General features: G+C 32.6%; 3 protein-coding genes and 2 long non-coding RNA genes across 23 annotated transcripts; 1 reads left to right on the forward strand and 4 right to left on the reverse strand.

The window, feature by feature from the left end:
* Positions 1 to 14,535: 14,535 nt before the first annotated feature.
* Positions 14,536 to 20,861, reverse strand: LOC127718167 (uncharacterized). The gene is made up of 3 exons (XR_007989603.1): positions 20,723 to 20,861; positions 17,698 to 17,808; positions 14,536 to 16,368 (listed from the first exon to the last, which is right to left on the reverse strand). It is a non-coding gene; the product is annotated as an uncharacterized LOC127718167 (long non-coding RNA).
* A 66,076-nt stretch (positions 20,862 to 86,937) lies between these two features.
* On the reverse strand, positions 86,938 to 102,969 carry LOC127718152 (uncharacterized). Its single transcript, XM_052224131.1, has 4 exons — positions 102,847 to 102,969; positions 91,588 to 91,721; positions 89,089 to 89,196; positions 86,938 to 88,721 (listed from the first exon to the last, which is right to left on the reverse strand). Exons 2-4 carry the CDS (start codon positions 91,690 to 91,692, stop codon positions 88,233 to 88,235), a joined length of 702 nt encoding a protein of 233 aa, XP_052080091.1. The 5' UTR covers positions 91,693 to 91,721; positions 102,847 to 102,969; the 3' UTR covers positions 86,938 to 88,232.
* Positions 102,970 to 119,279: 16,310 nt separating this feature from the next.
* On the forward strand, positions 119,280 to 219,511 carry LOC127718147 (uncharacterized). 19 transcript variants are annotated; one of them, XM_052224103.1, is made up of 27 exons: positions 119,290 to 119,565; positions 120,315 to 120,523; positions 121,285 to 121,362; positions 124,112 to 124,256; positions 127,483 to 127,591; positions 128,479 to 128,572; positions 130,686 to 130,763; positions 151,307 to 151,461; positions 152,179 to 152,216; positions 153,748 to 153,853; positions 154,345 to 154,512; positions 155,692 to 155,836; positions 156,132 to 156,248; positions 156,945 to 156,996; positions 157,928 to 158,507; positions 159,347 to 159,403; positions 159,664 to 162,000; positions 165,526 to 165,839; positions 169,681 to 169,795; positions 170,664 to 170,828; positions 172,217 to 172,360; positions 197,278 to 197,421; positions 207,504 to 207,647; positions 208,520 to 208,663; positions 210,927 to 211,027; positions 214,973 to 215,176; positions 218,976 to 219,511. In XM_052224103.1, the coding sequence occupies exons 18-27, from the start codon at positions 165,540 to 165,542 to the stop codon at positions 219,219 to 219,221; spliced, it is 1,707 nt and encodes a 568-aa protein (XP_052080063.1). In that variant the 5' UTR covers positions 119,290 to 119,565; positions 120,315 to 120,523; positions 121,285 to 121,362; positions 124,112 to 124,256; positions 127,483 to 127,591; positions 128,479 to 128,572; positions 130,686 to 130,763; positions 151,307 to 151,461; positions 152,179 to 152,216; positions 153,748 to 153,853; positions 154,345 to 154,512; positions 155,692 to 155,836; positions 156,132 to 156,248; positions 156,945 to 156,996; positions 157,928 to 158,507; positions 159,347 to 159,403; positions 159,664 to 162,000; positions 165,526 to 165,539; the 3' UTR covers positions 219,222 to 219,511. The 19 variants fall into 19 exon arrangements, with proteins under 19 accessions (XP_052080077.1, XP_052080080.1, XP_052080078.1 ...); XM_052224104.1 differs by having other exon boundaries at positions 157,928 to 158,134; XM_052224107.1 differs by having other exon boundaries at positions 157,928 to 159,403; positions 170,664 to 170,807.
* On the reverse strand, positions 133,741 to 137,590 carry LOC127718740 (uncharacterized). The gene is made up of 3 exons (XM_052224794.1): positions 137,460 to 137,590; positions 135,205 to 135,370; positions 133,741 to 134,423 (listed from the first exon to the last, which is right to left on the reverse strand). Exons 1-3 carry the CDS (start codon positions 137,466 to 137,468, stop codon positions 133,741 to 133,743), a joined length of 858 nt encoding a protein of 285 aa, XP_052080754.1. The 5' UTR covers positions 137,469 to 137,590.
* On the reverse strand, positions 141,808 to 144,913 carry LOC127718161 (uncharacterized). The gene is made up of 3 exons (XR_007989596.1): positions 144,873 to 144,913; positions 144,235 to 144,309; positions 141,808 to 142,104 (listed from the first exon to the last, which is right to left on the reverse strand). It is a non-coding gene; the product is annotated as an uncharacterized LOC127718161 (long non-coding RNA).
* Positions 219,512 to 244,378: the final 24,867 nt, after the last annotated feature.

Raw genomic sequence — 244,378 nt, forward strand, 5'->3', positions numbered from 1 at the left:
TAAACTAGATGTAGCATCTATCCTCAGGAAAAATTGAAAATCTAAGTCCCCTCATTTCTATAGTCTTTAATTTTGCAGGGCGTTTTTCTGTATTCTTATTTTTTTTTTTAATTGCCTATTTTTCTCTTTTCTTTATATTTTATAAACCCTGAAATATTATTTTTTTGCTCACTATTCTCTCTTCTATAAACCCCATCCATACCCTGCTAATGATCGTCTTTTTATTTTTTAACCGTTTGGTCTCGATCTTACAGTCGGGTTCTTAAAGAACACGTGTGCACGAGAACCGGGTTTTTATGCTTTTTCAATAATAAATAAATAAATACATACCTAAAACCGTTAAAATGATCGACTGAAAGTACATTATTGTTTGCTTTTTATTGTTGTTTAATAACTTTATAAAGTAATTAAAAAAATAATAACAAACTTAAAATATATATACATACCTGAAAACTTTCACTGATAAAAAAAAGTAAAAGGGGCTTATTTGCAAAATAATGAGAAATTACTAAGAAAAAACTGACTATGAACTCGTTCCTGTTAAATAAATAATTAATATAGTAATCGACGGAAGATCATTTTGACGTCATTCTCAACAAATGAAATCTTAAAACAATAAAGGAAGAAATTTGTAATCGGACATCCTTTCGGAAATAAATTTTACTTCATCATTGAAGTCAACGTCCTAATCACAAAGTGTTTAATAGTTATGTTAATCTTACATAGTTAACATATCTACAAATACTTGAATGGGATTGGTACGTTAGAATTTTTTCCCTTGGTTTACAGTCCGATAAACCATGTTGCCGAAATTTCTTTTTTTACCTATGTGATTAGTCCACGCTCTTTGCCCGTTAAGAACCCTTGCACGAACTCTTTGAGGGCTCCGTAGGTGACCTGTTGCAAGGTTAAATTTCTGTCCCTGTCCAATATACTCTCATTTGTCCGTTGCAGACCAAATTTCCCTGACTTTCATCCCGGACGGCATCTATTACAGGACCTACATATTGTATTTATTGTTAATTTGTTCTCGTCCTGAATATGCATGAAATATTTGCCACTGGACGTTAAGCAACCAACAATCAATCAACCTATAATACATGTATAAGACTTCGTAGGTCCATATCGTTTGCTTTCAACGTTTTTTATCGGATATTTTTTTCTTCTAAATATCCGAAATAAAACGTTGAAAGCAAACGAAATGGACCTACGAAGTCTTATATTATAGAACTACCTAGTGTGTGATCTATTCATGCACGATACACGTTATGCATGGGACCCTGGGGTTCAAAGATGAATGAAAATTAAAAAAAAACTACAGAGTTGTGTATTGTAGAGAATGAAAATCAAATAATCTTTATGAGGGTCTGGATTGGGTTTACAGAATAGAGAATAATTGGCATAATCTACAGAAAAATGGACCAAAAAAATATAAAGAATAAAGAAAAATGACATACAAAAATAAAGAACACAGAAATGAAGGACCTTCATCCAGTTCGTACTTTATAGTTAACAAAGTTAATTCAGTCTTATTCAAACTAGCTCAGAGAAGAAAACGTTATACAGGTTATATTGATTCCTGCCACTGTCGCTCTTCGAGATGACTGGTTTTTAAATTTTCTCCCGGTCTGTAATATAGAACCAATTTCAACCAAACTTGGCCTGAATGATCCTTAGGGTATCTTATATCATGTGTGTGTGTTTTTGCCAACATACCAACATATATATTAGCCGCTATGCCGCGCTTGAAGATAATAATGGTTAAAAGCAAAGAATTGTCTAAACTAGGATAGATAGAGAAAATCTGACAATAGCAAAATGCTATAAATATTGACATCAAACTTATTGAAGAAACTTGAACTTTAGAACAGACTAAAAAGTTAAAACCCACTTAAAAAATGTTCTATGAACTATTATCAAACTCTTACTAATCATAAAATAAACAACCTGAATGAAAATGATAAAATATATCTATATAAATTTCTTAAATCTAATATAAATAACCAGATGGAATACTACCTATCTCATCCAAACAAAGAAACAAGAAAAAATGTCAACCAAATTTAGAATAAGCAATCATTGTCTTTTAATAGAAACTGGAAGATATACTAAAATATCAAGAAATGAAAGAACATGTAAAATTTATAACATCTTAGATGATGAATTCCATTTTTTCTTTGACTGTTAAATTAATAAAAAAATAATAATAGAGAAACCTTTTTAAAATATTATATCGAAAAATATTATACAGACTTTAAGTTAACTTAACCGATAAACTTGCGATTATACTAAATCCGTCAACACCTAATGATATAAAAGCAGTCGTTTCTTTTATTAAAGAGTCATTAGAACCGAGGAAACTTTAAGGAGACCAATAACTGTTTTTGTAAACTTTATAATTCATGAGATATTGTAGATCATACATTCGTATTAAATCTGACTATTTGTTATATTATTAATGTTTATAATATCTCTGTACCATGGATCTTGGTTTATAAGAATAAAGATATATTATTAGTTACATGGTGTGTTAGTGACTTAATACGATCTATATGGGGTCATTAAATTCCATATGGGGTGAGAGCAAAGCTCGAATCCCTTTATGGAATTTACTGACCCCATATATATCGTATTAGGTCACTAACACACCATGTAACTAATAATATATCTTTATTCTTATAAACCAAGATCCATGGTGATTAAGTCTTCAATACTTAGTATTAAGAACCTGCTTCCATTTGTCTATAAAAAACAAATGCCAACAATAACAACTTGTTAGCTTTAAATTTGTTTTATGAATTTATTTCAATCGTTCATTATCAATTTTTTCGTCTGTTGAAACCTTTCAGATTTCTTTTTTATTTTGACAGGGAAGTAACTTCTTACTAACCCCATATGGTAACTAACCCCATATTTTTAGGACACCCTATATCAAATATATGTAGTCACCACGTGTAGTCTTACCAATCATATCCCCAGAAATCTGTAGGAGGTAAGATAAATAGTCTTATTTGGACACATCTCCTTATTTTTATATACAAATAATTTGGTGTAAATAAATTCAGAATTCTGGCTCAATTGATACCTTTAAAAAATCAAATTTTGCGGAAATGATATATCTCAAAAATAACAAGTGTAATTGATTTTTATATTGTTGATAGACCAGAAAAGATCTTTAAAATCGCTATAGCTGCACATTATTTCGATTTTATGTTTATGATTTTCTAATTCAAGGATATGTTTATAAATATTATCAAAAATATTATAAAAATTCCCTTTTCTGTCGTTTGAATTCTAAATTCAATTTGAGAACAAAATCCGCAAAATTTTTGTAAAATTTGAAATATTTCTTATATCTATGTATTTCTCTTTTATAATAATTGTTTGTTTTTTTTTATCCTTGATACTTCTAAATTTTTCAATTATATATTTGTTCAATTTACAATTCATGTTTAATATATAAATAACACATAGCTGAGAGGGTGATAGAGCAGATTGTTACTCCTTGAAAAGACATTGTCAACCTTGGCTTCGCCTCAGTTGACAATGTTTTCTCGGGGTAACAATCTGCTCTATCACCCTCTCAGCTATGTGTTATTTAATTTATTATACTGAATGTTCTGTTATAACTATCTATTAAATTTCTAATTCAAAGTAATAAACTGTGACGTTGTACATAACAGTCATAACTATTTAAAAAAGCGCACAAATGAGCAAGCGTCTCCGTGAAGGGTAATAGAGTATTTGCCATGGGATAGAGTAAATTGTCTCCCTCGTATTAACCAATCAGAATCCCGCATTTTGACATGAAGTATAATATTTATAGAATAACTAATCGAAGAATTCAAATAGAGAAAAATATTCAACGAGTGACCGAACAACACATTAATTCACGAATGCGCGTAGCGCATGAGTTAATTATCAGTGTTGTTCGGTCACGAGTTGAATATTTTTCGATATTTGAATTCTTTTATTAGTTATTCTTTTTATTACATTGGCAAAGAGCTTTTTTAAATAAAATTAATGTAGAAAATGTAAGGAACTATATCTTTTTTCTACGCATTCACAATTTGTTTTGATCCGACGTTATCGACGTCTTGACAACGCCTATTGTTGTATGACGTCAGAGAGTGAAATAACCACGTTTATTTCACATGTGAAATTATCGGTTTTTATTTGACTGGGAAATCAATGTAATTCATTGCTACCAATGTAATAATATTGTTTCTCGTTTTTTATATAGATTAGACCGTTGGTTTTCCTGTTTGAATTGTTTTACACTAGTCATGTTGAGGCCCTTTATAGCTTGCTGTTCGGTGTGAGCCAAGGCTCCGTGTTGAAGACCGTACTTTGACCTATAATTGTTAATTTTTTTATACATTGTGACTTGGAAGGAGAGTTGTCTCATTGACACTCATACCACATCTTCTTATTTATATTGGAGTGTATCTTCCATGAAGTTAAACCGCCTCGGTGGTTTCGTGGTGGCGTGTTCGCCTTTAGTGCGGGAGGTCGTGGGTTCAAACCACGGCCGAGTCGAACCAAAGACTTTGAAATTAGTATTTTCTGCTTCTCACCTAAGCACGCGTCATTAAGGAGCAAGAGCAAAGACTGGTCGGCTCGGAGTACGAACAATGTTTCCAGGTAAGGTTACATGTCTTCCTGTCGACTGTTAACCTTGTGAACTAACCGATTTCACGAAACACGGTGAATAATGAACCTTTTTCACGGCTGCACGTGAAATAAAAATGGCAAAACACGTTGCACGAAAATAACCCTTTACCACCATCATTACTTGTAAGTATCAGTCTGATACACACTTACACAGATAAATTACTACCGCAACAAATCCCAATTGTCCAACATTAAAACTTCCCAATTGTCCCACAAACATCTTCACGGTTTTTTTAATGGATTTATCATACGACTTTTTACCGATTTTAATTTTTTTTTACTGTTATCTTGAATAATGAAATAATATATATCTGAAATGATATATAGAGAATTAACAAAAAAAAGAAATAAAGTCTTGATGTTCCATTGGGTCTAATGTTAGCGAATGGGTTCCTTGGATTTTTGGGTCAAGAATAAGTTTGACCCTTTTGTTGTTATTGAATGTGGGTATGTATTCCTAGTTTGTGTTATCTGAAACTCCAACACCTTTCTTTCCACATTATTCCAACTTTGCACAATTATCGCCTCAGATATGGAGTTATGCACCACCCATTTTGGAAATATTTTCCTTTTCTTTTCTCAGTATAAAATAAGAAGATGTGGAAGATTGCGAGTTTGAGACAATTTTCCTAAAAAAAACAAAGGAAAAAGGTGTTAACAACTACAGTTCCCTATAATTATGCGGGCTTCAACAATGAGCAAAACCCATAGCGTATAGTAAGCTATAAAATGGCCAGGGATAATACATTGTAAATCAGTCCAAAAGAGAAAAAAAAAGCGGCCCGACTAAGCTAAAAAAAGTAAACCATACAAATAATGGCAGACAGCAACCAATGTTAACCACTGATTACATGATAATGGCTTGGACAAGCATATAAAGAATGCAGTTTCTGAAAGTAGTTAAAATCCAATTTTCAACTGATATATTTTCCATGTTTTCCCAGACTAAATTATCGACCAGTACACCTCCGACACATTTAGTGTAAATATATTGTAGGCAAACTGAGATAAGCATAACCATATGCAATGCCACAATATTAAAATGAAAACAACACGTTATAAATTAATTTTGGATGTAACACGTCTTCTGATTGGCTGAAAGTATTTGTCTATCAGCTCATAGACATAATTTTGTCATGTGACCGTGACGTCATCAACGTTTTTTCATGATTTACTCCTTAAAAAACGTAATTTAGAATTAAATTATAAGGAATGACTGTAATATTTTTTCTGTCTATTCGCAATAACCTCACAAATGTGGTGCACACTTTTAAATAACCCGCTACGCGGGTTATTCAGTGTGCACCACATTTGATGTTATTTCTTCATAGACAGAAAAAATATTACAGTCATTCTTTAAATAAATTAAATGCGTCCGAAGCGCTTTTCTGAAATTCCCTTCATCAGGAACGCTCAAAGCCGAATATTTGAAAGCCAAGGATGTATAAATCCGAAACAGTTGAAGAGCTATGTAATCAAAAATTACCTGAAATAATAGCCAAATCCTTCTAAGGCCAACTTTGCCTGAGGGAGTTGAAACCTTAGTTTCTTTATAATTTCAAAATTTATAAACGGGCAAATTTAGAAAGGTTTGTTATTAATCATGTAAGACCTGAAGTACTGACTACTGAGCTGATGATACCCTCGGGGACTGATAGTCCACCAGAAGAGGTATCGACCCAGTACTGTACAAAATGAAAACAACATGTTATAAATTAAATGCGTCCGAAGCGCTGTTCTATAAGTATCGGCAAGATGTAGAACCATTTTTTATAATCATTAGATAGCAATAGATGTTTGGTTATAGATCTATTAGAAAATTGACAATAAATTCATGATAAGTTACTTCCGATAAAGACGATATTCAAAGTTACTTCCGATAAAGACGATATTCAAAGTTACTTCCAATAAAGACAATATTCAAAATTACTTCCGATAAAGACAACATTCAAAGTTACTGCCGATAAAGACAATATTCAAAATTACTTCCGATAAAGACAATATTCAAAGTTACTTACAATTAAAGACAAAATCCAATTTAATTCCGATAAAGACAATATGCAACGTTACTCCCGATTAAGCAATATTCAAAGCTACTTCCGATAAAGACAAAATTCCAAGTTACTTTCGATAAAGACAATATTCAAAGATATTACAACAATGTTACATTGAAAACCTTTAAGGAGTTAGAGCATTGTTGAAGGCCGTACGGCTTCCTATAGTTGTTAATTTCTGTGTCATTTGGTCTCTTGTGGAGAGTTGTCTCATTGGCAATCATATCTTCTTATTTTTATATTTATGAATATTTTTTTTCAAAGGACAGAAAAGCTTACATGAATCATTTCTTATTTTCCAACCTCTGTAAATAACATCACCGTAAAATTTAGTATGTAAAATCCCGTTTTAATAAGATTTCTACAGGGTATCCCGGGGGATTCGTATGCTCAGTTGTCAGTGCTTCGGTACTGACATTATTTTTAAAAATAATTTGAAAAATGTAACGTTGATAGGGACCTATGATACATATATGAAGGACTGTGAACCGCGATGGTACTCCGAACCGCGATGGTCACACTGAAGTGCGATGGTTGGACGCTGAAGTGCGTTTTGGATCACGCCGAATTGCGATGGTGGCATTGTGACGCTATCTTCTTGGTAGCTATACTGAAGTGCGTTGGTGGTTACGCTAAAGTGCGATGGATACATATATATAACTAAAATATAAATAAGAAGATGTGGTATGAGTGCTAATGAGACAACTCTCCATCCAAGTCACAATGTATAAAAAGTTAACAATTATAGGTCAAAGTACGGCCTTCAACACGGAGCCTTGGCTCACATCGAACAGCAAGCTATAAAGGGTCCCAAAATGACCAGTGTAAAACAATTTAAACAGGAAAAACCAACGCTCTAATCTATATAAAAAACAAGAAACGGGAAACACCTATGAACCCCAACAACAAACGACAACCACTGAACAATAGGCTCCTGACTTAGGACAGTCGCATAAACATACAGCGGGTTTAAACGTTTTAACAGGCGCCAACCTTCACCCTAACCTGAGACAGTAGTGTAACATTACAACATAAAAAGATGCAATATAAAATATCAATTGAAATGGCTTAACTTGATCAAAAAGACATTTAAACAAAAACAAGTAAACATACACCGAACGAAGAGGATTTAAGCTGGGTAGTGGCAGTGATATGCTTGTTTATAATTTGGCTCTCTGTGGCGCGTACGGACCTGAATGTAGAAGAATTGATAATTTCGTTTTGGAGAACTTCCGTGTAGTATATGCGTCACACCACCACAACATTATTGGCTGCTTTGTCTGCCGGTACGAACACAAACCGCTTTTCGAGTACTTGGAGTTTATTTTTTATTCTAGAAACGGGTATATCATGAACCCTATTATCAATTTCAGAATTGTTTTCAAAATGAGATATACGAATATCAACAGTATTCATAATTTTATTCAAATAACTGTCTAGAGATTTTTTATCAGATTTTTCACGTTTACACCAATTTTTACAATAGGCAGACAGAGCGTCTTTAATGACCTGACGACACTGTTTCCAATCTATAATAGATGAAGGACGATATTTAGGTCCTTTCTTAAGAAAAGTTTTGATCTCACGGTCTTCAACGATGTCGAGGTCTCCTGTAATGACATGACCATAGGGAACATATCTAAAATTAGATGTTCCATAGTCTCAAGTGGAAGGAGCATTATTTTCTATATTGACGTCTGATGTTAATTAAAAATCAAACTTCTGCTGTTTTTTTTTTTTGTACGAATACAAATAATAGGTGGTTCTGTTTATCAAAATATGAAGGTATTTGGCTATGGATGGTAGAGTCATTGAATATAATAGATAAGTCTATTTATATTGTATAGTACTTCCATGACTTATGGTAGACCAACTAACACTAAGCGTTATTGTGAACTACATAATTATTTGTATGGCATTAGCCAAATTATTTGGATTAAGGAAATAGATTACTGATTTGATATCATCATCTTTCATCAAATTTTGGAAAATATTAAACTTCTCTCGAAGGTTTTATATAGGGGACAATATAAAAGGAAAAACCCACCGACCTAACTATCCTATTTTGAAGTTACCCTGATCCTGAGTAACAAATGGTAGGTATTTCGTTTAATTCTGCGTGTCTGGTAATTCGAGAAATCTCTAGATAACTTTTAGTTAGAATGATAGTAAATTACGGAGTTAGCTCCCCTTAATTGTTAATTTCTTGTGCATTTCAACAAAATTATATCTTGAAATACCAGTACAGGAAAAGTAAACGAATGTTATATTCGTGCACCATTCTACATTTTGGACATAAATGGATTATTGGGTTTTTGTTTGTCATGTTTTCACCAGTGCCTGATTCCTGGGACTATCATGTATAACTAAAGTCAATATATTATGTCCCAGCTGATTCTTAGGCAGATTGGCACTTACGAAAAAAAAACATAAAAAAAATATTCAACTCTTACTGAACAACACTGGTAATTAACTGGAATACATATTTGTGTTTTTACAACATAGGAGAAAGTATAATAGTAAGGCAACTATACTTTGAAAAACTGCTTAAACTTCCTCAATTTGAGGTCTTCTCATAAATATTGAAAAATTACCAACAGCCTTTCCAAAATGGATGATGATGACTGGCTGTTTAACTTCCAGCGGCAAATTAATATGCATATTCAGGACGAGAACATGTTAATGTAATATTATGGAACACCAAAACTGTCTTGTTATGCCCATTTTCATTATATGATGTGCATTTACCTTTATAATATGCGCACTTGTCATTATATGATGTGCAATTATCCTTATTTGGTGTGCAAACAACCTTATATACCTATATGATGTGCAAACATTATTATTATGTATAAACATTCTTATATGATGTGCAAATATCCTTATATGATGTGCAAATATACTTATATGATGTGCAAATGTACTTATACAATTTGTATGACGTGAAAGATCCTTATATGATGTGCAAAAATACTTATATCATGTGCAAATATCCTTGTATGATGTGCATTTTCCCTTATATTATGTGCAAACATCTTCATATGATGTGGTTGTGTCATTATATTATGTGCTTGTAATCTTATATTATGTGGTTCGGTTTACTTCGTTATATGATGTCGAAACGCCATTATATGATGTGCTTTCATCGTCGTTATAGTCAATGAACATGATTACGATTAGAATGATTACTGTCTACGTCATAACTAGTTCCGATCTGCCTCTGCGGAGTAACTATAATGCCGGCTCAAATCTGTAGCTATCGCTAACGAAAGTGCGTTTTAAAGAAAAAGTGAGACAGTGCAATTTAACAAAAATCAACGTTTCAAACATCTCGGAGGAAGATTAAGATCAATTAATACAGGAGCTAGTTGAAGAATTTCCCGGCTGCGGCGAAAATATTTTGGGGCCCTTTATAGCTTGCTGTTCGGTTTGAGCAAAGACTCCGCGTGGAAGGCCGTACTTTGACCTATAATTGTTTACTTTTTACACATTGTGACTTGGATGTAGAGTTGTCTCATTGGCACTCATACCACATCTTCTCTTTTCTATTCATTGCAAAAGACACCAATGAACTCAAAGTCAGTTTTAAAAATATTTCATAACGATAGCTACAGAATCATCTACTCTTGCATAATTATACCGGTATGGATGATTGACTGATTGATTAATTTGTTGATTGATTGGTGTTTAACGCCACTTTCAACACTATCATGCTATTTCGTGACGGTGATTTTTATTGGTGGAGGAAGCCGAAGTTCCCGGAGAGAACCACCGACCTACGGTAGGAAAACTAACAATTCTAGTCAATTAAGATTGGAGTCGAGCTTACCTGCCACGTGCGGGATTCGAACTCACAACCTAAGTGTTGACAGGCTAGTGATACAGTAGTTCGACTACTTAGACCACTCGGCCACCTCCCCCCCCCCCCCCCCCCCCACCCCCCCCCCAAAAAAAAATAGGTTTAAGAAGATATGGGATGAACTTAAACTTGGTGCATTACATTTGCGTGCAGCTTTTTGTTATGTTTTCATGCATTTATTTCACAGCTTCAACTAGATGAGACGTTAAGCAACCAACAATCAATCAATCAACTAGATGATTATGGATGGATGCTTGACGTCAAATTGATATGCATATTCGTGCGAGAACATGTTAATGTGATATGAATATTAACCCTGCTTTATACTAGACCGACACCCTGAGCCGGATTTTTAACATGCTAGTTCACATGAATACATGTCACCTTACCCAGACACATTATTCTGATTCCGAGCCGACCAGTCTTTGCTTTTACTCCTTAATTTCGCGTGCTTAGCAGGGAAGCAGCAAATATCATTTTTAAAGTCTTTGGTTTTGAACCGGGGTTCGAACCCACGTCCTCCAGCATTCGAGGCGAACATGCTACCATGAAAGCACCTCCACTAGACAGTAACCCGTAATAATTTAATTTTGGCTGTAACGCGTCTTCTGATTGGCTGACGTTGTTTTGTTTATCAGCTCATAGACATAATTTTGTCATGTGACCGTGACGTCTTCAACGTTTTTTCATGGTTTACTCTGGTTTAAAATGGAATTTAGAATTAAATTATAAGAAATGACTGTAATATTTTTTCTGTCTATTCGAAATAACATAAAAAATGTGGTGCACACTTTAAAATAACCAGCTACGCGGGTTATTCAGTGTGCACCACATTTTTGATGTTATTTCTTCATAGACAGAAAAAATATTACAGTCATTCCTTAAATATAAAAGGTTTCGTGGAAAGCGACTCATATATACACCTCCAGACTCAAGTAAACAGGGCTAACGTTACGTACGACCATTGTTTTTTTTTGGTGAGTGGGGTGCATGTTTTTTTGTAAATGTTTGATTCCAAATTTCTTGAAAGAGATTTTATCTATTTCAGAAGGGAAGCAAAATAATTTGTTTCCATTGAAAATGAGGGAAAAAATAAAACAATGATGAAATTAAAAAAAAAAAAAAAAAATAACAATGTTATTGGAAAAAAAGGTTAATTTCTTATTAATGTCGAAAAATATGTTTGTCCTGAGCACAAGGAAATACACGTGCTCCTGCACACACTAGATGAAGAGTCGGTGCCTAAGCAATCTGATTAAGATACAATGTACAGATGATCTGGTTTTGGTTACGAGGATCTGACAACACTTCATTTTACTTTCTGTTTTGGTAAATATTACATCAGCCAATGAAATTTCAGCCTTCACATTTTTTATCAATCCGACAAAACCAGAGAATCCCAATGGTCTTTAAACAGAAAATAGAATGGAGCGTTTTCAGATCCTCATAAGCAAAGCTTGGACACACAATGTCTGTAATTTAATTAGATTGGTGTCTAAATGAACATAAAAAACTGCCTTTATTTATTCATGTTATTAATTACTGAGGCCTGTTGGTCTCTTACATACAGAGAGTTGTGTTTAAGTGAAGATTTACGGCGGTGGCTTTTAATATTTTGCTTTTATCTTGAAAACTACATTTGATTTAAAAAAAAAACAACAAATAGTGCAATATGTCTGACTATATTCTATAGTAAAGGTCCCATTTCGGCAATTCTGGCTCTTATTAGTTTGTTGTTTTATTGCCTATTATCTTGATAACTTACCTGTAGAGAAACCTGTTCTTTGCAAAATGGCATAGACAAGAACAGATTTAAAAATAAATAAATTATAATTACGGTCATTTTCTTTTATTTGGTGTGGGGACGTGGGAGGAAACATGGGAATTTCTCTTATTTTTTCAAGTCTACTCCTTGAAATATGAAAATCAATCAAGACCCCCTTTCCAAAGACATAAACATTTCACGCCCCTCCCCCCAAATAAAAAAAAAGCCACCAGCGCACAATCATACACAAATACACACACGAATTTCTCAATACTTTTGTTCGTAATAAAATAAAAACTCATTAAATTTTTATTGCATTATAAGTTTAAAATATTGCGTCAAAAGTGGATCTAGAACTTCAAGTGTGGAAGTTGTTTGCGACAGGGAACTTAATTTGGATATGCCGGTTATGGTCTCATTGATATTTACCACACCTTCATTCAATATTAGCTTCAGAGGAAAAATACTCTGCTAGAAGAAATTGTTGAAAATAAGGATTTAGGTTTTAACAGTTGAGGTGAGCGGACCGAGGCGTAAAAATTGATGTCTTTCGAGTCAAAACTGTTATTTTTTACTGTAGGGAGGAGTGTACGATGAGGGTCGAACCCTGAACAGTTAGGGCAAGTATGGACACACCATTCAAGCTTGATACAGCTCTGACTTTTGATATGATTAAATATCTGACACATCATAGGTTTGTGACACATAATGAATGTGGTCTAAGATTTTAAAAAGTTGAAATTGGACATTTATCTATAATATGGTCCAATATCCAAAATCTAAATATATTGTTAGATTCAGCATATCAAACAACCCTAAGAATTGCTTGTTTTGGTCCTGTTTTGGCCCCTAATTCCTAAACAGTTATTGGCAACAAAACGACGAACACATCGCCATAACATTATACATTGACAAATCAATAACTATGAATAATTGAATACCACCTTTCTATTCCAAATAATAAAAATAAAATTAAAGGCTCCTTTAATTTCTTCCTACCCCCCCCCCCCCCCCCCCCCTTTGTGGGGTTGCAAATGACCGGTACATTATAGGAAACATTACCCTATCAATGTCCGATTTTTGTCCATTTTTGTGTCTATCTTAAAAAAAGTAATATATAAAGAGAAACTTGAACAGCTAAAATGATCAGCAAGGCAAAATTTACAAACGGACAAATATGGCTGTATTTACACATCAAAAACTACTCTTAGTACAGACTTACCTGTCCAGTTGGAAAAGTTTTAAGGCCTGGCATTCACTAGATATATAAAAGTTAAATGCATTTTGTGTTTCGGAAAGATATAATCTTTTTTGGTTTTTGATGGACATTTTTTTTCCTTTCTGCAGAAGGTGTAAAAATAAACAAACACCTGAATTACTTTCCACTCAGTTAAACCCTTCAACTCACTTATAGTTGTGTAGATACCTGTTGTCCACGTCAATCAAGGACAATCAATACAATACAGTTTTTACCTGAGAGGGAGCATTTCAAAGTTGTATCAAAACTTAGTTAATGTTTACACCTTCTGCATGAAGGAAAAAAAACCATCAAAATCCAAAAGAGATTTTATCTTTCTGAAACACAAAATGCAAACTTTTATATATCTAGTGGATGCCAGACATTAAAACTTTTCCAACTGGACAGGTAAGTCTGACTGTACTAAGAGTAGTTTTTGGCATGTAGATACAGCCATATTTGTCCATTTGTTATGATGAACCTTAACTTCTTACAAAAAAAAAACCGCTAACGCTAGGTATAAAAATATTGACAAATATAATGCCTACCCTTGTTAAAATGAGCATAGAGCATGGCATAAAAGAATCATTTCTTTAATTTAATAACTTTAACCGTATTTTCATTATTGTAGACCACGTATGTTCATTATTGTAAACCCATCGATTAAAACTAAACTTTGCAATTCATATTTTGACAATTTTCCAACAATATCTGATGTGATTTTTTTCATCTTAAAACGTGGTACCAACATGACAAGGTTTATCTCTTTTTAAATCTTAACCATTTTCCAAATGATAGCTACAGATTTGAGCTGCGCTTATATTAATTCCGCAGAAGAAGATCGGAATCAGTTATGACGTAGACAGTAATCGTTCTAATCGTAATCATGTTCATTGACCATAACGACGATGAAAGCACATCATATAATGAAGTAAACCGAACCACATCACATAAGGTTACATGCACATAATATAATGACACAACCACATCATATAAAGATGTTTGTACATAATATAAGGGAAAATGCACATCATATTAGGATATTTGCACATACTATAAGTATATTTGCACATCATATAAGGATCTTTGCACATCATTTAAATACATTTGCACATTAATAAGTACATTTGCACATCATATAAGGGTATTTACAAATCATATAAGAATGTTTGCACATCATATAAGAACGTTTGCACATCACATAAGTACATTTGCACATCATATAAGTATATATGCACATCATATAAGTATATTTGCACATCATATAAGGATGTTTGGACATCATATACATGTAAGGTTACTTGCTCATAACATAACGATATTTGCACATCATATACAGGTGTTTGCACATCATATAATGACAAGTGCACATCATATAAAGGTAAATGCACATCATATAATGAAAATAGTCATAACAAGACAGTTTTGGCGTTCCATAATATAAATATAAACCCTGCTTTGTAGTAGACAGACACACTGAGCCGGATTATTAACGTGCTAGTTCACACGGTAACAGTCCACAGGAAGACATTTCATCTTACCGGACACATTATTTTAACTCCGAGCCGACCAGTCTTTGCTCTTACTCCTTAATGCCGCGTGCTAAGCGGAGAAGCAGTAAATAACAATTTTAAAGTCTTTGGTTTGACCTGGCCGGTGTTCGAACCCACGACCTCCCGCACTCGAGGCGAACACACTACCACGAGACCACCAAGGGTGATTTGCTAAACGATGCCTTATACACATACAGATGATGAATAAGGATGTTACTCGTATTCAATTGTATCAAAAATATATAGGGAAAATAGAAAAAAAAATCGTCCAATATGCCAGTGATGACGTGCATACGTTTATGAAGTCACAGTAACAAATGGCAGTTCAATAATTTTATGTGATCAGGTTATTTCCTCGTATGCATTTATTGTTCGAATGAAATTAACATAATTTACAAAGAATTGAAGAATGTTATTATTACTGAAATTTAAGAATCCAATAAATAGATCTTATCATATGTGCTCCTTTACAAGATTTTTTTTTTTAAATTAACAAATTAGAATAGTTTATGGACACACGAAATGAAAAAAAAACGTGATCTGATTAATATAGTTTACGCATAATATTCAGATTTAAATAATGTTATCAGATTAATAATGATAATTAGATCATCCCTTCCTATGAAGGTCTGGATTGGGGTTTACAGAATAGAAAATAATGGACTAATACTACAGAAAAATGATCCAGGAAAATAATGAATAGAGAAAAATAGGCAAAAAATATATCGAATAGAAAATAATGGGGTGTTAAAATATAAGTAATAGAGAATAATTGTTAAAAAATAAAGAATAGAGAAAAATGACATAAAATTTAAAGAATACAGAAATAATTAAGGTCTCCCATCCAGACCCTCATCTATGACAATTCGTTATAACAGTTGTCGAACCTCTTCATAAACAATTTGAATTCTCTGAATTAAAATCCAAATGTTATTAACAGTTATATAATTTCTATGGTGCATGTAATTTGTATTATTACAAAGATGACGCAAATAATATGGCATAATATCACGTGACTGATACGTCTGAATTACTTTGCCGAGCTGATTAACAGCTAATTGTATTTTACGAAGAACTTTGTATATTTGTTCTTCAACTTTAGTAAACTCTGTAATGAAAACCATTTCTTCCTGTTTACTTAAAACTGTCTCGTCATGAACTAATTGTTCCAGAAAAATCACTGCAGACGATAACTTAGTATAAGACTCCAAGTGCAACCACGTGACCTGAAAAATATGTAACAATAATACAAATAACATATCTAAAAACAAAACAAGTATAGAGTATTAAAAGCAGACAAATAATGCTACTTAAATAGTATATAAGTCTAAAGATTTTAATTTCACATAAACAACCGTGGAGTAAGTAAAGACCCCACGTGTCTAACGTCAACCATCTGACAAAATTACCTTCATATTTGACATGGAACGCTACCTTCACATTTAACATGGGAAAGATACCTTCACATTTGACATTATTGACATGGAATCCTCCCTTCACATTTAACATGGGAATGATACCTTCACATTCGACATGATAATACTATCACATTTGACATGGAACGCTACCTTCACATTTAACATGGGAATGATACCTTCACATTTGACATGATATTACTATCACATTTGACATGGAACGCTACCTTCACATTTAACATGGGAATGATACCTTCACATTTGACATGATAATACTATCACATTTGACATAGAACGCTGCCTTCACATTTAACATAGGAATGATACCTTCACATTTAACATGATAATACTATCACATTTGACATGTAACGCTACCTTCACATTTAAAATCGGAATGATACCTTCACATTTGACATGCAATGCTATCACATTTGCCACGGAACGCCACGTTTACATTTAACATGGGAATGATACCTTCTCATTTGACATGACATGCTAGTACCTTCCCATCTGACATAAAATGTTACATATACCGGTACATTTGAAATGACATGCTACTTTCACATTTGACATGAAATGCTACATACACATTTGATATGACATGCTACCTTCACATTTGACATGAAATGCTAAATACACATTTGAGATGGGAATGCTACCTTCACATTTGACAGGGGATCGACTGCTACCTTCAAATTTAGTATAGAATTCTAACTTCACATTTTACATGGGAATACCAACTTCACATTTGACATAGGAATGCTATCTTCACATTTGAAATACATGTCGGAATCCTGTTTTCACATTTGACATTGGAACGCTACCATTATATATATACATTTATATTGATAATTGAAAAAAAATGCACTGAAAAAAAAATTAACAAGGAGACAATAACAATACGACAGGATAATTCAATTGACCATATACGACTACCCCCTCTCCCCGGCTCATAACTCTTTAACACAAACTCACAAAATTTCACTCTCAAATACAAACTCACAAAAGTATGCTCTCAAAACCATTCGAACAGCAAACGCAGCATCATGTTTGACAAAAAAGAAGAAAAAATAAACAAAAAAGAAGAAAAAAAAAACCACACACACTCACACAAATACAAAAAAGTTACTATGAACTTACATTTTGGATGACGTGTGAAATATTCATATATGTAAAGTCTGCCTTTAAAGCAGGGAATGTTGTATTGTTGATGTACTGTAGCACTCGTGTGGATTGTATCATAACTCCTCCCTATTAAAAATAGAATGAAAAGTGATTTTGATATCGCATTTTGTTACTAGAGGGTCTGGATGGAGATTCCTATATTTCTTTATTTTGTAATTTTCATTCCATTTTTCTCTATTTTTAAAATATTTTGCCCATTATATTTTTTCTATCATCTTTATATTTAAACACCCCATTATTCTCTATTTATATTATTCTCTATCTATATGCTTTATTCTGCGTTTTTTTGCGCATAAATCTCTATGATGTAAAACCCACCAAGACCCTCTTATAACGTATTCGCAGAAAACCACAAATATTGAAAACAACAAAAGACAGCAGATGATTTGTATGCATGAAAAATATGTTAAACAATTAATAAAAATAGTACAATGTCATACATAAGAATAGATATACATGTATATACCTGGTAGTACAATGTCATACATTATTTCTGTATTCTGTATTCTTTAGGGCTATTTTTCTCTATCCTTTTTTTTTTGCCCATTTTCTTCTATTCCCTATATTTCAGCACCCCATTATTCTCTATTCTTTATTTTTTGGTATATTTTTCTCTATTCTTTATATTTTTTGCCCTTTATTCTGCACTTTGTGTGGCCATTATTCTCTATTCTGTAAACCCAACCAAGACCCTCATGTAGTAAAGAATATCCTAAGTATTTTGTAATAACTCTGGATTTTTCCAAGGCTATGCGCGCGCATTTAAATCAGATGTTTGTGCTTGGTCTGGTCTGTTGTATTGTTCTCGATGTTTTGGAATTCCTGAGTTTTTTCAAGGGACGTCTTGAGTCATCTATTCCGATGCAATTTTCGTTGTTAGTCAAGTATTATGTAAAAGGCTACAATTACTTTTAATTACAAAAAATACAATATAACAATCTTTGGGCAGTTTTTGTGCACAAAAATAAATTGAACCTCACTTCATTTCCAAATTATCTCGCGCGTTAAACTTTCTCAAAACTTGATCTTATTCCGTTTAATTTAGACAAGTCCAGAAAAAAAAATACGAAAAAAACCCAAAACAGTGCTTTACTTTCACAGATTTTTTTAATACAACATAACTGTTTAAAAAAGATGTTTTCAGTTCCGTAAAAAATTAATAGGACTGGTACTCCCTCCTTTTGTAGAATTGCTAGTAAACATTTTCGGAATTTTCGGTTTTGCAAGCTCTGTTGGAAATTCAGGAATCGCTTGCTTATGTTAAACACTAAGTATATTAGATAGAGTAAGATAATGAAATTTTAAGGTTTAAGAAGGGGCATGAAGAAAATCAACATTGCGCACAACTGCTCCAGGACTGCAAGTTCGTTCTGTCTTTACACAACACACACAATTTATTTAACGGCGCGTGTAAAACTAGTCTAAACAATTCCAAATTTTTTGAAGTTTTCATATTTAAGTTTGTTGATTTTTAAAGAAAGTTTTTACTTTTTTTTTAATTTTCTAATCAAAAATAAAAAAAATTCAAACTTTCAAAAAGCGAAATAATCAAAACTACACGTTAAGTTTAGTATTTTAAATTTCAAAGTTTGATTAAATATTTAAAGTATTAAATTTTGGAAGGAATTTTAGATTTTGAAAATTTTTATCATTTGATGAAATTTTCTAAATTACCAAAAAATCAAAAGTTTGGAATTTTGATATATTTAATTTTAAAACTTTGATAAAAATCAAAAAGACTGAAATTTGATTTTTTTTTTAATTTTGAATTGGTAAGTGTTACACGGACCTTTAACTATTTTCGTAATCTAAAATCTCACCAAAAAGTTATTCCATTACACCATAATGAGACCAAATAACATTTTACTAATACAGCTTAAATATCCAGACTTTTTATCAGAATGAAATAATATCATTTCAGCAAAATTTATGAAAGCGGGTACAAGTTTTGTGTAATTAACTCTCCTATAGTTTTCAACCCTGATACCTGAAATTTCACAAGCAGATTGCATACATGTTGAAGTTGTGCACCTGCTATTATGGAATTGTTTAAGAAATTTTTCTCATTTTTCCAAACTTTGGCACTTTTTCATTTTTCAGCAAATTTTATGAAAGAAAGCACAAGTTTTCAGCCTCTCCTACAGTTTTCCACCAAGATCCCTAAGACTTTACAGAAAGATTGAACATTTATCGAAGTTGTGCACCTGCTTTTATGAAATTGTTAGCGAAATTTTTCTCATGTTTCCAAACTTTGAAACTTTGTCATTTTTCATCAAAACTTATAAAAGTTTTCCACCAAGATCCCTAAGACTTTGGGACTTAGTCATTTTTCAGCTAAATTTATGGAAGAGGGTACAAATCATCAAATATATCAGGCTGATACTTTTGTACGCCAAACGGGCGTTTCGTCTACACGAGAATCATAAAAGGTGCCCAATTCAAATCGGAAATACGCCTGGCATTATTGCAACCTTTAAATCAAACTCCGAAACAGTGGTAACGTCCTCCTTGCTGCGCTACGTTGATTTTAAGTGATAGTTTAGCGAAGCAACGTCACCGCTGTTTCGGAGTTTGCCTTTAAATACACATATGATCCTGTTATACCGTTAACCTGAAATAAATTTAGAGGAAAATTAGCCCTACCTTTTAATTTGCTTCTGTTTGGAATGATGGATAAAATATTTAAATTCTTTACTTCGGAAAAGAAAAATGGATACAAAATATTGCAACAAATAAACAAATATTTCATAAACAATTGCTATTAGTTATGATATCTTTCTCAGTGGCGTTGGAGTGTACTGAAAAGTTTGAAGGTAGTGCAAACAGTAACAAGCTAAACAAAAAAATATTGAAAATCAAAATGAAACCAACATTTTTTTAGTCTATCAGTCTAAAAGTCCTCTTTCATCCCCCTCCCCCAAACCCCACCCTCGCCCGCCCCGCCCCCTTTTGGGTCTTCCGCCGTTGTTTCTGTACATACGTAATTTAATCTTGTTTGATTTGCGATCTTTGAAGCAATCTGTAGTGTTGATATTGTTTCTGATATCAGATGACTTTGGTTACCAAATGGACTTTTCCATCTTTCTTCCATCGAAAGTGAAAAAAGAGGGAGAAGTGTAGTTAATAATGCTGAAAAAAAAAATAAAAGATTTAAACACATTTGAAAAATCGTTTGTCATTCTTAAAAAGAAGACATTTTTTCAATAATTCTTGTTAAAGGTTAATTTTCTTTACAAAATAAAGGCAAACTGGAATAAATATTTATATTCATTTTCTTTGAATTCACATTTGTAAAATGAATTTATAACAAACAAAAAAACAATGTTAACTACAACATGTCCAGGTTCTTATACCATGTTAGGAACCTCGTGAGTGATTCTGTGGTGAGTTTTGGCATTTTTAAATAATTAGTTGAGGCGGCAATTACATGTAGGTGCTGACGGCATACAGTTAAAGTTACCCCTTCAAAAGTTTTACGTTCGCCATCTCGAGTTTGTTGACAGTGATGAAATATCTGTGTCACAGATGACCACGGATAATGTTTTAATCATCGTAACCACAATCCCGTCTCTTTTCCTCGATTGTGACATCATCGAATAAAGATGACCAGGATATTGACGAACGAACTTACGAAAGCGTAACTTGACAAATCGTACGAAAAGGGAGCTGCTGTTTTATACATACATGTAATTAATGTATAAATTTAACACAAAAACGCCGGTTAAAGTATAGTAGAGGGGACTGACAGGGTAAAGGGAGACAGGGAGAGAAGGGGTGGGAGAAAGGAGAGAGGGGGAGGGAGAAAGGAGAGAGGGGGAGGGAGAAAGGAGAGAGGGGGCGGGAGAAAGGAGAGAAGGGGCGGGAGAAAGGAGAAAAGGGGAAGATAAGGGAGACAAAAATGATTATAAAAAATAATAAAATTGAGTCGGAAATTGATTATTTTATTAAATTAGATAATACAAAGCTTGAAGCAAGTGCTAATAAATGTCATAGTAGGCATAATGAAAACGACCTCATAAATACGCCTTGGAGCGTCGTCACTTATTCAGTCATTACGATCTCTTATATACGGAGAAAGACTTAAAACTAACAGAATATCAATGATTGTATTCTGAATCCGTGCATTTATAGAAACAAACATGTAACCATCCCTGTTTTTTAGATAAATTGCGTCAAAGTTGACCGATATGCAAAGAATTTGACAGAAAAGGGATGACGCTTAAAGATGCATATCAAATAACGTTATTTTTACCGAGAGGTATGGGAATATGTAACGGGATCTGAATGGTGTTTGTTATTTTGTTTTCATTTCCCCTGTCCGGTTACTTACATTTCGTCGTAACCGGGTGCATAATTAGTTTATAAAGAAATTCAAATCTTCAACTTAACCCTACTAGCCAAATTAGACAAGGGTGATGCCACCGCAACTTCCGTGTGTCAAATATTTCATGCATGTTTAGGACGATTCAATACAATTAGAAATAGTTGTGTTTAAAAGACACATTTAATGCAACCATCAAAAAAGGTTAAACATTCTGTTAGTTGTAAAAATGATAGATACAAACAATATCTTGATGAAATACATATTCTTAATCAAGTATACTGTATGGTGTAAACGTGTGATTTTTTTTTTAATGAGTTTGCTCATTTTAACATTTTGATAATATATAAAGGTACCTTACAAATTGTATTCCAAATTTCACTTGAAAAGACATAGTTCAACATTCTGTCATTCGTGAAAAATTATACAATATAAAATCCTGAGAATATATATGCACCTTCTATATAAGTAAAACACTCGGCGCAATATAAAAGTCCAAGCTTGATATTGTACATGTAGTCGTAGAAGGAGTAAGCAGGGCTATGTATTCTGCGTGCATTTATATATTATCAAAATGCCAAATTAAGCAACCTGACATTTAAAACAAAAAACAAACAAAAATCCTGACAATATGCGCACTTTTGGTATATATACTAACACCTGGTACATAATTTAAAGTTGAATCTTAGAAACTTAGCAATAAGAAATAAACTGAATAAACCCTCAGTTATAATTATGTTTGTATTAAAATTAATATGACTAATGTTGTGAACGTGTGATGTTATCATTTGATAGATTTTATACTTACTATAGTAAATATGCTTATTAACTTTCAAATTCAAGGGACCAAATTATCTTTTCTAAATCTACAAATTAGCAGTATAAAAATTCTCGTCTATCCTGCATTTGTCCTGTGTTATCTAGATGTCTTTGGTTTTTGTGTGTCGTTAATTGGCCAGTTGCAGTCTTATTGAATCTCCCATATCTCCATTTACAACACTTTTATTTAACATACATTCTTGTATATGTACTTGTTATAAAATCTCTTTTAAAGATCGTAAATACCCTCTGACTTTTTCCGACGCTCACGGAGTCATGTCAGCAATGTGTCCCTCCCCCAAAAGACACCTTTGTTAATCATTTATGAATCGTTTTGACTCACCGTTTTATAAAATGGTGATTTTTCATCATCTGTACCTGTACAGCATGTCTAGCTCAAACAAAAAAAAATACAACCATTCCTGTACACCGAAGCGTAAATCAAATTGAACCTATATTAAAATCAATCAGGTCCAGGACCAATCCAGTATATCTTATTATAATCCTTCGTAATTAATTCCATTTTCTATGTGCATATATTTAGAGTAATTTGGAGCTGGTATACTCAGCATATGATACATATTTCTTGTTGTGGAATACATTTTTCAGAATTTATTTCATATTTTTTAAGACATTCACATTTCCATGCTTGTAGTATAATTATTGTGTGTGTGTATTCAGTTTAGAATAGAAATCCAGATCTGGTCCGTGTTTCTTATACTAAACGAGGTGTTTCGGTTATGGTCATGTATACGTAGGCCTATCCTCATGAGGTATACTTCCGAAATCATATCGAATTTCTTCTAAACAGTCCAATAACAGATATTTTTTTCTTCTTATTTAGCAGCATTTGGATTTCTACTTTAAAACAAAATCATCGGGAAACGGCGTGCATCAAACTCAGTTGCAAATTCAATGCAAACAGACAGCTTAACAGTAAGTGAAAATAATATTAAGGTTCTTGAAGCAGAAGAAACAACACTTCTATCTTAAGAAAGGACAAGACAGGGACTAGCTATAAAAATCAAAGTACTGAAGTACTGAACATCGGATGACCACAAGTTCTTGAGGATGGTCAAAAGCACTTGTCTCAGAAAAAAACAACATATCTCTTTACCTGAAACTGAGGTTAATGTACAGAGATATATTTTTTTCTAGACAAGTGCGTGCGAGTATGATGAATAAATGACAGGAAATTCAACTTCACCGTAATAACTATTATATTGTAGTGATACAAATCAGTATACACTGATTTGTTGTTATATATTATATTAAAATAACAGTTACATATATATATGATTTGCATCCGTTTGTATATCATTCTATTCTACTGTCAGTCTTATAATAGTGCAATGCAAGTGCATGGTGGACACTTTTCTGTAAAAATTCGATTTTTCTAAGATTGGATACGAGTAGGCATTCATATTTTCCCGCAAAAACAATTACAGAGTTACCGGTCCTGTCGCAAAACGTTCTTTGAGATATTCTTCCGCATGCTTTAACACAATTTTTCGGTACGTGTGCATTGATATTATCAATGATTTTTTACTTATATATATATATCTAACTGCAAAACATTTTCACATTATTAATTTATGTTGTAAACAAAAATATTTTTATCAGTATTCATTGAAGAGATGTATTTATATCAAATGACAAGGAATGTTATTTTGCACTCGTTTATGTGCGCATATTTATCATGTTTATAGATCGGTTACAAACCCAAAACTAATTTACATAATGGAAATCTAGGCGATAGCAATACATCGGAGTGACCTCAAGGTCATCGCGATGTAAAAAGCAACAAATTTGATCGAATTTTATTAAAACGAGATTTCTATACATTAGTTTTTCATGTTTGAGGTCGGGAGACAAGAGAAAGGGGGTGGGAGAAAGGAGAAAAGGGGCGGGAGAAAGGAGAAAGGGGGCGGGAGAAAGGAGAGAAGGGACGAGAGAAAGAAGAAGGGTACCCCCTGTCCGCCCCCTCATAGTAATTCGCATCGTCTGCATGTAGTTTAAAGAAGATATTACCTGTATCTGTATACAACTCCTCACATTATTAATTCAACAATAGCAAATGGTGCATTCAATATCCAAGACTTTGCTTTGAAAATTGAGGTTCCAAACGGGGTTTTAATGAGTTTTGGGCCAAGAAAAGGGTGATAGCATAGATATTGAAGTTTACTATTATATTGATATGAATGATCATCAATACGTATATAACTAAACGTAATCGTTTCCACATTTCAAAAGTTAAAAATAATCTAAGGTTTGTTATTCGGGACTGGTCATCTGTTTCATCTGGGAGTGTAAAGAAACATCTAAATTTCTCTTATTTTTTTCAATTCCCCACCTTGAAAAAGGAAAATCAATTCTAAAAGACATGCAAATTTCAACCCCACCTCCCCAAAACACGTGTCAATACTTTTATTATTATTATTCAATAAAACAGTACATCAGTATTCGAAATAAACAAAGGTTGACGTACCAGCATCTAAATAATATTCTGTTCAATCATATTATTTGATTTCTGAGTATTTTGTGAAATCTATATTTTAAATACTCAGAACGGTGAAACGTACTTCATCAATCAACGCAATTGCATGTGTATCAAACAAACTATGTCAGACGAAGTATGTTTGGGTCCATACATTTTCCCAAAGTAACGGGTCTTTGGACTTAATAAATCTTAATCCTATTCAGTATGCACGTAATCATTGATTCTCTTCTGATACGGTTTGATATCCACACTAAAATGTTGTTTTAAGTATGGATAGTAAAATAAGGGGTTATAACAGAGTTGGTCAATTCACTCGAAAGTAGGTGAGCCATACTCAGTAGTGATAGATCAGTGGTATAAACATAGAAAACTGAATATTTTAATCAATAATAATAAATGAAAATTTAACACAAAAAGGGGGGTCTACCGAACAAGCGCCTGCGCGTGTATTCGTTTTGACATATATTTTTTTCCTTCTTAAAAGTTGAAAGGCTTTAAAGTTATCTTTAATGTTTTCGTATGCGTTATTGCTGGACCAAGTATGCCTTCTGTCTAGATAACTCTCTTAAAAATACTTTATTTACTCTTATGATCATTTTTTTACACTAAAAAAGTTGTGCCATCGTTAGAGGTTGGCAGGTATGATAAAAAAATTCCTTGCAACAGATTTTTTTTTTTTTAGTTCGTACAGAAAACTAAAGTTTTTTTTGTCGAGCCTGCGACTTTTGTCGCAGAAAGCTTGACATAGGGATAGTGATCCGGCGGCGGCGGCGGGCGGCGGCGGCGACGTTAGCTAACTTCTTAAAAGCTTTATATTTTAGAAGCTAGAAGACCTGGATGCTTCATAATTTATATATATATGCCTTATGTAACGAAGTTTCCGTCTGTCATATGTCCATTGTCATTGACCTCATTTTCATGGTTCAGTGACTACTTGAAAAAAAAATTCAACATTTTTTGTAATGTTAATTTCTTTCTTATTGTGAGTAATAGGATAACTATATTTAGTATGTGCGTACCTTGCAAGGCCCTCATGCCCGTCAATTTTCATTTGACCTCCACCTCATTTCATGGATCAGTGAACAAGGTTAAGTTTTCGTGGTCAAGTCCATATATCAGATACTATAAGCAGTAGGTCTACTATATTTGGTATATGGAATGATTGTAAGGTCTACATGTCCAACTGGTAGGTGTCATCTGACCTTGACCTCATTTTCATGGTTCAGTGGTCAAAGTTAAGTTTTTGAGTTTTGTTCTTTTTTTTCTAATACTATATACAATAGGACAACTATATTTGGTGTATGGAAATATTTTATGATGTACATGTCAGTCTCGCAGGTTTTACTTGACCTTGACCTCATTTTCACGTTTCAATCTCAGTGTTAAGTTTTTGTGTTTTGGTCTGTTTTTCTTCCAACTATAATCAATAGATCAACTATATTTGTTGTATGGAAGGATTGTAAGGTGCATATGTCTGTCTGGCAGGTATCATCTGACCTTGACCTCCTTTTCATGATTCATTGGTCAATGTTAAGTTTTCATGGTTAGTAAAGAAGGCGAGAAATTTCAGCGTGTGCACTCTTGTTTATCTTAAACTGATTTGTTTGTCTAAAACTTGAATACCAAATCAAAAACACATAGCAAACAAACGATCCGACAACAATAATTTTATTATTTATTTCAAATCATCAAAGTTCTGCCTTCAAATTTGTTTGGACATTGAAAAAGTCGTCGGTGCACTCGAATAATCCTATGTGTGATGTACATTTCATCATGCTTTCAACAATAACAAACAACAACATTGTATCGTAAGATATGTAACACTTTCAGAAACTTTTAAACGTCTTCCATTTTTATTATGAAAACCTTATTAAAATCGGTAAGTTTTATGCGTTTCTATATATTAACGTGATTGCATCCAAACAAACTTTAAACATGATGATGATAACATCTTTTAAGTTTTAAGTACGTTTGTAAACATACAATTACCGCTCCTATTACGTTCGACGAACAAGATAAGTTCGTTCGTCAATATCCTGGTCATCTCTAATGAGACTTATTGTCGGATTTGTACTTGCTCGAACAACATGACGGGTGCCACATGTTGGGCAGGAACTGCTCCCCCTTTCGGCGCACCTGAGTTCACACCCGGTTTATGGTGAGCTTCGTGTTGTTCAGTCTTTAGTTTCCAATGTATAATGTTTTGTAGACTTATTTATCTTTTCGTCGTTTTTCGTTTTTTGTCATAGTTGTCAGTTTTTCGTCGACTTGGGAGATTTGAAAGTCCCCTTGGTATCTCCAGCCCCTTTTTATGTGCTTCTTTAAATTTATTTCCAATTTTCCGGATTTGAGGAGGATGATTTATACTTTGATGTATTGTTTGTTAATGAGGGTTTGGATGGGGTGTCCTTCAATTCTGCATTCTTTAATTTTTTGCCCATTATTCTCTATTCTTTATATTTTAGCACCCCATTCATTATTCTCTATTCCTTATTTTTTTTGTCCTATTTTTCTCTATTTTTTTTCGGTCAATTTTTCTGTAGATTTGATCCATTATTCTCTATCCAGACCATCGTTAATGAAGACCGTATATTTTGAGTTATAGATTTTAGCTTTTTGTTATTGTCTGGTTGTTGTCTTATTGAATTATACCCCGCGTCACTTTTTATTTATTTTTACGCCCAGTGTTAAGTTCGACTAGGAACTAATGTAGAAGATTATTAAAATCGTGTATGTCCACGTCAACATGTCAATCCAAATGCACAGCAAATGCTCTCAGAGCGATGATGATGATGATGATGATGATGATGATGATGATGGACGATTGCTTAACGTTCATCGGCAAATTAATATGCTTATTCAGGACGAGAACATATTAATGTAACATGAATATAAATAGATATAAGATGTGGTATGAGTGCCCATGAGACAACTCTCCATCCAAGTCACAATTTGTAAAAGTGAACCATTATAGGTCAAAGTACGGCCTTCAACACGGAGCCTTGGCTCACACCGAACAGCAAGCTATAAAGGGCCCAAAAATGACCAGTGTAAAACCATTCAAACAGGAAAACCAACGGTCTAATCTATATAAAAAACGAGAAACGAGAAACACTTATGAACCACATCAACAACCCTGCTTTGTACTATACCGAGACGCTGAGCCGGAGTTTTAACGTGCTAGTTCACAAGGTAACAAGCTTAACAGTCCGCAGGAAGAAATTTCATATTTCCCGGGTACATTATTCTGACTCCGAGCCGATCAGTCTTTGCTCTTACTCCTTAATGCCGCGTGCTTCGCGGAAAAGCAGCAAATACCAATTTTAAAGTCTTTGGTTTGACCCGGCCGGGGTTCGAACCCATGACATCCGGCACTAGAGCTAGGCGAACACGCTACCACGAGACCATTGAGGCGGTTTTAACTAATATGCAAACTCTTAGACTGTATCAAATTGATTGAGAAACAAATCCTCTCAGGAATCAATGATTTTTGAACAGGGGTGGGGTGTTATTCCCTAAAATTGAATATACACAAAAAAATGACGATTTTATGCTAAAACGAACGGAAGTAAAAAAAAATATAAAAAGGAAAAAGCGCGGCGATGTAATTGTTGTTTTAATGTTATAATTCAATTCCAATGAAGAAGGCCGTAATGGCCAACGTATGGAAACTTGTGTTATAGATTTTATTATTATATATAATTTATGTACGATTTAATAACATAATCTTCGTATATATTATTTACTATCTTATATTAGTACTTTTAGCAATTTTTAGACTTTTATAATTTTTCTTGACGATCCGGTATATATCAAATTTGCTGGTTGGTCCTTTTTCAAGACTTCTATATGATATATATGTATTTAGGTAGGTCTGACCATGGGTCTTAAAATAAAAAAAAAATTATCCATATCTTAAGGTTCGTTGGTTTAAGTTAAGTTTTAAATTTACGTCTTTTTAATAGACGTGTTAGGAAAGTCAATACGATTTTGACGCTGGTGTTAAATACCAATACCACTACAGGCTATAGTGAGGACCATCTCAAAAAGCACTGATAATCATTCACTGTAGTTACCTGTATGGGTTTGTTTAATGATGCGGAGATGATTTTTAAACAATAAGATAATACCATTTTATTCCGCAATACACCGACGAGGATGCATCAAAATATCACAATCATTATCAATATCATTATCATAAAATTGTATTGTTTCATAGAAAAGATCGATTAAGATTAAGATCGTTGTTCTCCCCCCCCCCCCCCCCCCCCCCCCCGCCCCCCCCCTTTTCTTACTATTTTGTTGAACGACTACAAGGAAAATCTGCAAAGTGATCAAAATAAAAAAAAAACCAGTGCAATCAAATCACATCCGAATCCGATTTTTTACTTTACATCAAACTGTTAAAAATGTTCGTTTTATTTATTTAAAATATACTTTTCATATCGGGGCCTTTCATAGCTTTAATGCGGGATGGGTTTTTCTCCTTGTTTGGGGCCTTACGGTGACCTATAGTTTACGTCATGTGGTCTCTGTAGATAGTTGTCTACCTGGCAATCATACCACATCTCCTTATTTTATATCATTTTCTAAAATAGAGAAATATGTTACAGTAGCTTATAATTCTACTTGACAATTTAAAAAAAAAAAAGAAATAAAAGCGTATTCAATTTGATTATCTTTATCTTTTCAATTTTCTAGAAAGGTCACTCTGGCAATTTAAAGTAATGCTAAAAAGGGACAATACATAAAAAAAACGTTAAAATGTGTGAATTAATTATTCTAATTCACATTTAACTGACATTTTCTTTCTGCCAACTTTTGTCAGTTAGTTTTTCGGACAAAAGAGGTTATCGAATTAAGTTTTAATAGATTACCACATTTGGGCATTATTCAAGCATGCTAAATCTACGATCTGGTGAAGGTTCGGAAGTATTTACTTGGTATCACGGCTTCATCCACCAACAGAAAAACAGAACTCCACGATTAAATTGAGATATTGTTGAAAGTGGTGTTAAACTTTCATATGGAGAAGTTAATTTTGTTATCTTTGGGTCGGGGGATATTTTGAAAATGTAATATTCATTTTCACCTCTTACAAAGCCTGCAAAGGGAAACATTAAATGAAAAAAAAAACAGAAGAATTCCAGAATGTCAAGTTTATGTGGAACGGCGTGTCAGACGTTTAAAAACAATTAGGGTTGCCGGAACTTTGTGCTGTTTCCCCTATATGTCCTGTACGGACATGTTTTTCTCCCACGAATCAATTCAAATTGTTGAATTGTGTGCTGAACTTCTGGAGAGGCAAACTGAGATTTTTAACTGTTTAACATATTCTACTCATATCATTTAATGTATATATTTGGACTTGTGGCCGTAAAATCTGTCATTCCCATTCTTGACCCTGGCATATATTTTATTAAAGTTTTGTTTTGAACTCCTAAATCAAACAAACACAAATGAATATAAGAAGATCTATGTAAGGCCAATGCACGTCTTTTTGGTGTTGATGTAAACCGTTCGCTATGTTTCAAACACACCCCAAAGCTAAACTATACTACTGCGGGATACTTTTCAATGCGATTGCATTTTGAGAAAGTCCACACTTAAATATTGTATCGGTATTGGTATATTACATCAACGTAGTATTTAAATCCCTTTCCTAACATGTCTAATAAAATTTAACTATTTGGTTATGATACTCAGTGTTCTGCAATTACATCAATAATTGAATAATTTAATTTTGGATGTAACACGTCTTCTGATTGGCTGAAAGTTTTTTGTCTATCAGCTCATAGACATAATGTTGTCATGTGACCGTGATGCATCTATGACAGCATGTACAAGTTCTGATTCGTCACTTTCTTTCATTTTAAAACGGTTTTCAATAGACTATTTTCATATTACCGACTTTTGACTCCGGAGTTTATATTTTTTTCGACAGGTTACATACTCTTTGGTAGGACATCCTGGTACTCGGACAAATAAGACCAACTTAAAGAAGTAAAATCAAGCTTACAATTGATACAGTTTGGAGGGAGGGATTTTCTATTTTCTATACATGACCAAATTATTGGAAAACAGTAAACTTTTCCCCCAAATTGCACCGATTACATGTTTGATTTTACTTCTTTTGGCTGCTCTTACCTGACCGAGTACTAGGATGTCCTACCACATAATACTAACCTGTCGAAAATTATATAATCCGGAGTCAAAAGTCGATTATATGAAAATAGCGACTATTCTATGTTGAATATCCAAAATACTCATACAAAAATAAATAAATATGAACAATTTTAAGTATATTTTATCTAAAGGAGTGCATTTCTTATGCATTCTCCTTTGCAAAACATGTTTTATGTTGTTAATCGGTTGATAAGACTTTTGCAACTATCGTGAATGCCTAAGATTATCTAAGTGTACGTACCTATAATAGCAAGATAATTGAAAACAAAATGTAACAATTTAATCATGTTCTCTTAGTTGCTACTTGGTTATATTTATCAAACGTTTGATCTATTCAACAATTCAAGCTTATATTTATTTATTAATACAAAAATTTCATAGTGATTCTGAATTCGGATGCAACTTCTTACTACATGTATTTCGCTTTCAATTATTTCGCTCGCCCAGGATTATTGGGTATTTCTTTCACCTTTATTTAACCTTTAATCCATCAATCAAATTTTGGTAAACTTAAACCAAATAATACTTATCAAAATAAGCCTATCAATACAGTAATATCACTTAATCAGGAAAGTTACATCGTAAAAGTAAATAGAGGAAGTTTCCAATCTGATCATTACCCACATCGGAAATCTGCTCTTAATTTGTTATTAATGAGGGTGTGGATGGGGGTTTACAGAATAAAGAATAGTGAGAAAAAAATATAAAGAATAGAGAAAAAAGGACAAAAAAAATAAATAATAGAGAATAATGAGGTGCTAAAATATAAAGAATAGAGAGTAATGGGCAAAAAGTATAAAGAAATTGAGGAAGAAATGGCCTTAAAATTTAAAGAATACAGAATTGAAGGACCCCCCCCCCCCACCAAGACCCTCATTAATATTTAATCACGTGATTCTCTTACCATGGAAGTACCAGGATGACGATTTATTTGTATGACATACATAACTTTTCCTTCCGAATTGATCATGAACGTAAAATATTGACTCGATTTAGGAGAGCAAACAATACATGCCTCTGCATTATCACTCGTTTGTTTGTTTGTGTTCTACACCACTTTCAGCGACATTTGCTATATCGTGGCGACCAGCTTTTATTGGTGGAGGAAGCCGAACTACCCGAAGAGAACCGCTCACCTACAGCAAGAAAACTGGCAATCCTTAATTGTGAATCAAGATCGTAGTCGAACACACCTGGCTACATGGGGGGGGGGGGGGGGGGGGGGGGGGGGGGGGGGGGGTCGAACTCGCAACCTCCGAGTTGATAGGCTATATTGTCTGTGATCATTGCAAATGAATTACTTTGACCAATCGGCCACCGATGCCCCATTATGGGGGTCTGGATGGGGTCCTTCATTTCTGTATTCTTTAATTTTTAGACCATTTTTCAGTATTCTTTATAAATTTTGCCTGTTATTCTCTATTCTTTATATTTACGCACCCCATTATTCTCTATTCTTTATTTTTTTGCCTATTTTTCTCTATTCTTTATATGTTTAGCCCTTTATTCTGCACATTTTTCACATTATAATAAATATGCTCTATTCTGTAAACCCCATCCACACCCTCTATTATCATTCGAAAGAGAAGTCTCGTTTTGGGTCAATGCTGAGAGTAAATATTCAATATATTTCCTTCGGAAGTCAAAATTCGTTCCCCTTTTATATCCAAATGATGTAGTTAGAGATAAAAAGCCGATTAAAGGAGAAAAAGGGCAAGGCCAGTAGATGAACGAGAAATAAGAGCAAAAGATAGAGACAACAGGAAATAACGCATCTTTGGTCATGTCATTATACCGTGTCTATATCCCCGTTTGCAATAAATATTTGAAAAATAAACTGATGCAAATACTTAATGTAGAGAAATATATAATAATATATATTTTGAATTTGTTATTGTATAAATAATATACTAGTCAACAAAAGAAACGATACAAGGCAATGTATTTTCCATATTTAATGAAATTGGATACACTGTACCAAGGTAAATAATTGCCCAATTGGTCTAATATTTACAGAGTGTTAACTTTTTATCAAAACCATTGATGTTAGGCATATACGCGAATTCTTTTTATTTGCAATTTTTGTTATTTCAAAAATCCGTATTTTTACCCAAAAATTCAAAAATCGATATTGGAACTTAAAACTTTAAACATAAACATGGTCTGCTTAAAATTTTGAATGCCTTTGCGGATATTTAAATACTAAATTCCCATCTTCGAAATTAGAGGGGGCGTACAGGGGGTACCCTTCTCCTTTCTCCCGCCCTTTCTCTCCTTTCTTTCGCCCCCTTTCTCCTTTCTCCCGCCCCTTTTCTCCTTTCTCCCACCCCCCTTTCTCTTGTCTCCCGACCTCAAACATGAAAAACTAATGTATAGAAATCTCGTTTTAATAAAATTCGATCAAATTTGTTGCTTTTTTTGATAGCTAGTCCCTGTCTTGTCCTTTCATAAGATAGAAGTGTTGTTTCTTCTGCTTCAAGAACCTCAATATTATTTTCACTGACTGTTAAGCTGTTTGTTTGCATTGAATTTGCAACTGAGTTTGATGCACGCCGTTTCCCGATTCTTTTGTTTTAAAGTAGAAATCCAAATGCTGCTAAATAAGAAGAAAAAAATATCTGTTATTGGACTGTTTAGAAGAAATTCGATATGATTTCGGAAGTATACCTCATGAGGATAGGCCTACGTATACATGACCATAACCGAAACACCTCGTTTAGTATAAGAAACACAGACCAGATCTGGATTTCTATTCTAAACTGAATACACACACACACAATAATTATACTACAAGCATGGAAATGTGAATGTCTTAAAAAATATGAAAGTAAATTCTGAAAAATGTATTCCACAACAAGAAATATGTATCATATGCTGATTATACCAGCTCCAAATTACTCTAAATATATGCACATAGAAAATGGAATTAATTACGAAGGATTATAATAAGATATACTGGATTGGTCCTGGACCTGATTGATTTTAATATACTAGGTTCAATTTGATTTACGCTTCGGTGTACAGGAATGGTTTTTTTTTGTTGTTGTTTTAGCTGGACATGCTGTACAGGTACAGATGATGAAAAATGCACCATTTCATAAAACGGTGAGTCAAAACGATTCATAAATGATTAACAAAGGTGTCTTTTGGGGGAGGGACACATTGCTGACATGACTCCGTGAGCGTCGGAAAAAATCAGAGGGTATTTACGATCTTTAAAAGAGATTTTATAACAAGTACATATACAAGAATGTATGTTAAATAAAAGTGTTGTAAATGGAGATATGGGAGATTCAATAAGACTACAACTGGCCAATTAACGACACACAAAAACCAAAGACATCTAGATAACACAGGACAAATGCAGGATAGACGAGAATTTTTATACTGCTAATTTGTAGATTTAGAAAAGATAATTTGGTCCCTTGAATTTGAAAGTTAATAAGCATATTTACTATAGTAAGTATAAAATCTATCAAATGATAACATCACACGTTTACAACATTAATCATATTAATTATAATACAAACATATAACTGAGGGTTTATTCAGTTTATTTCTTATTGCTAAGTTCTAAGATTCAACTTTAAATTATGTACCAGGTGTTAGTATATATACCAAAAGTGCGCATATTGTCAGGATTTTTGTTTGTTTTTTGTTTTAAATGTCAGGTTGCTTAATTTGGCATTTTGATAATATATAAATGCACGCAGAATACATAGTCCTGCTTACTCCTTCTACGACTACATGTACAATATCAAGCTTAGACTTTTATATTGCGCCGAGTGTTTTACTTATATAGAGGGTGCATATATATTCTCAGGATTTTATATTGTATAATTTTTCAGACAGAATGTTGAACTATGTCTTTTCAAGTGAAATTTTGAATACAATTTGTAAGGTGCCTTTATATATTATCAAAATGTTAAAATGAGCAAACTCATTAAAAAAAATCACACGTTTACACCATACAGTATACTTGATTAAGAATATGTATTTCATCAAGATATTGTTTGTATCTATCATTTTTACAACTAACAGAATGTTTAACCTTTTTTGATGGTTGCATTAAATGTGTCTTTTAAACACAACTATTTCTAATTGTATTGAATCGTCCTAAACATGCATGAAATATTGACACACGGAAGTTGCGGTGGCATCATCCTTGTCTAATTTGGCTACTAGGGTTAAGTTGAAGATTTGAATTTCTTTATAAGCTAATTATGCACCCGGTTAGGACGAAATGTAAGTAACCGGACAGGGGAAATGAAAACAAAATAACAAACACCATTCAGATCCCGTTACATATTCCCATACCTCTCGGTAAAAATAACGTTATTTGATATGCATCTAAGCGTCATCCCTTTTCTGTCAAATTCTTTGCATATCGGTCAACTTTGACGCAATTTATCTAAAAAATAGGGATGGTAACATGTTTGTTTCTATAAATGCACGGATTCAGAATACAATCATTGATATTCTGTTAGTTTTTAGTCTTTCTCCGTATATAAGAGATCGTAATGACTGAATAAGTGACGACGCTCCAAGGCGTATTTATGAGGTCGTTTTCATTATGCCTACTATGACATTTATTAGCACTTGCTTCAAGCTTTGTATTATCTAATTGAATAAAATAATCAATTTCCGACTCACTTTTATTATTTTTTTTATAAACATTTTTGTCTCCCTTATCTACCTCTTTTCTCCTTTATCCCACCCCTTCTCTCCTTTCTCCCGCCCCCTCTCTCCTTTCTCCCACCCCTCTCTCCTTTTCCCACCCCTTCTCTCCCTGTCTCCCTTTACCCTGTCAGCCCCCTCAAATTAAGTGCCGACTTTTGTCATCATTTACCGCAAAATAAATTTGACCCCTATGTTCAATAACACGGTATTTTCTCACTTTCCAATTTGGTCAGATTTTTTTAATCATATGCATTTGCTTTGCAAATGAATGTTTTTCATTGGATAATTTAACAGTTTTTTCTATTTATTATATTTTATGATAAATTGGAGTTCAAACTTGTGTATCGTTACTTTTGTTGACTAGTATAGTTTCAATGATGCCAATCGGTGCTGTGCAATTAGTTTTGAAATAACTGGCACTACACACACATTATCTTGATAAGGCCCACGTGATTAGGCCCCTACATATAAGCTTCAAACAATAAACCAACCCGCACTTGGTGATTGATGCTGCCTTTTAACGTTTCGTTATTATGACCAGTATATACATGTATTTTGTTGTTGTTTATAATTTGTTTTTGTCAAAAGTATCATGTTTTACTCATGACAATATTATTATTATTATTATTATTATTATTATTATTATTATTATTATTATTATTTGATTAATTTTCATTTTGTTTCGTTTTACTAGAATTTTTGCACTTTAAAGCCCCTAAAAGACCTCTAGAATAATGGGCAAAAATTATAAAGAATAGAGAAAAATGGCCTAAAAAAGTAAAGAATACGGAAATGAAGGACCCCCCCCCCCCCCCCCCCATCCAGACCCTCACTAATGAATTTGAATATTCCTTTGGTATCTTCTACCTCTTTCCATTATTAAGTAAAAATACTTTTATTTGTTCTCGAAATTGAGATTTCCTTAGCATGCAGTAAAACTGTTGTTGTATTTGACCAAACACATATGACCAAATTGTTAAAAGAAATTAAATGCCGTGAAGAAATAACTGAAAAAAGGAAACTTGTGAGAAAATAAATTTATTGCAGACTAATTATCTTATTTTTTTTTTTAATAATTTTTTTTATTCTCAATTTCTTTAAAAAATTGTTTCAGAGGGAAAGTGAACAAAATAGAAAGAGAAATCTTGTTCGTGCTTGTTAAAACACACGCACCCTCCCTCCCCCAAAAAGAAAGAAACAAATTGTCGGTGCCTAACATTTTGAAAAAAATTCTTAATGCAAGTTCTGTGAACCTTTGATTATCATTATGATTGTGCCCCATGAACAATCTTTGCATTCCTTACCTTGATAAAATCTTGGGAAATCCATTGTGAATACTTAAATGTACCAATGTATGATTCACCTTTGTGGAAATTTAATTTGTGGTCAGTCATGATAAGAATTAAGTTGACCAATAGAATTTACAACAATTTAAAGTGATAAGAAAATTTTACATGTTTATTTTGACATCCTTTGTTCGGAAAATAAAAAAAAAAACTTAACCATAACCAGACAACAGAATTCCAGAGGAAAAGTCAAATAAATAATTTCTAGAGATAAAACGATAAATCTAAACAGCCGAGTTAGCTAATACCGAAAAAATAAAGAAAAAAAGGAAGGACAAAAAGAAAAAAAAAATGAAATATTTATATTTGGGGCTTCTGGCTTTGTTAATGTAGTTTTTTTTCATGAGCGAGTTTTTGGTTGTAACGGCTTGATATTGCATCCAACGACTAATAATGCGTTTGGTTTTTTTTTTCATATACTTTTAAATCTTTTCGGTCATTTTCTCATTTAAACATCCATTCGTTGTGTGTATGCACTTTGTATCCACATCCGCTCCTGGTCTAGTAACCAGAACCTTCATAAAGTGTTTTTCCTTCAAGTAAAACTTAGATATTTTATTGATTTATACTAGGGACAAATTATAACATTCTACACAAGCATATATTAACTAAGTTGGTAACATTTTTAAAATGTTCATATCCTTTCTCGATACATATACGTTTACTTATTTAGAGCTATTCTTAATAAAAATGGCTGATTCAAAAGACAAGAATAAAATTCAAGAAAAGAACATTCGGTTTTATAGATTTAGTCACCTTGATAAAATACCGGGAAATCCAATGTGAAGATTGACCTTTGTTGAAATTTGATTTGTGGTCACCCAACAACTGATAGAACATCTAGTTTTTTTTCATATACATTTGTACTTTTAAATCTTTTGCCTGTATTTTGTATCCACAACCCCTTCTTATCTATTAGCAATTTTTTAATAAAACAAAAAGTGTTTTTCTTTCATATTAAACTAACAGAATATATTGATTTATTCGAGGGTCAAAATAAAACATTCTACACAGGCATATAGCTTCGCGGGTGATATTTTTAAAAGGTTCATACCCTTTCGCAATACATATACGTTTACTTGTTTCAAGCAATACTAAAGAAAAGTTAATAATTCAATAGATAATAATAAAAGAACATTCAGTCTTATAAACTTAGTAACAAGAAGCTGAGAGGGTGACAGAGCAGATTGTTACCTTAAATAACATCTTAACCTTCGGCATCACCTCGGTTAACAATGTTGTTCTTGGGATAACAATCGGCTTAGCACCCAAGTGCCTGTGGCACATTTCATATTTGGATTCGTTAAATTATAAAAATATGAAAATTGACTGGCCGATGGTTAGTGGTTTAAAAGGTGCACTCGATTTTACACATCACTTGCATTTAATGAAAATGTTTTTCCCTAAAAAAAAATAAATGCCTCTCCTCCTCCCCTACCTCCATGATTCAACTCATCCATATATAAAAAGAGGTAGGTATCAGACCTTAACAATCCAGTTTTCCCCATAACAGTGCATGTCTTTTAATTTATCTATATCATAGAGGTTTTCATCGTTTGAAGAATTTTCGTAGGTGACGGTCAAAGTTTCTAAACATTTTTGATAATTCTCAGAACCTGCCAAGGGGTATAGAACTTGTTGATTGTTGTAGACTTTGCGTTGATCAGTATAAGTGTATCTTTGAGTTGCTTTCTAATTTAGAAATACAGAATGTTTGAAAAGATGGCGATTTTCTTCTGTCTTAAAATGTTCCAATAAAACAACGCTTTCTATGTTTTGGCTACAGTCTTTACTACCAGTATTTCAAATGGTTTTTTTTGTTATTTATATATCCTCCTCCCACTATATTACATAAAAAGGAATTCCCCTGCAAGATAAATACCTTTAACAAGACTGCTTGCAAAAAAATAATTCAGGTGCACCACGTTTAAAAATACTATTGAAAAATCAAAAATCTAGTTTGTAATCTAAATCGCACACTCTTATCGTACTTGATTATCAACTAAAGGTTCGAAAAAAATAACCATAATCTTACATGAGGTTCTGTGTAGGGAGGAGGTCTTCATTTCTGTATTCTTAACTTAAATAAGCCATTTTTTCTTTTCTTTATTTTGTATGCCAGTTATTCTCCAGACTTACGTACAATTAGGCGCATGGAATAACAAACTGATATTTAACACAGCAGACAACCTAATAGAGATTTACGGAAAGTCTCGGTACCGACTGTTTACACCAACTTTGACAGGTGAAATAAAAGGGGTTGTCTCAAAATAAAAAAAAGTACGAAGCAATTAGTATTGCAAGATATAAGTTGCAAATAACTGTTAAACAATATTTTACACAATGACTTGTTTGATTCAATAAAGATTGGTGTCTGTTCACAAATCCTGCACAGGTCTCCACAATATGTCTGAGCTTTTGTCTTGCGTGCCTCCATAATGGTTTTCTTTTGATATAAACATGAGGAGATGTGGTATGATTGCCAATGAGACAACTATCCACCTGAGTTAAATCAAATGGTAGTAATCAATTATAGGCCACCGTACGGCCTTCAATAATGAGAAAACCCATACTGTATAGTCGGATGTAAAAATCCCCCATAGGAAAAATTAGAAATAGTTCAAACGAAAAAACTAACAGCCTAATTTATAACAAAACAATTTATGAAAAATAAATAGGACATACATAAACCAACGTCAACTACTGAACTACAGGCTCATGACTTTGGACAGGCACATACATAATATGGCGGGGTTAAACATGTTTGTGAGCGCCAAACCCTCCCCTAACCTGAGACAGAGGTGTAACAGCACACCATAAGAATAAACTGCAAAAAACAGTTGCAATTAGGTTAACTCAAAAGAAGTATGCATGGCGTGGTAGTGACGATGACTGGAAAAATACAGTTCTCGCGGCTCAATTTGTGGCCTATGATATTCTATTCCACCGACGGCATATAAGTCCAAATGTTGCGTTTACCTCTCCATTCATTCCGAGCCGACAACTGCATAAACGACTCCAAAGCTCCTTGAAATATTGGAATACATGTATTAATTTCTGCTTTATTTGTGGTAATACTAACGTCGAAATTTAACGAGAGAACATGGTATGATGAATACGACTGAAGCCTTATATACAAAATAACCTGATCTTTGGAAATAATTTGTAGGGACTCCTAGTATCTTGTGAAAATGAGTCCTTGACAATCTGTAGAACCTCTAGCATGTTTCAGGGGTTTCGCCGGTTGCAAGATAAAAAAAAAATGTCTGTGTTTATTAAATATTTTTTGTTACCGTCATTTTATCAATTTATATAAGAATATACTGGAATTCTAAATTTGTAAAGCTTTTTGATGTACAGATTGAGATTGAAGATTGCATGTAATATCAAAAATAAGATATAACGCAAATTTTCTGGCTTAAACAGTATTTGAACTCAATTTGGTATATAGAAATGTTCTTTGTCCACTATAAAAACTATGTCTGACAGCCCTATCAATTTTCAAAATGGCCATTGCAGCCTTTGAGCGGTCGACTTCTCGACAAAACCTATTAAATGTAGGTTCAAAATTAGATGGTAGAAATGATCCTGGGATTATCCTCCACCAAAACTGCGACTGATTATTCCGACAAATTTTAAAACTTCACCACCATGGCCTGTAATTGGTTAAAAGATTTTCGTTGAATACTAATTGGTCCATTCGAACCAAACTTGATAGAAATTTCCCTGGGCTGCCGTTTTTCCAAATTGTGTTCGATAGCCCATAAAATTCTGAATGGCCCCTACAGACTCTAATTGATATGCACAGATGTTAAAGAAACGGTTGGCAGCACGGATTATCTGTTCCCGCCGCTTCTCTCCCTCCTGTTAAACAACCCTTCCCTCAATTTTCATGTCTGATGAACAGGAAAATGTTTCAAAGAAAACTGGATTTTTTTATTTGTATACTATGGCATTGTAGGTGTAGAAAAAAAACCCATTCAAAAGTACTTATCTGGCTTCATATACATGTGTATTAGTTTGACGACATCCGATTTAAATGTTCTGTTACGGAATATCTGGACTCAAATTTTGCTGCTTATTGTCGGTGGATTGATAATATGCTTCGTCCAAGGGACTCTGATTTTATTTGCACAAAAATACCTTATGAATCAAGTGAGCCGTAAAAATCACATTGGAGACGACCCTTTCATTTTATCTGTCAAAGTCGGTGTCAACAGTCGTTACTGAGACTTTCCGTAAATCTCTAATACCATCTATTGGTTCTGTAGATGCAGAAAGATACACAGATGACATTTGCCGTACAATATTGCAAAATCCACTGTACTGCAACTGCAACATCAAACAAATATCTTCCGCGTACTATTTCACAATCCCTTGTATTGCAACCGGAACATTAAACAATACTCTGTCGTACACTATTGCAAAATACATTGTATTGCAACTGCAAACGGATCAAAAACAAAAATATGCAGTACACTATTGCACAATTCATTGTATTGCGAACAAACACAAAAAAAATCTGCCTTACACTGTTGCAGAAATTATTGCATTACAACTGCAATCGGAATAGCAAACAAAAATCTGCCGTATACTATTGCTTGTATTGCAACCGGAACAGCAAACAAAAATCTGCCGTACACTGCTACAGAATCCATTGTATTGCAACTGCAGTCGGAACAGCAAACACAAATTTGCCGAACACTATTGCACAACCCCTTGTATTGCAATCGGGACAGAACAGAAAAATCAACTGTACACGATAGGAACAAACCCATTTGTGAAATTGCAATCGAGGACAGAGATCCCATAAACTTTCCGATACTGGGTTGATATTACTTTTAATGTTTTTTCATGGAAGCAGTTTAGTGAAACAGAATACAAAACAGTAAAAAATCTAAATATTTATTACAAAAGTATAAAATTCATACAAAAATATAAACATTATATTTACATAAACATTCTTTTTCAAATGAACATTGTTTGATTAATATAATCTACCATTAAATTTATCCATAAACTTGGACGTTTTAAAAAAGTGAATTGTAAACCCTCTGATAAACCGGTATTAATGAATGAATTGAATAAAATATGTCTTTTACAATGATATAGTCACGTGAATGCAAATAGCTGTAATTGTCAATTGAGCGAATTTGATTGGACATAATATCACGTGATGGAACATTGTCAACAAGTCTGCCAAGTTGAGATAAAGCTGCATGAATTTTACAAAGTACACTATATAATGTTTTATCTATTTTAGTAAATTCTTCAGTAAAGGTATTCTCATGAGTTTGATGGTAAATTGTCTCGTTATGAATAACTTGTTCCAGATAAACAGCAGCAGAAGAAATTATATTATACGATTTTATGTGCCACCATGTCACCTGAAAAATAAAATGTTTATTGTATAATTTGTCTTCTTTTATCTGATATTAATAAAAGATACTCAAATATTTAAACAATTCTATCTTTAGATAATTTAATTAAATTAAAATTGAGCCAATAGATTCTAGAAACATATCTGATACAGTTGAACTTGTTAAACTGGAATTCATTGACTCACGTGTACTTTACAAAAGAAACTGGATGTATATTACAAAATGGCAATACAAGACAAGAATGGCGTGTGTCCAAGATGTTGTAAGTAGATATGAAAGTAGAAATAAAATAGGACCACAAATGGTGGCACAAATGTTTACAAGTAGGTCTTTGTTTTTTATTTAGAGGAGAAAAGCGAACTGAGCTAGTTGCATGCATACAAGACTATTGTAGAGTGAGTGTAAATTGTGTTTTTGGTTGATTGGAGGAGCATAAATATATTAACTTACATTTTGGATAGCTGACGATACAATGCTATCAGTGATAATTTCTGGTTTCAGGCCATCAAAATGAGACCCATTCAGTAAACCAATCATTTGTGGATTGCCTATTCTTTTCTCGGCCTAAAAATAGAACAAAATCATGTTTTTATTTTCTCATTGACATACATGTAGATCTGTTATTTTTTTTTATCAAAACAATTTAAATTATACAAATGAATTCTAGAACATGCAGGATTTATAAGAAAATATGACTAACAAGTAAAAGAAACATTTGTATCACTACAACGGCTTTGAAATACCATTGAAGTAACATTTTCACTCATAATAAAGTATGCAGTTGAATCGTCGACAATTACTACTAGAATGAGGCTGAAAAAAATTCTTTTGTTCGTATTTGTTTGAACGGTTTCCTTTTGAGGTCGAAATTACTTGGAACATATCATCGTTTTTCTGTGTCCAGGGGATGGTGTGTTCTGTTATTTTTATAACTTCACATTAAAATTCTTGAAAAAAAATTCAGATGGAACGTGAAGAAATTTAAAAACATCCAGTTTTAAACAAAAACTCTTGACTTATAATTGAGAAAAGAAACGGGATATTTTGAGAGAAAAAAAATCATGACACATAATTACTACGCGTTCATGAATGTTATTTGAGTGATAGAAAAAACTCATTACCCCATCAACCGAAAGATAATCGGTGCATTACATCTGCGCATAAAAATTATAACGTTTTCGAGCAGCTTTTGATTACATTTTGTACTCACATAATTCAGTCGTGTTTGATTTGTCAATTCAAGAGCATCCTGTAATTTCGATATCACTTCTAATACGAGTTGACTTTGATTACCACAAGGACTTCTCCATTTCTCAGCAACAGGAAAGGAACTGATGATATGTATCATGGCTATAAAAGCTGTAAAAAAGTAAAATAAACTTGTTTTATCAATATATAAAAATACAGACCCGTATGAAATAATTGAAAAGCTGAAACCCAAGATGAGAAATGAAAATTGCACAGTTGAAAGTTAATGACATTCTACAGAATGATCAAGGTAAACAATTGTTACCCTCTCTCAAAGGGAGATAAACAGTCGTTACCCGGCCTCAAAGGGAGGTAAACAGTTGTAATCCACTCTCAAAGAAAGGTGAACAGTTGTGGGTCCCACTCTAACATATAAGGTTTGCCACTTTCGCCCACATTAAAAACAATATCGCTTATTTCTGTACATGTAACCCAATTCTAAATGCATAAAGATGGCTTTATAATCGCAAAAATGAATAAGGACATTCCTAACCAACACCATAAATATATTTGAAATAATTCAAGATTTTGTTCTTGAGACACACTTTAATCATGTTTGATAAGAATTTCCGTCAATACAAAAACCTTAAAGAAATGTAATCAAAACTGTCATCAAAAACAATTATATATATAAAGTACTTTATAGCATTACAGACGTGACAAGGTAAATATCAGAAAATTGTTTAAGCGGAATGAATTTATATATTATACATTAACGATGTTACAGTTATAATGTAAAGTTGAAGATAAATAAAATCAAAATGAGTGAAAGAATTTATGGAAATGGGTTTTACCTCTTTATTCCCACCACCCGGTCTTGTCCATTGTCAAAAGCATGTTCCACCACCGAAACATTATGAAAAAACGATCTAAGAATGGTTTTTGACAAATAGAGGTCTAAAAACCAAATTTGCGACTCAAATAAGTCTATAAAGAAAAGAAGACTTTCGTTTTTTTTCTCTGATGTGTAACACTTTCGTTTTTTTTTTCTTTCTATGACGTGTAACGCCATTATTCCTAACAAAAGGTGAGTTTCAGTTTTTCACTATAATATTTTATTAGTGTTTATACTTTATTGCTATTCGTGTAATGTTATAAAAATAATTCTTTCAATATAATCCTGTTACGATTGTAGTACCTATGGAAAATATTTTAATTTAAAAAAGTGTTTAAAACAAATGAAAAGAAAAGTAACAGTTTTATTATTTTTGTTTTTTATTTAATACGGCAATCATACCACATCTTCTTATTTTTATATATATCCCGAATCATCTTATTAATTTTTTTAAATTTATTAATATATAATATACATTCTGATTCTTTAAACTATTAATTATTATTTTTCATAATTTCATAATGATATCCTGATAATTGTCCTAATAAAAGTGTCACAAAAATACATAGTGTTGTAAAGAGTTTATTCTAACTGACATACTATTGCATTATTACACATATTAACATATACATATGTATACCATGATACATGTTTTTCATTCTATGAGGGTCTGGATGGAGTTCTTCATTACTGTATTCTTTGATTTTCAAGACCTTTTTTTCTCTATTTCGTATTTTTTTTTCTTTTTTTTTTTTCTATTTTTTCTATTTTAGCACCCCATTATTTATCATTAATTATTTTTATTTGCCTATTTTTCTATTCCTACTGTTTTGCACGTTTTGCCCATTTATCTCTATTCTGTAAACCCCATACAGAGCCTCTTCCAAATCTTCGTGTGATGCCTACTTACTAAGTATATGTTGTTTGCATTATAACAAGGCGATGTACATACCTAAGGAAGCAATGGAAAGGGTTGCTACTTGTTTCATTTTGGCTTATACTTTGTTTTTGTTCTTTGTCCAATATCAGCTGTATCAAGAATGAATTGATGAACATTATGCATAATCTTTTATATATTCTATAAGGAATTCCAAAATCCAGGCCTTGTTTCAATATTGTTAATATATAAATCTAGATTATTTAATTATTTGGTATTCCCTGTGCATGTTTTCTCAATGAAAGTGGTCAGCGGCTAAGAAATTTGTAAAAATATAAAATCAACCTTATCCAATAATCATAACACTGGGTATTCTGTGAACTGACAGGAAGTTTCAGGTCGTCTAAATTGGAAAAAAGACGAACTATTTTTAGAAACTAAGATGTTCGGTATGCGGAAGTGAAGAATACTAAGGTCGTTACGGGAGAGTGAATATTTGATGAATAGATTTAAACTTGTCTTCAATGTATGTAGTATTAAAGAAAAAAGATAAATATGTTTCGGTTTATCTTATTTTGATTCATAAAATATTTTCTCTTTTAATAATGATGCATGTGAAAAATTATAAATCTTTTACAAATATTAATGAATGATCGAGTTCATGAAAGTTAATTTTTCGAAAGCGAACACTTTCTAGGTTATTAAATCCCGAATACGCCTACATGCGTAAAGTGTATATGAACGATTAAAGACATATGAAAAAGTCTTTTAACTTCACTATTTTATTACGAATTAGATTTGACATTATGTGTGACTAAACATAAAATAAGTAGAACATAGCCGTACAAACTGTAATATTGCAAATTTAGTAATCAAAACTTGTTTGATTTAACTTAAGTAGACACGTTGGCAGTACCCCGTCTTTTATTAAGAAGCAAAAAAGGTTTAATGGTAAGCAATATAAAAAAAAAATCCTTGTACTGATATACAGTTATATGAATGAATTAATTTTGTGACAAGAACGTCATAGACAGAGCCCCCTTAATTTACTACTTTAATTTCTCGAAGTCATACAAACATCCAATGCTAAAGAAGGATACCAATATGGCTGCAGTATGTGTATAAATATGCAGCCACGTCCAGTTAGAATGCGATGTTAAACTTGACTTTTAATGCATCGTATATGGTGACTTTACATTTACTATTTGAGGGCCCGTTTGTGGCCTGTGGACAAGCAGTATTGCTGTCCTTATCCAACATGTTTTTTTCAAGAAGCAGTTTAAATTTCCAACCTTTCATCCCGGTCGACTCGCTTTGCCGAACATACGTATTGTTTAATTATTGTCTTCCTGAAATGCCTGAAATATTTGCCACTGGGTTTTTAGAAAAACAACAATAAAACATCAATTTTGTTTGCATAAGTCCACCATTCCATCGGTAAGAATTTTTTAAGATGTACCCTAATCGGTCGTATTATCGTATTTACCAATCAACCGTTTTATCGATTTTAATACAACAACCAACAAATCAACTATCCACTAGAGACCAAAGAACATGGATGTGAGCAACTATAGGTCACATTACGGCCTTCAACAAGATACCGTATGGTAATGAAAGACAACGACATGAAAAAAATATGAAACAATTCGAAAGAGAAAAAAAAAACCAAAAAAAACAACTACCTGATTTATGCTAAAACAATAAACGTAAATAAATATTGGAGACAGCAACCAACAACAACCACTGAAATAAATGCTCCTGTCTTATGACAGGCACATAAAAAATTTGGAGGTGTTAAACATGTATGTGATCGCTTATCTCTGATCTAATCTATTTCATTGGTGTAGCAGCACAGCATAAGAACAAACTATTAAAATCAGTTTGAAAAAGGCCTCGTGCATCCAATCGCCACTAAGAACATATGAAATGCAATATACATGCAGATTTAATAGTATTCGTTGTTACAGAAAGCTATTTCAAAGTCAATTCTAACTATAAATTAATTATGTTTTCCCAGGCAAGTCGACCTTTTCTCCGGTTTATATAGAAGCAAAATTGGATCTGCAAAGTAATACAAAAAATACAAAAAGCAAAAACAAAAACAAATAAAAAAATAAATACATATTTCAGATAATTAAATAAAAACGAGTGCCTTCTTTCAAACACCCTTTTCTTTCTTAAAACAGACACCAAACATATAACATTAGTGTAGCAGGACAGCATAAGAACAAACTATTGAAATCAGATGGAAAAGGCCTCGTACATCCAATCGCCACTAAGAACATAAAGAATATAAGATACAGATTTAATAGTATATTCGCTGTTACAGAAAGCTAGTTCAAAGCCAATTCTAATCAATAATCCAATATTTATTTCCCAGACAAGTCGACCTTTTCGCCGGTTTATAGCGAAGCAAAATTGGATCTGCAAAGTAATAAAAAAAAAAATAAATAAAAATAAATACATATTTCAGATAATTAAAAAAAAGGGTCCCTTCTTTCAAACACCCTTTTCCTATATATAGCTACTCAATACAGATATCTAACCTATGACATTGGTGTAGCAGCACAGCAGAAGAACAAACTATTTGAACATAAAACAAATGCAAGATACAGATTTATGAATATTCGTTGTTACAGAAAGCTAGTTCAAAGCCAATTATAACTACTAAATCAATATTTTTTTCCAGTAAAGTCGGCATTTTCGCCGGTTTATAAAGAAACAACTTATTTTTGCAAGTTCCATACGAAAATACGTTTCCCCACCCTTCATTCTCAATGTAAACGTACTTCAACGAATGTACCTATTTGATTTGTTATTAACTTGTTTTCGTCCTGAAAATATATGTATATTAATAAAAATAAGAAGATGTGGAATGATTGCCAATGGGACAACTCTCCACAAGAGACCAAATGACACATAAATTAACAACTATAGTTCGCCGTACGACCTTCAACAATGAGCAAAGCCCAAACCGCATAGTGAGCTATAAAAGGTCCGAAATGACAAATGCAAAACAATTCAAACGAGAAAACTAACGGCCTTATTTATGTATAAAATAATGAACGAAAAACAAATATATTTCACGGCAAAATTCGACAACCACTGAATTACAGGCTCCTGACTTGGGACAGGCACATACAGAATGTGGCGGGGTTAAACTCGTTTGAAGGCGCCAACCCTCCCCTAACCTCGGGTGCACTATTTCATTGTATGCATTATCTCAAACTGGACGTTAGGGAAACAATAATCGTTTATAACTTGAGAATTGAAATATTGTTTATTTGTGTTTGTATTTAGTATAGCAATCCGATTGTTTGGATTTTATACTAATAAAATATCTGTCTTGTTTTTATTTCAATGTCATTTCGGGGTGCTTGGGTTTCTCATTGGTGAAGGCCGTGCGGTGACCTATAATTGTTTGTATCCACGTCATTTGAACTGAACTCTGGTGAACTTTTGTCGCATAGGCAATCCTTCCACATCTCCTTATTTTTATATTTGTGATGTGTTGTTAATATGTGTATCTTTTTTAGTTGCACATTGATAAGCAACGATTGTGAACATTTATTCGTGTTAATTGTTAGCTGAATTCAATGCAACCTTGACCCTTACCTATAATTAAAGCCTTCTAGCATATTTGTAGAGGGAGATTGCTCATTTTCAGTTCCTACAGGCAGGCATAATCATTTCCAAAATCCTTTACCCCTCCCCTTCCTCCCCCAGAAAATTAAAATGAATGTCCCCTTAAATAATCACAATGTCCTTTTCATAATTTACATTTATGTATTTTCAATTACCATAACTGTGCTTTAACACTTTGTTGTATTGAAACATAATATTTATATATTCGAATTACTTGGCACAATATTCATAAATATTCATGTAATTGCCCTACATAATCCCGTTGATCCCGAACTAAGTCGACATTTAAGAAGATAAACCATAAACAATAACCACCCACAACATACAATGAATGGATATAGAAATAAACAAATACATGCGTATGGTAGTCAAAGTTTAAAAGAATGATTTTATTCGACGAACAGGTGAAACATTTAAAATTTACACCGTTGCGGTTTCGTTGACATTTCTGTTATACCAATTTAATGAGATTTTAATTTTATTATATCGGTTAACTTTTAGGAAAGCGCAGTTTGGAAACCCTGTTTGCAACGTTGAATCACACAGCTTCAGGTATATTAATGATTGTCGACCCAACTTGCACTTAATTTACCTCGCTTTTCATTATAATTTTATGGAATATATGAAACGTCAGCAAAGCTTTTACGCCTTTGACTGCATTGTATACAGTGTTTACTTTCCCGCTGACATCCATCGATATAGCCCTCTGTTGCCCTTACACCAATCAATCAATCACTTTTCATCTTTAGTATGACCGAAAATCTTTGTTTATAAATGATTAACAACCAGTTTTGATATGATTTCTTTTATGGTCCCTGATAAAAATCTATAAAAAAAAGCTCGTAAGCAGAGCAATATAAGTCCATTTTTTGCTATCAAGGAAAACCACATAATCATGTGTATTGAAATAGAAATAGGTCGAAAATTATGCCTTAATCAGAACCAAAGATTTTCTTATGGTTTATATAAAATCCCATTCTCTTGTTTAGGAGGAGATCCGGGTACAAGCCTGCATCCCCTTTCTTTGTCAAAAACCAAAGTGTGCTATGGTGACGACTTACTCCACCTCCCCCTGGGTACGAACGACTTTTGAATGATTTTAACAGTGAAAGTTGAAATTTCATCAATATGAAAAAAAAAAAAAACATTTAACCAGCAAAAATCACTTTCAAGATTTTCACCAGAGATGACACTGAAACTTTAGGAACTTTCAAACCTCCGTAAAGATGTCTTAACCAATCACAACGTTTCTAATATGGTGTCTTGACCAATCATAACGGATACGAAGAACGAACAAACAAATGGAAGAAAAGACGAATTTTACGCCGTTTATATTCCATTTTTCTGCATAAACAAAAATTATGGTTTAAAAAATATACAATGTTGGGGTAGGGACAAGAAAAGGTACTATGATGCCTTTTTTACTGATAATTCGAACTCTCATCAAATTCGATAGAAAAACTAGTTGCACAAGGATGAGGGTGAGCATATACCACCGGGTAAGTACGACTTTTGAATGATTTCAACCGTGAAAGTCGAAATTTCATCTATATGAATTAAATACTAAAACAGTAAAAATAAGTCAAGATTTTCACCAGAGCTGACAGTGAAACTTTCGGAATTTTTTTACCTCCGTAAAGCTGCCTGGACCAATCATATCGTTAAAAATAATTACCTTCTCATGATGCAACATCATTTGCGAATATGCAGACAAAATGATAAGTATGTATGGTTATGTTTGACAGGAAAACACATTTAGGCTATCTTATTAATGATATTGTTCAAAAGTTAATTTGGTGAGAAGGTCAAGCGGGTCAACAAAATATAGCCACATATCATTTTAAAAGTACTTTAATACGTTAATTTAAATCAATTCAATGAATTTTGCAAAACAAAAGATATTGATCATTATGTTAAGTGCATGGACGTGCTTGAACGTAAATGAGGACATGTTTAGTAATATATAACTTGAAAACGTCAATTCTCAACTTCTTAATGGCGAAATGAAAATTCACACTTGTTGATAAGATAATAATAAGTTAAGATTGTCTAATCCATTCATATTTGTGAAAAATTTGGATACACCCCATAACGATTCATAAAACCTCACACGAATAGGAAAATTTGAGACAAACAAACTTCATACTATTGGATCGTAATATTTCATCAGAAATAAATTAAACTGTCGAAATCGATCGATTGAGAGAGTTTACTATTAATTTATAATTTGAAATAGAGCTATCTTTAAGTAAATGCGAGTATATTCTTGCGTCAGTAATTAGTGTCTTCTTTCATAGTTAGTTGATTGTCTGTGCTTAGTACCGATCTTAATCAATTTTTCTCATATACTGACGATTTCACGCCATTCCAGCTTTCGTCGAGAAACATTCATTGACCAGAATAGCATTCATAATTTTATATATATGAGAATATCCATTTTCTGATTGAGGATTTTTGTATTTGTAGATTTTCTACCATTTATTCGGAGCTTTGGGGACTATGCATATACGCTATTAATTATTAAACTGATCCCTGGGATTTCTCATCCCACATCGCTTTTTGTTTTATTTATGCATCATTAAGACAATTGAGACAATTCTTATGTTCATGTGGGCATAGCAAAAACGAGCATATATTGTAATATTGTACTGTTGCACCACCGTGCCAGGTTAGGGGGTGATTTGACACTTCAATGTGTAACCCAAAACATGTCACATCTGGTCTCGTGTCTGTCCAAAGCTAGGTGACTGTAGTCTAGTTGGTTTGGTTGATTGTTGTCTGCCATAATTGCTTTCTTCATAAGCTCACACCAGGCCATTGATTTTCTCTTTTGAATTGTTTCACATTTTTATCCGGGGACTTTGATGGCTTTCTACACAGGGTATGTTTTGCTAATTGTTGAAGGTCGTACGTCAAACCGTTTAAGTGATTAGATATTGTATTTGTCTTAAGTTGGCAACCGTCTCATTTGAACAACATCAGTTCTATATCTAGTGCTAAGACATAGAAAGATCAAACAAGTAATAATTGTTTTTTTCATTTTTAAGAAAAATCCACCACGTGCACGCTACAAAATACAAGTGAGGAAGTAAGGAATGACTTTATTTACAGTGTTACAAAGTAAGCGATAGACCGCAATCAATAATTAAAAATAAATAAAGAAGCAAATGAAGATCAAGAAATATCTGGTCTAATTCAGTCTAAGTCAGCATAAAACTAATCGCCACTGTGGCTCAATGACAAATTTTAAACTGAACTCAATACACTAAAGACATTAAAATATAGCAGTGAACAAATAAGACACAATATAATTATACTATTATATACAATGTGCTTAGCAATTATGCTTAATTTGTAACAATTACTTTTTAAAAAGTATGAAAATACTTAATAAATATTTCTTTTAAACTAGCTTGCGTTTTGTTTCATAAACAAAATGTTGTGGTATTTCTTCTTGAATAAATCCGATTGATATAGAAAGTTTTGCTTCATAAGGTTAGAATTTGGTCGAGGCACACACATATTTCCATTATATTATATTATCCAAGAGAAAAGTAATTTTGATGAGGTGCTTTTAAAAACAAATGTAGTTTCTTGACAAGTTGTGATTTTTTAAAATTTATATATTCTATTTATTTATTGACGATATGCCCATTTACATCCGGGCGATAGCATATATGAACAAGAAAAATAACAAGATGCAAAAAAATACACAAAATATAAAAAATATTATATTAAACCGGTAGTAATTAATAATACTTTTGAAGGTGTAGTGTTGACCCTCCTCCGTAAAAACGACTCTTTTTTGAATGAAACAGCAAGCTTAATGACCGACACAAATATACGAGGGGGTAACTTCAAACTTTTTTTTCAAAACCATTCAGAGATACAAGACTTTTTTAAATTTAAGTTTTTTTTTGTTTTTTTTTTTTACTAATTTTCAAATGAAACAAGGCAATGTTTCTAATTTCCTTCTAAAACTGTTTTCTTTTTAAAGTATTTAGACTATAAATTAGTTTCATCGTGCACATGACCTAAATACTTTGCGGTGTACGGTAATTGTATAGCTTGCTAATTTTCGTTTAAAATTTACTAACATGCATTAATAACTTTTTATTTCCTCTAAACTAATTTCAACAGGTATTGTATATATTTTATACTTTGTCATTAAATCCGGGAAAACGAACAAACCATAAATAAACAGTTGCAAAAAAGGTGAAAGTACGATCTATAAAGTTAATTATAGAAAATCTTTTTTCATTGAAGTGATACATACCTGAATGTTTACTTTTATCGAATTGAAGTATCTAAAAGTATTGTCACGTTCGATCTGATTTATAACTTTTTTCTTTTGTATTCACATCAAAATTGCTGTTTTACAAAGGTCCCTCTCCTCATGCAATAAAAGAATGAATTTGACATCTTAGTATTCTTTACCCTTTGAACAAATATTGTTCATTCTAAAATAAATGCAGAATGAAAAAAATGAGTCCAATTTAGTTGAATTATTTCAAATCAATGGCTTGAAAACTTAGACATAATAAGTGCTGATATAGATCGAGGGGTGATACCCGGGCCGACATTGAAGAAGACATGTATTAATATTTTTATGATAAACTACCAATTTATGAACGTACACAAGCCAATAACCCATTTCAACCCGACCACGCGACGTCACATAAGGCTAATATGGGTTATAAACCTTAATGTGAATGTATGGCTAGTTTATCTTCGCTCGTTGCACATATGCAAAAACTATATTATTAATGCTAAGTATATGATAAACATTAATAAACAAATGTTGTAAACATTTATATTTGTTGCTAGCTGTATACAATGCAGCCTTTTGACCCTTTGACCCTGACTTATGATTATATCCTTCTAGTATATTGTGTAAGGGATATTTTTCTTTTTCATTCTGCATTTGACAGGTTGTTCATTTTCAGTTACTACAGGTCGGCATAATCATTTCCAAAATCCTTTTATCCCTCCCCTTCCTCCCCCAGAAAAATTAAAATGGATGTCCTCTTAAATCTTCACATTATCCTTTTTCATAATTTACATTCATGTATCATCAATACCATAGCTGTGTTATAAACACTTTGTATAGAAACATACTATTTCTCGCAGAACGAAACGAAAAGTATGCGTGCAATATTCTATGATATTGCACACATGCAAATACAGCTTCAAACTATATATATATATCGATGTCATCAGTGACAAAATTATCTTTGGAACAATTTAAGCTTTGTAATTAAATTAGTGGTTATTGCTAGGTTATTGCTTGAATATTTGTGAATAGTATCTCTCGTAGAATATATATATTCCACTTCCAAACTGGTGCTATATTTAAATTTACTTAATATGTATTCATGCAATTACCCTACATTAGTACGTTGTTACTGAGCTAAGTCGACACGTTAAAAAAAATAAGTTATTCTCACCCACAACATACAATGAATGAATATAGGAATACACAAATACGTGCGTAGTGTAGTAAAAGTTTAAAAGATTAAAAAGTTGAATTGATTTTATTCGACGAACAAGTGATGAAACATTTAAAATTTATATCGTTGCGGTTTCGTTGACAATTTCTGTTATACCATTTAAATGACATTTAAATTTAAATTTTATTATATTGGATAACTTTCAGAAAAGCGCAGTTTGGAAACCCCGTTTGATCGTAGACCTCACTTTCACATAATTTACTTTGCTTTTCATTAAAATTGGACCTCACAATGCATTTCCGAGTTCAACCAAAATGCTAATTATATAATTATCTATTTACACAATTAGGCTGTCTTATAATATTGTTTAAGAGCTTATTCGGTAAATAGGTCGAGTGGGCAACAAAATATTAAGGCTTTGATTTTTTTGGGGGGGGGGGGAGTTGTGGATACGAAGAACGGACAAATAAATGGCAAAAAAGTAAATTTTACTCTGAGAACAAGTGAAGAAAATATATCAGCAAGGGTCCGAGGCGCTGTTTTACTATGTATTCCCTATTTCCGCACAAGGATGAGGGTGAGCACTTACCACCGGGTAAGTACGACTGTTGAGTGATTTCAACGGTGAAAGTCAAAATTTAATCTATATGAAAAAAAGACTAAAACAGTAAGAATCAGTCAAGATTTTCACCAGAGATGACAGTGAAACTTTCGGAACTTTTAGACCCCCGTAGAGATGCCTGGACCAATCATAACGTTTAAGATGATAACGTTCCCATGATGCAACATCATTTGCGAATACAGAAAAATGATGGTTATTTATGACAAGAAAACACAATTAAGCTATCTTATACTATTGTTAAAGAGTTTATTCGACGAGTAGGTCAAGTGGAGCAACAAATAAAACGACAAATTATTTAAAACGTCTTTTGATACGTTAATCTAAATTTCAATTCAATGAATTTTGCAAAACAAAAAGATATTGATTATTATATTAAGTACATGTAGGTGCTCGAACCTTACAGGAAATATTAAATAAAATTAAACACCTGTTATCAATTGAAAACTTCAATTCTGAACAACTTAATGGCAAAATGAAAATTCACACATGTTTATAAGACAATTGATAAGATTATCCAAACCAAGGATTAAATCCTTGTCCAAACCATTCATTGTGAAGAATGAATGGGACTATGGGATTATAATTTTTCATAGAAATACATTACACGGTAGAAATCGATCGATCGATCGAGAGAGAGAGAGAGAGAGAGAGAGAGAGAGAGAGAGAGAGAGAGAGAGAGAGAGAGAGAGAGGGGGGGGGGGGGAGGGGAGAGAGAGAATGAGAGAGAAAGAGAGTTTACTATCAATTTATAAGTTGAAATAGGGCTTTAAACAATTAGTATCTTTCAGTATAAATGCGAGTATAATGTTTCGTCGGTACTTAGTGTCTTCTTTCATTGTTAGTTGATTGTGTGTGCTTAGTACCGATCTGATTACTCCAATCTTTTCAACTGATACTAGAATTATGCTGTACATTCATTTCTTAATTTTGGCGTATTAATATTTCACACGCAGTCAGTAATTAAGTTTTGTCACATACTTTCAATTTCACGCCAATCCAGCTTTCGTCGAGAAAAAAAACATTCATCAGATTTGCATTCATAATGTGATATATCTTAGAATAACCATTTTTCTGATTGAAGATTTCTGTAATTGTAGATATTCTACTATTAATTTGGAGCTTTGGAGGCCATGCTTGTACAGATTTTTTTATTATTTATTATTAAACTGATCATTGGGATTTCTCATCTCACATTGCTCTTTGTTTTATTTATGCATTTAAGACAATTAAGACATTTCTATGGCCGCATGAATATAGCGAAGTAAAGCATGTATTGTAATGTTGTAATGTTATACCACCGTCCCAAGGTTAAGGGGTGATTGAGCACTTACAAACATGTCTAACCAACCACGTATCACATTTTGTCTTGTGTCTGTCCAAAGCCAGGTGCCTGAAGTCCAGTGGTTTTGGTTGATTGATATCTGCCATAATTGTTTTCTTTATAAGCTTATAGCAGGCTATTGGTTTTCTCTTTTGAATTGTTTCACATTTTTATCCCGGAGACTTTGATGGTATTTTACACAGGGTAGGTTTTGCTAATTGTCGAATGCCGTACGTCGGCCCGTTTAAGTGATTATTGTCTTCAGTTGACAGCCGTCTCATTTGAACAATCTCATTTCTACATCTAAATTTAAGACATAGAAAGATAAAACAAGATATAATTTTTTTTTATTTTTAGAAAAATCCACCACGCTTAAAAATACAATTATTAAGGAAGTAAGTAACGACTTTATTTTTAGAGTGTTACAAAGTTAGCAATAGACCGCAATCAATAATAAAAGATAAATAGAAAAAAATTAAAAAGCAAATGAAGATCAGGAAATATCTGAAATATAGGGACAGAACAATTTGGTCTAAGTCAGCATAAAACTAATCTTCACTGTGGCCCAATGACAAATTATAACCCGAACTCAATACAATAAATACATTTTAAAATATAACAATCCAAAAATTATATATTATTATATACAATTTAGTTAGCAATTATGCTTAATTTGTAACAAATACTTTTTAAAAAATATAAAAGTACTTAATGAATATTATTTTTTTCTTAAACTAGCCTGCGTTTTGTTTCATAAACAACATGTTGTGGTATTTCTTCTTAAATAGTGGATAATATAACGTAGCTTTGCTTCATAAAGTTAGAATTTGGTCGAGTCACAAACTTATTTCCATCATAGTAAATGATCTAAGAGAAAAGTAATTTTGATGAGGTGCTTTTAAAATTAATTGTAGCTTCTTGACAATTTCTGATTATTATATTTCATTGATATTTTCTATTTATCTATTGAAGAAATGCACATTTATATCCGGGCGATAGCATATATGAACAAGAAAGGTAACAAAATGCAAAAAAATACAAAAAATATTAAGACAATATATTAAACCGGTAGTAATTAATAATACTTATGTAGGTGTAGTGTCGACCCAGTAAAGTCGAGCACAGATTTTACTCGACTTGTCTCGACAGTACTTAACTGTACTCGACTTTGGTCTCGACTTTACTTAATAAGACTGATTCAGTAATTGATGATCTTGGTGTAGTCTGAAATGGTCTCGACCAAGGATCGACCTATCTCGACCAGTCTCGACCAGTCTTGACCAGTCTCGACCTGTCTCGACCAGTCTTGACTCAGTCTCGACCAGTCTTGACTCAGTCTAGACCAGTCTCTACTCAGTCTCGACCAATCTCGACCTGTCGCGACTAGTCTTGCCCTTTAAGTTTAGTCTCAACTGGTCTAAATCAGCCCATCTATCTAAATTAAATATTGATCTTACAAAGGTAAATTTAGTCCAAACTGAAAATTCTAGCTTTTTTTACCTTGATTAATTAAATCTTTAAATATGACAGCAATATACCAAACAACATAACAACCTGGAATTCAGTAAAATCAATACACAACTAAGATAGGTGTATAGTTTTATGAAAATCCAAGTTAATTTGAAAAAGTAATAAACAAATTTAAAGTTGACTATTTGAATTCAGTCGACTGAAAATTCTAGCTTTTTTTAACGTATCAATTAAATCCTTAAATTTGACAGCAATACACCAACTACATAACGACCTGGGATTCAGTAAGATCAATGTATAATTGAGATATATGTAGAGTTTTATGAAAATCCAAGTTGATTTGAAAAAGTTATAGAAATAATTAAAGTTGACTATCTGAATTTAACCAAAATGAAAAGCTCTTCTTTTTTTACCTATTAATTTAATCCTTAAATTTGACAGCAATACAACAAACTACATAATAACCTGGGATTCAGTAAGATCAATGTACAACTGAGATAGCTGTTTAGTTATATGAAAATCCAAGTTAATTTGAAAAAATAATAAACAAATTTAAAGTTGATTAGCTGAATTCAGTCCCACTGAAAATTCTAGTTTTTTTTTACCTATTAATTAAATAATCTTTTGTTATGTATATGATATACAGCACTTTTTGATATGATCTGATTTGATGGTCACTGATGATAATCTGTAAAAACCTAGCTCGTAATCAGAACTATATATAAGTCTTTTTTTTTTCTATCAAGGAAAATCACAAAAAGCATGTGTATCGAAGTTGAAATAGGTCTAAAACTATGCCATAATAAATACTAAATATACTCTTAGGGTCTTTGTCAAATCCCAGTCTCTTATTTAGCAGGAGATCCGGTATACAATAGATATAAGAAGATGTGGTATGAGTCCCAATGAGACAACTCTCCATTCAAGTCACAATTTGTAAAAGTAAACCATTATAGGTCAAAGTACGGCCTTCAACACGGAGCCTTGGCTCACACCGAACATCAAGCTATAAAGGGCCCCAAAAATGACTAGTGTAAAACCATTCAAACAGGAAAATCAACGGTCTAATCTATATAAAAAAACGAGAAACGAGAAACACTTATGAACCACATTAACAAACGACAACCACTGAACAACAGGTTCCTGACTTATGACAGGTACAAACAAATGCAGCGGGTTTAAACGTTTTAACAGGCGCCAACCTTCACCTTAACCTGAAATAATAGTGTAAGGTTTCATTCCCTTTTCTGTGTCAAAAACCATACTTTGCTAGGGGAAAGACCCAACATCAATAAATATAATATAAAATAAAATAGGTGCAGAAGGCTATAAGATACCTTCAATTTTGTGTAGATGTCATAAAATCGAGTCTTTTGTTTTAAAATATATATATTTTTTAATGGGGGGGGGGGGGGGGGGGGAGGGTTGCAGATACGAAGAACGAACAAACAAAAGAAAGAAAAGACGAATGTAACTCTGAGAACAGATGGAGAAAATTTAATTGTACAGGTCTGTGGTGCCATTTTACTACTTATTCCCTCTTATTGCGTACACAATAATTTTCTGATATAAAAAAATACTATGATGTAGGGACAAGAAAAGAAACTATGAAAAGGTTTATGACTTTCTGTGTTGACAATTCAAATCTCATCAAATTCAGGAGAAATTCTAGTTGCACAGTGATGAGGGTGGGGACCTACCCGGTTACATGTAAGTAATACTCGATTTATTTAAAGATAATGATTGTATAAACCCCTATTTCAACTTAATAGTAAATTGATAGTAAACTCTCTCTCTCTCTCTCTCTCGATTTGATCGTGTAATTTATTTCTGGTGAAAAATCAGGATCTCATATTACGAAGTTTTTCTTTTCTCAGATTCTCCTGTTCATGTAGATATTTTTTATTAAAATTTTTCACAAATATGAATGGTTTGGATAACCTTTATGATTGTCTTATAAACTAGCGTACATTTTCGTTTCGCCATTAAGTTGTACAGAATTGAAGTTTTCAAATGATAACGGGTGTTAAAATTTATTCAATACTTAATATCTCCCGTAAGGTTCAAGCACCTACATATACTTAATATAATAATCAATATCTTTTTGTTTTGCAAAATTCATTGTAACGTATTAAAAGACGTTTTAAATAATTTGTCGTTATATTTGTTGCCCCACTTGACATAATCATCGAATAAACTCTTAAACATTATTATAATATTAATTGTGTTTTCCTGTCATAAATAACCATCATTTTGTATTTATTCGCAAATGATGTTGCATCATGGGAACGTAATTATATTAAACATTATGATTGGTCTAGGCATCTTTACGTAGGTCGAAAAGTTCCGATAGTTTCACTGTCATCTTTGGTGAAAATCTTGACTGATTTTTACTGTTTTAGTCTTTTTTACATATCGACTTTCACCGTTGAAATCATTCTAAAGTCGTACCATAGCAGGCTATTATATCTATGGTCTAACTTACCCGTAGGTAAGTGCTCATCCTCATCCTTGTGCAACTACTATTTCTCCCGAATTTGATGAGAGTGCTAATTATCAGTACAAAAGTATTAGCCTCTTTATAGTAACTTTTCTTGTCCCTACATCATTGTATATTTTTGAAAAAAAAAAATTTTTATGCGGAAATAGGGAATGAATAGTAAAACGGCGCCTTAGATCCTTGCTGATATATTTTCTCCACTTGTTCCTAGAGTAAAATTCGTCTTATTTTCCATTTATTTGTCCGTTCTTCGTATCCGCAACACCCCCCCTCTCCCCCTAAAAAATTTAAAACAATAATATTTTAATTGTTGCCAAACTTGACCTACTCACCGAATAAGCTCTTAAACAATATAATTGTGCTTTCCTGTCATAAATAATTATATACTAAGCATTTTGTCTGAACTCGGAAATGATGCTGCATTGTGAGAACGTAACAATTTTAAACATTATGATTGGTTAAGACACCATATTTTAAACGTTGTGATTGGTCAAGACATTTTCACGGAGGTCACAGTGAACAATTCTGAATGATATACTGTCATCTCTGGAGAAAATCTTGACGGTGATTTTTGCTGTTTTAATTGCTTTCTATATATAGATGACAGTTCGACTTTCACGGTTGAAATGATTCAAAAGTCGTACTCTTGTGTCGGTACTTATAGTGTCTTCTTTCATTGTTAGTTTATTGTGAGTGCTAAGTACCGATCTGATTACTCTAATCTTTCCAACTGATACTTGCAGGATGTTGTACATTCTTTCTTAATTTTTGGCGTATTTATATATTTGCACACGCCTTGGGTGATTAAGTGCCAGTCTTTGTAAAAATCAGGCAATTAAAAAAAAAAAACACATGGCCGAAAAAACCCATCGACTTAACCATCCTAATTTGAAGTTACCCTCATCTTGAGTTAGAAATGGTTGGTCTTTCATTTCTGCGTGTCTGGTAATTCGAGAAATCTCTAGATAACTTTTGGTTAGAATGATTGCAAATTACAGAGTTTCCTCCTCTTAAATGTTAATTTCTAGTGCATTTCAACCAAATTATATCTTGAATTACCAGAACAGGAAGAGGAAACGAATGATATATTCGTGCACCATTATACATTTAGAACATAAATTTGTCAACTTTAATGGGTTTTTGTTTGTCATGTTTTCACCACTGCCTGGTTCTTAGGCAGATTGGCACTTAAGTTTTCTAACAAACTTTCGATTTCACGCAATTCTAGCTTTCGTCGAAAACAAATCATCTGTCTACCATTTTATGATTGCTTTTTGTTTTATTGATTAAGAAAGTTAAGACAATTTGTATGTTCGTATGAGCATAGCGAAGTAAAGCATATATTGTAATATTGTACTGTTACACCACCGTCTCCAGGTTAGGGAGCAACCAGTTAACTTCAAAAAGGGGGGGGGGGGAGTTCTGAGTCAGAAACAAGTTTTTCGACGCTATCAATCAAATTATTTTTTTCAAAATTTAACACTATAAGGTATTGGGAAGATCTGGATTTAGATATTTTTTTTTGTCCACAATATTTTTTTCATCAAATTGCGGATCAGAATATTTTTTTTTAGAACAAAAACCATAACCCCCACCCCCCCCCCCCCCTTTCTCCCTTTGAAATTAAATGGTCGTTCCCTTAGGAGTGATTATTGAACTCATTACTGGGATTTCTCATCCTACATGTACATGATCCTACATTGCTACGCATCATTAAGACATTTTTATTGTCATATATGGCATAGCAAAGTAGAGCATATATTGCAATAGTATACTGGTACACCGCCGTTCTCAGGTGAGGGGTGATTGTGCACTTACAAACAAGTCTAATTCACCACATGTCACATCTGCTCTCGTGTCTGTCCAAAGCTAGGTGACTGTAGTTCAGTGGTTTTGGTTGATTTTTGTCTGCCATAATTGTTCTCTTCATAAGCTTACAGCAGGCCATTGCTTTTCTGTTTTGAATTGTTTCACATTTATATACCGGATGCGAGTAGGTTTTGCTAATTGTCAAAGGCCGTTCGCCAAACCGTTTAAGTGATTATATATTGTCGTTTGTATTTTTGACAGCCGTCTCATTTCTACATCTAGTGTTAAGTCATAGAAAGATAAAACAAGATATGATTTTTTTTTATTTTTAGAAAAATCCACCACGCTTGAAAATAATATTAGTAAGGAGGTAAATAACGACTTTATTTTTAGAGGGTTAGCAATAGACAGCAATCAAAAATAAAAGATAAATAGAAAAAAATTGAAAAGCAAATGAAGATCAGGAAAAAAATATCTGAAATATAGGGACAGCATAATTTGGTCTAAGTCAGCATAAATCTGGTTAAATCTGTTTCTCTAATGTTTTTTAGACAATATGCAGACACTCTTAATCATTCTTTTCGAAAGACCTGCAAAAAGATGTGTTCTTTCTATGTGACGTCATCAGGCATGGTCGCCTTTTTCATGACGTCCCACTAGGAATTTCAGAGGAAAGCAAGAAAATTTGACGTCATAATCGAATTTTGACCACTAAAGAACTGAGATCAAACTAAGCACACGCGGATTAAATAAAAATAATCAATAGGTCAGTTAGAGGATAAATCGAGTAAGAATTAGAGAAACTTTAATAAGCAACGATAAATAAACATTTATACGTGTTGCTAATTAATACAATGCGACCAATTGACACTTTAACCCTCACCTATAAATAAATCCTAATAGTATAAACAAATATTTTGTAGGGGAGAATCATCTTTTTCATCTTGCATGTGAAAAGATTGTTCATTTTCAGTTCCTACAGGCCGGCATAATCATTTCCAAAATCCTGTTACCCCTCCCATTCCACAGAAAATTAAAATGGATGTCCCCTACCTCTTCACATTTTCCTTTTTTATAATTTACATTCATATATTTTCAATTACCATAGGTGTGTTATAACACTTTATTGTATAGAAACTTAATATTCCTCGCAGAACGTAATGAAAAGTTAGCGTGTAATATTCAATGATATTGCACAAATGCAAATACAGCTTCAAACTATATATATATATATCGACGTCATCAGTGACAAAAATATCTTTGGAACAATTTAAGCTTTGCAATTAAATTAATGGTTATTGCTAGGTTATTGCATGAATATTTGTGAATAGTATCTCTCGTAGAACATATATATTCCACTTCCAAACTATATTCAAATTTACTTTGGTATTCATGCAATTACCTTAATACGTTATAGCGGTGTTCCCGACATGTGGACATGTGAAAAAATAAATCATAAGTTATTATCATCCACAACATACAATGAATTGAAATAGAAATACACAAATACATGCGTAGTGTAGTAAAAGTTTAAAAGATTAAAAAGTCGAATTATTTTTATTCGACGAACAAGTAATGACACATTTAAAATTTTTTATCGTTGCGGTTTCGTTTGACAATTTTTGTTATACCATTGTAATGACATTTAAATTTTATTATTCGAATAACTTTTAGAAAAATGCAGTTTGGAAACCCCGTTTGATCGTAGACCTCACTTTCACATAATTTACTTTGCTTTTCATTAAAATTTTATGGAATAAAATTGGACCTCACAATGCAGCATCATTTCCGAGTTCAACCAAAATGCTTATTATATAATTATCTATTTACACAATTAGGCTATCTTATAATATTGTTTTAGAGCTTTTTCGATAAATAAGTCAAGTGGGGCAACACAATATTAATGCTTTGATTTTTTTTAGGGGGGGGGGGGGGGCTGAGGGTGGTGGTGGGGGAGTTGTGGATACGAAGTACGGACAAATAAATGGCAGAAAAGACAAATTTTACTCTGAGAACAAGTGGAGAAAAATCTCAACTTTCGGAACTTTTCTACCTCCGTAAAGATGCCTGGACCAATCATATCGTTCCTATGATGCAATATCATTTGCGAATACAGAACAAATTGTGGTTATTTATGACAGGAAAACACAATTAAGCTATCTTATACTATTGTTAAAGAGTATATTTGACGAGTAGGTCAAGTTGAGCAACAAATAAAACGACAACTTATTTAAAACGTCTTTTAATACGTTAATTTAAAACAATTCCATGAATTTTGCAAAACAAAAAGATATTGATTATTATATTAAGTACATGTAGGTGCTTGAACGTAACGGGAAATGTTGAATATTAAATAAACTTAAACACCTGTTATCATTTGAAAACTTCAATTCTGAACAACTTAATGGCAAAATGAAAATTCACACATGTTTATAAGACAATTATAAGATTATCCAAACCATCCATTGTGCAAAATTTGAATACGCACCATAAGGATTAGAAAAAAAAAAACCTTACACAAATAGGAGAATCCGAGAGAAAAAAAAATTCGTACTATAGGACTATGGGATTATAATTTTTCACCAGAAATAAATTACACGGTCGAAATCGATCGATCGATCAATGGAGAGAGAGAGAGAGAGAGAGAGAGAGAGAGAGTTTACTATCAATTTATAAGTTGAAATAGGGCTTGAAACAATTAGTATCTTTCAGTATAAATGCGAGTATAATCTTGCGTCGGTACTTATTGTTTTCTTTCATTGTTATTTGGCTGTGTGTGCTTAGTACCGATGTAATTACTCTAATCTTTCCAACTGTTACTTGCAGTATTATGTTGTACATTCATTTCTTAATTTTGGCGTATTAATCTTTTCACACGCCCTGCGTAATTTTTAAAGTTTTCTCACATACTTTCGATTTCACGCTATTCCAGCGAAGTAGAGCATATATTGTAATATTGTACTGTTACACCACAGTCCCCGGTTAGGGGTGATTATTGAACTCATCACTGGGATTTCTCATTCCAAAAAAAAAGGCAGGACAGGAATTTTTGTGTAAAAAAAGGCAGGATGACAATTTATGTAATCAATTCCAGGTTAAACTAATAAAAAAAGGCAGGACCGAATAGAGTTAAAAATAAAAAGGCAGGACAGAGATTACAACTAAAAAAAATGCAGGACAAAATTTATCATCCTAGCCCCCCTAAAAATCAAAAATCAAATGGTAGCTCCCTTATACTGTTATACTGTTACACCACTGTCCCAGGTAAGGGGGTCATTGAGCATCATCTTCGCTAGCCATGGGTTACGATCCAGTCCCCTCCACTCTAGCGAAGATGATTGAGCACTTGACTGTCTAATCCACTGATATATATTTCTATATAAATCAGAACTCAGTATTTTAAAAGGATCGTACAAAAATCTGACAGGAATAAACCTTTCGTGGTTTAACGTAACGGTTGATTTGTTAATGTTTCTATTTAAAGTTTTTGAAATTGACACCTACATGGAAGTTAAAGGTTAACTTTCATTTCACATAATCATATTTCACAGGTACACATTTTATACATAATTATTTCACTTCCGGAAGAATCAACATTTCCATCATTAAATGTAATTGGATATCCAGAATTTATCATGTGTAAGAGTAAAATAGTGTCAAATTCATGAAATTAAAACCCTCTTTTCCAAATTACTGAAAGTCACCATTTTGCACTAAACATAACATCATAGTATAAAGCTATGGCCAAATCAAGGTAACGCCTCCAGGGGTACATGTATGTCTTATACTTGCACTTTCATTTCATCTGTGCGGTCCATTCAAGTTATGCATCTTTTTTTGAGCCTTTAATTAATTAAATAAACATTTGTTTTCCAATCTAAAATTTCTAAATGCCTTCATTAACCACATTTACTGACATAATTATGTAAGTTTCCTTATAAAAATCCCTTTTTGATGTCGATCGGGCGATAAATTTAATAGACAGACAATCTAATTAAAAACCTATCTCTCATCGCTCCCGTTTCCCACGCGACTTATCAGAAAACGGGAGCGATGAGAGATCGGTTTTTAATTAGATTGATAGACAGAGAAATTATTAGCCATACATATGCATATTTGATTGAATTACAAGTATAAGATAACAAAAAGAAGATATAATTTAAAAAGATATTTTTATTCTATTTTTATAAGGCCTATGATGGGCACCGTAAATTATTACAATGATTTTTTTAGGTGCATAATTAATTTGATCTTAAGACCCGAAGTCACGAACTAGGTAAACGCAATAGGTTCCGTGGACCTTTTTTTAATAAAGGCCCCGAGCGTGTCACTCTTTTGTATGTGGGAGTGGCAATTTCGAACTATTTTTTCAAAATAATTCAGAAAAAAATTAATCAAAAGAAACTATGCAATTTTTCTTTCTAAATTTTTTTTTTATATAAAGATTGAAAATCAATAATTCCCAAGAGTTAAACGACATTGCCGCCTTATAAAGACTATGCATTAATTTCGCTGTGGACATGACCGGAACAGTTTGCGGTTTGCTGTTAAATGTATCACTTTCTACGTCTTTAAAATTTACAAACATGTCTTGACTTTTTATTTCCTTTAAATTAATTTTACAGGTAAAAAATTTATTATTTCAATTCAGAAAAAACAAACGAACCACAAATAAACAGTTGCAACTATTATTATATATAGAATTTTTTTATTGAAGTGATGCATACCTGAATTTTTCCTTTCGTTAATTTTAAGTTTTTTTTTATTAACACATCCGATTGAATTTGTTACGCTCTTTTTGTAATCAAATCAAAATTGCTTTTTAAAAAAAATATTCAAAATTAACAGAGGCGCCTCTCTTCGTGAAATAAGAGAAAAAATTTGACCTCTCCAAATTTTACACAAATATTCGTCGTTCTAAAATTAAATACAAATTGAAAGAAAAGTCCAACTTCATTTCATAAATTTTAAGTCAGTGTCCGGATATATTTGTTAATGGAAGAAAAAAACTATACTTCGTCAAAATAAAACAACACTTTCATTTTAACAATAAATTTTAACACCTTCACATCACTTTGCTAGCTCTTTTGACAACGATTTGATTCCATTTGGCTGAACCAGTCACCAGTCCTGTAGGAAGCAGCTGTGATACTCCATTCACTAACAACAGACATCTCAAAGTAGCGAATCAGAAAGATTTAGATATAAGCAATCATTGTCTTTTAACTTCACGGTCATCTATACATAGGGGACGGCCACTCATGAACTAACAAAGTTTGATAACTCTATTGGTCTCTTCCTTTCATTGAACTGGATATAAAGGATGCAAAATATACAGCTTAGGCTACTAAATATCTTAATTAACAACTAAACATTGACATTATGGGTCGGTAGAGAATCAAACTTTACGACAAATTTTCCCCATTGTGAACTTTTTTTATATAGCAGCATTCTGGCAGCACCCGTATGTGGAGTATACATACATTCCTCCACATTTAATAATACAATATTTTGTAGGCTTGTAATAACCATGTGTTGCTGTCTAGTATATTTGTTTAACGTTTAATGTCTTAGCATAAATCAGGCCGTTTTTTTCTTTTTTTAATCGTTTTATATGTTGTCATGCTTTTATAGCTAAATAAACGGCTTTGTTCATTGTTGAAGGTCATATCCTCGCTCTATTGTCCCTGGAGGATAGTTGTCTCATTTTTCTATATAATGTTTTCTGTCTGGACTTCCTCAATAGAAATCTGTTAACTGATGGTTATTAATTATAAAGTTTGAGTCATATTTCGATAGTTCTACAGTGACAAAAATGATTTTGTTGACCGTTTTCGAATAGATAAACAACAGATGACCACGGATATGTTCAATTCGTCGTAGCAAAAATACATGTACCAGCCTCCTTTTTTTTAATCATAACAGCACCGAATGTTTCCTTTTCATTAGCAATACAACGGGTTCCACTTGTGGAACAGGAACTTCCTATCCTTCCAGAGCACTTAAGTCACTCAAAAAGCTTTTACCGAGATTCGTGATATTTTTGCTTTCTCTTTCTTAAACGTGTTGGGTTTTTTTCTCTTTTGTTTTTACATGTATTTTTATATGTCGTTTGTTATTTTTCAGTGTTTGTGTTGATTTATTGGGTAGCTTCCCGTCTCTCCTTTGTCTACATATGTTAATTCCATTTTTTTTTAAATACCGATTACACAAACCTAAAGGACATCTACAACAATTGGTACGTACTCCAAAATATGTAAGGTCAAGATACATGCTTGATTGATTGTTGGTTGCTTGGCGTCCTGTGCCATACATTTCATGTATGGGCAGGACGAGAACAAATTAACAATAAACACAATTGTTAGGTTCTGTAATAGAGGTAAAGATATTGAAATAGTTGTGAATTTTAAGAAAGAGTATCAAAGATGTGACATATGACAAAAAAATTCCTCCAAAAAAAAAAAGAAAAGAAGAAAAAAGAGATGACAAAATACAACAACTGAACACATTTTCTTCCTTGGAACGCAGAGCGGATTCGGGATGTTGAAAAGGGGGTGGGGTGGGGGCAAAATAAATAGCTAGGAGGGGAATATGTAAAAAGTCTATGCATTAACCATATATTGAATCTAATTAAAATATAGATCTCTGATTTCATTATACTCATATGACGCAACTTACGATAGATCGATATTTTAATTAGATTGCCATATATTTGGCTCCAGGAAGGGGGCTTGCCTCCTCCTAAAACCGCCAATGGAACGATATGAGACAGTCTTTTCCCAGTTTGTGTAGTTTGGTTCGCGATCCCATTGTATTAATCCTACATCTCCTTTAATTCCATTCATATATGATTGTTAATATTTAGAGCAAATTATTACACATTGTTTCCTCGACAATATAACTTATGTTGATTTCGAATACCCTAATTAATAGTACTACACTGAATATGCCTGTATAGAAAAAAGGTTTCTCCTAAACTAAATGTGGATTGTATTAATGGAAAAGTACGGAAGCCGGTTAGTGTCAGGGTGTAGTTTTATTTTTAAGTCATTATAACGACTTAGCTAAGTCGTATAAAGACTTCGTTAACTTGTTATAACGACTTAGCTTATCTAACTCGTTATAACGACTTAGTAACTCGCTATAACAACTAAGCTAAGTCGTTATAACGATTAAAAATAAAACTACATCTGACACTAACCGCTTTCGTAGAAAAGAGAGGCGGAGGACACCAAAGGGACACTCAAACTCATGAGTCGAAAATAAACTGACAGCGCCACGGCCAAAAAAGATAAAAAAAAAACAGACAAACAACAGTACACAAAACAACATAGAAAACCAAAGACTGATCAACACGAATCCCACAAAAAACTAGGGGTGATCTCAGGTGCTCCGGAAGGGTAAGCAGAATATCCTGCTCTACATGTGGCACCCGCCATGTTGCTCATGTAAGTAGAAACCATGTGCTATATAAAAATAAGAAGATGTGGTATGATAGCCAATAAGACTACTCTCCACAAGGGACCAACTGACACAGAAGTTAACAACTAAAGGCCATCGTACGGCCTTCAACAATAAGTAAAACCCATACCACATAGTCAGCTATAAAAGGACCCGAAATGACAGTCAAATGTAAAACAATTCAAACGAGAAAAATAACGGCCTTATTTGTGTATAAAATAATGAACGAAAAACAAATATGATATACAGCAACAAACGACAATCACTGAGTTACAGGATCCTGACTTGGGACAGACGGGGTTAAACTAGTTTGAAGGCGCCAACCCTCCACAAACCAGGGACAGTGGTGTAACAGTACAACAATAGAACAAACTATAAAAATCGGTTGAAAAGGGCTTTACTCATCAGATTGATACAAAGCAAAAATACATCTAACAAAAATACAGAGTGGACGTGACAGGGTACTTATATATAAACCCCACAACAAAAAGACATTAAGTACAGATCTGAGAGTACTCGCAGTTACTGACAGCTAGTTCAAAGCCAATAACAACTAATTAAAAAATCATACATCTAAGACTAATAATTAAGATATGTCTAATTCAGTAAGTCACATCCGGGGGGAATGGCGAGGTGTTTAAACGAAATAATCCATGAAGAGAGGGATTATTAATGATGTACTAGAATTTCCTACTGACGAGTTACTGTTTTAATTTTTGAAATTCAAAATAATCTTAAGAAATTAAATTTTTCCGCTAATGTTATTATTCATTGATTCACCTGTTTACGTCAATTACTTCCATAACGGAAATGTTTTTGATTAAAAAAAACAGACTCACTTTCACCTTATTTACCTTAGAATAATTTTCATGTCTTAAAATTTATCCCTTACTACAAGTACTTTATTTCAATTTACAACATTTTGATTACTAAATTTCTGACGTCAGAATACATTTGCATTGTAATTTCTCAAATACAAAATGAAAACATACACCTGAGAAATTGGTCATTCAAACCACAGTGCATTGTGGGCTACTACGATTTTACTATAACGTTAGAACACGTGGGATTCTGGCTGAATATTGTCATTTTGTATTATTTCTCGGAATCTCATGTTTGATTTGTTGTTCATCTACTGTTTACATAATATTATACAAACAGTCAGTGTCCGGATATATTTGTTAATGGAAGAAAAAAACTATACTTCGTCAAAATAAAACAACACTTTCATTTTAACAATAAATTTTAACACCCTAACATCACTTTGCTAGCTCTTTTGACAACGATCTGATTCCATTTGGCTGAACCAGTCACCAGTCCTGTAGGAAGCAGCTGTGATACTCCATTCACTAACAACAGACATCTCAAAGTAGCGAATCAGAAAGATTTAGATATAAGCAAGCATTGTCTTTTAACTTCACGGTCATCTATACATAGGGGACGGCCACTCATGAACTAACAAAGTTTGATAACTCTATTGGTCTCTTCCTTTCATTGAACTGGATATAAAGGATGCAAAGTATACAGCTTAGGCTACTAAATATCTTAATTAACAACTAAACATTGACATTATGGGTCGGTAGAGAATCAAACTTTACGAAAAATTTTCCCCATTGTGAACTTTTTTTATATAGCAGCATTCTGGCAGCACCCGTATGTGGAGTATACATACATTCCTCCACATTTAATAATACAATATTTTGTAGGCTTGTAATAACCATGTGTTGCTGTCTAGTATATTTGTTTAACGTTTAATGTCTTAGCATAAATCAGGCCGTTTTTTTCTTTTTTTAATCGTTTTATATGTTGTCATGCTTTTATAGCTAAATAAACGGCTTTGTTCATTGTTGAAGGTCATATCCTCGCTCTATTGTCCCTGGAGGATAGTTGTCTCATTTTTCTATATAATGTTTTCTGTCTGGACTTCCTCAATAGAAATCTGTTAACTGATGGTTATTAATTATAAAGTTTGAGTCATATTTCGATAGTTCTACAGTGACAAAAATGATTTTGTTGACCGTTTTCGAATAGATAAACAACAGATGACCACGGATATGTTCAATTCGTCGTAGCAAAAATACATGTACCAGCCTCCTTTTTTTTAATCATAACAGCACCGAATGTTTCCTTTTCATTAGCAATACAACGGGTTCCACTTGTGGAACAGGAACTTCCTACCCTTCCAGAGCACTTAAGTCACTCAAAAAGCTTTTACCGAGATTCGTGATATTTTTGCTTTCTCTTTCTTAAACGTGTTGGATTTTTTTCTCTTTTGTTTTTACATGTATTTTTATATGTCGTTTGTTATTTTTCAGTGTTTGTGTTGATTTATTGGGTAGCTTCCCGTCTCTCCTTTGTCTACATATGTTAATTCCATTTTTTTTTAAATACCGATTACACAAACCTAAAGGACATCTACAACAATTGGTACGTACTCCAAAATATGTAAGGTCAAGATACATGCTTGATTGATTGTTGGTTGCTTGGCGTCCTGTGCCATACATTTCATGTATGGGCAGGACGAGAACAAATTAACAATAAACACAATTGTTAGGTTCTGTAATAGAGGTAAAGATATTGAAATAGTTGTGAATTTTAAGAAAGAGTATCAAAGATGTGACATATGACAAAAAAATTCCTCCAAAAAAAAAAAGAAAAGAAGAAAAAAGAGATGACAAAATACAACAACTGAACACATTTTCTTCCTTGGAACACAGAGCGGATTCGGGATGTTGAAAAGGGGGTGGGGTGGGGGCAAAATAAACAGCTAGGAGGGGAATATGTAAAAAGTCTATGCATTAACCATATATTGAATCTAATTAAAATATAGATCTCTGATTTCATTATACTCATATGACGCAACTTACGATAGATCGATATTTTAATTAGATTGCCATATATTTGGCTCCAGGAAGGGGGCTTGCCTCCTCCTAAAACCGCCAATGGAACGATATGAGACAGTCTTTTCCCAGTTTGTGTAGTTTGATTCGCGATCCCATTGTATTAATCCTACATCTCCTTTAATTCCATTCATATATGATTGTTAATATTTAGAGCAAATTATTACACATTGTTTCCTCGACAATATAACTTATGTTGATTTCGAATACCCTAATTAATAGTACTACACTGAATATGCCTGTATAGAAAAAAGGTTTCTCCTAAACTAAATGTGGATTGTATTAATGGAAAAGTACGGAAGCCGGTTAGTGTCAGGGTGTAGTTTTATTTTTAAGTCATTATAACGACTTAGCTAAGTCGTATAAAGACTTCGTTAACTTGTTATAACGACTTAGCTTATCTAACTCGTTATAACGACTTAGTAACTCGCTATAACAACTAAGCTAAGTCGTTATAACGATTAAAAATAAAACTACATCTGACACTTACCGCTTTCGTAGAAAAGAGAGGCGGAGGACACCAAAGGGACACTCAAACTCATGAGTCGAAAATAAACTGACAGCGCCACGGCCAAAAAAGATTAAAAAAAACCAGACAAACAACAGTACACAAAACAACATAGAAAACCAAAGACTGATCAACACGAATCCCACAAAAAACTAGGGGTGATCTCAGGTGCTCCGGAAGGGTAAGCAGAATATCCTGCTCTACATGTGGCACCCGTCATGTTGCTCATGTAAGTAGAAACCATGTGCTATATAAAAATAAGAAGATGTGGTATGATAGCCAATAAGACTACTCTCCACAAGGGACCAACTGACACAGAAGTTAACAACTAAAGGCCATCGTACGGCCTTCAACAATAAGTAAAACCCATACCACATAGTCAGCTATAAAAGGACCCGAAATGACAGTCAAATGTAAAACAATTCAAACGAGAAAAATAACGGCCTTATTTGTGTATAAAATAATGAACGAAAAACAAATATGATATACAGCAACAAACGACAATCACTGAGTTACAGGGTCCTGACTTGGGACAGACGGGGTTAAACTAGTTTGAAGGCGCCAACCCTCCCCAAACCAGGGACAGTGGTGTAACAGTACAACAATAGAACAAACTATAAAAATCGGTTGAAAAGGGCTTTACTCATCAGATTGATACAAAGCAAAAATACATCTAACAAAAATACAGAGTGTAAGTGACAGGGTACTTATATATAAACCCCACAACAAAAAGACATTAAGTACAGATCTGAGAGTACTCGCAGTTACTGACAGCTAGTTCAAAGCCAATAACAACTAATTAAAAAATCATACATCTAAGACTAATAATTAAGATATGTCTAATTCAGTAAGTCACATCCGGGGGGAATGGCGAGGAGTTTAAACGAAATAATCCATGAAGAGAGGGATTATTAATGATGTACTAGAATTTCCTACTGACGAGTTACTGTTTTAATTTTTGAAATTCAAAATAATCTTAAGAAATTAAATTTTTCCGCTAATGTTATTATTCATTGATTCACCTGTTTACGTCAATTACTTCCATAACGGAAATGTTTTTGATTAAAAAAAAACAGACTCACTTTCACCTTATTTACCTTAGAATAATTTTCATGTCTTAAAATTTATCCCTTACTACAAGTACTTTATTTCAATTTACAACATTTTGATTACTAAATTTCTGACGTCAGAATACATTTGCATTGTAATTTCTCAAATACAAAATGAAAACATACACCTGAGAAATTGGTCATTCAAACCACAGTGCATTGTGGGCTACTACGATTTTACTATAACGTTAGAACACGTGGGATTCTGGCTGAATATTGTCATTTTGTATTATTTCTCGGAATCTCATGTTTGATTTGTTGTTCATCTACTGTTTACATAATATTATACAAACAGTCATGTAATATATATATATAGAATACTATTCAAAAGAGGGACGAAAGATACCAGAGGGACAGTCAAACTCAAAGATCAAAAACAAACTGACAACGCCATGGCCAAAAATTTCAATTTGCATGCTCAGATTAAAAAAAGTTTTGTTCACCGGCTGCTGCACATTCGACTTTTTTCCGTCTTGTCAAAGTAAGAAAGAGTACGTTTTGTCTACTGTTATGCACTGTACCTTTCCATTCATGAAATTATTAAAGTGTCCATTGTACAGTAACACTCTCTGGAGCTCTTTAAAACTAGTTAAAGTAATGGGTTACATGATACTGTTTGCTTAAGGAATTTTTATGTCGTATGTGCTTGTCTCTCCCCAAAATAAAGCTCTTTCATAACACACAGATAATATGAGCCAGAAATCCTACTTGATATCAAGCATGATAATATGGTGTCGTTTGTTGGTGTGGTTCATAGGTGTTTCTCATATAGATTAGACCTTTGGTTTTCCTGTTTGAATTGTTTTACACTACTCATTTTTGGGTTTCTTTATAGCTTGCTGTTCGGTGTGAGCCAAGGCTCCGTGTTGAAGGCCGTACTTTGACATATAATTGTTAACTTTTTATACATTGTTACTTGGATGGAGAGTTGTCTCATTGGCACTCATACCACATCTTCTTATTTATAATGAAAGGCTGCAAAGGAACTAAAGACATGCACTTTTTTTTATTGTTAAGACTTCATAATGCCTTCTAGTTGTGTTTTGGTTATTTCTGTCGTTCGGTTGCTGTCTCATTGCCATATTCGCCACTCTTTTTTTAATTTCTAGTTTAAAACACATTTAATGATATCATATACTCATACAGCAAAGGTAAACTTAAGGTAAAATAAAAGACATGGTGTATTACTTAAGGTGGTACCTAACACTACAGGGAGATAACTCTGTAAAATCAGCTAAACGTTTTAATCACGTTGTATTGTTTTAAGGAAATATTAAGCTTCTCAATGATCAAAATTAGTGTTTGTCAAACTGCTATGTGTCCAATGAAATTTTTCTGAGGAAATGCTTGGTTCAAGTTTTTTGAAATTTTTATATTTTTGTCAAAGGATCAAAGTAAATATTTTGACAAAGTTTTATGAAAATTAAACGAGCCAAATTAATTTTAGTCAAGGTGTTGAGTACCACCTTAATGACACAAATCACTGCATGCTAAAGAAAAGAACTGCACTTTTATTGTTGTTATTCATCTGAAAGTCACAGTTGGGCATTTGTAAACATGTTGTGAATTCAGATGTAGAAAAAAAAACCAACTTGAGGGTTATGGAAAGAAATCCTATTCTCATAATCTAATTATACAGTTACTGAGACAATACGTTTTTTTCAATAAAAAAATGATAGTGCAATGTTCAGTGCATGAGGTAACACTGGAAAATATTTTCTGATAATCTCTGAAGGTGTGCAGCATATGGCTTTATTTTTTTTATGGACAACACCCTACCCCCCCCCCCCCCCCCACACCCCCCCCCCCCCCCCCCCCCACCCCCTAATAGTGTTTTAATAATATTTGCAATGAAAGATGTAGATTAAATGTAATAAAATCTGTTCTGTTCCAAAGGGAAAAAAATGTGAGTGCATTTTACGGATTTTAGATATTCGCTTTAAATTCCCGGTTTCATGAGATGATTGAAAAGTTCAGGAGCCTTTCGTTTTGGAAATCTGAAGTCATATACAACTAATTATCTTTTGAGTTTCTCTGTCTTTGGTTGTTGTCTCGTGAACAAATGTATGAAATCTTTGTTTATTTATCCAAATTATATTAGTTGCTATGGTTCAAGTATTCCTAACACTCTTTTCCTATGACAGTTTATGTTATTGTCTGTAAATGTAAAGCATATGAAAAAAAGAAGATGACATCTTTTCCGGCAATCTTTGAAATACTGAGTTGTATGACTTTTGTGCTCTCTGTAAATTGTAAACACTTAGTAGTCCATCATGCATGGCAACTCAAGTATGCAAGAAAATAAAAAAAGTCGTTACACTGATTACCGTTAAGGAATAAGATATTAAAGTCATACGAAACTAGTTTTTGGTAATTATTATGTAAAGGAAACTATTGAACTAATGTATGCATATATATTCAACTAAATCTCTGTGCACTTTTTTAAAAACATTTATTACGTTTTGTCGACAAAAATATTTCATTCTCTGATTGTTGAACTGCTAATTAACTTTTGGGTTTTGGTATCGATGTTTACCGATCGTTATCTATTGATAAACAATCAACATAGAATCATAGAGCACGTGAAAAATAAGTGAAATGATAGAGCGATATATATTTGTATTTTGTGTTTTCCATGCGTTCCCATTTGTTAATTAAACTTTGTCAAAACAGTTGTTAAATGATTTATTGTATTAAAATTTTCTTCCACAATCGGTTAATACTATTTTTGTTCCACGTGTGTGTACCTTTCATTTCATCACGACTTTTCCTCGCACTTGCGCTGTTTGGTTGTCAAATTTCTATCGAACGGTGACATGGTTAAAGTTACTGCATACGGAAAATCTGTCGGAACTATAGTACGGGAAGACAAAATTCGATAGCAGTACATTTCTGTAGATTTGGACAAAATAAAGAATTGTCTTTTATAAGAAAGTCTATGGACACGTTTTTTATAGCAACACTTAGATATCCAAGTACATAAAGCTTATTCAACTTTTTTGTTAAATTTGAAGTATCACATGATTTTAAATTGAAAATGACAATACCATCTCTTTGTTGTCATAACTGAAAAGTGACAAAAAGATATTAAAAGGGAAATCGAACATCATGAGTCCTATAAAACAGACGACTCCATGGTCAAAAATATTAGCCACGAAAAACGAACAGCAAGAATTTAACATTACACGAAATATCAAAGATTGAGTAACAAGAACCCTACTAAAAACGGAGGGTGAACTCACGAGCTTCGGCAGCATAAGCAGTTCCTGCTTCACGTATATCATCCCGCTTTGCTTGTGCAAGTAAAAATCCAGTAACAATTCGCATTCGGTAATGTCACAATCAAGGAAAAGGGGACGGGATTGTGGTAACGACGAATGGAAAATATCCGTTGTCATCTGCGAAACAGATATTCAGTTAACTGTAAATGTCTGTTATTGATGTCTAATATGATTGGCAATGTCTATGATTGTTGATGTATGTTAAAAGGTGTTTGAAAGTGTCTATGATTTTTTATGTCTGTGATTGTTGATGTCTGTGATTTGTGTCTTATATATTTTCTAATGTCTAATACGATTGTCAATGTCTATGACAGTCACTGTAATTATTGATGCATGTCGATCGGTGATTGTAAATGTCTAAGCTTAATGTATAATATGATTGTTAAAGGTTATGATTGTTAATGTCTGTGAATGCTGATATCTATGATTGTTGATGTCTGTGATTGTTGAAGTCTATGATTGTTGATGTCTGTGATTGTTGATGTCTGTCATTGTTAATGTATACGATTGTTGATGTCTGTGATTGATGATAGTTGTTGTCGGCGATTGTAGCTGTCTGTTATTCATGTTTAATTTGATTGTCAATCCCTATGGTTGTTTATATCTGTGATTGTCGATGTCTGTGATTAAAATCGTATACGATTGTCACTGTCTATGATTGTTGATGTCAGGGATTGTTGATGCATGTCGATCGGTGATTGTAAATGTCTGTGATTTATGTTTAATTTGATTGTCAATCTCTTCGATTGGTGATGTCTGTGATTGTCGATGTCTGTGATTAATGTTTATTATGATTGTCAATGTCTGTGATTGTTGATGTCTTTGATTGTTGATGCATGTCTATATGTGATTGGAAATGTATGTGATTAAAGTCTAATACGATTGTCAATGTCTATGATTGTAAATACATCTTTATCGATGATTGAAAATGTCTGTGATTGTCGATGTCTGTGACTTATGTCTAAAATGATTTTAAATATCTTATATAAAGTTAAATATCTAATATGATTGTCAATGTCTTTGACTGTGATTGTTGATGCATGTCGATCGGTGATTGGAAATGTCTATGATTAATATATAATATGATTGTTAATAGTTAATTGCTAATGTCTGAATGTTGATGTATTTAATTGTTGATGGTTGTGATTGTTGATGTCTGTGATGGTTGATGCATGTCGATCGAGAATTATAAATATAATATGATAGTTAATGTCTATAATTGTTAATGTCTGTCATTGTTGATGTCTGTGATTGCTGACGTCTGTGATTGATCATCTACATGATTGTTGATGTCTATGATTGTTGATGCATGTCAATCGAGAATTATAAATGTTTAAGATTAATGTACAATATGATTGTTAATGTCTGTGATTGTAGATGTATGCGATTGTTGATGTCAGTGATTGTTAATTTACGTGATTGTTGATGTCTGGGATTGCTAATATACATGATTGTTGATGTCTGAGATTGCTGATGTACATGATCGTTGATGTCTGTGATTGTTGATACATGTGATCGTTGTTGTCTGTGATTGTTGATGTCTGTGATTGTTGATGCATATGATCGTTGATGTCTGTGATTTTTGATGCATGTCTACAGGTGATTGTAAATGTCTGTGTATATTATGTATAATATGATTGTTAATGACTGTAATTTAAGTCTAATGTGATGTTAATAATAGTCGATGTCTGTGATTGCCGCTGTCTGTGATTAATGTTTAATTTGATTGTCAATCTTTACGTTTGTTGATGTCTGTGATTGTCGATGTCTGTAATTGATGTTTAATATGATTGTCAAAGTCTTCTATTTTTGATGTCTGTGATTAATAAATTATATGATTTTCAATGTCTGTGATTGTTGATATCTTTGATTGTTGATTCGTGTATATCGGTGATTTTTAATGTCCGTGATAACAGCCTTATACGGTTGTCAATGTCTATGATTGTTTATGCATGTCTTTCGATGATTGAAAATGCCTATGATTGTTGATGTCTGTGATTAATGTCAAACATGATTGTTAATGTCTAACATTATTATCAATGTCTTATATTATTGTCAATGACTGTGATTGTTGATCCATGTCGATCGATGTTTGTAAATGTCTATGACAAATGTATAGTATGATTGTTATATTTATGATTGTTAATGTCTGTGATTATCGATGCATGTCTATCTGTGATTGTAAATGTCTATAATTGTTTATGTCTGTAATCTATGTCTAGTATGATTATCAATAACCATGATTGAAGATATCTGTGACTGTTGATGCATGTCTATCGGTGAATTGTAAACGCTATAATTGTGTAAGTCTGTAATTTATGCCTAATATGATTGTCAATGTCTATGATAGTTGATGCCTGTGATTTATGTCTAATATGATTGTGAGCCTGTGATTGTAGATTTCTGTGATTAATGTCTAATATGATTGTCAATCTATGATTGTAAATTTCTGTGAATAAATTCTAATATGATTGTTGATGCTTGTGATTTATGTCTTATATAATTGTCAGTCTATGATTGTTGATGTTCGTAATTAATGTATAATATGATTGTCAGTCTATGATTGTTGATGTCTCTGATAAATGTCTAATATGATTGCCAGTCTATGATTGTTGATGTCTGTGATTGATGTCTAATATGAATGTGAGTCTGTGATTAATGTCAAATATGATTGTCAATCTATGATTGTTGATTTCTGTGATTAATGTCTAATAGGATTGTGAGTCTGTGATTGTTGATGTCTGTGATAAACGTCTAATATGATTGTCAGTCTATGATTGTTGATGTCTGTGATGAATGTCGAATATGATTGCCAGTTCAAGATTTTTTATGTCTGTAATTGATGTCTAATATGATTGTCAGTCTATGATTGTTGATGTTTGTAATTAATGTATAATATGATTGTCAGTCTATGATTGTTGATGTCTGTGATAAATGTCTAATATGATTGCCAGTCTATGATTGTTGATGTCTGTGATAGATGTCTAATATGATTGTGAGTCTGTGATTAATGTCCAATATGATTGTCAATCTATGATTGTTGATTTCTGTGATTAATGTATAATATGATTGTGAGTCTGTGATTTTTGATGTCTGTGATTAATGTCAAATATGATTGTCAGTTTATGATTGTTGATGTCTGTGATTTGTGTCTAATATGATTGTCAGTCTCTGATAGTTGATTTCTGTGATTAATGTCTAATATGAATGTCAATCTATGATTGTTGATTTTTGTGATTAATGTCTAATATGATTGTCAATCTATGATTGTTTACGTCTGTGATTAATGTCTAATAAAACTGTCAGTCTTTGAATGTTGATGTCAGAGATTAATGTCTATTATGATTGTCAGTCTATGACTGTTGATGTCTGTGATAAACGTCTAATATGCTTGTCAGTCTATGATTGTTGATGTCTTTGATTAATGTCGAATATGATATCCAGTTGAAGATTTTTGATGTCTGTAATTGATGTCTATTATGATTGTCAGTCTATGATTGTTGATGTCTGTAATGAATGATTAATATGATTGTCAGTCTATGATTGTTGATGTCTGTGATTAATGTCGAATATGATTGCCAGTTCAAGATTTTTGATGTCTTTAATTCATGTCTAATATGAATGTCAGTCTATGATTGTTGATGTCTGTAATGCATGTCTAATATGATTGTTGATGACTGTGATGAATGTCTAATATGATTGTCAATCTGTGATTGTTGATTTCTGTTATTTTTGTCTTAGATAATTGTTAGTGTACGATTGTTGATGTCTGTGATTATTGTCTAATATGATTATCAGTCTACGATAGTTGTTGTCTGTGATTAATGTCTAATATGATTTTCAATCTATAATTGTTGATTTCTGTGATTTATGTCTAAAATAATTGTTAGTGTACGATCGTTCAAGTCTGTGATTATTGTCTAAAATGATTGCCAGTCTACGATTGTTTATGTCTACAACTGTTGATTGTCGAAACTTGTCTATAGCTGATTGTAAATGTCTGTGATTGTCGATGCATATGTGTACGGTAGGTGATTAAAAATGTCTTGGAGAGTCGATATCTATGATCGTAAATGTGTCTGAAGGTTGATTTCAGAGTCTGTGATTGTGAATATATAATCGATGTCTGTGATTGTCGATGTCTGTAATTTTCAATATTTGTTATTGTCAATCTTGTGATTGTCGATATCCGTGATTGTCCATGTTAGTGAGTATCCATGTTGGTGACCATCGATATCCCAAGTAAACATTTACATTTTTTTACAATAATGTGGCAACTGTAGTTTACGTTTTGACAACAACATTAATCCTACGTAATTTCGAGGACATATATATGTTCCGGGTTAAGTTAACCGGAGACATCAGTATGAGCAATACGAATGTGTTTATCTGGCGTTTCCTAAAAACTTTTTTTAATTATTAATTTTACAGATGAAATTTCGATTTCCAAATTGTAGAGTGCATCAATGATGCACGTACTGTCCATTCCGATTTAAAAGGACATCGATTGACTATTTGTCATTTTGTTATAGACTAGAACTTTAGGTCTGTAATCAGATGGTAAACTTTCGAGAGTATTTTTTTCAAACTCAGAATGCTTTTATGTCACATTCCTAATACGATTACTAGAGTCCAAATGACGTGAATGTTAGCAGCTATAGGTCACCGTATACGAACAGCCTTCAACAATGAATAACCCATACCGTATACTCAGCTATAAAAGGCCTCGATACGATAAAACAATTCAATCGAGAAAACCAACGCCTAATTTATGACAAAACAAACGAAAACAAATATGACAGAGAGCAACCAAGGACAATCACTGAATTACAGGCTCTTGGCATGAGACAGGAATACAAAGAATGTGGCACAGTTAAACATGTCTGTGAGCGCTAGACCTTCCCTATAACACGGAATAGAAGTTTATAATCTAGTTATCTAGTTGTATGAAAATTCAAAGGACAGCGGGTTTTCTGATTTAGCCAAAAGAAAATAAGAGCTACTTTTATGACTTATTGTTTTTTTGGTCTTCAACTTTTGATAATTTTTTTTATATTTGTGGTCGAGCACCATTGGTGAGAAATGACTTTTCGAGATGCCTAAATGATGCATCAACTTCTCATCGGTATCGAGTCGTTTTGTTAAATACCAATGTTTAGAAATCTTTTTATTGGTTTTTGTTTGATACATCTATTTTTAAATGTTTCGCGCATATTAAGGAACAATTAATCCCAATATAAACAGTGAGAATTTCGACTGCCACGGAATGATCATAGTATGCCGATAAGGGCAGTAACAGATCACTTATGGACTCATCAGAGAACTATTACACAGGTTCTAGATAGTGTGACACCCCCCTTCATGCGAATTCATATTTAACGTCCCCGTTTCGATCGGTTACGTATTTATACATCCCACACAACCGAACGTCCTCATCCTTTGTACGAGTATAATTGCCGGATGGGAGGAGTCCTGGGATGATCATATCTCTTTACCCAAGTAGATCCTTAGAAATCAATTAAGGATTAATATTAGAAATCGAAAGAAAAAACTGGTAAATAAAACGGGACAAAGATACCAAGAAAAACGATTTTATAATCAGTTTAGTGTGTTTCCCAAACATTTGAAAATGAGGTTGCGCGTACAATCATCGAAATAAGTTCTGTGCATTCTCTTATTTCATTTTAGCAAAATTTTTAGAACCATGGTTTTTTACATTTTATCTAGAACGAGTGGAAAAAGCATAGCATATTCACTTCCGGGTATAAAACCTAATGTAGGCAACCATTTCTAAAAAGAAGTTCATGAAACTAAAATTATCATTCTTTAAACTTAAATTTTAAATTTAGATAACGTTATTTTTTCTCTATTAAAAAGTACAGTAATTTATTTTTGGTACACCAATTTCAAGCGTATTTACCAACTGATCCAAAACATAAAAAGACGTTTTTAGATTAAATGAAATTACCCAGACTGGTTTCCTGTTCACTTTATCTGTTTGGCTCTGACAACTAGGGTGACTCAGATACCCGTATGTTGCAAGGGAGAGAACCAGCCTATGGTTTTGTCTTAGTCAACGACAAAATATAATTATATTAAAATGTACGTCTATCATAATGGGTATATATATGTACATGCAATTTTCCTACTCAAAGAAAGAAATTGTTATGGAAAATTAAATCATACAATCTCAAAACCCTTAACCATCAAATTTCTTAAACGTTGTTTTCATCTTATAGCAAATAAGCCTTCAAATACAAAAGCATTATAAATATACTATTGAATTTCTCAATGTATATAGGGACTATATAGTGTTTCTTCAAAAAGGGGACACTTTTTCTCAATTCAAAATACCAAAATAATATGATTCACTTAAAATCACTCTTGATGGTGTAAAGTGATTCACTGTAAAACTGGAAGATTGATGGTGGTAGGAAGTGACAAGTTTTACGTTTACGATCCAAACTCACCGACAGTTCCAGCTCCGAATCCACATACTACTCTATAAAATAGTACCGGAACGGACACGATCATTAAACGGAGTTTGTTTACGACCTTGTCTTCGTTACTTCTAAAAAGTAGAGAGCCGGTATTTCAGAGTGAATCACCGACAGTCACGAGAATCCAGTGCAAAATTCACCAGTATAATTATATTAAAATAAATTGCCTTTTGTGAACTGCCGGTAGTACTTCTAACAATGATTTACGTACAAGACATAGAGGCTCGGAGCTTTTCTGGGTTGAGACGATCTACGAAGAGTACAAGGTTGTTCTTTGTGATCTATAATCAAATGTTAAATATTCAATACTATATGCATACTGTTTCAATTGTAATGTCCTCAATTTGCTCGTTTAAAAAAATGCAACTAAGAACAAGGTATATCACAAAACGCAAAACTATTTCTTTACAATCACATATTAAATTGAGGATAACGTGTCACTCAAAAATGGTAGCTACACTTAGAAAATCCATAATTACAACAAATAACCAAATATCAAAATGCAAATTAAAATAATTATAAGTCGTTTATATGTGTGTAAATACAATTCGAAGTTCACCATAATTTAATTACAGATCAGCATACAGTTTTGCTTTTGGCCATTTGTTATAAAAGTGATGTTCAAGAAATTCATCATTGTCTGTAGTTGTTTGAAAGATGTTTGATTGAAATTCATTTCACACTGAATCCCAATTAAACGATGACGTACTAAAGAAGGTTAGTTTGAGCCTATTTTATTTGCAAAATTAACAAAAAAAAACGAACACAATTTATGACAGCATTAGAGAATCCCTCTCCTAAACACAAATACTTTTAAATATGAATAAGCCTTGATATGAATTTATATATATATATATGAACAAAACAAAATATAGAAAATAAATATAATATGATATGAAATGAGATAAGACAAGACAAGAGAAACTCGTTAGATACCACACTGAGAATTGTGTTATTTATCCCAATGTAGGACTTTTATTCAAATAACTAACCTATTGCCTAGATAGTGTCGCGTAAGCGTGCTCTGTTTGAGTGCGGCAGGTCGTGTGTTAAGTTGGTTGAGTTAAACCAGACTTTTTGTTATTTTGATGGTTTCCCACCACCCAAGCCATGGCATTTATAGTAAGAGCAAACGTTTTGGCTGATAATGGTGAAAAGTCTTCCCATGGGATGTTACCATGTGATACGTTTAAAGATAGTGTTTGTTATTAAAAGAGAGGCGGAATATACCAAAGATATGATATTATTCAAACTCAATAATACACAAAAAACAACATAGAAACCCGAAGACCGAGCTACATGATCTTCACAAAAAAACCCGGTAGTTATCTCACGGGCCCCGAAAGTATAAGATCCTGCTTATTATTCATGTTATTAGAATTCTCTAAATACACATTTTATCATGCATTTACTCTTTTATTAAATATCTTGTCTTAGCATTACATGCAGAATTTCGCTAAATCAAATTTGAAACCCATTCTTTGATGATTATTAAAGTCATATGAAACCTCCAATTTATAAAAAAAAGTTGAATATATTTTATATACTTGAATGGCTAAGTTTTACTATAAAACAAGTGGACGTGATCTTTCTTGTAAAAGAAAATCCTTTATATTATCAAAATCTTCATAAATGTACTGCAATTGAATTATTGTCTTCCCGTATACTAATTCGACAATATTTGCCCGTACTACAAGACCTCTCGTTAGAACGTTGGCCACCGCACAGCGCAAGTGCGAGGGGAAAAACCGTGACGAAATAATGTAAACAAACGTGCATTGGAAAGTAAATAGTAATAATTGATTCTTAAAGAACAAATTGAATACAACAAATAATTTAACAACTGTAAAGGAAAAGTTTAATTAATAAATGGGAACGCATAAAAAATGTAAAAATAAATATTATGGCTCTATCAATTCATTTATTTTTCACATGCTGCACTTGATATGTGTTGATTGTTTATCAATGTCACGATCCGGTAAACTTTGGCAAAACACTCGAAAGTTAATTACCTTGCGATCCACAATCACTAAATGAAATATCATTACGTATATACGTTATAGATTCGTAATAAATATTAAAATAAAACGTGCATACAGGACTAAGTTTAGTATATATCCATGCATTGGTTCAATAATTTCGATAACATTAAAATTATAAGAAACTCGTTTCATATGACTTTAAAATATATTACACTGAAGTGAAAAATCCCGGCTAATCCTACGATTTGATTTTGGTTACCATGACAGGATATATGAGCCCACATATCTGTGAACTAAAACGAAAATCAGAATGCATGATAATCAATGTTCAAATCAGGACAATCCAGTATAATATAAATGCAATTAAGGTTTCACAGGGAATAGCGGCCCTGGAGATATAAAACACTGACAGGGAATATGTGAGGTCATAACCCGTGTAAATAATAATAATAATAATAATGATTTATTTTATGATCGTGTCACATATTTGATCAGACATATATATATATATACAATTACATAAACAACACAGAATTAAAATGACCAAATATCCAGCCTTATGTAGACTTATGTTACACTTATGTACAAACAATTATAAAATCTATGTGTTAAAAGAATTAATTAAACAAGTCACACTTAGTCTATATGTGTAAAATTCAAATTCTAAAAATCCAAAAAAAGATTTAAATTATTTTTATTAAACACCACACTGAGCTTTAAAGATAAGAAATAAAAATAGATCAATAGAATTCGATATACATGTATATTACAGTTAAACTTTAAAAACAAATTTTCCCAAAATACTAAATTAATAAGTTATCAATAAAATTGAGAATGGAAATGGGGAATGTGTCAAAAAGACAACAACCCGACCACAGAGCAGAAAACAGCCGAAGGCAACCAGTGGGTCACCAGTAGAGAGAGTTACTTAAGACTGAATTTTTTTTTTTAGTTATAAATAGTTAAAAAATAAATATTATTTCTTAATAAATTCTCATGTGCTAAATAGTTTTCGCATTTGAAAAGATTAAAAAATTGCATACGACAAAGGAGTTTGTATACATGTATCTTCACAAGACATTATTTCGATAAATTTACTGTCCATATCAGGAGTATCAAAACCATCAATTAAAGTTCTAGCTTTCGTAAACAATTCAAACCTAGTAATATCGTCATATAATGGGCAAACCAACAAAAAATGATTTTCACTTTCAACATCGTTCCTAAAAATAGTCGGCATAGTCTTTAATCTACTGGTGTTCGCGGTTGGGCATATCGTCCTGTCTCGATCGCCAACTGTAGAGACCCGCTACGGAAAAGCGTAACAGTTCGTCGCACATATTTTTGAAGATTTAGCTTAAGGTATCGCTCAGTTTTAACGTTTGTTTTGTATAAACGGTATGTTCTTAATTTATTTCCGTTTACATTGTTCGAATCGTCAAACAGCTCTTGTTTTAATTCATCGTTATTAACAACATCAAAACGTTAATTTATTGTTCGCATAACAGTTTTTATAGAAATTAATGTATCATTAAATATATCACAGGCATCAATGGTTTCCACAAAACTGTTCACCTTTACGTACCAGCCTTTACGTCGATTTTTGTAAAGATACCGAATACCGTAACATTTTAAACGAAAAAAAAAAACACCCCGTCATGTGTTTTTTTCAATTACATATCCATTTATTCATTATATATAAAGTTTCATATAAATGTGTTGTGTCACGAACATATTTATTACTGAGAAGTTTTCATTGGATGAAAATTATATAATAGCTCGTAATTAGATCGCTCTCTCTCAAACATAAGTTTAATTTTATACAACTTAATAAAATCTTCTTGCCAACGACCATATCTGTCTCTTGAACGGTATGTCATGTCATCGTCACTATTGTCATCCACTTCATCTTTACTTTCATCTTCTGAATCATCACTTGATGAGCTACTTTCACTTTCATCATCAGTACTATTTCTGGCATGATCGATTTTGTCTGAGATTTTAGACGTGTAAGTTTCAGCAGAAATGTTTTCATTGTTTAATTTCCTTCTTGTATTTGATTCGTCGATAGCAATGTCAAGATCCTGCAGAATGGAATTTACTTTTGGCAGCAGATCGTTGAATCTGGTACCCTCATTTAGAAATTCAGTTTCGTTTTTGTAAATATGCATCAGAAATCGTTTCGCTCTCGTAAAGCGTTTATGTGATCTTAAAAACATTGAATGAATCTGAAATAAATTTTTAAACGTGAATTTTTAAACGAGATTAATAGATTAAATAATAATAATAATAATAATAATAATAATAATAATAATAATGAGTATTTGTTTTTTTTACACTGTTTCATATATAAGAAATTATATTTTAGATGTTTTGTTTTCAATATTGTACGAATATGTCTCTGTAATGGGCATACCATACTGTATGTGCAGTGTTGCCACCGTCAATTGGGATTTGACAGTCACAAATATCAATTTTAATCGCTTGGGTCCGAGGTGGCAACTATTCAGATACACTACTGTTATTTCTTAAATTTAATTTTTATAATGGTTTTTACGTCAACTTTTTAAAATATCTTTGTATTTGACTTTCTACCTTTTTAAGTGCTTTCTGTACCCCACTTTCTTTGAGTCTCTTTACTCTGGATTTTAAAGATTTTGATAACATATTTATCATTCTACGACTCTGTAGTTTCTGTAAACCCTAGAAAAATATAAGAAAATTTTAGAATAATAAATATTGCCAACGAGAATTAGTTTTCCTAATTCATTACGACAAAGGAAAAAAATTCGAAGTTAGATTTTGTTTGCTATTTCTCCGCTTTTCATGGGGTTTCATACGTGTAGACTATATCTTTGCTGTCCACAGTGGTTTTGGAAATGACTATTTGACTAAAATACGGTTACCTTTGATTGAAAAACTGAACAAGCTCTTTTTAACGGTTATTAATGATTGAAACTTTACAATCAACCCGCGTCTACTTATTTTTATATTGTGACTTAAAATGGTAGTACATAAACCTGGTCTAGAAATTTTGTAATCCGTAATATACAGAACAATTATCTGGACAATTGACCAGTTTTTTTCATTCATTTTGTTTAGTTACGTTTATCTTATTTTATTTTTTTGTCATTGTGCCGAAAAATTATTATATGAAAAATAAAACCTTTTCAACAAGATATTTGACCAAACACCAAGGACGAGCAACAGTAATGAGGGTCTGGATGGGGTTTACAGAATAGAAAATAATGGGCAAAAAGTGCAAAATGAATGGCTAAAAAAATAAAGAATAGAGAAAAATAGGCTAAAAAAAATAAAATATAGAGAAATATAGGCTAAAAAAATAAAGAATAGAAAATAGTTAGGTGCTAAAATATAAAGAATTGAGAATAATGGGTAAAAAGTATAAAAAAATAAAGAAAAATGGCTAAAAAATTAAAGAATACAGAAATGAAGGATTTTATATGTTATAATAACAACACTGGTTGAATTTTAATATGAATATCCAGTAAACTTCGTACAAATGTAAGAAGGCTTTTCTTTACATTTTTCAGAAATCAACTCGAATTTTTGCAAAATATTTTTAAGTTTAAACGTAACCTTTTTTCGTTTAATTACCTAAAGGGTTGTCTTGTGTAAATTAGTATAGTCACCTGGACTATTCTCATGGACAATACCCCTCTATCAGTAAAACACAAGCTAGAGAAGAGTGTCCGTTTGTTAAATGTATGTGGGATATTTAAATACACAGTCACGTTCGGTCGAAAGCGGGATTAATCGTGTACAGAGAATGCCACTTTCTCCTCCTACTGTTTAATACCCTCGGAACAATTCTTGCAGACTGTGGATGGCCTGTTTGAAGGCAAAATTATGGATTTAAAGTTTCCCGTTCTTCACCTCAATTGATCCCATTTTCAGAAACTACTTATTAAAATTATGTATCTGTTCTCGTCCTGTATAAGTATGGAATATATAATACTCTCTAAAGTGGAGATACAAAAGTAAATCGATTTAACGGATATTTTTAAATATCTGTCATCAACAAATATTTCCTTATAGGACAGAAATATTTCAACAATGCTAAAGATAGCAGCTGACGAGGTTCTTAACTTAGGACAAACACATTTAAATTAGTTTTCATATACACTGAATCCCCCCTTTAAATGTCGACCACATTTGCATTTAAATGTAATCTTTATTTTCGTGTTGGAATCCTCATTTCGACTTTGCGATGAATCACCGAAATAAAAATGATTTTTCTTTGTTTTGGGTTTTATCAATTTTGTATATGGAACTTATATAATGATTTAAAACATCATAGGTCTTGTTTTAAATGTTATTGGTGGGGTTTGTCTCAACAGAGAATAATGGAAACAGAAAAATGAAGAATAGAGATTAATAAGAGAAAACAGAAGATTAAATGGGTTACAGAATTAAAGAATAATGCACATGAATAAAGACTCCCAATCTGGACCCTCAGTTTACTTTTCATAAAACTCATATTCCCATTCGGTCTATTTGTTTGTAGAAATTTTTACGCAGTCCATCCGAACCACTGCGCTACTCATATATTATACATACATGTATCCTTCAAAATTGTCAGTAATTATCTAACAATGTCTTGATGTGCCCTATGGGTGTCTTGATATTTACCAATATTGTTCTGTATTTTACAATGTCATCGTCGGGCAAATTATTAGTTTTCAGAATTCTTTGATCTCTGGATCTCATCCTCCTTTTGTATCCTTTCAAGATTTTTTGTTGATTGTTAAACGTCCAGTGAGAAATAATTCATGCATATTCAGAAAAAAAGAAGTTAATAATCATTACAATATAAATGTTCTGCAAGGTAGGTTGACCTGGACGACGGGCAGGAAGTTTGGACTTCCACTGAAAAATGAGAATATGTTGGATCGAGGCAAATATTTTTCCTGCAACAGACATACTACATAGAGACACCACATGTTGTTACAGTGGTAAGCGCAGAGAGTATAGCTCTCACCTTACACAGAGCATATGATTTACATCTCTATTTGGCCAGACATGGCTTTGTATATATATATAATTATGAGAATTTTATTCGTAATAACATACAAAATTTCTTTGCACCTCGTCTATGTAGTCTGAACCTTCCTGTAGTTTTATTGTCAATCCTCGAAGGGTGTCAATTATTGGTGTCAAAGGTGGGAAATTCTCCATGCCCAGTTTTTATCTTCGTCAAATATCACCTGAAATGATACACAGAATCTGAAATGTTAAACGGAATCTGAAATAAACATTAAACAATAAAAAAGAGGGTCTGGTTGGGGGTGTTCTTCATTTCTGTATTTTAAATTTTTAAGCCATTTTCGTTTCTTTATAAATTTTGCATAATATTCTCAATTCTATACATTTTAGGCCCCCTATTATTCTCTTTTTTTCTCTATTGTATTTTTGCCCTAATTTTTTCTATATGTTTGACCCATTTTTCGGTATACATGGTATACAGTCTGTAGTATTGGCCCATTATACTATATTCTGTATACCCCATTCAGAGCTTCATATACATGATTTTATCTTATATACGCTGCTTATAAATGAAAATAAATATACTGTAAATGTACATGTATTGAAGTTGTAAACCATAACTACGACCTATATCGTTCTCTGCTGTCCTAATTTATTATATAAATGTTTTTTTATTGAAATCTTGACTAATTTGAACTCGGAAGTATTATGTAAAGTGGATACCTCATATGCAACTATTCCAGTCATAATTACGTTCGATAACTCTGCATGTTACTGGTTTAATTAGGATTATGTAAAATTTACTAGTTACCCGATGAATGGTTTAAAGAAAATTGAAAAATATAGTTATTTCACCTCGGTTAATATCCATTCGAGGTCTTCTTTTATAAATATAAAATAATATCGTAATGAATTTCATTGAGAATCTGACAACACTAATCAACATAGGTATTGTCAAAACATACATCTACATAGATATTGTCAAAACTTACATCGTGATTAGGTGCCATGTTTGTTTTCTTTGATCACGGTGATGTTATGACTTAATATCTCCTTAGTCTAGCTATGTCCTTGGCTATCATTATAGTGACAATAACGTGTCATATTTAATTGCAATATAAACAGTGAAATTAAATTGAATTATTTGCATGGACAAAATAAGTGTCGAACATCGTCTACGTTTGAAAATTATTTGGTCGCCATTTTTTAAATTTTTTATAAAAAAACAACAGCATGTATCAGTTTTATCAAAAGGAACCAATGTTTGATTCTATGCTGTTTTAAGGTAAGACAATGACTGAAAACGCGAGCATCCAACAAATATTTGATTTTCATTGTAACAATCTTACAAAATATATTTTTACCAAGTCGGCCCACGCTGTCAATGTGGTCGCCATCTTGAAAAATAATACCCGATTTTCTGAAAATAGCTAATTTTCAAATCAATTTGGAAGGGACGTAATAAAAAATTAAACTATTGCATGTACGATATTTCAAATATTTATGAATATAGTAATAAGCACATATTTCCACAATTTTTCCATCTGTTTTGTTTAAATCGCAATTTTAGGTTTAACACGACAGAAAATCCAATATTTATCGGAGTTGGATGATTTAACAGTGTGAATTATCGAGGCAACAAGACAAATATTCAAAAGCATTTGGAAGGGAGAAGACCAAAATTTAAACTTTTCCAAAAGGCATAAATATATTTCTAAATATATGAGGAATTACTATATATTTCCACACTTTTTTTATCATGAACTTAAAGTAATTTATTTTATCGATTCCTGAAAGCCCCTGTGCATTTCTATACATTTTACTTGGGCATGATACGGGTGATGTGTGACGTCACCAACGTCACGTGATGACTGCTATAGTTGGATATGGTTGTAGTCCCTTATCGCTACACTTCGTAGCGGAGATTTAGATGGAATGGCAGACCAGTTTAAGTGATATGCAGCACCAATAGTGGACGTCAGGAATTGACATGCAATAATTATTATTATACTTCATGTCAAAATGCCAGATTTTGATTGGTTAATACGAGGGAGGCAATTTACTCTATCCCATGGCAAATACTCTATTACCCTTCACGGAGACGCTTGCTCAAGTGTGCGCTTTAATAAATAAGGATGATTGTTATGTACAAGACGACATAGTTTATTACTTTGAATTTGAAATTTAATAGACAGTAATAACAGAACATTCAGTATAATAAATTAAATAACACATATCTGAGAGGGTGATAGAGCAGATTGTTACCCCTCGAAAAGACATTGTTAACCCTGGCTTCGCCTCAGCTGACAATGTTTTCTCGGGGTAACAATCTGCTCTATCACCCTCTCAGCTATGTGTTATTTATACAATGGACGATCGCATAAGTTATCAAAGATATTAATCTATAAACGGGGAAATAATTATTTCCATATTGGAAAATAATAATTTTCATAAGATGAGATAATAATTTAAATATGGGGCGATACGTAATTCCACATGGGGAGATTCATGATACCATATGCGTAGATAATTTTTGTCATTTGAGTACAATATAATTTTCATATTGGAAGATAATAAATTTCTTATGGGGCGATAATGATTTGCATATGGGGCGATACTTAATTCCGTGTGAGTAGATAATTATTTTCATTTTAGAAGAATATATTTTTCATATTAGAAGATAGTAATTTTCATATTGGTAAAAAGTTATTTTCATATTGGAGTTTAATTTCGTCGACAATATATTTAAATATAGATCATAGTACACGGAAGAGACCACCACTTGAGATAGCATCCTTTGACGGGAAGTTATTCAAGTGTCAACACTTTGTTTAAGTGTAATGTTAAAATATGAAACTGAAATTTATTTTTAGAAAATTGAAAGCTACGTGCAAATATTTTTATATAAATGAAAAGAAATGTGGGGTATATGTAAATGTGAAAGATATCCTACAAGACAAAAAATAACCCCTCCCCTTAAAAAAATATAAAAAAAATAAAAAGAAATTAACATGTATTTTTCTTAATCTCAACAAAGTTATGCTCTTCAGCAATACAGGTTTTTTTTACTATATGTACAAGCTGTATAACTGCAAAAGTTTACAATAATTGTGGATACATTTTTGATAATGTATACACAATAAAAGATACAAACAATAAGCCTTCAACACTATATTCTTTGAAATAAAAAGAACTACGTTATAACTAAAGACAACTGCAGAGGACCAAGCCACATATACGAAGCTTAATCTCGTTTTTTAATTTTTTTTCACGTTGTTTTAATTGATCAGCAATAAACCATAATTATGTAAACTTTATTAAGCACAAATTACACCCATAAGAGGGCCAAAGGCATAACAATTACATGTATGAAAAACAATATAATGTTGACATTTACATTCACATCAAAATAAAACAAATATTATAACAAAAGGCAGCATAAAAATATAGAAAAACGTTAAATAAATCTGTACCTCCCTCTGAATTTGTTGGATTGTGAGATACATGAAACATAACGAGCAACTTATTCATTTATTGACAAAACATTTCCACAAAAATTGTCAGAACTCGTACATGTTTTACCATTAGAAAGATATGGGATATAAATTTAGCTTCTATCCTTTATAATATTATTCTTTTATAATTTCTTTTTTCAAGATTTATAACTCTCAAATGGACTATGATGTGAGGTTAGGTACTACCTGCTCAGCTCCTGTAGGTTATTGGTGTTTAACAAGTGGATAACAACCACTTTAATATCGGTACGTACAAGACTACTAAAGACAAGCACCAATACAAAAACATTTCAATTTTTAGTGATACATATAAAAGAATATTAGCTATTACTGGAAGCAAAAGCAAAATGCATAATCTGCAGATGCTTGTTAGTTCAATGCACTTAGAAGATATTATGGAAACAGTCCACAGAATGATCTATCAGTCTTATCACAAGAAATAGCAAATACCTATACCTCCCAAGGGTGACTGGGAATAGAAATATGATCACTTTGGTCTTCTTTCGACCAGCAGTTAAACCCTCGCGAAAGTATGGCGTTCGTTTTGCTATGCTGGATGTATGCAGCCACGCCCGGTCATAATGGAGACGTTAAATCCGTTGCCTCGTGTAAAGAGAGTACCACACTCTCTGTACGTTTAGAACCCTTGCAACAACTCTTTGATCGTCAGTAGGTGGCCTGTTGCAATGCAAAATGTCCGTCCCTTTCAATATGTCCTCATTTGATATTGGCAGTCCAAATTTCATCGCTCTTCATCCCAGACGGCCTCAATTACAGCATCTACCTTATTTTATGTATTGTTAATTTGTTTCTCTTCCTGAACAGCATGACATATTTGCTACTGGACGTTAAACAACCCGTAATCAACAATCAATCAATCAATTAAAATATCAATTATAATCTTTAATTTGACCTAGACGAGGATTAAACCCATGAATTCTTGGCGGTACAAAATCATCCTAGATATCGGTAGATGCACTTTATAGAAAATTTTATACAGCAATATGCTGATCTGTACAGGAAGACACGGTGTTGTGCGATGCCCAAATATATATGGAAAAAAGCAATTAAAATCATCTGAGGATTTATTCAAATAATAAATAGTAAATAGGTGAAATTGATATTTACCCCCGTAGTGATTCAACAACAAATTTATACTTTAAGACTTTTATGGGATTGCAAACAAAGTAACATTTAAAAACTTGTTCCTCAACCCGGATACATTTATATTACTTCAGGTCGACCATTCGCTGTTTTTACTTTTTAATGCGACATGCGTATTTGAATATAAGCAATTTTTTGTCAGACCAAAGATTCGAGGAAAAACAGACATAGCAAAAGGCAAAATCGAAGAATAGATCAACAACGGTCTCGAAACGCTCCACAGAAAGCACACACACAAAACCAAAACCTGAGGTTGAATTCGGGAGCTTTGAAAGGATCAACAGTTCTTCATGCATTAATTAGTGTTGTAATAGTAAAATACGTTGTTCAGACACATCTGGTTACAAGTATTCATGCTAAAAGAGACTGGTGTTTGTCTATTGTCTAAACCTAAGACATCACAAAACTCATTAAAGATCGGTTCAAATAAATTGTCTAACCCTAAAATTTTCCCGAATGTGAGAAGTAGGAAAACATTATTTTTATTCTCAATGGCACAGACTGTTAAAGAAGCATACGATCAACCTGATAAAAACTAATAGCCTTTAGGAGCTGATCAGGTAGCACCTACCTCATATTATAGTTCGTTTGAGTTACATAATTCTTCAAAAATTAATTATTAAAAATTTAATAACTTCAAAAGAGAGGCGAAAGATACCAAAGGGACATTCAAACTAATACATTGTAAGTAAAAAAAAAACCTGACAATTCCATGGCAATAAAAGAAAAAAAAAAAAAAAACAAAAGACAAACAACAGAATACAAAACACAACATAGAAAACTAAAGACTGAGAAACAAGAACCCCACCAAAACTGTGTATGATCCAAGTGCTCAGGAAGGGTAAGCAGATCCTGCTCCACATTTGTTGCTCTTGTAAGTACAAACCCGTTGAAAAGTCTAATTCGGTAGTTCACATTCAGGGAAAAGGAAAGAGGATTGTGGTTATAACGACCTGTTACCAAGTGATGATGGTGTCCGTCAAACTTTCAAATTGAATGTATTCATCATGAACTTCATACAAACTGAATATTATATCCAAGTAAGGGAAAACAAATATAAAACAATCAATGGAATATATATATATATATGTATCAATAAAACAAATAGCAAATATATGAAACAGAAAAGGGTCATACAGTCGAGTTCCCGTGTTCATAGATTAAGCCGGAAACATAGAAGCACAGATGATTTCATATTTTCCCCAAAATACACTCAGTCCGAATGAGAATTTATTGGAGTTTAAAAAGAATAATTTTCTGAAATTAAAATCGAGAAAATTATAAGCTTTGTGTTATCCGATTTTATTCGGTTTTCATTTTTGATATGCTTGTGTGACCTAATATTTGGTGTTGTGCCATTTTCAAAATGCATATGAACTGGTATGAGCCCGACATCTTAATTCTACAAAATGTAGAAAAGACACCCATAGACATCAAAAGGAATAACTATTGTGGACGAAACATTAATGATATAAAAATTAGCAATAATACAGGACATGTAAAACTTTCGTTTCTTAATATGCAGCTATAACTTAAGAACTATTTCTTTTTAGTAAGCCGATACACAAGGCATTTCCGAAGAGTGATAAAACCTACAAGTAGTATCGCCTCATTGTTCAATCCCGGTACTATTGGCATGTTTTTCCAACATGTTTTTGTTATGAATTGTATCTTTGATTACATTTGTTTTTAAATTAAATTAAACTCGTTATCAGTAACGCGACAATGTTACAAATGAACAGGAGCTGCTTTCCTCTCCGGAACACCTGAGTTTACCATTTTCCCAAATAAATTTTGGGCAATTCTCTATTCTGTTAACCACACCCATATCCTCTCTTACCGAAATCAATTAAAAAAAAAATCAAATTGTCATTAAAACTCAATAAGACAAAATTGTCTGACTAAACGTATATACGATACAAATAATATATTTATAGAATTATAGTTAAGTTTTCCTTAAGAAAATATCTATCTTTTAAGTTATTACAAAACCAGTCGATATGCAACATTTCTATATTGCAAAAATACTTAGAGCAAGAGAGTGTACTGAAAAATAGGTACAAACACTACATGTAAATATAAATCAATTGTTTTAAAAACAATTGTTAAACGGTCTTTCCCCTCCGAAACATGATTAATTGGTTTTTTGCTTGGTTGGTTGGTTGGTTGGTTGGTCGGTCGGTCGATTGATCGATTGATTGATTGATTGATTGCATGGCACTTTCTCTGTGCGACGCAGATAACTTAAATAACGCCTATATTCTGACCGAACGTGACTGCGTACTTAGACATCCCGCACAGCCAAACGGACGCCTGAGATGTCCTCATAAAAATTGATCCTAGCATCATTCGTTTATAAATTTTCTCTAGTTTCTATGTTACCTCGGACTTCCATTTGTCATCTATTTGTTGTGTATGCATTTTGATTGAATTTGTAGGAAAACGGAGTAAATTTTATCTTGGAAGTTTTATTTTCCCTCATTTGGATATGCAATGTTTTATTCTAAATTTATGTCCGCGCGCGAGATGGTGTTGTGAAGTCACGTGACCCTCGAATATATATGTCTGGAGTTAATATTAATTTCTTTTCAGGGAGACCGTTGAACAGAGCACATGTGTATTGATCAAAGAAACACGATAACTATTGTTTTTATTTTGTACAGGTCATTGATGTCGGATCATGCATACATATTACGTACACATGTTTACGGGAGCACAGATTTGTATTTTAATGCATGTTTAGAAATTTGAGTGTAGTATTTCAGTAATACATTGATTTTAATTTCGCAATCAAGCGGACCGCACGTGCCTCATCGATTAATTTCAGAAAATACATGAATTGGAGCAGATTTTTGCAGGGATGGATTTCTATTTCAGAAAGAAATTTGTACATAAGAAGGATTAGCATTTTACAGTATAATGTACGGGACTAAAAGCGATCTTCTTTTCTTTGAAATGGGATAACTTAAAAAAAAAATCAGTTGAAAAAAGGGGGGGGAGTGTAGTGGTAGACTGTGGTTCATTATTGAGATAAGAAACATTTACAACATGATAGCTGCAAAGTTTGAAATTTTGATAAGTAATTTGTTGATTCGACCATAACAGGGACATTGACCCTGCAATAAAATGACGCATACCATTTCGACAAAAAATTTCTAGTAAACACGTGTCGCGACAAACTTTTTGGTTAAATTGTTTTGTCGATATCTATAACTCTTTCTAGGAAGAAGCAATATGAACCTAATGTAAAAAATCACAACATGACCTTGACCTTTGACCTTGACCTAGTTTTCTATTCTTTAGGACCAAGGACATCAAATCAACAGACCCTAGGTCTCTATCACTTATGGTTTACCAGTTACAAATGCATATCACTTATTTCAAATGCATTAGGGGAAATAACTCTCATATGGAGTCTTCGTATCGCTTCCGTCAAAATTGGACAACAAATCCTGAGGATATAGCGAGCCATTTGGTAAAATAAATTTGTCGCTTTCTTTTACGGTTACGGAGGAGATGCAGTCACAAGGAAAACAGTGTTCAGGGAGATAACTCCTACAAAGAAAATTGTTCGGCTTAGAATGAGTGAAAATAAAAAGCGCATAAACTGTATGATACTATATAAGAAATATCTAAGCGACATCTTGCGAAACAAAAATTTTACGCGAGAACAAAATTAGGCGGAAGAAAAAAAAAAAATAATAATAATAATTAAAAACCAATTGTTCAGAGAACAATTGAAGGTCTTTCCACCCATAAAGATCAATTTTGATATAGAACTATGAAAATTCAGTTTGAATTATCATATCCAGCGTCAAATGAAAGCTTATTGTACACTGATTCCAAAAATATATGGTTTCTATACATTTTTTTTCTAAATAAGGGAGGTATACTGTTACTTCCGGTTTGAAAAATGTCACTTCCGGGTTTTTTTGATAGTTTACTTGATACTGGTTCCAAAAATATATGGTTCAATATACTTTTACATTAAATAAGTACAAAAAATAGCTACTTCCGGTTTACACCAGGTCACTTCCGGTTGGCTTTTCCATAGTAAAGTGGCTTGCCACGTAATGCAAAAAGTCCCATGGCTTTATCATGTATACATATGAGGTAAAAGCAAAGGTCAAAATCTAGAACGTCAATTTTACCTATGACCTTGAGCTCAATTTCAAGATCATAAACCAAGGGCTTCAAATCAAAAGACTATAGGTCTAAATTATATATGGTTATTGAGTTATATCACTATATGCTTATCTTTTAATAAACGAGGGGAGAAAAACTCCAATTTAATGTAAGCGTACCCTTTTAACCAAAATTTATGTGTTACGACATGTCGCAACTTACAATTTAGTAAAAATATGTTGTCGATATCTTATACGGTTTTTGAAAAGAATTGATAATAAGCCAAAATCAAAATTTAAAATATGACCTTGACCTCTGACCTTGACCTAATTTTCTTATTTTTGGATCAAGGACCTCAAATCAAAAGATCCTAGGTCTCTATCACTTATGGTTTACAAGATAGAAACTTAGATATCACTTATATCAAATGCATAAGGGGAAATAACTCTCATATGGAATATTCATATCGCTTCGGTCAAAATAGGACAAACCATGCAAAGGATATAACGAGCAATTTTATAAAATAAATTTGTCGCTTTCTTTTACGGTTACAGAGGAGATGCAATCACAAGGAAAACAGTGTTCGGGGAGATAACTCCTTCAAAGAAAATTGTTCGGCTAAGAATGGGTGAAAATAAAAAGCGCATAAACTGTATGATACTATATAAGAAATATCTAAGCGACATGTTGCGAAACAAAAACTTGACGCGAGAACAAAATTTGGCGGAAGAAAATAATAATAATCAGAACAAATACAATAGGTCTTTCCACAGAAAAGTGGAAAGACCTAATAATAATCAGAACAAATACAATAGGTCTTTCAACAGAAATATATATATTCTTACACATGTCTTATTTTATTCATAAACAGTATTTACTAGCTATTTATATGCATGTGTATGTGCATACATTTATTTTTCATTGACAACTCTTAAATTTTGAGGTGGTATTATAAACAACAGTATGATATTTAATTCACCAGACAGATACGATCATTTAGATGATATCTTGGTCATTGATAAGGAATAACTTTATAACGACAAACGACAAATTTATTTTACTCGCGTAGTGGTATTAACCATATGTGGATTCTTAAAAATTCTAAAGAACTTCTGGACAATTTTAAATCTCGGTCTATTTCTGAAATTAATTCTAACATAGCTTTTGATTTTTTAACCCTGTATACCAAGATTCCCAATGTGAAATTATAAAATTGTTTTGAATAAACATTGAACGACAAAATTTCTTCTTATGTGACGTTTACATTTTCTGACGTCAGACACGCGAAGCAATGAATGTGGTTTTTAATTTGATAGATGCTTTTTAGCTTTTTTGTAAATGATTGTTTGTTTTGAGATTGTAACACAGTGATGACTGCTGTACCCATATTTTGACTATTTTATTTATTATGTCTGTTTTGTTCACGTATCGTTGTAAATAACACGGAATTTGATGAGACTGTCGTACAAGTGAGAGGTTCAATCCACCATTTTCTACATTTGAAAATGCCTGTACCAAGTCAGGAATATGACAGTTGTTGTCCATTCGTTTGATGTGTTTTGTCATTTGATTTTGCCATGTGATTATGGACTTTCCGATTGAATTTTCCTCGGAGTTCAGTATTTTTGTGATTTTACTTTTTATAAAACAGTGTTTATAAATTTTTGGCTCATTTTTCTGTATGATAGCACAATTATTCTCTTTTCTGTAAACACCACCCAGGTTCTCAACTAGTAGCAACTGATACAAAACGACTGGTTATCCGATTTCAGATATTTAGTATTTTTTTTTACTAATTATTGAATGTTGATTCACCTTTAAAAAGTATAAACATGAATGATAAACTGAAATCTTGCAAAATGAAAGAAGACATCCACAAACATCAAACGGAATTACAACGGTTAGGATGAACATTAATAATATAGAAACTAGCAATTTATTAGATGTAAGACATTTAAAAAAAACTTTTAATGGGTGCTTTAAGCTATATGCAACTAAATGACTTAGGACTAAATACTTCAATTTCCAAGCGGTACAAGAAAAATATTTCAAAAGGATAAAACCCAGTTATATATCGCCTCATATTGAAATCCCTGAGGTATTTTTAAAAACACATGGTTTTTGTTATGAATTATATCTTTGATTACATTCCATTCTTATTCACAACTAAGCATGTGTCAGTAACACAACGGTGTCATAAAAGGAACCAGAAAATGAAAGCTTACCCCTCCCCTTCCCCCTCCCACTTGACTTTACTTTGGAGTTTTGATGGGATTGGTGTTTTTCTGTATGGTGGCCTGTCGTTCTTTAACCTGTATTTCAATAATCGCCTTTAAACACATAGAATAGATCATACAAATATCTTTTCAATTCCTGTTTTTTCTACACTGGGTTCATCAAGCAACACAAAGATTTATCAAATTGTAAAAGTAGGCTCTTAAGACAATACTTGACTAAACCAACGTAAATACTATATAGACTTAGAGAAAGTTATAATTCTATCATACAATAAAATGAAATACTATCATTATTTAACACTTACAAAACTAGAATTTAGTTCTTCCTTCAGAAAATATCTATCTATTTTACAGTACCAGTTGATATGCTAAACTTATATATAGTCTAAACGTACTCAACAATTAGGAGTGTACTGGTTATCCCAGATTCACACGAGAACTGACTTGACAAGTGCTGTCACATATAAAATCATAATATCCATATTTGTAGATTGTATGTGAACGCCAACTATACAATACATATGATAATAATGTCAGAATTTAACCTTATAGGAAACAGATAATTGGTACAAAATTCAATGTTATTTTAGAATTAAACAATTAACATGATTAGTTTATTCCTCAAAAATCTAAGCAGGAAATAATAGGATGAAAAATTTTGTCCTGCATTTTCTTTTTAGTTATACTCTCTGTCCTGCCTTTTTATTTTTCACTCTATTCGGTCTTGCCTTTGTTTTTTTAAAGTTTATCCTGACTTTTTTTTACCTAAATTGTCATCCTGACTTTCTTTTTGCAGGTGTCTCATCTTGCCTTTTTTTTTACTCAAAACTCCTGTCCTGCTTTAGTAAAACATTCCCAATTTACGACAAGTTTTTCTTGTTCTTATTTTTGTTTGTTCTTGTTCTTTTTCTTCTTCTTCTCGTCTTCTTCTTTTGTCTAATTAATCAGTATACCACCAAGCATGCAATTGATTAATGTTTGTTGCAAGATAAGACAAGACGAGACAAGACAAGACAAGACAATTTTATTCTTGAAAACCACTGTATACCCATTGGTACAAAGAATGAAATAATAAAACATAGTATACAAAATAATGTGTGCACATGATAACCTAAGAATGTTACTATTACTATCCAAAATCATTTAGTTATTATAATAGAAAACAGATAAACAAAGGTTAACCATGAAGACCTGCTAAAGAATTAATCACCTTAATAGATTTACATATATTTTTTTAAACTTATTTCTATGTGTTATCTTTAATAATTTGCATGCGTGGGCTATTGACATACATTTATCAATAACCGTTTAATAAGGAAATTAATATTTCATTATACTTATTGGCTAAAAAAATATTTTAGTATCTAAAAATAATTATCCATTAATAACTAGTTATGTACTTTTACTTTGAAGTACTTTGTAGACTATCGTTGGCATTTTAGTCGTTTTTATGCGATTGTGTTGTCATTTACACGTCGACTTATAAATTTTGCTAGTCCCTTTGGTTACTTCCGTCATTTTTCTTATCTTACGCACAAGAATATAATAAAGGAAAAAAATCCGAAACAACGTACCCGTGAAGAGACATACCCGAGAACGCACTTGATTTCTGAGTAACTTACAGCATACTTGATTTTTGGGTATCTAAGTATACACTTACTTTTTGATTACCCTAGAATACACTTGTTTTCTGAGTTCCTAAGAATACACATATTTACTGAGTACCCAATAATATACTTGTTTCAGAGTGCCCAAGAATACATTTGTATTCTGAGTACCAAAGAATAAAATTTTTTTCTGAGTGTCAAAGACTACACTTGTTTTCTGACTACCCACGAATACACTTGGTTCAGAGTGCCCAGGAATACACTTGTATTATGAGTACCCAAGAATACACTTGTTTTCTGAGTACCAAAGAATACACTTGTTTTCTTAGTACCAAATAATACCCTTGTTTTCTGAGTATCAAACAATATACTTGTTTTCTTAGTATTCAATAACACACTTGTTTTCTGAGTACAAAATAATACACTTATTTTCTGAGAACCTAAGAATACACTTGTTTTCTGCGTACCAAAGAATACAATTGTTTTCATAGTACCCAAGAATACACTTGTTTTTTGAGTATCCAACAATACACTTGTTTTCTGAGTACACAAGAGTACACTTGTTTTGAGTACCTAAGAATTCACTTAATTTCTGAGTACCCAAGAATACAATTGTTTCCGAGTACCAAAAAAATAAACTTGTGTTCTGAGTACTCAAGAATACACTTGTTTTCTTAGTATTCAAGAAAAAATACTGACCTAAGTATCAAAATAATACACCTGTTTTCTCGAGCAGTTGCAAAAAAGAAACAGGAAGTGCATCCATAATATCAATCGAAGGCAATACAACCAAAGGAAAACACTAAATGACACTGTATATAAGTTATTGCTTGAATTTAATAACATTAACGGTACTAATTTTACCTCAACAGATGCGCATTTTGACAATAAATCTCTTTAGAGATGCATGCTCAAGATAATAAAAATTATAGTCTAAAATCTCATACAAGCCAGTAAAAACCAACAAAAAAGTATGCACGAGGATTTTGATTTTTGATTTTTGGTGTTTTAACGCCACTTTTAAGCACCGCTTTTGGGCTATTTCGTGGCGGCCAGTTTTTATAGGCGGAGGAAGCCGGAGTGCCCGGAGAAAACCATCGACCTTCGATAGGAAAACTGACAATCCTTGTCAATTAAGATTGGAGTCGAGTGCACCCGCACGAGCGGGGTTCGAACTCACAACCTCAGTGTTGACTGGCTAGTGATTACAGTAGTAACTACTTAGACCACTCGGCCACCGAGGCCTCTATGCACGAGGAAGATACATTCCTTAATTCAAAAAGATTTCGGATTTTTATGATTATAGCAATTTCAATCGAACGATAACCGTATTGTCTTGCCAGTCCTGAAGAACTAGCTACTTGGCTAGTAATAATTTATATTTTTCTGTTTAGAAACATTAAAAACAGCACCTCAATATAGAGTATATATCTCTCAGTTGAAGCAATATTGAATGATTCCCCTGAAAGAGGACTGCAGCTAACAGGAAAGCTAATGCACAAAGGATTCCTAGTGGTAAAGTTGAAGTCCCTTCGAGAGATTAAGGACGCTACCATGATTTGGTTGACCGTTTTGGAGTATTTGTATAAGAGATGACCCTAGATTTGTTTACGCTGAATTAAAAATCATGTTTTCTGTTACTCAATGATCACCGAAACTTCCCTTGCAAAGTGCAGCATGACAATATCCGACACAATGAGAAAATCTTTACTCTTCCAGAGCACCTTGGATCATCCCGGTTTTTGATGGGGTTCGCGAAGCTTAGTCCTTAAGAGTCTTGTTATGTTTTGTGATCTGTTATTTTGTCTTCTCTTCGTTTTAGTTTTTGGCAATGGTGTTGTTGATTTCTTTTCGACTTATTATTTATGATTGTCCCTTCGGTATCAATCGTCTCTTTGTTACTAGATTTGTGTAAGGTCTGGTTATTTTTTTGACATGATATGGGAATTTAAGTAAGTTATACTTGACACATCATATTTCTTATATGTCAACTGGATTGATGCTATGAATAATTTTATTTATATCTGTCTAAAAATAATTCCAGCGTTCAAAAAGCTTTTATGCGCTTAGAGCTACATGACCGAAATGGTCTACAGTTTCTTAATAATTTCTTAATTTATCAACGGGGAATATCAGAAAAGTAAGTTATAAATCATGTTCTTGAATGAGACAAAGTGCACATGTCTGATTCTAAATCTCTGAAATCTAACTCGATTTTGGTACATGCATACTTAATTTGACTGGTTGTATCTCTCGTATACCCATGGAGTAAGGCAAAACGTCGCTTTCAAAAGTTTAATAGAATTACATAAAAAAAAACGCTCTGTAAGTTAAATGAACATAGAATATGTAAAGATATACATGTATCATCTTGTATTATTTGTGAGGTAGACACTGAATATTTATCTATTAGGTCTGAGTACTTTCCGAAGATCTTTTTGATAAAACGAACGAGACGTTCTTTGACACTGGCTCATTAATATTTTGCTCAGACACCGATGACGTTTTACAAAGTCTAAGTAGCAGTTCAAGCTCTTGAATATCGTATGAGTTGCATAATGTATACTCCATACGCGGGTGAAGCTGGTATATTGCTGCTGAGGTGATGAAAATTTATAATTTCAAAATTGAAATCGTCTCGTTTGTCAAAGAACCTGGTACTGATATGACCGCTGTTGTCAAATTCGAGGTAAATGTCTAGAAATGATGCGGAGGAAGCTGTGTATGTGGATTCTTTACTTTATAATTCAGAAGGATATATAAGTGGGAGCCATTCTTTCTTACTAAATGGAAAAAAAACATCACCATAATACCTGTTTGTGAAATTAGATAATCTAGCTTCTTTGATCTGCTTGTATTTTGCAAGTGTCTGACGGAACAACGACTCATATGAAAATAAGAAAATGTCGGCCAAGAGTGGTGCACAGTTGGTTTCCATAGGAATGCCGACAACCTGCTAGAAAAATCTACCTCCAAGTTCGACAAATAAGTTGTCAATGAGATACTGCAGCATACTTATCACTTGTTCTTCGGAGTAGCATGTGTTAATTTCGGGCTAATGTTTTACAAAACATGAAGAATTACATCTCCAAAAAAATTAATTTGTAGCGTATGATACTATTTTTAATAAGGAAAGCATTGTTTAATATTTCTTTAAGACGGGTTTTTAAATTTTCATGTGGTATGGTGGAGTAAAGACATTCTAATTGGAAATTTTTCATCTATCGAATGGAATATATAAGACAAATTCGAAAGTCAGTTATTTTGATTACATGAGGTTCAAATATTCTAGGAGACCAAACATTTCCCTATCAAAAAGTGTACATTTAGACCTACTATGAAAGGATTTTGTTTAATTTCCCGGAGAGATAAACCCACAAATATGCATATTGATCTGTGGTCTCGTTCAAAATACAGCTGCCAGGATTGAATCAAATTCAATTGTGACGTCAAACACGTGTAATCCATGTTTAATTGTAGTTAGAACACGGCTTTGTTTACAGAGCAAACGAGGAGCGTCATATTAGAACGAGTGTTTCAAATAACCTGCATCAGTAACCTAAAGATTACAGTTATCAAACGCAAAAAACAAAATGTTGAAAAGCACAAAACCAAAAAATACTGATTTGCCCTGATAAGTTTTATGAGTATTGCAAGTTCACATTTCAGAATCAAGTATCAAAAGTGATCAAGTAAACTCACTCCTCCTAAAACCTCGTTCGACATCAAATATCGCTAAACACATGTACTACATCAATGAGAAATATATTGTTACCAAAAACTCCCAACAATATGGAATTTGTGTGTAAATCATATTACACAAACTGCTTAATAAAGGAATAAATATTAACAGTTCACTTGAAAACCAAACATGTTCTCCAATGACACTTTATAATAGGATATCCCGAACAATTATGTTTTCATTGGAATTTTAATTAAGGATGGAGAACATGTATTGCATACGATATCAAAGGAGAGGCAACTATACAGGAGCTATAGTTACCGATGGATGTTTAAAACGCATAAAGCATTCGATACATACAAATCAAGGTAAAACAAAATCATGGGAAACCAACGAACGTCAAATGAAGCTAAACCGGTTGCGTCGACGGGTTTCATAGTTACTTGGAAACTGCTTATGATTGGGTGAATCTGATCATGCAGATGCTGGATACTATAAAAATCAAAGTCATGTTACAGTACATAGAACACTGTTGGTACATTATAAAACATTCAATATGAATGATGCTTCTTTTTTCCCACACAACAAGAAATTTCTTTAAATTTACATCAAACACAAATATAAGCACTTCCGTAAATATGCGCAACATAAGTTGACCGAAGTTACAATTTCCTTCTGGCATTCATCGGTAAACAATTTTACTGCTACTGTTTTATAAATTATAATACATTCGGCTAATTTTATGGAACGGCTAATTTTATGGAATGTACCGATATTTTCATTTAAATTCTAAAACAAATTTCCAAAAACGGTAATATAAATACGTTTTATATTTACCTAGGCTTTCTGCATCCCGCAGTATGAAAACTAGTGACTTATAAACTAAATCATGTAAATAATATCATTTTAGTCTGAATTAATTCTAGTTTGTCATCAAAATTCAATTTACAACGAAATTATCGAACAAAATTAATCTTACCTTCTATTTCAAGCGTTTGAAATTTGAGTGCAATTAAAAACTCCAGATATAACGTAATACGATTCATTTTGTTCATTATATTACGGCAAGTTTCCTTGTAGCTTTTTTTATTATGATGGATTTGTGTTGAACGTTCAGTTGCAAATATTACATGGATATCAGGACGAATATATTTTGATGTGAAATACAACGCTACTACGAGACCACCAATGGCGTTTGGTAGTCTTTTAAATTTTATAATAAAAAACTGAATATTTAAAAAGGAAAAAAAAATATTGAAATCCAGAAATGAATACCAATGTATTTCAGTTGCAGAATCTCCTGAATAATAAAGGTGTGCATCACCAAATTCTTAATTGCAATGTTAAACGTTTAACTTAGTTTGAAAAAAAAATACTGATGTTGAAATTGTTCAAAAATAAAAAAAAAAGTGGCAATTCAATTAAATGTTTATGACCGTATTATGTGTGTACATTTGAAATATTGTGTCAGTAACAGCCTTGTTTCAGCATCTACAATTCTAGAAGTAAATACAACTTTTCCTTGCAAACTATCAACCCATCATTTAAGGTTAATTTTTTTACAGTTAAGTAGTTTGTTGTTGTCTATATGTATAGGTGATGCTAAAATATTGTTACACAGACATTGAAAGTGCAAATGGTAAAATTTGAATAATCACTTTTCTCCACTGACCATTTTGGTAATTTTCTAGATTTAATGCAAGAAATAAACAGACTTGACTGTATATGTGTTACGTGCCTCCCTCTTTCGATGTGCTAGATGGGCAGGACGCCAAAATTTTGCAGTTTGCAGTCAAAATACATAATATATATGTAGGACTCGGAGGTGCGATGGGGAGGCTGAAGTATGATGGTCTTCCATTTTGTCTTATAACATGGACGTAGTGTTTGAAACGGTGATCCGAGAAGGGACCATCATGATAGAGCGACTATAAAAAGATAGATATAGTGTCCCGACAAAGAATTTCATATTTCTTCTAGTTGCAGTAAACAAAAATACGATGATCTATTTCATTACGTGCTAATTGCTGCTTATTTTGTTTCGTTGTGATTAAGCTAGTATTATTTAAATTTCTAATAGCTGCCTCATTTTTCAGTATTTAAAATGAGTAATGGTTTGAACGGACAATTACCTTTACATATAGCGTCTGTAGTGGTCATTTTCTAAACGCTTGTATGAACGTTGGATTATTTTTGTCTAAGCCAATTTACAAAGAAAACAACAATGTTTCAGTTATTATACGAAATGTAATGACTATTTATCATGATATTCTCGGTGATTTACTTAAAAACATGAAAAGCTGCTCATAACAAACAAATCTCGACTTCTACATTGACATGAGAACCTAAAAAACATTGAAAATATAGTTTATGTAATCCATCGCACCAACGCAATTCGGGGTAGCTATCAAAAAGATAGCTTTACAATATGACACCATCGCACTTCAGCGTGTTTAGAAACACACTTCAGCGTCCAACCATCGCACTTCAGAATAACCATAGCGGTTCGGAGTACCATCGTAGTTCAGAGTCCTACATATATAGCAGAGCATGAAGTTATAAGATGATGTCAGCTTTTTTACATTCGTCTTTAGAAGCTCCAGTATGGACACGTCGAGACATAAGAGCACAGATAGTTCACATAGGACTGCTGCTTGTCTAGAAACACACGGAATATGAACGTAGAAGCGTTTTTAATACACATATCAAAATGTTCTACAAAAAATGAATGAAGATAAGTTTTTTGTAGACGCGGCTGGCTCAAATACAAAATTTCAACCCTTGTATCTATGATGAGTTTATTCCTGTTTGACTAAAACTAATTGCTTTTTTTAAATACAAAACTAAACACTCTAGAACTATAAGATGCTGAAATCAATTGACGTCATTCTTATACATTTCAAATTCGTATTGAATTACAATAACAGATACATGTATTGTTTATAATTTTAAAAATATTTGAAATTAAAATGGCTTTGTTGTAAGGTATATCGTCATAACATATTGTTAAAATATAATAAAAGCATTTGAAGAATTATTATAGCCAACCCTTTTTCACTTGCAGCTATTAAAATTACCAAATAATGAAAGCCAGAATAGTCACTACTTCATATAACAGCAGATATAATGATATTTGCTTTTTAACCCATGACATCTTTTAAACATCGTCTTTGATAATATCACTACCGAAAATGACTGTCCCAAAATAAAAAAAAAAACGATCTGACATCATGAAGTCTTACCAGTGATATTTCTACATCAGACCATCCTCAATCGCCTAAAAAAATCATTAAAAAAGACATGACACTAGAAGACGGTACCATATACATGTCCGAAATAACAACTACAACACGTACAAATGTTCCGACAAATGTTTTAACTCCACAAAATATAATCACGGTTACAAGTGCCATTTCTACAACAGAACAACCACAATCTTATATATACATTTTCCTGCAGGTTTTAGGCTAAATCTTTGTATGTTGGTGATCATTCTACACCTATGTTGCAGTGTATTATAAGCAAATCATAAATTAGATTAGTGAAAGAAATTTAACATATACTCTCATTAATTCTCGACAATCTCAATGTAAAATACCAAGACTATACATTTGAACAACCACCGAACACATAAAGATACATGTATGATACGTATCATGAATATACTTTCATTTGTTGTAGATTTCCTTCCCCGGTCTCCGAAATTGTTCTTGATTTGGCGGTTGTCTTACAATTGAAAGTTATAGCTTACCCAACGCGAACACTTAAATACTCCCCCCCCCCCTTTTTATGTTCCGGTTTTTCTAGAAGGTTCTTGAATCGGACATACGATAAACTTCTTAAACCTGCGGTAACGTGTTTTTATTTCTGTTTCTGAAATTCATTGCGTTACTAAGCGGAGTTTTGCAGTAATTTATATTTCTATACAGACAATGATATCAGATTTTTGTAAACAAAAAAGTTGCAAATCAACGACGACAACTACAAATTATAAAAAAAAACTTGAAGCCCCCACCTAACCCCTAGTTCTTAAAACAAGTTATCCATTTGCACTTTGTATATAGGGAGATGTTTATGTTGTTAATCAGCTATTGATGAGCTATGCTGTCCAAGGAACAATCTGTGGTTTGCACATTGGCAAACACTTACTTCAGATGAACGATTTTCTCCTACTTATGATGTTGAATTATTTTACTTGTGATTCTCGTAATGCGGTAAGATTAAGATTTAGAAGCTTATGTTATAATATCAGTTTCATTGTAGCTGGAAACTATGTTGAGCAGAACGAGAGCAACACCAGAGGTCGATTTATATATCCCATGACGGACGAGGATAATAACAATCTTGTGCAAAAAGAAATATTTAAAACGAAGCACCAACAGCAAAACTGAGTGGTCAGTCACACTGTTTGAAAACTGGCTGGAGCACAGAAATACAATCGCAAACACGGACAATAAACTTTCTGTTGTTGAGGATAGTTAAGTTTCAATGGGTAATTTCAACTCAACACAGTTATTAGATATTTCATAATTGAAGTGCGCCAAAAAAAAAGGAAATGACTACTATCCAAATACACTAATTGAATTGACAATTTGTATCATGCGATTCTTAAGACAAAATGATTGTTCTGAAAGATTTCAGTACTTTGTGTAGTGTTGTAAAATTAAAGAACTTAGTAAAAACGGAGTTGGTTTGAATACAAAGAAGGCAGATGCGTTAAGCGCTTACCAAGAGTCTTACATGTGGAATCACAAAATTCTAGGAACCGACACGCAAAAAAACATTCGGTGACACATTGTTTTACTGTATTGGATTTAAAATTGCTTTACGTGCCGGACAAGAGCACAGGAATCTACACGTTGGTGATAACTCACAGATGTCTGTAAGAATTTATTGGGTGAAACTTTTTAGAGTATACAAAAGTTATTTCAAAAACGAAATGCATATTTCGATGCATAGAGCATCGACAAATTCAACCAAAGGTGGTGATAGCATAACGGAATACTGAATATCCTGAAAGATGTATAATACATGTGTACCAAAAGTACACATCACTGAGGTTAATATTGATTACTGTACATAATATTGATAAATTATGAAATATCATATATATCGGCAATTTAATATTTAATGATTGTGACCTGTGCATTTGTATAGTTACATCGAATTTCTGTTTATTTCCGAAGAAACCCAATTTGGAAAATCAATGATAGTAAACAACATCATAAAACATGTGAAATACTTCGTTTCTTAGTAAGATGGAAAAGCTTTTGATTTATATTATTTCAATAAATTAACATCACTTTTTGTTTATTTATATAAACAACAGCAAAAAGCACATGTCACTTTGACCACAAAAGTTTGATTTGAAAACTATTTGATGCTAAAACATTTATTTTCCTGCAACAACATGTGTATACCAAGCTACCACTATGAACGACATGTGACAAAACGATTCATCTTAAAAGTTTTTGTTTGTCATTATCATTTCAAGTGGATCAATTATTAACGAATGGTCAGATTGTGGAGCACCCATACCTGAAAGACGCATTAAACAGGTTTTTTTTATGAAACACATTTTCAAAATGAGGTAAAATGTTAGAAAAATTTTATCTTGAAATATCCAACAAGTGATAAATGGTAGAATGATTGTCCAATAGGGGTTAACAGCAACTAAAGAAAGTGTCGAAATTGTGTAAAGCTGCTGAAATCTGCGGCAATTTTAAATCATTCTCTCCGTGCGACGACAGCGTCAAGGTTATACGTGGCAGGTGTAGATAAACAACTGGTCATCTTTCTTCGGCTGTGCTTGGTTACAAGAGGACATGCGAAGAGCAGCTAAAATGGTAGATAGCGTTGTTAATGCAAAAGTTACTTGTACAGATCAGGACTCCTCACTTTCAATGAACATTGTCACCCAAAGTGATGCTATAGGAGACAACTCAAATATGAGAAAAAGTACCGTGAAATAGGTATTTTTGAAGAAACCGTCCTGATGAGTGACGAAATTATTGAATTGGAAAGTGACCTTAATCAAAATGTTTTTTTTTGTATTTGTCATCATTTGTACCTCGTTGTATTTTCATTTTAAATGAAGGAACAAATTGTGTGATTGATGGATTTTTTTTTCTGTTCTTGGACTATCAATTACCTCAAATAATCAATTATGTTATCTGTCAGCTGTCCAATATTTTTAACGAAAAGGAAGATTAATTTTTTAAGATATTGGACTTTAAATTGACAACATATTTGTTACGTTAGGAGGACGTTATTTTCAACAAACAATCGCCATTCCTATTGGAACAAACTGTGCCCCTCTTCTTGCTGACTTGTTCCTTTATTCATATGAGGCTGAATTCGTACAGGAGCTTCTTAGGAAGAAAGAAAAGAAGTTAGCATTATTCTTTAACAACACATTCCGCTATATAGATGATGTTCTTTCACTAAATATTTCAAAGTTTGGTGACTAGGTATATTTAGAAATCTGCCCTTTTCTGTAAGTAAATTATGGTCACTAATTCTAATTTTTGTAAATAAATATCTAGTTTCAACATTATGATATATAAGATAAAATTCGTGGTCTTGTTTGACGTTAATACTTTTATAAAGAAAAAAGTTTGTTGTTTTTGTTTAAACTATTTATTTTATTTTCCAGTAATTCTGAGTAAAAGTTGCTTGAAATATAATTCTTAATCCAAGTCTTTAGTTTTTTTTACGTCTTTCATATTTTGACAGGAAACTATTTTTATATATCAATATTCATTCCTGAAAGTCCCTTTGGTATCTTTCGCCTCTCCTTTAAAGGTAACATAGTGATTTCTTACAGGTAAATGATAGTCCAATTACTGAAATAAAGAACGGGAATAATAATAGAATGATGTCATTACAATGTTTTAATTAACAATACAGTCTAAACAAACAATTCGGAATTACGTTTGTATTTCTTTATATACAATGTAAAATCACTTTTAATTTCATTAAAATATTTCAATATTAACTTCGTCATGTACATTGCCGATGTAACTGTAATATTTGCCCCTGGACATATTACTAAAACAGGAATTGAAATCGATTATGTTGCGCATTTCTATAAACGGGGCCCACTATTTAACAGAAGATATAGAAATAAGCAGATATGGTATAATTACCAATGAGACAACTCTCAACCAGTGACCAAATGAAAGCTAACAACTATAGGCTTTTATCAATTTTATCCGCATACTCTTTAAAAGTTTATCCCTAGTACTACATTCAATTATAACAATCCGAACATTTAATTTATACCGAATACGCAATTCCGACAATTTCAGTTTCTTGAAGTATTTGTTATAAACACAACATCATTGTAGAAACTAGCAAAGGATGCTTAAAAGTATTAACAATAATGTTTTATCAAGAACACCTTCAAAGTATTTCTTCTTTTTTCAATATATTGAAATGGTACAAATGTGTTTGTTGTACGAAATCAATACATACAACATTTTAAATTCCAAAGAGATGATATCCTAAACGGTTAAATTGAAAACAATGATATATGTAAGTGAGTTACGTGTTTCTCATATTTGCATTGAATTATGTTAATATTTTCAATATTAGAAAACAAATCTAACAGAGTTAACACGGTTAATATGTTATAGTAAGTAGTGGAAATTATCGTTTTTATTATATACTTAGTAGTAAATACAGATAAATGGTATGTGTAATACGACCAACGACAATCGTGCTGTATCAGCCATCCGTGATTATATCGATATCAGTCACGGATGCAAAGGCTTTATCACACCTTTAATCTGTATGACGTCACGTCATCAATACCAGTCACTGTTGCAAAGGCTTTATTAAACCCATAATCTGTATAACGTAATGTCACATAAAAAAGCATCTACTTGAGGTATATAATAAAGTGTATACGATTATAGATGGCTTTTTCAATATCACACACCATATCAACCCTCAAGCAGAGATTTGAGATTATATTGGTGTCCCTGATTGATACAGGTGTGATATTGAAAAAGCCATATGATATTCTCTATTTATTATATACTTAGTAGTAAATACAGATAAATTGTATGTGTAAAACAATCATTGGCAAGCTTGCTGTATCAGCCACCCGTGATGATATCGATATCAGCACGGTTGCAAAGACTTTATCACACCTTTAATCTATATGACGTCACGTCATCGATTGCAGTCACTGTTGCAAAGTCTTTATCAAACCCCTAATCTGTATGACGTCATGTCAAACCTGTAATCTGTATGACGTCATTTCAAACCTCCTTATCTGTATGACATCATGTCACATAAAAAATTCTACGTGAGGTATATGTATATAATAAAGTGTATATGATATGGCTTTTTCAATATCACACACCGTATCAACCCTCAACCAATATAATCCCTCGAGCAGAGCTCTTGGGATTATATTGGTGTCTCGGGTTGATACGGATGTGATATTGAAAATGCCATATGATATTCTCTATTTATCCGCTTGAATACTATCTGTGACGGAATTCAGCAAAGAAAATATAACCGGAAGTAAAGTTTTGCTTATAGAAGTATACTGTGCATAGGTGATTGTGGATATTGTTGATGATTAATTTAAGAAGTTGGGAGAGTATTTTTTATACGATGGAGATACGACTTGAAAATAAAAACTGTGTAGTAACTATGTATAAGATATGTAGTTTGAAAATAGATTTTGCGAGACATGCCGGAATTTGACCGCTGTTTAATTTATTTTAACACGAGAACAAATGGCGGGCGTAACTTCTCTTAGACAGTTGGTTTCAAGTTTTCATACTTAGAAGGATTGTTTGCCACACTAAGGAGAATTGTGTTGCCGAAGGTTGTCGCACTTTGAAGGATGGTTTGATAGACGCAAACAATATTTGATTAAAATCTTTCATGCATGGTAAAAATAATTGTCTTTAGTATAGCTGACTAAACTATATCCTTGAATTTATTTTACAATACTTACGATATATCATATATTGTGTTGCTCCTTGTACAAAGATAAATAAAGATCGTTAGATGGCCTCTATATATTTAGTTTAACAATATTTATACCACAATTAGAAAGGTTTTCAAACTTAAGATAGACACATTTTTAGTTTAAGATAGTTCTTCATGAAGTTGTAAACAATATCTTCTTGCAACTTTGTACACTTAAAACATTGCCATGACCTCAACCTATTCATTTACTGTGGTTTTTTTTCTAGAATTAACGCTTCTTTATCAAATAGAATTATATCACCGATGTTGTACTTACATGAGCAACACGACGGGTGGAGCAGGATCTTCTTCACTTTTCGGGACACATGAGATCACCCCTGGTTTTTGGTAGACTTAGTATTTAGTTTTCTATGTTGTGTTTTATAAACAAAAAAAAAAATACTTAGTTGTGTGCCTAATTTCATTAATTTTGAAATCGGTAATATTCTGATTTCTGTTCAGTAATTGAACTATTTATAAAACTTACCTTTAACATTTATAATTTTTATTTGCCGTGTCAGCTGGGAATGGAATCCCTGCATGAGGTCTGTTGTGTATGACTGATTTTAAGCAGTATTACCCGAAGGACATATTTAAAGAACTTCATGAATCGTTAATTGTCTTAATTCAAAAGTTTCGGTCACCACCCCTGAACAATGAATATTTGATTCCTTATGACAAGTTTTATAAAACGCGCACTTTTTTGTTGGATGATTTACCTATCCTCAAACCAACAAACTTTCGTAACCATAACACATGTTCAAATTCATAACCCTTTACCATATCTTTTTCTACTACCTGGACTTATTTGTGAAAAAAAAAGTTAAATGAGAAATGAGTTCGTTACACGTCCTAAATAGTATGGACGACGGCCAATTCAGTCAATTCAGAAACTTTTGTAAATCCCTCCAGCGTTGGAGCACACATAGCTAGTTGTGTTCCCTCAACGGATCAGTTAAGAATGTTAACGTATTCACATATTTATTCCAAAGTTAAAATTGTGAAAAGAAATACTCCGTCGAAACGTTGCACATGCACAAAATTTATTTACAGGAATGTACATAATATATACACGAAGCACTCATACGTTCGCCAAGAAGTAGATTAGATATTAAAAGCAATGTCTAGCTAAATAAAATCTATTAACGATCGGCACTGATTTAACTGTTGAGGAAACTGGATAAAGGTCGGGTGTTAAAAGTCATCATGCACAAATAAAAGCCATGTAAAGTAAGTTTAAAGAATCTGCATTACGCAGATGTTATCGGTGGATGATTGTTAGCTATGTTGACATCTCTGTTAAAAAAGCAATGATATATTTTTGCGGTATAAAAGTTAGTCATACTCAGATTTAAAAAAAAAATATATCTAGGTATACGCACGTTCATATGCAGAGGCTTTTAGTTATTGTATATTAGAAGTATGCAAGCAGATATTAATGCAGCAGTTAGTTAAGCATACAGTTCACACTAAAATTAGACAGCTACTATCTAACATGTTTAACTATTGATAATATATACCGCATATAGACACATTACGTACATGAGCAACACGACGGGTCTGCTCTACAATGTCTAATGTACTTACACGAGCAACATGCCACATGTGGAACATGATTTGATTACTCTTCCGGAGCAACTAAGATCAGCCCCGGTTTTTGTAGGGATTCGTGTTGTTCGGTTTTCTATGTTTTTTTTGTGTACTGTTGTTTGTCTTTTAGTCTTTTTATCTTTTTTCGCATGGCGTTGACAGTTTATTTTCGACTTATGAGTTTGAATGTTATTTTGGTATCTTTCGCCTCTTTTTAAAGAAATGTGTTTACTGTATGTCTCATTACTCATTATATAAAATTGAGAATGGAAATGGGGAATGTGTCAAAGAGACAACAACCCGACCAAAGAGCAGACAACAGCGGAAGGCAACCAATGGGTCTTCAATGCAGCGAGAAACTCCCGCACCCGGAGGCGTCCTTCAGCTGGCCCCTAAACAAATATGTATACTAGTTCAGTGATAATGGACGTCATACTAAACTCCAAATTATACACAAGAAACTAAAATTGAAAATGATACAAGACTTACAAAGGCAAGAGGCTCCTGACTTGGGACAGGCGCAAAAATGCGGCGGGGTTAAACATGTTTTTTGAGATCTCAACCCTTTTAAAACGCTTATGTAGAAAATAAAATTAATTATGGATTCCAGGGAAATATAATGTCAAACTGAAATAATTTTTTGTCTTTTCAACGCAATTTTTTTCAAACAACTTCCTAATTTTTTTTTTTTATATTTTATGCATACATTAGTAAGTATTTATTGTCTAAAAAAAATGCACTACGAAATAACTATTTTCTAAGGCTTAAGGGACAGGATAATAGTGTATCACTGCGGGTTTCCGTAGATCTACGTTTATCATTGAAAACAGAAGTTTGACTCATTCACCCAAATCACGACATACAGTTTATGCTAATAGACTGTTCCTTTAAAAGATTATGAAAGACGTAATTTCATTTAACTGCGTGTTACATGTAGTGTTCAACAAGGGTATTTAAACGTAAAAGCTATCAACTGACTTACTTTAATTTTAACTTTAATAACGAATTTTAGTTTTTGATACTTTTGTTTCGGGTGGATATTGATCTGTCGTTACAACCAAGAATGAAGATTCTGTCAATTCTTTTTGTGTTATGGATTTCATAAATTTCATGTTTTAACAGATGGTCATCTCAGGACAATGCGGAATACAGAGGTAAGCTTATGTATAATTCGTACTTTCTTATTTTGAATTAGAACGAAATGATATAATTCTTTTAATCACTATTTGAAACTAAGGGCTTACGTGCCGTTGTCAATGTGAACATCAACAACCGTGATAGACAAAATAGCGATAAACAGATTACCAATGGTCTTCCAAACTCGATGATGTTTCTCGGTCACATTTATCTGAAGGCTGTCGCCCTTCGATGAGATTGGAGCTGAGACCAGCCTCTTGTTCGTAAAACCATCGACAATCAATAAGTATCGCTATTTGGTGTATTTTGGCTTTCAATTTTTGTGATATTTTTTTATATCTCGCTTAAGATAGACAACTATCCCTAGAAACTTAGGGCGCACGTAACATTGTCAATGTAAACATCAACGACGTTATATGCAAAATAACGACAAACAGATTATCATTGGTCTTTTCATACTTTTGCATCAACATTCCACAGTAAGGCCACCAAAAATAACTCAGACTCGTAAATATAGTGAAATTCAAGGTATCCAGTGGGGAACTCGTTTCTATATACTTTAAGTGAATTGGCCTTTTTTTCTATTCTTTATTTTTTAAATTTTATTTATAAATCATAGCACCCCTTATTCGCTTTTCTTTATTTTGTTACCCATAGTTCTTTATTCTTTATTGATTTGCCCATTATTCTATTCTATATACACACAAACCAGACCTTCATATAAAGACGAATTGTAAATGTTTTTATATATTATTTTCAATTACAGAAGAGATACTAGTTGAAATATCACAAGGTCTACGAACAAGAAGATCAAGCGACAGCAGCTTTCATCCGCAGACTTATGACCTTCACCTAAAAGTTGAAAGGACACAAGTCAATTTTCATTTAGAACGGAATGATGACATCAGAACGAATGTTCCAACCATAACATTGAGACATGGGATGCTTACAGGCACAAACCTTCAAGAAGAAAAGGTACAAGTCCTCTGAAAAAATCCCACCGAATTTTGCCCCATGTTGCAAATTTAAATGAAAAATATAATGAACACAAGATGCAAATAAAAAAGTTCTTATTCTCCAGCAAAATCGAGGATGGGGATTACACATCACTTGGTAAGGCTGGTACATTAAAAGTTGTTGCAGTTACTTTCAAGAGACTGGATAAAACATTAATAAAATAATCCTGGTCAAAAGAAAAAGAAACAATGAGCTATCGCACTGTACATTTTTTATGCATGTGTAGTCTAAAGGAAAAGGTCCGGTACGGGTTGATTTTGACCTAAAATTCAAAGTACATCTGATGAAAGATTTTTTTTAAACACTAGTGTCTACTTCATTCGGTTCAATTAGTTTATGTAAACGATTTGAACTAATCTATGAAGTATCATCAAATACAACATATATTCAAACATTAAGACTGAACACAAGTGCGGCCACTTACATTTAAGACAACAACAGTCTTAGAATTAGCACAATTAATAAAAAATTGGGCAGATTCCAGTAATTTTTGTATGAATTTATGATGCTAGTACCTGATGCATGTGCAATGTATTGTCAAAAACAGCCCATATTTATGCAACAAAAATTTTCTACTTTCCAATAAATAGCTAAAAGTTTACATTTTTAACAAAGTTATTTCATACTTGCTGTCAATACATTTTAATTGGTATGCTGTTTTGCAGAAAAGGATATAGACTCATTGATATATAGCTTATACCTATATTTAATTATTACAGGTGTCCATATTTTATCAAGATATTAAAAAAGGAGCATCGTTTGTAGTACAACAGAACACAAAACAGTCAGAAAGTATGGTAAGATATTATTATATAAAGTAGATGTGGTATGACTGCCAAAGAGACAAATAAACGTACATGTAGATGTAAGCAACTATGTGTCACCATATGAATTTCGAAAATAAGCAAAATCCTCACCGTATAAGGAGCTATAAGTGGCCTTGGCATGATAAATCGTTAAACCTTTAAAACCAAAATTCAACGGCCTGCTAACGTTAAAACAATAAACGAAAACAAATATCACAGGCAGAAACCAACGATAACCACTAAATTACAGGCTACTGACTTGGACATTCACATAATGCATAACATATTTGTGAGCGTCACTCCTCCCCTAACCTATGACAGTTATGTAACAGCACAACAAAACATCAGATTGTAAAAATCAGTTAGAAAGGGTTTGGGTCTTCAGATCGGCACAAAGAACAAAACATCTTATATTATTAGCAATTTTGTGAATGTTTTACTTCTTTTGTGTTTTAGAGCCAGATTTGATAAAGAAACGTTTGAAAAGAGATAGGGTTTCCAATTTATTTAATTATAATCGATTTAGGAGGTTTGAACATCGGTAAACTACTGTTGTCCAATGTGTTTACTGAATGTTTCGTAATAATGACTATGCTATAAGGACAAAGCGGAGGATATCACATTTGGAGAAAATATCTGAGGGTTAATTGTATCGGGTCCTTCATTTCTGTGTACTTTGATTTTTTTATGTCATTTTCTCTATTCTTTATATTTTATGCAAATTATTCTCTACTGTTTAGTTGTTTGGCCTTTTTTCTCTTTATTTTCTGGGCCATCTTTTCTGTACTATTGGTCAATTATTCTCTATTCTGTAAACTCCATCCGGACCCTCGTATGTAGCAAAGCGTCTCATAGTAATTTTGTTTCTGTTTGTGTTTCTTTTTATTAATATGTTCCACATGACTATAGGAGGGTATAAAGTACTCTGGTCTGTGCGTCCGACCGTCTGTTCGTCTGTCCTTTATCAGGATATAATTTGGATTTAAGGTAGTTTACAATGAAATTGTGGTCTGTAAACTTTTTATTGTGATGTCAACTTCTACAATATTTGTCAAATTAGGACCTCGTCCCAGGTTTAGCTTTTCACATGATCATGTAATAGTACATAGGGTATTGTGTTTTACCGAAAAAAATGTGTGCCATTTGCTTCAAATTTGATTTCGCAATCTTTTAGTTTTTTACAATGTGTTCATATTTGGAAGTTACAAACATTCATTTCAACATGTTCAATACAATGATGACTAATCCTTGTTTGTTCTGTGGAGCATGACATTTAATGATAAAATGAAAGACAAACTCTTTTAAACTGTTTATTTATATTCCCTCTATTGTTGCCGTGTAGAATTGCTTCCGTCTTAATCACAATTGTTTGCTATTCTCACATACCTTACATAAAAAGTTTAAAAATATCTATTATTTGTTTCATGATATAATAAAGCTATTTCTTACATAACTTACATAAACAGTTTAAAATACTTATTATGTATTCATGATATAACGAAACCGCTTAATGTTCCGCATTCTTTAAATCTGCAACCTCATCATGCATGTCAAGGACGGAATCAAGATATTTTGAAGAGAAAGTAACCACAGGAAACGTAATGTATAGACAATATTTTGGACGATTTTATGCCAAAAAATGTGGGGACTGCCCTCAACTCCTTCCAGAATCCGCCACTGGATGTTAAACGATACTTTGAATAAGGTTGAAGCTTAACACCATGGACCATGTGCTTGACCTGCAGGGATCAGAGACGAGTGCACGTGTAAAAATAAAGCATTCATCTACCATCAAATGTAATCTATTTTCTTTTCCTCAAAATTTATCTGTCCCTTACTTAAACGATTAGTTTCGAAATTCTTGACTAGTCGTTGTGTGAATCTTATGGTGTTATATGTCCAATTTGTTTATGAAAATGGAGAAAGCTATATATTTGATATTCAAGTGTAATGGTCTATCTTCCTATTACAATGCTATACAGCTATAATACGAGATTTCCACACTCTACCGAGTTTTTGTCAAAACTGCACTGTTCACTCTCCACATTCCAATTGGATTATAATAGCTTATTCATCTTGTTAATTCAGAGAAAAATATTTTTATTGTGTTGTATCTCCACTTTCGAGCAGTTTTGCTGTAAAGTCATCAAAGTTATCTTAGTAGTACTATGCTTAAATTGTTTGAATGGTTTAAAATCAATCTATGAGCAATTCTTACAGAATCCAGCAGTACAGAATTTGGGATATTACACATTTACAAAATCCATGGTATATCTCCAATAGAAATATAGGGATACATTTCTAAAACAACATTGTTTGTAACGAAGTGTGCTATCCCCAGAAAAGGGGATGCTTAATTTATTGAAGTTGTTTGTCTATTAAAAAAACCCAATCCAACAAAGCGTTACTCTTCATGTATGTAAATTCGATTCATATATAACTTTTTATGTCTCAGTGAAATATTAATGATATTGCGCTTATAATCTTTAATTCAAATTTATACCACTATTACCAAATGGAAAACACATCATTCACACGACGTAGAGCTTAAAATCAAATTCAGTGTTTATTTCGATACCATAAACATTACAATATCAACTTTAAACAACACCATTCCATGCTTACAATACAAAACGGAAGGTTCCTACCTCAGTGAGTGACGTCCGTTTCTTTGAAGGGCCATTGAGATGTCTGAAAAGATGCAGTTGCTATCAAAATAGTTTCTTACCTTCATTTATAGTTTGGTACTTTCAATTCTGGTGGTTACAGTTTTATCCTCAAAAGTCCAGATGAAATATTTTCTTCACTGCATTCCGGCAGCAACACATTTGAAATAATTAAAGAAATTAGAAATCAAACAGAATTTGGAGATGGATTACAATCCGGTGAGTAAATAATTCTGAAATAAAATAAATACAGCTAAATACCCAAAAGTGTAAATACATCAAAGGTTACAGGAAATAATGTTATATATTTCTCAGATTTTCTATGATTATGTTTGAAACATGGAACATTTGATATTCACCAAATGACAATATAAAATTTAAGTCAATCGTTCTTAAAGAACCAGTAGCCAAGAATACTATATAGATAAGTTGATCTTGGAAATCAAATAATGGATTGTGGTATGTATATTGAAGCTGTCGTAGTCCTCATGAAATCATGGTTTAAACTCGATTTAATTTAAGCCTGGTTATAGAATAAAAGTGAAGAACACATGGAGGTTCTACCTACCTATTCTCTTCGCTCCTGGCGGAGCATAAGGTCGCCACAAGATTTCGCCATCCAACTCTGTCTTTAGCCTTTGTTTCGGCTTCTCCCCAGGTCATGTCAAGCTCCTTTAGTTCTGCTCCAATCGTTCGACGCCAGGTGGTTTTGGGTCTTCCTCTAGGTTTCTTCTCCTGGGGCGTCCATCTAAGAGCTATCCTGGTGATATTGGATACAGGCATCCTGAGAATATGCCCCGGCCATCTGAAGCGCCTCTGTCGAATTTCTTTCAGAATACATGAGGACTTAGTCTTTTCAAGGAGATGTTCATTTGAAATACAATTTGGCCAGAAGATTTTGCAGATTCGCCTCAGATAATTGTGGTGGAAACTTGAGATCGATCTCATATCTGTTTTCGTTACTCTCCAGCATTCACTTCCATACAGAAGGACAGATTTAACAGTACTGTTATATAGCCTTATCTTTGTTTTCCTGTTGTATTGTTTGGACTTCCAAATGGGTCGTAGTCTTTGAAATGCAGATCTTTCCTTAGCTAGCTTCTTTTAATATCTTTTTGTGTTGGATCTTCTGTACTAACCACAGTTCCTAGATAAGTAAATGTATCTTCCTGTTGGATTTCTGTGCCCTCAGCTTTTAGTCTTAAGTTTGATGTTGTGTTAAGTCGCACTTTTTGAGTATTTTTTGCGTTCATTTCTTGCAAAATGGCTGAGCCGATTTGTCGTTTCCTGCATATTGTCTTGGTTTGATGAAAGGAGTGCTATATCATCAGCAAAGTCAAGGTTCTCTAGGGTTATAAACATTGACCATGTGATGCCTCTTTTTTTGTCACTGGTGGTCTTTCGCATCACCCAGTCAATGGCAACCAGGAATAAGATGGGTGAGATGTTGCAGCCCTGTCGTACTCCAGATTTTACTTCAAACCAGTCAGTTTCCTTGTTGTTAAGTATCACAGCCCATTTAAAGTTGGTATAAAAGCATTTTATCAGTGTTACGATCTTGTGTGGTACTCCATATGATATGAGGATTGTCCAAAGAGTCTCTCTATGTAAACTGTCGAATGCATTCTTGAAATCAATAAAGTTGATATATAGAGGTACCGGTGTCTTCCATTCTATACACTGCTCAATGATGTTCCTTAGAGCAAAGATCTGATCAATACATCCTTTCCTTTTCCTAAACCCAGCTTGTTCCTGTCTTAACCTGTTATCCAGTTTGGAGTCTATCATGTTTAACAGTATTCTGCAAAACACTTTACTTGGGATTGAGAGTAATGTTATACCTCTCCAGTTGTTACAAATCCCAAGATCACCTTTCTTCGTTAGTTTAACGATAAGACCTTTTGCCCAGTCTTCAGGTATTTTATTTTCTTCCCATATGTCTTTGAAGAGATCATGTAGTATCACTGTTGCTGTGTTGATGTCAGCTTTCAGTAGTTCAGCTTGAATTCCATCTATGCCTGCTGCCTTTCCAGATTTCATGGATTTAATTGCCTTTGTTATTTCTTCTTTAGATGGTGGGTCAGTGCTAATATCTAGATCTTCAAATTGTGGTGCTCCCTGAAATTCGTTTATTGGTTCTGGTCTATTCAAAACAACCTTGAAGTGTTCTACCTAACGGAGGTTGTACCCTTAGTTATTTTAAAATTATTTTGGTAATAAATACAAGAGGATATAGAAATTCACAAACCTTTTTAACAATGGAATAAAAAACACCAGCCAGCTATTGCAACGCCCGACTGAAGAAAAAAAAATCAAAATAGTAATAACATAAACGGTACCAATTTGTTTGCACCAGATTCGCATTTCGACAATCAATGTCTCTTCAGTAATGCTCGAGGCCAAAATATTTGAAAATCCAAAGCTTATTAAAAGGATGAAGAGCTATTAACCAAAAAGAACAAAAAAGTATAGCCAAAGCCGGGCAAGGAATCAGAGCTTTGCATGAGGGAGATACATTCCTTAATTTAAATCATTTCAAAAAATTTGTAACAGCAAATTGTAATAACACAAAATCCATATTTTCATGACAGTACCGAAGTACTGGCTACTGGGATGGTGATACCCTCGGGGACTATCAGTCCACCAGCAGAGGCATCGACATAGTGGTATTAATAACATAAACGGTACCAATTTTTCTGCACCTGATGCGCATTTCGACAATCAATGTCTCTTCAGAGATGCTCGAGGCCAAAATATTCGAAAATCCAAAGCATTTTAAAAGGATGAAGAGCTATAAACCAAAAAGGTAAAAAAAGTATAGCCAAAGCCGGGCAAGGAATCAGAGCTTTGCAACCATTGTTATCTTAATACTTCATGTTCAATACCAGATTTTTATTAGTTAATTTGAAGGAATCAATTTACTATGTCCCATGGCTAATACTCTATTACCCTTTATGGAGACGCTTGATCAATTGCGCGCTTGATTAAATACAGGCGGTTGTACAAGACGTCAAAGTACATTACTTTGAACTTGAAATTCATACTGTAGTAACAGAACATCAAGTATACTAAATAAAATAACACATAGATGAGAGGCTGATAGAGCAGATCGTTACCCCTCGATAAACCTTTGTCAACCGAGGCGAAGCCAAGCTTGACGATGTTTTTTTTAGGTAAAAATCCGCTCTATCACCCTCTCAGCTATGTATCATTTATAAACTGTCATATTGACGAATAAGGTTGTTTCAATTTATTGATATCTTATATACAACATTAAATATATTGTACGACTTAAAAACTGATCACCATGAAGTCTTAAATTTGGTGAAAGATGGTCTATTTCACTTCTTTCTGAATATTTTTTCACACGCTTGACATTTGACATGTCCAACAATCAGCCAGTAAACTGATGTATCCATTCTCCTGTAATTAAATGTCGTTGTAGGTGATAGATTGAAAGGTTTACCAGTAAGAAAACGCCATCGAAAGAAAAGAGCCACCGGATTGAACCAAATAGAACTCTTAATATTTTGTGACTATTCTATTTATGATTAGTAAGTAAACTGACAAGTTAAGATGGTTCACCAACGATTGAGGCTGGCCTTAAAATTCCATCAAAATTAAATTGAGCAATTATCAACGTGTACTTTACTGAGTAAAATAAGATTAGCAACATATAGTTCAATTGAAAAGCTTTAATTCAACATTTTCTGAAGTTGCGGAAATTTAAAAATTAAGTTTTCGTGGAGTCAAACTTGCACCGCATTGATTATATTTGTTAGAATGGTGTCAGGGAGTTTGCTTTCGTCGTTGAAAAAGTCTTGAAAAGAGCAGATTCAGATAAATCGTTTTATTGAAATTACTGTTGTGTACTTCCCTACATACATACAATTGATGTCAAAGTCCACATAAAACATTCCAAAAGAACATTGTTAATGTTATATTCGACACAAAGATCGTTGAACTTTTTTGTGGGTTGAATTTTCTGTTGTATTTAAAAACAACAACTTAAGAAAAATGGTCAGCGTTTTCAACATATGCCTCAACAGCTTTGTTACAAAAATTTATTTTATTTTAGTTTAGTTTAGTTTAGTTTATTGTTGAGATATATAAAATTAAAATAATTGTAACCAAACTTTTTTGTTACTCAGTAATGTATCTGACAAAAACGAAATAAAAATGTTTACCAAAACAAATGACTTTTTTAATGATATCATCATGACGTCAAAATATATAAACATTGATGATAAAATTATTTATCTTTGAGTATTTGTTTGTCTCTTTGCAAATGGTTGTTGCTACAACTCCACCGTTAATATATGCATGGAGCTTTTTTCCCGAGTGAATGTGCAACATAAGTGACAGAGCTTTATATTACGGACGGAAATTAAGTCTTCCAATGACAAACTCCTTTAGATACTAGATTTTAAATTTTTTTTAGTTGGTACCGTCAAAGTAAGGCGCCAACAACTTCTGAAAAGAAGACTGATGCGCTAACATCCGTCCGTCAATATTATGCCTTTGTAATAAATGGGGTAAGTAAACGTAAGTCTTTTAAGCTTAGTTGTCTTACGTAAGAAGACATGTCATATGAGTTATCGTCTGTTGTTGGATTGCTGTCGCATTGATGCAATCCATACATATGTTTTTAACACATATTTTCTAAGCCGAATAATATCAGCGTCCGCGATTGTATTTATCTCCTCAGCAGTGATACTAATTGACCGTTTTTTATGTTCAACCTGTAGATGACAAAGTCTGTGCAAGTGACGTCTTTATTTCTTTATGCACAGTATATAATTTTTGGAAACGATATAAAGATACTGGTCTAAAAGGAAATAACGTTTAAATCACTCTTGACTACAATACTGCCATTGTTTTTAGCTCACCTTTCCAAAGGAAAGGTGAGCTTTTGCCATCACTAGGCGTCCGTCGTCGTCCATTGTCGTCGTCGTCATCCGCAAACTATTTCAAACATCTTCTCCTCTGAAACTACTGAACCAATTCCAACCAAACGTAAGCTGAATGATCCTTTAGGGTATCTAGAATAAAGTTTGTGTTTTATTTTCTTTTTCGTAAAAAAACATGGCCACCATAGCTTAAAATAGAACATAGGGGTAAAATGCAGTTTTTGGCTTTATCTCAAAAACTAAAGCATTTAGAGCAAATCAAATCTGACATGGGATAAAAATGTTCATTAAGTCAAGTTCTATCAGCCCTGAAATTTTCAAATAAATCTAACAACCCAGTAAATTTGTAATTTGAAGGAAATTTTGCAGTTTTTGGTTTACTTATTATCTTCAATATTATTATAGATAAAGATAAACTGTAAACAGCAAAAATGTTTAGCAAAGTAAGATCTACAAATAAGTTTTATATGACCCCTTAAGGAGTATTTGCCCTTTAAGGACAATTTTACACAATTTGTTTATCATGTTTTCTAACTTTAAAAAATCTTCACCTCTGAAACTACTGAACCAAATTAAACCAAACTTAAGCTGAATGATTTTTAGGTTATCTAGAATGACGTTTATATTTTATTTTTTGTTTCCTCAGAAAACATGGCCGCCATGGCTAAAAATAGAACATAAGGTAAAATGCAGTTTTTGACTTATATCTCAAAAACTAAAGCATTTAGAACAAATCAGACAAGAAGTTAAAGTATTCATTAGGTCAAGGTCTACCTGCCCTGAAATTATCAGCCAAATCGGTAATCTGGTTTTTATGTTATTGTCCCTCAATTGATGATTTTAAGGAAATTTTGCAGTTATCGGTTATTATCTTGAATATTATTATAGATAAAGATAAACTGTAAACAGCAAAAATATTCAGCAAAGTAAGATCTACACATAAGTTTTTATATGACCAAAATTGTCAACTGACCCCTAAAGGAGTTATTGCCCTTTAAAGACAATTTTTCACAATTTGTTCATCGAGTTTGCTTATTTTAAACAATTTTCTCCTTTGAAACTGCTGAATCAACATCAGCCAAACTTAGGCTGAATGAGTTTCAGAGTATCTAGTATAAATTTTGTATTTTATTCCCTTGTACGTCAAGAAACATAGCCACTATGGCTAAAATGGAACATAGGGGTAAAATGCATTTATTTGCTTTTGAAGAAAATATGACAGATACAAAGAACATATAAATGGGATTTTTAAGCCACTCATTAATACATATTGAAAAGCAAAAAATATTCATTGATGAAAGATTTAAGCAAAAAATTACAGGTGAGCGAGTCAGGCTCTTGAGACCTCCTTGTTATCTTTAGCATAAGAAAGAATGAAAAGTACAAAAAAGTGTCGGTGAATGATTCAATGATCCTCTTTTTAAAATCAACACATGTCAATTAATCACATACGATTAAAAGAGAGGCCACATATATCAAAGGGACATTCAAACTCACAAGTCGAAAATAAACTGACAACGTCATGGCAAAAAAGACAAAAGAAAACACCAAAAGAAAAACATCAGTAGACAAACACAACACAGGAAACCAAAGACTGAGCAACACGAACCCCACCAAAAACCTATTCAATGATATAATTGGAGTTAGTGTCGAACAGTACAAGAACCCACCCTGATCTTTTGAATGTTGTTTTAAAACGCGGTGTTTTCTTTTTAGTAAATCTAAATGTTCATTTTAGATGGATGCTATGTATAAGAATATCAATACGTCTGCCTATACAATATCGGTCTTATTTGCTGGGATAATTATATCATAGGTAAATTTTTCACTCAATTTTGATTAAGTATTTCGTCTATTTGATTTATTAAGGATTCTTATATACAATGCATGGTGTTATGTCCAAATGTCTTGAATGTATGAAAATGTATTTCATAAGTGTTTATAAAAAGAAGATGTGGAATGATTGCCAATGAGACAACTCTCCACAATAGACCAAATGACACAGAAATTAACAACTATAGGTCACCGTACGGCCTTCAACAATGAGCAAAGCTCATACCGCATAGTCAGCTATAAAAGGCCCCGAAATGACAAATTTCGAACGAGAAAACAAACGGCCTAATTTAAGAACAAAATAATGAACGAAAAACAAATATGAAACACAGCAACAAACGACAACCACTGAATAACAGGCACATACAAAATGTGGCGGGGTTAAACTAGTTTGAAGGCGCCAACCCTCCCCTAACCTTGGACAGTGGTGTTACATTACGACATAAGAACAAACCATAAAAATCAGTTGATAAAGGCTTAACTCATCAGATGGATACAAATAGAAATACATTCAACAAAAACACAAAGTGGACGTGGACGGGTACTTGTACATCCCAACAACAAAAAGACACTTAGCACAGATCTGACAGTACTCACAGTTACCGACAGCTAGTTCAAAGCCAATAACAACTAATAAAAAAAAATCTTGCATCTAAGAATAAATTATCAATCAGTACACATCCAACATCCAGTGGATTTAGTGTAAAGACGTCATAAACAGTCAGAGTAAAACATGACGTTGTGCAATGCCAAAATACAGGTACCGACAGATTGTAGAGCCATGAATGTGCATATGTATATAACACAAATATTTAGTTTGATTTTAAATTACTGATAACAAAATCAATATTAATACCAATATAAACAATATTCAAAGATCTAATTACAATGTTGAATTGGTAACCTTTTCGAATAAGTTTATCTAAAGGATCGATAAGTTTACCGGGAACTTTTCTAAATTTCCGGGATCGGAAAACAACATCTCTGTAAAAATGAGGATGTGTTATCCCGTTTGAAATAAGTTTTCTACAGGTACAACCAAACTTCAAAACCAAATCTTTATATCTATGGTAGAATTTAGTAAAGGTTTTAAGAGCCATTCTCTGTAAGCATCAAAATTTCTGATATAGGGTGGGAAAGTGAGGACCTCAAATTTCAATGAAACTTGGTAGTTAATACTCATATGTCACCCTTGTTCGAAATTTGGTATAATATTGATACACAGAGTTGCGGTTGCCATGGTTACCATACATCACCAAATAAGGCTTCTACAAGAGACTTTCAATCAGTGAAATTACCGTTTTCTTTGCATGTAAAACATAAAGATTACTGTTCTGAAGTCATATTCTTTATTTGTCATCATGAAGACAATGATCTAGGCATATAATAACAATAAATAACATAATAAAAAAAAGTTGCTATCACAGTTTTTTTATGCTGCCAAAAACCTTGATTTTGACTTTTTTTGAATTTCTTGAAAATTGTATTTTTTACCAATTTTAATAATAGACTGTGAAAAAATGCACCGACAGATGTTCTTAATATAATGCATATATAATGCATAAAGCATAAAGTCCAAAATTTCAAAAAATTGGAATAGTGTTATTTCTCTAAAAAAAAAAAAAATGCGGTGCCATGGCAATGAATGAAAATATCTAAAAAAAAAAAATTTTTGTGAAATTTGCAAATTTTAAGTTATAAATGAAGAAAATTTAGTTCAATTGGATCTAAATACTGATTTAACACTATTTGAAGAGATAAATGTCAATTTAAGATTGTGGTAACCATAGTAACCATTTATATGACCCTAAGCAAAAAAAAAAAAAATCCCCAAAAATATGTATTTTATAGCTACTGCATACAAAGATTTACTCCGGTATCCTTTCAAAAAGCACATATCAAACAAAAGGGTGTTGTGAAGGTTACCATGTCAGTGAAGATTAAGACCTAGTCAAATATCAAGAGGCTGTAAATTACAGTTTTGTGGTAAAATTAGGAATTTTCAGTGTAAATTTAGTCTGAACCTGTGAAAATGAATACATGGTGCAGCTCACTTCACTTAAACTTTGAAATAATATACTACAGCCTTGCACTGATGTTAAAACACTGTGCAAACAAAACACAAGTCATTCTCTGTTTTTGGTTGGAAATATCATAGGAAATCCAAATCTCACTATTAATTTAAGCAAGAACAAGAATGTGTCAATCCTCCACAGATGCCCCATGCGCACTATCATTTTCTATGTTCAGTTGACTGTGAAATTGGGGTCAAAAATCTAAATTGGCATTTAGACATATTAAATTAGAAAGATCATATCATAGGGAACATGTGTACTAAGTTTCAAGTTGATTGGAGTTCAATTTCATCCAAAAACTACCTTGAACAAAAACTTTTACCAAAAACTTATACCGGAAACTCTCACCATCATTTTCTATGTTCAATGGACCGTGAGTTTGGAGTCAAAAATCTAATTTGGCAGTTTAATTAGAAAGATCATACCATAGGGAAGTTTCAAGTTGATTGGACTTCAACTTCATCAAAAGTTACCTTGACCAAAAACTTTAAACTGAAGTGGGACATACGGATGCACAGACCAGAAAACGTAATTCCCCTTTTTATCGTAGGTGCAGCATGAAAAGTTGCTGATGCCAGTCAGTCGAATCATATATATATATAACTATCTAAATAGAAATCTGATGTCTCATTGGTGTTTTTTTAGAAAGACAAATTGGCTCAAATGGTTTTTGCAATTTCACTTTAACCTATTTAAATTTGTCATTTTGTGGCCGTTTTATAGCTGACTATGCGGTATGGGCTTTGCTCATTGTTGAAGACTGTACAATGACCTATAGTTGTTAATTTCTGTGTCATTTATGGAGAGGTGTGTCATTGACAATCATACCATATTATAAGTTCATAAAATATTTTTAGTTTTCTACATAAAGTTGGTAAACAAAATTTAATTAAGTTCATCTGCAGTTAGTTCTCTCCTGATAGTTATAGTTTCTTCCCTTGATGCATCAACGGAATCATCAAATGATTTGTTCTTCCTGCTCATTCTAGAAAAGAAACTTGTGATTTGCTGTACAGAAAGGATTTCATCATATGAAAATCTTCTATTTCCATCTTCTTTTCTCTCAGTCAGCATTTCCTCTGATACCAAAAAAGGATCTTCTTTTCTTCCAGTTTTTAGACCTTTATTAAACTTTTCAGTAAGATATTCTTTTTGGTTTACATTGAATCGTTTGTTCTTCCTTTCTTCTTTCAATGCCCAGCCAAGTTCTAAATCTGAGTTGTCATCAATTCCAACTGTCAGTCCTGCTGATGAAACTTGAAAGTTGGTTGAAAAAGACTTAGACATCTTTGTAATGTAAGTCTTCTTAGTAATGTCACATCCATTACTAAACTGGCACCTAAATTCAAACTCACACTTGCCGAACATTAAGTGGCTTGACAGCTCATGAAAAGAAGAAAAAGACAGTGTGCATCCCTCATTTGCACATGTTATGGTGTTTTCTTCCTCTTCAGCTTTAAGTGGCAGTTGGTGAAAAACCACATCAATTTCACCCTCTATCTCTGAACATGAAGTATTGAGAATACACTTTTCAACGGTTGGAATATTAGATGAAGGTATTAGCTTTCCTAAAATGTAGAAAATAAAATTATATAACTTGTAATTTGAGAATACTGTTCAAACAATAATTGATTAATTGATTGATTGTTGCTGTTTTACACTTGGTCAACATGAACTGGCTATATTGTAGCTATGGACATGAAATGTATGTGTGAAATGAATATAACTTTACTTTGAGTCTTTTTTGTGTTGTGCTGGATATATATAATCCCTGCCACGTCTAGTCTGTGTCTATATTGTCAGTTGTTTTTTGTTTTGTATTGATCAATCTGACAAGAAAGAACTGTTTTTTATAGTTTGTTCTGATGTTGTACTGTTACACCACTGTCCCATGTTAGGGAGAGAATTAAATAGTGCCAGCAAACTTGTTCATTTGGATCTTAAACCTGCTAACCCACATAAAGGAAACGGTTTGCAGGAAGACATAAATAATATTTGGACACTATATTCTGACTTGGAGCAAACTAAAATATGTGAGGTTGTTTTCAACATAATCGCAAAAGACAATACTTGAATCATATATATAAAATTATGGTCTATTGACTGCTTACATCTAACAATAGAAAATCAGTGTTTTGAGATCATAATTAGGAAATTATAAAAAGAAAAGATAAGAAAATGATGACTCCAAATGGGCTTATTGTTGAAGGACGTACAGTGACCTATAGTTGTTAATTTCTGTGTCATTTGGTCTCTTTGTGGATAGTTGTCTCATTGGCAATCATACCACATCTTCTTTTTTTATATTCATGTTTAGGGGAATTATGAAAATAATATTTATCTTTTTACCTGTGCCAACTTGGTATGCCTTCCATGCAGTAATGCCATGTGCGCTAAATGTGAAGTTACTGTAAGATGATATTGCTGGTATAGGAGTGTACTTGGTTTTCCTACACTCAGTTCCTTCTATAACACGAACTATGTACTTTACATTTTTGGCTGACTTGTCTATTGCCTGTAAATAAAGTGAAATTATTGTAAATGCCTATAAGAAGAAAAATAACTAGAGCAGATTAGAACTGTTGGCTTTTTTTTTTGGTTGTAAAGCTTTACTTAAATTATAAAAACCTCATAACATAATAGATACAAAATCATAACAAACAAGAATGTGTCCCAAATACAGGGATGCCCCATCTGCACTATCATTTTCTATGTTCAGTGGACCGTGAAAATGGGATAAAATTTCTAATTTGGCATTAAAATTAGAAAGATTATATCATAGGAAACATGTTTACTAAGTTTCAAGTTGATTGGACTTCAACTTCATCAAAAACTACCTTGACCAAAAACTTTAACCTGAAGCTGGACGAACGGACGAACGAACAGACGATTGAACGGACGGACGAACGCACAGACCAGAAAACACAATGCCCATAAATGGGGCATAAAAAGAGCTCACATTGAAGTATGGGTTTTGTTCATTGTTTAAGGCCTTGCAGTGACCTATAATTGATAAATTCTATGTCATTTGGTCTCCGGTGGAGAGTTGTATCATGGGCAATCATACTGATTCTTGTTTTTTGTCGAGCCTGCGACTTTTGTCGCAGAAAGCTCAACATAGGGATAGTGATCCGGCGGCGGCTACGGCGGCGGCGTTAGCTAACTTCTTAAAAGCTTTATATTTTAGAAGGTGGAAGGTCTGGATGCTTCATACTTTGTATATGGATGCCTCATGTTACGAAGTTTCCGTCAGTCACATATCCAATGTCCTTGACCTCATTTTCATGGTTCAGTGACTACTTGAAAAAAAAGTTAAGATTTTTTGTAATGTTAGATTCTCTCTTATTATAAGTAATAGGAAAACTCTATTTGGTATGTTCGTACCTTGCAAGGTCCTCATGCCCGTCAGACAGTTTTCACTTGACCTCGACCTCATTTCATGGATCAGTGAACAAGGTTAAGTTTTGGTGGTCAAGTCCATATCTCAGATACTATAAGCAATAGGTCTAGTATATTCGGTGTATGGAAGGACTGTAAGGTGTACATGTCCAACTGGCAGGTGTCATCTGACCTTGACCTCATTTTCATGGTTCAGTGGTTATAGTTAAGTTTTTGTGTTTTGGTCTGTTTTTCTTATACTGTATGCAATAGGCCTACTATAGTTGGTGTATGGGATGATTGTAAGGTGTACATGTCTAGCGGGCAGGTGTCGAGTTTTGGTCTTTTTTTCTAATATTATATGCAATAGTTCAACTATATTTGGTGTATGGAAATATTTTATGATCTATTTGTCAGTCACACAGTTTTTTTTTCACCTTGACCTCATTTTCAAAGTTCATTGCTCAGTGTTAAGTTTTTGTGTTTTGGTCTGTTTTTCTTAAACTAAAAGCAATAGGTCAACTATATTTGTTGTATGGAAGAATTGTTAGCTGTACATGCCTGCCTAGCATGGTTCATCTGACCTTGACCTCATTTTCATGGTTCATTGGTCAATGTTTAGTTAACTTGGTTAATAATAAGTTTATGTGACAGTTGTAATAAAGCTTTATATTTAGGACTATCAACATAATATCAATGATAAGTAAAGAAGGCGAGACATTTCAGTGTGTGCACTCTTGTTTTATATTTATATAGAGTAATAAAGTAACTTCAGCTGTCCCATAATTGGGTCTAATTCCTTCAGCTTTTATAAAACCAAATTAGTTATTGTTGTTGCTCACTGGTTTCCACATGATTTAAATATTTTTAAAGCTGCACTCATGCTCTTCTGGATCTTTTATAATAAACCTTGATTACTGTTTTGCTTGGGGCTGACATTGTTAGATTACTGTAAACTAAGAAATTATTGTGTGCATTTGTTATTGCAATTTTTGAAGAATGAATGAAATTGCGAGATAAATTACTGCCATTTCTGCAAAAGGTGCATACAGACGTATGTTTAAAATATCAGAATGAGAGTTCTTATTAATACTATACTCACCCAGTCAAATTATTCCCATTAATAAAAACCTCGCAATAATTTCTGAATTTCAAAGTACATTTACAGCTGTAACCTTGAGATTTTTAAGACATGAAACTTATTGTTTTTTTAAAACTATCTGTACCTTTTTCATTGATTGTGCTGTAAGTACATCATGACCCTGGTTTACATATCTTCTAATAGAAGATTTGATGGTTGCGGCAGTGCGATCACATGGTCCCTTCCCATTCTGGGATTCGCAGAAGTCATATGACAGGATAATCCCTGAATGGAATAAGAATGAAAGCATCTCTGTAGACTTGTAGCAACCAGCATTGTCAGACCATACATGAAATTTGATGTCTGTGGTGTTGATTTCTCTAATTTTGTCCATAACATCTTGGATAATACTGGCTGTTACTCGGCTGTCCTGTTAAAAGATTATAAACAAAATAAATCACAACCTTTAAACCGCTTTATAAAATATCCATTTCATAAGCATTTATCAACTACAACTGAAGTAAGAGCACAGATACTAAATTGTTTTCAGGAGACGGTATCATGTCAAGTAAATGGACAGGCATTCAAAAACAGATTTGTTTAGGGTAGTCCTACATGTACATACACTATTTGATTAATGATACCAACCTCAAGATAAAAAAAAAATTAACAAGCAAATGTTTAATTCAACATTAATTCATGATATACATGTTCACTAGTTTGTCTTTTATTTTTAGTGTATCAAATTGCATTATGAATATGATAAATGAGATAATAGATATCTCACAACCACATCGGTTTACCGACCACATTTAATCACACCAATGGCAAGATTCAATTCATTAGCCAGTGTCTTTGCTTTTTTTCTTTTATGTGATATTCCTTCTCATTGTCATGGTATGGTTCCTCTTACATATTTTAAAAATATTTTACAAGTTGTCTGCTAGGTATATTACACCATCTTCAGCTTGCTTTATTGTGTGCCTTTCAGATTTATTCTAATTTAAACTATGTTATACGTTGGGATGTTGTCTCATGTACATTTACCCTCTATTCTTTCTTTTTAATAGCTGAATTTTGCAACAAATTTCCTACTTGCCCTACCATATATTTTTCAATATTTTATCTTTACGGTAAAAAATAATTATTTGTACATAAATATTATAGCTTATTCATGTTAAAAGTTGTACTAACATGGGATATTTGCGTTGCAAACAAATGAACAAATCCAAGGCTACCAATGCTTCCATCATCTTTCCTACAAAAGGCTATAGATATATGCCATGGGATTCCTCTCTTTCCGAACCAATCACACTGATCTTCACGAAACTTTCGGGGCAAAAACTTCATTGCCCAGTCACATACCAGTAAAACTTCATCTATAGGCATAGTTTCAAATAGATGAGTTTTTGCTAAGTCCTGGTTTTTACATCTTATTATGTGCCTTTTCAGGCTGAAAATATTTCTTGTTGCTTGTTGTACCTAAAAAAGATCAATTCATATTTTTAATTTTTATTCTAAATTTAGGTATGACCAGTTAGGTGATATCTTATTCTGATCTCTGATGTCAGTTTTCTAAAATGTATGCTTTTTCTTTGGTGTTTTCTGAGGGGATTAATTAAAGCAGTGTAAACATAAATCGTAGACTTTACTGTTGCAAATTCAATTAGCCTAGTGAAGATTCATTCACACTTCAAAATTGAATATTCTCTGATTAAACATATCCTGAACTAGTTGATTCTTTTTATTTAATTCATAAGTTAATAAGAAAATAATTAAATATGATACAGCTGCTCTTTCCATCTAGTCAAGTACACCTTTGTTATATTATGTAGTGAAAATTTTATGCAGAATGATAGCCAGTCAAATAGGAAGGTTGATCATAAACTAACATATTGAAAAAGATAGTATTGTATTTTGAAAAAAAATGGATATATTCATATAGTTGGAGGAAATATTCAAAAGAAACTAATAAGTAACAATAATAGATAAGGGTAATGAATTTCCTTGAAGGATCAGATGTAAATGTAATCGAAACTTTTTTTTACATTTAAAGTGCTCATATAAATAATATAATTAGTTACCCTAAAATTAAGGTCATTCATCTCATCCTCTTTTCCATCTACTGAGGAAGTAACAAAGATCTTTTCTAAAGCAGCAATGGTCTCCTTCAACTGCTCACAGCTTTCACAGACCATCTGGTGATTGTGGGAACATTGTTCTATAAATGCCTCATCTTTTTCATCACTGAGGGCATACAACATACAGTGATCTGCTACTTCTCTTGCCTTTGAAATATGAATCTGAAAATATTTTAAATTAAAGAACCTTAGTGAGCGCGCTCACATACCCCGCGTCCCCACATTGTCATTGGAGAAATAAAATAAGTGTAAGAAAAAAAAATTGTATAAGAAAAAAAAATTGAATCATAATTTCCTGTCAATATGCAAATCTACACAGTATGTCCTTATTATCTACAAAGTTTCATGAAATTCTGTTGTGTGGTTTCAGAGGAGTTGTGATGACAAACTGTTGCAAAAGTACATTGAAGCAAATAAGTTCAAAGGGGCATAACTCCTAGAAAAAAAATTGAATCATAATTTCCTGTCGATATGCACATCTACGTAGTATGTCCTTATTATCTACAAAGTATCATGAAATTCTGTTGTGTGGTTTCAGAAGAGTTGCAATGACAAACTTTTGCAGTAGTACATTGAAGCAAATAAGTTCAAAGGGGCGTAGCACTTAAGACAAAAAAATGAATCGTAATTTCCTGTCTATATGCACAACTACATAGTATGTCCTTATTATCTAAAAAGGTTTCGTGAAATTCTGTTGTGTGGTTTGAGAGGAGTTGCGATGACAAGAAATAGGACTGACAGACTGACGGACGGACAGACGGACTGACAGACAGACAGGTCAAAAACATTATACCCTCCGCAACTTGTTGCTTGGGGTATAATTACTGTGAAGGTATATAAAATAACAAATGAACTACATTTGTTCCAATTTTATTGGCCTAATACTAGTGGTTTGCAAATAAACTAGATGTCATCACAAACTATGCCACCAATGCTGGCAACAGCATACGTATGAGTCGCTTTTTGACTACCTCAAGGCGACACAAAAATCAAGGGTTTATTTAATCTAAATGAAATTTCTGTAATGGATGAATGCAAATCTTTATTTATGTAATTTATATTATTCTGGCACCCCAACGATTAGAAAACTGAATAAAGTAAAAAACATAAAAACATATGGCAATTTCGAATTTATCACATAAATGGACTTATTTATCATTTAATTGTGTCCTAAATAAATTCTAACAAACCTTATAGTCAGTCCTTAAATACTGCTTTGATTGTAAGAACAGTGCCTGAAAACTTTTGTGGTAATCAGGTGATATAGCGTCGTAGGTCAGCAATTTGTCTAAGACATCTTGAAGGGTAATAAAGGCACGTCCTCCTTCTGCTACAAAATAATCCAGTCCTTCAAGGCTTTTTCTGACTTTAGCACCACACTGGGCAAGTATTTTGAACATCGTACTGTCACCTATTAAAAAACAGTAACAACAAGTTTAGATTGATTGATTATTGTTTTATGTCCAAGTAGCACAAATAGGGTAGATTTGATCCATTTTAGAATTCATTCATACATTTTTTCAATATTCAATGTTATTAGTCAATATGTATTCTACAAGGATAACCAGTCCTTCACCTTTCATCTGATACCTTACTATTTAAATATATTCTACACATAATTTTAAATTTACACCTATGCGAAGGAACTAACTTGTTTTAAATATGTACTTCTTTCAAGTATGTGTTTTTTAACAAGGCCTACTTCAGGTGGTGTTGCATTTTACAAAGTCTATCAAAATTATTTTTGCATAGAATTCCAGCCAAGAAAGTGCTAGGAGCCATCTTAAACCTGCACCTTGTTGAAGGTGTCATTGTGACTTTGAGATAAAGAACAGCAATATTAAAATGCACTGTTCCTTTGCTTTTTGTTTGTGTTTTTTTTTATAGATTTTGTGTCATGGATGGATACCCCATATGATATCCTTTAATTTTTCTATTTATCTATATATATATCTTTATTTGGCCTTACCTAAAAGTAAAACTTCATTTTCCTGACAGTATGCTTTGTACTGCTGTATTATGTCTGCTGAACCCATGCAACGTACAACATTAGGTAAATTGTGGACTGTTCCATCTGAAAACTTCAGTTTTTTTCCCCCAAACGGTAGATCACGGACAACATGACTGGATGTAATGAAATCTAAGAATGAGTCTAATCTTTCAGGATCTAATTTTTGTCTAATGCAGTTTTTTCTCGGGAATTGGAAGTGCTGGCCCTATTTTCTTTGAATGACTGAGAGCAGCATAGTAGCGATGGGATGTTACTTCTGGTAGTAGAGACAGTAAGTCCTTGAAGGACATTCTTGAGACAAGAACTGAAAGAACTTGTCTCCCTTGTTGCCAGGATTCTGCTTTTCTGTATGAAGTTACAATATCTTTGTACTCTGTATGATCGGTTCTGTTTTCTTCATTTAACTGCTTGGGACATTTTATATCTTCAATTACTTCGTCAACATCGTTTGGAAATAAAATTCCTATTATCAATTTCATAATCTCATCAATTCTTTCTTTGTAGGTGTTTCTTGTTTTAAATGTGTAGGACTGCCATGTTTTTCTTTCTTTTTCTGAGAATTCCTGCAATCTGACTGATGACAGGAAATCATTCAAAGATGTCAAGTAGCTGCCACGTTCATAACTTCTGACTGATTGCTGCAAAGAAGTATAAAACTGATTACAATTAAATAAATGAGGAATGGGCCCATGGGTCATAGATGATGCCCCTGCTTGCATGTAACATTATAAAGGGACACAACTTGGTGAATAGTTGTCTAATCACAACTTAACAACATTTCCTTATTTTCATACAGAAGCTTTTGTCAATGGAAACTCAATGAGAAATATACAAATTCTATTTCAGATAATTGTAGTGGCAATAATATATTTTATCTTACCTTCTATAGATTTATGGGGATATGATTGGTTAATGAATTACACGTGGTGACTATATATATTTGATATAGGGTGTCCTAAAAAATACATGGTTAGTTACCATATAGGGTTAGCAACCATATAGGGTTAGTAAGGAGTTACTTCCCTTTCAAAACAAAAATGAAATCTGAATGGTTAAAACAGACGAATAAACTGATAATGAATGATTGAAATACATTCATAAAATAAATTTAAAGCTAACACATTGTTATTGTTTTTTGTATAGACAAATGGAAGTCGGTTATTCCCACTATCTGCACATTAAAATCCTTTCAACTCTTTTTGGATGCTGTCAATATTTGAGTTCTTATACATATACCCTTGTTATTTAGTAGCAGTTAGAATTTCACCAACTTTAATTTTAAACAGCCTCTATTACAATGTACTTTGTATATAAAGGAGAATAAAAGATTGTTATACTGAAACCCCGTAAAAATAAAGCGGTCTTTCTTCGCTCCCGAAAAATATTATTAAGTTCTGAGTCCTGATTAGTGTAAATTCCTAATAACTGTACAAATTTAGGCGCAATATAGGATTAAACGACTTTCTAAAGGAATTTATTGGTGTATAAACTCGACCAATTCACTCACAAACAAATAAAAGTCCAAAGGACTTTTATGATATGTTTGTGAGTGACTTGGTCCAGTTTATACACCAATAAATTCCTTTAAAAATGCATTTAATCCCTATAATTCTTTGAATGTAGAGATAAGAAATTTGATTTCTCCACTCGTAACCTCTATTACAAATAAATTGTAAATTTATGGCATTTTGAATTGACCTGGCGCATGAATATTTTTTTGGGTTAACACCATAAAATATACTCCATGTAATTTGTTATCTGAAAAAATAACCTAAAAGAATTTCTTATTTTCTTTCAAATAAATGTTTTGTGTTTATAATTTAATTTGACGATGAACGCTAAGTGAAAATAAATATTTTTAACATTGAACCGGTTTGTGTTATTATCGCAGCCATCTTGTTTACATTGGTTAATAAAAGTAGTTCTGTCAACGTCGTCTATCGAAAAAAAATAAACAACGTCAAGATCCACTACCGGAAGCCCTCTCGACCAATCATATTAACGTATTCCCTAATATGCAAATCATATAAGAATTATTCCCAAATACCTGTAATAAAAATGTTACAATTCTAAAGTCCCAGGAAGAAGTCTTCCGTCTCTCATTAAAGAACTTAACAATAATATTTATTGTTTATATGCTGTTGTCCTAAAAATGCATGAAATATTTGCCACAGGACGTAATGTCTCTTGTTTGGGTGTTTTTAAGTGATTTTTGAAACCCCAAATTTATAATAAAGAACCTGAAAACAAGTTTATGATTTCAAGAGCTTTTAAAAAAGTCAGAACTGTTGAAAAAAATTTGAAAACACCTCTGCAAGAAGCCAGTCCTGCATTATCCTCATACATGTTTAATATAGTAAGGCATCACAGCAGTTTATTAGTACATGTACAAAATAATTTACTGAGTAAACGATTAATTTAACTGTACTAAAGTATTTTCACTCTAAGTATGCATCAAATACTTGCCACTAGACATTACGCAGGCAACGGTAAAGAATTATGTATATGTTGATAATCAATCTTGCATAAATACAAACAACTGGCGTTGAACAATGTAATGCTTATACATTTTGAATGTTCTTCTTTTAATTCTGTTCCCTTTTAATTTCCGGTAATTGTGCCTAAAATATATACTTCAGGATTCATGTCTTTTAAATGCGGCTTTTATTTCTGTTTTGAAATGTCACATTGATCATGTTTAAGTGTTAATGATATAAACTTCAACCAATGACAAGTGATAGAATACTTATTTTGAGGATTTTACTTACTTGTGACTGGGATAAATAATTTTGACTTCCTGACTCTTCTGATGTAACTGTATATTCAGATGCTGAAATTTCAATCTGAAAAATAATGATGTATTATGTTTACATTTTTTGAAATCCTGAATGTGCTAAATGCATTAACACATTTTTAGTTTTCAAACTTAATTAATTACTATAGAAATAAAATGTACAGATTTTTTAAATGTTATGGTCTGTATACAGTATATAATTTTTGCACTAAACTAAATTCCAACCTTGTGTTAACTTAGAAAGTTTTTACCACCGTCATTGCATTGTTTTACATTTGTCATTTGGGGGCCTTTTATAGCTGACTATGTGATTATGGGTTTTGCTTATTGTTGAAGACCTTACAATGACCATTTGCTATTTACGTCGATGTCTTTTGGTCTCTGGTGGAGATTTGACTCATTGGCCATTATACCACATCTTCTTGTTTTCGTATGAAATGTGCCCAAAAAATGATAAATATGTTGTTCTTGTGTTGAAATAATGCAAATGGCTAAAATATCCTTTACCTTGTTATAATTGTCTCATATTTTAGGGACCCCCCCCCCCCCCCCAAAAAAAAAACAAAAAAAACAAACATCAATTATATCTAAAAAGACACTAGCTGTGCTTACAAGATTATCACAAATATTTTCTTTTTCTGTTAACATATCCAAAAAGATCAAAACACAGTTTCTACAGACATCTTACATGTAACAGAAAAGATCAACATGTTCATGTGTATGACCTATTGAATGTAAATTGCACCCCACTGATATATGACATTCCAAAATGTAACCCATATCAGCAGCTCTTCTAGCCAAGTCTGTGTATTCTTTTAGTTTTATATATATACATAAATAAGTACCTCAAGTGTAGGATCCTCCCCTCATTAGGAAGCTTCCATTTGATTTTTATGGGGTTAAGGATAAAATAAAAAAAAAAAGGCAGGACAGGAGCATCAGGAGTTTTGAGGAAAAAAAGGCAGGATGAGGAACTTTGTTAAAAAAAAGGCAGGATGACAAATAATGTAAAAAAAGTCAGAATAAAACTAATAAAATAATAAGACAGGACCCATTATCTAGATAGAGTGAAAAATAAAAAGGCAAGACAGAGATAATATCAGATTATAACTAAAAGAAGTGCAGGACAAAATCTCCACCCCCCCCCCCCCCCTAAAAATTCAAATGGTAGCAAAAAGGGGGCTCTTTTGTATTTCTAGAGTGTTATTTAAAAAAATATTAAACAGGCAATTGGAAATTAAAAAAAATAAACAGTCACATATAATTTAGTTTTTAACTTACGTGTTCCAATAGGAAGTGTGAGGCCATAACACTTCTGAATTTTCTCTACATCATTGATGGTGATATTGCGGCTAGGCTTTGGCTTTTTAACACCAACAACAGAATGTGATGCTACTGGAGGATGAGCACTTATCAAAGTAGGAAGCTGACATACTTTTCTCCTTCTCAAATCCGAGTTTCTTTTCAATAATTGGTTAAAATGGGTTGAGCATATATAAAAATCAGTAAAATTCTTTGGCAAAAGACCAGATTCAGTTAAAATTATATTTTTGTCATTGCAATCACATGTGTTGATATCAGTTACATCATCAGAACACTCATCTGTAGTGCAGTTTGTGTTAAAATTGCAAACCATTTCGTGTGTCTGCTGCTGAAGCTGCTTTCATTTTCAACATAAACAACAAAAGAGTTGTACTAAGGGAAATAACTCTAGTAGAAGTTTGCACTCCTGATAGCAAATTTCTATATGACCAAGGTGAATTATTTTTCTTATTTGAAATAACACATATCTGATTTTTGGCATATAAAAACTATTATGTGATAACTTTGTATTCTGTTAATTTCAAGGGATTTTATCGGTGCATTTTGAAGAAATACTAAGTTGGACTTTAAAGGTTTCTACTGTAAATTTCGGAAAATGAATTTTATAGTTACCATGGCAATGAACATTACCATATTTTTTTATTATGACCAATATGTTTCTACATCACTAAGCATTCATTTAAAAAAGTTTTATGAAAATCTGTGACCACTGGTTTCCATCATATTTTGATGCTTACAAAGTAATTTGTGGTTAATAAATCCCTGTTTTAAAAATTTACCAGTAATACATAGATTACGTTCATTAAAATCCAAAACGTAACAACAGACACGGGCATAGCGAACGAGTTGTGATATATAAACACCGTAAGATGGTGCCAAAGGAACATAACCATCCAAAAAAGGAAAATTAACAATAGGGAGCGAAAAATCGTCCCTTTTGTCGTAAATTTTAGCGTAGAGTTTCCCGTGTAAAACTGAAATATCTAAATCTAGGAAAGGACAGTTATTACCGTTTATATTTGATTTTTTTATAGTAAGTTCCTTTGGGTAAATTTCGGCAATATATTTAGAAAATTCTTGATTATTTAACGAAAAAATATCATCAAGATAACGGTATGTGTTGTTGAATTAATCAATTAAATGCAATTTAGACGGGACTTTACTGAGTTTGGTCATCAACTGTGATTTATAACAGTACAAGAACAAGTCTGCTATTAAAGGGGCGCAATTGGTGCCCGTAGGAATACCTACAATCTGTCGATAAACTTTATTACCGAAACGTACATAAATATTATCAAGGAGAAAATTAACAGCTTCAATCATATCATCACACCTCCAGTAAGTATATCTAGCATATTCACCTTTCTAATTAGAGAAGAAGGCTTTAAATGAGTTGCAGCAAATATATTTGCCTTCAGATTTAACTAACGACCATTTAATTAAATAGGAAAACTTTGTATATTAAACACCATAATGTTTATTATACCAATATAAAAATGATGTGTGGTAATTTTGCTAATGTGACAACAATAAATCATACGACGGACATGCAAACAACTATAGGTCACCGTACGGACTTCTAGAAACCATACAAATATTGTCAGCTATAAAAGATCCTGAAATGACAAAATGTAAATCAGTTCAAACGAAAAAATCAACGGCCTGATTTATAAGAAAACGATAAACGGAAACCAAAAAGACAAACGACCACGGAATTACTGGCTCCTGAATTGGAACAGACACATATATAATGTACTAAGTTTAAACATGTTTGCGAGTGCTAGCCACTCCCCTATCTCGGACAGTGATGTAACGGTACAACATAAAAACAATCTGTTAAATCAGTTGGAAATTATGTATAAAAAAGACTTAAAAAACACACAAAATACCGATTAAAGAAGACTCGCAAAACCAATTACAACTAACATATAAATCATGTTTCACAGACTAGAATATCAATAAGTGCACATCCAATGGAATTAGTAATACAGAAGACATAAAGAGAATAAAAACATGACCTTGAGCAATATCAAATTTAGGTATCGACAGTATGTTGGAGCGTAAGTGTTCATAGCTGTACACATGCATGTATAGACTGTGACATTTAGAATATCTATTTTATATGGTTACACGAGCATTCGTTTTTCTTAACAGAATGTATAAATACACATTCCAATGTTGTATGTTAGGTCATTTCACTTGTGATAAATTTTATTTCATTGATGACCGTCATGGCAACGAAAAAAGTTTTAAACATGAACTAACACCTCTAAAAAAATGAATACTCACAGGTATGAATTCCTACACAGGTAAATAGTTCTGTAAATGTTGATATATGTTTTGATTGGACATCCTTTTCAGTGCAGTTTATCAGAATTATAAAATGTTTAAGTATACAGAAGTTTAAATTGAGGCTTTAATTCAGCTTATTACAAACAAACTTTACACATAAACTCCTTCAAAATGACCTTTAAATGTCCTAAATTTGATGGCACGTTTTTGGAGATTGCAATAGCCTATGCATACCAATTAATCGCATTTACAATTCTTCAGATAAATTGTTATACATTTTTTTTATCACACGCAGCTACCCTTGCTTTATTTCATGAAAGTCTTTTCTCCGTCACTGCAATCCATTGCTTTCTGTGACGAAAGCCTTTTTTTCAACACAGCAATTCCTTTCTTTCTACGGTGATAATTTTTTATCTGACAAAGTTATCCCTTGCTTTCTATGGTGCTAGTCTATTATTCGACACAGTTATAATTGCTTCTTATGGTGATAACTTATTAATCGACACAGTAATCCCTTTCTTTGTATGGTGATAGCTTATTATCCGATACAGGCATTCCTTCCCTTCTATCGTGATAATCTTTCATCTGAATCTGTACCCACCCATGCTTTCTTGGTGAAAGACTTTTATCAGAGACAGTAATCCCTTGCTTTCTATAGCGAAGATCTATCATCCGAGGCAGTTATCCATTACTTTCTTTTGAGAAAGGCCAACGTTTTCACAGAGTCCAGCACTGGACGCATTCTACTAATTAATGTCAATGTATAATCTAAACATGTGTTCCCTTACAGTTATATGCATAAAATATTTTTCGTATAACATTACACAGACAACAAACAATGCATAACTATACAATACCGAATGCTTTATCGAAAAACAAAGCGATACGATTGGTCTCATTCGAAGAAAGTAATTTGTTGAGGTACAAAAACCAAAACTTCAAAACTCATATTTAAACAAGATTATAACAGAAAGTCAATTTCATTATGAACGGGTGTCACAACTAGATCAGGATTGGCGTTCTTAGTTTGACTTCGACGTATAAGTTTGAATATCCTTTTGGAACCTTCCTCTTCTATGTAACAAAACATAAAATTTAAAAGGGGAATGATATACTATGTTATCTAAAGTAGGTATATTTCAATTTGTGTAAAATTGTATGTAACAAAAGTAAATTGGTGAAAATCTGATAAGATGTGCAGAAAGAGTGACTGTTATTCATAGTGGAATTAAAGATTCGTATTTAATGAGATATTCGTATTAATGGCAATTATCGTCTTAATTTTCATATTTGGCAATTCTCTTAAACAAAATGTCTGCAAATATCAAAACGAACGTTTTCATTGAAAGAAATAGTACCTTAATCGTGAAGAAAGAGGCGTTAAACACCAATCAACCAATCAGTCAATGAAAGAAGTAGCCTTACTTGGTTTCATAAAATTTGGCCAACGTAGTTCAGTTCGAATACATTTTATTCGTTAAAATATGCAATAGGGATGTGACACAAGATAAATAAAACTTAAAAAGTATTCTCCCACATGGCCATTATAGATATACATATTTTGTTAAAGGAAGGGACAAATTATACTATGTAAAAATCAACTGTAATCAAGCAAAAAAATCTCTTAAACTGACATCGTGATTTTGTTTTATTGACAACATGTTTATTACGTTTGAAAGACGTGTTTTTTTCAACAAATATTCGCTCTTAAGGAAATCAATTGTGGTCCTCTAATTGTTTCTCTATTTATTACGATCACCATCACGAGTTGGTTAACCGTTATAGAATTATTGTTTCACAGATGATAGCGGATATGTTCCAAATCCCGTCCCCTTTTCCCCGAATGTGACCTATCGAACGGATTTAGACTTATTACCGGGTTTGTACTAACATGAGCAACTCGACGGTGCTACATGTGGAGCAGGATCTGATAACGCTGCCGGAGCACCTGAGGTCGCCCCCCGTTTTTAGGTGGGGTTCGTATTGCTCCGTCTTTAGTTTTCTATGTTGTGTGTTGTGAACTATTGTTTGTCTGTTAGTCTTTTCTGTTTTAGCCATGGCGTTGTCAGTTTATTTTCGACTTATGAGTTTGAATATCCCTTTTGTATCTTCCCCTCAATTTTATTAGAGAAACAAAGAATGAAAAGAAGCTAGCATTATCCTTTAACTTCCCGTTCCGCTATATATAAGATGTCTTCTCACAAAATAATGTGTTTGGTGACTTTGTTGAACACATCTATCTAATCGAACCTTAAATAAAGAATATCATAGATACAGATAAGTCTACCCCATAACTTGAATTACATCTAGCAATTGACAACGAGAGTCGGTTGAAAACAAAACTTTCGGACAAATTGATTGTTTCAGCAATTGTAAACTTTCCATTTCTATGTAGCAACAGTCCAGTAGCGCCTGCATAATGAGCATATTTCCCGGTTTATACATTATTCCAGATTTATTATCATGATTTCCTTGATAGAGGGCTGCTGCTTAAAAGGAAGCTTTTGAATGAAGGGTTCCAAGTGTTAAAGTTGCAGTCTCCCATCGAAAGTTTTACGGAGTTGGTTTGACCGTTATGAAATATTTGTTTCGTGTCGCAGATTCAACGGATATGTTCTTATTAATTTTACAACAACACTTTCCTCTTTTCCTCTATTGTGACATCACCAAATGGAAATGATCAACGGATTTTTACTTGCATGAGCAACAATACGGCGGCAACTTGTGGAACAGGAATAGTTCATTCTTCCAGAGCAAATGCGTTTTTTCTGTTGGGGTTCGTATTTCTCATTCTTTGGTTACTGGTATAGTGTTTTGTAGACTTTTTCGTCTTCTCGTTATTTTGATGTTTTTTTGCCAAGGCGTTGTCTGTTTTTCTTTGCTTTATGAGTTTTTTATATCATCCGCCTCTTTATTTCATGGATAATTCAAATTTTTTTTTCTAAATAAACCTTTTTTATTACGTGAATATTTTGAAGGTCTTTGCATATTTTTCTATTCAAGCATTTTCCAGGGTAGACTTTATAGGATTTAACATGATTGTTCAATTAAGAAACATGCACTGGCTTGAAATAGCGGTAGCATATCCATAGAATTTATAGACCAAGTGTTAATGAATTCATGTCCACAGTTAATTAACTGTATAATCTGAATAAAACACTTTACGTTAATTTCTACAGGTAACAATCAAAACTGCCCCAATTGTGAGGTCTTGAAGCGTTACGGTAGATCACTGCAAGAACGTCCAACTAGTAGTAGCAATCTGCATTTCACGTACAAAGTGTGACACCAAACCCACACGTGCTTTGTGTTAAACAAACCTGACTATCTATTTTATTAATCACGTACAAGTATTACAAGTCATACTGCCAATCTTGAGTAATTCGTGTTATCATGCTCTGTGAATTAGAAAACCTTTTGTTTTACAACAGACACCTGATGACGCCCCATGGACCGAAAGTATTAAAAATATAACTGTTACACCAAACGCAGTTGATGCAATGCAATGCATATACAAATTCAATGAATGGATTATAGCAAATACATCACATTTACCGGAAAGAGACCAGTCTATGTTGTTCACAAGGTAATTTCTTTACTCAGCTGTTATAGATCTTGGAATTTGTTCTGACTGGGAAAAAGTTAATGTTAGATTTATGTCAGAGAAAAATACTTCCAAATGAAAAAAAAAATTCGATCGACATAAACTTTATATTTTACATAAACATTTACGCAAAGATATAACTTATGTGTTAGGACAGTATGAGTTGTCTATATTCTAAAAAAAACAGTTATAACACTGATGTGTACAATTACGTATGATAGAGACGTCCGGATATCGGACATTTATCATAAATACATGTAATCTACGTGTAGGTCAGACTTACATATAATGCATATTTTGTAAAGCGCGATTGGGCATTTGATGTATATCTCAGTTTAGATTTTCCCGGTTAATGAGAGATAATCCAATTTGAATCATGTCCCATCGTCTAGTTACCATACATCATAAAAGTGTTGGCAATGTCGAAGGTCCGGACGTCTCTTTTACTACGAACTAAGAAATCAAGAACTCCCAATTTAACGTAGCTCATCAATTACAATTTCAAATGGAGATTTTATTCAAGAACTGCAAACTAAGTTTTGATATTTTGGAAACATATCCCTCTAATTATAAAGCACACATATAATAACAATTATGAGGAATATATGCATTTAAAAGGAAAAACAACTGAGATAGCTAAAGTTAAAGCACTTTTTAAAAGGATTCAAATGTACATTCTTAAATATTTATTTTCTGCAGATATGACTTAGTATATGAAGGATCAACTTCAAAAGCGGGTATGTAAAATAGAGAGTACATTTTATCTATTTTTTGAGGATCTACATTTTATTTTCATAACGAGTGAAAATTGAATATCGCATTATATCAACTCGAGTTATTTAATTTCGATGTTATAAGAGGGAAGCCTTTGGCAAGTTTATTTTCATTATTGAAAGTCCGTTGTGACCCTTGAAAGTCAACAGTGTCCTTACGAATATCCAATGAAATGTCGCAATTTAGTAATATATATTTTAGCATAAGCCAACCAAATAAAAGCATTATTTTCGTAGCAATATCATATTCCGTTCAGTGTGATGCGAGAAATATCTCTTCATGCGGAAATAGATTAAAGTTCACAACCATAAGATAATATTCATTATATTATTGGTAAAAATGTAATATGGTGTTGCTACAGACTATCATGAAAGGGAAACAAGGAATATGAATATTTTATCAAAATAAGGCAACAACCTCGTAAATGGATTAAGAAGAAACTATCAAGGACAAAAAAAAAAACAAAACGAAAGATACATTATTACATGCAATTACTCCATCTTTTAAGAAAATGATGCAGTATGTTCAAAATTGTACCACAAAACTTTATTACTAATCGACAATGTCCCACACAATGAACATCATACTAATGACTTAAAGTTCATTTAGTTTTGGTTTATGTTTTATTTTGCAAATTATGTTGGAAAAAAGCAAGTTTTTCTCATGAAGTGAAATGAACGAATAAATCGCTTTTATTATGCATGCCACGTCTTTTTGGAATAATTTGCAGATACCACACTGGATATCCTCGAGAAAGCTTTACATTAGATGCCAAAAGCGCAGAAAATCAAATACAAATCATTTTTAAAAAGACCTTTTGTACATCCCTTACAGTATTCTTTACATGATATGCCTGCACATTTAATAAGATATGCACTCATCATATTAATGTTTAAAAACTTAAATTTTTACAAACATTTTATTTTAACCAATTAGTACCTGTCATTGAGGTATTTTGAAGCGGAGAAACCTCAACGGAGAGTTGGTTTGCCGCGGAAATACAAGAAAAGAGAGTAAAATTTGAAAAGAACATTGAGTTTAGAATGGATGTCATCAGTTGTTTAGTTATAATGATCAATATCATAGTAAATGAGTTTGTAAGCAGTGCACGTTTTAAATGATTAAATGAATGCGTGATCGATGTTTTCCTTGAACAAGTCAATATTAAGTATTAATTTGAATATTTCGGTGATCTTGATAAAACATAGCAATACTCATGCATAGCAGCGGATTGTGCATTTGTATTTGCTAATAGGGACGTAATATATTTTTTGTAATGTTTGGAACGATTTATTTCTAAAATCATCAATGCATCGGTTACAATGACAAAATTTGTGAAAAATTAGACGTTTAGACATTTACATAATAAAGGCAAACTAAATAAATCTTTAATCGGCTGTTCTTTAAACGTGAAAGCGTTTTGTTTATAACCTGTTTCTATGTTAATACTAAGCCTTCTAACATAATCCAAATTAACTGAAAACATATTTGCAGGACTATCCTGGGTAGGTGACATTTGTGGTGATTATAGTCAATCTATCGTACAGGAGAGGTTTAATTTTATTGTCATAACTGTAGCAGCACATGAACTAGGACACAGGTGATTTACATATTCAAATATATCTTTTTATCACTAGATCAGATTAAATTCAATAGAAGTTTTCAAACTGACCAATGCGTATTTTCAAATTTTGATCTAAATTCAACGTTTATATCCGGTTTTGTCTCTTGCGAAAAAAAAATTAGAGAGCTAAACTGTTTGATTATAAATCATTTCAATCTTTATATTTGTCATAGTTTATAAAATAGAGAAAACAAAACGTGCATTTAAGCAGTTGTGTGAATGATAGTTCTTGGTACGACATAGTGTCGTTAAAGCATTATAGAATAGAGTTTTCCAGAAAAATTCAAGTAATATTGTCTTCAGGATGCAATATTTTTTTCAGATCAATCTTTAAGCAATCATAATTTAGTCATCAGGATTTTAAATGATGATGATGATGATGATGATGATGATGATGATGTATTTTTTGTTTCAACTGCAAAGCTCCGTAAGTCAATGTTTGTAAAATTTATTGTTTATGTTTACAGTCTGAGCGCCATGCATGATGGTGATGGAAACTCATGCAATGGAACCGATGCTTATATAATTGCCTACTCAAATAGTCCTCAACAAGACCCGAATAAAGCAACAAATCCATGGAAATTTTCTACATGCTCAATAGATTACTTCACATCAAAGATAGATACACTTGATTCGTAAGTATTTAACAATTCAACAGGGAATGGCACAGCTGGTTCGGACTGGTTGTGGGATTCCATATTCAGTTGGAGGTATGGTATGAAAAATGTGTCCTGATTGTGCTGGTTTTGATCTTCAGTAACACGTAATAAAGTCTACCGTAATATATCGGCACTGACACATTTATTTAAAAACCAGTTGTTGGCATGACACGGGTTATGTTCTTCTTATATATGTTATGATTGTATGATACTAAACCCCTAACGGGAAGGATTGTGCCAGATATTCATATGATGAAGACATAATCTTTCAATCAGTTTAATTGAAGTCTCGAGCTGGCATGTCAGTTAACTGCTAGTAGTCTGTTGTTATTTATGTATTATTGTCATTTTGTTTATTTTCTTTGGTTACATCTTCTGACATCAGACTCGGACTTCTCTTGAACTGAATTTTAATGTGCGTATAGTTATGCGTTTACTTTTCTACATTGGCTAGAGGTATAGGGGGAGGGTTGAGATCTCATAAACATGTTTAACCCCGCCGCATTTTTGCGCCTGTCCCAAGTCAGGAGCCTCTAGCCTTTGTTAGTCTTGTATTATTTTTAATTTTAGTTTCTTGTGTACAATTTGGAGTTGAGTATGGCATTCATTATCACTGAACTAGTATATATATTTGTTTAGGGGCCAGCTGAAGGACGCCTCCGGGTGCGGGAATTTCTCGCTGCATTGAAGACCTGTTGGTGACTTCTGCTGTTGTCTGTTCTATGGTCGGGTTGTTGTCTTTTTGACACATTCCCCATTTCCATTCTCAATTTTATTTTACCATTAAATAACAATCCATAGCATTCTTGCATCTGAATGTTTATCTTCGAGGGTACAATATTTTTAACAACAATCGATACTGTATCGAAATTTTTGAAAATTTCATAATTAAACTCATATGAAAACATCGCAAAAAAAATGAAATTATTAAATTTCCTAAATATTTCAGTCTATATATATCATGTATGTGTTTCTTAATCATCAAATTTGCTATGGTCTCGACTATTGTAAATATATAAGTATTTCGTTATACATCAGCTCGATTCAAATCAAAGTACATTTACAGATGACTTAATTAAATGATAAATATTTCAAATGTGTAGTTAAACAAAATATTTCTTGATGTATCAATTATATTCTCATTTTGAATTTTAGGTCAGGCAATAATTGTATAAAGACATTGGGAACCAATTTCGACCCGACTGCACTGGCACCATACAACCAATCATTAGCAGGACAATTGTATGATGCGGACGCCCAGTGTGTTCACATTTACGGGAACAGTTCATATATGTGTAGGGTAAGGATAGTTTGCCTTATGCAGACGAAAATGTGTCATCTCCATATAAAACTCATTCAAAATATGGTTCATTATTTACAGCAAATACTAGAATACAAATGAAACGGTCACGCTTGTTCGCCCTTATTTTGAGTAATACACATTTGAAGAAATAGAATATAATCTGGTGTAGCTACAGACTATATTAATTCACGCGATTGAATAAGATAGTTTTTGATAACGCAAACATTTACTAGTAGGATAATTCAGCTATCGGTGAAGCACTTTTGACTTCGCTTAATTCACTGTGTTTTAGGGACAATACAATGGTAAATATGAATCAATATGCAGTGTACTGTGGTGCTATAATCCAGATGAAACATCGTGCCGCTCAGCAATAGCAGGAAGTGGCACACTTTGTGGCAATCATAAGGTATCTAAATTATCAATCTTTGAACTTGATGATCTTTGTCAGAATTTGTTTTTTGTGAATGACTCAATTAATTCACCATTTGGAAATTTATCTTGGAATAGGTAAGACAATCTTCAACAATCCAAATTGCCTATGCACCATTTGAAATTAAACTATTCTTAAAATTCCTTTTTGTGTGTACACAATGAACAGTAAATGTTTCATAGAATTAACGGAATTTCGTAGTACTGTGGCATAATTGCGTCCTGAGAACAAGATGCAATCCCTGTCTTGTACAATAATTTAATTCTTTAACAGTAATTCTGATCCTAGCATCACCTGAAAAGTCGGAACAATAAATCATGAAGTCATGTTCAGTCGTTCAGTCAATCACACTACTGTTCAGACAATTTGCCTGCATTCCATTCAGTACTTTTCAGTACCTTTTCACACCAATTCAATATACTGTTGCTATTGTTTGTTGTGATAAAGACAACTTGTCATCTCATATTTGTTTCATTTCAATAAACATTAAAAAAGCAGGACTATTCTGCGTTTTTGTTTTTGTAAGTGCTTTTTTTATAACTGGTTGTCTGCTTTGAAAATTGATTGCCTTCAGTGCTTTCAAAAGCGTGATTTATATATTATTAGTTTGTATATTTTTTTCTGTACATTATTTCATTTTTGTTCTATCTTTTATGAATAATGTTTTTGTAGTGGTGTGTTTCTGGAGAATGTACATCAGATATCAATGCTCCAGCTGGGAATGGTAAGTTTTAGTTGAATCGTAGCTATAGTACATGCTATGACTCAATAACACATAATATAACGTTACAAACGTTTACGGATCTACTACAACAATAACGGATAATGAACACCTATGCTAAAATTCATACCAACACAATTAGATCAGATTTTAGGAGTTTTGTTCTTTTTTTATAACACATATAATAGTCATCAGTAGATGATTAGTTATTTAACATGATTTGAAATAATGGTGATGATGAATATATTTAAAGAGAAACAAATTGTCAAAAATGCGCATCTGGAGCATTACAATTGGTACCATCAATGTTTTTGAGTGAAAAGATGCAGAGGAAACATCTAGTTCGGTAAGTCAAAGGAAAATCAATCGACTAAAAATTAACCTCCAATCATATTGATGTGATGATAATAAGCATACTAATTGACATAACAAAATCAATATAAGTAGAAATATGAAGATGTGGTATGAGTGCCAATAAGACAATTCTCCATCCAAGTCAAAATGTGTAAAAAGTAAACAATTATAGGTCAAAGTACGGCCTTCAACACGGAGCCTTGGCTCACACCGAACAGCAAGCTATACAGTGCCCACAAAATGACTAGTGTAAAACAATTCAAACAGGAAAACTAACGGTCTAATCTATTTAAAAAAACGAGAAACGAGACACACTTATGAACCACATCAACAAACGACAACCACTGAACAACAGGTTCCTGTCTTAGGGTAGGTGCAAACAAATGCAGCGGGTTTAGTTTTCCACCAAGTAATAATTTAAATTTAGCTTGCTGTTCGGTGTGATCCAAGGCTCCGTGTTGAAGGCCGTACTTTGACCTATAATGGTTTACTTTAACAGATTTTACAGATTGTGACTTGGATGGAGAGTTGTCTCATTGGCACTCATACCCCATCTTCTTATTTCTATTATTTATATCAGTCAACTGTTTATACGGCGACGATAGAGGGCCAATATCCAGTAATGGGTGGACATGTGCTGACATGTACGCTTATGCACCTAACTATTGTGAAAATGTGCCAGTAATATGTTGTGATACTTGTTACTCGGAAACGACCACTGTTGCAATCATGACGTCGCAAGGGGATGGGACTATTCGAAGCACAATGCAGACAACGGATAATTTAGGTATGATGTAAAGCCATTATTATTAACAAAAAAATAACATTTCCGGACAAGTCATTGAAACTAAATGCCATATTGTTTTGTCATGTTTTAATTAAAATTGTTTTGAATTGCTCTACCCCGACTCATATTTTGGATGGGTAGGTAGGAAAACATTTTATTTTATTCTAATTACGAGTGAAAATTTTTAAAGTTGAACAATTGACACAAGAGTTATGCCGTCTAACCATTTACGTATCGTTTTGAGTGTATTATTGTGTGTTTGAATTCCTAGTTGTTAAGGAACAAGAAACCATAATGTTTTGATCACTAATCATCACAATGTTTTGTGTTGCACTTACAGAGATGTATAAACATATACATTTATATTTATAAGGTATAATTCTGTATGAAATGAGCTTGCTTTCTTACATCTTTATTCTACATGTTGGTATTTAATCATTTTATCGTTTTCTAAAGTGTATGCACCTTGTAATCCTTAACCAATAGCTTGCTAAATAGCTTGTATCATAACTGTATGGAGAACATATAACAGTGTATTATGAAATAATCTACTAAGTTAGTATACGCACAATATGTAGGAAGAATTAGTGCAGTAGTTCATCTTACATTTTTGTATAGCAGTGTACATGTACATAATATATAAAACCAAATAACTATTTATGAAATATTTTCATTGATCATTCATCATTATCCTATTGAAAACTAATGGTTGGTTTAATTAATACCTCCTCCCATGTGTTTTCATGAGTTATGAATGTGCATATCTTTGGAATTTGTTTTTTTTTAATGATTTGTTTGCAGATCTGAACAGTTTGAATAGGAAAAAAATATACATATGAAACACCTTTGTGGTGTTAAAAATATTACATATCTAGTATGATTGAATAATGTTTATAAACAGCAAAGTAATTCGAAACATCAGTTCTGAATCGAATGTCTCTTATATTTATATGTAGACTAAGTAATTAAAATTATGAATTGTTTTATCTACATTATATTAAATATGTATCATCTTGTCAAATGAAAATCTAGACTTAATTATAAACGTATTCAGTGAACAAAACGGTTCCTTTGAATTTACATTTGTGAATGTAATCAGATTTAACATGTTTTAGGTATAATATTTTGTCCATTGTCTAATGTTTGATAGTAACATTTAGTTGTATTATACTTTGTTACTGGAAATTAATGTAGTATATTTTATTGTAACAGGATATCCTACATCTTTCATTTCCGAAAAAATCAACGATCAAAGTAATAGGAAAATCTGTAAGTTCATGTTTTTGAATTAAGATAGAGGCACTTTTTAAAAGCGTGTCTGTGGAATTTGAAAATAATGCAATATATATATACATGTTCTGTACTGATATTTGTTTATTTGTTTCAGTTGTTTCGTTTCACGATTAAATGTTTTTATTGTTTCATCTTATAATCATTTATTTATATTGTTTCATTTAATGATTAATTGTCTATGGATTTCAACTAATTTAATCAAACAAATACTTGTGATTCGAATCTCTCTTTTATAGAATAAGACGTTACCAGATCCAACCCCATAACTGTCTAAAAATTGTGTAATGAAACGGGGACCAACATACCTCTCGTTTAATCAAGTTCCACGCAGGATAAAAAGAGGTTATAGAAGACAATTCTTATATGATAGTCAGGTTTCAAACCATACAGAGGCAAATGACTACCATAAAAACTGTAGGAGGTGCTAGAAGACCAAGAGAGGCAAATTGCATCGACCTCAGATGCAGAAAATATTCCAATTAAAAGGACGACGAAATTTCGAGATATCGTAATGGCTTTCAATGAGCTTTTCTAATAAGTGATTATCAGCCAAGAGCAATTAGAAAAACGGAGAACAATACAGAATAGAGGTTTATAGACGCAGCGACAATATACACAAGTAACAATTATGTTTCATGTCTTACCAGAAACAAATGTAAATATAAATAATACAACTGTCAATAATACCATAACTTCAAATAATACACAAGTTATGAAGGCTGGAGACATGCCAATATTTGATACAATTTAGAAAATGTTCTGCTTTTGGACCGCTACACCAATGGTGGCATTTTGTCATGCACTTAACCATATTTCACTCTTTGTTAGAAATACTGTATTTTATTTAGACATTGATGTATGATACAAGTAATGGTACTTTTGTTTAAATGGGATACACAAAAGAACCGTACATAAAGTATCATCATCAGCGTTTTAAATAGTTTTTTATCGGGCAAAAATATATTTTATTCGAATATATTTTTAATTAAAACAAGGCCGGATGGGTGTGCAGAAAACACTAAGCTCATTTTCTAGTAAGCCAACTGAAATTATAATTGGTAAAACAACTTAGGATTTGCATTCATCTGTTGATACCATAATCATGCAAAACCGACTAACATAAAAGGAGGAATATAGACAGAACTTCAAAATGTAACTGGAGGTGAGGGTGTTGACCTTTCCCAGATACTGGTAGGCTGTGGTGTTCTCCTGGATAAAATGTGTTTATTCATAGCACTGACGGAGTAGAACTTTACATTGCCTTAGCCAGGTACACAACAGTTGTATAAGACCTGTAAGGCAAAGTAAAATCACAGAAATACTGAACTCCGAGGAAAATTCAAAAAGGAAAGTCCCAAATGAGTGGATGAGTAAGAGTTAGTGGATACGCGAGATAGTCGATTCCCGAAAGTGAGTGGATGAGCGAGTAGGTGAGTGGATGAGCTATCGAAAGTGAGTGGCTGAGCGGTTTAATCAGTGAGTGAGTTAAAGAACGACTGACTGAGTGAGCGAGTGAGCATGTGCGTGATCGAATATGCGACGAAGTGAATGGAAGTTGGTGGATGACCAAGTAAAACTGAATGAGTGAGAGAGTGAATACCCGAAAATGAGTGAATGAAGGAGTAAATTTTTTTTATCTAAGTTTCAACAATGACAATTTATTTTATTCAGTCAAATCCAGCTAGGACCGCGATAAATATCAATACATAGTATAAATAAATACACCGAGAGCGAATAGAACACGGACCAACTGGTAGTTGTCCTGAGTAAACATGGCGAAACTTGTAGTATTAAGTAGTAAAATAGCACAATGAAACAAAGTGATCGGAGATCTGAAAACTAGGCAACTTTGACAAATCCGATTGGTCCTGGTAAACGGACGTTCACATACACCTCATATTGCAACATTTAAAATAACGCAATTTGAAAAATGATATATACAACGATATATATAAACGGAGTGAATAAGTTGGAAACTGAATAAAGGAGCGTGAGTGAATGAGCGCGTAAGTGAGCAAGAGAGTGGTTGCAAAACTGAGTGAGTGAATGGGCGGGAAAGGTGTGAATGACCAAGTAAATCACTGAATGAACTGGATAGGAAGTGAATAAGTGTGAATTATTGGGAGTTAGAGACGCTGCGAACTGTGACATAGTTGTGCATGAGTGCTATGAGTTTATTATCTGTTCATAAGTTATTGTTGTCAAATATATTGATAGTCAAGCCATAACAATTGATTGTTCTAATAACATGTAGATTTAGATTATACATATAAATGATAATGTTAAAGGATATAGGGTAGGGGGTACATGTTTATATGAAAGCAAACCAACATCAGATTAGAATACCGGTATACGTGTGAAACCGTTTTCATTGTGTCTTCAATAGAATGTGTAAGATGATTCCGATAAATTTATGTGTTACCATGTGGATCTTCTTCATTCAATGCTCATGAAATCAGATAGAGATAGCAAACTATGCTACAACCACGGGACTACTTAACATGTAATGCGTTGTAGGGATGAGCTGCTGAAATAGGTTGGTCACTTTTCCAAGATTCATGATGTATGATAAGGTAGATAATAAGATTAAATATATGACAATGTTGTTATTATACATGTTATATGAAACTAATCAGATATAGATTTTTGTTGTTAACAGATACCATTTAAACAAGTTGAAAATGCATCAGACAGTTATCACAGCTAATTTCTCTCCTTGAAATAGCACTATTATGTCAAAAAATATTTGAAAGGGAATACTTTTTGGATACTCAAAATATATGAAAAGGGTGTCTCAGTTGCTAACCCATACCATAAAAGAATGAAAATGGACCCCTGCTTATACAATTCAGTCTACTCAAATTATTGAAATGAACAGTTTTGGTGCTTTGTTTTTAGGGTAATGTGAATTCATTAATTTTCGTGGGTATCATTTTTTTATGGATTGAGGAAATACAGTATTTTAGCGGATTCTTTATTTCGTGGTACCTAAAAAAGTAAGTTTTGCAGCATTTCTATGCCATGCGCGATTTATCTTCATAGCTTAGCAGTTTTTCAATGATAAGAATCAACTATCTACCATTGCAATCGATCTAGTAAATGATTAAATGAATATGTCCTTCAACCCGGGTATCGTAATTCAGATTCCTCTTTTTCTATTTTGTGGTAGAAACCTTAATTCTTCTACATTGAGCTTCTTTGAGAGGCAAACGAGTGGTTTTATTTGGATAAAGAAGTGTTCGCGTCTTATTATTTCACGTTTCGATATCCTACTTGCAAACTGGGACCATGTATTAGTCCCAGGTGAGAATTGCAGAATAAATCAATACCAAACTAGAATCACCCAGGGATTTTGAGGAGGTTCGAGTTGTAAGTGTATTTTTTAGTGTTTTGTAGACATTTTTGTAACAATATGGTAGGGTTTTCCTTGTATTATAATTTTTGAATGTAAAAAGGTAATATTTCCTGTACGATCAGATACCTGTCTGATGTAATAAAACTATTATATATATTCAAAGGTCCAGCAGTGATAGAGGCCATTTTGGTCTCATTTTGTTACAGCTCTGAAACTAACTAGTATTCATTTGAGGTCATTATTTAACAAAAAATAACAAAAAGTATTCCCTAGATCAGGCATAAATTCACAATGTTGACAAATGACATTTCGGATATTTCACAAAAATAATCTATTTTGAAAACATAAACTGTTGAAACAAAAATATAAACATTTTCATGGTAAAATCTATCATTTTTGTGTCCATATTCATGATATTGTTAAGCTTCAAATAATATGATAACAATTGACTTGTCACACCATTGTTGGACACTTCGTTATAGCATACCGCATTGCTAGCTATAAAGGGCTCCGAAATGTCAAATGTTTAGACAAATATAGGTCAAGATGTGATTCATATCTAACACAATCAATACTAGTTACAACGATTAGATGCAGTTGACGTAGCCACCACCATTTGATATTCTGCTTGCACATAGCGTAAAGTGAAGCTGATCTAGCTTTGGTTAATTCTTCTTGGAATAATATCAAAATTAAAAAAAAAAACAAGACAGATAAAATGTGTACATCGTTGTTTGACATTTTTTTGTGGAAGAAAGTCAATTTGTCTTGATCAAGTTTCAGCGACTAACTGAATGAGCGGTTGATGCATTTATGATTATAATTTTCGCAGGATATGAACATTACTGTTTTTGAAGTTTTCTTTCTGACAACTTTATAATCAATGGGTAATTCAGTCGTTATATTCTTCTGTTTAATGGTTGTTACAATAACCCCTGACGGCTAAATCAATGAAAAATTGTCAAAAAATCAATCGGAAGTAGCTCGGGGTTCATCTATCGTGATAACACTAAGCTTTTCGCTGATTGGTTCCCTCCCAGAGAACACCAACCAAAATCCTTGATTTGTGATGCGTTTTTTTCGTATAAAGAATTCAGACCCTCGCGTGTGGGAGAGTCGATTACGTGGAGGGACTGAATTATCCGATTATGTGCTGTTGTTGACATACATATTGTAATGAGATATTAACCATTCCATGTGCATGTACCTGAATTTTAATAGGAAAAGTTAAATACTTAATTTGTAAAATATTTTTAAAAGTTAAATATTTTCAGCGAGAATGAACGATTTATTACTTTTGAACCATGTGAACAGCGGTATACTACTGCTGCTTTTATTTTGCTCTTCACCAGTATGAACGCATTCTCGAAAAATGTTCTAAATGGAGACTATAAACAATCACATCTGTAAAAGTTTTATATGTAGGCATAGGATCAGATGCTTTCCCTGTCGACATGCATAGGTATTAATGAAAAAAAAAATAGTAACACTTGAGACAAAAACCTTTAAAATATAAAAAAGACTAAATTCCACTTTAGTGAAGATGGTTTACCCTTATCTGAAAAGTAAAATTATATTATTTATCAAATACAAGTGACAATCACATTGCTTAATTCAAATGATGCTAGTACATAAACAAAAATAAAGAAAAATCGCGGGCAAATACTGAAGGTAAGTAAAGACAACACATTAGTTTATTCGACCAATGACAACGTTTGAATGAATATATTTGAGAATATTACCTATAATTCATTATTTTTTTGGTGGTGAGTTGCATGTACAGTATATATATATTGGAGGACACAATAAGATAGTTGGTCATTCTTAGAAAGTTATACAGTTGCTATCTAGAAGTCTGAATAAAGAATTTCGATTTTTAATTTTGTTTTCTTGATCAAACAGAAAAAATACGATTTAATTTGAATGAGTTATAATTAAAAATATAAATCATAAAGAACAAACGTAATGTAGAAAACACACACGTAAGACACAAGCTTAAGACTCTATATCAAACGGTAACGTATACGTTAATTGAAACAAAAAAAATTGTTTTTTGAATCGCAACTAAAGAAAACCTTCCCTTTAAACTTGTTTCGATTAATTGATTGAGTGGTGATTACTTTAACCAGCATCGGCACAAAACGTCTATATCGCGGCGATCAACTGTTTCGACTGTTAGTGTTTGTTTACTATGGCTTTCCATAAAAATCAACTTAAAATTAAATTATATCCCATCATGATCATTAAAAAAAATTATTAATACGACAACTTTAACTACCTTTGTTGGATTTATGGTTTCTGAAATGTCTAAATGAAATATTTAATTAAAATCAAGAAGTGATAATTAGTGTTTGTTTCGCACAATGTTATGAATAATACAAGTGTTAGGCACAATAATCGAGTAATCAGTTGCATTAAAGTATATAAACCATTGCTCCTCGGGAACTCTGCATACATTTTTAACATATTAAACTGCTAATTTATTTGAAAGTTAGATGGTTTTTGTTAGGTAGGCAAATTTCAAATAGAATATCTTTAGCTCATGTTATACGTACATTTACGCCATCGTTTAATTGTTCGAGAGAATAACAATAAACAGAAAGATAACGATTTATAATATTTTTCAAACAGAATACACTAAAAACATATTAAAGCCTCATTTTGATATGAACGAAACATTTATGTAAGTGAGATAAACTGGAAATAACGAAGACATCGAAAATAACACATCCGTCTTTTTCAGGGTAATGTAATTGCATGTGCAAGAAAATGAACCGCCTAGCATTAGTTTTCCTTTTTGTGGGAACATTATGTGAAATAGTGGTTATAGAAAAACAAAAAGACAGAATATTTAGAAGTCATGTGCTGTTTGAGGTATCTATGCCGATGTGGTCACTGTGTGCACAGTTTTGCTCTAGAGTACCAGTATGCAAATCTATTAACTTTATAGCAAGGAGTAAAACTTGCCAAGTTAATGCCGCTGAGCCCAGAGAAGCTATTAGTGAACTCCACGAGAGCGTTGGAAACAGCTTTGTTGCGTCTTCGACTTTTCCAAAGGTAAATACAATATAGTATGTATCAAAGTCTATATATAGAAGTGGTCATAGCCTTTGCAACAGTTAACTGTGATTTTGACTGCTCTTTTTAAAAGTTGTATTCAATAAAATATTAGCGGTTCTGCAAATAAACTCTAGCTGCAGCAGCAAGACCTATTTCCGCTGCAGGTTATCAGTTATGATGACATGTCTTAAGTACAGAATAAATGTAAAACTGTCCTACAACTGGACATGTTTACATCCTAACCTAAATCGTTCCAAAGTCTGTCTACAGATATTTAAGAAAATTATAAATTAAGGAAAACATATAACCGTTAGCAGCAGTATATTTCCGAATCGAAAATGGTACTTTTACTTTGAACTGTAATCGTGTAAAACAATCTAATGTCAGAACTGACGCGATTTAAAACAAATATTTTTTAAAAGCAATTGCTCTCCATATAACAAACTTGTATAATTAAACATATGCGGAGACTATTGAATAAAAGCCGAAAAAAAGTAACTACACTTATTTTTACTTGCATGTATTTAAAAGAAATAAAACTGATATACTAAGACTTCTTATATCAGTAATAATTATCAATAGCAAGAGGAAGCATTTGAATTCTGATTGACGACTCTTTCTAAGTAACTACCAAAAAAGGACAGTTGTCACCCTCTTTTTTTTCAAACAAATATTCCTTAACCCAAAGACTTTTGTTTACAAAATTAGGGACATGATTTTTAACAAATAGGAGAAATATTGACACCCTCAATTCTAGCACTAACATATATAGTTCCCTTGTCACCATATTATGGTGTATTTATCTTAACTTGTTCAATTCGCTCGTGCATGTATTAACGTATTTGATTTTAACGAAAGAAATCTTTATATTACTGAAAAATGATTACACTAGGGTTTTCGATATCACAAACTATTCAAAACATTTACTAAATTTTATCATCGGTACAAAGACATCATTCGTAAATATAAATCAACATGCATACATCTTATACGTTCAGGTATTTCACTTCCAATCTTTTATGGTAATATTCTATACAAAGCACAAACATGTCGGCATTTACCTCAAAAGCTAACCAAACCTTTAAACAGACTTATTCAGATGGAATATAGTTACGATACTGTTGTCAAGTCATTAAAGATGGCATATTTTGGTATTTATATTGATTCACTCATAGGGTCTTTGCATCGGAAATAAACACATTTATTCTAAAACCAGTTGCTGGTATGATACGGGTTGTTCTTCTCATATATTTTATGATGGTTTGATACTAAACACTTAATGGGAGGGATTGTGCTTGATTTTCATATGATGAAGACATAATCTTTCGATCAGTTTAATTAAGGTCTGGAGCTGGCATGTCAGTAACTGCTACTAGTCTTTGTTAATTTATGTATCATTGTCATTTTGCTTAGTTTCTATTGTTACCTATTCTGACATCGGACTCGGACTTCTTTTAAACTGAAATTACTATGCGTATTGCTGTGTGTTTGTTTATTCTACATTGGCTAGAGTTATAGGGGGAGGATTGAGATCTCACAAAACATATTTAACCTCGCCGCATTTTTGCGCATGTCTCAAGTCAGGCCAGCTGAAGCCCGCCTCGGGGGTGCGGGATTTTTCCTCGCGGTGTTAAAGACCCATTGGTGGCTTTCGTCTGTTGTCTGCTCTTTGGTCGGATTGTTGTCTCTTTGACACAATCACCATTTCCATTCTCAATTTTACTGGAATGGTAAATCAATATCTAATTTGTTTTAATAGAAAACAATCCATCAAAAGATATCAAGACTAATTTCAAATAAAGGTTCCTGACTTTTAATAGCAGAAAAAGTATTTCTAATCTTGATGTATGTGGACGAATATGTCTGACTACACGTTATAGCTCAAGATGAAAAAAAAGAATAATTAATCAATTTAAGAAAGCAAAACTATTGATTTCAATATTGTTACATAATTTCAATAACAGTAATGATTAGAAACCTTTATTGATGACATTATTATTTTATTAATTTTCACACTATTTTCTGCTATTAAAAGTCAGGAACCCTTATGTTGAAATACCTATTCTACTAATTGCCAATACCAGTTCAATGGTTTCCAGTGATAAAACTTTTAATTTTAGAAAAAGTACACTCATCTTTCCCAAATTTCTTTTAATACAAATTAGGTTCAAAGACTTATTACTTCAAATACCGGTACATGATTTTCAATAAAGCGTGAAATATCGATAATCTGACTTATTATTTATTTTAATACAGATTTTTGTAATTTTATAGTTCTCACATTTTATTGAAAACAACCCAACGTTTGGTTTCAATACTATTGATTTGAAAATTCAAGTTTACGATATTCATTGAAAAGAGGAATTCTTGGCGTTTTTGTTGTCGACAAAAATTTGAGGAACTGTACATGTCAGCTGATTTAACAAACATTTTAAGCAACACAGTCATTCCTTAGATACAAAACTACTATTTCTAAAGCCGGTAAATGATTATGAACAAGACAAGAAAAATACACACTCTTGAGTAATGCCCTCTTCTGTTTGAAAATTACAAGCTTTTTAAAAAAGTATTATAAATTGATAGTATATAAATAATTGAACTTTAAAAGCAGAAAATGTTTGAATGGCATTGCATGGATAAAACCAGAGGATTCCGATTATCTGACCAATGTCAAAAACAAGAGTAACGAACATCCTTAACATCAAAACCAGCATAACATAGAAGTCACCCGGATTTGATGCGATCCAGGTTACTCATTTGATAAGGGACAAGGGAAATGGATGTTATAGCTATATTTCTTTCATATGACTTATTTAAAAAATAGGAAGTATAAAAAAAAGAAAAATAAGTTTAAAGGAGACAGACAACATCATGTAAAAAGAAAAGGACCAACATACATACGACAATATGCAAATACGATACAAAGAGTACTCGTACGGTGACCTATAGCTGTTAATTTCTGTGTCATTTGGTCTCTTGTGGAGAGTTGTTTCATTGGTAATCATACCACATCTTCTTTGTTATATCAATATGACTGTAATTGTTTTTGTATCTAAGATACGTTAATCAAGTGAAATATACATTATCTGGCTGATAGATTTTTTTGGCAAAATTAGTGAAATAAAATATACCATGTAAATATTGAATATATTTCAAACGTTGAAATAAACGTTTTACACCAAAATGGGACAATTGTATGCGTCTAATCTCTTCATTTAAATGACTTGTGAATCAGATTGCCACATTGAAAAAAAAAATTTCGGAATTGGCAAAAATATTTTATATAAAGTCGACGTTTATCGCAAGTGTCAGCAAACAAATTTAGTGAGACAGAAGATAATCACAATACAACCGGCCTTGCGAGTATTTATGCGTTCATTTGTTGTTGCATTTAATGTTTATTGCCAGTCAAACGGTCTAGATCGTGTAAAATTATATCGTTTTAATGAGTTGATAATGAGTTTTTGTCTCTTTTTGAGTGTAAAAAACGTGAAAACAATTATAGCAATTTAACTTGAATTGTAATGTAGTAGTTATTAATCTACTTCATATTTTGTATTCGTTTAGAACTACCTTGCATTTTTAGACCAATAAAGTCATACGGCGAAACCTAAAAAATATACACATTTTCATGAGAAATATATTTCAAATACAATTTATAATTAAACAAATGTTGTTTTTACTTGCCTTTTTTTTAGACCATTTCTAAATAGACCATCGTAATGCCCAAAAGAAAACACATTATTCTGCGCTTCCCTGGAAGACATTAGTATAAAGATATAGATAAAGATTTGATTAATTTTCATTTTTAAGTAAGTTTCATCCCTTTGACTTTCAGGAACTAGCTGGTTCATGCCAAGGCCATGGCTGTCAGCTAAGCGAAGTGTGTATTCCAAAGGCAACAACATATTCATGCATCCCTTTGATTAAACAGTTTCATGAAAGAAGAACACGTAAGTTCTATTTAGTATGACCTGTGTATTGAAAGGAAAAAGATATAAGGAGTAATGAACATTTCCTTCCATGCAAATTTTCAAATGGATTAACCGTTAAACTGATAGACCAATTTTATCGGGTTACATTCATGCTTTATCATTTATCATTATCATATTATGTCTGTTTAGGTTGCTCATCCAATGATGTCAATATAACATCAATATAAATGTACAAGATTACGCTCACCATATTCTTCGGAAAATGCCTGTACCAAGTCAGAAAGTTGTTTTTCACTTGTTCTGTTGTTTGATAGTGTTTGATTTTTTCAGTATTTATGGAGTTTTCCTTTTTCAATTTGACTTGGAGTTTGGTATTTCTGTTATACTTTTTTGATATATTGCTGTCGGTCAAAATTGTTTTCTGACAATTTAGTCCTTTCACTTATTATGAGGATCAATTGATGATGGATAGATCATCAAAAAAGAAACATTATTAACCATATGAACATACCTTATTTTAGTTCTTCTGAGGATACCTTGATTTTCTAAATGTTACTATAGTTCAAATTTATTATGTTTCAAAATTGATATAATGTTCTCTATTATAGGAAAGGTTTTTTCAACATTTCGAAATAGTTAATTTTGTTTAAAATTTAGTTGTTCATCATGATAATGATCATTATATGCAAATTGAGTGATTAAAATGCTGATTCCTACAGGTGAAATTACTAAGGCAGTATGGTGACCTGTAGTTGTTAACTTCTATGTAATTTGGTCTGTGGTGGAGATGAATCTCATTGACAGTCACACCACATTTTATACATTTTCTCGCGACAATACAAACACCAAGCCTGCACAATCTAGTACAACATACATATTACTTCAGGATATCCTACAACTGACGATCTTGAAACAAAACAGACAAACGGAAATTCTCAACGTAGTACATCAGATGTTCTTCCAAGTAGCACACATATATCAACAACAGAAGAACTACCGACAACAACAGAAAAGACTACGGATGCTATCGGTATATCTCGCTTGAAATTTGGTAATACCACAATCATAGCTTAAATCAGTTCATATTTAAAATGTAACATCTTGTACACCATTGTCAAAATCTAAAGTTGATTTTTATAAAAGCAAATATTTTGCTGTGACTTTTTGTTTTTCTGCCTTTTTTCAAAATGCATTATATAGGAAGAGCTGCACCTTATATAGAACAAAAACTCATTGTGAGTGAAGAAACGCTATTGTACTTAAGAAGGGGACCAAAAAGAAAGATAAAAAACCCAGATCTCTGCTTTACAAAGATAAATATGGTTACGGAAAACCTTAAGAGAAATGCATATTTTGTTAAATGTCACTTCAGTTGCTTCAACTACATAAAATGTATACACATTAGAACAAATTTGCTTCCAATATTTTTCGTAGAAGATACATTTCATAATATCGCAATATGTTTTGGGGTATTTAATAGTACCCTCAGAAAATTTATTTGAAATTATATCATAAAAGCTATACCATGACGTAGAAAGCCGAATTATAAATGTGTGTTCTTTTAGTTGCATGTGTTTCCATAAAAATAAATGCATGAATACTTCTGTATAGTATACATGGTATATATGTCGTGAAAAAATGCAGAAACTTTATCGCTGCAAGTTAAAAACGAGTACAATTCTCAGCAAGATACCATGTCTAAATGTCTTTCAAAGCTATCTTAAAACAAACGTTTACGTTTGGTACAACAGCAGCATGCTTAAACAAGCCAAAAAAAAAAAAAAAAAAAAGAAAGATGCAAAATCTACATCAAATATCAATGTCATGTAGTCATTTGTGTCGTTCGGACACACATCCCAGATCTCATTGCATTCATATGTATTGATTGATTGGTATATAACGACACATTCAGCACTATTTTGCTAGTTCGTAGAGGTCAGTTTTTATTTGTGGAGAAAGCCTGATTGCCAAGGGAGAACCACCGACCTTTGGTTGGAAAATTGGCAATGTTAGTAAATTAGGATTGGAGTCGAATGTACCTGTCACGTGCGGGATTCGAACTCACAACCTCAATGCAGTACAGTAGTTCCATTAATTAGACCTTTTGTCCACTGTGAACCCTTTTTTATATGTATAAATAAGACCTTAAACTTACAATAATTTGGAAAAGTTATTTCAACATTTCGAAATAGTTAATTGTGTTTAAAATTTTGTTGTTCATTATATAGATCCTTATATCCAAATTGGTTGATTAAAATGCTGATTCCTACAGGTGAAATTACTAAGGCAGTATGGTGAACTGTAGTTGTTAACTTCTATGTCATTTGGTGTGTGGTGGAGATGTATCTCATTGGCAGTCACACCACATTTTATACATTTTTTCGCGACAATACAAACACCAAGCCTTCATAATCTAGTACAACATACATATTACTTCAGGATATCCTACAACTGACGATCTTGAAACAAAACAGACAAACGGAAATTCTCAACGTAGTACATCAGATGTTCTTCCAAGTAGCACACATATATCAACAACAGAAGAACTACCGACAATAACAGAAAAAACTACGGATGCTATCGGTATGTCTCGCTTGAAATTTTTTAATACCACAATCATAGCTTAAACCAGTTCATATTTAAAATGTAACATCTTGTACACCATTGTCAAAATCTAAAGTTGATTTTTATAAAAGCAAATATTTTGCTGTGACTTTTTGTTTTTCTGCCTTTTTTCAAAATGCATTATATAGGAAGAACTGCACCTTATATAGAACAAAAACTCATTGTGAGTGAAGAAACGCTATTGTACTTAAGAAGGGGACCAAAAAGAAGGATAAAAACCCCAGATTTCTGCTTTACAAAGATATATATGGTTACGGAAAACTTTAAGAGAAATGCATATTTTAATAAATGTCACTTCAGTTGCTTCAACTACATAAAATGTATACACATTAGAACAAATTTGCTTCCAATATTATTCGTAGAAGATACATTTCATAATATCGCAATATGTTTTGGGGTATTTAAGTGTACCCTCAGAAAATTTATTTGAAATTATATCATAAAAGCTATACCATGACGTAGAAAGCCGAAATATAAATGTGTGTTCTTTTAGTTGCATGTGTTTCCATAAAAATAAATGCATGAATACTTCTGTATAGTATACATGGTATATATGTCGTGAAAAAATGCAGAAACTTTATCGCTGCAAGTTAAAAACGAGTACAATTCTCAGCAAGATACCATGTCTAAATGTCTTTCAAAGCTATCTTAAAACAAACGTTTACGTTTGGTACAACAGCAGCATGCTTAAACAAGCAAAAAAAAAAAAAAAGAAAGATGCAAAATCTACATCAAATATCAATGTCATGTAGTCAATTGTGTCGTTCGGACACACATCCAAGATCTCATTGCATTCATATGTATTGATTGATTGGTATATAACGACACATTCAGCACTATTTTGCTAGTTCGTAGAGGTCAGTTTTTATTAGTGGAGAAAGCCTGATTGCCAAGGGAGAACCACCGACCTTTGGTTGGAAAATTGGCAATGCTAGTAAATTAAGATTGGAGTCGAATGTAACTGTCACGTGCGGGATTCGAACTCACAACCTCAATGCAGTACAGTAGTTCGATTAATTAGACCTTTTGTCCACTGTGAACCCTTTTTTATATGTATAAATAAGACCTTGAACTTACAATAATTTGGAAAAGTTATTTTAACATTTCGAAATAGTTGATTGTGTTTAAAATTTAGTTGTTCATTAAATTGATCATTATATCCAAATTGAGTGATTTAAATGTTGATTCCTGCAGGTGACATTTGTCAAGTATCTGTAATTTTCAAACATAAGGCACATTATCAACACCACTAAAAGTAGAATAAATCATCACCCCGTGTAAACAAAAATTGTTATTATAAAACACCCATGCAACCACGCATCCCATATTGCCTGATAGGACCCGACACTACTTTATTGTTTCGGCATTTAAAGCTTGGGATGGTCATCTTAAGATGCATTATTTTCATATTTTAATTTTTCGTCAATAGATCTAGATATTATGACAGGTCTGCCATCATCAGGGGTCCAACTGTCAATTTTATGTCAAAGTCTTTATCTTTGATCTGCAAAGCATATTTGCTACACTTTTATGTTTGCTATACGATGCTATTGGTGCAACATTGAAGATTTGTATACAATCTTCGTCAAACTGCAATAAATGCCAGTGTTTCATGATACTTTTTTTTTATTTTACGTATATATGGGTTATATTTAGTTATTAAAACTAACGTTATATTTTCTGTTTCTTTCGATTTATATTGTTGTAATAATTCAGTACGGTCCAAATTGGCCTTTTTAGAATCTTAAGGACTATGTGTAATTTTATTGTTCGTAACTCAAAAAAGAAAATAACGTCTCATCATTGCATAGGACATTTTTAACCAATCATGGTGTTTTGGTGTACACTTTTGAAAATATCACCCAGAATGCAGTAGACTCTGAAACGGCGAATTGTCAACTACATTAATTTACAGTTAACTAGGTTATAAAACATAACGTTGTTGTTTTGACAGCATATAAATAAAGACGACAGTAGTTTACCAATTTTCAAATCTCCTTTATTCGTTAGGAAGAGACACACCAAGGTAACACACAAAAACGGAGGGAATTGCATAAACTTCTAATGTATCAAAACAGATGCGTCCCTTGCTTAAAAAGAATTAAACTGATGTACAAATGGAAACTCAGATAGAGGTAATCCCATAACAGTGTGGGCAACCGTAATACTTATGTTTTTAATGTAACTGAATCATTTACCTTTAACTTGTTTGTCATCGGCTATCCATAACAATGGTTTTACGCCCACTTAGTCTTTCAGAGGCCTTCAAGCTGGGATTTTATTAATCACTTGTTTCAAATTTCGATACATAAAATTAAACTTTCTTTCAACAAAATTTAAAAGGAATTTGTTTTAAACATTCCTTTTATCATCACACCCAAAAACAAATGTGCAGGGAGCTAATATCATTAAATTATAGAAAATAATATATTAAATGTAACTCATGTCGATTTTTATTAGAAAAAAAAACTTCAAGTTTATGGTGTTATTTCACAAAAACATATCTTACATAGAAAAACATACTCCCATGTTTGGAACATTTAAGAACAACTTACCGTTTATTCAATGGATAAGATTTGTTTGTGAAAAGACCTCAGGATAAGGAAAAATATGTCTTCCTATTTTTCGAATGTCACATCATTTGAATCGTTCAGTCATTAAGAAGACTTCTACGGTCAGTTTGCTTTGGATATTCAAGCATATAAGACTACTTAATTGTCTCTATTTCTTAAGGTATATCCGAATAACTAAAAGAGTTGTCTATTTGTATAATGATTTATGTAAAGGGGAAACTAGTACAGTTTATCACGGTAGCAAAAACAGAAATTAGAAATGAATGAATAAATTAAAAATCAAAAAAAGTAACAAATTAAAAAAAAGAACCCTATTATTTTTCAATTTGTATCTATTTTACGGAAATTATACTATCGCTTTCCCAATTTTACTGGATTGCTGAAAAGTTCATTCGACTGCCGTTTTCGGAACCTGGGCTGATATGCATAAAGCTACTTAAGTAAATGTTTGTTCCGAACGGACGGATTTTTCTACATGTCATAAGATAGATTAGTACTACGATTGTATATCTTAAAAAAAAAAAACTTAATTTAAGTGGTATTATGCATATCAGCATAGATGCATCACTTATTTGTCTTTTGAGTTTTTATGTCTTTGTCTTTGTCAATTGGCTGCTGATTCATGAACGAATATATTTAGTCTGTGTGTTCATCCTTGTGGTTGTAGTTCGGGTATTTCGCTTTTTTTGTGAACGAATGTCTGAATTTTCTTTTTTTATATTCATAGTATTAGTGACTATAATTCGAGTATTTAAACAATTTTTTCATATATACAGCAACGAAATAATTATTCGCGAATTTGAACACAGAACTAAATATTTTGTACCATAAATGTAAACACAAATAAAAAAAAGGTATAAAGATGAGGTCTTTTTTCGGCAATGTGTTAAAAATTGTGTTTTATGTCATGCAGTTATAAACAATTGTAAACACATAGTAGTTCATCATGCATTGCAACTAATTCAGTAGATTGATCGGTCAATCGCCCAGTAAAAAATGCATTACTTGTAAACAAACACTGATATATGTATTATCGGAAGCATTAGAATGCTAAAATATTGCATATCCGTGAAAAAGTGTAAATAAGACATCATTACTCTTACCTGTTAAAGTCATTTATTTCATTCTTTTTAGATTTTATTTTTGTATCGAAGTTATCAGTAGCGTATAATGTATCCAATTTCACAGAGGTCATAGCCCTTTTAGCATGTGTTAGTCTAAGTAGAATTATATATATATATTACAAATCTAAAATTGTTGGGCTATTATATGTACACAACCAAGTCTAAATTGAAAACAACGTTCAAACCTATGATTGCGTTGGATAAAAATCGCAATTTTTATACGTGTGCATTTTAAACAAATTTCTTGGTAGAGAGGTCTAAATACACCACAAACAACATTTTCTAAAAAATCAAAAAAGTGAAAAAGTATATTTTAAAAAACGCATTTGACTAGCATGTTGAACAACGTATGTTCTTAAACCCTACTGACTGCCATTGCCGATTGCCAAATAAACGGATCACTAGATGTAACAAAATGGATCTTAACTATTAATTTATATATATATAATAGGTTGGTGCATAGTTGGTTCATATTTGGTGGCAATGTAGGTCAGATAAACAATGGAAATTTAGGTCAAATTTTTGGTGCATAGTTGGTGCATATTTGTTTGCAATTTAGGTCAGATAAACAATAGAAATTTAGGTCAAATTTTTGGTGCATAGTTGGTGCATTTTTGGTGGCAGTATATATATGAGATTCAAATTTGTTTTCTAGCAGAGTTTAGAGATTTTGGTAGATTCAGCAGATCTTGGCAGATAACTGATAGGTTCGGAATTACTATTATTTTTGATATTTTTGTCCGCACAGTATTGGACACTGTTGCATGGTTTTTGTCCGCATAGTATTGGACACTATGCTGATTTTTTTTGGCACAGTATTGGACACTGTTGCTTAATTTTGTTATACGGAATGTAATGAAATCCGTTTGCGGTAACTTGTGAAAGTGATGTACCGAGAGTGCCGGTGTGCCTAACATTTTTCTATGTGAATCTTCGAATCATATATTTTGTACACTGTATATTATGTAGATATACGCCTAGAATGGAATTATAATAAACAATATATATGCTCGATTTACTAGTATATTTTCATTTAACAACACTACGCACCACTGGATTATCTGTCGTCAAATTGTCCGTCAAATCAATGTACCCGGACCTGAAAGTTTTGTGATATTCGACCGCCATGGTATTTATATAAGGAAATCAGATACAGATCCAGTATTTTGAAAAAGAGGAAGGGAGGGGGGGGGGGGGGGGTTACAAACTAGACAACGTAAGGAGAAGAACATGTAAAAAGTCTATGCATTAACCATGCATGAAGCTCCATAAGGGGTCAGTCCCATCCCCCATTTAAATCCGCCTCTGGAAATTCCCTGCCTGTTTACTGCAGCAGTTGAATCACAACAATCTAATTAAGAATTGTACTTAAAATTTTTCTAACCTATCTATGCATTAAATAATGTGTTAACAATATCTTGGTAGTAGAATAATTAACCAAAAACCCCATACTAAACAGATTAATTGTAATACTTTGGTTGTAACACTGTTACAGGGTTTTGTTGGCGAAATATACTACAAATTATTAGGTGTTACAGTTCATCAGATCCCCGTTCGTTATTTTATTTTCATCTGACCATACCACTTATGCTTTATTGAACGTAGACACAAAAGACGAAAAAATGAATTGTAAGTCTCTGAAAAACACACGTGTTCTCGATAAAGTACGTAGTAGTCCATCATGCATTGCAACCCATTTAATGGATTGGTCAATTCTCTACGTCAATAAATACTGCTTATTATGCAACCAAACAATTATATTACCGGGAATGCTAGTATGCCAATGAATGATAGTGTACCCAACTTGATTAAATGTATTTATGTTTCGGAGGGATACATACTTTTTAAAGCGGTCCCCAATCATTCAGGAAAAAAAGGTGAAAAAATATTTAGAATGTTACATCGTGTACACCATTGTCAAATTATAAAGTTGATTTTTTAAAAAGCAAATGTACTGCTGTGACTATGTTTTTTACCCTTTCGAAGAACGTTACTTTATGTTGAATAAAAACTCATTAAAAACGATATTATACTGAAGAAGACCAAAAAGAAGGATACAAATAGCCCATGTTTCTGCTGTACAAAGTTATATATATGGTTGTGGAATACTTAAAGAGAAATGCATATGTTGTTATATGTCACTTCAGTTGCTTCAACTACACAAACTATCTACACATTAGAACATATTTGCTTCCAAGTTCATTCCTAGAAGATACATTTCATAATATCTTAAGATGTTTTTGAGTGTTTAATTGTACCAACAGACATTGATGTTAGAAATTTATTTGAAATTATACCATAAAAGTTATACCATGTATACCATGATGTAAAAAGCCGAAATATAAATATGTATTCGTTTTGATGTATGTGTTTTAATAAAAATAAAAATGCAGGAATACTTCTGTATAGTATATACGTCGTTAAAATAATGCCGACACTTTATCGCTGCAAGTTACAAACGAGTACAATTCTAAGCAAGATACCATGTCTACAAGTCGTTCAAAGCTATATTAAAACAAACGTTTGCGTTTGATACATTAGCAGCATGCTAAAACAAGCAAAAAAAAAGAAAAAACAAAACACAAAGATACGAAATGTACATTATATATCAATGTCATGTAGTCATTTGTGTCGTTCGGTTACTTTTCATTGATATACACCCCAGATCTCCTTTGATTCATATGTCGTGATTGATTGGTGTTAAACGCCACTTTCATCACTATTTTGCTAGTTCGTAGCGGTCAGTTTTTATTGTCGGAGGTAGCTGGAATGCCAGGAGAGAACCACCGACTTTGGGTTAGAAAACTGACAATCCTAGTCAATTAAGATTGGAGTCGCGTGCACCTACCATGTACGGGATTCGAACTCACAACATCAGTGCTGAAAGGCAAGTGATACAGTAGTTCGAGAATTTAGACCACTTGCCCACCGAGACCCCTTATTCATATGTATTAATAAGACCTTCTACTTACAACGATGTTGCTTTGACATATATGACAATAAAAATTAAGACGACAGTAGCTTACCAATGTTTATATCTCGTAAATTCGATAGGGAGAGACATATCAAGGTAACAAACAAAAACTGAGGGAATTGTTTAAACTTCTAAAGTATCGAGACAGGTGAGTCCCTTGCTAAAAAAGAATCAAACTGATGCACAAATGGAAACTCATATATTTACAGGCGTTTTACATCACCGCATGTCCGTTATAGACCCTCTATAATAATAATAAGAATATTCCTAGTGAATTGATGATCTTAGGAGGGAAAAAGATTTTGAAAACCTTAATTTTAAACAACTTAATGGAGTACCAAACACTTTGACTACAATAGGCTTGGCTTGATTAATTTTCATAAAATTTTAACAAAATATGAACTTTGACCTGTTGACAAAACTATTAGAATTTCAAGAAATTTGAACCACACAATTTACAGGAATAATTTCATTGGATATATAGCAGTTTGACAAACACTTGTATTGATCATTGTGAAACTTGATTTCTCTACTGTCGATGTTCTGTTATATTCTGCTCTATTCAATATATGTACTCTAGGTACCTTTTCAATCTGTTGGACGGAAGATAATGTGCAAAACTTCTCCTTTTTTAATATATGTACTCTAGGGACCCTCTGGATTTATTATCCAGAACAAGTTCAGCTATAGTAATTCTCCAATTTCAATATATTTACTCTAAGTACACTTTCGATATGTTGGACAGAAGTTCAGCTATAATTCTCCTATTTCAATACATGTACCATAGGTACTCTTTGGATCTGTTGGACAGCAGAATTTCAGCTATAATTTTCTTATTACAATATATTTACCATAGGTGCCCTTTGGATCTGTTGGACGGAAGAAGTTCCGCAATACTTCTCCTATTTCAATATAGTATTCGATGTTTTACGCAGTAGTCACACTTTATATAGACAGCATTGTTGAAGGCCGTACGGTGACCTATAGTTGTTAACTTATAAATCATTTGGTCTTTGATGGAGAATTGTCTGTTTGGCAATCACGTCACATTTGTTTTTATTTTTATAAGTATGCGTTTTTTCACGACAAGGCAACAACCACGCCTGCATAATCTAGTACAACATACATATAACTTCAGGATATCCAACAACTGACATATTGTACACCATTGTAAAAATCTAAATTTGATTTTTATAAAAGCAAATCTTCTGGTGTGATTATTTTTTCTTTGGCCCTTTTTCAAAAAATATTTTATGGGAGGATCTTCACCTTATTTTGAACAAAAACTCATTGTAAGTGAAGAAAACGATATTGCACTGAAGAAGGGGACCAAAAAGAGAGATACAAATAGCCCATTATTTCTGCTGTACAAAGATATATATGGCTACAGAAAACTTTAAGAGAAATGCGTATGCTGATAAATGTCATTGATGTTGCGTCAACTACACAAACTATATACACATTATAACATATTTGCTACCAATTTCGTTCCTAGAAGAAATATTTCATAATATCATAATATGTGTTGGGGTGTCTCGCTAAATAATTCAAAATTTGATGACTATGTTGAACGCATCTATCGCATCTATCGCATTGAACTTGAGATAAAGGATACAACAGATACAGTTAAGTCTGCCTCATATCTTGACTTACATCTAGAAATTGACAATGAAGTTCGGTTGAAAACAAAACTTGTTGACAAAAGAGATGATTTCGGCTTCCCAATTGTGAACTTTTCATTTCTATGTAGCAACATTCCAGCAGCGCCAGCATACGGAGTATATATCTCCAAGTTGATACGATATTCCAGGGCTTGTATTTCCTATCATGATTTCCTTGATAGATTGCTGCTCACAAGAAAGCTATTAAACCAAGAGTTCTAAGTGGAGAAGTTGAAATCATCCTTTCGTTAGTTTTACGGACGCCATCACGAGTTGGTTGAGCGTTATGGAATATCCGTTTCACAGATGATAGCGGATATGTTCCTAATGTCGTAACTACAATCCCGTCCCTTTCCCAAATGAGACCTACCGAAAAAGCACATGAAAAACATTGTATGTCCCTCTGGTATCTTACGCCTCTCTTTTTCATGAGCTGTGATTGGTTCGGTATCTTTTCTCTGAAAATTTATCAAAAAGACATACACAGTTTAATAAGTGCTTCTTTTTTTTCAGAAACATCTACTTTGAAAGTTAATAGTGGCTTTTCTTATGGTAACTGGGGTAGAAAAGAATATTGTGCACAAGGCCACTTTGCAATAGGATACTCGATGAAGGTTCACTTATTATATGTATATGCTGTTTTTCTTCCATAATTTAACCTTATTGTTTTAACAAATGGATCTTTTTATTCACTGCAATTATTTCAGTTTATACATATTTGCATAAAAATCAAACCTACACACTTCTTGTATATTAAGATATAAAACTAAAACATTACATATCATATGTTTGCGATAAGGCACCAGAAAAAAAAACAAGTTCAACAAGAGCAGTAGTAATATTTCATTCCCTCTTCGTCAATGTATTTTATTATATCATAATGGCTAATGGAATAACCAAATGCTATTTTGAATCAGTGAGGTCTCACCTAACTTATGTCAGGTGCTTTACCCACGAAACATTTAAGATTAATTACTAATGGTTAGATACCACTCTGGATACGGGCAAAAAATTAAAAGGGACAACGATGTTATAGTTTTGATACATTTTACATAGAGTTATTTTCTTGCAAAGCTATGATACATGTAATATACACCAATGATATATTACTAGTTTTTTTGTTTTTGTTTTACATGGTATACTGTAAGGTGTCAGAACATTCATGATGATAAATCAATGAAAAATAAATGTACTTTTTTTCCTGAATAGCCTTAATATTTCAAGAAATAAAATATTTTTTTGAGAAATGTCATTGCACATGTTCAAATTCGGAGCATGTTATCTGAAAAAGAGGGGATATTAAAAGAATATATTTTTTGTGAACATGCCGTAATATTTTATTATAGTAGCATTTGTTAAATATCATAGCTTTTCACAGAACATTATTTGACTAGCAGTAAATATCCATTTTTAAATATAGTGGATAATTTTGGTCAAAATCTGTTCAAAGGGTTATATTTTTGACTATTGTTAGTTTGACTGTTATTACCCGAACGTTGCGAGGGAAAACGGCAAACTGCTGTTCAAACCATATATTTCAGCACGTCAATGTATATACATAGATAACCAAAGATTATTTGGTCTGACACAGCGCATCGAACAAAATCAATAAAATGAAATAAAATGTTCTGCATTTATTGGGATTGCTACTTATAACCCTGCATATATCTAGAAAAATCTTAACAAATGTATCATATCTGAGCATGAAATGAAGTCTAAATTAAGTAGTGTTGTTATATATATCAAGAACCTATGAATTTTAGCTGCTGAAAAAAAAACCCAAAAAAAACCAAGACGAATATTAACAATATAAGTATGCGTTTCTAAAGAAATCGATTTATATAAAAAAAAAGAGACAACTGAAAGCGGGTCATAATGACTACTCCAGTCACATTTACAGAATCTAACTTTCGTATTTATTGTGAATTTGTTTTCGTCCTGATTATGCCGGAAATATATACCACTGGATTCTGCATCACTGAGATCACAGTTATCTTTATGTCGCTGTCGATTTGCTAAGTTGCAGTTTCGTATCATATACCAGTGCTCAGAAAACTGGTATCCACTGGTACATATATGTACTGATTTATTAAACGTACTTCAAAAATACTGGTGAACTGCAATTCCAATAGGGTGTTATTCAACCTGTAATCAATATAACAGTTATAAAATTTCTTTTACATCGATACCTGTGCATTTTAATTGAAAAAAGATATACAAGATATCACAAAAATACTGGACTCAAAGGCAAATTCAAAATGCAGAAACCCAAACAAAACTGACCAAAATCAAACGCTATCAATGAACGGAACAAGAGAAACAACTGCCACTTTCCTGACTTGGTACAAGCATTTTCCGAAGAAAATGTTGGGTTTAGTTTGATCAACATAAGATTGATGAAATTATAAGATTATTCTCCCGATGCACACAAGTTACTCCGCTTGGTTTTATTGCGTCCGATTTGTATAGAAAATGAATGCCAAAGCAAATGCACATTCAGGACGTGAGCATGAAAATGTGATGTGAATACAATTCTTGCTTTGTTCTAGACCGCGTATGATTTTTATGTGTCGGTTTACAACCTAAGGTAACGAAGGGCATGCAGACATTTACCCTAATCGTACACACTATTCTTATTCTGTTGACCAGTCTTTGCTCTTTTTCCCTCATGCCGCGTGCTTACTAGAGAAGCAATTTTCAAATCTTTGGTATGACACGATCGGGCTTGAAGTGGTTAAGTACATTGATATCAAGTTTTGATTCTGTGATGACAAATATTTGGTTTGAATACCACTGATGAAAAATAGATTGAATACATTTTCAGGCATGCATATTATTTACAAATTCTCTCTATAACTCCATATCATGTAATTTTGTTTTTATACTTGCAGATTGAGGCTGATCAAGGTATAGCCGATGATACTGCGTTAAACGCGATTCGTCTACAATGCGGGAAACCTCATTGGACGGGGAGTAAGGACTATGGCAGTACTGTTATCGGAATAGAAGGCCAATGGGGAGGATGGACAAGCTCACAGTTATGTCCTAATGGTGAAGTTATGGTGTCGTTTTCCCTTCAGGTTGAACAAAAGGTAATAGTTCTCAAGATGTAAGCCTCACTTATCTTTGGCGCTACCTATATCTTTTTAATAACCTTTCCCTTAACTTTTGGTTCTATTTGGTAAAATCAGCTCGTCAACGTTTTTTTTTTTATGTTTTGGACTTTCAAAGAGCTTGGCATCGAGCATCACTGAAAAGACATTTAATGTAGAAATGCGTAGCTGGTGCAATACAATCGGTGCCGTTAATGTTATTTCTACCGCTGGATCGACACTACTGCTTTTGGACTGTTAGTCCCCGATGGTTTCACCAGCTCAGAAGCCAGTTCTTCGGATCTTCTATGAAAATACGGATTTTGTTCGATTTCTATGCTGTTATGTAATTTCGAAGCTTTTAGATTAAGGATTGTATGAAACTCATGCATAGCTCTGATTCCTTGTCATTCTTTAGTTTTACCGTTTGTTCTTTTTTTTGGTGTAATCAGCTCTTCCGTGTGTGTACCAGGTTATGGACTTTCAAATCAATAAAGAATCATTAATTTTCTAAAAGCTCATCTCAGTGCAATGAAATTGTTAATGGTAATGTTATTACCCACAGGGCCAACCTGAGTACTACATCACTAGTTGTCCAGGGTTTTGCCTTCCATTATTCATTCATCAGGATTGTTCTAATTTTGAAAGTCAGGCATGCTAAAATATTTGAAAATGTTTGGAGCAATATGACCAAGAAGGACCTCACAAGAATAGCCAAATTTATCTATGGCCAACTTTGACTGAGGGAGTTCTTGATAATTTTTCAATTTCGTAACGGACAGTTTAAACATATGCTATTGATTATAACAATGCCGAAGCACTGAATACTTAGCTGATGATACATTTGTGGCTAACGTTCCCTCAATCGGTATCGACTCATTGTTAGTTAAATAAAAATAACATAATATATAAACTTTACGTGCATCCGAACGCTTTTATTGATTTACCTTCATCGGGAACATTCAAACCCCAAAAAGTGATAACCAGTGGTGAATATATCTGTGTAAGATAATTTTTTACCCCGATTAATGCAAGTTTGGTATCGTATTTCATTCATTTAATTTTGAATATATATATATATAGTAAATGTGTTGTGTCCAATTGGAATTTTACTGTTTAATTTCTCATCTTCAATATTCTTTAGATAGGCTCGCTACGGTCTGTCTTTCATGGGATCATTCCTAATACCCGTCGGTGTGATTAACGACAAAAACCTGAAAAAAGCTAATATCTGCAACAACAAAAAAAACAAACAAAAACCAACGTTGGAATCTTTATGACCAGAAAAGACTTAAGAGAATAGCCGAATTTATCTTCGGCTGATTTTGCCTTAGGGAGATGAAACATTAGTTTCCTAATAATTTCTTAACTAATCAACTTGCAATTGTATAAAAGATGTTAGAAATCATGTCATTTCCGAAGTACTGACTATTGAGCTGGTGATAACTTCGGTGAATGAGAATTTTTTTTTAGAGTATTTACCGATACATTATCAAATTTATGAAAATTATATGCATTACTTTTTTATAAACCTATTGATAACAGTTGTCGTTAAATTTTTTTTTTAGATCATTGGAGATAAAACTGCTGCAAACTATGTAAGATTCAAGTGCAGAGACATCGGCAGTGATACTCTAGGTACCGTATTAGGAGGCAGTGGAATGTGGGGTTCATATGGTGCATGGAGTGGGTATTCTACAGTAGGCTCAGCCATTTGTGGTCTACAAGTAAAGATGGAGCCCTACCAGGGAAAATATAAAGACGACACTTCTCTCAACGATGTTAATTTTTTGTTGTTGCAAAAACCAACTTTAACTTAATAAACGCAAGAAGTCTTTCGTATTTAACAATGTTTCATTTAATTGTGCAAAAGCATAACAGGTGTTTGACAGACATTTACTTTATACATGTTATAATTTGAATAAGATTTTTGTAATGCAGTCAATTGCCTCAACTGATATTTCAACATGTATTTTTTCCAGATCATTACCATCACTTACTGGTCAAACACTATTAATTGTTATCTTATTTGATTTTTATATCGGTATTAATATTTCATCTACATTGCCATCATGATTTTATGTTAACCTACCCTACATCGTCACCTTATCATTATCATAGCTTGGAATTAAGATAAAAAAACAAATATAAGTTAAAAATCTATTGAAAATATAAATAAGGAGATGTGGTATGAGTGCCAATGAGACAAATCTCCATCCAAATCACAATTTGTAAAAAGTAAACAATTATAGGTCAAAGTACGGCTTTCAACACGGAAAACCAACGGTCTAATATATATAAAATACGAGAAACGAGAAACACTTCTGAACCACATTAACAAACGACAACCACTGAACAACATGCTCCTGACTTAGGACAGGTGCATACAAATGCAGCGGGTTTAAACGTTTAAACAGGCGTCGACCTTCACCCTAACCTGAGATAGTTGTGTAACATTACAACATATAAAGACACACTATAAAATATCAATTTAAATGGCTTCACTCGATTAAAAGGACATTTAAACAAAAACAAGTTAACATACACTGAACGAATAAGTTTGATCTATGACACAATATTAATACAATATTAACAAAAAAAGATGCAGCAACAGTGTCAAAAAGACAACTCTAACCTGGGACAAAATGGCGTTAAATAAATAACGTACAAAAGTCTTTTCTTTTCATGTTTTTTTTAAAACGCACCTTTTCAAAGATCGAAAGTGCATTCAAAAGGACGTGACCTTGACCTTTTATCTTATGACCTTAAACTAGGTCATCGACCCCCAAAGTTATTGCAAAAGACAAATGCCGATACCATGTACCAATATCAAGAAATATGTATGAACAATCTAAATACTTCATAGGAATTAACTCCTATAAGATGACGTCATGTCACTTCTGGACAATGCAACAAATATGCGCCTTAGCATACCCAATTTTTTACACCAACTCTTTTTCTCTTGCTATTTACTTTTCTTAATATAACTATTTACAAGCAAAGGTCAAACTCTAGATATTAAGCTTGACCACAGTCTGTATGTGATGAGTCAATGACCTCATATCAAAAGGTTACTTACTATTTATGAGATTTAGCGACATACCTCTTACATGAAATATTTAAGAGGAATAACTCCTTGAAATGTCAACTGACTATTTCGACTTAATATAACAAAATTTAGTCAAAAGTAACAAAAAAAAAAAAAAAAAAAAAAAATTTTGCTAAAATTTCCTACGGTTTATCAGATGTGCTGCTAACAAGGTTCTGAGTGTTTTTTTTTAAACGAGATAAGAGAAATCGTACAAATAAGCAGGGTGACTTGCAAGATAGCTTACGGCCGACCGATAATTTTTGACGCGTACGTTATTAGTTTTTGTCGTTTGGCGGAAAAAAAATAATAACAAACATCATAGAAAAATATAGTACAGTATTTCCCTTCGTGCAAGGAAAAGCCATAACACAGCTTCAACAAAAGATATTAATACATGAACGCAAATGAGACTAAACAAACTGTCTGATCAGTACTGAATTACCGCAGTGGAGAAGTCTGACAATATACTGAAATGATAGATACGATTAAACAATCTGTTGTTCAGACTTTTAAGATGAGATTAAAATCAAAATATTTCAGACTAAAATTAATTGACTTGTGTGAGGTACTGGCAATATGTTTGACTTCGCGGGCGCATTAGACGTTCATGATAATAGTGGGATTGTAAAAAAGATAATTACGCAATAATAAACAACAGCTTACTCATTAAAAACATTTTCAGGTTACGTTTAGTGGCATTTAAACAAAGGTTATTCTATCTTTTATTTGTTGTTGTTGTTTCCAAAACATCTAGAAATAAAGACAAGTTCGGTAAATACAAAATGAACTATTATTTTCCAAACTGACGTTATATTTGGAAAGAACATAGTGCTCCAACCTTCCCTTGCGATTTCGAGATCCTTATACGGGACTACTTCTGCATTAATATATACCAGTTGTCATGATTCTTCCTCCTAAGCAGGACTATTTCAGTTCTTGAAACTGAAATCATCAATATGATATTTGATTGATTACATATTATTTACGTTTTAATTCATGTTTATCAACAAAAAAAAAAGGCATTTCTTTGGACGATGCTAACCATCTAAATTTTTTACTTACCGACTTGTTTCTTTAACCCTATAAGGTAGGCTTCATACAGAATGAAAAGAAGCTCTCTTTATCCATATACTTTGCGTTCCAGCACAAAGGTTATGACCTTAAGCAAAATATTTCGAATGTTTGGTGACTATGTTGAACGTACAGATCTGTCATGTCTATCTAGTAGAACTTGTCAAAAAGTTACTACGAATATAAATGAGGATGAGACCCCCCTGGTCTTTCATTTTCCATAAAATTCTACTACATCATAGACTCTGTATATATAAAGATTGTTGTAGAAGGATTTCCCAGAATAATGTCATCTTAGATATCTACGGAGGGCTTAGATTGTTACTTTTCAGCTAACAATTGTCAAAATTTCAGGACAAAGGGCACGGGGCAATGGTGAGAGCCTCTGATCTCTCAAACATTATTTTGGGAAATCCTCATCCATGCACTCATCCGCAATTTTGAATTGGTTACAAACTATTTTGATTCAGCATCACTGATGAGTCTTAAATGAAATCATGTGCCTTAGAAGCCTTGTATATTTGATGATTTGGTAATACTGTTGTCTAATGTCGTGTGAACAGTTGCAGAGGCAATATACACGACTAAAAGAACTGGTCGCGGAATAAAAAATAACATGCAACAGTAGACAACCGCCGAATTTGAAATGGCTGCTTACTAAAGATAGATTGACATCTGACCTTCACAAATGAGAACCACATACTGTGGATTCATTATTAGTCGTTGGATACCAATTTTCGTGGGTTGAACCACAAATTTAAATGTTCAACGAATTACAAATTTTCTATAGGCTTTGTATGCAGAGATTGGCAAAACCACGAAATCAAATAACCACGAAAATGCTAGTTTTTCTCAATCCACCAAAATTGATACCCACGAAAATAAATGAATCCACAGTAATAATATTGTATAGGTGTAAATGCTAACATTTGTGTGTAGAGATATGTATACATAGAGTTGTCTCATTGGCATTCATACCACATCTTCTTATTTCTATATATAAGTATGCATAGAAAAGAGTATGTGTATTTTGTTTGGGACGTTAATATGGTCGATGGCCCAAACCGAACAGCAAGCTATAAAGGGCCCCAAAATTACTAGTGTAAAACAATTCAAACAGAAAAACCAACGATATAATCTATAAAAAAACGAGAAACGAGAAACACTTCTGAACCACATCAACAAACGACAACCACTAAACAACATGCTCCTGACTTAGGACAGGTGAATACAAATGCAGCGGGTTTAAACGTTTAAACAGGCGCCGACCTTCACCCTAACCTGAGATAGTAGTGTAACATTACAACATAAAAAGTCACACTATAAAATATCAATATCATGTTTCCTTGGTAGCTTCTGCATTTTTCAAGGAATCACTGTCATCCATGTCTAACCCTCCGTCTGACATTAGGTTTGTAAATCCTTTCCATTTTATCTCTTTTTACCCGGTGATTGATCAACCAACTAACATTTTCCTAATTTATAAGATTTGCATATCAAATTTATTGCTATATATATTAATTGAGCATTGTCAATGAAATAAAAAGCCATTATTTCTATTTTTGATAACAATGAGGGCGTAAACACAAATCAGACACCTTTGCCTAATGCCGCTCTATATTTTGGAAGATCGTCAAACTTCTGCGTTATTTATCATACATCGTTTACTATTGTTATATTATTAAGGATCGAATCGCTTACGGATTTCTATCATTAAAGTTCATTCAAATGCTTAACTGAAATCATTGCAATCAAAACCATAGTAACTGTTTACAAGCAAAGGTCAATATCTAGGTCATAAGCTTAACCGTAGTATATAAAAAACACCAATATGAATAGGTATATGACAACGGTAGTTTGAAGTAGGTATGAGTGACATTAGATCTTAGGTATACATCAATGATACAGCAACCAAGAGACAAATAACGAAGTGACAACTATAATGCAACATATCGTATGCCAGTAGAGCTAGATGTATATAAAATAGATATAAGTACTAAATCGTATCGAGACGACCTATGTTATATTATTTCTATTTTACTAATGTTAATATCACACTTTCAACAAGTATGCCCGACACATATACGTCGAAGTGACATTAAAATTAAAACAAACACAGGTTAATATACATATTGTTTTATTGAGAGACTAGATGCAATGATAATTAACAGATGTTCAAATCTCAAACCTTCATATACATGATATACAAGATATAAACTAAAGTAAAAAACAAAAACCAAAAAAAAAAACAAAAACAAAAAGAGGATTGCACGAATCTGAAAGGGAGCGAGAACGTCATGCGAATTCACATTCTAAATAACACATGTATCAAATAGTTTGAAGTTGTTCTGTACTTTTTGAAGAATGTGGTTGATTTAAGCATCATACATCTTTCATGTCTGACAACAGGTTTTCTCAAACACCGCCAACGATCATAGATGCAGTTGCAGGACTAGGAAGTGATAGCCACCCTTAAGCGCAATTTAGTGGCTTGTGGAGAGATGAGTCATTGTCAATTGGACCATGATATCTTCGTATTGTTATATATATATATTCAGTTAAAGCATTTTTGAGAAACCAGATTTGGTAATAATTTTCAAACTACACATCGACATTGCTTCTTTCGTTCTTGTCTGTTTATTTGTGTTATATTTCGGATGTATAGTTCGGATCACTTTTTAACGGAACAAATATATTGTCAATCAATAAATTAAGCATTTTGATAATGTTAGTTTTATAGAATTGTTTGTTTGAATTATGCAGAGTTTTGTATTACAATATATGCAAGCATATGAAAAAATATAGATTGATTTACCTTTTGTTACCTGTGTGTTTTCAAACAGAAACTGAGGGAATCCAATGCACTTCAAAAAGAGTTGAGTTTAAACATAGCTTTCCATAAAAATCAACTTAAAATCAAATCTTATCCCGTCATTATCATTAAACAAAAATATAATTCCTTTTAATATGACAACTTTAACTACCTTTGTTGGATTCATGGTTTTTGAAATATTTAATTAAAATCCAGAAATAATAATTAGTGTTTATTTCGCACAATGTTATGAATAATACAAGTGTTAGGCACAATAATAGAGTTATCAATTGCATTTAAATTTATAAATATTGCTGCATGGGAATTCGGCATAATTTTTTAACATATTAAAGTGCTAATTTATTTCAAAGTTATGTGGTTTTTGTTATGTAGTCAAATTTCAAATAGAATATCTTTAGCTCATGTTATACGTACATTTACGCCATCGTTTAATTGTTCGAGAGAATAACAATAAACAGAAAGATAACAATTTATAATATTTTTCAAACAGAATACACTAAAACATATTAAAGCCTCATTTTGATATAAACGAATCATTTTTGTAAGTGACATAAGCTGGAAATAACGAAGACATCGAAAATAACACATCCGTCTTTTTCAGGGTTATGTAATTGCATGTGCAAGAAAATGAACCGCCTAGCATTAGTTGTCCTTTTTGTCGGGACATTATGTGAAATAGTGGTTATAGAAAAACAAAATGACAGAATATTTAGAAGTCATGTGCTGTTTGAGGTATCTTTGCCGATGTGGTCACTGTGTGCACAGTTTTGCTCTAGAGTACCAGTATGCAAATCTATTAATTTTATAGCAAGGAATAAAACTTGCCAAGTTAATGACGCTGAACCAAGAGAAGCTATTAGTAAACTCCAAGAGAGCATTGGAAACAGTTTTGTTGCGTCTTCGACTTTTCCAAAGGTAAATACAATATAGTATGTATCAAAATCTACATATAGAAGTGGTCATAGCCTTTGCAACAGTGTACTGTGATTTTGACTGCTGAGTTTAAAAGTTGTATTCAATAGTAATATTAGCGGTCCTGCAAATAAACTTTAGCTGCAGCAGCAAGACCTACTTCTGCTGCAGGTTATCAGTCATGATGCCATGTCTTAAGTACAGAACGGATGTAAAACTGTCCTACAACTGGGCATGTTTACATCATAACCTACATCGTTTACAAGTCTGTCTATAGATATTTAAGAAAATTATAAATTAAGAAAAACATATAACCATTAGCAACAATATATTTCCGAATTCAAAATGGTACTTTTACTTTAAACTGACGCGATTTAAAACATATATTTTTTCAAAGCATTTCCTATCCAAATAAAAAACTTGTATAATTAAACATATACGGAAACTATTGAATAAAAGCCGAAAAAAAAAAGTAACCACACTTATGTTTACTTGCATGTCTTTAAAAGAAATAAAGCTGATATATCAGTAATAATTATCAATAACAAAAGGAAGCATTTGAATTCTTATTGACGACTCTTTCTAAGTAGCAGCCAAAAAGGACAGTTGTCACCCTCAATTTTTTTTCTAACAAATTTTCCTTGACACAAAGACATTTGTTTACAAAATTAGGGACAAGATTTTCAACAAATAGGAGAAATATAGACACCCTCAATTCAAACACCAACATATAATGTTCCCTTGTCACCATCTTATGGTGTTTATACATTTCAACTTGTTCAATTCGCTCGTGCATGTAACAATGTATTTGATTTTAACGAAAAAATTCTCGGTATTACTGAAAAATTATTACACCAGGGTTTTCGATATCACAAACTAGTCAAAATATTTACTAAATTTTATCATCGGTACAAGGACCTCATTTGTAAATATAAATCAACATTTATACATCTTATACGTTCAGGTATTTCACATCTAATCGTTTATGGTAATATTATATACAAAGCACATACATGTCTGCATTCACCTCAAAAGCTAACCAAACCTTTAAACAGACTTTTCAGAAGGGATATAGCTACGATACTGTTGTCAAGTCATTAAAGATGGCATATTTTGGTATTTTACATTTTGGAAATAAACACATTTATTCTAAAACCAGTTCATGGCATGATACGGGTTGTTCTTCTCGTTTATTTTATGATGGTTTGATACTAAACCCCTAACGGGAGAGATTGTGCTTGATTTTCAGATGATAGAGACATAATCTTTCCATTAGTTTAATTGAGGTCTGGAGCTGGCATGTCAGTAACTTCTAGTAGTCCTTTGTTAATTTATGTATCATTGCCATTTGGCTTAGTTTCTTTTGTTACCTACTCTGATATTGGACACGGACTTCTTTTAAGCTGAGTTTTACTGTGCGTATTGCTGTGTGTTTGTTTATTCTACGGGAATTTCTTGATATGTAGAAGTTCCAATGGAGGCCTTCGGCTGTTGTCTGCTCTTTGGTCGGGTTGTTGTCTCTTTGACACGTTCCCCATTTCCATTCTCAATTTTACTGGAATGGTAAATCAAGATTTATTATTTTTAAAGAAAACAATCCATCAAAAGATACCAAGACTAATTTCGTATAAAGGTTCATGACTTTAAATAGCAGAAAAAAAGTATTTCTATTCTTGATGTATGTGGACGAATATGTCTGACTACACGTTATAGCTCAAGATGAAAAAAAATAACAATTCATCCCGAGAAAGCAAAACTATTGATTTCAATATTGTTATATAATTTCAATAACATTAATGATAAGAAACCTTTCTTGATGACATGCTAATTTTATTAATTTTCACACTTTATTTTGAAATACCTATTCTGCTAATTGCCAGTACCAGTACAATGGTTTCCTGTGATAAAACTTTTAATTTTTTTTTATTTAGAAAAAGTACTCTCATTTTTACCAAATTTCCTTTAATACAAGTGAGGTTTAAAAGACTCATCACGTCGAATACCGGTACATGATTTTCAATAAAGCGTGAAATATCGATAATCTGACTTATTATTTATTTTAATACAGATTTTTGTAATTTCATATTGCTCACATTTTATTGAAAACAACCCATCGTTTGGTTTCAATACTATTGATTTGAAAATTCAAGTTTACGATATTCAATGAGAAGAAGAGTCCTTGGCGTGTTTATTATTGACAAAAATGTGAGTAACTGTACATGTAAGCTAATATAATAAACATTTAAAGCAACATAATCATTCCTTAGATTCAAAACTACTATTTCTAAAACCGGAAAATGATTATGAACAAAAACAAGAAAAATACACGCTCTTGAGTAATTCTCGAACATGTTTGATAAATGAACTCTTCTATTGCTGATATTTCATGTAAAGCAATGCATTCGAAGCACTCTTAATATATTCGAAGAATAATCCGTATGGTTCCATATATATCTTAAATCTGCTTCGTTTCTAGTTTTGGCATTAAAGAAATATTAGCTCTGTAATGAGATAGTAACAATCCAGTCTTTTACTAGTTTATCTTAAGGCTCAATAATGTTGATTTGCTTGTCTTCCCTATTTTCCATATTTCATATGTGCAAATTTTTTTTCTACCTGCATGTTATACTCCCATTAAAATTTTTTCAAAAAGGAATATTTGACGTGTTTGTAAAACGTGTTCTCGTTCTTTAAATGCATGTTATAGTTGTGACTGAACTCCTTATAAATACAAGGCTTGATATTGTGTACGCCAGACGCGCGGTTCGTCTACAAAAGACTCACGATTGGCGCTCGATTCAAATTATTAAATAGGCCAAGTTAGTCTTTTTTTATGTTGCATTTTTGAAAGTATAAAGCATTTACTTGTAATGTGTGGACCATGCGGGGACTTTATATAAAGAAATGCTATCTAAGGATTTCCCTCCTATTTTTTAAAATAACAAGCTTTTTAAAAGAGTATTATAAATTGATAGTATATAAATAATTGAACTTGAAAGCAGAAAATGTTCTAATGGCATTACATGGATTCTGAATTTCTGACCAATGTCAAAAACAAGAGTAACGAACATTCGCCACGGCCACTTGTATTTGTAGTATTTGTTTTTTTTTTTTTATCCATCTGATGAGTTAAGACTCTTTTAATTGATTTTTATAGTTCGTTCTTATGTTGTACTGTTACACCACTGTTTCAGGTTAGAGGGAGAGTTGGGATCCCGCTAACATGTTTAACCCCACCACATTCTGTATGCATGTGCCTGTCCCAAATCAGGAGCCTGTATTTCAGTGGTTGTCGTTTGTTTATGTATTACATATTTGTTTCTCGTTCATTTTTTGTACATACATTAGGCCGTTAGTTTTCTCGTTTGAATTGTTTTACATTGTCATTTCGGGGCCTTTTATAGCTGACTGTACGGTGAACTATAGTTGTTAATTTCTGTGTCATTTGGTCTCTTGTGGCGAGTGGTCTCATTGGCAATCATACCACATCTTTTTTTATATATCTACATCCAACCCAGCATAACGTAGAAGTCAACCGGATTTGATGCGATCCAGGTAACTCAATTTATAGGAGATAAAAGAAATGAATGTTTTAGCTTTATTTCTTTCATATGTTTTATATGAAAAAAGTAGGAAGTATACAATAAAGAAAAATAAGTATAAAGGAGACATACAACATTATGTCAAAAGAAAATGACTAACATACATACGACAATATGCAAATACAATACAGAGAGTACTCAATATAACTTTTTTTTTGTATCTAAGATACGTTAATGAAGTAAATTATACATTATCATACATTATTATACAGTATAGGCATACTATCTGCCTGATAGATTTTTTTTGCAAAATAAGTGAAATAAAATACCATGTAAATATTGAATATATTTCCAACGTTGAAATAAACGTTTGAAACCAAAATGGGACAATTATATGTGTCTTATCTCTTCATTTAAATGACTTTTGAATCTTAGTGAGAGAGAAGATAATCACAATTCAACCGCCTTTGAGAGTATTTTTGCGTTCATTTGTTGTTGCATTTAATTTTCAGTGCCAGTCAAACGGTCTAGACCGTGTAAAATTAAATCATTTTAATGCGTTGATAATGAGTTTTTGTCTCTATTTGAGTGTTAGAAAACGTGAAGACAAATATAGCAATTTAATTTGAATTGTAATGTTACGTAGTAGTTATTAATCTACTTCATTTTTTTTGTTCGTTTAGAAGTACCTTGCATTTTTAGACCAATAAAGTCACAGGGCGAAACCTTAAAAATATACACATTTTCGTATCATGCTTAATCTCTTGAGAAATATAATTTCAAATACAATTTATAACAGAATAAATTGGATATTTTTGCTTGTCTTTATTAAGACCATATCAAGATATACCTTCGTAATGTCCAAGAGAAACACATTATTATGCGCTGATAGTATCACAACCCTGAGAGACATTAGTGTAAAGATACAGATAAAGATTTGATAAATTTTCATTTTTTAGTAAGTTTTATCCTTTTGACTTTCAGGAACTAGCTGGTTCATGCCAAGGTCATGGCTGTCAGCTAAGTGAAGTGTGTATTCCAAAAGCAACAACATATTCATGCATCCCTTTGATTGTACAATTCCCGGAAAGAGGAACACGTAAATTCTATTTAGTATGAGCTGTGTATTGAAAGGAAAACGATATAAGGAGTAAAGAACATATCCTTCAATGAAAATTTTCAAATGGATTAACCATTTAACTGATAGTTCAATATTATCGGGTTACATTCATGTTTTATCATTTATTATTATCATCTTATGTCTGTTTAGGCTGCTCATCCAATCTTGTCAATATAACGAAACTATATACAATTGTCATACATGTGGGAGGTTTAGCTAGCAATAAAACCAGATTAAGCCCACCATTGTCTTCAGAAAATACCTGTAGCAATTTAAGTCAGAATGTTGTTTTTCACTTGTTCTGTTGTTTCATAGCGTTTGATTTTTTCAGTATTTATGGAGTTTTCCTTTTTTAATTTGAATTGGAGTTCGGTATTTCTGTTATACTTGTTTGATATGTTGCTGTCGGTCAAAATTGTTTTCTAACAATTAAGTCTTTTCACTTCTTATTAGGAGAAATTGATAATGGATAGATCATCAAGAAAGAAACATTATTAATCATGGGAACATACCTTTTAAAGTTTCTTCTGAGGTTATCTGGATTTTATAAATGTTATTATACTTCAAATTTACTATGTTTCAAAATTGATATAATGTTCTATCTTTTGGAAAGGTTTTTTCAACTTTTCGAAATAGTTAATTGTGTTTAAAAATTAGTTGTTCATCATATTGATCATTATATGCAAATTGGGTGATTAAAATGCTGATTCCTACAGGTGAAAATACTAAGGCAGTATGGTGACCTGTAGTTGTTATCTTCTATGTCATTTCTTCTGTGGTGGAGATTTATCTCATAGGCAGTCACACCACATTTATGCATTTTTTCGCTACAATACAACCACCAAGTCTGCATAATCTAGTACAACATACTTATTACTTCAGGATATCCTACAACTGACGATATTGAAACAAAACAGACAAACGGAAATTCTGAACGTAGTACATCAGATTTTCTTCCAAGTAGCACACATATATCAACAGCAGAAATACTACAAACAACCACAGAAAAGACTACGGATGTTATCGGTATGTCTCACTTGAAATATGTTAATACCACAAGCATAGCTTATACCAGTTCATATTTAAAATGTAACATCTTGTACACCATTGTCAAAATCTAAAGTTGATTTTTATAAAAGCAAATATTCTGCTGTGACTTTTTGATCTGTAGCCTTTCTTCAAACGGCATAACATAGGAAGAACTTCAACTTATGTTGAACAAAAACTCATTGTGTGTGAGGAAAACGCTTTTGTGCTGAATAGGGGACCAAAAAGAAAGATATAAAACCCATGTTTCTGCTTTACAAAGATATATATATATTGTTACGGAAAACTTTAAAAGAAATGCATATGTTGTTAAATGTCACTTATGTTGCTTCAACTACATAAAATGTACACACGTTAGAACATATTTGCTTCTAATTTCATTCCTAGAAGATACATTTCATAATACGTTTTGGGGTGTTTAATTGTACTCACAGACAGGGATTTTAAAAAATGTATTTGAAATTATATCATACAAGCTATACCATGACGTAGAAAGCCGAAATATAAATGTGTATTATTGTTGGTGTGTGTGTTTCAAAAAAAAAATGTAGGAATACTTCTGTCGTTAAAAAAATGCCGAAACTTTATCGCTGCAAGTTACAAGCAAGTACAATTCTCAGCAAGATACCATTCTAAATGTCTCTCAAAGCTATATTAAACATGTAAAAACAAACGTTTGCGTTTGGTACAACATCAGCTTGTTAAAACAAGCACAAAAAAGATGCAAAATCTACATTGAATATCAATGACATGTAGTCATTTGTGTCGTTCGGTTACTGTTTGTTGACACACTTCCCAGATCTCCTTTCATTTATTGTATTGATTGATTGGTATATAACGACACATTCAGCACTATTTTGCTAGTTCGTAGCGGTTAGTTTTTTTTTTATTGGTGAAAAAAGCCTGAGTGCCAATGGAGAACCACCGACCTCGGGTTGGATAATTGACAATCCTAGTAAATTTAGATTGGAGATGAATGCACATGCCACGTGCGGAATTCGAACTAACAACCTCAATGCCGTACAGTAGTTCGACTACTTAGACCACTTGTCCATCGAGACCCCTTTGTTATATGTATAAATAAGACCATAAACTTACAAGAATTTGGAAAAGTTATTTCAACATTTCGAAATAGTTAATTGTGTTTAAAATTTAGTTGTTCATTAAATTGATCATTATATGCAAATTGGGTGATTTAAATGCTGATTCCTGCAGGTTAAATTTGTCAAGTATCTGTAATTTTCAAACATAAGGCACATTATCAACACCATTAAAAGTCGATTAATCATCACCCCGTGTAAAATAAATGTCTTAATTGGCCTTTTTAGAATCTTGAGGACTATGGGTAATTGTATTGTTCGTAATCCCAAAAAGAAAATAACGTCTCATCATTGTTTAGGACATTTTTAACCAATCATGGCATTTTGGTTTACACTTTTGCCAATATTAACCAGAATGCAATAGCTTCTAAAACGGCTAATTGTCATCTACATTATTTTACAGTTAACTAGATAATAAACCATGACGTTGTTGTTTTGACAGCATATAAATTAAGACGACAGTAGCTTACCACATGTACAAATTTTCAAATCTCGTTTATTCGTCAGGAAGAGACACACCAAGGTAACAAACACAAACTAGGGGAATTTCATAAACTCTTAATGTATAAAAACAGGTGCGTCCCTTGCTTAAAAAAACTGATGTACAAATGAAAACTCAGATAGAGGTTATAACACTGAATCATTTACCTTTACCTAGGTTGTCATCGGCTATCATTGGCAATGATTTTACGCCCACCCAGTCTTATAGAGGCCTTCCAATTGAGATTTTGATAATCACTTGTTTCAAATTTCGATACATAACATTAAACTTTTTTTCAACAAAATTTAAAAGGAATTTGTTTTAAACATTCTTTTTATCATCACACCCATAAAGAAATGTGCAGAGCTAATATACTAAATTATAGAAAATAATATATTACATGTAAAACATGTCGATTTTTATTAGAAAAAAAAACTTCAAGTTTATGAGGTTATTTCACAAAAACATATTTTACATAGAAAAAATACTCCCACGTTTGGAACATTTTAGAATAACTTACCGTTTATTCAATGGATAAGATTTGTTTGTGAATAGAGCTCAGGATAATGACAAAAATGTCTTCCTAGTTTTCGCATGTCACATCATTTGAACTGTTCAGTCATTTAGAAGACTTCTACGGTCAGTTTGCTTTGGATATTCAAGCCTATAAGACTACTCAATTGTCTCTATTTCTAAAGGTATATCCGAAAAACTAAAAGACTTTTCAATTTGCATAATGCTTTATGTAAAGGGGAAACTAGTACAGTTTATTACGGTAGCAAAAACAAAAATTGGAAATAAATGAATGAATTAAAAATCAAAAGAAGTAATAAATTAACAAAAAAAAACCCTATTATCTTTTGAATTTGTAGTTTTTTTACGGAAATTTGACTATCGCTTTCCCAATTTTACTGGATTACTGAAAATTTCATGTGACTCCCGTTTTTGGAACCCGGGCTGATATGCATAAAGCTACTTAAGTTAAAATTTGTTCCGAACGGACGGATTTTTCTTCATGTCAAAAGATAAATTAGTACTACAATTGTATATCTTAACTTAAGTGGTATTATGCATATCAGCCTAGATGCATCACTTATTTGTTTTTTGAGTTTTTATGTCTTTGTCTTTGTCAATTGGCTGCTGATTCATGAATTCATGAACGAATATATTAAGTCTGTGTGTTCATCTTTGGGGTTGTGGTTCTGGTATTTCGCTTTTTTCGTGAACGAATGTCTAAATTTTCTTTGTTTATACTCATAGTATTTGTGGCTATGGTTCGAGTATTTAAACATTTTTTTCATATATATAACAACGAAGTAATTATTCGCGAATTTGAACACAGAACAAAATATTTTGTACCATAGATGTAAACACAAATGAAGAAAAGGTATGAAGATGAAATCTTTTTTTCGGCAATGTGTTGAAAATTGTGTAGTAAGTTTGCAGTTATAAACAATTGTAAACACATAGTAGTCAATCATGCATTGCAACTCATTCAGTGGATTGCTCGGTCAATCGCCCAGAAAAAAAATGCAGTACTTGTAAACAAACACTGATATATGTATTATCGGAAGCATTAGAATGCTAAATATTGCATATCCGTGAAAAAGTGTAAATAAAACAAAATTACTCTTATCTGATAAAGTCATTTATTTCATTCTTTTTAGATTTAATTTTTGTATCGTAGTTATCAGTAGCGTATAATGTATCCGAGAGGACATAGCCCATTAAGCATGTGTTAGTTTAAGTAGAATTATATATAACAGCCCAACAATGTTAGATCTGTAAATTTGCGGAAGCAAATTTTTTGTTCTTCCCTGCCGGGATTCGAACGCATACTACTGAGATATCGTGGAACCAAATTGCCTTGCACTATGCCCGACGCGCTAGACCACTCCGCCACCTACGCTCGACAAAAAAAAAAGTTTTATCAAGCGTCGTAACACGGTACATGATATATAAGGCATGAAGATGGAATATTACAGATCAGTTGAATTGTCTATCGTAGAGGATCTTAAAAATTAATGTAGGATGCAGTCACAGAAATAATTATATTATACGTACGTCTGAACCAGTGACAACTATACGATAGATAACTAGACGTCTAGATATTAGTCAACGATTTTTCTTACAAGGGCGCTGGATCGATACGAGATACGATACATGTACGCAATAAATAAATTACATAAACGCCTAAAAAGTGTAAAAAAACAACACCATTATTAAAAAATGAAAACATTAAATGTAATTATCTATAAATATTTCGGACAACAGATATTCTTCATCATTATGATTATGATGTAAAAAGAAGATAGAAACGCCCCGGCTTTGATTTTTCAGGTTATAGATATTTAAATGTGTCCACAGACAAACATCAACATGATCAATATCTTCTCCCTTGAGTTGCCATTCTAAACATTGCACAAATAGCATTCCCTACTGTCAGGCCATACGTGGATTTGTTCCACCAACGATACTGCAAAAAGGCGACTACAAGAACTTCGCGGTCACCTAGAAAATCGGGGGTACAGAAAAAAAGACATTGACAAAGGTTTCTCTCGTACTAACAACATCAGCCGAGATGAACTTTTACAATATAAAGACAAAAAGGTCAACAAGAGAGTGCCGTTTGTGCTGACTTACCATTCCAAATTTAACAAAATGTCACACCTAATCCGCGAAAATTGGAAAGAAAGCGAAAAAATCCTAAACTATCCAAAATCTTTCCCGAGCCACCTGTACTGGCTTTCCCTGGGCCCAAAAGCCTTAAAGACTTGCTGGTGAGAGTTGATTTATTCTCTAAAACAGGCCCTTCGTCTGTGGGTTCTTGCAAGCGATGCGGAAACAAACGATGTCTGACTTGCAAACATATACTTAGTACGCAGACTTTTAACAGTCACTCCACTGGTAAGGAATACACCATATTTTGCAATGTTAATTGCAAGACTACAAATGCTGTGTATCTTCTACAGTGTAAATGTGGTACACAGTATGTTGGCGAGTCAGAACAGCCATTTAACAAACGAATGAACGGCCATCGTAGCGACTATGAATGCAAGCCAGACCTTCCTCTCAGTCGACATTTGAGATCCCCTGGCTACACTAAGGCAGATCTCAATCGACTGACCATTACAATTATAGACAACAGCATTGCTTAGTCTAGGTTTGATAGACTCATTTGGAAAAGATTTTAGATAAGAAAATTAAAAACTTGGCACCAAATGGGATAAATGCAAAGGTTTAGTTCTAATTCGCGCAGTGCTTTTCACTTGGTTTATATTGCATATTACTACACAGTTTCTGTTGCTATTTCTTTACCTTTGTCAACTCTACAATTCTTGTATTATACCAGTTTAGATCGCAGGGTACTATTCATTTGAAATGTACACGTACGCAGAAACGTTCAATTACTTTGTCAAAATTTATTATTATCTTTTATGAATCATAATCAAAACGCTATTTATTTGGGATGTTTAAATACGCAGCCTCTGTTGTTATTGCTTTACCGTTGTCAAATTTGAAATATTATACCAGCTTAGATCGGTCAGTGCTGTTCATTGGGAATGTATTTCCACGCAGTCGTTGTTGTAACATCTTAACTATCGTCACCTTTGAAATTTTAGAATTGTACCAGTTTATATCGCACATTACTATTTTTATTTGAAACATATCTATGCAGTCTCTGTTGTAAATAGCTATATAACCTACGTCATTTTACAAGCGTTTTTTGTGTTCGGTTTTAATTGTTTTAATTGTATAAATTTCAAGATTGTTATAGTTTATTCAGAATAGATTGATATGATTCATTTTACATCATAATCATACTGATGAAGGATATCTGTTATCCGAAATATTTATAGATAATTACATTTAATGTTTCCATTTTTTAATAGTGGTGTTGTTTTGTACACTTTTTATGCGTTTATATATATATATATTTCGACTCTTCAAAATTCCAGAGTGTATCCTAATTTGAGGTAAATTATACGGCCTTCCAAATACCGTTTTGATTCCTTACATCACTGAAGAGACATTAATTGTCAAAATCTGGATATGGTGTAAAAATTTTTGCAACTCATGTTTGTGGTATACCATCTTTTTCGGAAGTTTATTGTTTTCTGTTTGGTATCAAATTAATATTTTAGATCAATTTTGTTACATCTGGTGATCCGTTTATTTGGCAATCGTCAATGACAGTTAGCAGGGTTTAAGAACATCCGTTGTTCGACCTGCTAGTCAAATTCGTTTTGTTAAAATATACCTTTTCACTTTTTTGGTCTTTTGGAAAATGATGTTTGTGCTGTATTTAGATCCCTCTTCCACGAATTTTTTTTTGCAAACACACGTAAATAAATTGCGGTTTTTTTCCAATGCAATCATAGGTTTGAACGTTGTTTTCAATTTTGACTTGTATATATAAATATAAATATAAGAAAATAAATAAAAGATAATAACTGTTTCAATTCATCACTTTTACTAGCGAAGAACTAAAAGTATATTTAAAAAAGCAGCAATATCCGGAACACGTGATAGATTACGGAATTCAAAAGGCATTGATAAAAGGACCAATCATTACAGAATCACGGCGATCCGAACCAACCGAAGAATCATCAAACAATTTAGATAAAATTATCCTGTTTGTAACAACATATAATCCACGAGATTATGATATATTTAGTTTCATGCGACAAATTGAAAATAATTTACACAAAAGTGAAAAATGGACAAAGTTTTACAAAAAAAGAAGATTATCAACAGTAAAGGACAGTCAAAAAGTCTAAAACGATATCTGACATCTTCAAAATTCGACTTTAATGTTACTTTGCCTATTGTTAGAAAATGTACCGATAAACGATGTATGACATGTCCAAATTTAATAGAAGAAAGTTCGATTTATTTTAAAAATGGAAAGCATTTCACAGTTAAACAAAACATGTCTTGTGAAAGTTCAAACGTCATTTATTCTCTCATATGTTCAAATAGTGAGGAATTCTATATTGGAGAGACAAAAAATGAACTGCGTACTAGAATGACCTTTCATAGGCAGCAAACCAACCATGAATATTTAACAATCATCCGGTCTAACGACCATTTTCATCGTTGTTCTAATGGACGATTTAAGATATTTTCATTGTATGTGGTGAATCGTAAAAATGATTTTCTCCGGAAAAAGAAAGAAGACTTATTCATAAACATTCTCAACCCGGGATTAAATGATAAATAATATTTTATTTTTTACTTAAATAACATTTAAAAGACTTTACTTAATTTTTTAATTGACATTAGTAGTCTCCCTTGTATTTGTTAACGTCATACTATTGTTAACGTCAATCAATTGTTTTGTATAACACTTATGTATACAAGTCACATAACCTGAAGATCTGTAAAAGCAGTGAAAGCGCTAGTAAAAGTGATACATTGAAACCGTTAAGGATTCTACGTAACTTTTCTTTATATATATATATATAAAAAAACCGCAATTTTTATACGTGTGCATGCAAAACAAATATCTTGTTAGAGGGGTTTAAATACAGCACAAACAACATTTTCCAAAAGACTAAAAAAGTGAAAAAGTATATTTTAACAAAACGCATTTGACTAACAGGTCGAACAACAAATGTTCTTAAACCCTGATGACTGCCATTGGCGATTGCCAAATAAACGGATCACCGATGTAATGAATGGATCTTAATTATAAATTTAATACTAAACAGAAAACAATAAACTTGCGGAAAAGATGGTATACCGCAAACAAAAGGTGGAAAGGTTTTTGTAACCCATATCCGGATTTCGACAATTAATGTCTCTTCAGTGATGTTAGGAATCGAAACGGTATTTGGAAAGCCATAAAATGTACCTCAATTTAGGATAGACTCTTGAATTTTGAAAGAGTCAAAATAGGATGAACGCATCATATAAACCCGAAGGCAAATATAATACAAGCCCAAACGAAAAAATATAAACAAGTCTAAATTGAAAACAACGTTCAAGCCTATGATTGCGTTGGATAAAAACCGCATTTTTTTCCAAAAGACCAAAAAAGTGAAAAAGTATATTTTAACAAAACGCAGGTCGAAACCCTGCTGACTGCCAATGGCAATTGCCAAATAAACGGATCGCCGATGTAATATATATATATATATATATATTATTAGGTTGGTGCATAGTTGGTGCAAATTTGGTGGCAATTTATATCAGATAAACAATAGAAATTTAAGTCAAATATGTGGTGCATATTTGGTGCATATTTAGTGGCAATTTAGGTCAGATAAACAATAGAAATTTAGGTCAAATTTTGGAGCATAGATGATGCATTTTTGGTGGCAGTATGTATATAAGGTTCAGATTTTTGTTTTTCTAGCAGAGTTAAGAGATTTTGCTATATTGAGCAGAACTTGGCAGATCACTGATAGGTTCAAAATTACTATTATTTTTGATATTTTTGTCCGCACAGTATTGGACATTGTTGCTTGGTTTTTGTCTTCACAGTATTGGACATTGTTGCGTGGTTTTTGTCCGCACATTATTTGACACGGTTGCGTGATTTTTGTCCGCACAGTATTAAACACTGATGGAATTTTTTTTGTCCGCATACTATTAGACACTATGCTGGTTTTTTTTGGGCACAGTATTGGACACTGTTGCTTAATATTGTTACACAGAATGTAATGAAATTCGTTTGCGGTAACTTGTGAAAGTGATGTACCGAGAGTGCCGGTGTGCCTAACATTTTTCTATGTAAATCTTCGAATCATATATTTTGTACACTGTATATTATGTAGATCTTCGCCTAGAATGGAATTATAATAAACAATAGATAAGTCGATTTACTAGTATTTTTTTCATTTAACAAGACTAAGCATCACTGGATTATCTGTCGTCAAATTGTCCGTCAATTCAATGCACCCGGACCTGAAATTTTGTGAAACTCGACCGCCATGCTATTCATATAAAGAAATCAGATACAGATCCAGTATTTTGAAAAAGAGGAGGGGAGGGAGGACAAACTAGACAACGCAAGAAGAAGAACATGAAAAAAGTCTATGTATTAACCATGTATGAAGCTCCATAAGGGGTCAGGCCCCTCCCCCACTTAAATCCGCCCCTGGAAATGTCCCGTCCTGTTTACTGCAGCAGCTGAGTCATAACAATCTAATTAAGAATTGTTCTTACAATTTGTTTAACCTATCCATGCATTAAATAATGTGTATACAATATCTTGGTAGTAGAATAATTAACCAAAAGACTCATACTAAACAGATTAATTGTAACACATAGGTTGTGACACTGTTACATCGTTTTGTTGACGAAATTAACTACAAATTATCAGGTGTTACAGTACATCAGCTCCTCGTTTGTTATTTTATTTTCATCTGAGCATACAACTTATGCTTTACTGAACGTAGACACAAAAGACGAACAAGTGAATTGTAGGTCTCTGAAAAACACACGTGTTCTCGATAAAGTACGTAGTAGTCAATCATGCATTGCAACCCATTCAATGGATTGGTCAATTCTCTAAGTCAATAAATATTGCTTATTATGCAATCAAACAATTATATTAGCGAGAACGCTAGTATGCCAATGAATGATAGTGTACCCAACCTGATTAAATGTAATTATGTTTCGGAGTGATACATACTTTTTTAAAGCGGTCCTTAATCTTTCAGGAAAAAAAGGTGAAAAAAACTAATTAATATCAATTTAGAATTAGGGACAAAAAGAAATACGACACTGATATTAAAAAAAATATTGATCCTGTATGGTCCTATGAAACGAACCGATGACCAGCTATCATGATAATAAAGAATATTCCTAGTAAATAGATGATCTTAGGAGGGAAAAAACCTTATTTGTTTAGATACCTCTGATTTAAAACAACTTAAGGTAGTGCCGAACATCTTGACTTTGATAAGATATGAACTTTGACATGTTGACATAACTATAAGAATTTCAAGAAATTTGAACCACACAATTTACAGGAATTATTTCATTGGATATATACATGATATAGCAGTTTAACAAACACTATTTTTTATCATTGAGAAGCTTGATTTTTCTACTGTTAATGTTCTGCTATACTTCTCCTATTCAATAAATATACTCTAGGTACCCTTTCGATCTGTTGGACAGAAGATATTGTGCTATACTTCTCCTTTTTCAATATATGTACCCTAGGAACCCTTTTGATCTATAGGACAGAAGAAGTTCAGCTATGATAATTCTCCAATTTCAATAAATGTACCATATGCAGCCTTTGTATATCATGAATATGTTAGACAGAAAAAGTTCAGCGATAGTTTTATACAGGCAGCATTGTTGAAGGCCGTATGGTGACCCGTAGTTGTTAATTTCTATGTCATCTTGGGCAGTGTTGGATAGTTATCTAATTGGCAGTCACACCCCATTTTATGCATTTTTTTTGCGACAATAAAGCCACCAAGCCTGCATAATCTAGTACAGCATATATATTACTTCAGGATATCCTACAACTGACGATATTGAATCAAAACAGCCAAACGGACCTACTCAATCTAGTACATTAGATGTTCTTCCAAGTAGCGAACATGTATCAACAACAGAAGGACTACCAACAATAACAACAAAGACTACAGATGTTATCGGTATGTCTCACTTGAAATTTGTTACTACCACAATCATAGCTTAAATCAGTTCATATTAAGAATGGAACAACTTTACACCATTGTCAGATTAGAAAGTTGATTTTTAAAAAAGCAAAGATTTTGCTGTGACTATTTTTTGTTCCCACTTTCCAAAAAGCATTGTTTGCGAAGAACTTTACTTCTTGTTGAACAAAAACTGGATGGAAGATATTGTGCAATACCTCTCCTTTTTCAATATATGTACTATAGGGACCCTTTGGATCTATTATCCAGAAGAAGTTTAGCTATAGTAATTCTCCGATTTTAATATATTTACTCTAGGTACACTTTGGATCTGTTGGACAGAAGTTCAGCTATAATTCTCCTATTTCAATATATGTACCTTAGATGCCCTTTGGATCTGTTAGACAGAAGTTCAGCTATAATTTTCCTTTTTCAATATATGTACTCTAGGTACTCTTTGGATCTGTTAAACAAAAGAATTTCAGCTATAATTTTCTTATTACAATATATGTACCATAGGTGCCCTTTGGATCTGATGGACAAAAGAAGTTCAGCTATAGTTTTCTTATTACAATATATGTACCATAGGTGCCCTTTGGATCTGATGGACGGAAGAAGTTCCGCAATACTTCTCCTATTTCAATATAGTATTCAATGTTTTACACAGTAGTCACACTTTGTATAGACAGCATGGTTGAAGGCCGTACGGTGACCTATAAATGTTAACTTATAAATCATTTGGTATCTGATTGAGAGTTTTCTCATTGGCAGTCACATCATATTTGTTTTTATTTTTATAAGTATGCATTTTTCACGACAAGGCAACAACCACGCCTGCATAATCTAGTACAACATACATATAACTTCAGGATATCCTACAACTGACGATTTAGAAACAAAACAATCACAAAGACCTTCTCAACGTAGTACATCAGATGTTCTGCCAAGTAGCACACATGTATCAACAACAGAAGGACTACCAACAATAACAGAAAAGACTACAGATGCTATCGGTATGTATCACTTGAAATGTGTTAATACCACAATCATAGCTTACATAAGTTTATATTCAAAATGTGACATATTGAAAGTTGATTTTTATAAAAGCAAATATTCTGGTGTGATTATTTTTTCTTTTGCCCTTTTTCAAGAAGCATAATATCCTAAGAAATTCACCTTATTTTGTACAAAAACTCATGGTGAGTGAAAAGAACGATATTACACTGAATAAGGGGAGCAAAACGAGAGATAAAATATGTATGGCTACGGAAAACTTTAAGAGAAATGCATATGCTGATAAAAGTCACTTATGTTGCTTCAACTTCACAAACTATATACACATTAGAACATATTTGCTTCCAATTTCATTCCTAGAAGATACATTTCATAATATCACAATGTGTGTTGGGGTGTTTAAATGTACCTACAGACAGGGTTTTTAGTAATTTATTTGAAACTATACCATAAAAGCTAATCCATGACGTAAAAAGCCGAAATATAAATGTGTATTCTCTTTAGTGTATGCCTTCTAAGAAAAATAGAAATGTAGGAATACTTCTGTATAGTATATGTGTCGTGAAAAAAATGCCGACATTTTATCGCTTCAAGTAACAAACGAGTACAAATCTAAGCAAGATACCATGTCTAAATGTCTTTCAAAGCTATATTAAAACAAACGTTTGGTACAACAGCATCATGCTAAAACTAGCAACAAACAAAAAAGAGGCAAAATGTACATTACATATCAATGACATGTATTTATTTGTGTCGTTCGGTTACTGCTTGTTGACACACAGCCCACATCTCCTTTCATTTATTAATATCGATCGATTCGTGTTTAACGCCACTTTTATTACTATTTAGCCAGTTCGTAGCGGTCAGTTTGTATTGGTGGAGAAAGCCTGAGTGTCCGGAGAGAACAACCGACTTTGGGTTGTAAAACTGACAATCCTAAGCAATTTAGATTGGAGTCGAGTGCGCCTACTACGTGCGGGATTCAAACTCACAACCTCGGTGCTGAAAGGCAACTGACACAGTAACTCGACCAATTAGACCACTTGGCTACCGAGACAACTTATTCATATGTATTAATAAGACCTTCCACTTACAATTATTTGGAAATCCTGCATGAGAGACATCAGTATCAGCCGTATCTTTCTAGTCATAACTGGCATGCATCGTTGGTCCTGCTTTGTTTCATAAAAAAGAATGGCCAACGTAGATACAAGTATCTTGTCGTGGGGAGGGATAACTCATACTTTGTAAAATATCAGTCTGAATAAAAAAAAATCACTGAAACTGACATTATCAAGATGCTTGATTTCTTGATTGACAACATATTTGTTACGTTTGGAAGACGTGTTTTCCAACAAACTATCGGCATTCCCATGGGAACAAACTGTGTCCGATTTCTTGTCAACTTGTTCCTTTATTCATATGCGACTGACTTCATACAGAAATTTCTCAGGAAGAAAGAAAAAAAATTAGCCGTATCCTTTAATTTTACTTTCCGCTATATAGATGATGTTCTCCCACTAAATAATTCAAAATTTGGTGACTATGTTGAACGCATTTATTCCATCAATCTTGAAATAGAGGATACAGCAGATACAGTTAAGTCTGCCTCATATAACTTTCCAGTTCTATGAAGCAACATTCCAGCAGGGCCTGCATACGGAGTATATATCGCCCAGTTGATACGATATTCCAGGGCTTGTATTTCCTATCATGATTTCCTTGATGGATTACTACTCACAATAAAGCTATTAAACCAAGAATTCCAAGTAGTGAAGCTGAAATCATTCCTTCGTAAGTTTTACGGACGCCATTACGAGTTGGTTGACCGTTATGGAATATCGGTTTCACAGATGATAGCAGATATGTTCCTAATGTCGTAACTACAATCTCGTACCTTTTCCCGAATGTGACCTACCGAATTAGACTTATTACCGGGTTTGCATTAACATGAGCAACACGACGGGTGCCACATGTGGAGCAAGATCTGCTTCACTTTTCGGAGCACATGAGATCACCCCCTGTTTTTGGTGGGGTTCGTGTTGCTCAGTCTTTAGTTTTCTATGTTGTGTTTTGTGTACTACTGTTTGTCTGTCGGTCTTTTTCTTTTATAGCCATAGCGGTGTCAGTTTATTTTCGACTTATGAGTTTAAATGTCCCTCTGTTATGTTTCGCCTCTCTTCTTCATGAGCTTCGGTATCTTTTCTCTGAAAATTTGTCAAAAAGACGTACACAGTTTAATACATGCTCCTTTTCTTTCAGAAATATCTACTTTGAAAGTTAATAATGGCTTTACTAATGGTTACTGGGGTAGAACAGAATATTGTGCACAAGGCCACTTTGCAATAGGATACTCGATGAAGGTTAAATTATTATATGTATATGCTGTTTTTCTTGCATAATTTAACCTTATTGTTTTAACAAATGGATCTTTTAATTCACTGCAGTTGTTCAAATTTATACATATTTGCATAAAAGCAAACCTACACACTTCTTGTATATTAAGATATAAAACTAAAACATTATATATCATATGTATGCGATAAGGTACCAGAAAAAACAAGTTCAACAAGAGCAGTAGTAATATTTCATTCCCTCTTCGTCAATGTATTTTATTTTATCATAATGGCTGAAGGAATAACCAAATGCTATTTTGAATCAGTGAGGTCTCACCAAATTTATGTTAGGTGCTTTGTTTTACTCACGAAACCTTTAAGATTAATTACTAATGGTTAGGTACCACCCTGGATGAAGACAAAACATTTAAAGGGACAACGATATTATAGTTTTGATAAATTTTACATAGAGTTCTTTTCTTGTTAAGCTATGATAATATACACTAATGATAGAGCTTTTTTACAGATTGACGAAAGGTACGCACGCTTGACGAATCATACGTAAGACTCGTCTTAAGGATCCTTTATTTTGACATATTTATGTAATCTTAATCGAAGCGTCATGGAAACTTCAATGGCGTTTCACCTAAATGTTTGACTATAATAATCCAAAAATAAACGGGATAACCAGCTATTATTACAAAATTATCCGCAATAACATACAAAATGAGAAAAACGAAAAACTAAAGAAAAGATACATAAAAAAATACAGGGATTCGAACATAAACCGACAAGTCTCTACATTTAAATTGAATCTTAAACTCATTGATCTTAACCATGTTAACCTGGCGGCTACCAACTTATACTATACGATTGCCTATTATGTATATATAAAAGTACAAGCCTTGTGTGTCCGTTGTACCGATGAGTATCCTATGTTCATTTATATATAAAAAAGAGATCTAAATTGCAACCCATTGGTAGCCGAGAGGTTTCATGGATGTATTGATGTCAGTCACATATAACAGATTTGTTCGATTCCCAGTGATGGCATATGAAAATTACAAAAAATTAAGGCAAGTTTTTAAATTAATTTCATTAGTGAACAGAAATCAGTTAATTAGCTAATTCAATTTTAATGAAATTAGGCACACAAAGGAAACAATTGAATATAATTTGGTGAGCTCATTTCCGCGACAGATTGGGGAAGCGTTGATTATAGAAAAAGATTACAAGGCAAATGAATAGGCTCACGACAATGGTTTAAAATGTGCTAAGTTTAATGTTGTCTCGTTGACATTTATCCGATATCTAACTACTAGTAGTTAAATCAAAGCTGTTTGTGAGGGTGTGTGTGTGTGTTAATTGTTCCCCTTCCCCATTGAATTGACATTGGATTTCACCTGTTCGTGTTTACATCTTCTGTAAATGCTAAATGCACAACTGATTGGTCTACAATTATTGGTTTATTAAAACAAATTAACGACGTGTAAAAGAATGATCCCAAATCAGTTGCGTATCAAATATTTACTAAAGATATTACTAGTCGAAAAACAGACCATGAAAATCATCTGTGGAATACTAAAGCAACGACCATTTACTTTCAAGGGGGTGGAGGGTATAGTATTTGTTCCGCTTCACATTTGTTTCCTGCGATCGCAAGAGTCACAATACTTTTCTGCACATTTAACCTTAACATTAATAGAGAAAAAACTTCATCGCAAAAACTTTTTTTTTCCCAGATTTATTTCACATTACTTTTTCAAAACATTCATGACATTGCAGCATCCTTGTCTTGCAACTCTCGGTGATCCACGTTGACAATTTGATGGTAGCATACTCATTAAAAATAAAAATAATTGTGAATCTTGTCGTTAAATTTAGAGTAGCATTCTCAATAATTTCATTAAAATGTTAATGGTGAAAAGCATGCTTAAACAATTCCCGCGCAAATGAGTGTAATCGTGGTTAACATAATTAACGTATCGGACGTAAGTGTATTTTAAACTATATTTCTTTATTTTCATATATTGAAAGCGTGTTTTATTTGAGATATTCTTAAATTTTTAAAGATGCATTTGATTCAGAAAAGAATGATGTTTTACCGGATAAAACAAAGACTAAAAGTGTTATCGTGGAAATGTGATACATGCTCCTTTTACGTTCGTTCGTACCTTTCGTCAATATGTAAGAGAGCTCTTTTAAGAGTTTTTTTTTTGTTTTTTTTTTGACATAGTATACCGTAAGGTTTAAGAACATTCATAATTAACATTCAATGAAAAATGTACTTTTTTCCAGAATAGCCTCAACATTTCACCAAATAAAATATTTTTTTGAGAAATGTCATTGCGCATGTTCAAATTAGGAGCATGGTATCCGAAAAGAGGTGATCTTAAAAGAATATATTTTTTTGTGAACATGCCGTTATATTGTATCATAGTTATTAGCATTTGTTAGATATCATAGCTTTTTACAGAACATTATTTGACTAGCAATAAATATCCATTTAAATATAGTGGCTAATTTTAGTGAAAATCTGTTCATAGGATTGTTTTTTTGACAATTGTTAATTTGACTGCTATTTCCCGAACGTTGCGAGGGAAAACGGCTGTTCGAACAATATGTTTCAGCACGTCAAGGTGTATACATTGATAACCAAAGATTATTTTGTCTGACACAGCGAATCGTACGAAATTGATAAAATGAAATAAAATGTTCTGCATTTATTGGGATCATTACTTATAACCCTGCATATATCTAGAAGGTATGACTTTCTTTGAAAACATTTAATACAGATATCATATATGAGCATAAAGTTAAGTCTTAAGTAAGTAGTGATGCCATATATCAAGAACCTATGAATTTTAGCTGCTAATAAAAAATATGACGAATATTAACCATATGAGCATGCGTTTCTAAGGAAATAGATTTATATAAAAATAATGAGTCAACCGAAAGCGGATCATAATGACTACTCCAGTCACATTTACAGAATCTAACTTTCGTATTTATTGCGAATTTGTTTTTCGTCCTGATTATGCCGGAAATATTGACCACTGGATTCTGCATCATTGAGATCACAGTTATTTTTATGTCGCTATCGATTGACTAAGTTGCAGTTTCGTATCATATACCACTGCTCAGAAAACTGGTTTTCACAGGTACATGTTTGTACTGATTTATTAAACGTATTTCAACAATACTGGTGAACTGCAATTCCTATAGGGCGTTATTCCACCTGAAATAATATAACAGTTGTGAAATTCCTTTCACATCGATACCTGTGCATTTTAATTGAAAAAAAGATATCAAGATATCACAAAATACTGGACTCAAAAAGGGGAAGTCAAAAAAAACTGACCAAAATCTAACGCTATCAATCAACGGAACAAGAGAAACATCTGCCATATTCCTGACTTGGTACAAGCATTTTCCGAAGAAAAAAATGTTGGGTTAAATTTGATCAACATAAGCTTGATGAAATTATAAGATTATTCTCCCGATGCACATATGTTACTCTGCTTGGTTTTATTGCGCCCTGTTTTTATTGAGAATGGATGCCAAAGTAAATGCACATTCAGGACGTGAGCATGAAAATGTGATGTGAATACAATCCTTGCTTTGTTCTAGACCACGTATGATTTTTATGTGTCGGTTTACAACCTAAGGTAATAAAGGGCATGCAGACATTTACCCTAATCGTACACACTGTTCTTATTCTTTTGACCAGTCTTTGCTCTTTTTACCTCATGCCGCGCGCTTACTAGAGAAGCAATTTTCAAGTCTTTTGTTTGACCTGATCGGGCTTGAAGCGATTAAGTACATTGATATCAAGTTTTGAATCTGTGGAGACAAATATTTGGTTTGAGTACCACTGATGAAAAATTGATTGAATACATTTTCCGGCATGCATATTATTTACAAATTCTCTCTATAACTCCATATAAGGTAATTTTGTTTTTATACTTGCAGATTGAAGCTTCTCAAGGTAGTTTTCGTGATGATACTGCGTTAAACGCGATTCGTCTACAATGCGGGAAACCTCATTGGACCGGGAGTAGGGACTATGGCAGTACTGTTATCGGAGTAGAAGGTCCATGGGGAGGATGGACAAGCTCACAGTTATGTCCTAATGGTGAAGTTATGGTGTCGTTTTCCCTTCAGGTTGAACAAAAGGTAATAGTTATCAAAATGTAAGCCTCACTTATCTATTGACGCTACCGATATCTTTTTAATAACCTTGCCCGGGTTTTGCTTTACATTTGGTTCTGTTTGGTAAAATCAGCTTGTCAACGTTGTTTTTATTTTAGGTTTTGGACTTTCAAAGAGTTTGGCATCGAGCATCACTGAAGAGACATTAAATGTAGAAATGCGTATCTGGTGCAATACAATTGGTACCAATAATGTTATTTTACCGCTGGGTCGACACCACTGCATTTGGACTGTTAGTCCCCGATGGTATCACCAGCCCAGAAGCCAGTTATTTGGTTCTTCCATGAAAATACGGATATTGTTCGATTCAATTTGCTGTTATACAATTTCGAATCTTTTAAATTAAGGATTGTGTGACCTCATCCATAGCTCTGATTCCTTGTCATTCTTCAGCTTTATCGTTGGTTCTTTTTTGGTTTAATTAGCTCTTCCGTGTGTGTACTAGGTTGAAATCAATAAAAAGACATTAATTTTCGAAAAGCTCATCTCACGGTGTATATTCAGAATGCTTGTTTTCCGATGAAATTGAAGGTAACGCTTACTTTCCGATTCCTGAAACGCTTACTTTCCGATTTTGTACAAGAAAATTACAGAGTGGGTAAAAAGGTAGGTTGCTACAATATTAAAAAAAATAATAAAATATCAATTTTCCTGAATGAAACTGAAGTTGACGGAAAAAACCCCCCAAATAAACAGGTATCAAGTTTCATAATGTATTGTTTCTTACAATGATAAATGAATGTGATGTCGTTTACAACAGAACTGCGTTGTCTTATAAAATATATTAAAATTTTAAAACTCTCATCCACATTTTACTAAACTTTCTCAACGCAGTTTTATTTTAATAGGGTGGATATTTCAATTTGCATGTTTTGACACAAAGTATAAATTTTAAATCAAAACAATGTTATTGTGTTTGTTTACCATTTGTCTAAAAACATCGATGTGTAACGCTTACTTTACAATACTTCGTCATTTTTAATATGATGTGCCAAAATGAAGTTATTTTATATTAATAGTAATATCATAACTATTTCTAAATGAAATTGTAGTATTATGGCCTAATTGAAAAAACATCAAAATCTAAGAGCCAATTTTAACCCTTCGTGAACTTACTCCTTTAGCATCGCGTGTTGGTTGATTAACGTCTAGTGACAAATATTTCGTGCATGTTCAGGACGAAATTATGCATCGAAGAACGTCGCTTACCGAAATATGTCCAAAAGACAAAACATAGCTTTTCTTTTATCATAATTGTGGTTGCGGTTAACATTTATTATATGTTATTTGGTATAGATTCCCAATATTTGCCAAAATCTTTCAAAATTTCTGTATTATATTCCGTGGTTTATACTTGGGTAATCTCTTTATAGAAAATACGCAAGTTCACGTATTGGACTGTGATACTGTGATTGAACCATAACAGGTTGTATTTATCAGAGCTTTGGTCAGATAACAATATTATTTGATGTATTCATCCACACATCTTTTGCGGGTGTTGTTATGTTTATTTTTTATTCATGTACTCTTTTATGGATATAGTTCTTTCTTTTCCCGTTTATTGTTGGTTTTTATCTTTCTTTCAAAACCAGTTATCAAACTGTTATACTTTAAACACGGAAGTAGCAGAAATTACTACCCTTTCGGAACACATGACTTGTTTTTGTTTGTGGTTATTTTCGGGATTTCGTTTTATTTGGTTTTTTGTGTTCCATATATTTTGTTTTTGTTGTGGTTTTTATTTTTATACCAAGAGAGATTATTATACATAACGTATGATAAAAACAAATATCCTAAATGCAATGGGTGCCGAGTTGAACATTTTAATCTTTACTTTATATTTTATTTGAGTGAAATATCCCATTGCCGATCAAGCCAGGCATTAGTTCGACATGTTACCTCCGCTGTGTCGTAGGATGTTAATAAATAAATATCGAGAAAAAGAAAAAAAAATATAGTCTGCATGTGATCCAATGGTTAACAAATCGTTCCATCTGAAAGAAGTAGTTTCCTGAAAATCGGAAAGCAATCGTTTCCAAGAATGACGCTGAAGGTAACCAATCTGAAAGACACTGTCTCCTATGATTTTTTTCATAGGGCATTTATGGTTAGATTAAACGAATATCGAGAAACGGAAGAGTATTTATGACAGGAAAGTCAATAGAGGATTTAAACCCGAGTTAATTAAAAAATTTGTAAACAGTTGCATACGAATAAACATGCATTATTGTGTTCAATCGTTTACAGTGTTGCATTTGTGGGACCGTTTACGACCTGATCATAATTTATTCATGATGACAAGCATTACATCTTTATCAAGACAAATATCTCTAGTGTTCCATGAGATACAAGAGAGGACACCATTGACCATCCGATTTAAGTATCGCCCATCCTCATTTCGTTTCTGCTGCTTCTTCGTCAACAAATATCTAAAACCAAGCTTTACGCGTATCGGAAAGCAAGCGTTACCGTCGATTGAATCGGAAAGCAAGCGTTCCGAATATACACCGTGCATCTGGTGCAATGAAATTGTTATCGGTAATGTTATTACACACAGGGCAAACTTGAGTACTACATCACTAGTTGTCCATGGTTTTGCTTCCGCCTTCCATTATTCATTCATCAGGATTGTTCAAATTTTGAAAGTCAGGCATGTAAAAATATTTGGAAATGTTTGGAGCAATATGACCAAGAAGGACCTAACAAAAAAGCAAAATTTATCTTTGGCCAACTTTGACTGAGGGATTTGGATTTCATGATAATTTCTCAATTTCGTAACGAGCAGTTTAAACATATGCTATTGATTATAACAGTACCGGAGCACTGAATACTTAGCTGATGATACCTTTGTGGCTAACGTTTCCTCAAACGGTATCGACTCATTGTTAGAGTTAGATAAAAATAACAATATATATAAACTTTACGTGCGTCCGAACGCTTTTATTGTTTTACCTTCATCGGGAACATTCAAACCCCAAAAAGTGATAACCAGTGGTGAATATATCTGTTTAAGGTAATTATTTACCCTGATTAATGCAAGTTTGTTAGCGTATTTCATTCATTTAGTTTTGAATATATATATATATAGTGAATGTGTTGTGTCCAATTGGAATTTTACTGTTCAATTTCTCTTCTTCAATTTTCCTTAGATAGTCTCGCTACGGTCTGTCTTTCATGGGATCATTCCTGATACCCGTCGGTGTGCTTAACGACAAAAAATACTAATATCTACAAAAAAAAAACAAACAACGTTAGAACCTTTATGACCAGAAAAGATTAAAATAGAATAGCCGAATTCATCTTAGGCTGATTTCGCCTTAGGGAGATGGAACATCAGTTTCCTATTAATTTCTTAATTAATCAACTTGCAATTGTATAAAATATGTTAGAAATCATATCATTTCCGAAGTACTGACTATTGAACTGATGATGTCTTCGGTGAATAAAAATTCTATTTTAGTGTATTTACCGATGTACTGTAAATTCAGAAATTATTGCGTGCATTTATTATTGCGATTTTTGAAAAATGGACAAAAATGCGAGATTAATTATTGCGATGTCAGGAAAATCTGTATACAGATATATGTATCAGATATAAGAATGTGGGTTCTTATTATTGCGATACTCACTCAGTCGCATTATTCGCATTAATAAAAATCTCGCAATAGTTTCTGAATTTACAGTATTATCAAATTTATGAAAATTATATATGTTACCTTTTTTATAAACCTATTGATAACAGTTGCCGTTAATTTTTTTATAGATCATTGCAGATAAAACTGCTGCAAACTATGTAAAATTTAAGTGCAGAGACATCGGCAGTGATACTCTAGGTACCGTATTAGGAGGTAGTGGAAAGTGGGGTTCATATGGTGCATGGAGTGGGTATTGTACAGTAGGGTCAGCCATTTGTGGTCTACAAGTAAAGATGGAGCCCGACCGGGGAGGAATTATAGACGACACTTCTCTCAACGATGTTATTTTTTGTTGTTGCAAGAACCAACTTTAACTTAATAATCGCAAGAAGTCTTTCCATTCCGTATATCGTCAGGTTATCGGAATTCCAATGGGGACTAACTGTGCACCACTTATTGCGGACCTTTTTTTGTATTGCTATGAATTACAACTTATGACAAAAATCAGCAAAGACCGATCGAAACAACATCTGATACACAAATTTAATAATACTTTTAGATATTTGGATGATATTTTGGCTCTCAATAATGACGACTTCAGTATGTATACTAAAGAAATTTATCCTGTTGAACTTACTTTAAATAAAGCTAATACTAACAATGACCACTGCCCTTTCCTCGATCTTGATATCTATATCATTAACGGAAAGCTTAATACTAAAATATATGATAAAAGAGATGATTTTTCATTTCATATCGTTAATTATCCATTTTTAGATGGTGACGTTCCCTTGTCACCATCTTACGGTGTTTATATATCTCAACTTGTACGATTCGCTCGTGTATGTAACAATGTTTTAGATTTTAACGAGAGAAATTTATGTATTACTGAAAAATTATTACACCAGGGTTTTCGATATCACAAACTAGTCAAAACATTTACTAAATTTTATCATCGGTATAAGGACATCATTCGTAAATATAGCTCAACATGCAGACTTCTTATACGTTCAGGTATTTCACATCCAATTTTTTATGGAAATATTCTTTATAAAGCACAAAAATGTCAGTATTCACCTCTGAAGCTAACAAAACCTTTAAATAGACTTATTAAGAAGGGATATAGTTACGATACTGTTGTCAGGTCATTAAAGATGGCATATTTTGGCGTTAATATTGATTCACTTATAGGGTCTTTGCATCGGCACTAAACACATTTATGTAAAAACCAGTTGTTGGCATGACACGGGTTATGTTCTTCTCATATATGTTATGATGGTATGATACTAAACCCCTAACGGGAAGGATTGTGCCTGATATTCATATGATGAAGACATAATCTTTCAATCAGTTTAATTGAAGTCTGGAGCTGGCATGTCAGTTAACTGCTAGTAGTCTGTTGTTATTTATGTATTATTGTCATTTTGTTTATTTTCTTTGGTTATATCTTCTGACATCAGACTCGGACTTCTCTTGAACTGAATTTTAATGTGCGTATTGTTATGCGTTTACTTTTCTACATTGGCTAGAGGTATAGGAGGAGGGTTGAGATCTCATAAACATGTTTAACCCCGCCGCATTTTTGCGCCTGTCCCAAGTCAGGAGCCTCTAGCCTTTGTTAGTCTTGTATTATTTTTAATTTTAGTTTCTTGTGTACAATTTGGAGTTTAGTATGGCGTTCATTATCACTGAACTAGTATATATATTTGTTTAGGGGCCAGCTGAAGGACGCCTCCGGGTGCGGGAATTTCTTGCTGCATTGAAGACCTGTTGGTGACCTTCTGCTGTTGTCTGTTCTATGGTCGGGTTGTTGTCTCTTTGACACATTCCCCATTTCCATTCTCAATTTTATTTCGTGTTTAACAATGTTTCATTTAATTCTGCAACAGTATAACGGGTGTTTGACAGACATTTACATTGTAATTTAAATTAGATTTATGTAATGCGGTCAATTGCCTCAACTCATCTTTCAACATGTATTTTTTCCAGATCATAACCATCATTTACTGGTCAAACACTATTAATTGTAAGCTCATTTTATATCGTATTAATAAATTATCTACAATGCCATCATGATTTTATGTTAACCTATCTACATCGTCAACTTATAATTATCATAGCTTGGAATCAAGTTAAAAAACAAATATAAGTTAAAAATATCTATACTACTAAAGGAAGAGACCGATTTCATTGAGCCGCAACTCCTCTGAAACCATACAAAGTCGGAAACATTTGTGATATGACGTATAAATGTAGTATTTTGTACTTCCTAAATTTGTCTTTGAAACAATCTTTTTTCCACAGAAAACGCCAATTTTTGAGAAAATATCCAAATTTGGAGACCGTTATCGATCCGTGTCTTATACGCTTTCGCGCATGCTCAGTCGACGTACTGCCCGACAACTCGGCCCACGGCCAACTCGCACCACTCAAACACTCTCACTAATCATTACAACTTGCATCACTTTATCAAACTCGCACCACTCAAAAAAAAAAAAAATATTACAAATACGAAGAAATGTGTTTAATTATAAGATTGTTTTCTTCTTCTCTTAGTAAATTCCTCCTTTCTCGGAGCACCCGTGTCACACAGAGACAGAACAGTCAGTGTTTTTCATTCGGCATTTAAGCCGGGTGTGCCGACCACCTTCTTTTGAAAGCCGACCACCTTTCTATTTTAGGAGGTGGTCGGCTTTTTTTTCAAAATCCGGATTTTTTTCGGTTCCGCACCGTAAAAATTTGAATACTAATCGCGCCTCGCTGATTTGTTTTCATTGACAAAAATGGCGGATCGTCAAATTTCAATGTTTTCTATTATTATTCGGGGAAAGAGAAAGGCAGATGACGATGGTGATAAGGAAAACTTTAGGCAAAATAAGTCAACTAAAACGGATAGTTGTATTGAAATTGTTAAAATTGAAAAAAAAGTATCAAAACAACGGAAAAGGTACGCGAGCGATCGCGAAGGTAAACTGTTTGGGAACAATCCCCTAATGAGGGATATTCCTTAAATGAGTGACAAGAGGTCGTCTTATTGTTGAAGAAAAGAAAAAAGAAAAACTAAAAATTTTTAACTTAAAAGGGGGAAAACTCGTTATAAAATCGAATCAAATAGATTTTGATAGTATAACTATAACCAACAAACATGAGACATTGTACAGTTATGTAGTGTTTGGAACAACTTTTCTATAAGAGGGTACGTTTTTTTTAATGATAAAGTAGATATAAGTCCAGGATTATTACAAAATTCTTGGACATGTTTTGACCATATAATACCAAATAGATGTATAGTTCTTTGGAAAAAGTTTTTGTAAATGAAATAAATATGTGCTCATTTGTATCTCTTGAAAAGTATCCTTCATAAAAGGGATAGTCATTGCATTGAGAGCTTGTTCCCAAGCTGAGAAATATGAACAGGACATTAAATGGCTAATCGTCACAGAAGAAGGATGTTACTGTTCTGTGTACCAAAAATACAGCACTAAAGCAAGGAATAGGTCAGAATCTGGCAGGAGGAGGGAGTCCTGCAAAAGCCATCTGCTGTTCAATTCCATTAAATGTGAATACAATACTAACCATTCTTATTGTGACAACACCCACAGTAAAAAAACAACCGGTTGGAAAAGTATAAAAAAAATAATACGACCGGTTGCAAGTGATTTTTTCAAAAGACCCACCTTACCTTAGTGAAAAATGGAGAACACTGGAACTCACACCACTCGAAAAAAAAAATACTACAAACTCGCACCACTGAAGAAATGTTTTAAATCATCAGAGAGTTCTAGATTGTCTTCTTCTTCTCTGAGTTATTTCCTCCGTTCTTGGAGCACCTGTATCACACAAAGACAAAACTTGATTCGCAGCTTTCGAAAAAAAAAAAACACTACAAACTACCACCACTGAGAAATGTTTTAATCATCAGTGTTCTAGGTTGTCTTCTTCTTCTCTGAGTTATTTCCTCCGTTCTAGGAGCACCTGTGTAACACCGAGGCAGAAGCTACTAATTGGACATTCAAACTTCTATGGAAGAAGAACTGACAAACTAATGAAAACTATCAACGTAATGCATCAGTGCATAAAAACAGTTTGAGGACCACAAACTCAAGTTGTGTATCACCATAAACATTTCAAGTAGTCTTCAAGCCGCGCTCGCGCGGTTTATTTTCTAGTATTGAAAATATAAATAAGGAGATGTGGTATGAGTGCCAATGAGACAACTCTCCATCCAAGTCACAATATTTAAAAAGTAAACAATTATAGGTCAAAGTACGGCCTTCAACACGGAGCCTTAGCTCACACCGAACAGCAAGCTATAACGGGCCCCAGAATGACTTATATAAAACAATTAAAACAGGAAAACCAACGGTCTAATCTATATAAAAAACGAGAAACGAGAAACACTTCTGAACCACATCAACAAACGACAACCACTGAACAACAGGCTCCTGACTTAGGACAGGTGCATACAAATGCAGCGGGTTTAAACATTTAAACAGGCGCCAACCTTCACCCTAACCTGAGATAGTAGTGTAACATTACAACATGAAAAGACACACTATAAAATATCAATTTAAATGGCTTAACTCGATCAAAAAGATATATAAACAAAAGTTTACATACACTGAACGAATAAGTGTGATCTATGACACAATATAAATACAATATTAACAAAAAAAGATGTAGCAACAGTGTCAAAAAGACAACTCTAACCTGGGACAAAATAGCGGTAAAAAATAACGTACAAAAGTCTTTTCTTTTCATTTTTTTTTTAAAACGCACCTTCCTATAGACCCAGAGTGCATTCAAAAGCTTTAAAAAGCACATCAAATAGGGTCACAATCACAACGTTCTTATCTAGGACGTGACCTTGACCTATTATCTAATGACCTTAAACTAGGTCATTGGCCCCCAAAGTCATTGCAAAAGACAAATGCCGATATCATGTACCAATATCAAGAAATATGTATCAACAATCTAAATACTTAATAGGAATTAACTCCTATAAGATGACGTCATGTCACTTCTGGACAATGCAACAAATATGGCCCTTAGCATGCTCAATCTTTTACACCAAATCCTTTTCTCTTGCTATATACTTTTCTGAATATAACTGTTTACAAGCAAAGGTCAAACTCTAGGTCTAAAGCTTGACCACAGTTTGTATATCATGAATCAATGACCTCATATCAAAAGGTTACTTACTATTTATGAGATTTAGCGACATTCCTCTTACATGAAATATTTAAGAGGAATAACTCCTTGAAATGTTAACTGATTATTTCGACTTAATGTAACAAAGATGAGTCACAAGTAACAACAACAAAAAAAAAATTGTTGAAATTTCTTACGGTTTATGAGATGTGCTGCTAACAAGGTTCTGAATGTTTTTTTTAAACGAGATAAGAGAAATTGTACGAATAAGCAGGGTGACTTGCAAGATATTAACATATTTCATCTATAAATTATAATTTTTTAAGAGCTGCCAATCGAAAATTGATAGAACGTTTTACTTGTTTTATATTAACCAACAGTTTATGTAGCTCTTTTACATGTATCTGCGCAGTGTGACCTTAACATTGTGCCTATATTGTGTCCACATTTATTTGTTTCAGTGGCTATTTTTCAGAACATTTTGTAAGGGATGATGGATATTTGAAAAAGTTAAACCAAAAGTTTAACACTACAGCATGTTCATGTGCCAGTCACAAGTCAGAAAACTTTTTAACGGTTGTTCTTTGTCTTATTGTTATTTTTTTTGTCAGATGAAAATGTAGGCTTTCAAATTTCTATTCTAAACCAGTGGCGACCAAGATGTTGATAAATCACTACCACGCTTTCCTTTTCTAGACACCAACAGTATAATGAGTGTCTTTACAACAAAGTTGTATTCATCTTCTTCGCTTAACTGAACAATCATGCTACATAAAAAGTAAAATAACAAAATACCGAACTCCAAGGAAAATTCAAAACGGAAAGTCCTTTAGAAAATGGCAAAATCAAAAGCTCAAATACATCAAACGAATGGAAAATAACTGTCATATTCCTGACTTGGAACAGACGTTTCCTTGTGTAGAAAATTGTGGATTAAACCTGGTTTTATAGCTAGCTAAACCTCTCACTTGTATGACAGTCGCATAGAATTCCATAATATTTACAACAATATGTAAGTTTCCTTACAAAGTACGTTATATACAACATATAAATGACCCAAGACACATCTTTCGAAATTATTAACTTTTGTCATATCAAAAGTAAAATCCGAGCCTCATAGTTACTCTGTGAAACGACCTACACTGGCTGCAGATTGCATAAGATATGAATACGAAAAACATTTAAATATCAGAACAAACAATCCAAATCTTGTGCATGCACTTGTATAAACTCATTTGAAGTCTTTACCCTTTGATACAAGAATTAATCATTCTTCACTTAAACATGTTAAAGACCGATAGAAAAAACTATTCTACATGCTACTTTCTCTTAAAAGAAACTTAATTGCTAACGTGGACACATACATGTATATCTCGTTTGGCAGGAATACATTTTTCGTCAATAAAGACTTAAGACTAAAGATTTAAGCCACATATCACCGGAAAAGAGAGGCGGAAGATATCGAAGGGATATTCAAACTCATAAGTCGAAAACAAACTGACAATGACATGGCAAAAAACGACGATAAGACAGACAACAGTACAAAAAACACATCATAAAAACTATGCAACACGAATTCCACAAAGAACCGGCAATGATTTCAAATGCCTTGAAACTGAAATCATCAATATGATTTTTGATTGATTACATATTATTTACGTTTTAATTCATGTTAGACAACAACAAAAAAGGCATTTCTTTGCGCGATGCTAACCATCTTAATTTTTTACTTACCGACTTGGTTCTTTAATCCAGTGAGTATTTAATGAGTAGGCTTCATACAGAATGAAAAAAAGCTATCTTTATCCTTGTACTTTACGTTCCAGCACAAAGATTATGACTTCAAGCAAAATATTTCGAACGTATGGTGACTATGTTGAACAGATCTATCATGTCTATCTAGAAGAACTTGTCAGAAAAGTTACTACAAATACAGTGAAGTACACATATGCCTCAAAAATTAACATACATCAAGATATTGAAAAAGAAGGAAAAATGAGAACTCAACTTAACGGCAAAAGAGATGATGTCACCTCATTATATTTAACTTTCCATTTCTATGTAGAAACATTCAAGCTCGACCTTCATATTAAGCTTATGTCTAGAACATCATTTGATACGATATTCCAGCGGCGTTTCCTTTTTCTATCACGGCTTTCCTAATAAAGGGCAAGAAAGCAAGGGACCTCACGATACAGATGAATCCACCTGTCGGAAGTTTTATTAACGCGATTATGGTTTGATTAACCATTATGGTATTATCTGTGTCAAATATATACATTCAAATTGTCGTGACAGTAGTATACCATTGTTCAAAAGTCATAAATCGATTGAGAGAAATCAAATCCGGATTAAAAACCAAAACCGAGGGAAACACATCAACTATAAGAGGAAAACAAAGGAACAACAGAAAGACCGAAGTGCAACAAAAACAAACGCCAACAAAACGAACTATTTGATAACAACTGCCATATTCCTGACTTGGTACAGGACATTTAAAGTTAAAATGGTGGGTTAAACCATGTTTCATGGCATGCCAAACCTCCCGCTTTATGACAATGTTAAAAAATATCACTTAAACACTACGTGACAGAAATACAGCACAAACACACGCAAGAACATTCATAACAGAGAAACGCACAAACATATAATATAATAGTCGACACAACATGCTAACCACAGGATATCAAAAACAATGACGCAACTAACGTAACTAACATGTAATCTAGAACTTTATACAATCATTTTCACAATATTCGTCCAAACAATTTTCATGACAATCATGGTATGGAAAGGCAATTTCATAATTATTTGGACTACAAACGATAAGACATAACAGATTATCCAACCGAAACCATAAGAAAAACATCAAAGTAAATCCATTAATGTTGGATGTTCAAAACACCGAGACACGCTGCACAGCAAGATGAGTCTTAAATGAAATCATGCGTCTTAGAAGTCTTGTAAGTTTGATACGTGTCTAAACTAGTGGGGAATATAAATCCTGGTATCTGGTACAGCAGTTGGGTCTTTCGTATGCAGGGGAATCAGTATGTGAAGAGTCGTTAATTATGGGCGAACATAACTATCATTGATTCGATACTTTTATTGCACATATACTGTTGAAAATAGTGTTAAGGTCTCTTTGATTACGGCGTATTTTCTAAGCCGATTGAAATATAGTCTAAGTTAGAGGCAACAGCAGTTTACTTATGTTTATACTCTCAGATATCAATTAAGAAAATACAACTCAGATTCAAATGAAGGTCCAATACTCAAACGTGGGAAATCTCATGAATTCTTAAAAGAAACTGTTTGGAACTTTTTAGATTCAATGCTCCTCAAATTCTTAAGTTATACTGCTTTATATTACATTTGTTCACTAAATTCAGGAAGTTTGAACCCCTAAGGTAAATATATAAGACAAAATTAAATAATTGGTAATACTGATGTCTGACAGACTAATGTCTTGTGAACAGCTGCACAAGCAATTTACAGGACTAAAAGAACTGATGTCGGAATAAAAAAAAAAAAAAAACATGCAGCAGTAGACAACCGCCGATTTGAAATGGCTGCTTACTAAAGATAGATTGGCATCGGAAGGGGAAAATACTGAGCTACACAAATGAGAACCATATAATAATATTGTATAGGTGTAAATGCTGACATTTGTGTGTAGAGATATGTATACATATATAAGTATGCATAGAAGAAAGTATGTGTATTCAATTTGGTATATGAACATGGTCGATGCTAGACAAGTACTATGTTATGTATAAAAAGAGTTTTCTCCCGTTACGTCAAAAAAAAAAGGCACTGATTTATTGCATATTGGGTTTCGATGTTTTTATTATTGTCGAATAGAACGCATCTACCTCAACGAACTTGAAATATATGATACAATAGATACATGTAATGTCTACCTCATATCATGATTTAACCTAGAAGTTGACAAAGACAGACGGTTTTGAAAAAAAAACTTTACGACACAATGGATGATATTACCTTTCCAATCTTGACCTTCACATTGCAATGGAGCAAAATACAAGCAGCGCCTTCTCATTTCGTATATATCTTGCAGTCTATACAATATTCAGTAGTTTTCAGTAGTAAGTTAAAGTCATCACTGGAAGCCATTCTGAGAGTTGGTTGACCGTTATGGAGTATCTGTGCAACAGATGGTAATGTAAATGTTTCCGTTTCTTTATGACAGTCCCGAATGTGTACCAACTACGAGAAATATGATAGGTGCATCTATAGGAGCAAGATCTGCTTATCCTTACGAAGCACATGATATTACCTTAAGTGTTTTTATGGGATTCGTGTAGCTCAGTCTTTTTTGGTTTGTTTTTATGTAGTGTTTTGTGAACTTGTTAATCTTTCCTTCGTCTTTTGGTTTTTGCCATGGAGTGTTCAAATTCTCTTTACTTATGCGCTTTGAATATTTCCTTGGTAGCTTCTGCATTTATTTAAGAATCGATGTCATTCATGTTTAACCCTCCTTCTGACATAAATGTTGTAAATCCTTTCCATTTTATCTCCTTTTATCAGGTGATTGATCAACCAATTTACATTTTCGTAATCTAAAAGATTTGCCAATTTATTGTTATATGTATTATTTGAGCATTGTCGTTGAAAATAAAAGCCATTATTTCTATTTTGATAACAGTGAGATTTTGTAAATCCTTTCCATTTTATCTCCTTTTACCAGGTGATTGATCAACCAATTTACATTTTCTTAATCTAAAATATTTGCCAATCAAATTTATTGTTATATGTATTATTTGAGCATTGCATGTCGTTGAAAATAAAAGCCATTATTTCTATTTTGATAACAATGAGAGCGCAAACACAAGTCAGACACTTTCGTCTAATGCCGCTGTATATTTTGGAAGATCTTCAAACTTGTGCGTTATTTATCATACATCGTTTACTATTGTTATTTTTATTAAGGATCGAATCACTTAAGGATTTCTATCATTAAAGTATATTTAAATGCTTTACTGAAATCATTGCAAGCAAAACCGTAGTAACTGTTTACAAGCAAAGGTCAATATCTAGGTCATAAGCTTAACCGTAGTATATAAAAACACCAATATGAATAGGTATATGACAAAGGCAGTTTGAAGTAGGTATGAGTGACATTCTTGTTTGTTTAATTTGTGTTATATTTCTGATGTATAGTTTGGATCTTTTTTATACGGTAATACCTGTTAACGATATTCGTTATCATTTTATATGTACTTTAAGAAATGGTCTAAAAACGACAACTTTAAAGATTTTATGACAATGTATAGTACTAGTACTGTAATTTCAGAAGTATTTTTCGATGCGAACAGTATTCAGAACAAACTCCGAAATAGGCTTTGCTAAAAAATACATTTTAAATTATTTACAAACCTGTTCGTGTATTTTTCATTGTTATTCAAGGCAAAATAATTATGTAGGATACCTCGGACGATCTCATTTTGTAAAGAATATCTTTTGTTTACTTATTGTACCTCGAACTTATTAACCCGGTGTAGGTCTTTAAGTTGAGGATCAATTTATTAAAAGTTAATCGGGCGTCACTAACTAAACACGCTTTCTTAGAATCGGGGGGTCCGAAATAGGATCTGGAAAAAACAGCCAGCGAAGTACCATAACCTACAATTTCAAAGAATCAAAGTGCTTTTGGTTGATTCGATATCTCCGGTCAATAATCAGACTGTATTTGAGTGGAAAATCAAATCTGTCCGAAACCGGGAAATGTCGGTTACTTTAGGAAGTTATTTACAAAATAAGTCTCTACATGAATCTCATTTACTTATAGTGGCCATTATTGATTGTAAATTCATGTCGTTTTGTTTTTGACATCCGTCTACCGTGGAGAAAAAAGAAGGGGCCTAATAGCTTAACCCACGAATTTTATGCTAGTAGGGCACAGTATACGTTTTACGTCTAACTAACGCTTTATCTTAATAAATTGTCACTCTTAAATTGTTATCATTTGCTTCAGGTCGTTCAATTTTGCATTTCGTCGTGAATATGCATGACATATCTGTCACTGGACATTAAAGGAGCAATCAATTAAATTAAATCAGCTTCATTTAGTGATGTATAATAATTAGTCAGGTGATAATTGTCTCAAACAGTTTTCCAATTTTATTTATTTGTTTTTTATTTATATTTGATTTTTTAAGCGTAAATTTTAGCATTTCTTTCCTCATTTTACTCTTTGCATTTAATTTCTTTTAACATTAAATAACGTAGTCCACATCAGGAGTTACATTGTATCCTATCTAACCAAACTAGAAGTAGGGAGAAAAACTAAAAAGAAATCTTCATTGGGTGGACTTATATTGAAGCGAACCACAACGAGAGTGTCGTGTAGGTGACAAAATTTGCTGTAACAGTTTCAAGTTTTTTTTTTCTTGTATAGTTGTCATAAAAGCAAAAATTGGATAAAAAATTGTTGGCAACAATTTATATAAGGATTAAATTTTTTAAGTCGTTTTATTTTGTTTTTTGTTTTGTGTGTGTTACTGATCGGATTTGTTATTTAATTTTTTTTCCATCTACAATTGTCCTTATAAAAGGCGCCAAAAAGTTTTAAAATCAGTCATGTGACTTATTTGAAGAATTTGCTGACCTTTGTTGTTGTTTAGAGATTTCAATCAATTAATTTGTGCGTAGATCGTATTTCTCCCTCAAAGAGTTATTCAAATGTTTCTTTAACGTTTAGATAGACATTGCGCACGATGTTGATGCTAGTGGGTGTTACACGAAGTTCCTTATAATAAGGCGATTTGGACGATTTCAAAGAACGTTTCAAGCGTTCAAGCTTATAACTGAACAGGTCAATTAACTGTTGTGAATTTGGTATATTTCGGTTTGTCGGAAAATGCATAGTTTTACAAAGGAAACTCAAAGTGGTCGTATACATAATATTTTAATGAAAATTCATTTACAGGAGTTGTCAGTCTTTCCAGGCCATAATGGAAAATGTTCCTTTTGGCAGCAGTTCGCATTAATGAATGCGTACATTAATTTACAAATTTACACATTTTTTTTATATAAATTAGATATTGAATATATATTCCCTATTTTTTGCAAATTTATATATAGACTCCTTTTGTTGCATTTCTTTCCGTTCCTTTTCTTTCTATGTTTTATAATTTTCCGATGCTGTCTTTGTAGCAAAATATCCAGGTAGTTAAACATTTGGGAATCTTGTTTTCCTCATTTCTGTATTTATGTGGCATTATGCGTATCCTTTGCTTGTTATAATTGCCAGCAATGGTTTTTCTCCATTTTTTTATTAACAATAAAATTATACATTTTTCTTTTGACTATTTAAAACGTGTAAACGACAACGTCCCTTTAATAAAAAAAAATATATTAAAACACGATGATCTCGATATTTGTTCTATCAATCTTATTTGGTCAACATTTGAATTTAATTTAAACTTTTCCTTTTTCATACTTGGGTTATATTATAACTTATATTTCTTATTTTCCTTCGAATGAAACTGGAAACAAATAATTATGATATAAAATTAAAAACCCGAGCATGACATCAATTACGTTTTGCGAACGTTGTGACAAAACGGCTATACTTTTTGAAACGATTTAAAAATTTTGTTGCCAAACGAAAATTTCGTTATCACTATATTGTTTAAAAAGAAAAACAGAAAAACTTGTACCACCAAGTTTTATTTTTTATGATATAACCATGCTTATTTGATATACAGCCGGTTAAAACCTCAATTGTAAAGAAAATACAGCGTTTTTTTCTCGTTGAGACAAGATGGCTATACTTTTTGAAGTCATTGCAATAGAAACTATAAAAAAAACCATGAACCAGGAATAAAGTAAATAAACTTTTTAAATATCATAAATATTTTTCCTCTCAGCTTTTCCAATTTCACGATATAAATGCGCAAACCCGATATATGCTAATCTTGCATATGCTTGGACATTTTTCAGACCGTTTTCAAAAATAACATTTTTCGGTTTACGGTTTCAGTGCTATTTATTTTGCTTTAACACGCGAATAACTGTAATAATAGCAATACTCTTGTGAAGTTTTACGATGATCGGATAGAAAAATATTGTTTGAAAGAAACGGAACTCCGTCCTTTTGCACAAAAAATGTAACGTTGGACATTACGTTTTTGCGTAAAAATTGGATAATTAAGTGTTATAATTTTTGGTATTTTAAATTTCGTTTCCTATTTTTCTTTATTTTCAAGTCTATTGTAATAAATTCAACCAGAAATCACTATATTTTTATCGAACTGACCAGTCAACGTATTTATTTTTATGATAATCTATAGCAAAATGGAATTCGTACCAACATCGTACGCAACGTCATAGCATGAAGCTTCCACTTAACCAGACATCGGATGTACGACATTTCTATTTTGACCGGACCAATCTGCATATTTATACATCCGAACAGCAAACGGAAGCACCCTTTTAGCAAGCTTAAGGATATACTATCGGCCGGGAGAAGTCGAGAGATTTCAACAATATTTCTATACCCAAGTCAATACTTTTGTTTAAATGAAGGATATTAAGGTTTACATTGATGCGACAACAACCCAACGACACAGAAAAATCTAAATATTTAGAGTTAACATACAGTCTTTTGAAATAGAACGATGCCTATACAGAATAATAAGCTCAAAACCGCCCTATGACTAAAAAAAAGGGAATAATTTACTATATTTACCGTCAGAGATATCTTATCAAACACATTTGATTTAATAGCATTTACTGTCAAAGATTTTCCAACAGATTGTTTGGTTGAAAAATATCACCTGCATTTTTTTTAATTTCATTCGATGGTAATTAAAGAAAGGTTGATATAAACCAGTAGAAGAAAAGCACTTCACTGTATAGTAACGGTAAAATAAATTATGATAATGGATGACGTCCAGCGGCAAATTGAATGCATATTCAGGACGGTAACATGTAATTTAAAAATACAATATGAATATCAACCTTGCCGGATTTTTCAATTGTAAGTTCCCAAGCTAACAGTTCGCAGGAAGAAAAGTCACCCTACCCGGACACATTGTTGACTCCGAGCCGACCAGTCTGTGCTCTTACCCTTAAATGCTCTCTGCAAATTAAAAACTTTTGCACCAATTATTTGAGGGGTCCGGATTTGGCCCGCTGTTGCAAGGCTGAATTTCTGTCCTCATTCAATATACCCTCATTGGTGTTCCAAGTTTCACGTCCATCCTAACTGTCGACCTCCTATTGCAAGACCTACCTATTGTTTTTAATATTTATGTGTTCTCGTCATGGACATACTTGAAATATTTGCCGCTGGACATAAAGCAAACAACAATCAATCGACTTCATGAATTATTCCAAGTACATAAAACACAAAGATATTAAGATCATGTATAAATATATGCAACTTTTTTACTGTGGGTCTGTGATTCTTATCTACTGTTTTATTACAATTTATGATATATGATTATGTCTGGCAATTATAAAACGAAGAAAGCTAAAATGTTTTTTTTTCAAGGTGTTTATGCTTCATTTACACGCGAAAAGGGAATGACGAACGACTCAAACAAAAGTGTGTGTTTTCATATTATACATTGTATTTCAATTTAAGAATGATGATCAGCCTTACAAAAATATCTCATCTTTACACGTTTTGATCGAACCACAAAAACATACATAACTTAATGCTAAAGATGTTTAGTTCAGACTATTTAATACGATTTTATTGATTGAAATTTACAGGCATAGTTTTTAATTTAAAAAAAACCAACAAGATTTACTAATTAATTCGACTGAACAGACAACAATAATTCTTTTGCATTTGCTCGTAACGTAGTGTAGGCAATTTACACAATCAAAACCAAAATAAACATTTATCTGAATATTGTGAAGGACCTTATGCATCTAGGTCTTTTCGATAAGAAGCTGTGAAACTATCTATTCAAATAACAAATTGTTGGAAAAGTTTACTTACTGTTTTCATATGGTCTGGTCTTTGCGAATATACTTCATGATTACTGACAGAGTAAAAACATCAAATCGATATAACAACAAGTTTTTGTGCAGACTATTATTCATTGGTCAGTTGTAAATGAGGTCGGTATAGGGTTTTGATTAACTCATTAATAAAATAAAAAATCGTTATTTTGAAAAGTTGGAATTCAAAAATATAGATTTACCCCTAGATTTTATAAAACTATCCTATGGTGTTATTTTATGCTAAAACAATTAAAAAGATAAATAATTAAATCATTTACTGCTATTTAATCGGTCCGTTTCCGACGCAATTGGGTAACTGTTATTTGCATATCATGTATATATCAGTCTGAGTATTGTTTAACTATCATTTACGTTGAATATATGTAGACTCGTCCAATTCAGGGGAATTATGCTTCTGCAAGTGGTTCTTTGTGTACTTTTCTTATGTATTTGTCGGTTTGTAAGTCAGTAAAAGTTCAATGATTAAGTTAATTTTGATATTAAAAGACCTCCTCACAAAAAGGGCTGTTCAAATCCCCTCGCCCATCAGGCTCGGAGATCTCAACATCCCTTTTTGTTCGAAGGTCTTTTAATATCAATATAAACTTATCATTGAACTTTTACGAATTTTCTTTTTGTATGTAACTTTTTTTTTAATCGTCACAATTAATCTGACTCATAGTTTATTGCCATTGTTGAACAAGGCACGTTCCTATTTCTGAAAAAGAGAGGCAAAAGATACCAAAGGAACAATCAAACTCTAAAGTCCATAATAAACTGACAACGCCATGGCAAAAAAAAAAAGACCAACAGACAAACAACGGTGCATAAAACACAACATAGAAAACTAAAAAAACCTAAGAACTGAGCAACACGAACCCCTCCAAAAAATGGCGGAGATATCAGGTGCTCCGGAAGGATAAGCAGATCCTGCTCCACATGAGGCACCCTTTGTGTTGCTCATGTTAGTACAAACCCGGTGATAAGTCTAACTAGGTAGGTCACATTCGATAGAAAGGGGGCGCGATTGTAGTTAGGACAATTGGAACATATCCGTTGTCATCTATGACTTTACAGTATTTATCTAAAAATAAACATCAAGGGCACACTTTGCCAAAATTAAATTGATATTTGGAAGCAAAATTCTACTCTGATATATATTAATTTGTTTAATCCATGGCTATCTTCAGGTAGAAACTTTTACAAACACATAGATAAAATTGAGAATGGAAATGGGGAATGTGTCAAAGAGACAACAACCCGACCATAGATCAGACAACAGCCGAAGGCCAACAATGGGTCTTCAATGCAGTGAGAAACTCCTGCACCCGGAGGCGTCCTTCAGCTGGCCCTTAAACAAATATGTATACTAGTTCAGTGATAATGGACGTCATACTAAACTCCAAATTATACACAAGAAACTAATATTAAAAATGATACAAGACTAACAAAGGCCAGAGGCTCCTGACTTGGGACAGGCACAAAAATGCGGCGGGGTTAAACATGTTTTTTGAGATCTCAACCCTCCCCCTATACCTCTAGCCAATGTAGAAAAAACAAACGTACAACAGTACGCACAGTAAAACTCAGTTCAAGAGAAGTCCGAGTCCGATGTCAGAATAGGAAACAAAAGAAAATAAACAAAATGACAATAATACATAAATAACAACAGACTACTAGCAGTTACTGACATGCCAGCTCCAGACCTCAATTAAGCTGATTGAAAGATTATGTCTTCATCATATGAATATCAGGCACAATCCCTCCTGCTAGGGGTTTAGTATTATACCGTCATAAACTAAATGAGAAAAACATAACCCGTGTCATGCCAACAACTGGTTTTAGAATAAATATGTTTAATTCCGATGCAAAGATGTTTTGATGATATAGTATTAGGGCTGTCTTCCCTATATTATTATACATATATGTATGTATGTTTTGAAGAAAAAACATTGAGGAGTATGACTTTTCTTTTTTGGTGCTCAAATTCAGCTAGGTTTCAACAGGTGCATTTTGATCCAGATGACGGGATTTAGGGTACTTAATTTCAAGATCAAATTGTTAGCCGTCAACGCTTTTCGTAATTATTCCGTTTAATTGCTGTCTCATCGAGATATCGAACGTTTCCCTTCACATTTACATAATTGAGTAGATCTATTTTTAGATACAATCTAATAAGTTTATATTGATTATGGTTTTATAAGCATGGAAATTAAAAAAAAATATATAATTTTCTAATATATGAAAAAGATATTTAAAATTATCATAAAGCCTCATTCTCACTTTTATATAAACATCGACATTTCAAATACGATTTGCCTTATTACAACTAACGAGAACATTCTTCATAGAGGATAATAAAAATTAACATATGTGTTCGTTTTGTGTAAAAACAATGGGAAACAAAATAAAAAGCATACAATTCTTATTATGCTTACTTTTTGTAGGAACGTTATGTGAAAACGGAATTGTCAAAATACACAGAGACAAAACATTTAGCGGTCATGTTATGTTTCAGGCGTCTATGCCAACGTGGTTACCTTGTGCAAAGCTATGTTCTAGGATACAAGCATGCAAATCTATTAACTTTGTAGCATGGAACAAAACTTGCCAGATTAACAATGATGAACCTGGCAATTTCACCAGTGAAATATTTGAGACGGTTGGGACTACTTTTGTTGCTGAATCATCATTTCGAGAGGTATATTAAAAATAATAGTAACACTAAATATATTTGGTGCCTGAAAGCGCTTTTCTGGATCAACCACCATCAGGAGCCTAAAAAACTTGAATTTGAAAAGGATGTTTAGGTTTTTGAATACTTAATGAGCTATATGACCAAATACGTAATTTATATGTTCACTTCGTTCACAACAGATGTCTTATTTTTTAGTACTTGTACTTCCAATTGGTTTTCAATAAATTATACACGATGAATTACAAAACAAAACCATATCTTACAGCTAGGTGTCACATCAGTTTTGATGATAGAAAACTTCAATCGGATTTTCTATATCTCTGTTTCTATTTTACGAAGCTTGAAAACATGACACTCTTTTTAGCATCAGGGTCAGCCATGGATTTTATTTGCTGGGAAGTGTTGTGATCTGATATCCTTTGAAAGGGTTTAATTGTTTTGGTCAGCGGTATATCATTTCTAAATACCGACTTGCGTGCCTTTTGTAGACACAAAAGCTGCTCAAAATATGTAATGAAGAACGACTGACATTGACCTTTACAACAATGAACTATCACGATTAAAAATTGGTTTGACAGATACGATGTGTCCATGTTTCATCTCAACAATGATAATACTTGGAGTCTTATATCTTTATATACCAGAAAAGTCGTCTGATATGCTTTTTTTTTTATTTTGGTGTCCTGTTTCCGATTGATACATGTTATGTGCTGATTTGCATTGCCGATGATTCGTGCATCGCATGCACCGGTGACGATTAACATGTCTAGGATCTCACTCTAGCTCGTATAGGAGCTGATACGATTACCTCAGTTTTCGTTCATATTCTTGATTTGTTTCTTTTCAATTGAGAATAGAAATGGGGAGTATGTCAAGGAGACAACAACACGACCAAAGAGCACACAACAGCAGAATGCCACCAATGGGTCTTCAACGCAGCGAGAAAATCCCGCACCCGGAGGTAGTCCTCAGCTGGCCCCTAAACAAATTGTGTACTAGTTCAGTGAAAATGGACGTCACCCTTAGCTCCAAAACATTTAAATGAAATAAAATTTAAAAACATACAAGACTAACAAAGACCACAGGCTCCTCACTTTGGACAGGCGCAAATATGCGGCGGGGTTAAACATGTTTTGTGAGATTCTCACCCTCCCCCTATACATCTAGCCAATGTAAAATAAAGAAATGCATATCAATACGCACAGTAAAAATCAGTTTAAAAGAAGTCCGAGTGTATCTATAAGTTTATTTAATCTATAAGTTTATCTAAAGGATTTATGAGATTTTAATACCGCTAGATTCCTTTTGCCTCTCATTTAGAATTTTCAAAAAGGAAACAACTCCTAAATTCTGGTGAAACAAACTTTTCAAAGCATACTTTGCTGAATGGAATTTGAAGAAATAAAAACGAAATATGAATTTGTATTGCGTAATTACCTATTTTGCGTCATCATTTTTACTATAAATTCGTGATGCACAGGTGAAATCAAAGGAATTTCTAGACTGGAATCATGAATGTTGCCTCATACTCAATGAAACCGTTTGATCAAGGAATCTGATTACAGTAGTTGTCGTCTGTTTATGTAGTTCATACGTGTTTCTCGTTTCTCGTTTTTATACAGATTAGACTGTTGGTTTTTCCGTTTGAATGGTTTTACACTAGTAATTTGTTGGGGCCCTTTATAGCTTGCTCTTCGGTGTGAGCCAATGCTCCGTGTTGAAGGCCGTACCTTGACCTATTATGGTTTACTTTTATAAATTGTAACTTGGATGGAGAGCTGTCTCTTTGGCACTCATACCACAACTTCCTATATCTAGTGACGGAACAATCAAACCTTTAACGTGTACTTTCTCTAAAACAAAACAGAAAATCAAATTAGACAAAAAGTGGATATTGGAAAGTTGACAATTAGGTTATGAATTTTTTGGTGCCAAATAATTGGTGCAAGCTTGATTGTTATTGTGTCCCTGTAAAAACAGATTTATGCAAGTCGTAAAAATGTGTAGAAATTTAGCGTGTTTCTTGGAAATTTGTTTTATTATACGTTCTTAATAATTTAATCCCCTAAAAAAGTACAATATCATAAGCGGCTATACATTTTTAAATTCAATCTTTTAGTAGACCATCATGTGCATTTCATCCATCGACGAACAAAATAAATTAATTTCCAGATCATTAACTTTATAATTTAAGTATCCTTTCAATCATACAATAGCATGGGGTTGTAAATTTTATATACTCAGTTTATTCTCTTTCAATATACCATCATGTGCATTTATCTATTGACGAAAAAATTAAGTTAACTTCCAGATCATAAACTTTACAACTTAAATGTCCTTTAAACATGTTAAAACATAATATAGCATTGGGGGCTGTTAATTTTACATTATCAGTTGATTGTTTTGCAATATACCATCATGTGCATTTAATCCATCATCGAAAAAAATAACTTAATTTCTAAGCAATAAACTCAACAATTTGAATGTCCGTTAAAACATACAATAGCATTGGGGCTGTTAATTTTATATACTCAGTTTATTGTCTTTCAATATACCATCATGTGCATTTTATCCATCGACAAAAAAATTAAGTTAACTTCCAGATCATAAACTTTACATTTTAAATGTCCTTTAAGGTAGCACAATACAAAGATTTTATACCTCTAACTCCCCAGTTTTAAAATGCTGTAACTTTCTTTATAATGCTTGAAAATTTATAAGAGTGGTATTTATGGATAGCTAACAGATTTCTCTTTCAAATTAATGCAATGTTAGTATCAAACAACAATTATGTAATTAATTATAATTTTAACTGTGTCTACAAAATTTTACAAGAAATTTCCACTTTCAATTGAAATTAGCTTCTTCATGGATACCCCGAGAGGGTTGATTTTATAAATGTTGTTCCTAGAGCCATTATCTACAAAAGGGTGTCTCAGATTTTGGATAGAATGTATAGATCAAATTTTACACCTAATCAAATAATCTCTACTTTTATGTGGTAAGGATGTTTACACTAATTACAGATTTATGAGAGAATGGAATACGATAGCGATAATTTGAGACACCCTTTTGTAGCTCCTGCTGTGTTGATTAAGATAACGTTAAAATTTCTTGTGTAGTTATAGAGATGTCAGAGCTAAATTCATTCAAGTGAACTGACCAAGATTTTGCCATTAATTGCATAATAATTGATTACATAATGATTGCATAACAAAAATATTGCATTCATTTAAAAGATTAATATTTTATCTATCTATTTATACCTCTTTTATTAATTTGTATGCAGTCATAAGAAAGTAACATCATTTTAAAGGTTGGAGATTGGAAGTAAAAAAATCTTTGTATTGTGCTACCTTGAACATGTTAAAACATACAATAGCATTTGGGGCTGTTAATTTTACATTATCAGTTTATTGTCTTTCAATAGATCATCATGTGCATCTATCGACGAACAACATACAGTTAATTTCCGAAAGATAAACTTATATCTATAGCCTGTTGAAAAAAAAAAAACCAAACAAACGTTCTAATTCAAAGTAGATAAGGATTTTGTGGACCAACACGAAATGTTAACACTTGATTAATTAGATATAAGAAGATGTGGTATGATTGCCAATGAGACAACTATCCATCCAAGTCAAAATTTATAAAAGTAAACCATTATAGGTCAAAGTGCGGTCTTCAACACGGAGCTTTGGCTAACACCGAACAGTAAGCTATAAAGGGCCCCAAAAATTACTAGCGTAAAACCATTCAAACGGGAAAACCAACGGTCTAATCTATATAAAAAACGAAAAACGAGAAACACTTATGAACCACATCAACAAACGACAACTACTGAACATCAGATTCCTGACTTAGGACAGGTGCAAACAAATGCAGCGGGTTTAAACGTTTTAATGGCACCAAACCTTCACCCTTTTTCTGAAACAATAGTGTAACATCACAACAAAGAAAGACACACTATAGAATATCAACTGAAATAGCTTAACTCAATCAAAGGACATATTAACACCAATGAACATACAATGAACAAATGAATTTGACCTATGGTACATGTGTACAATGCAAATACAAAATAAATAAACTAAGAGAAGAATAATAAAAGTAACATGTTATATCGGTATGAAATGTTAAACAATTTAAGAAACACAATATGCTCGAACAAAAATATCAGCCATTTGCAATTATTTTAAACACAGGTAAATGAAAATGATTTTGTTGTTAGGTATACGTGTACAGTTCCAATAGAGAAAGGAAATATTTTTACAAAATAAATAATTTTGTTGTTCATAGTACGAAGTGAAAATTTATAGTAATACCAAACACTTATCAAAGCTGGTGTATAGACCAGATATAACCCTGAATAACATTAAATAACAAAAAAGCATTACAATTAGTATCAACAGGTCCAAAAACAAGAAAGTACGATTTGAGAGTACTCGCAGTTACTGACAACTAGTTAAAAGCCAAAACAATTAATAACAAAAAATCATGCATCAGAGACTGACTTTTCTCTAATAGACACAATTCATATTGTTTCTGTCATCAGTATGACAATGTAGGTTAAAGCTAAAATTTACAAGATATCTTGATATATTTAATATGCTATCATATAATTAAGAAAACTTTCTTCTACTTAGTAATTATCTTATTAGCTGTAATTATTTATGATAATGGAAGTACTAAAGAAAATCAGTAGATGACTCAATAGTTTTTATGAAACAAGCATGATTGTTTTGACAATATCAATACTAAAACATAAAATATTGATATATTCAGTATTTCATATATTTTAGATCGTTTCATCTATTTGTACGTCAGCATGTTTTATCCACAACATACTCATTGACTAGATTGTTTTGTTCTTCAATGCTCTTCATCTTTGTGATTCATAAGGCCCCCGATCTCTTTTTATTTTAGCACAACTGATAAGTTTTGAGTAGTCTGGAGTACTAACAGTCATTATGGTATTCTTGATGAAATCTAATAAAATTGTCATATGATCATAAGTATCTGGAATATTCTGCACATCTCGGCCGATCTCACAATACAATTCCAATTTTTCGGAAAATTGTGGTGTAAATTCATTTTATAACGCTTTTATAAAGCTGGAAATGAGTTTAAGCCTAACCTAAAAATGTTTTTAGGGAAAATGTTTTTGTTCAATTATTTCGGTTTCATTTAATAAGAATTGTTCAATCACTTATCAAATACGTATAAGATTATAAAATGGTGGGACATTTACTTCTGGTTTTGTAAATGTTAAGGTCATTGCGTCATCTTTTCTGGTCCTTGCTGCTTGATCCATGTATACTTTTTGCGTTTAATCTTGTAGCAATTTATTATCTATTCTCTATTTTGTGCAAATTTTTGTTCAATCCTCTTTTTTTGCTCATTAGTGTCCAAACTGAAAAAAAAAACTTCCAGACTATCTGTTACATCTGCAGTTGTTATTTTATTATTCTCTGATAATTCATATAACAAATCGAAACAATCTCAATTATTTATATGCACACCTTCCGACAAGTACTAGATTAAACATATTAATAACGTATTAACATTGACCGACCAACCGTATATAAATCACTTATTTTTGCATTCGGACTATTTTTAATATATAGAGACAACGGGGTTGACTGACGATTTAACTTTTCCAAACTGTTAGTGCTGACTGTGTTTCTTTATCTTTTTTTTTTAGATTGAGTCATATGTTTTAGTAGTGGATACTTAAAAATTCGACAGAACTGTTGGACATGTTAGAGTTTATACAATTTATGTCTCTCTCCTAGCAAGAGATTAAAACATTTCACTTTGCAACTCTTTTAAACTAGTTTTCATTATTCAAAACTTAAAGAAAAATTGTAGGAAATATTAAGTCAAATGGTATTTTCAGAAAAATGAATGGCCAACGTTGGTACACATTTCTTGTTTTAGGAAGGGATTCTCTGAATCAAAGAAAATATTCACTGAAACTGACACAATTTAAATGGGAACCAACTGTGCTCCTCCTCCCGTTGCCTCATTCTTTTGTTTATATGAGGCATAATTAACACAAGTCTTCTAAAGGAACATGAAAAAGGCTATTTTACTTCACGTTCAGCTAAATAGATTATCTCCTCTTACTGAACAATTCAAAGTTTGGCGACTGTACACACATAATAAAGCTGACGGTTATGAAATAGCCGTGCCACCGATAACTCAACACGGACAAGTTCCATTGTCCTAACAACAATTCCGTCCTCTCGTACACGAAATTTTGTTGTCATCGATTAGACTTATCGAATTTGAATATAAGAGGAACACAAAGGGTGTCATAAGCTCATATTACCCGACCGAAGCACATTAGACAACCAGGATTTCAGTGGCATTCGTATTGCGCAGTCTTTTATTGTATATGCAGTGTTATGGAGATAGTTGTATGTCCTTAAGTTAGTTTTCGGTTTGTACCATCGTATTGTTGGCTTCGTTTCTACTAATGATTTTTTAATGTCTCTTCATTTATCTTTTGTATTGTAAGCACGCTTCATCGTTTTTGACTATACAAAAATGTTTTTCTTTTCTTCAACATGTTTTATTGAATATCAAGAAGACGATGTTAAATAGCCTATATTGAAATTAACAAAATTGCAATTAAAGTGTATATTTCATTAACTCAATGCACTTAAGTTTCTTTTGGTACTTAATCAATATTAGTGCTGCGAAGGAATAGAAAAACATCGATTAGTAAAATAGTTTAATTTCAATTTATGTTACACAGATAAACGTTTGAACAGTCCTAGAAAGATGATTTAACTTGAATATAAGATTGGTCGTCAAAAGTCGTATGGTGCATTTTAAATTTTTTTTAATATCTAGCAAATTTGACTTAAAATACAGATCATGAGTGGCATGCAGTTTGACTTGTATTTCAAAGGCTGCACTAAATTAAAATTTTATTTTTATTTCATTCAAACATCACACACAATGCTCCATTCATTAATCGAAAAAGCTAATCATAGAAGCCTAATGATGACCAATTATGAAGGTACAAAGTACTGTAAATGGGGACATGTTGTGTTTCAATGGATTCCAACATTATACAGGGCTCTTATGTATAAATTGTATCGTAACTACTATAAATTAATCAAACTGCAATTTCTCTTTTCATGTAATGTAAATATGGAATAAGATTCCTTTAAACGCTTTATTTAGACTTTCAAAATATCTACTATCAAATCATTAACTTAAATACTTTCCGTTGTCCGGTCCCTGATTGGACAGAGTGCTTAGTTTTCGCCATAGAGTTAGCACTAAGTCTTGATATTTATTGTATATTTTATGTTTTATTGTTTCTTTGGTTTATTTGGATGTTCGTTATTCTTACGGAGGTTGTGTTTATATAGCTAATTTATATAAGAGGCAAAATAAGTTTTTGGGTTGTATATTTTTGAAATTAGGATCCCACAAAATCCCAAAAGATGACAAAACTGGGAAGTCCGTTGAAGGTTTGTTTCAACATTTCAAAGAATCATACATTAGGTTTCATCCTTTGAATAGTGTTATTTACTTAAAAAACAGACGTATGTCAGTTGTTTTATTTGCCCCTAACAGGTTATCGCCGTATTTTGACACAGTTGATAGGTATAAGGATGAAATCAACTCGAATTGATGATTATGATTTTTGTTCATTCAATGACGATATACTGAAGGAAA

Source organism: Mytilus californianus, unplaced genomic scaffold (genome assembly GCF_021869535.1).
Source record: "Mytilus californianus isolate M0D057914Y unplaced genomic scaffold, xbMytCali1.0.p SCAF_10, whole genome shotgun sequence".
In the NCBI taxonomy this organism is placed as follows: Eukaryota; Metazoa; Mollusca; class Bivalvia; order Mytilida; family Mytilidae; genus Mytilus; species Mytilus californianus.

Bases quoted from the DNA above. Each gene is read 5' to 3' on its own strand.
- LOC127718152 (XM_052224131.1), bottom strand. From the start codon at position 91,692: ATGGAGAATTTCCCACCTTTGACACCAATAATTGACACCCTTCGAGGA. The intron at 89,197-91,587 runs GTATGTTATTAC...ATATTTTTCTAG, and splicing joins ACGAGGTGCAAAGAAATTTT to GGTTTACAGAAACTACAGAG. The intron at 88,722-89,088 runs GTAGAAAGTCAA...AATTTATTTCAG, and splicing joins TACAGAAAGCACTTAAAAAG to ATTCATTCAATGTTTTTAAG.
- LOC127718740 (XM_052224794.1), bottom strand. The intron at 134,424-135,204 runs GTAAAAAGATAA...TCTACATTTTAG, and splicing joins GGCATACCAAGTTGGCACAG to GAAAGCTAATACCTTCATCT.
- LOC127718147 (XM_052224100.1), top strand. From the start codon at position 165,540: ATGTGCAAGAAAATGAACCGCCTAGCATTAGTTTTCCTTTTTGTGGGA. The intron at 165,840-169,680 runs GTAAATACAATA...TTTGACTTTCAG, and splicing joins CGTCTTCGACTTTTCCAAAG to GAACTAGCTGGTTCATGCCA. The intron at 208,664-210,926 runs GTATGTATCACT...CTTTTCTTTCAG, and splicing joins AAAGACTACAGATGCTATCG to AAATATCTACTTTGAAAGTT.